Consider the following 227,153-nt stretch of genomic DNA (forward strand, 5'->3'; position numbering starts at 1 on the left):
GGGCCAATATTACTCAGGCAAAGAGAAAATACTTTGTCGGGGCGAGGGTCCGGCGAGGGAGTTAATTATTACGTAAATGATTTCGCTAATGATATAAGAGCATCTGGTAAAATAATACTATGAGTTTTAATTTCGGGATCTTAAGTCCACCCAGCTTTGACGTTAAAGTAAAGTAAAAACGGTTGGTCGTTGTGCTACCAAGTGACATCCTCGTTAGCCGTGGGCCACAGAAATAGATAACAAATAAACATCTGCCTTATTAGGTCTGAAAGGGGAACTTCTTTAAATATTATGTAAGCAAGTAATAGTTGTTTGTATGATGCATCTTTTTCTTAAGGAACACCAAAGCTTGAAATTCCCATGATTAATGAAGAATGTAGCATTTCCAGCGGCTACGCAGCCCCAGCTAAGACCTACATACTTTGCCACATCCAGCGCAGTCATAACCATTTTCCACCTGTATTCTATTTTGATTTTCTTTTCACAGTCTTCATCTGTCCTTGGCAGTGGATTTTCTTTTGGCCTCAATTGTATATCCCGCGGCTTTTGTGACTGATCGCCAGCTGTCTCGTTCTGAAGTCGCCTGCAGTCAGGTGCTCTCTTCTATGTCTGTTAAAACAAGTTAGCGCCTAAGCTGGTCTTTAAAGCGTTTCCGTGAGGCACCTCTATTACGTCGACCACCTTTCAGCTCACCAAAAATGACTTCCTTTGGCATACGTTCATCTCTCCTACGGGATACGTGCCCTGCCCAGCGTAGTTGTCGCACCATAAATAGTCCCTCTATACTGTCCAATCCAGCGTTTACAAGGAGATGGCTGTTTGTATTGTGGTCTTGCTACTGTATGTCCATGATGGAGCGCAAGCATCTTTGGTGAAAGCGTTCAAGTAGTCTTCTTTGCTTTTTGTATAGTACCGATGTCTCAGATCCATATAGAAGGGTCGAGATAACTACTGCTTGGTAGACACTGATTTTTTTAGGCACGCATAACGATTTATTCCGCCACACTCCCATCTGCAAGCGTAAAAATAAGCCCTATTGGGCCCGGCCAGACAGATATCAACTTCCCTTGAAAGCGATGCGTTATTTGACACCATGCTTCCTAGATATGTGATATTACACACACAAAATACACATAAGAAAAAAAAATATGTTCAGTTTATACATTAAAACACTATGGACAATGGGCCGCCGAAAAACCATTTTGTATACAGAAAACTGGTAGTCCTTCTCAGAAATCGAGGAATAATGTCAAAAGGCTACCGATGGTGAAATTAAAGAATTTGAAAACAAGAAAATATTTAAAAAAAAATAAAGCTTATATTAACCGTAATTGTATCAATTAGTTTGGATCAGTCATGTAAAGTTTGTGATAGATCTAGACTAAAAATATTCTGTGCAATTAGAAATATTTTTAACAATTTCATGCTTTTAGATTTCTCAATCCTATCAAATTTCTGGACCAGTTGGAAAGTGGTGGGGGAGAAAGAACTGGGTATCTGCGTGATCACTTTTTAAATGTATTTATTAAAAAAAAGTGAACGACCTGAATTCGAACCAGTGGGCTAAAGTCTTCTCATGCTTCTCAAGCCAACACTGTAACCACTCTGCTAGCGAAGAAAAAGATTGTATAGTTATCTATTGTTTATATTTCATGATTGTGTTCACTAAAACGACCACGTAGAAAGGGGACTAATTCAGATTATACCATCTATTCATCAAGAACAATCTCTTTCCCTTGTAACAAACAAAAAATTACCAATAGTTAACTAACAAATTGGTTAATTTTTGTTTTATTGATACTTTTGTTGTCAGGTAAAAGAAATTTAAATAGACAAATTTAAGCTTGGTCCGAGATTGGGTGTGGGAGAAATAACGTATACAAACGTTTCACCAGACAGACAGACAGACAGACAGAGTGAGTTGATATAAGCTTTGAAAAGATCTTTTTAGAATAACTACACTGGTTAGAAAGGGCTGCCGCCCAAAGCCCCCACACTACATAATTGCTTTATAACACTGAACAACAGAATGGGCCATTACAGAATGTAGAGCGTACTCCGTATAGTAGGCCCCGGGGAAAAAAAAACATGAAAGAAAAGCATTTAAAGAATAAGCCTATTTTAAATAAAAAGACCCAATGATTTGACCCCAGAGTTATAAACCTGTACATATTTCTTTTCTGTTATTTTATACATAGCAAAATAATGCATTTTATATTCACATTTTTTTGTCTTAAATAATTAATCATACTTGATTGTGGGGCACCATTGCTAAATACAGTAAATTGAGCTTAACCATGCAAAATGCGAATACAAATATGTATAAATTATGACATTACTGCTGAATAGTTTGTTATATTTCAATTATTTGTATATAAAGGTACAATTATGAATCATTATCATCACAACAAACCAATAAGAAGTGAACTGGTCCTTGACCTCGTGACCTCTACATCGAAGGTGTCAACAGGTCTCAGAACGTCAATAGCATTGCCAGATTTTATTCTCATAGTCTGTTAAGTTATATTTTTATAAATATAAAATATATTTCAAGAAAACATAAAGAACTTGAACAAATACAAAATAGAGCAGTGAGATTTATAAAAAAAAAACAAAAAAAAAAAAAAAACAATGAATATTCCAATTTGATTAGAGTAACACCATTAGTTAAATCACTAAACTTAGAGACACTTCAGGACAGAAGAATAAAAAGTAAAGTAGTTACCATACATAAAAAACTAAACCATAATTTACAAATAGAAAAACAAAACCTAATGTAGCACTCAGAAAGACGCAAAGATAGAGGCACATTTCTTATTCTATACGCTAGATAGAACAAATTCATACAAGTGCTCTTTCTTCCCCTTAGAGCAAGGAATGGGTTGCATGAATCAGTCAGGAAAACCAACGACTTTGCAGAGTTTAAATCATTGATTAACATACATGACTAGATTGACAAATGAAATGCGTAGGACGTAATATCTTTTTTTTTTTAAGTAACGTCTGTAATATTTAAGATAAGATAAGATAGGGCAGTCTCTTCATTCGTGACGCGGTCTTTCTGTAGCATCTCAATTCCATTGCTAGACTCCTCTTCTCGAGATCTGCAGTCAGCGTCCATGACTCGCATAAGAATGTGGACGTGACCAGGGAACGCATCAGTCGGATTTTGTTATCAATGGAAATGTCTTTGTCTTTCCAAACTTTTAAAAGGTTTGCAAGTGCTGCTGTAGACTGTGCAATTCTAGCCAATAGTTCAGATTTGGTTCCTTCATCTGAGACAATAGCTCCAAGGTATTTAAAGCTACGGACACTTGTCCGCTTTTCATTTTCGCCACCGATTCATTAACGCCCACAGATCATTAAAATGACTAAATTATTCATTAATTGAGAAGCTATGATAATTTTTCTAGATAACAACATATTTGCTGTTAACTATCACACACACAAAACAATAGACTCACAGTAACTAAAACCAATTTAAACAGTTAGTGCATCGCTAAGTCTAACTTAAATCATCTCTCACGAATTAGCCGGACCGTATACTCTCTTTAAGATTCGCTATTTTCAAATGACCTCGGTATACGGGCAGGAAAACAAAAAGGCCATTATGTCATGTATGTTGAGTAATTAACATAATGAGGTTGACCTCATCGTGGATTTGGATAAATATAGTTACAGCGTCTCATGGCACGTGGAGCGAGTCCACGTGACTTAGTTTTTTCCCCCAAGACTATCACCCCTTCCCCTCCTACACTTATTAGTTGATGTTGTTTTTAGTATTGTTGATGCTTTAGCTATTGTTGTAGTTGTTGCTGTTAAATCTGTTGTTATTGTTATTGTTAAAGCTGTTGTTATTGTTAAAGCTGTTTTTATTGTTAAAGCTGTTGTTGTTAAAGCTGTTGTTATTATTGTTGTTACAGCTATTGTTATTAATGTTGTTGTTGTTAACGCTGTTTTTTTTTATTGTTGTCGCTAACGCTGTTATTGTTGTTAAAGCTGTTATTATTGTTGTTAAAGCTGTTATTATTGTTGTTAAAGCTGTTGTTGTTAAAGCTAATGTTGTTGTTGTTGCTGTTAAAGCTGTTGTTATTGTTTTAAGCTGTTGTTGTTGCTAAATCTGTTGTTATTAATGTTGTTGTTTAAGCTGTTGTTGTTAATGTTGTTGTTTAAGCTGTTATTGTTGTTGTTAAAGCTATTGTTATTGTTAAAGCTGTTGTTGTTGCTAAAGCTGTTGTTATTAATGTCGTTGTTAAAGCTGTTGTTGTTATTAAAGCTGTTGTTATTGTTAAAGTTGTTGTTGTTGCTAAAGCTGTTGTTATTAATGTTGTTGTTAAAGCTGTTATTGTTGTTGTTAAAGCTGTTGTTATTGTTGAAGCTGTTGTTGTTACTATTAAAGCTGTCGTTATTGTTGTTGTTAAAGCTGTTGTTGTTTTTGCTATTGCTGCTGTTGTTGTAGGTGTTGTCGTTTTTTTTGTTAAAGCTGTTGTTAATGTTTTTAAAGCTGTTGTTGTTGTTAAAGCTGTTGGTGTTGTTTCTGTTTTTGTAGTTATTGTTGCTGCTGTTGTTTTTGTTGTTGCTGCTGTTGTGATCTTTCTCAAAGATTGGTCCTTCACATCCCTGACACCTGCACAACCAAAGGAAGACACGGAAGGAGGACACAGAAGGAGGACACAAATATCAAGAAATCTGAAAAAAATTTATGATAACATTTCAAGACACATCGGTTTGGAATCCAAGCGCTTTACCACTCAGTCAAGACGTTACGAAGTTTAATATAATAAGTAATTGATTTCTCAGACGAAGCTACATCTTCAGAGTGTTTTTCTCATTTGTCAGATAAAAGTCTGAGTTAATAGAAAGTCTATGTCTTTTGTCCATTGTGACGCTTCTGTGAGTTTTTTTTTAGCTAAAAATAATATCAAAGAAAAATTCGCAGTTCTTGAGGATCTTCTGAGTATAATATTTCAGAGGAACTGTCTTGAATATATAGGCCTACAAACACCACTGTTCAGTGAATGTTCATAATGGAGACTGTAAAAAACCTATATATATATATACAGTGCTTTTTTTTGTGAAAAAAAAAATAGGTACCGGTACCCAGGCCCAGTGATTAGGAGCCGTTACTCAGTAGTTGATTGCTTAACTTTTAACTACTATAAATTAATAATAAACGTTAAAATACAAAAAAATAAAAATATTTTCAAAAAGGTGCAGGTACGTCGTACTGGTGCGTACCGTCTGATTCAGGCACCCCGTTCCACGCTCCAGTGACACTGGGGAAAAGAAAGAACACTTCAATTAATTCGTCAGTGCGTGAATGTAGGTATGCGCAAACAAATTCATAGTTTAGTACTTAATGACCCCAGGCACCAATTGTTTCTGCACGTCATCTGTCCTCTCTTACGGTCCCTCCCTCCCAGTCGAATTTGTGTCAGTTCCTGTTGACCATCATGGACACCGGCATGAAGTAGAAAATGTCACAGAAAAGCTTATGTACTTTACAGGCTAATCTGATGTATCCCGTGACCTCCCTAGCAACGCGGATGCCAACTTTTCATTGACTGTATTGTAATACTTTAATAAGGTTATTTACTGAGAGCCAACCAACAGAGCAGCTGATAAACATAAAGCAATTAACAATCTCTAGGGTCATAGTCTGGGTGACTGAGGCAGCTCGTGACATTCCTGGAAACAGAAGTGGATAAAACGCAGGTCAACAGACTTTTTCTAATATCCTATTATCTCGTATAACCAAATAGCCTTTAAACGAATTGATAAATCAAAAAGTACAACTATGTCATAAGATGGCCTGTACCTTATTTTAACCTTGATTTTTTTTTCTTTCTAAATGGGAGATTTTCATGCATGCTGAAAAATTCATAGAAAACTAACGCTTTGATGTAGTTATGCATAGAACATATGTAATTATATATACTCATTAGTTGCACTTCTCAGCACTGTGGAATCAAATCTGTAAGCTCTTTCGCTAAATTGTATGTTGTTGTTTTTTTAAATCTCTCCCAATCTTCACCTTTTCATGTTCTTGTGTTTTTCTTAAAGTTGCATTACCTCGCCACCATCTTTCTTCGTATCGTTTTCTCCTCTTTTTTGTTATTATTTTATTGTTTAAAGAACGAAAACTAAATCTTAAAAATCACATTGTAAACGAAATGCAGATTACTTTTAGTGAGAAATCTCCAACGGGCTTAAACCAAAGTCTTTATTCTACATGTCACCATGTGCTCTCAGTTACTCACCCTCACCTACTCCTTATTTTGTTGAAGGGTTGGGGAACCACTCAAGATCTGTTGACCATCTTTCTCCATTCATCTCTGTTTTTTTTTTTTACTTCTTCCCCCTCCCTTATACTGAAGGAAGGTCTTTTGAGCCCTGGGGACCTTGTGATATGGCCATAGAGTTAAAGTGAGTGTTTTTCTTTTTTACAGTGAAACAGGATCCGATTGCTGAGCTAATCCTGTTTCTGATCTCTTAATTTTTGATACGTTCATTGTAAGTGATACCTATGATCTTTATAAATGTTACTGTCTGAAGTTTTGTAATCTGTCTACTGCATAATAAGTTATCGTAATCAAAGTGTTTCAGCCTTAATTATTGTAGCAACATAAAGTATCCCTAAGGTTCTAGGGCACTGCCAGGTTACATGTCTGAGTGAAGTACAAGGCACTGCAGAGAGCTCAGTGAGTCTTTGTGATAGTTGTCATGTTATTAAAAGTTTTGTATTTGAGTAGTTTAAGTGGCAAGCAGAACCAAATGTGACCTACGTGTATAGTCAGATTTAACGACAGTCTGAGTTGTTGTCTGCTAGGGGCAGATCTTTCATCATCTTCGGTCAACGCTTTCCTTTTGTTCTATATTTTGCTATATGGAGCTTCCAATGGATGGGAGGCTGATTTAACTAAGAGATAAGCAATTTCTCTCAATCTCAAAGCTTATATGAACTGTGTCTGGTAAAACAATTGTACATGTTATTTCTCCGAATCTCGAACCAAGCTGAAATTTTGCCAAAATTATTTATTTTGCCTGACAATACAAGAATCAATAAAAAAAAATTAACCAATTAATTAACGATTGGTAATTTTATTATTTTGTTTGATATCTCGAACAAGGGTAAGAAATTTTATAAGTTGAACTAGTCCCCTTTTTTTGTTGGTAGGGGGAAAAAGTAAATAGCTATAAACAACTATAAAATCAATAAAAAAACAATATTTTCATGAGCAGCTTCCTGGACCTGTGGTCACCTATTGGCTTGAGGAGGCTCAGGAGGCCTTAACCCTCAAGTTCTAATTCATGTCACTCCCCTTTTTAAAAATTTTATAAATATATTTAAAAAGCGATGACCCAGATACCCCATTCTTTCTTCCTTCCCCCCCCCCCCCCGCCCCATTTTACAAACTTGTCCAGACAAGCGATAGAATCATAGCGTATTGAGAAAGCTAAAAGCATGAATAAATAGCGCTAAACAAAAACAATTGGTTAAATTATTATAAATCGCTCAGATTTATTGTTGTTGGTCAAGATCTATTACAAATTTAAGTACATGACTGATCAAAACTAATTGATACAATTACACTTTGTATAAGCTTTTTTTTTAAAAAAAAAAGTATTTCTCAATTTTTCCTGTTTATATAGGCCTATTATTATTTGTTAGGTACTATTATTGAATTTATTTAAGTAATTGGGGGTGAGGTGAGGGAGAGGGATTCTCTCCAATAAATGTATCTGGATGATCGCAAAGTCGCGCGAAAAAAAAATTTCTTGGAGAATTAAAAGAGAGGGAATCCACAAATTCTCCGCTCAGACGCTAGTTTAACCCTCACGGGCCTAGGAAGGCGGCCACTAGCTTGTACATTTGTAATAGGACGCGTAAAGGCATAACTGGAGAATTCCTGCCATCACAAGATTTCAATGATTTTAGGAATTTAAAAAAAAAAAAAAAGAAAGCTACAATCTGTAATGCTTAGACATATCCAATTATGGTGATTTCAAAAGAACAATATTAACATTTGCTTTCATGGACTAGGTTTAGGTTAGACGTTTGCAGGTTGTCTAAATGAACAACAATTAGTCAAACGGACTGGAGGGGAGGGGAGGAGGGGAACAAAATAAATTAATTAGCTAAGCGTGGGAGGACTAAATGTGGCCTAAATGTAGCTGCATTATGGATGTAGACATGAGCTCGAGATATCACAGCTGTGGCTGAATGTAGGAATGAGCACAAGATATCACAGCTGTGGCTGGATGTAGGAATGAGCACAACATATCACAGCTGTGGCTGGATGTAGGAATGAGCACAACATATCACAGCTGTGGCTGGATGTAGGAATGAGTACAAGATTTTACAGCTGTGGCTGGATGTAGGAATGAGCACAACATATTACAGCTGTGGATGGATGTAGAAATGAGCACAAGATATCACAGCTATGTGAATACAGTAGCAAGATTTCAGCGAATAAAGTTTTACAAATAGTATCTTAATGTAGCATCTCAATTCCATTGCTAGGATCTTTCTGTAGCTTCTAATTCATTGCTATGATCCTCCTCTCTAGTTCTGCAGCCAGCGTCCAGGATTCGCAAGCATTTAAGCATGTTGTTTTGAAGGAACGTCTGTAAACATCTCAAAATGTTTAATGTTCTTGGAAAACAAACTTAAAAGTTGAGGCAGCTTATAACCCGGACCAGGGGGAGGCCTTAGCACTACGCGGGGCCCTGGGCGAGCGTCATGTGTGGGGCCCTTAGCCGCAAGGGTAGACTATATATACCGTACCACATCACGCTAACGGGCTAATGAATCTCTAACCCTGTAACAATAACAATACAGTAAGTAACAATAACAATACAGTGAGTCCGCCTCTAAACATGACGTAGGTACTGTTGGCTTACTATAGGCCGCCTTAGTACATTATATACTGTATAGTGTATTGTAATTGTTTAGCATTAACAGAAGCAAATAAAAAAAAAGGAAAACACTCGCACACTAATAATATAATGTCTCCTCTCTCACTCTGAAAATTGAAGCCAATTGGACGTTCTATAAGAACAAAGTGTGCTGTAAGAGCTACAGTGGTCCGTACACTTTCGCTGACCCGACTTTTGAGGAAGGGCTATACCACGGGTTTTCAAAACAATAATAAAAAAAAATATTTATAAAAAATTACTCCCGCGTTTAGTTGTTGTTTGGAGATGGAGAACATGAAGAACGCGAGTTTTCCCACGGCCGCACGATGTCTATGCACAGTAGCCTATTGAGAAAAAAAAACCAACTTAATACGTCATCGCCAAACTTTCTGGAAGCTGATTGGCCGAAATGCCGAAATAGCTGTACAACCACATCCACTGGTTCACTACAGGCTAGGTTACAGTACCAACTAAGGAATCCTTCTCATATACCCTCAACCCTTTTTCTTTTATTGCAGACTAAAGTAACAGTATATTTAATGAATACGCAACAATTCTTTTGTATTACTGTAATGCGACATAACAGTGCTGTATGACACCTTTAAAAATTACAGAAAATTTAATGAGTTTTTTAAAGGAACAGCGTGTAAAAGTTATTAATGAAATGGGAAATGGTTATCTAGAGGTTTTAAGTGTTTGGGGATGTCCTGTAATACTGTTTAGATCCGAACATAGTGTACGTGTATGAAATTAAATACCGCAAAAATCTGACCTTCGCGTGCGGTCTTAGAACGTATCACCAGTGAAAGTCAAGAAAACACTGGGTCGATTTGTTTATTAATGTTCATTTAAAAAATAAATCAATTTGTCAAAAATTGCATTTATGTCACTACAAATGTTATAAGTGACTTTCATATACAATTTTTCATAATGCAAAGAGTAGTTGAAACTTTTACCTTTCCTAATAAAATCCAATTGGGCGTCTAAGTTTATATACGAAATAAACAAATTGGATTGGTTGCTTCCACCTACGTTTTTTTTTTTTATTGATGCCAAGGTGAACTGTTCAACGGCCGTTCATAAGATGCTGTCTTTACCGAAACTGAACGTTATTTCCAAACCAAAAAAAAGTATGTTAAGAGCTGAAATGGTAATTGGTTTCATAAAGATACTGGGAAAATAATGAGCAGCAAGTCATAGTTTATGAGAACTGATTTGGTTTTCGAAGTTGGTGAGAATATAATCTCCGATCGCGGCCCCCCCCCCTTAGGCGCGGAGCCTGGGGCGGTTGTCCCACTTGCCACCCCCAAAGGCCGCTATTGCCGCGGACTCCATTACGGTCAGCCAACTGTCAGCAGACGTTTGGATAAGAGAAGAACGTGATAACAATGAACCGTCCAAAAGTTTTATTAACTAAAGCAGTGAGGCCTAGCCTAATTCGACATGCGGGCCATTTCAATTTTCGACACTCGTGTCGCGGGCCACATGACCGAAATGATACAAAAACGTAATGAAATGGAGCTAAAACTATTTTATTAGAAACCCGTGGATCTAGCACTTACATTAATTAGTGAGATGTTTGAAGTTTATCTTCTTTTCTACCCTTCGGAACAATGGCTTCATTTCTCTACTTACAATGTGAGTAACATTCTATCTAGCTTAACCACCGACTCATTTTCTTATCATCTGTTTTTATTGCAACTATTCAATCCTTCAATCTCTAGGCGTAGTTTAACAGTATTTTATTCGAGGCTCAAATCAATAATGGTGCCATATTTGTTTTTTGCTTTTTTAAACAGCCACACTTTCTTTACTAATCAAATACATTGGCTTACTATCATGTTCCACAAAAAAAAAAAAAGTAAAGATCCGTTCACTTTTCCTGTTAGATTATACATCTAGATCAGAGGTGGGCAACCTTTTTCAATACATTTTATCACTGAGATAACTAAGTCAATAATAAGTTTGATAGTAAATGCAGCTTAACGCTAACGTTTCTATTTAGAGTTTATGGTTGGGATAGTGTTCTTTCATTTATTTTAAACTATTTTTTTTTCTCTGTCAAAGCACGGGATGCATCCGTTGTTACACTTGCCATATTGTTCCAACTCAACACTTTCAACCCAGTTCTTCATAAAGCCTGGCCTGAATTTGTGTCTTTGACTGACGTAACGAGGTATTGCCGATAAGAATAGTCGTCTTGACTTTAAACTTTTTAGAATGACATGTAGAGACATTGTTTCTTAGCCACTTCATCATAAATGATAAGAATCAGAAGTTTCAATAATATATATAAAGAAATATTTAAAATTATTTTATTTTTAATATATTTGCATTTTTTATATATATAATTTGTGGGTACACCTGATTTCTGTAGGTGTTCGCGGGTCGCATAAAACACTCCGGCGGGCCGCATGTGGCCCGCGGGCGTAATTTGCCCACCCCTGATTTAGATGATCTAGTCCCATTCCATAAACACAATGTTAAAAGTCATGGTACCAATCCATCAGAGAAAAAGGTAGGGCCCCAACCTAGTTAAAAATAATTTAATTAACCTTTTGTAGAGGGGAATTTGGACACTTTGTGCCGTCGTTTCGGAGGGCCGGACGGAACCACTTCGAGGGCCGGATCTGGCCCGCGGGCCGTATTTTGGGCATCACTTAAGTAAGTCTCATTACTTTGTAATCGAAACATGGATGCTAATTATATTCCCTACATTCCTCTCTTCAAAGAAATGCATTTCGCCTTATTCTTTTCAGAGTTAGTGAAATAAGCATTGGAGATAAATACAAAACTTTTTTTGTACCAACATGGAAGAAGGGTGTCATCATAGACATTATATTATATATATGTCCATGGGTGTCATTTGATTGTCAGCCTCTTTCGTGTAACCACGTAAGCCTGAGAATATTGTCACCACGTTATTTTAGATGGTCGTTGCGTGACATTGGGTTCTTATATTATGATATGTAGGCATTGTATTGACTGGTTATGTTTTCTCATGAAATGATCAATTATAAGAATAAAAATCGATTACATCATTACAATGTTTGACTTTATGATTGTGTGTCAGTTAATTTTAGTAATAATGGATTTCAACAATATTCTGTACGTAAAATTAAAAAAAAAATTTGTTGTAAATATTGTCCCCATGTGTAGCTAAATTTGTCTGTGTTCTTTCACTTAACAGGCTTGCCGAACTATCTTTGAATTATTTTTTCTGTTGGAATTTTTAAGGATCACCCATGTGTATTTTGCATGGATGATAATGATATTCCACTGCATATTGCCATAATTAAATGAACTAAAGGTCATGTGAGATAAACAATTTATTGATGAAACCCAATTTTGAAGGATAACACAGTGAATAAAAAAAATCAAATTGTATAATCAAACTAGCAATTAAAAAAACAACATTTTCTTTGATAAACTATAGTATATTACTTTCATATTAGTTAATTTTAACACCAAAACTTTTCACTCTCAGTTTGGTCCCAAAACATAAATTGAATTAATTCTATAAAAAAAAAAGTTTACTCCCTTTAAATTAAAAAAAATAAAATGTTTCTGAAACCAAAAAAAAAAAAGTCCCACAACTTTAACCCTTAAAACGCGTGTGGTACTTTAGCCTCTAATCATCAGAATTGCAATTCCATTTTGTATACACTCATTGTATAACAGCTCAGCACTCTAAGGGTTAAGAAAGAAGCAAAATAAAGCTTGCAATTTTATTCTTATCGACATTATAAAAACAACAACAAATTCAAACTCCCCAAAAATTGTATTTGTTTAGATTTTGTTAACAAAAACTATATAAACTATTTTATTCTCAGGTGAACAAAACTAGTATTGACAACTTTACTTTTGAAAATGTCCTGGAAGAAGATTATAGGTCTGAGGCAGTGGATACGTAAAACTAAACCCAGTTAAACCCAAGAAGATCAATTAGTCAAGTGTATTTTTTTTATTAACTTTCTTTAGATCTAAACTTATAACTTATCCAAGGCCAGGATTAATTGAGATTATTGTTGGAAAAACAACAACAGTTTTAAAAAAATGTTGAAGTGAGAAGATTAAGAAAACATGCTGGCAATATCGAGCTGGAAACATGCAGCTGTAATCACTTGTGCTAGGACTTGATTCAAACACAATGTCAGCACCTGATTTGAGTTCATGACAATGCCAGCACCTGATCTGATTTCATGACATTGTTAGCACCTGACATGTTCATCTGTTCAAAGTATTCAATGCAGAGACTCTATGGGACTAAGTGAGCACTAGTGTCGATGTTTCCAAAATATATTCATTACAATACAAATTTGTGAAATATGTAGGATATATTATTATACATACCAACAAACATGTTACCTAATTCCCAATGATTAATGACATATATACATTAATTTTAATCTATCAAATAGTATATTTTTGCTCGAAATATACATAACACGTTGCTTCTTCAAAGCTATTACTTCTTTTTAAATCAATAGATCGTTTTGAAGGAGAATAGGCCTATTTAGTGAATTAAAATTTTCAAAGTCTAAAAAAGTGATATTTAGTAAAAAATTATCAACAGCCAAATTAGTTTTTGTTTTTTAGTTATTTTGTTGTGTGACTATACTAAAACACTTTATTTTAAAGTCATAATGAACTACAATTTTAGTTCATTAAAACAAAATGTATGTGTTCATAACAATGAAATGTTCATAGAAAAACAAAGATAAGAAAGAAATAACATGACGTTGACTTTGATCGACTTGAAAGAGTCTATGCTTGGTGGTCTGCATCCTCATGTTCTCCATGGGCTTTCAACATGTGCTCAGCATATCTGTCAGAAAAGAAACAAATACAAATATCAGAAATAATTCACACCATAAAAAAAAAGCCTGTAAAATGGCTGCCTGGTCGTGCAGTTTGTGCGCTGGACTGTTGTTCGGATTTATTGATGGTCCCGGGTTCAAACCCTGCCCGCTCCCATTCCCCGTCGTCCTGCGGGAGGTTTGGACTAGGAAGTAAACTATCTTCAACTCTGAAGGAACATCCAAAACATTTTAAAACATTTTACGAAACTCTAAATCCCAGTCTTCACGAAGATTGGAACCCAGAACCCCAGTTCGAAAGCCAAGCACTTAACTACTCAGCAACCGTGCCAATAATCCAGGAAAGTGAGAAAACCTGGCTGTAATTGTAATCTATTACAATAAAAACAAAATATACTTTAAAAAAAAAAGACTAGACCTCCATTATACATCCTATATAGTGATTTTTTTGGTCATTATAACTAATGAATGTAGATTTAAAAAAAAAAGGACCATCCCCCCACCCCACAAAAAAAAATCCTAGTTAAGCAAATGTATAAATCTACAAGTCTTTTAACATTCTAATTATAGGCCTTAAGATCAAGACTTAGAAGACGGTGCACAAAATGATACTGAACAATAATTCATTAAATTCTTTATATTTGTCTTGGTCGCCTTCAGTGGTAAAAAGATAAGGAGTCATCTTGTAGTGCAGTTCTTTTTGTAGATGTAGAGCCTAATTTTCTTCCCTGCTCACAACATACGTGTAAGCATCACCTGACTGGGTCGTTAGAGGAGCTAGTCTGTTCCTGTTTGGCTAGTTTATCACTCAGTACAGTATACAGAGCAATAACCTACCTCCAGGTCATACCAAGTTATAGGTGCTGTCTTGTGACAAGAAGAGAAGGCTTATAAGTGATAACATCTAAATACTTACTTGTCATGCCAGTCTGCCATCATGTCTCTCTTACAGGACTCAGTGTGAGCCAGTTTGTACAAGACCTGTACAGTAATAAGATTAACATTAAATATTTATGAATTTTGTACAAGACCGGTAAAGTTGTAAGCAAAATAAAAGATATTTATGCATTTTGTACAAGACCTTTATGGTAACAGATGAAAAAAAAAGGTGTTTTGCATTTTTAGCAACCCCCAGAAAGGGAAAAAGACGCTATTAGTTTTGTGTGAAATGTCTGTCCGTCCCGTTTAGATCTCGTAAACTAAAAAAGAAAATTCGACATCATAATATTTTAGTCCATTAAAAGTTCTGATACAAAACAATTAGATATTCATTATAAAACAATCAGTTAGGCCAGGCTCGCATGTAACTTCATATTCACTTTCACATATCCTTTGGTCTGCTGGGGCACCACACAAGATCTGTCAACTTTCTTTCTCCATTCTTCTCTGTTATTAGTCTTTGATAGAATTTAATTCTGATGTTCTTTCTGAAAATATTGATACCTGCCTTTTTGACCTGCCTCGGTGGACCACTAAAGGGGCAGATTTTGAGCCTGTGTTTCCACACAAACTTTTGTTTGTGTTTCCACACAAACTATCTTAGTAACCTTGTTTTTTTACAAGACCTGTTCATTGGCTATTAAACAAACTATTTATGCTATGCATTTGTACAAGTAAAATATAAAGAGAAGAGAGAGAAAAAAAAAAAAGAGAAAACAAATGTGTACAAGTAATAATCTCAGTGTAAGACTTAACAGGTGATGTTCTGTTCATCTATTTCTAGATGTAGTGTAGCGAGTCCTATGTTGAGATTAGATAACTATTTTAGAACTTTGTGATATCACAGGTCTTTAGCCCGAACCTTTAAAGGGTAGTAAGCATGAATGAAATGAATGATGTTTAAGCCCTGTTAATTGTTTGAAATTCTTAGCCAGATCATGAAATGAAATACCCGGTACAGTGTCTACAAATGTATTTATTAGTAATCAAATGTCTTGACAGCTAGATAAATAAAAAAAAAAAGGTACACCAACCAGGAACACCATCATATGAAGGATCACTGTGTAAAAGAAGGCAAATGCTCTTGCTGTCTTGTTACCCATGATAAGTCGACCCTATAGAAATGTATTTATATAAGTTAAGTTATTTTGCAACACCACAAAACTGCAAAAGCTGTCATGTTTTCTTTATAAAAAAATATGTTTTTTTTTGTTTAAACATGCACCATGCAATAAAAAAAAAAGTAAGATAATGTATGTGTAGATTGATGTGTGTATGTAAGTAATTGTGTGTGAGAGTGTGTGTGTAGTTTTCTCTGATTGTATATAAGAGTCACATCAAATTTCACATGACAGTTGATTTCTTAATAAATCTATTGAAGACATAACATACTAGACTTCTAAGGACACAACTTCAGGAACATATTTATTTTATTTCTGACAAATAATTTTTTTCCTTGTTGTTGGATGGGCCATTGTGCTGGCCACAGAAACAGATAACCTTGACATCATCTGCCCTATAGACAAAATGGTCTGAAAGGGGAATTGTTACTTTACTTGTTGGTGGCTCCCTAAGTCTCTTAAAATTATGTTTTTTTTTAAATTTTCAAGACAGAATGAAACCAAAGTAATGTCTCAAATATGTTGTATTAAAATTTGTATTTACTAACCATACTAAGAGTAATCTTGTCATAAGGCCTTAGTTCCAAATATCTTCGCTGTCTTTCCTACACATAAGAAAATGCTTTTGTTAAAACAAACTCATAGTCATGTTAAAAGTATACACAGAAACATCAGAAATTTCAGGACTGATTTACAAAACAACAACCTATAAATATGTTATGTAACATGCAATCATTTCTCCTTAGCAAAATGCTCATTTTAAATTTATTATAATGACATTTCAGTCATATACTTCATTGTTTTCAAAAATGTTCTTACAAAGGGAAGTAATGCATAGTTTTAAAAGTCTAAAAATGTTTTACATGTTTTAGATGCTCCTACAAGATGTTGGGGGATAGCAGCGGGCAAGGTTTGAACCCTTGACCTTTGTGACCACCGAACCTCAGTTCAGAGCGCATACCATACCATACAAAAAGGCAATGCAAATATTGAGATGTGCTAAAACTTAAAATCTTAATAATCTTACAACTACAACAATATCAAGAAATTTTATCAGAAAAAATGTGTATGGCAATATGAATCTAAAGATTACAGACTCACCTTTCTGCTAAAAGAAGTGAATGGATCAAGTCTTTCTTCATACTGACTGGAATATAGGCTAGTGACATCATCAGTCATATTACCCTAGTCAATCAAATTTGAAGTAGAGGATAATTTAAAAATCAACAAAGACAAAAAAACTTCCAACAGTAATAAAGAAATCAGTACAGCTGTACTTCTAATCAAATGACTGGACTTGAACAAGTTTGGTGTTTGGTTAAAATATTTCACCCCAAAATGTCACTGAACCCGAATAGTTTTTTTTTTATCTTGAACACCTAGAACCAACCAACCAACATCGATTGAGTGTGCGCACTGATATCACGGCGTCAATTTGATTCAGCCTCCATACATAAACTTGAACATTGTGTATTGTGCTTATCTTTGTTTTTTTGGAAGGTAATATATCAATTTTAAGTTTTCATCACAGGACCAAAGAAAGTCATTGCGAACAGAAAGAGAAGAGGAAGACTGTGAAAACAAATAGTCAACTCAAACAGGAAGTAATCGCTAAATATGATGATGAGGCATGTGTTTTAGACCCAGCTTGTCAGTGTGGCCAGAGCTTATTTTATGAAATGCATATTAACTTTCTATGTGGCCATTAAGAACCAATTAAATGATACTAGATTATTTCGTACAGGAAAAAACTTTCTGTGTTCTAACAAATTGGCTCTTCATCAAATTTCTGGAACAAAATAAAGTCAAGAACTGAGGTACCACTGTATTTAAAAACAAAAATTTGTATTCATAATTAAAATAATGATTGGACTAAAAAAAACCCCCTCAAAAGTCATATTCAGAAATGCCATTTTAGTTTGCCTTTGAAAAAACATTTCCCAGCATAGTGTTTTGGGCATTAACTCCATATGTGCATTAAAATATTTTTATTGTTTTTAGTCTAGAAAAAAACTAATTAGAAAAATTAATGACAAGAACATTTAAAAAAAATGAATGAAACCAAAAGCAATGATTCAAAGAGCACAAAGCTTTCATTGATTTCAAATATTTAAAAAGCAATTTCAATTTTAAAAGCTGAACTTAACAAGCTTGATATTTGCAACACATTTTTTTTTTAGTTATTGCTAAATGCAAATAGAGTTTCTAAGAATTCAGTAAAATTGTATTGATTTGTTGATGCTCATTAATATTATAAAAAAGTTGCTTTACAAAATTTTGTGGCAAATTTCTTTTTTCCACTTTGTAAAAGAGATAAATACAACTTTTTTTTTTTCAAACTTTGATACCGAAGATTAAGGATGAGTGCAGTGTTTCACGTAATCCACACAGATCCAGTTGCTACCTGTATAAACCTGTATATTTTGTAACATTTAATGCAATATTGTCACCATGAAGTAAATTCTATAATAGTGAAAATAAAATACTGCATCTCACTTTCAGTTAAACACATTTCAAAACAAACCACAGCGACAGCTTATGTTTCACAGAGTTCATTTAGTTATTCAATACCAAAAAGATAAGGAAAAAAAAGACAAAACCAAACAAAACAATTAACAATAACATAAAAATGCTTTTAAAAAAAGCCCAGCAACAACCCAACTAAAAAAAACCCTCTCTTCCTACCTCTTTATCTGTCTAAAATAAAAATTCAACAGATTTAAAAAGTAAAGCTTTAAAAAAAAAATAGTGAAAAAAATTCAATCTGATTGAAAAACATTTGTTATTATATTAAAATCAATTCTACTTTAACCATTTTCAGGGTTTACTGAACAAATTTTGAATTTAATTGAACTATTTCTATAGTTTTCATATGAAAAGGGAACTCAGCTTTAAAACATTTTTAGTTATACAAAATGAGGGAGAAGCCATGAACACATTTTCTAAGGACAATTATCTACCTTGTTAGGATAGCTCTGCAGGAATCTAATTTTCTCATAAAGTTTCACGTTGTCAGATCTGAGTTTGTCCATTTCATTTTGCAGCAGTGTCACCTGCTGTTGTTGGCTGAGTGTTTGCTAAACAAAATAACAGTTGGAGAAATATTTACTTAAATACAATACAATACATTCACTTAGCATTCTAAATTTAATTTAAAAATAAATAACTTCTGAAGAAAAAAAAGATGGTCACAGTGAGAGGTATAAGGAATCAACTTTCTCTTCACAAGATGTGACAATTGCTTTCAGTAACTAAAATAATACAAATATAAGTTTCGCCTCACTAACAAAACAAAAAGTGGGTCTCCAAAGGTTTATGGTGCACTGGACATATATAGGTATTGAATCTCTGAAAATCACTACAAACATATTTAGAAAGAAATTTGTTTTTGAAACTAGCTTTGATATAATTCTTATGCACATAGTGCTTTGGACAACTGCTAGTGTCACTAGTACTAAGAGCTGGACTTGACTGAAAGTAAATCTGAAGTATTGACACACACTAGACAAAAAGCAAAGTAAGAAATTAGACATTTACTTGCCCAAAATTTTTCTTTATGTGAAAATTTCAGGTTTAAAAAAAACATTATAAATATTAATTCACTAAAATAATGGACTTCTGTGTGTCTAAATGTATTTCTTTTACAATGATCATCATAATTAATATTATTTTACTTTTTGTGTGTGTTCCATACAATTTAAACAACTAGTACCGGGTAATTGACAAGGAGGCGTGATGGCTGAGCGATAAAGCGCTTGGCTTCCAAAACCGGGGTCTTGGGATGGAATCCTGGTAAAGACTGGGATTTTTAATATCAGGATCCTTGCGTGTCTCTGAGTCCACCCAGCTCCAATGGGTACCTGACAGTAGTTGGGGCAAAGTGCTGGCCATATGACACCCTCGTTAACCGTGGGCCACAGAAACAGAAGACATTTAGTATTTACATCATCTGCCCTAAAGATTGCAAGGTCTGAAAGTGGAACTTTACTTCTAGTAATTCAAAAAGTACCAAACACCTATGTCACAGTGTTGAGTGTGTGAGAGTCATTAGATTCATAGTTGTCATCAAAGCTCACCGATAGACTTGACAGAGACCAGACGAAGGTTAGGACAATGTCAGTTAGGTGTTTGTCTTGTAGAAAGACTGATATGTGGGTCGGGACAGACATTGGTAATGTTAGTAGGCTAGATACTCAGCCTATATAGAGAAGAGTTTGGGGCAGTCGGGACACAGCGCCATGTAGTGTTAGCAGGGGCGTGTGTCGTATGCTAGACGTTTTCTGGTGAACGACACATACAGACATTGGGAGCAAGTCGCCGAGGTTGGCTCGCGATCTTGGCTCCAAGAGGTGTGAGTTGTTTGCCAGAGACAACATGTAGGAACCAATTCTTAGGGACCAGGGTAAGAAGAAATGTTTTTTTTAGTTATATATCCAGCATTAGATGTTAGTAGATTATGATTAAATAGAATGGCGCTTTAGCTAGTTGTTAGCAATGTTTTTGATTATTTGTCTATTTAGAGTGACAGTCTTAGTGACATTCTGACGGTCAGAGACGGTAGATCTATATATGATGTATCCTTGCCTGCTACGCAAGGGGATATCACTCTAGTATTGAGCGGACTGTGACGTTGGGTTCCAGGATCCGTGCAGAGACTAGAGAGAGAGAGAGAGACAAGAGAAATAGAGAGTTCATCGTGACCTACAGCCAAGCAACAATGTCTATGTGATTATTAACTTTAAATTCTAGAATCACATGAGTTAAACTTTATAATAGTATTTTAATTAATAACTTCTTTGTTGTTCTTTTTACATATTAGATTGTCGTATTATATGTAACTATAGTTGTTAATTAAATATTTATTTTTCGTATGCAAATTTGTGTCCAGAGATCATGATTTATATCATTATTGAATATTGTGGTCTTTAATCCATAGTCATCTGTGATGTGTGTGTTTTATCAGTTAAATTACATCAGTAAGAATCATCCTAGACGTATAGCCATCAAGAGCTGATATCAAGTTCGTGACAACCTATTTCAAGGTCTACAATCAACACATGTACAAGTTCAGAAAGGAAATGAACAATGTGTAAGGAAACCAATAATACAGCCAAAATAAATGGAAACATTTTTAGAGACTCACAGCTTCCAATTCTTGTGCTCTGAGTCTGTATCTTTCTCTCTGACTTTGAACAATAGGAAGTAAAGAATCCGCTGCAGACTTGTTATAGTCAGCTACAGTAAAAAATAGAATCAAACATTCCTATCATGTCTGCCTGTCTCTCATGTCTTATAGCATTCCTAGATTAGTTTCATCATTTAGTTGAGAGTAGAACAAGGCTATTAAAAAGATGAAGGAAGAGTGTATGAACACAATTGAGGATGTTTGTGTATATGTGCCTGAGAGGATGGCTTATAAAGAGAAAAGGTTAATAAATTAAAATTTTCTGTGAAAATTAATGTATAATGTATAATTAAACTATAATGTATTTATATATTAAGAATGGAAATCATGAAGTAACTTAACAAAATATTTTTTTAGCTTTTTTTTTTTTGTCCTTATTAATGAATGTAGATTTTTTCCACAAATACCAGGAAATAAATATTAATTTCTCAACATCAGTGTCATAACTATTCCAGATTTGAGAATCAACCAAGCTAGGCTAACATCGTTTTATAAAATAAAAAAACAAAACAAAAAACACTATGCAAACAATATATGCACCCACTGGAGCTAGTCTGTGATGTCACTTCATTGACAATGTTGGCTACAGCTTCAGAATGTGGGTCAGTGGGTCCAGGTTCACCCTGCAGTATTAGAGATGAGCACACAATTAGAAGCTGAATAATGTTGAAGCATTGAAGTATCAAGAAAACAAATTAATAAAGAAAATTAATATTGCTAAAAACATATTAAAGAAATAGGTCAATCTAGTCATGCATGTTAATTAATGACTAAAATTCTGCCAAGTCATTGGATTTCCTGTCTGGTTCAGGCAACCCACTTCATGCTGTAATAGCACTAGGGAAGATGGAGCATTTGTACAAAAGTGTCCTAGCATATGGAACAAGGAATGTGACTTTAAGGAACAAGATAGAACAAAAGCATAAAACAAAAAAATAATTGACATGTGTAGATACACTTTTTAAAAAATAAATTGCTTTTATATAGCCGCACATCTTTAATGTTTACAGCATGCTCAGCAGGCTATGCTCCAATCTGTTTTGTAGACCAGTGGGGGGAGGGGGCATTTGGGAGAAGGTTTCCCTGCTGCCTTTATGCAAACACAACTCTGCTTGAATGGGGATTCAATTCAAGCCCCCATGATAGCTAGGTAACCAAACAGATTTTGCCTCTCTGCAAGACATCCCACTTAATTTTTTTTAATCTACAGGAAGTGATGTGCCAGCCTGATAGACCTTACAGCAATAATGGAAAGTTTTAGGTTTGAGTACAATTTGAGATAATTCTTTTTCTTACACGGACCTAACAATATCTTTAAAGCCATGGACTTGGATCTACCCACCTCAGCCACACCTCGGAACATGGAGGACAGGGCATTAACATTTCTCAGATCCTCTTCCAGCTGAGTGATTAAATTCTTCTGTTCCTGGAGGGTACTGGCAGCTTCTTTGAAGTCTTCCTGGAGCTTCTGGACTTGGGCTAAACAAAAATTGATATACTTAGAACATTGTTATCAAATTTATCTCAATAGAAACAGGTTGCACAAAATGCTTCTAAGTCTCTAGCAGTATTCTAATTAACGATTAGATTAGATTTTTAAAAATTTGATTTAATTGATCCATATTTTGTTTCGAGTTGTTTTATATGTTTGGGATATTCCTTGTGAAGTGAAGATCACCCTAGCCCAAACCTCTCCCAGGTTGGCGGGATATGGCTAAGATTCAAACCTGGAACCATCAAGTCAACAGTCTAGAGTGCATACCACATGAAACAAGCAGCCATTTTAGTACTCAAATTTTGCATTGCAAAAAGTTAACAACTAAAAGAGACCTAAAAAATTTTTTTGCTTCTTTTCCACATAAGTTGTCTTTAATCTAAAGGATTAAATTTTTTTGAATCCATGAAGATGTGATGTATAAGTTCAAGTTGTGCAGCCCCAAGATAATTTGATGTATTAAAGAGACTTGTTCCATCAATGCACATCTTTATTCCAAGTACTTACTTCCAGATCTTGCCCTGGCCTGCCTACAACACTAGTCACACTCAATACAACTGAATGATTCTCATACAGAATCCAAATTCTTTAAAACTAAAACATAAACTAGATCTACTCATTTTGTCTCTGAATCTCTATCAAACCTTAAAAAAAAATAGTGCTATTAGGATAATGAAAAGCGTTATCTAGGTCTTTAGTTTAGATATAAATCTACAACTAAAATATTTCACTTGTGCAATAACTTGGAACCAGAGCTTGATAACAAAAATGACCAAAAAAGGCATGTAGGCTATTTAAATTACAATTGCCATTTTGTCATTCATTCAAACTACATCATTGTCATTACTAAGATTGGAGGCGTCAGACATCTGAGGAATCAAAAATGTTTTTCAGGCTTGAAGTACAGTTTAGTTGCAGGTCAAAAAGACAAACTGTTCAATATTGATGGGTGTTTTAATAAGGTGCTAGTTGTCAGTAGACCTACTGAAGCTCACCTCTCTGCTCTGTAGTTGTCAGTAGACCTACTGAAGCACACCCCTCTGTAGTTGTCAGTAGACCTACTGAAGCTCACCTCTCTGCTCTGTAGTTGTCAGTAGACCTACTGGAGCTCACCTCTCTGCTCTGTAGTTGTCAGTAGACCTACTGAAGCTCACCTATCTCAGTATCTGCTCTGTAGTTGTCAGTAGACCTACTGAAGCTCACCTATCTGCTCTGTAGTTGTCAGTAGACCTACTGAAGCTCACCTCTCTGTTCTGTAGTTGTCAGTAGACCTACTGGAGCTCACCTCTCTGCTCTGTAGTTGTCAGTAGACCTACTGAAGCTCACCTCTCTGCTCTGTAGTTGTCAGTAGACCTACTGAAGCTCACCTATCTGCTCTGTAGTTGTCAGTAGACCTACTGAAGCTCACCTCTCTGTAGTTGTCAGTAGACCTACTGGAGCTCATCTCTCTGCTCTGTAGTTGTCAGTAGACCTACTGAAGCTCATCTCTCTGCTCTGTAGTTGTCAGTAGACCTACTGAAGCTCACCTATCTGCTCTGTAGTTGTCAGTAGACCTACTGAAGCTCACCTCTCTGCTCTGTAGTTGTCAGTAGACCTACTGAAGCTCACCTCTCTGCTCTGTAGTTGTCAGTAGACCTACTGAAGCTCACCTCTCTGCTCTGTAGTTGTCTGAGAAACTGCCAGTGGCAAGAAACTTTTTTTCCATCAGGTGATTCTATGACTAGGGCAGCCTCTGGTTTCTTCCCATGAGCCCTTTGTAAACTTTTTCTAACTTATGATCTATAGATGTCATGAATTTATAACAAAATGTATTCACTATTTCCTTAATCATTTTTTGACTCAGGTTAGGTTTACTCATTTTGAATGTAAGTGTATCTGATAGAAGGACGAAAGTCTCACAATGTAACTAGTGGCTACAGGGGCTAATGTTTTACTGAATTAAAAATTATATTTTTTACTTGGTATTTTTTTTTTTAAATTTTGAAGCTTCTTGAACAAAATGAATTATCTGGTTCAATTTTAAATACCAGACTAGTGGAGTTAACTTATAAGTGGCTGTCTCTCTGAGGTTTTCATTTTGATGTATTGGTATAGCTTTTTTTTTCTTCTGGTTCAACTCCATGGAAACAGAAAAATTCTTCTGTGTAAGTTATAACATTAAGTGTGAGACATAAATCTAATAGCATTTGTGGTATATCTAATGAATGCAGCTGGCCACAGGAACAGGTTTGATGTACCTTTAGTGAGAGTGTTCATTCATTTCTACATTGAATAAAGCACTCCTTTTTCTTAAGCACACAAAGCAAAAATTAATCTCAAATACCAGGGAGTTTGTCTGTTCTTACTTTAGTCTGCCCCCAATTTGTTGCTGCCTCAAACAGACAAAAGGTTTGTCACTAACTTAAATGGTTACTCTAACTAAGCCACAAGTGTCACTCACACATCATGTGCACTGTCATAGGGACAAGTATCCATATACACAGAATCTAAATACAACCATGACAACAAAAAGATAGAAGAACAAAAAAAAAAAATAATAAAAGTAGCCAAGCTAAGATCTTGCATATATGTTTATTAACATGAGATAGGCATTAAAAGCACCTAGATCCAGGCTGATAAATGCACTCACTTTAACAGAGGACTAGAGATGATCATGAGAGGAAAGAATGAAGGAATGACAATTTCAGAGCATTGGGTGTCTTCTATTGAAGTGTTACATAATATCTTATGACAAGAACTTTACATATCTAGATCACGAGTCAAGTGAAGTTAATTCATAGCTTAATATGTCTTTCAAACTACCCACTCAGGCATACATTCTAAAACTTATCTATATTGAGTAAAAGATTTTCCAATTTAGTAGGTTTGATAAGACCCCAAAAATTCTCACATTTTACTGACCAAATAAAAAGAAAACACTAGAAGATAGAGCCATGTCATATCCCAATAATCACTTCTGTAACCTTCCACTAAATCTACGCCTGTGTCGACAAAGAACTAAATTAAAAATTCAGTAAAATATTTATAAAACAAACCACAAAAAAAAAAAGGTTATTTAAATTGTTTGTGATACAAAAATAAAATGTACAAAATGAAAATAGATGAAAACCTTGAAGGGTAAGAAACAGTTATGAAAACATAAGTAAGACATCCATAGAATGAGGAATTGTTATATAATCATCAAAACAAACAAGTGTATTAAAGCTGTTTACACAATTCATGATATAAAGCTGGTCAGGGTCAACACAGAGAGAGAAAGGGGGGAGGGGATATATTTTTTGAGCAAATGGTGAGAGAACATGGTCAGCCCACTCAACAAGGTATGGTCTGTTTTGTGTGTGCATGTATGTCTTAGTCTGTGTAGTTCTGACCTGTGTGGGGGAAATAGGGACTTTATTCAACAAAAAACAGGGACTGAAAAGTGAACAAAAATTAAGTTCCAATTATGTACAAAATATTCGGTGGAATTGATTTAAAACAGTACATGAATTCATCATGAACCTAACACAAAAAAATGTTCTTATGAAATCAATCCTAATAGCCATTACAATCTTGTTTAGGATTCATTAAAAACAATTTTGGTGGCGTCTGGAATTAACAATTCAAGTTTATTTTGTTATTTATTTCCTTTTTGGTTTTGTTTTCCTTCCTTCTGTAGTTTAAAACAAGCTTAATTATAGATCAACATATAGCCAGAAAACTAAAAAAAAATAATATATGATTCTTTATTAGACAAAAGATTATATAATCTAAACCAGTTCAGACAATTATTGGACATTTTATTTCCTTTAGAAGAACAACAAAACAAGTCAATTTTAAAGTGGGTGTCTTAAAGTGAAAGTGTGTGTGCGCCCTATTGTGTCGCAAGCAATGCCTCATGTCATGCACATAGTTTATATACACAATGTACAATAGTGTCCAATACATGGCAAGGAGTCGTAGATCCAAGTCAACAAACACACACACAAAATAAAATTACAAGAGCAAGGGGACTGCAGCAACAACTGTTTTATTTCCTTCTGCGGACATTGAGAGAGTATAAAAATATAGAATATATAAATGTAATATTATAATAATAATTGTAATAATAGTAATAGTCAATAGTAGTGGTAGTTGTTATAAGAATATATGTAAAAAAAAAAATCTTTGGTAGTAACAAGGGGTTGGCATTTCGGAAAGTCGTGAGCAAACAGCCTTGAGATGGGTTTCAAGAGCTTCATTCATGGAAAGTATTTAACAGTCACTTGTTTGAATAACCCAAACAACTTGAAGTCACCACAATGAACACACTAGTCTGAAAGTCTTTCTAGTCACTTGTCAATACAACTCAACACATTATAACTTTGAATAGAAATAATGATAGAGCAAAAATAATATAAAAATCACGTGACTGGAACAAAAAAAGGGGGGGGGGGGGGGCCTGTCGATGGCATGACTTGCGTACGAATGAATCTTTAAAAACCCACTGTTTTGTCAAGGCTCTTTCTCTTTCTCATATTTAAAAAAAAAAAAAAAGACAAATGAAGAAAAATGTATATATATAATTGGCAAATTTGACATCAATATCTTTCAAAATAATTGACCTTCATATTTGAGGGCCAGTTCTAATTTGGACAAATACTTCATCACAGTCCAAATGAGGGCTGTCACAACAAATAATAATAAAACATAACAAACAAAAACAAGAAAAAATATTAGGCATCTCTTTCCCCCAAAAGTATTGAAACAGGGGTCCACTCATAGGAGGCCAGGATCCCACTTAGAGGTCCAGAATAATAAAGTCAGCCCCAACTTGGCAGCCCAAGAGAGGCCTCCTGCCATGAAATGTGTGCAGGCATACAACAGCTGAGCAAAAAGTTTGTTTTAGAAGAAGAAAAAAAATTCTGTTGCTGTTAAACAAAAATGCTAAAGTTTACCCAGTTAACAACAGTTGCAAAAACAACTGATACTTGAAGTTAGAACTGTACAACGATTCATCATATTCAGAAGCTAGGCTAGACAGATGTAGTCTCAGGTAAACAAAAACAACAACCCAACAACTTGATCTAAGTTGAAAAACATTCTCATCTCTAAACATTTGTCTTACAAAGAGTGTCCTAGTTCAAAGAATATACATAGAAGAAACAATTTTTTTTTTTAATTTGATTTCAAGTCAAAATTTTAATTTAGTTCATTTATTTGTGTCAATTTATTATATAACAGAAGAAATTACAGACACTTGTATCATAATAATAAACCAGAACTGATCATCATTGACAAACTAAATGTTCTGGCAGTAGTCCTCTACATATGTAAAAGCCCAACTAAAACAAACATACTATTCAATCTAAAAAAAAAGGTTCCTATTAGAACCCAAATTAAACCCAAACTCAGCCAGACCTGCAAGTAGATTAAAAAGTGAGCAAACTTTGGAATGGTTCTAGAACATTTCAGATCATTGAACAGAAACTTGGATGAGAAGTGAACACGTGACACTATATGACTAGATGATGTTAGAGCACAAGGGATCAGACTTGGAGCCCGAATAAACCCAATCAAGTTCAGTTTCAAAAGCACTGAGATTGTGTATAAACCAATCAAAAAGATCTGAAATTTGAACCAGGATAAAATTTCTGGTTTTCTAACTGTACTTGTTATTTGAATAAACAAACTATGCTCCAACAACAAAAAGAAAAGGTGAAATCCAACCCAGATTTATGTTAAGTCATGAAATCCAATCCAGATTTATGTTAAGTCTTGAAATCCAACCCAGATTTATGTTTGTTAATCATCAAATCCAATGCAGATTTATGTTTGATAATAATCAAATCCAACCCAGTAAGTCATCGAATCCAAGTTTTATGTTAGTCATCCTTTTGTTCATTAGAAATTTTAAGAGTAAATGTTTCAAGGCTCTAACATCTGGGACTAAACTTCTAGATTTGCCACAGTGAAATGGCTCAACAAATAACCAGCTACAGTAAGTCTGTTATTTTATTATTATTTTTTTTGTATACTATGTTTCAACATGCATGTATCAAAATAGAATTGAAACCCCAAACAAAAATGAATCAGAGCATACATTTTAACCCTATCCTTATTTTACCAAATGCACAAAAGGAGTGAGACACATTCATAGCTTGTAGGATACACCTGAACACAATGTGCCATACATTTTAAAAGATGCCCATCTCAAATTTTTGACTGGAATTAGAAGACTTTAGGTATTGTTGACAATGTACATTAACATTAAGCCAGATTTCATCAGGCCCAAACTGACCAATGGTTTAGAAAGATTTCAAGGCACAAGATTTTTATTTTCAATGATTTGGACAACACAATGATACAATTCTGTAATCATCTAGTTTAAATTCTCTTCTATTGGCTACCATCTAATTCTGAAATCATCTACTTTAGATTCTCTTCTACTGGCTACTATCTACTAGTCTTTAAAACATTCAACAAAATAAGCACAAATGTAAAACAGCACTGAATATCAGAAACATAAGATGTATATCTACAAGCCTACATAGAACTGCAATCAAATAGAAAATGCAATGTCAAAGTTTGTGTGCGTGTGTTCAGAAGTATATACCCCCCCCCCTCTCTTCTATCTATCTAAGCACAATTAAATTTTAAATGGCGATACTCTCATTGAAGTAAATTTAATTCCATCAACATTTAATTTAAGATGTTTCTTTAATAATGCAACTTTTGATGTAATCTTATGTTTTGAAAATATAAATATTATGAAGAGAGTTAAACCACTGTTAAAAAGTCCATTTCTTGCTTCACCAAGCTGACAATGCCACAACAACAATGTTATCAGTTGAGCTCCATGCCCAGACAAGCTCCAAGAAAGAAATAAAACTAGTATCTGACATATAAATCAGCTGGCTGTATAATAATATAAAGACGCATGATGTGATCGAAATGAAAAACAAACAAAAAAATGAGCTGCGCTGGTAGGGACGACAAAAAACACTCTCCTTATGCTAAGAACAACAAAAAAGCCTGAAATCTTTGGGTTTCTGTAGAGCATAGTTTGTACACAGTAGGAGCAGCATTGAAAACAAGATGCCCCCCAAATAAAATGTGACTTCATGGCAGAGGAGAAATACAAAAAAAAAAAAAGTCAACAAAGCTGAAAAACTTCAGAAACATGACATTGACATAGTTGTAAGTTATACTTGAGGTGCTGGCCATTTCTCAACAGAAAATTGTGTGTAAAATGTAAGGAAAAAATAATAAAGCATTGGCCAAAAGAAACTGATGCTCAGTCAAAACAGTAACACCCTCAGAACAAAACAAAGGGCGAAAAAAAAACAACAAAAACAACATACGAGTAATCAAAGTTTCCAAGGTTTAAACTGTATGGAAACGTATTATGTCTACATGTATACATTATATACACAATACAGTCACCTAGAACAATATTATTAGTATGACCTGGCAATCATTTACTGGCGCAATACAACACACATTTGAAGTAACGAAACATTATAACATAAGTCATCAATCAAACAAAATCTGTTTTATATAATTATATATATATATATATGTATATTTATGTATGTATATATATATATATATATATGTGTTTTTGAAAATATATGTATAATACATATCAATGAAAAGTGTAGTGGCTTAATAAAAATACAAACCTACATTTAGCAACAAAACAAACAGTTAAAAAACAAAAAAAAACCCAACTCTACAGAAGGAACACTAAGGTCATCAAGTCAAACTGATTCTCAAATGTATCCACAGATACAACAAACGACTGTACGCTGGTAACAGTACTTCATGTTATCAAACAAAAACAAATGTTCTAATAAAACAAAGCCACTGCGATCAAAGGCCAAGGGTCACATGAACAAATCAGGTGTGGCACACAACTACTGGTGCAAGATACATAACAAAAAACAAAAATAAATCTGGGATACAACATCAGGTACTATGAAAAAAAGTGAAACTAAAAACTATATCAAGGCAGTTTGCAAAATAAGAAATTGACATGCTTTAAAAGACTTGGACTACGCTCAGGACACTACAACAGAAAATGTATTTTTAAGAAGGTACATGGATTAAATAGTCCCTGGTATCTCTAGCAGTAGGGAGTACGAACGCTTAACTGTTGATTTATCCATAAATGAACACAAGTTCAAAAAAATGTTCATTGTTAAACCCAATCAAGCAAAAAGGAATTGAAAGCATATAAATTTAGAATGTCTGAGCCCTTGTTTTCAAACAAAACATTTAGTGAATAATTTGTACCTTAAAAACAAAATTTCATTCCTTTTCCATAACCTCAAAGCTGTTTGCTAAGAAATGTAACTTGCATAGAGCCTGTTGCCCTTACACTTTGAAAGAAAAACTGCAACCAAAGTTGTTGTGCTACAGAGCTCAACAATTCAGCCTGACTAAAACTTAAATATCTTTCTATACATTGCCAAGATGTAGGCTACTGAGCACAGAATGAGCAACACTTGATCCAAACTGATGCAAAACAGAAAGGTCAGTAGAGATGACAATGTTGTCTCATTAGGCCATTACAAAAAGAAAAAAAAAAGGTTGAAACAAAACTTTTAGAATCAACTTTCCCAGTTCATTTTATTTGCAAACAAACAACATTATCATTAATGAGAATCTTATAGCTGCTTGCAACTGTATATATATATATATCATTATGGCAATACATCAATTAAAAAAAAAAATGAACAAATTAACCCAGCTGTTTTTTTTTTAAATATAAGCAAATAAACCCAACTAATGTTTTTTTTTTTTTTAAATATAAGCAAATAAACCCAACTAATATTGTTTTTTTAAAAATAGGAACAAATAAACCCAACTAATATTGTTTTTTTAAATAATAAAATAGGAACAAATAAATCCAATTAACATTTTTTTTTAATATAAACAAATAAACCCAACTAATGCTTTTTTATTTAAGATAGGAACACATCAAAAGAAACTAAAAAAAGCTTCTTATTGCAACAGAGATGAACACTTTTAAACTAGTTTTTTTTTTTGTGTATAGGAACAGATTACAACAGATCAGCCTCAGAGCACCAAACAATTCCACTAAATGATCAACATAATTCTGTAAAGGTAGGTTGAGAGGGGAGGTACCTCCAGGTCAGATGAACACAATTAGAACACTTAAATGGTGACCTAAACACTGAGTTTACATTTCATAAATGCACATACAAAAACAAAACAAAAAAAAAAAAGCAGTTACAAAAAACAACATAAAATTAAGGCACAGAGTTTGAAAATATCGGCCATATTAAAGCCATTACACAAAAAAAAACAACAAAAAAACAACAAAACAACTAACTCTGATACCTAATAGTTCTAGCCATGGACCACAGCATGGGGAGAAAAACTAAACACTTTGTTTGTCATAGTACATTGTTTTAAAGTGAAGTATCCTATAAAAAATATATGTACGCTATTGTTTGATATAATTTTTTACTTTTCACTAACAATTTTCAAAAAAGGTGGATTTAAAAAAAAAATATATATATAAGTTGACCAATAGGAGAACACAGATCCAGAAATTGCACACAATTCAAATTAAAGCACCAATAAAGATTAGTTTCTGAACACAAAAGATTTACTTCCTGGGATTTTAAAAAATAAAACACAACAAAGTATTGAAACAAAACAAGAGGGAGTGGGGTGCTATTTGGGGATAATATGTCAATAACCAGATCATTGCATTGAAATACATGTTTTAAAAAAAAGTGGTTAATGGGGGCGAGGGGGGGGGCAGCAAAGAGGCAGTAAGTTCAGAGGTCAAACAGGAGAGCTCTTCAAAGTGAATGAATAATGGCATAAGAAAACAATGTGCTAGGGAGGAAAGGGGAGAGCGGGCTTGGAGGAAAGGAACCCAGATGGCAGATAAATGAGTGGACACCATAGATAGCAGCATGCCCAGAAAAAAATGTATGCGTGGAATGCTGGAACCAGAAGAAAGAAAACTTAAGATACAATAAATATATATATATGCATAAAGTGAATAAAAGTAACCCAACTAGCGTTGACAATATGAAATAATGTCTTTCAGGTTATAGGATTCAAGTCAAATTAGTTAAAAATCCATAAACTGTCTATGTCTGAGTGTAGAGTAAGAAAGGAGCAGTGTGCACACTGTTTTTTTTTTTAATAGTGCTTTCTAAAACAGCTGCCTTCTTGCATTAAACAAAGAAATACTGTTATATTACCTTTGAAGAACAATATACTAAAAAGAAAGAAACCAACATTAAATGACTACTAAAAAAAAAACTGAAACTGTTTAACCAGGTGTGAATTTAATGTAATAGCATTCAATATTTAACAGATGATTTGAAACTTTACTTTTACAAGAGCATATTTACAGGAGTTTTTTTTTTCTGTATAAATTGCTGGGATTGGTCTTTGACAACCAATTCTCTTTAAAATGTTAGATCATTCTATATTTATTTTTTTAGTTAACCAAGGCAGTTTTCTACTTTTTATCTATAAAACAAAATGTATTAAAAAAAAAAAAAATTAAGCCACCAAATGAAAAGTGAAAGAAAGATTTCTTCTAGCCCTACTGTCAGAGGTAGACATAGAGTAACAGAGTATTCATGCTGGGTCTGTGAGACTTCTTAGAATGACATTATTTTATGCAAACCTTGTACTGTATATTGAAGCATAAGATGAACTCATACAGCACAAAGAAATCAAAATGATGTATTTGAAACAAAAAGCTGCCTTGATACATTTCCAATACAAAGCTAAGTCCAGAACAAACATTTGATAATTTGGCCATCACAACATGGATTAGAACTGTAGTACCACTACTTGCCATCGACATTTTCTTTTGTTATGTTTTTTTCATGTCAGTATTCCTGGCCATCACTGTAAATACAAATACAGCTTTCTGGCCACTTGAACAAAAACAAATCTATTAGCATGAAAAAAAAAAAACAACACACACAAAAAAAAACTTAAACACAGCGAGCAAAATATTTATAACAACATTGTATCCCCCTGTGGAAATAAAGCCGGCAAGGAAAAAAAAAAGACAACAGAAGAAACAAAAATTGTCATTCAATCAGGAAGTAACAACATTGAGAAAAGATCACTTTGGAAGTAATACTTGTTTGTTTTGGGCTGTGCGCTGTCTTGATCATAGTCCAAACATTGTAACAGAGAGATGAAACAACAACACAATCTCTGGGCCAAATACTGTACACAGGGGAGAAAAAAAACCCACCAGAGAGATAGATCTAGATCTGAGAAAAGGGAAGAAAGAGCAAAGATGTAACAAACTGGGACTCCACTATTTCAGGTGGAGTCTGGAGAACAAGGCAGTGCTCTTCAAAAAACAAATTCTTCAGAAGAAAAAGAGTCAGTTTCATAGGGCACATCCTTGACATAGCTCTTTTCAGTCCTAAAATATACCTTACCCCCAACTCTGCAAATTAATTCAAGGAAACTATATCTTATGAGACGCTTGTATTATTAAATTTTTTTTTGTCTCCTGTTCAGATCTTGGACTGAGATTCTTAGAGAAGAGAACAACTGATTAAAAAAAAATGTGGCAATGATGGATAATGACACACTTAGGGACTTTGAAAGAGTTGAAAAAGTGTTAAATCAAATCAACCTGATTCAACATCCAAGCTTGTGACAGGAGGACAAGGAAAGTCTAGAGTCAATACAACATTTCAACTTTAGATCAAAAGTTTTCACAATTTCTTAAAGCTTCCTTTATATGCTTAAAACAAAATGAAGACAAAAAAAAAAATGCAAAAATATATGTATATATTTATACTATATATGAAAGTCCATACACAAATTCTTAACCATTGAGTGATTCTGTTCAGACGTTACTTAGAAGAACAAGAGGAACAGAGTTCGTTGTTTTAAACACATGTTTAAAAACACTTTGATATACATACAAACAAAAAACTGAAGTTCTGTCTGCGCCTCTGTCCAGTTTGACAAACAAAAAGTCAAACATAAGAGGAAAGATGTGTAATATTACAAGGGAGGGAACACCATCATAAGATATCCCAATCCTCATGAGTTGAGTTGGTCTCTATGTGCTTCTGTAGCTTCTGAATGGAAGACAGGCTCCTGCTCCTGTCTTCATCTTCATCATCGTCATCCCAATGTTCCACTGGAGACTTAATGGCCTTTTGAATTTTCTCTATTCTCTGTATACGATGTACTGAACCACTTTCAAATGTGTGTCTTGAGGACACACAGCTACCACTGGCTCCACTGCTAGTGGCGCTGGCATCCTCACAGTTGTAGTGTGACAAAGTGTCTTGTTCACCATTTAGATGGCAGTGAGAAGGTTTAATATAAACTTGCTTCTCTTCCCCACTGCTGTTACTACCACTATCTGAACTTTCACTGTTTCTGAGAAGTTCGGCAGTTTCGTCAATTAACCCTTGACTTTTGTCCATCCCAAATGTCCTGTCTAGCTGAGCGCCTTCAAATATTCTTTGGGGGTTGGAGCGTTTTCGCTTGTTAACGCTGCCTGCAGCACCACTGTTACTAGATGATACAGCAGCACTTGTGCGGCTGTCTAAACAGCTTTCGGAGCTAGCGTTAGATTTGAGGCCATCTTCACTCTTCATCTCACCACTTGGCCTCCTCTCCCGACTCTCACTCTCTCTATTCTCTTCCTCCTCCTCTTTGACTTTAAGGTTGTTGTTGTTGTTGCTGCTGGTGGCATCCATACCATCAGGCTCATCCAAGTCATCCTCATCGTCCTCTAGCCCACCATTGTTCTCCTTGTTGTCCTCATCATCGTGGCCTGGGGGCAGTTTATGCATGAGCGACATGGGCTCAAACTGGGGAAACATCCACTGATTCAGCTCTGTGGGGGTGATTCCACCGTGGTAGAACTGCCCGCTTGGCAAGTTGGAGGTTACATCCCCTGACATGCTGGAAATGTCACTTTGATTTGAACTCTCATCCGGCTCAGACTTAATGTTGGACTCCCCGCCAGCGTGGTGCTGCTGCTTGGCCCGCATTCTGTGGTTATGGAACCAGTTAATGACTGTCTTCACACCCACATTCAAACTTTTAGCCAAAGTTTCTATTGTGCTCTGGTTGGGGTATGGATCTTGAGCATAGGCCTGACGCAGAGAATCTTTCTGATCTTCTGTAAAAAAGACTCTAGGTCGTTTCGGCTGGGTTGGGGAGTCGAAATTTCTATCCTCTAAACTGCTTTTTCTTCGTCTGTGAGCTGAAAGAAAAGAAACAAAGAAAAATTATTTTGTTTTGTTAAGATTTATAGTTTTAATTTTCATTTCTTAAATTAAACCAAAATAATTTTTCTCTCTTATTTTTCCCAAATTTTCGACAATATTGATTTATATTTAAATTAACAATAAAAAAAAATACTTAAAGTCATCTATTAGAAAAAAATGAAATAAAACTAATTTTAATTTCAAAGTACATAAAGAAATTTAAGATAATTTAGTGTATTTTTTAAGAAAGAATATTTTGTTAATGGAAGTTACATATTAATTTATAGACTACAGCATATCTTGAGTTATAAATTTATGCAAAAAGTTGAAACTGTTTAAACATTGGATAAAATCATGATGAATAGAAGGATTAATGTTAAACAAATGTTAAGTATATAATTCTGTTTTTTTTTTTTTTGTATTCTAGAAACATGCAAGATCGTTAGCAACAGATACATGAAGACATTCAGCAGGGAGACACAGGGTGCAGGCGATGGTAGTCCAATCTGAAATGGTTTACTGTCAAGCAGTTAACACTTAGACATCAAACGTACACTGGTCAGGAAAACAGCCAGAATACTGTTGTTCATATGAATATAGCCACCAAATGGAACATGTATATACAACAACAAAAAATGAGGTCTAGTAAAGAACCAGAGAAAAGAATGGTGAACCTGATCTGATAAAGTTCAGGCCAGGGAGCAACAAGAGATGCATATGGCTTGAACACAATCATAATGAAACGCCTTTAGAAAAAAAAACAACAAGAATTTTAGTTACAGATGGATGCCTGGTTGTGTGTTAAGCACTCTGCTGTTGTCTCGATGGTACTGGGTTCAAACCCTGTGCCCGTACTGTCCTGTGGGAAGTTTGAGCTAATGCAATAAACTCCGAAGGAACATTTGAAACATAAAACAAACAAAAGGAACAAAACTTTATCCTTATTTCCTAAACTCTTTACTTCCTGTACATTTTAAATACTAGAAATAAAAGCTATACAAATGTAAGATAAGTTACCTAATTAATACAAGGTAAACAGTCAAAAGCTAATTATAATTTTTGTTTTAAATTTTGGTAATTGGAAATAAAGTCAAAGGAGACTAAAGATTTAAAACTTTATTGTGATCATATTGGCAATAAAAGCATGTCCCTTTTAAATCATAATGCTTATTAAATTATACATTGAATTGAGCCACAATAAAGAAACAGAGTTGAGCATTATCACATTCTAAGTCTCAAGTTGAAGTCCTGAAGCACATCAACAAAAGCCACAACGAAAACAAAACAGAGTGCCGTCCATTAAAGCTGGTCACTAACAACATCACATCTCACAATATTAAAAAAAAAAATAAAGACAAAAACAGTAGAACACAGAGGAACAACACAAATACCACAGACAAATGGGAACAGGAGGAGGAGAGGGTGTTTTCCAGGAACATGTTGTGCTCAACAAATGACAAACTGAGGTGAAACAAAGTAGAGAGCCTACAGGCATAAAACAAACAAAGAAGTGAAAACAAAATAAAATGCTGAGACGTACTAAGTAACTCAGTGTAGTCAAAAAAATTGGACAGCCAACTGTGGTCTTCAGCAAGGCCAGGAGAAGGAAAATAAAAAAAAAACACAAAAATAAGCAAATGTCAAAACCTAGATCACACACACACATATTTCTACCTAGATAACAATATAATCTTATTTCAATAAGATAAGATTTCTGTGTATCATTTCATCTTCCAACTATTGAGTGGTTCAAGAGCAGCTTAGTAATTAAACAGGTCACTCATTGGACAAGTTCATTTACAGACAAGAAAAAAAAATTGTTTTGCTAGTAATTTGTCCCAACAAACTAGACTAGTCCAAAGTTAAACGTCATTAGAAATGCTTAAAAAAACTCTTAAGACCAGCATAAAACTAGCCTGCTCAGCTTTGTTCAAGCAATTAGTACAAAGTAGTGACTAATTTAATCAGTGAACACCAATACAGTGTTACCTTGCTGCTAGATTATTGAAACAAATCTTTTTCTGTAGGTCTGTGTCTATGTGTGCCATTTTTTCTTAGGTATGTGTGAAAGCATCTATCTATCTATCTATATTATGTGATACTCAGCGTTAAATAGACTGGTGTAAATCATCTAACATGAATAAGTATAAATGATAACTGATATACTTCAAATATTTATGTACACAAATAAACTGCAAGGAAGGTTGATGATGTATATTATACTGTATACAATAAATAGACTAGTTATGTAGAAGTCAATGTACTGTATGCATCTGTGGTAAATATTTATAACATTAAATAGACTGCAGTTATGTCAAATGTTGAGTGCATTGTTGAACTGGTCATGAATTTCTTGAATGAAAATTCATCTCTAGCATTTCATATCAATTGATTATTGATAGGATTAATGTTTTGGCGGTTAATTATTAGTATGAATAACAATTGGTCATTGATTAGTCAAGATGCTAACAGTCAAAATAGTTCAAAAATATAAGATGCAAGGAAGGGAACATAATCATAGCAAAACTACAGCTATGACTATGTCAAGGGAAAGAAGAAGAAACTAAAAGCAAGATTTGAAAAGAAACCAATTTTAATAGATCATGAAGCCTTCATCAAGAAAACTGCAGAGCTTAAATTTCAGTTTTAAAGCAGTCAGTTAGCATTACCAGCAAAAAAAAACAAACACAAAAAAATCAGGGAAACCAAATGAGCCTTAGAGGATAAATGAGATGGTTAGGCTAGATGGCATTTCTTTGGGTGATAGATCATATTATTTCAAGTCATGGAGAAAGTAGCATTATCTTCCTAGTGTGTCATCAGTACATTTAGAATCTGGGGTACAAGTGTTGGTATAACATGTGATACATATTTACACAGAATATATAGTTATATGTATATTTCAAGTATATAAATAATAAAGAGGAAGTGAGAGCTTAGTTTATTGGCAGAGAAGAATGCAGTTATACTGAAAGCTGGGCAGTCCAAACATGAACAAATTATAATCTACAAGAGAGATGACAAGAGAACAGAGGTCATTCAAAGAGAGTCGAGCAAAAGTAACAGTATCTTTGAAGCTGGGTACAGTGTTATTGCTATTGATGTATAATACCAACCTTTTCAGGTCAAGAATAGTACAACATTGAGATCACATTCTTATAAGAATGCATCATATCAGTAATATATTCAAGAGAGGTAAGCAAGCATGAACAACAGGGTCCAAAAGCAAAACAGGAAAAGAACCAGTGACATGAAAATATCATCATCAGTCTGCCCAGAGAATCAAAGAAGAATCTAAAAGGTAAACTGCATTCAGTGTTTGTTCTGTGTAGCAGAGAGATACAAGGAATATAAAAAGGAATACAATTGGGGTTACATGGCGTGGTGTAGGCAGGCAGCGAGCTGGTTTAAGATGTTGGGTAGCGCCAGCGAGACACCACCTACCTTTCATTTGTGTCTGATAGAGCTTTAGATGCTCCACATTCTGAGGGTCTAACAGCCACAAGTGCATTTTGATAAAAGGCTCACGCCCCTTGATGCTCAGCATGTGCCAAGGTTTGGGCTTGGAGAGGAGCTCAGACACAGAGCCTTGGGATAGGCCCAGCACTGCTTCCCCGAACAGCTTCTGGCCCAGGTTGTGGAACTGGAGCACATCCTTTACCCTAGAGGTCAAGGACAAGGTGTCAATCTCTGAAGTCATGGCAATGACCTCAAGCATTGAAGAGGGGTAAGCGAAGGTGCTCCAGGCCCGCTGAAGCATGACCTGGTCTGAGCTAAAGAAGTGTTCTGGGAGAGGCAGGGCTGGCGGGCCCAAACCAAGGGGCAGCGTAGGGGGCAACAAAGGTGGGGGCACCAGCCTACCCCCCACAATGGTTGGGGTGGTAGGTGAAGGCAGAATTGGGGAGTGGGGTAGGGAAGGGGGCGGAAGTGGGTAGTGCCTAGGAGCTGACAGTGCTGGGGATGGCTGTGGTGATGGTGAAGATGGTGAGTCAGGGGTAGATGGTCGTAGTGAGGGGTTGGTGAGTGCTGCTGGTGGCTGAGAGGCTAGAAGAGGAGGTGGTGCTGGATGCTGAGGCAATGAGCTGCCCTGACTACGAGAGTGAACAGGCAGATCACAAGGGGACTCTATCAGAGGAAAATAAAAAAAATAGAGAACTAAGGAGAAGAGAGTCAAATGTCTAAAAACTAAAAGGAAAAATTAAAACAAAACAAAACAAAAAAAAAAACACATATTTACTAAAAGAGCCATGAATTAACAATTTTGTTTGGTGTTTTAAAAAAAAAATTACTTGAAGTTCAATGTATTGATGTTAATTTCATTAACGATTTAAATAAAAATCTGAAAATAAAAAACGAACCCTTACTGACATTTTTGGAGCCATTTATGAGACATAATGTAAAACAAATGTTTATAATCAAAATCATCAACAGATTTTGGTCAATGAATGTGATATTGCCCCATGAAGATGACTACATTGTGAAAATAAATATATGTACAATAAAAATTGATCCCATTCAAATAAAGCATTCAATAGTTTTTAAAAATGTGTTATTGAAATATCTTTCACATTTGGCCAGCACATTTAATGACCAAAAAATTAATATTTTTGCTAACTCAAGGCTCACCAAAAAAAAAATAAATTAATGTTACTTTTTTTTTCTCGTTCAAAACTACTAGAAGGTTATAGTTCTAGGATTCTACAGACAAAAATAATGTCTACACAAAATGATCATTTTAAAATGCGCAAATAAAATGAAGCAAGAGAAAATAAAAGCAATAGGCAAAAAAGAAATGTTCTAATCAGTTCATGATGTACAGTCAAGGAAAGGTTTTATAGTGAGACAGGGATGTTGACAAGTTTTATCTCTATTAGAGACATTTGATCATTACCAGTGTGATCTGAGACTTTGAAACACTTTTATTTTTTGAGGGGCTCCAAAGGAGATTTTTTGAATGAAATCTAGAGATAGTACAATCTATGTTATGTTAATGAAATCAGCTTATAAAAGAGAGTCAAGCCTAAACTAAATCAAACAGAATACACAAACAAAACATGAGGTTCTACCATAGTGTGTATCATCAACAAGCAAAAGTCACTAGAATGGGGAAGCTACTGCTAGCTGTTTAAATAGAGCAACTACAGGTCTAAATGAAAAAATCAAACTGTACTTCTGTACACAGATCAGCTTAGAGACATAAACTACCAGCCAGTAAAAACAGGACAACAACAAAATGGTGTCAGAATAGCATACCATATTCTAAGAATGCAGTAGGCAAAAAAAATATAAAAAATTTGTTTTAATATTAATATTTAAAATTTTTAAGACTAAGAACAATTATCTCACCTGTTAAACACACTTATACTAAGCTTTTTTAATCGTTACATGGGCTAAATATCATAAGTTAAAAAACAAAAAAATTAAACTAGTTCATACTAACCAGGTTCTGTGGATCCCCTTGAGTTGGACCTCATCAATTTGTCAGGTGGGATGCGATACTGGGAAGCCACCAGTTTTGGAATGGAGTCTGCATCTTCCAAGAAAATCTGCATCCTTATAAATGGCTCTCTTCCTTTCTGAGTCAGCATATGCCAAGGTTTAGGTCGAGCTAGAAGGTCAGACACAGACCCCTGGGACAGGCCCAGAACACTTTCGCCAAACAGTCTTTGGCTTATTGAATACTGTGATAAGGTTTCTTTAACCTTTTTTACCAGGTCATCTGTGTTCATGTTGGCATAACGATCAAATTCCTCCTGTGTGATTGGGGGTAACACTGCCCGCAGAGGTTTAGTGTTTGGCATACCTGCTGGTGGCCGCGTAGTCAGGGAGTTGGCAATATTTTGCATTCTCTGTAAGGGAGACAAGCATTCTGCAGGTGGGACAGACCCGTACCGGGGGCCACCCATTGAATTCTGCTGCTGCTGAGGAGTCGGGGTTAAGGGGCTGTTGGAAACATTGGAGTCATGACCATTCACTCCCAGTCCTCTGGGACGAACTAAGAAAAAGGCACTTCCAGCATGTCGACCAGACTCACTACTAGGGGAAGAGTCTGGGGTAGATCCTGATTGAGAAGAGGGCTTACTGAGGTCTATAGCACCATAGTTGTTGGTCTGAGATGCCAATTCCTCAGAGGTGCTGTCTGGGGGCTCAGTTTTCAAGCGAAGCCCATTGGGACGAGTTGAGCGGCAGTCTAATGCTAGCGGTGATTGTGGACTCTCTGCCTGTGGTGGAGATGGAGGTGAGTTCTGCTGGTGCCTGGATGAGGAGGAGATTGTCACACTGTTGTTCAGGCGGCTCAGCTCTTTGGAATACATCGCACTAGCCGCAATGTTCCCTGCAGCATCAGCTGCTTTCTTGAGATTCTCTAGCTCTCGCCTGTAGATCCTGGATACCAACTCCTGGGCAGAGGCTGCCTCTTCCTGGGCAGAAGATGACATATGCTGCCTCGATTCACTGTCCCTAGACTTCCGTGAGCCATCACGAGGATAGTGTGGACCATTGGACAGAGATGTCGGGGGCATGGTGGGAGAGATCATCGTCAGCCCGGGTGGAGCACCGCCCATCTTGGACAGTTCATGATGATAAATACTAGACACAACAGCATTAGCCACTTGTTGCTATGGAAAGAAAAATTAAACATCATTTGATCAACTGCTAAAGAAAATCCGTATACTAATAAAATCGTTTCACAACTTTCATTAGCTCAATTGTATGTACCATAGTAACTGAATTCTTAATAAACAGCAATGACTAAGATTTGGGTATTCATCCTTAGCATGTAAATCATTTATTAATAATCATGTATCTTTTGATCAGCCCTACCTGTTCCATACTTTTCTTCATGTGCATGGCTACCTGTGCTTCATTTAGTATGTTTGCAATGCGCTCCTCAGTTACTGAATCTTCTTTCTCTTTGTATGAATTATTAGGTGTAAGTGGCTGTGTGCCTGAAGAAGACAAGAAGATATTATGGGAAGGCACAACTTTAAAGGATATAGAACTAGAGATAGAAGGTTTTTCAGAAGGGAAGATTACATTTTCTGACATCAAATATAAAAAGGTCACTGAACTAATGCGGACGTTACATTAATGTTAAAAATAAATTCTAATCTACAAGATTTGAAAGTTTATTTACCTTTCTTTGGTGAGATAGCTTTGAGTGCCATTATGTTATTTTCATCTGTGGCCCAGGCATGCATCTTGCGATACGATTCTCTGCCTTTCTCTGTAAGTTTATCCCAGGATTTTGGTTTTGATAGCAACTCACTGACTGTCCCCTGGCTAAGGCCAAGCACATGCTTTGCAAAAAGTCTTTGCCCTATGTTGTGAATGCTGAGCAGTTCCCTGACATTCTTGGCCACATAGCCAGTGTCCAGTCCCCCTGGGGAAGTATTCACCTCAGACTTGACCATGTTCAGTGGCAGGAATGCTGGGTGAAATGGACTGCCAGGAAACCCATAAAACGGTGACATTGGTGGAGCAAAGTTTCGAGGGTCTAGGTGAGGTGGAAGAGTGATCGACGACTGAGGTGGTAAGCTGTTAGCATGTGGAGTCTGCGAAGGGGTGGGTATATCCGGCGAAAGTTTACAATTTGTGTTTGGGGAGTGTCGACCAGAAGAAGGCGTGCTCGGCATTCTGTACAGAAAAGAGTCTGAGCCAGAGTAACCCACGATAGAGTCAATAGGCTGATAAGGTGGCAGTCTCGGCGTAGAAGACACCGGAGATGGCACTTCCTGCTTGACAGCGCTTACCGCAGAAACTGGTGGGCTGCTGATGGCCCCGTTGCTAGCCACAAGGGCAACAGTTCTTGAGACTGAATCAGATTTGGATGAGGACGTGGATGAGGAAGATGAAGACCTATCCAAGGCCAGTGGTTGGCTGGGTGTCAGGCTGGCTTCTGCTGCTGTAGTTGATGATGATGGTATTGATGAAGAGAGCTTGGTTAAGGCAGACCATTTGATGCTACTGCTAGTTGTGGTGGTAGTGATGGTGGATGGGGATGTGGTAGGACTTTCTGCAACAAGAAAGGTGTAAAACGTTCATGATAGTTACACTGTTCTGATGCCATTAGAAATAACAAAAACAAGAAAAAAAAAACCCATTTATTTTTCCAGAGAAAAGATTTTCAACCAAAAAATTTCCATTCACTGAAATTCTCATGAAATTTGACAATGTGAACAAAATAATTTATTCTCAATGTATTATGAACTGTACATTTTAAAAGCCATGCAGAAATAAGCCATGAGAAAACCAAAAGGCATTTCTTTAGAATATGAAAAACAGACAAGACGATTCCTCTGTCAGTGTGCAAATGTATAACTTTAGATTTGAAAACAATTCAAAACTAGCACACACACAAGGAAAAAGAGAGTGACTTGGCCATTTTATAAGTATTAAGCATCTTTTTTTTTTTGTTGAGCTTGTTTTTATATTTCAATACATTCTTATCTATGAAGTCTATGAAATGATTCAGTTTTCTTATTGCTTTTCATATGGAATGATAAAGAGCTAAAGTTTGCATACACACACACACAAAAAAAGAGTTGGACCTATTCTAGACGCTTTACACCTTTCTTGTGGCTCACCAATTCCACATCTCAATCAGACCAAACCTAACCTTACAACAATAGATCACATTAAAACAAGAATATACAGGCAAGTGTATAAGAATCATGGACATTATAACATGTGTGTGGCGCTGATGTGTGGACACCACACTTTATAAATACATTGTACAACAGAAAAAAATATTATGGGATGTTTTGTTCCTTCACCCTGTTAACATGCATGTTTAATCTGTAGACTACAACTGAAAACAAGGTAACTTTAAAAAAAAATGTAACCATGTACACAGTCTTTAAAATTGTGTTGATCCTCAGAAGAATTGATCACTCAAACTAAATGTACACTGATCTAAATAAGATGATATTGACAAGGACTTAACAATAAATTTCTTTTTATTTGATCAAAATCAGTTAAAATATACATCTATCAACATACAATCATTTTCTATTCAATCATTTTCTATTAACACACAATCATTCTTTTACACAGCAAGCATCCAAAAAAACTCATTTGGCAAATAAAAAAAAAGCTTTTAAATAGATGATGAAAGGGATGAGAGCCCCACCAGTTGTTAGAAGACTCACACAAACGCACATTTGGATAAAGATTTTGTGACAAACCTTTTGTATACAATGGCCAAGCAATGCTGCACCATCATTTTTAAACCTGTCTGATTTTTGAGAAAACCCTCACTTAAGATAAAGTACCCTGTGTGTTCCACCAGCTTCCCCATGTCAAACTTTCCCTCCGCTTGAATGATAGACATAAAGCTTTGTTGAAACAGCAGAAGAAAGTAACCATTGCACTTACCTGTAAGCCCAGCGTTGACCACCTTCAGGTGAGTGCTCTCTGTCTGTAGACTCTTATTCTTCTCTAGCAGCAGCATCTCCAGAGTCTTCCCCTCCTCTGGTCCAGTATAGGCATTTGCAAACTCTATAGACTTGAGTACCCTGGGATAGATCATGGATAACATTTGAGGAAACTATACACATACAAGTACAAAGGACAGTACAATGGCACTATTTTAGTCCACGGTCATAGAAACTGAATAAACAACAAATCTTAAATCTCTAAACAGAATGGAACAGCATGTAACTAAATTGCATACATTTATACACTGAATTACTTTCAAATATGCTTATTAACTTTAGTTTGAAAACAAAGCCAGGAGATAAAATATAGCACTAATAGAATTACTAAATCTCTCTCTCTCTCTATATATATATATATATATATACATATAAAAGGGATCTAAAGTGTTTTCAACAAGTACCTCAACTCTCGTTTGACTTCTTCATAGTCTTCTTGGGACCTCAGTTTTTCTTCTAGTGCACGGAATGCCATATTCTTAGAGCTCAGTTCTTTCTCTAACCTTTCAACCTGAAACCAAAAGATTGGCCATTTCATATTTGCAGGAAAAAAAAAGAGGTTATTTTTTTACATTTACAATGTATTTATTACAAAAGTTTCTAGATTTTTCATAAAAACAAACAAATTTGTTGTGGTTTAAATGAACAACCAATTTTGGGTTAATTTCCTTTCTTTTATCAGACCTCTATGAAATGGTTGTAGTGCTACCCACCATACAGTAATGAATATATAGATCTGCTGAATAATTCCTCCAAGCCTGATAGGCACATGCTTTCTTCATGGTTATCTTAAGAGAGTTCAAACATTGATCCAAAAGGTAACCAAGTAGGAAGCCTACATCTGATTCCAATCCTTTAGGAGAACTATCTCAACTCTTACCTGTTCTGATGTAGATTCCCTGAGTTTATTAAGTGAAGCCTGCAGTCGTTGTACATCTTCCACCAACTGGGCTATCTGTTCACAAAACAAAATATAGTGATAAGTAAGCTGTTCGCCTCCAGACATGCAATATTCCACATTAAAAAAATAAACATAATGAATTGTAGTTTCTCAAGAAGGCCCAAGGGTCAGGTTAAAGGACTAAGGTCTGGTAGGGTTAATGGAAGTTGGTGGGAAAGTTTAATGGAAGATTGGTCCCAACTCATCCTGACTGCCACTTATCAGAAGAAATAAGGGTTAATGTGAACTTTATGTTTTGAAGAGGAAACATTTTTTTTTTTTTTTTACATGTAATGAAAATAATAAAATAGGAAAAAGGAAAACATTTGTTTTAAAACAAAATACATGAGAAAACTTTTAGAGAAGAAAAGGGGAGAGTAACAAAACAAAACAAAACTGAAGTAACTAATAATTCCAGCCATGTTCAACAGATTATAACCCAAGAGTTTTCTGTTACACTATGTGAGTGACATTTCTCTAAGTAAACCCATTGACACTGGTAATAACAAGGCAGAAGATAGGGAATCAATGGGAAGGTTTATTGACTAAATCATGCCAGCAGGAGCTGGCTTCTGGAAGAAGAGTCATCTCCAGCTGATAGTACAGCCACAGCCAAGGAAGCATTATCTATTGATTTATCACCGACATCTTGTTGCTCCAAGGTAATTGTACTTATCACACTAAGCAAACACGTGTTTAAACATACCATAAACAAAACAAAAAAAATGAAACAGTTATAGCTATAATGAGAAGTAGCCAAATGAATTTCTGTGTCTGGTGGAGGCGTAGTGGATGAATGGTGAAGTACCTGGCTTCTGAATCAAGGGGTGTTGGGTTCAATTCTTGGTGTAGACTGGGATTTAGAATTTTGAGTTTTATAGGACACCCTAGATTCAACCCAACCCAACTCAAATGGATACCTGACATTAGTTGGGTAAAGTAAAGGCATTTGGTTGTTTTGCTGGCCTCATGACAACTTATAGACCACAAGGTCTGAAAGGGGAACTTAACATTTTTTTTTTTTACTATGACAACCTCATTAATCCTCAGCCATAGAAACAGTCGACCATTACATCATCACTAGTATATAGAGCTCAAGGTCTGAAAGAGGCAATTTACTTTTTTACTTGTGTTTGATATAATCATCAGAATAATTCCTTCTAATGTATGCAAATATTAGTGTGTTGATAGACCATCCTCCCCCAGGTCTTACAGGGAAATAAACCTAAAATGATTTTGATTTTTCTATGTCTTAGAAAGAAAAATTGTCCTTACCTCTTTCTCCTTAGCAGCCAGCTCCATCTCCTGGGTAGATCTCTTCAGATTGTCCATCACTTGCTCTGACGTCAGGCTCAGGTGGCCCTTGCTGCCTTCAGCCTGTAGGCTCAGACTCTCAGTTACTTGGGAAAGTTGCAATCTCAGACGCTCCACCTGTCTCTCAGCATTGGCAGCTCTCTATAAGTTCACAAAAATACAAGTAGGATTTCAATTGAAGAACACACATGCACACAAAATATCTTAACCAATCAATCAGAAAAAAAAAACAAAAAAAAAAAAAACCAAGATTAATAACATTGTTACACATAGACTTTTATTTTTGAAATTTGCATTGCAGATATCGGAGTTGAACATACACAAAAATTGTGCAGCTAAAATGCTAATATCAGAATCAATTTGATATCAACAAGAAAAACAAAATGACAAGACATTTAGATATCAGATGTTGATTTAAAAAAACAGCACAAGAAGCATTCAATTGATGCAAGATTATTGGGAGGGAAAAAAAACAACCTGTGGGCAGAAACCCATCAACTGCTGCTAAATTAATGTGACAATTACAGGCACACAATTATGACAAGGAAAATTGATTAGATGAAATATTTCAGTTAATGAGTAGATCAGTGATTGTACAGACCTCCGTGGCCTGGTGTAATTTAATATTACAAATACTGTCATTTGATATGGTATTGTTACTGGTTTTTTTTTAATGCGTTTTTTTTTAAATTCTAATAACACTGACCTCATTAGCCCTGTCCAAGTCGGCCATTACCATCTCCATTTCATCTGATCTGTAAAGGACATAATAGTTTCTTGGTCATTGGGAGAGTTCAGAAAATCAATAAACATTAAAAATATGACAATGATTGAACATTGAAATATCAGATAATCATTCCACTTGCAAATGATATTTAAAAAAAAAACAAAAAAACACCATAGATTTTATTTATTTGACAATTTGGAAAGTAAACATAACTCTTCAACTATTTTTAACCCACCATAAAGATATACTATAGTCCCCTAGTTATTTTTTATTTTGCTTACTAAGGAACAATCATTTCTTCATTCCCCACTTAAGAAATGGTACAGTGTGGGTCTCTGGTATAAGATTCATAAACTATGATGAGATAGGTATTCACATTAAAGGCTGCTAGCATTTTAAGACTTTGACAATCTCCAGAAAAAGGCGGCAGATATGACAACCTACTACCAAATCCACCATGAGATAATGTAAAGAGTTTGTTTTTTTTTAAATCCAGCACTTTCATCTCCCCTTCATGTAGTTTATCTCTCTCTTGTAAAAGGGGGAAAAAAAGGTGCAGACAATCCATTGTGAAACAGGGACAGCCAGGGAGTTAGCTTCTCTTTGGAGCCTCATTCCAGAGGGCTGAGTGAGAGGAGACCAAACCAGCATCAAGATGGACATGACAAGTGAAGAAATGTGCTGCCAGAGATTACAACAGGGGAGGGAGTGGACCTGATAAACAGTGCAAGATATACACTTGCAGGCAGACACACAGACATTGCCATACAAAAATACTGTTATTTCTACATGGAAGGTATTAGATAAGGCAACACCAGATCTTAGACACCTTTAACAATATTTCATGCTTGAAACTGTGTATTAGGATTAGGTGAAACACAAAGAAAGATGACAATTTTTGTTTTGCTATTGGGTGCCAATAACAAAATAACACAATTATGTTGGCATAAGCATCAATATCAGTAGTTACACTGAGGTTGTCAATTGTAGTCAAACTGAATTTCCATTTGATTGGATCAATAAAAATTATCTTATCTTATCTATCTTAATATGCATAGAATATATTTTTTTTTCTTGATAGGGAAGGGAGTGGCTGGGAATAAACTTATTAACTTAGAAATACAGTTTTCAAAATGTATTGTCACAGGTCAAATAGTAACATTGTGTGAAGTTACAGTCAAAGCAGAGTGTATAACTAATGCAGGAGTTAGTTGTCACATTCACTCTATAAATATAGACATGTACATATTTCTGCAATAATTCCTGCACCTTGTGGAAAGCTTCAATAAAATAGGATTAACACAAGAGCGATCCTTGCGGGCTAACCCATTACACCAAAAGCTGATCACTTGACTCTAGCAATGTGGAGGGAAATATATGACCTGACTCCATCCATGGCTAGTCCAGCCAGCCACCTCCTACTGACAGTGCTCAAGTCCATAGTGTCACAATACAACATTTCAGGAAATATTACATTCTGCAGAAGGAAAATGGGTGGGGGGGGGATATTAAAGTGCTCAACACAACAGGGGCTGAGGAGCATTGGGAGAAAGGGAGGGATGGCGGTGTCAGCTAATGAATGTAGGGTTTATGTTGATTGATAATTTCTAAGCCTGACAAGGTAGAGCTGCGACAGGAATACAAAATTAAGCAAGATGGAAATAAAGTGAAATGAAAATTGTTACAAGAATGGTGTGGGCTTTTTTGTATATCTAAGGTAGTGGGATAGATATAAACTGGTTTGGGAGGGGGGGGGGAGGAGGTAAACTGTCCACCTCCAATGACAAGAGAAGGGGAGGGGAGGTAATAAGTGAATATAAAATAGATGGGACATAACTCAGTTGACAGTGAACCTCAACAATCAGTTTAACATCAGTCTACACCAGTAGAAGGCAATGGCAGGAGGAAAAAAAAGGGGGGGGGCACTGCCTCCAGGAATTGGTGTAAACAATGTTATGGCATTGAGAGAAAAGGGGGGGGGGAGGATTAGGAGCTGAAATGATGGCTTGATTTGGGTGGAGTGACACCTGAACACTACTCATTGTCTCCCTTCAGATCTATTTATAATCACTGGCAGTCAGGCCAGTGGCATTGCAATTAATCAACAATACAGAGGGTAACCCTAGTGTGTGTGTGTGTGTGGGGGGGGGATGTCAAGACATGATATATTTATATACATACACATCTACACATAAAGCTGTTAGTTAGATACTGAAAGTTGGAAAGGGCTGGGGGGGGGGGAAGAGTCTCAGGGTTTGATGAGTGGAGGAGGCCAGGACAATGAAGGTACTAACTATTTTCTTACCTGTAGCAGCATTCCCCCCCCCCCCCATTTTTTAAAAATCCTTTGTATTTCAATTTGAGACTAGACAACCTGTCTTGTTTCAATCTACAGGGGAAGTAGAGGAGAGAGCTGGGGGGGGGGCAAGGAATCATCAGACATGATTAATTGTAAACTCACTGGTTCATGTGATCTCTGAAGAAGAATGGTCAGTTCTGGTGTTGCTGGAGTTGACCAATTAACAGTCACGTGACATTTAAGGGTGAGTGGTAAGGCATCATGTGCTGGGAAGTGTGTGTGTGTGTGTGTGTGTGTGTGCGTGTCTACCCGCATGACATTTAATTTAAAAAAACAACAAAAGCACGTGCATTGTAGATCAAAATGAACTCAAGTCCAATCTCTGACACTGCTGGCTCATTAGAAGACCGGACAAAGTGGTCCACACACACTCTGAGACCTTCACCTCGTCATCAGACATTTAAACAATTTAAACCCCCCTCCCCAATCTCAACATTTCACCACCAGTCATCGAAACCTAGCTCCAAACTGGTTCGTTCACAGCGGGAGGTGAATAAATGAGGAGGGGGGGGGCAATATGTCCTCCATTTTTAACCTTTAAATAACAGACGTTCGTTCAATAGTCGGGCAGTGATCGTGAACGGTCGGTTGACCTTTCACTTTTGTCTAAATAGCTGTGTCCTACAAGGCCCCCCCCCCCAGTGCCTTGATGCAGTGCCCGGCCTAAACCAAACATTCCAAAAAGCTATGCACCGTGTCTATGACTCCAACCCGACCTTTCAATACCACATCAACGTAAGCCTTCCATCAAATGGTGCTCAACTCAGACGACGTCTAGTTCACGTATAGACATAAAGAGCCCACACGCCGATGCAGTAGTCCTAGCAAATGATACATCCAAATTAGCCAGGCATCGGTTTGGATTCAACCTTCGAACAGGCGACAATACTTCGACAATGGGAGACAGGAAATAAAAAGGACCGGGGGGGGGGGCGATTTTTAGAAGGGTGGTAGTGGGGACAACGTGTGCGAATGTATGTATGTATGCGGGCGCACCAACAGATTGATACCAGTGACATTCTAGCTACCAGGGGTAATGACTCGCCCATTAAACGGTTAGTAAGAATTACGTCCCCTGGGTAGATTATTCAGCCGGTAGTTACCAGACTTTTAATGCCGCTAGTCTAAGTCTACCACTTGTCCCTGACCATCATAATCAGGGTTCACATTTCCAAAAAAGAAAAAAAAAAAAAAAAGGGGGGGGGGTTAACTATCGAAACTGGCTCACCCAAAATGCCATCCCGCCCCCCCCCTGTACAAAGTACATGTATAGCCCCCGCCCCTCCCCACTGATAAAAAAAAACACATTGTGTGTGATATAAATAAACCTAGCTGTTATTTTGGAATTGGCCACGGTGTCAACAACACAAGGACTACGTTAAAGGAAATCTCAGCAGTGACACATCCATCAAAGTCTAGACGTGACCTGCTTTGTACTGTTGTGTCTTCACGTCGTATTGACCGGCAGCATTTATTTAATAGTGACTCGTGAGGCCAATGTAACGAGGAGTGGCCAAGTCCAAGGGAAAACAGAAACATCATTGTGTATCTGTGACTCTATAGTAAGAATGGTTTAACTTAGTTCTCTATGGTAAGAATGGTTTAACTTAGGTCTCTATGGTAAGAATGGTTTAACTTAGTTCTCTATGGTAAGAATGGTTTAACTTAGTTCTCTATGGTAAGAATGGTTTAACTTAGTTCTCTATGGTAAGAATGGTTTAACTTAGTTCTCTATAGTAAGAATGGTTTAACTTAGTTCTCTATAGTAAGAATGGTTTAACTTAGTTCTCTATGGTAAGAATGGTTTAACTTAGTTCTCTATGGTAAGAATGGTTTAACTTAGTTCTCTATGGTAAGAATGGTTTAGCTTAGTTCTCTATGGTAAGAATGGTTTAACTTAGGTCTCTATGGTAAGAATGGTTTAGCTTAGGTCTCTATAGTAAGAATGGTTTAACTAAGATGGTGAGACACCACCAAGAAAAGGAAATGTGAGTGTGAGAGTGACTGTAATCCTGGAAAGAAAAAAAAACCCAGAGACAAAAGGAGAGAGAAATTCAACAGATCAAGTGTGCTGGCTTAATGGTCTAACACAGTGGTGCCCAAAGTACGGCCCGCGGGCCAGATCCGGCCCGCGACGTGGTTCTATCCGGCCCGCTGAAATGTCAGCACAAATTGTAGACAATCTCCCCCCCCCCTCATAAAAAAAGGTTGAAAAATGTATTTTTACAAATGTTTGGGCTCTCCCTTTTCTCTGATGGGTTTGTAGCATGACCTTTATCATTTTCCGTTTACTAGATGGGACTCTAAATGTAGAATTGACCAGGAAAAGTGAACGGATCTTTGCTATTGAAACATGATAATATGCCAACATATTTGATTTGTAAATAAAATGTGGCTGTTTAAAACAAACAACCACATGTATAGCAGTATTATGAACAAATATGACGGCACTCTTGGTATGAGCCGCAAATAAAAGATTGTTTAACTACTTCTAGAGATTGTAGGATTGATGGGGAAAGTTATGAAAAAGAGAAAAGAAAATGAGTTGGTGGTAAAACTAGCTACAATGTTGCTGACATTTTAAGTAGAGAAATGAAGCCACTTCCCGAGGCGTAAAAACAGAACAACTTCCAATGTCTAATCATTAATGTAAGTTTCTAATCAAATAGTTTCAAGTCAATTTCATTTCGTTTTTGTACCTTATCGGTCATGTGGCCCGCGACACGAGTGTCGGAAATATAAATGGCCCGCAGGATGAATAAGGTTGGGCATCACTGGTCTAACAGACCAAGGACAGATTATGTGTATATAATAGCCGTATCTTTATATATATAAATATACAGTTATATATATATATATATACACACACACACACAAAGAGAGAGAGAGAATAGTTTTAAATATTTGTGATATAATTAGCAATGCAGCAATCAATTAAAAAATAACAGGGTGGACTTTTTATGATATGCAAATCATATGCACACCATGTCCCGAAACCCATTAAAAAAAAAAGCAGCATTAATTAAAGAAAGTGGCCGTGGAACACGTCCCCCCCCTCCCCCTCCCCAGTCATCTTGAAGTAGGTTTTAGCGCCCGCTGTTGGTGTTTATGGCAAGTAAGTGATGTATGTCCAAGTCGTCTGCCCGTGACACAGGAAGTTGGGTCTCAGCAGCCAGGACCCAATGCGAGAAGCAAGTCAGACAAAGACAATAAATAGCCTGCATTGCTTCCTTGTTTTCTTCTCAAAATACTGACACAATAAAAAAAAAAAGGGGGGGGGGGAGGAGGTGTTTACAGGTGGCACTGGAATTATCACAGTCGTTTTTTTTTTCTTTCTTCAAATGTAGATGGCAACCAACAAGAAGATCACGAAGACTGCACTACTGATTAGTATTTATGTAACGCTGCGTTCTATTGCCAGATTTTTAAACAAAGGCAGACCATTTAGCAACTCTTTAAAGATATGGCCAAAAGTTTCGCAAGAAAACAGTTAAATGCCTTCAAAATAGGACACAAGAAACAGAAGACATGTCCCACAACTTACAAGAAACAGAAGACATGTCCCACTACTTACAAGAAACAGAAGACATGTCCCACTACTTAGAAGAAACAGAAGACATGTCCCACTACTTACAAGAAACAGAAGACATGTCCCACTACTTACAAGAAACAGAAGATATGTCCCACAACTTACAAGAAACAGAAGACATGTCAGACTACTTACTTTGCTGTTGTGGCCTCGTCATATTTCGCTTTTACTTCAAACAGTTCAGACTGGGCACTCTCCAAAGCTGAAAAACAAAACAGAACTGTGAGCATTGGGCCATGAACATTTCTTGGTGACTGAACATTTACCAACTAAAACTTAAAACACACAATTCCCTGCTTCAGATTTCATCTACAGGCAAATAACCAATATCAGCCAATGAAATGATCGGATGTCTGTTGGTCGTTTGATTCAAGTCTTAACACTTTTTTTTTTAAGAAACTTTTTTTTTTTTTTCAAAAACACCAAAAAAATGTTTGAACCCAAATCGTCTTGGAATCTTAGATCAATGGACTCAACCTGAAAGGATGTGTTCATAGGTGTAGCTGAATTGGGTTCAGATAGTATTCTTTGTTTAGTCAAACACAGGAACCAAATGCACGCCTATCTCTCTCTCTCTCTGTCAACATTTCGAACTAAACTAAATACAACGCGATTTCGTTTTTGACTTGGAAACTGATAAGCCAATGATGAATGGAATAACAAGAAAATATTGTTAAAAATACTTTAAAAAAAACAACAACAAACTTATATTAAGAGTACTTGTATCGATTAGTTTGGATCAGTCATGTCATTACATTTGTACTAACAATAAAATAGCATTTATGAAAAAAAAAAAGGGGGGGGGGACGACCTAAATTCGAACTCATGGCTTTTCAAGCCAACACGGTAACCGCTCTGCTAGTGGAAAGCTTATGAACATAGAAGATTGTAAAAGTTATCTATTGTTTCTATAGTCTCATCCTATTTTTTCATATTTGTGTTCACTAAGACTTAGACGGCGACCTTTAAAGGGGGATAATTCAGCTCCACCACGTCAGTCAACTACAATTTCTTTCCCTTGTTTTATTTTTATTGATTCTTGTGTTGTCAGATAACAGAAATAATTGTGCAAAATTTCAACTTAATCCGAGTTTGGATGTGGGAGAAATAACGTGTACAAACTTGACACCAGACAGACAGAGTGAGTTGATAAAATCTTCGTAAAAATGACTCTAGGATGGCTATCCTTGTCATCCATCGAGTTTTAAAGTGTGAAATATGCAGTGTGTGAAACCTTTTGCAATGTTTATATGAACTCACTTGCCTTCACCACAACAAATATATCTCATGCACCTCCTTCTATGAAGAACTAGAAGTAGACTGCAACATACTCTGGAAAAAAAGGGGGGGGGGGGACCAAGTCGAGAGGCAATATGAAGCGAAACTATTATTTACCGTATCACCGATACCATCCTGTCAGCCATCGTGATTTCGCCTTATTAGACCATGGCTCCTCGCCACGCATTCTTACTTAAGACGATGCCATCCCCGACTTGAGACCTTAATATATTCAGTATACAGAGACATCCCCTGCATATAGTGGGATATTCAGGACTTGGGTACAAAGTGAGGATTAAGTCGGAATTTCAGCCCAAAATTTAAACACAAAAATACTGCTAAGACTTCATGGTCTTAATCATAGACCATTAAAACATCTTATTAATTCGTTTTGTTTGACTTGATTTCCACCTGTCATCCCCCCACCTCCCCCCCCCCGTATGTTCACGTCTGACAAGTGGCAAGGAAAGGGGGGGGGGAGAGGGTATGTCGCGGTGACAAGAAGAATCTGTGATGAATGTTTTACAAGATATTGTTTTAAGGCTGTCACGTGACTTGTGCATGCAGATTTATTGTCCCCCTTACATTTCCAATACTGACGTGTGTCTCCTCCGCTCCCCGACTCACTTTTCTTTTCTACCAAAATAATTTAAAAATATATTTTTGTTAATTTTTTTTTTTTTTTTTGCATGTGAATGTGCACTAATTTTTCTTTCATTTTGATTTTAAATTATATATATATATCTCCTTTTTTTTTTAGAGCAATCTATGATGTTATAAAGGGGAACGACTCTTCACTCCTAACTTGTTCAACTTGACGAGCAAGGAGGGGGGGGGGGTTTCTTAAAAATTCTCGAGGAGCCTTCAAATGCCGAGCCTTGACAAATCAGGCATAGAATCAACACAGTTGACTGCTGCAGAGTCTATTGAACTCTACCTCAAAGATTTCTTGCCCATCCAGAAAATAACAACGCAAAAGTCTGACATTGGAAAGGCACACCAGCAGATTAAATCCCAGAAGATCTCATCACACAGTTAAAACCACAACAACTAAAAGCAGACGTGAAGTTGACATTTTGAACCCGAAAAAAAAAAAAAAGTCAACAAACGATATACAATAGATTTTGTTGCATAGAAATGGACAGATCAGTGAAACTGTGCCGAAGACTGAAAACAATATTGCAAAGACTAACTGGTCATCAGAGAAAAATAACGTATTAACAGTATTTACATTGAATTATGAAAACCCATTGGCCACTGAACAAAATGAAACTCATGATTTAGGATCTCTATTCCGAGAAACCGAGTAAAACAGTGAGCTGTCGACAAGACCTACAATTCCCTTAATACACACCCATCGGTTCTAAGAAAAGGACAGGGACTTTATAGACTCCGCGATAGACCAGAGTCCATGCATCCCCTGTAAATAATGCCCGTCAGACGTGCAAGCACCTGACCAGCAAACTAAATCAAACGACGTTAAAGGTGCATGCATGCATATAAATACAAAAAAAAAGAAAGTATGTCAGGGTGACATGGTTGTTATGGTAAATAACGGAAGACAATGCTACAAGAAAAAGTTATTTAGCGAACTGTTTAAAACGTGAACACGTCCGTCACCTAGATAGACACAGATAGACAAAAGAAGGGGGGGGGGGGAGGAGATAATTAATTGAACATTCTTTGTGAAAAACAACCTAATCCCAAATGTCTTCAAAGCAATGATTCTTAAGTTATTCAAATATTCGGTAACGGGAGACAATATCTAGATAAGTAGGGCTCTCAAGTCAGTCACAAAAAACACGACTATGGATCATTTGCGGATCAGGTGACAGATATCCTTATTAGCACCTCGATAAATGTGTTACTTTTATCCTAGAAACTGTTTCAATGTATGCGGCAGGTTGAGGACCAAGAACAATTTGTGATAACATCCCAAGTTAACACCTAGCTTCAGAGCCAAACGAAGTCGCGATCGCAAGTAAATATTCCGTTAGTGTCAGCTCAGCCTTGGACTCTTGGTCGTGAATGCATCGTTCTGCCCCATGGTAGATCTGGGTTCGGAAAACTACACACTATGCAGCAGTCAGTAGTATCTCCTTGACTTGAGCAACAAAAATAGCGTGTGTGTGTGTGTATGGGAGGAGGGTGTGACAAAAAGCAACAACAAACTATTGGACCAAATCATTGCACTCAAAATAAGCTTTACCCGTTACTCAATGCACAGTTTTTGTTTTGGAGTAGATATCAAAGTAAAGAGGTTGCCTCAACTAGAAAAACAAATATTTGAAAAGCCAAGCTGAGAGAATTCGGTAACCAAATATAAATCTCAGAGGAGCACTAACTACGAGCCCCCCAAAAGAGATCTTCTCTTAAAGGCACAGCTGATTCACAATGACAGCAACCAAGCTCGCCTGGGCGAATGCCACACTGCAACTTTGATTTATCTACTGGGCAGCTTAATGGGTACGCGACAACACAAAACCGCACGAGACCTGGTGCATATAGATTTGCAAGCGATTAGGATTAATTTCAGCGTGGCAGCAATCCTCAGCCAAATCCTGTTCACCTAGTCACTTAGGGTTCTAGGATTGCGCTTTTAGTTTGGCCATGATGTTCAAACGCTGATTTGTTGGGAAAGCCAATGAGATCGTTTTACAGTCTACACACATTACACACACACACATGTAAATACACTGCAAAACGTGTGTGTGTGTGTGTGTGTGAAACCAGTGGGTGGGTGTGGCAGGGGTTAATCCTCAGTACATTTTAATCTGAAAATTGCGACAAAGGATTAAAGAGCAAACTGAAGTATAAGATATATGCATGGAACCTAAAAAAATAAAAGTGTTCGCGATTCGAAAATGGACCATCATATCTAAATGTCTTAAAGTTTAAGGTAAATGTATTCTTGGCTGTACAATGAAAGAGGTAGTAGACTAGATCTAGTTCTTACTGTTACAGTAAGACCTCATTCTGCTCAACAAATACAGGAGTTACTAAATACATGCTCTATCCAGAGACCGTGTTAATGAATCATTGATATAATGAACGATCGAAGATTACCATCAATATACATTTTCAAACGCTTAGACAAAATAAAAAAAAAAAATAAAAATAAAAACACAACTCACCGGCGTGAAGGGAGGTAATCTGTTGTTCAGCCTCGCCCAATTTCTTGGCCACTGACAGCTGGGTCTCTTGGAGTGACCGTTCTTTCTCAGCGAAGACTCTTTGAAGCTCTCGTTCTTTCTCCTTGGCTCGACTCTTGAAACAAAAGACGAGACAAAAACATCAAATTACTGACACAGCTCAACTAATCAATATTCAAACAGAAAATTGATGTTCATGCCATTTTCTGACTTAGATCAAAAAAAAAAAAATCAAAAGAAAGGATGCCAAAGATAAGAAAGACAATTTTTTTTTTAAATCGATCGATCTATCGGAGGTGCCATTAAAGCATTGGGTCGATGGTCCTTGTTCAGCCGTCTGCGTCAACGGGAGCTCAAAAGCCTGTGTCTTAGTGAGGGGGGGGGGAAAGCTCAACAAGCGCCACCCTAATAGCCTCTTCGGCATTACAAACCTCGAGATGCGTATTACCGTCCTAAATGATCCACAGCATAATCCCCTCCATTTCCATCACTTCATTTTTATATTGGGTAGTGGATGCACTACAATCTAATACAACTTAGGCAAAGCACCAAAGGTATTGGTGGAGGGTGAGCTACGATCACTGTCGTGGTAGGGAGGAAGGGGTGGTAGCTAGTATGCGAAACAGTCTGACTTAGACCAGCGCTGGGGGTCGGGCAGTCTAATATTAGCACCAGGGAAGCCATGTTAGTGGTGTGATAACCGGAGCAACCATAACTGGAAAAGCCATGACGAGAGTAATAATTGGAGAAACCATAACGAGGAGGACCATGTTGATAGTGTTGTAACAGGGGCAGCCATAACAAAGAGGAACATATTGATGAAGTTATAACAGAGAGGAGACATAACAAGGAGGAACATGTTGATAGTGTTATTAGAGGAAGCAGACATCCTACGGAGGACCATAATGACGGTGTTTGTGAACCCACCCCCACCCCCCAAGAGGCAAAAACAAATCCAAGATGATAATCCGTAATGGAGATTGACATCCTTCAATACTCGCCTGGCGTCTAACGCAACATGTCAATTGAACCAGGTAAAGTGATTTTCTTCTCCCCTTCTGATTGAACCCCCACCCCTCCCACAAGCCTCCAGTCTTACCTACAAATTGCAGGCCAGGTCAATAACTGTTAAAGTATTATCAGTATACGAGACAACGTCATCTCTCAGATGAAAAGTCACATTGTTTGCCCCGTCCCTACACTACTTTTGGTTCCCCGGTAATTGAGTGTTCACCAGGGTGAGAACATTCAATGCCATTATCGCCCCAACGATCATGTTTTCTTGTGCCTAAAAGTCAATAGTTGTTTTGTTTCCCCCCATCATTACAAGATAAAAGCCGATCAACAATCCGCTACCTTTCACATACAATGTCTGACACAACATTAGTCCATCAGGAACACACACAAACACACACACCGATAAGCAGGCTAATTTGAGGTATTCTTCATTTTTTCCCCTGCCGATTCTTTACTGCTATTTGATTAATGCTAACTCTATAGATATTTCATTATGGTCCCCTGCTAAAAAAATAGCCAATACATTGCCCGCAGGCAATATCTCAATGCCATCCTGCCCCTCGAAACTTTGACCCATAGTGCACGCAGTGAAGCCTCAGAGGCTCGGTTCCAATAGTGCACGCAATGAAGCCTCAGAGGCTCGGTTCCAATAGTGCACGCAGTGAAGCCTCAGAGGCTCGGCTCCGACAGTGCACGCACTAAAGCCTCAGAGGCTCGGTTCCATTTAACTTATTTTTATTTTGTGTGGTAATGCGACTCAAGACTAATATATGGAAAATATCCCCTTGGGTAAAAAAAAAAAAGGCTTTGGCACATAAGAGCTGAAATGGGCATATGCAATTAGATAGTCTTACATTTGTATAAAGTCAGTAAGTGAGGCGTGTCTCCCCTTTACCAACTAGACAGACTTCAAGCCATTCAGGACTGGATACGAGTATAACCAAGTCTATTGCATACTTGTAGACACTCAACACACGTCATCAGCTTCTACTCGGAGTCATCCTATAGCCGAGATTTTCATACATGGCGGGAAAAAAAACTGTAAAACGCAAACTGTTTGGTGTATCCGGTGTAACAAAATAAAGGAAGTGGTGGTCAGCATTTTAATGTTATATCATCATTTCTGTGCACTTGTTAGCACCGTAGAACGAACTTTTTAAAGCTCTTCTGCTTGTACGTTTTATTTAATTGGTAAGTTCGAAGTTCCATTTAGCTTCCTTGACATTGTTGAGTTCATCCTGAACAATCTCCATTATCTTCTTAACCGCGAAACCTTTTCTTTCCAAACATCTACTCTCCTGTTGATCTGTGAAGAACAACTAATATGCACAAGTATTCAGGGGCGAAATTCTAATTTCTCAACTTATCTGATTGTCAACGCCTTAGCATAAGTCACGAAAAGACTATTTTTGTGTCCTCAAGTTTCAAGAGCATGCATTGAACATTATTTTCTGGAAAGTTCGACCGTGAAATAAGCAACTGATAGATTAACTCTTTAAAAAAAAAAACAACAACCTCTTACTGAAGAAGTTCGTCTATAATCAAGGGCTCTCGCTATTCCCCTATTAAGTGATCGCTTATCACGATCAGCTTTTGTGAAGTCTGTAACCCCGTTCTGCTCAATGGCAGAAGATAACTGGTAGAATGGGACTAGTGGTAAGGTTGGGGGGGGGGGCCGGGGTGTGTGATAAGATAACTGAAAACGGCGGTGAATGAGACAAACGTGAAATTCGGTTCACTTCATCCAGTACTAGCCCCCGAGTAATTGGCGCCCATTGATTTACCAGAAAACAAAAGAGATCGATGATGCTCAACAGGAGAGAGAAAAAAAGGGGAGGGGTGGGCGAGAAGGGGAAAAAAGCGAAATCGAACACTCCCCCCTCCCAAGAACTAAGTCGTCCAAACACGAGACTATCAAATCAAATATTACTTTGAGCAACAGTCAATGTAAGAAGATGGTGGAGGGGAGGGGGGCGCCGAGTGTAACACATAACAGTGATTATATTGTATGATACAGGCAGGTGGTTCTCTGCATGAGACAGTCTCTGTGATCTGTCACTGCTGTAGATCTATATCCATACTAGAAAGGAACAAGACATTCAGCAGTTTAATAGTTTATGTTTTGAGGTCAAAGTCGAAGGTTGATCAACTGGTTGGCCAGCGCCACAAGACAGGGGAGAGGACTAGTACAATGTGTATCGACAGGACTGCAGTTCTAAAAAAAAAAAACAAAAAACATTTAAATCTCTACTATCAATACAGGGACAACCAAGGGTCAGAACCATTAAGCTAGTAGTCTGTGTTATGATGATTGCTCCTTACTAGTTAGCACCCTAATCTACCGAGCTGGTATCCGCTTGCTGTGCAATTGAAAACAATCTTCAATAAAACAATGTCTACTTCCTTTAAACATCACAATGAATCCAAACGCCACTTACTAAAAACAAAACGCTTACATTGAAATCCAACTTATCAAAGTGAAACAATTAGTTGGGCACCTAAATGGAAATAGAAGTGCTGAATGTGTGCTTGTGCTCTATTTAAACATGACATCTCCAAATCTATCTGAATGTTTGTGTGTGTGTGTTTATTGTTGTATAAATTCAACATGACAGTGCTATCTCACAGCGAGCTTTCATTTCATGTGGAATATTTTCTGACCGCCTGGAGATGTATCTCAAGAACATGGTGCTTCACACTCAAGGTTTCTTTTTTCCGGTTCATTTATTTGCTGATTTTCAAAGTTTTTAAGATTCCCATTACGTCAGACGTCTGCTAACACGCCTTAGACTGCTTAAAATACATTTATTGGCTGTGCATAAGAACGCAGCGTTTCAAGGAAACACCATCGCTCGCCAAGGCACACGATATGGGAAACTACCGAGTTGAATGTTATGGCATGGTGACTAAGTTTACCAAAATTTAAGCCCAAACCAAGCAATCACGTGACTTGAACGTCTGTATTTGAAAAGAGTTCCAGTCCTTCGTCTGTTTATTTCAGTTCAGTTCTGTCCTCTACTTAAATATAGTAAACGCAACGTGAAGCCTGTCTCTCTACAAAGAATTATAATGACGTTGCCATAAGTCTCATGAGAAGACACCAGCATTTCTCATGTACACGTATGTATAGAAGTCTACAACTTGTACCTACCTAAACGTGATGTCAGTATGTGTGCGTGAGGGTGAGCTGTTATATCAACATACTCACAGGAGCCGAACCAAGCCACCCCTTCCCCTTTCTCCAAGTTCAATAATCAATTGTAAATGATCAAGGCTAGGGCTAGCCCAAAACAGCGAAAACCATCTGTTGCTCCTATCGATTAGTTCGGCTTATCAGACCAGGGCCTATCGATGGCTAGCCTCATTGGCTGTTAACGGCTAGTTAGTTGTCAGGATTAGCAGCATTAAAAAATAAAACCTCAGAATTTAAGAGCCAATCGGACTTGAACCTTCCCTGTATTACTGTGTCATACAACATCAATACATTCTCATTGGAACAAACTCTGTCCTAAAACTAGAACCAAATACTTTCCGCCTCAGGAAACTCTTGCTCACAGCCTCGGAGCCTCAGTTTCAATAGACTCGGTGATGAGGCCTGTGATACACGACACGAAAATGTATAGGGCCGGAAAAGTTTGGGAACCGCTGCACTATGGCACCAACCTATTGAGACATATCTAGTGCCATTCCATTAAGCTGAATACGAAAACAAGGTAGAGAGTCCATATAAACTCGATTTCAACAAAGGAGGTTCACGTTTCCATGTGAGACAAGCCAAAATGTGTATTTTCAACAAATTATGTGACAGAACATTTTAAAAAAATATTCAACTTCTTGGACGTGTGGGGCGTTAACGTAGAGCAGATATGACTTGGTTACGTTACGATGTAATTAACGAGAATCGAAGCCTCTACAGTTCGATCCTAGAGATGAGCACATAGAACGTCTTCAACTAAGCCCAGGGCGTCCGATAGGAGCTGGCCTATTGATTCGACCCCATTGACTTAGCCATCGACATCATCGATCCACTCACATCTGTCAAGTCGGAGACCTGATTGGGTTCATCACTCATTTTGACACATCTAATCGTTTGAAACAACGCTATCGATCTGAGCTCTCCTAACGATTGATCCCAGGCAACAGCTGTTAGTCTCCCCCCCCCCCCAATTTCGCATTATAAAATTACGATATAAACCTAAACCCACATTACTCCTGTTTTATATACAAACAGATGACCCCTCCCCCTCTCTCCAGCCTTCCCCCCCCCCTGGGGTCCAGTGTGATAGATTGTACGTGTATTAAGCGGCCGACAACAAATTCAATTAAGGTCTACAGATCGGAGGACAGCAGACAATGTATCATGACTGAACTTAATTTATCCCATTTGTCACGCACACACACACACACACTAGTAAGTCAAATGATAGGAACACACCGTGTAGGCTACCCCCCTGCATATCTTTACACGCAACTTAAAACACGAAGAGTAAAAAGAAAAGAAGGGGGGGGGAATTTAGTGGCATTATAAGAAGTCAATCAGACCTAGGCTTTTCTACAATACCATATGGAATTTAGTGGCATTATAAGAAGTCAATCAGACCTAGGCTTTTCTACAATACCATTTTGTATTGAATACCCCACTCGATGAAAAACCACGCAGCGTCCAGTGCATACCCCAACCGGTCGAGACAAGAAACTCAAAGCATGTTGTAGACCATATAAAACGAAGTAAATCAGCCTGATAGAGAGTGTGGTGTAACACTTAAGTTCACTATTGAACTAATGGCACAGTTCGCCTGATAGAGAGTGTGGTGTAACACTTAAGTTCACTATTGAACTAATGGCACAGTTCGCCTGATAGAGAGTGTGGTGTAACACTTAAGTTCACTATTGAACTAATGGCACAGTTCGCCTGATAGAGAGTGTGGTGTAACACTTAAGTTCACTATTGAACTAATGGCACAGTTCGCCTGATAGAGAGTGTGGTGTAACACTTAAGTTCACTATTGAACTAATGGCACAGTTCGCGACAACAGATGACATGAATCTCCTAAATGTGATCGCTGAGCCCAGCCAACGCGCTAACGCAATCCTTCCAATCAGTGTAGCTCCCAAATCAACTCAGTAAACCCAAAGATATAGATTATAGGTTTAGTTGGCCTAACTATTAGAGTGAAGGCTAATACTGAAAGATGATTTCTAGATCTGGCAACGGTCATTCCAGATTCAATGTACTTATTTAATTACTCCATTTGACCGAAGATGATAATTAGACAGGGATGCACGTTGTCAGACAAGGACAACTTTTCTTACTAGAAGACTAACTGAAATAACAAATGTGTCTAGAGGACTACATTGATCTCTCTCTCAAGTCAGCCAGCAGGACATAGCAATCCCTGAAGTAGTTCACATTCAATGCAATAGATGGTAGGCCCCGGGTCTGGTATTGGAAGTGGGATACAAAGAAACGTTTGTAGATCATCCCATCAGCCGCAATGAACACAGGGAATGGGTAGAAAACACAGTCCTCTCCCCTCCTGATGCCTTGTAATAAGGCCCTCCACTACAGAACCAGCGTCGTCCCCGTTTTGCTGTTTGTTTCCCCCCACTCCCTCACTCACGGAACAACCCAAAAAGAGTGCGAAATCTCTTGTAAACCGACACCCCGTTCGGGGGAAGGGTGCGAACATTTCGACTTTTTACTCGAAACTGTTTGAGTGTGTGTGTGTGTGCGTGTGTGTAGCAGACACAACTGGTGGAAGAGCTCCAGGTCGATGTGGCACTAGCGAGTCTTTCGCGGCCACCTGTCACGGTGCTTGGACCAGGGGATCGATGGGAAAGCACGGGAACGGCCAGCCATAACAAAAAAGTCGACTTGGGCGTCAGGTCAAAGGTGACAGAAGACATTAGGACCGATTCGAGGGCATTGAATGTTTCACGTAAAAAAAATTGTGTTGAACAAAAAAGGGAAAAAAATAAAGAAAATCATCCCACCAAAAAAAAAATGATTCAAAAGTTTAAAAAGTAAGTTTCATTCAGAGTAATACTCGATATTATTGTAGCATCATTCTAGGGACTACTATTTTTTAAAATGTTATTTCGTTTGTTCTCTTCAACTAAACACATTCAATGTGTCCATCTAATTGTGTTGGAGAACTGAAAATGGAAGGGAAAATAAACACTGAAGTAGTTAGAGCACTTTTCTGTGGGCTAAACGAGTAACAAGTGGACTCAATTTGGGTGCCAACCAGTTCAATACATATTCAAAGGAAACACGTTATAATCTGTCTTGTATGTCTGGAGCTTAGAAGTACATTTGAATTGACTGTGGATACAGAGAGTGGATTTAAAGTACATTCTAGACTGGAATCCAACCAATACTGCCATCCTCCTTCGCCAACACCATGATCTGTTTCGGTCACGCATCAATGACAGGTTATGATTAATTCCTACCCATGCCATACCCGTCTCCCTTTTCAGTTTCTCGTCCCCCCCCCCTGCACCCCCCTCCCCCCGAAAGGCTAGACAAAAGAGACGCGTCTTCCTCCCCCGAAGATGTGATATCGTAGGGATTTGAAACCTGATCGCTGTTATTTGATCCCGAGCTTAGCCCGATAATAAACATTGGTCCAGGCTCGCTGGGTCAAATAGACAAACTGAGAGAAAGAGAAGGGATGGGGTGGGGTGCTTTAGCTTTCAATCCAACCGTTTCAAAAAAATCAAGCAAGGTATCGAGTGTGTGTGGTGTGTGTGTGTGGGGGGGGGAAGACAGACGAACACGATCGCTATCAATGTGACACTCTCCACCACCCAAACCTCAGAGCTTTTCAATCATCTTTTTAGAGATGCCAATATCACAATGATACGACTTGCTAGTTCATAAAAAACATTGCTAAAGTGAACTGACTTCATCACTAAAATTCACTTTGCCACTGGTTTCATTTATTTACCAAGGCCTTTCTGTACTTATGCAACTAGTTAAACAAAATATAGATTTTAAGACGGCTGCACTAAATGTGCCCAAAGTCACAGCCGTACACCATTTAGTCAGAGAAAAGCATAGACCTACGCCGACCTACGGTATAACTACATCGCATAGTTACGCCTGACTGGTCAAGTCAGCAACCTTTTGCAACCTTGTGAACCTAACCAGCCTAGCGATCTACTAACCCTTAAAAGAAAAAAAAGGTCACAGGAAATTGGGATGACTGCTGTTAGAACATTTCCTATTGTAAGAAGTCGGAACCAAGACTTTCTGATGTTAGCTTTCTATTCCAAATTCAAGTCAATGGACGTTGCAAGTTGCGCATTTATTGACATTATAACCAAGAAAACAATGCCTACATGCAGTAGATCCTCTGGAGTCTAGATGGCGCTTAGATCTAGAGATTATCTATTTGTCATGAGTCTAGATCTATATTTTAATCCAAGGGTGTTAAGTTTTCGGAGCAAAGAAGCATAAAAATAAAATGTTATTACCTCTGGGCGTTGTGACGTCACAGCGGTGTTTCTTTTTTGGCATTATTTTCCAGGCGCCAGACTACAACACGGCTAGGCCAGGAAATATCATCAGACTTTTCACAGACACACAGTGCGTGACCAGAGCTGTGATTGACTATCAGTTCACGATTCGGCTCCAACACATCTCAATTCTCTCTTCTCACACGGGACCAGTCTGTCCAGACTAAGCATACAGGGGCGCACGATTGCGCACCAGCACACCGTCAACATCCAACTCCTTCGCATTGCCAGATTCTAATGACTGGTGAATTAATCCATGGCTTCGTGGACAAGTAAATGAATATAGAGTCCCGTGAGAAGATGACATCACTAGTGAATGACCGGCGATCATGAAGTGTTCAATCACAGGCAAACATCGGAAAACGCAATAAACTACAACACAATAAGGGAAAAAGAAAAAAAAAACGCTGCCGGATGTTGTTCTGTGATTCCTCGTTGGACCAACAGGTGTGGATGGGAGTCTCGATATGTGTGCCTCCTTCGTTCCCTCTCTCTCTCTCCTCTAGTGAACTAAACATTGGTAAGCCTGAACCATCCCTCCGATCAGCCCGACTCGCTCCACTAGCGACGATTGTGCGCGGCGGGTCTGGCTTGTCAGCGGTTCGGCCAGGCGAAATCACAACTGAACGATCGGGGGGATGGTGTGGGAGGGGTTTGATTCAAAAAAAAAAAAAAAAAGCGGGGCAGGGGGGCTGAGAAGGAGGTGAACTGCTTGTTCAACCAAGCAAAGTGATGGGTCGGTACAATGGAATATTCCAACATTCAACAGGGGAAGGGGCAGGTATTTTCTACCTACTAGAAACGTAAGATCATCACCTACCCCATTCAAGACGGCGACGAACTGTCGCGTGGGTTTAGATGCCACAGAACCAGGGATCTAGATAGCTTCATAGTCAACTGCCAGTCAATTAACACTAGATCTATCTTACTCTGCAATGTAATTGACCGGCTCTTACATGAGTAACATAGTCACTCATTTGAAATATAGTCGCTAATTTGAAACATAGTCACTCATTAGAAACATAGTCACTTATTTGAAACATAGTCACTTATTAGAAACATAGTCGCTAATTTGACGTTACAAATAAGCGCAAGAATCCAAACGTCCTATACCAAATGCAGTGAACTTGCATATAATATAAAATAACATTTCATTTTTTTTCAGTGTTTCGCAAACTGTGTTCCGCGGGCACTAGGCCTGAATAGGTGTTAAATTAACTAGTAGGCCACCACGGGAATTAATTAATCTATCTGCAAAAACAAATAAGCAAAGAGTTCCGCTCAATACATAGAATGTGCTCCGTGAAGGACAAGGTTTGGGAAACACTGTTCTACTAGAAAACGATGGTAACGAGAAGAATTCTACGTGTATTCTAAAGGAATGCTTCAAACATTTGAGAGAGGGACAAGAGAGTCGTCACATGGACTTACTGAGCCAACCATGCCACACACAGAAATAGACATTCTTTTCATAGGTTGAACTGTGTGTGTATATTTACATTATAAATAAATAATGAGGTTGATTCGGGTATGATGATTTTTATTAAGTTTGAGGGGCGAAGTAGCTGACATTCGGTCGTCACATAGGCCGATGGCCCTTAATTTGTCCGACTGAATAATGGCAATAAATAAATGTATTTGATACATTTGAAACTGGTTACTATTATCAACACTGAACTCATGTAGACGAAACCTCGGCCACACACCCCTTCTCTTGATCAAAGAATCAGTGTTATAGAGCCCTAATATATTCTCCACCAGGGTGTGTGTGCGTGTGTACTCACTACCAGACACCTGTTCACAAATCACCGTGATTGATCTCACAACCAGTCGTCGCCCACCCTCCCCCCTCCCCGGCCCCCGCACCAGGCGACAATGTCACGCAGCGATCCCCCCGTCATTGTCATCTCTCGCTGCCGTCTTTTTGTTGGAGGGAAACGGGGAGGAAACAAATGTGTGTTTTGTGGGGTGGGGTGGGGCTGGTGGACGATTAGCAGTTAATGTAGAGTGTACTACACGCTATCACTCTTTTCATTAGTCGGGGCTTCGACCACTGGTCAGACATCTACGTCCCTTTGGGCGTTTTCTCTTAATTAAGATGGTCATCTCCGCCGAGGTCCCCGCGGCCACAAATCTCCTCAGCATCTATTTCAATTTACTTTAAAGCCCGTCAGCGACCGGACATCGGTCATTGGCTAAACAAGACTTGTTATCTGGGCGACGGCTTTGAACTCGTAGTCTTCAGCTTAACAGAGTGAACTCGAGCGGATAGACACTTGGAAACCCTAAGACGACTTGACGTAACTGAGATCCAGTACATGGAGAATACATCTCCACTGTAGTCCAACTGTAGAGAGCGTCAGGTTGCGTTTGTTTATAAACAATTCCTCCTATTAGACTGCAAACTCTTCACAGGTTCAAACCGGAAGCTTACTGGGTGGCACCTGGATACTTCGAAAACAGCTCGAACGATTTCCTAGAAATTTAACAGTTTATTTAATATTTGTTTTGACTGTTTAAGGTTTCAAAATATAATCATTTTCAAATTAAATTGAGCTATTTCGAACACGCTTTCAGCGGGTATTCCCGCATAGGACTCAAAAAAAATGTTTCCTCGCATAAACGTTTATTAATATTTTGCGCACCGTCTTAAGGAGAAATGAGCTGCTGCACTGTGTAATATAACTTAAGTGTGCAAGCTCGCTGGAAAGACTCGCAGCGAAAGAAATAAACAGAAAGAGAAAATATAGACCAACATCAGCATGACAGTGGAGGAATTTTTTTTTTTTTTAAAGAAACTTTTTAAAACTGTTACTTTAACGAAGTACAATGAAAGAAACTCCATTAATACGGATTCTCCACTCTTCTATATTTCCTAGCTGCCCAGGACAAAATAAACGTCTTCAAAAGACAGTACCGGCCCATCACAAGACTTATCGGCTTTACACACACAATAAAAATGTGTATAGTTAGAGACCATTCAACTACCACCGATGTAGACAAGTTTGTTATAAAAAGAAAAAAGGTCGGAATAACAAGTGATGTCTGAGACAGCTGTATAAGTTTTGGTGACTAGAATGCAACGCTCTTTACTTGTTGATCAAGTTCACTAGTAGGACGACGTACTCTTCTAGTAACCGACGTACTCTTCTAGTAACCGACGTACTCTTCTAGTAACCTACGTACTCTTCTAGTAACCTACGTACTCTTCTAGTAACCGACGTACTCTTCTAGTAACCGAACTGACAAGTCAAAATCAATACTTACAATAATCTCCCCTCTTACCCTTATGAAATGTTATAAGGGAAAAATATTAAAAATTGATAGTGTCACTGGATGTGACATGACTGGGAAAGACTTAAATCCTTGTTTCCACCATTCGAAAGTTTTACTTACATTTTCATTGTATTCTCTAAGTAGTTGTCATTCTATCTCCCCCCCCCCCCCCAATCCCAATTGTAACAATGTACCAGAGACAAAACCAAACTTTGATCAGCACCGCGTAACATTTCCGAGCTCAGGTGAGATGCGAAGGGGGGGCTTACGTACGCCAGAGAGATTATTTGAAATGAGCTAGTGGGGCAAAGATTGAGGCAAGTGCCACTTGATGATATTACTGTTGTCACAGTTCTCGACACTGTGTGTGTGTGTGTGTGTGTGTGTGTGTGTTTGAAAGACAGAAAGCAGAAAGAGACAGAGAGCACTTTTGATCGGTTTCTTCAGCCACGCAATCCTTTAGCTCCCCCCCCCCTCCTTCCCGAACCGGTCTTGTCTTTAAGTCACACCTTTCTTGGGCTCTTCCGTCTCTGAGACACATGCGCGTTAAATGAGTCCAGTCCTACCTAAAGATCTAGTACAAACACACGCAGACCAGATAATGAACTAGGTACAATCACCTTTCTCTTATCACAAGCTAGGGCGTCCTCCTCTCTGACAAGAGGCATGAGGAGAGGGAGGTAGTTCAAGAGAGTCTGACTGGAGATACAATCAATCAGTCAATGATAAGAACAAACAAGCAAGAATTAAACAATCACTAAGAGTATTTTAACCATTCCAATGTATCGGGCATAACCGTTACTTACAGCTTACGTCTTACCGCATACTTCTTGCTGTATCACTAGCCTAGAGACCCCCAATGTTAACATAGACCAGTGGTACCCAATTTTGGTACAAACTGCTGGCCATCGGAATCTCCGACACGCCTGGCAATCAAATCATTAAATAAGAACAATATGATATAAACTTTGTCACATGTAAATTATGAGTGAGTCTGGTGTAAATGTACACTTTGGTTTCTTATAGTTATAATGTTTTTTGTTTGGTGTACTGCACAAATTGTAAGACAAATTTCCTTAAGGACAATAAAGATTATTATTATTATTATTATTATTATTATACCCCCCGCTCCCCATCTTGTAGTGTGGGCACAAATTTGGGAGAGGTCCGATACCGAGTATAGCCCGCGTGGCGAAATTTGGTCATGACTGAGAGAAACGAGATATCTACATGGAACTTAGCTATCGGAAATTTTCAGTACACTATCGTGCACATAGAAATGACACAAAACCAAAAGTAAGATTACAGTGAAGAGAAACGTTTAGTTGAGTTGAAATCTTGCGCGTTCCAAATCCTCGGGTAAGGACATTGCGTTAGGCCAGTGACACTTGACAAGCATACGAAGCACACCAGCGCATTGCCACTCTCTTTTGAACAGAGTTAGAAAACTTTCCACTGATCAGAAGCTAATGCCACGGACACAAACATAAGCACATTTTCAGAACCTAGTGAAGGCAGAAGGCCTCATTAGTTAGGTCACCAGCAACGAACCCCTTGAGTTTCAGTCTTTGAAACAAGTGATTGAACCTGATTTAAAAAAAATTGAAAGTTTTTAGCTCTACAACTGGGCCATGTGGATGTGGTGGAGGAAAAACCCATAAGAGGAGATGGCAGGTGAACAGGGATTCTACAGTAGAGCGTGCAGGGTGCACGTGGAGAGGACAAAATAAACCCTGTCCCATCCGCAACTCCGTTACTCGCCGAGATTGCAGGCGATGAGGCGACCTTCTCACTGCTAGTGGCGGTACATTGTAGGAAAATAAAGCAATCCCTCGTGAGGCTTGGCTAAAAGACCTCACAATAAACAATGGTAAAACTTCGGACAGAGCGGTCAGTGAAGAGAGAATCACTTTCAGCCTCTGGGCCAAATCCTAAGGAATATGCCTCGACTCTTTAACAGACACGAAAAAAAAGGGAGGTAGGGTCGTAGACACAAACCAGTGACCAGTGTGACCCTTCCGTTGGTGAAGTAGAGCAGCTTAAAGTAATGATGAGACATTTAGATATTCGCATTAAGTCCAGGCTAGAGCCTGGAAGACAACGAGTATGCCAATACTTTTTTTTTCCTATTACTCCAGACAATGTCTCTAAGCTTCACAGGAAGTGGGGAACACTGAACAAATACATGCACATTCCACTTGACTTTGAACAAATAAACAAATCCTTAAAAAAAAACACAAAAAAACAAGGGTTACCTAAGGGGAAGAACTTAACCCTTACAACTTTATCTCTCTATAATGTAGAATTTATTTCACTTATTCGATGTAAAAAAAAGTTAGTAACTAATCGACTAATTGGTAATTTTTTAATTGATTAATGTTTTGTTAGGTATGATAAAACATTTGTTTAAAGTTTCAACTTGATCGGATAATGGATGTGGAAGAAAACCCCTAAATATTTAGCGATATATGTGAATACTGAAGGATTAATGTCTCTTGCTGGTATCAAATACAATAGTTTATTATCATAATTAATTGACTACTTGTTTTTTTTTAAATTGGTACATGTATGGTCTACGCCAATGAATAATTGTGCCAAATGTTCAACTTGATCCGAGACTGGGTGTGGAAGAAATAACGTGTACAAACTTTTTACCAGACAGACAGATTGAGTTGATATGAGCGTTGTTTAAAAAAAACAAACATTAAAAACCCAGTATATTATAGCAACACCATAAAAGACAGACATACTGCATCGAGCACAGCACCGCTCACACTGAACTACAGCCCGAGGTTTGGACACAGGTTATAAATGCCACATCCACAGATCATACGAGCCCCACCAGCCTACAATAACATCCCTCTTCACTCCGGCATAAACAAGGCCGGAAAAAAAAAAGTTTTGTGGGAAGGCGGAGAGGCGATAACTCGTGTCTATTTCCTAGATACCACACATATATTCTCTCCCCTTGGTTTCAATTTTGAATATTATCTAACCGTTTAATCCGTTACTCAACTTTAAGTTTGTCTTTATTAAAAAAAAAAGGGGGGGGGGGACGAGAAATGGCAAAGTTAAAATAAAGCGATACATTAGGAACTCGCTAGTTGACAACGGTTCTAAAACTGATCTTCTAGGCTGTACGGCCGTATGGTAAGTCCGTAAGTCCGGGAGTTCGAACTCCATTAATGTTTCGGTCAATCAAACTCAACTTGGTATTTAGAAAACTCCCCAAACGAGTAAACGCACAAACGTTTCGAGTTTCGCTAACTAGGGTATAGACTTAAAATGTCTATGTGTGCGTGTGTCTTTGCACGGATTATTTTCAGGTATCATGAAACAAGTAATTTATTTATCAACATCGAGTAATACTGAATGCTCAATTCAGATCTGTCTAGATCTATCCCATGACAGTTGCTTTATCAACTTCGCTGCCAGTTTCAAGAATTTTCCCTTACAATCAACCTCCTCTCACTCAGAAATTAAAAATAATGAGGGAAAAAAATATCAATATAGTGTCAGTGATGAATATTGGAGACCTAAAAGCTTGATCTCAATACTAGATTTTAATACTTAGCTTAAATGTTTAGACCTGTATAGATGAATGGTTGAAACTACTACCCCCCCCCCCCCATTACATCTAAATTTAATTAATTATAGAGAATCAGCTCAAACAAATGTTAAGAAAAAGAGACCCCCCACCCAAAAATAAAAAGCAAAAAAAAAAAAAAACAAAAAAAAAAAAACATAGCAGCTTGCATACTAAAAACCCAGATACTATTCTACTTATCTTCCCAAGAAATCGTTTCATTTCACTCAAACATCCAACTCAACAATCAGATAACTGTGCAGAGGACATGACACAAAAAAAAAGGTTGATGGGTGAATCACGGCAGATCTGAACTCGTGCACTTCTCTCCCACGCACGCACACTCATGGACAATAGGGGCCATTGTTGTAAATATCTCAAACAAACTAACGACCAAAAAACCCCAACCATCCTGGTCTTTATAAACACAATTAGCTTGAAACAGTTTTGTGTTATTGCTGCAGATAAGAGCGAGATGATACCAAGAAGGCAGCGAACGGTTATTGACTCGCAGCAAAAGCATCAACCTTATGGCTGGGTTTAGTCACTCCGCGCGCACACACACATGTACACACAAATCAGTAAATATATACATAAATAAAAAAAAAAGAAAAAAGAAACGACTTTGAAAGATAAGGTAGATAGAGGTCGAGGGGTGGTGGTGGTGGTGCTGCGGTGCGGGGTGAGTCAGAGAGTTTGACTCAAGACGAGATTCCAGCAGCGCCAGAAACTGGATGATGGATTGAGAGCCTGGTTGGATAGCCAGAACTGATAACTGTTTCATTCCTACAGCTAATTTGATAAAACACAAGCACCTTTTATAAATAGTCCCATCCCCCCAAAAAGCAGTTCAACTCAATATCGCAAGAAAGCATGAAATAAACAACAGCTCTATACAGATACAGCTACGTGGGGATGGCTTCTGAAGAAAAAAAAACGAGAGGGGATGCGGGGGGGGGGTGAGGTAGGTGGGTGGATTCGTGTCAACATTAGTTAAGAGAGGAAAAAAATATCCCGGGGAAAGTAAATCTTCAGTGATCAGGCTGTACCCCTCCCCCCCCCCTTTTTTTTTTCTTCTTCCAAACTCTCTACGCATCTGCTTCCCCCCCCCTATCCCCCCTTCTCCCGTATTTGATAAACCCCAGTGCTTTAACATCTGATGGCAGCAAATGACTGCAGAATTAAACGAAGTTGGCACTCCCCCCCCCCCTCCACCGGTCTTAAAGCACTGCTCACTGGTCATCTTTGTCCAAAGGAAAAAAAAAACAAACGAGTCTGGAGCAGGCACATCGTCCAAGTGAACGTCAGGGATGTTTCCGGAGTCAAGTGAATCAAACAGAGACCTTACTTCAAAGTTACAAGTACTCCAACAAACTATCTGCGCTCTAGTCAAAGTGAAACAGAGACCTTACATCAAAGTTACAAGTACCCCACCAAACTATCTGGGCTCTAGTCAAAGTGAAACAGAGACCTTACATCAAAGTTACAAGTACCCCACCAAACTATCTGGGCTCTAGTCAAAGTGAAACACTTTTAACATTACGGACCTTTTGAATCGGATGTCAAACTAAGTGTTTCGCGGGACATAGGCGTGTCAACGGAGGAAAATTAAAGGTACAGTTTTAAGTTGCCTGAAGCATTTACTCACAGAAAACTGTTTCCCTTCAGTAGACAGACATATGCCTGAGCGACATGATTTGTACAAATAATAAGGAATCTTTTTCTTCCAGCCAGCTTTTTGTTTTGCTGCTGGTTTGTAAGCTGCTTTGCAGTCTGTGCCAAAGAGAAACTATAGAGTGCTTTTCAGCTGCTCCAGACTGCCATACAGAGTACAACGAATAATGTACTAAGGGCTAAACGGGAATATATTGGATAGGAATTGTATCTGGGACAATCCAGTTTGAAAAACAATCAACTCCCACGAAATGCACAGCAAATCCTGTCATAAAAATTCGGTTGTTTAACAATCTCAAATAATTCTTACATCATACTACACAAAGAAGGCAAAGAACTAACACTCTATGCACTTTCTTTGTATCATTAGAAAGTAATCAATAATAATTTTTTTTTGTTAATTAAAAGATACAAGAGTCAGTATAAAATTAACATCTAAATAGTTACGTTTATTTATCCATCTAAAAAAAAGAGAAAAGAATAAAATATTGCTACCCTAAAACTCATTAAATCATATGGTGAAAATATCTTAAAATTGTATCTTTTACTCTCAATCTACTAAAGGAACAGCAATTATAATGATCCCAACAAGATAACAAATGGAGTTTATGTTTTCACAAAAACTCGTAGGCGTACCTGTGGATCTGATGTTTGGTATACAACACAATTCAAAAGGTATATTTGATATTTTTAGAACGACTAACACGATGGCTAAATAGCATTGAAATATAGTTTACGTTACTTGAGAAATACATTTCAATATAGCTCATTGCCGTTCATGACATTATTTGAAGAGATATTCACCATTAATGTGGCAAACGTTTTTTAATGGTCTATTTCAATTAAAAAAAAACAAAACGATTGCATATTTCGCTTTCAGAATACCAAAAAGTAGCCGTTCCAGCTTTTTATTTTAGTACACTACAGAATATGGTGTTTTAGTACACTACAGAATATGGTGAAATCGGATATTCAGATGTGATTTTAGTTTTCGAGATCTAAACGTGACAGACAGACGGACTAAACTAAAAGTAAGGCTATCCCTTTCCCGGGCCACTATTAAATAAACAAATAAATAAAAACACTTTATGTTTGCTATGAATACCAGAGCAGCTTTTATCTTCTATTACTGGCTCTCTACTGTTAAATGACTGCTCTACTAAACTCTGCTGACCTTGTATAAGAACGATATCGGTACTCTCGCGACCAGGACATGAACAGGACAGAGATAATGTCCTAGCAATTACCCACTAAACACACGACACACACTCATTCTCACAAAAGAATTTCAATTGGCCAGATTGACAAAATATGGGATCCTCCCCCCTGTTCCAGACCGGATGTGGGAAATCATAACCAGCAGCCTCGCGCTGTCCCAGCTCCCGCCACGATCGAGAAAAGGTCAATGAGGGGGAAAAAAATCAAGTGATCAGGTCGCGACACGATGGGGGGGGGGGGGGGGAGCGGTGTGACCACTAAATTGAAGGTCAAACCCAATAGATGCGGAAAGAGATGGCGTTGGCGGATGGGCGTGACAATAAAAGGAGGGGTGAGGGTGGTGGGCAGGATGCAGAGCATAATTAAAACACGATCTGATTTGTTTTAGTTCAAATTGGTCGGCACTTTAAGGCTAGCCTTAAACTATTAGTAAATCTCTAGTGTTTATTACGCCAAATGTCGGTATGTATCCTCCATGTATGGCTCTGATCAGATGTCGAACAGACCACTAGACTAAAAAACAGATTTGAGCAACAAAGTAGCGTATTTGGGTATAACGTGTGACCCCTTGTTAATATGCTAAGTAAGACAACAGAGGAGCACATAACAATTAACTGCAGCGATTCAAACAATGTTGGCCTAGCAATTACCATGTGCATTCAATATCCCAGCATTCTTTTCAATACAGAACTGTGTGTGTGCTTAATTATGTTTGGGGCGAGATTTCATCAAGGTCATCCATTCTAATATCACGATAACCTTAGCATTGGTACCACTGAACAGTGAAAAAAATGGGAGCGCTAAAATCTAAAAATTCCAATTATATAAGTTTCTTTCTTACCACTAAAATGATGAACGCTAAAACATTTACAGGAATCGCGGATAAGTTGACCACAGACTGAAACATTGGCGAAAAATGGGGAAAAAAAAATCATTTAAAACAATTAGCTCAAATCTGTAAGGAAAGTCAACCATTGCTAAAACCACAGGCGCCCCCCCCCCCGGGTCTTATTTGTTTTAAATACGCCACTAGCCAAGTACCAGCATAATTCAAGTGACTCTGCCCTCTCAACCATGCCTGCCATTCGACCCAAATCACGGATCCCCAGGCCTGGCAGTGCCACGTGAGTGTCACAGATCAACTCTGACCGAATAGACGATTGTGCGATGATAACTCTGGATTTCCTGTTGACCTTTTTTTCTTCTTCAAAGTCCGTACAGGCCACGGTCATCCCAGTAAACGAGAGAGGCTATTAACCGAATGTTGACGAAGTTATCCACACGCTTTCACTCAAACAGCCAGCACGCACTATTTCCCATTGAAATAACATTCCTTGCTAGAACTCCACATTGCACTCTAATGTTAAAAGACATTCTAAAATGAATTTGTTTAGTTCATTAATGCCAAGCCCTAATCCTGTTCCTGGTGTAAGGAAACTTGTACAGAAGTGTGATTTCAAAAATGGAATTTACATACTAATTTCCCCAAAACAAGCATCGGCATATTAATTATGCATATGGTTTTTTAAAAAAATGGGTAGATGTGGGTGTATAGAGGTCCTAATAGAGACCATACAGAAAGAGAAGGAACATACAGTTTCAGACAAGGTATTCAAAAGACGACTGACCTGTGCTGTAGCCTCAATCCTCTCCTCATGTTCTTTGAGTTTCTCCTTGAGTTGTTTTATAGTGACTTCTGTAAAGATACATAAAAAGTGGGGCTGTCACTTGAATCCTAACATACTTAATGTCTATATAATTTGATACAAAAATGTGTTATGTGTACATATATTTTACATATGTTTTGGAAGAGTGCCAGCGAAAGACTTGAAAGACTTTTCCAGAAAACATCCTGCCTAACAAATCAGACTAGCAGTTCAGATTTTCTATCAACAAGAACAAATGATGAGAACAGACAACATTGTTGATGTCAATAGATCTTTTGTTTGTAGGCGTGACCGACAAGACTGGAGTGTCGCAACGAGAGCTTAAAGAGACTCTTCAAATATGTTGCAATATTCGTTAGACAGTATCAATCACATTGGGACTCAAACCACCCATCCACTCTGTACAGGGTCAAAGGTCGATCGCCCCCCCCTCCCTGAGATCCACTATCAAGTTACAAGTGGGAGCCCCCCTCCCGTCCCCTCCTATACCTAACCTCAAGATGATATCATCAGATCGGTTATGGAACGTCCTGGCACACCGGAAGCAAGAACGAACAACAACAAAAAAAAAAGACCCCATTGAATAATTCGGGAGTGGGGCGCTTTCAAGTGGCCATGGCCGAGGAGTTCATTCAATATGCTACCAATATAACACGACTTGAGGCATACGAATAGCTTTCACAGACTAATCTCAGAGATAGAAGCAAGACCGGATATCGTGCAGCCCGAAGAAGGGAGACTGAGGCACATTCTGATTTGCCAGATGAGCACAATGCATATAGCATAACTCCTCGGCCAAGCGTACACTTGTCTGTTACATTACCAACATATATGGTCACGTTTCGCTGTTCATCTTTACAAATGTGCTGTTCAAAACAAGAAGCACTTTCACAATTAGTCCTTAAGTACAAGGAACGCATTGTCTCTTGAAATGAAGGCAAATGGTACACATATGAACTACTATTTAAGATCTGCAAGAGGTGACCAATCCGAGTTCAAGTGATCAACAAGATGAGAAGTGTACAAGAATTGAATTCGCTTTTACTTTGTTTCTAATGAAATACGATAGCCACATCAACGACCAAACGACTAATCCTACCTAAACCAGTGTTTCTAAAACTTTTACCAATGGCGCACTTCTTTCCTCCAAAAAGAAAAAAAAATATTCGCGCTTCCCCGTGACAGCCAGCGTCTGTAGGAGCAATGTAAGCTCCCAAATTGGAGTCGGGGGGGGGGGTGTCAGCAATGTAAGCTCCAAAAGTGGAGTCCGGGGGGGGGGGGTATGATTAATAGAATTTAAAAAAAAAGGCTATTACTTAAAATATTTATATTTCTGAAACGTGTCATTTTCCTTAATTCAAACGTGAATTTACAAATACAATCACAGTACATTTCAATGAACATGTTAGGGCAACGTCGCCTTAACCCATATCTCTTGAAAGATGGAATGCACTCGAGTTCCCAGGTTTAGCGAATGTCTTCAAAAGCCCAAAGCCAATCGCCAAGATTCGAACCTTTCGCCAAGGCCCGCTAACCCTTGTGACCACTCGTCCGCCACACCCCATTAGATTCTACTAGACTTGTGAGATGATCCAAAGTGGTGACAAAATAAACGAATCTATCTCAACTGCGTACTTCAACTCGAGGCTAAAGTGTGATGTCCGTGTTAGGTCGAGATGAAGAAATCATGACCAATTGTCAGCTCGAAGTACCACTTAGGTAAGAAAGATAAGTAGGTTGACAAGACCAACTAAACACAAAAACACGATCGCATCATATTGTACTTAAAAGGCAGGGAACAAGGCCCAGCTGTACAGAGTCTCAATCTGACCAAATAATGTACCTTCCCATAATATGTCCCGTGGCTCGCTATCCCATCAAAATGTCAACGAATCTCAGAGTGGCTATCAATGAACCAAATATATTGCATACACACACAAATGTCTCTTCTAATCTTTATCCAGGTCAAGAGATATTTGCTTCTGATATTTCAGGATTTAAAAGTGCTCCCCCCCCCTCCCCAAAAAAAAAGTAAACTTTACTTAGATGCAAGGTAATTTCAGCTTCCAACATTTCGTGTGGATAGAAAGGCTTTACTATGGAATGCCATGAGGGAAGTCACTTCCAGTAATTGTAACAAATTTACGGCATGTTTTCTGTTCTTTGACAATTTTCGACGGATGCCCAACTTTACCCCCTTGATAATCTTCAGCCCGGACACAGCTTCTCGGCTGAGGTTCTTCCAACTGGATTCTATGAAGTGATTTATTTTCAAGGAGGTCAGCTCATGTGCAAGTGGCTACCTCGATACAAACCACTTCTACAGTGCTACCTGTGACAATGCCAGTAACCGAGGCAACAACAACAGGACGTCTTGCAAAAGAAGAAGGATTAAAGCATGCAGGGGCCCTTTCAAAAGAGAAAGTGCTCTACGTATGTTTAGCAACCAATCCACACACACACACATATATATATATATATATATATAACCACGGCCGGACACACCCTTAGTTTCTATACAATCACACAAAGGATAGACTTGATTAGGACGTGAAGTCTACTCGACAAAGCACTTGATGTAAGCTGGAGTTACAACCGTTTGGAAAGAAACTAGTTCGCACGGCACAGATAAAGTCACGGCTTCAACAGTTTGCTCTTTGCTGGGGTTTTACTAAGTTGTTTTTTTTTTAAACCTTCAATGGATCGGAATAATCCAATGCATTGGAGTGTGGTGAGGGAAAGGGTGGCTGCAGTGGTCAGGACCTACTCGACACACTTAAAAGGATGAGTACTGAAACCTGCCACTCACCCTAACAAAACACTCCAATGGCCGGAGTAATAGTAGTGCTAATGTTGGTAGGGTTGTAGACCAGCGGTGCACAGCCTACGGCCCGAGGACTATATCAGGCCTGTGAGGCCGCGCTATCTATCCTGTAGAATCTTATGCATATTGAAGCCCCAGAGGCTCGGTTCGTTAGTTTGTAATGTCTCTGGCCATCAAATCGAAAAAGGTTAGCGCCCCCCCCCCCCCCCCATGGTAGCGGCGCTGTAGCCATAAGCAGAATGACATAATATAGCGTGGTGACATACTATAGCGTGTTGTACTGTAAAGAAGGTTTACCAAGACAAATAAATGGAGAAGAAAAAACTTCAAGTACATCATTGTTTGAGTCAAAGTCCTAAGAAAAGGTTCATGTTCTCAAAGTAACATTGTATTTGATAGATGGAAATAAAAAGGGGGATACCGAGAAAACAAACCTGTATACTTTTATTCTAGTAATGGTTTAAGTTTAAAAAAAAAATAGTTTCTAAAACATTTGGTTACAAAAGAAAGACAAGCAATTGCTAACACTTACAAACTAACCAGACCCAGCTCCAAAAATCATTGGCAATTAGACATTTGAAGTCAATAATGTAATTAACATTAAAGAGCAACATTAGATTATTGCATTAAAAAGTGTTGGATTGGTCAAATCACTAGCTATAGATCAATAACAAGCTGCTTTCCATATCAGTTGGGGTGGTTCACCATGCTACGCTGAGTTGGGCGTCAAAAAAAAAATGTTTTACTCTAGTTGGATCAAGCCTGGGGCAGTTTTTTAAAAAGACTCTTTGTTTTAAGGCTAGTTTCAATGAGTTTCTTCCGGATATTTCATTTCTTTCCAAGTGGCCTTTCTTTCTAGGTAAATTAGTCGCTTAAGGCTTTCGGCCGTACAACAAAACAAGGCAAGCACTAGACGAGCAACAGGACTTTCGTGATAACTTTTCCTGTTTATTCCATTTAATTAATTTATTTTTTTTGTTGTGCATCTGGAAAGGCCAGTGGAGATAGTTCAACTAAATGGTTCAGCTAAATGGTTCAGCTAAATGATTCAAGAAAAGGAAAAGCAAGTGTGGTATGTGGAAAAGAAGATGTAGAAAATACATCGGACTAACTGTTACGTATTTGTAACGTTAAACCTCACTCTACGTGCTCCTCCCCCCACCCCCATCTGTATAAGAATTTAGTTCAGCATTGTTAGTGGATTATGATTCGAAGGTAGGTCGTTACTTCAACTACAGACGCCGACTCCCTATTCCAGATCACTTATCTCAAAACAGATGAATACATGTGGGAATGTGCTCTGATGTATTTTAAAAAGGCGTTTCTCAAACTGTGTTCCGAGGATCCCTAGTGTTCCGCGAGGCCTGAACCATTTGAATAATTGAACTAGTAAACCAGCACGAGAATGATTCTCTCTAAAAAATAACAAAAGGGTTCCGTGAACTACTCAGAATGTGAGAAGTGCTCCGTTAAAGGAAAAGGTTTGAGGAACACTGTATTCAAAGAAATGTCACAAAACTTAGGCGAATGAACCAATCCCACTCAAGTTTACATCTAGATCTAGTAGTCTGGGTGTACTGTGTAGTCTTAATCTAGTGGTCAGGGTGTAATGTGTAGTCCGCAAGGTTGTCATTGCCAGAAGTGGTAATGGATGTAAGCAAATGGCATGCGTCTCAAATAGCCTCTGACAACCAGTCCAACTCCTGGCCTTCACGTGTGGCTCTGATATTGAGTCCGGCGGAACTGTTCTCACTAACAGGAGAAGGGGCAAAGGCGAGTAACTGGCGTCTAAACCAGTAAGCTTCTGGGAAGGAAGGGCTCGTTAGCCATGGCTGGCTACCCACCTAGGAGAAGGAAAACTCTGAATTCAAACCTCTGTTGCCTTGCAGCTATACCCAATCATGGGAAAGGCTTCGGGAGTCAACCCAGAGGAAAAATCAGGAGCTGGCGACCCTAAGGCAGTTTGCAGCACCCAGTGCTACACTCTGGCAGAACCTGCAACGCCGCTGACCCCAAACTGTATCGGCACTGCCGTTCCTTTGGATACATCAGCTGCGTGGAGTGGGGGGGGGGTGGGAAACTGATGTGTGAGCGACATCGTTCCGACCACAACTAATGCCCAGGCATTCATCTCATTTCCATGAGATGATCCATAGTCGCTTCGCGACTGAAGGAGGCCATATATAATATCGAGACTGGGTGTAATGTGTTGTCTTAATGTAGTGACTGGGTGTAATATGCAGTCTTAATGTAGCGGTGTGGGTGTAATGTGTAGTCTTAATATAGTGGTCTGGGTGTAATGTGTAGTCTTAGTGAACATTTATCTAAAGTTAACATGTCTACTAAGAACATCAAAAGGCTTTTACTTCAGACATATCCAGTTATTTCTATTTAGTTGTAAAACTAAATCTGGTCCAGTAAGAAATACAAAAATATAAAAGCGACATCTTTTCGATATGCATGATGTTAAACTGAACATTTATTTTTATATTATAATCTTGAAAGTTTATAATAAAACTCTATAAATTAATTTTTTCGTGATCTAACTGCAAGTGTTTCATTGCAGCATTTGGTCTTATGTATAATTTAATTATAAATATAAATTAGAATTCAAGCTAAACTAAAATAACTTAAAATACATTGAGGGCCGTGAAATCGCATATTTCTATGATCAGCAAGTTCACACTTGTGTTGTATTGCCTGAAACACGACCAACTTCCTTTGGCTTACGTAAAAACAAAAACAATTGTACATTAGATAAGGACGGATTAAAAATACCCTTCTAAATGTATTTAACAGTAGTCTGCTGTCGGAGTAACCCATGTTATAAAGTCAGAGTTGCACATGATATAAAGTCATAGTTGCCCATGATATGAAGTCAGAGTTGCCCATGATATAAAGTCAGAGTTGCCCATGATATAAAGGCGGAGTTGCCCATGTAGTAATGCCGGAGTTGCCCATGTAGTAAAGCCGGAGTTGCCCATGTAGTAAAGCCGGAGTTGCCCATGTAGTAAAGCCGGAGTTGCCCATGTAGTAAAGCCGGAGTTGCCCATGTAGTAAAGCCGGAGTTGCCCGCCAGAGTTGTCCATGATATAAAGTCAGAGTTGCCCACGTTATAAAGCCAGAGTTGTCCATGATATAAAGTCAGAGTTGCCCATGTTATAAAGCCAGAGTTGCCCATGTTATAAAGCCGGAGTTGTCCATGTTATAAAGCCACATCGATGAAGCTCCTTTATATCTACTCTAAAAAAAAAAAAAGGATACACGAGCCCATGGCCAAGTGGAACAAATTGTGTTGATTGTTTTGTGACGAAGAAACCATTCCAAAACTTTTACACGCCTGCACGATAATTATGTTATATAATATATAGGTCAGGAGTGTCAACTCAAAGGTCAAGGTTAACGAGTATCAATATATGCACACATCCATGCAGCTAATAAGCAACCACAAACTAAGGTGGTGCTTCTAATTAAGGAAAGAATGTTATTGCCATAGTTAATTAATTTAGTTATTAATATCATTACGACTGAGGAAAGGAGATGAGAGAGTCAAGCAGGAAAGGACATAACTAAGGAATTGAGAACAAACAAATGGAGATGGAGATGGTGATAAAAAAAAGGACGTTTAACTGGACAAAGAAAGTAGACAGATCCCAAGACACCTGGAGGAGGTCTGAGACATCAAGAGTTAAGATGTAAGAAGCTGCGGACACTTCCAAATTATTTAGACCACGTGTCTAAGTAAATCATTTTTTAAAAAACAACATTTTAAAGTAAAATATATATTAAAAAATACTTAAAAAAAGAAAATTAGCGTAACTAAAGGAAAGAACATCACATCTACAGCCACATCTCAATGCTGTAAAAAAAATTTCGGCATCAAACAACTAACTAATTGGTTCATTTTTTGATTCATGTTAGTTACCAACCATAGACTTATATATTATATCTAGACTGGAAACCGGAAATAAATTCTTATCCACGATTGATCGATTCACAGACCTATATATATATATATAGATTTTTATGTACGTAAACTCTTTTTTAAGCTCTAAGGGGAGTGGCCCCAATCAATCTTCCTGTCTTAGAAAATGTAATGATCTTTAGTTTTCAAAGTTTAGAAATAATGCAAAATCATTTCTCGGATATTCACGCAAATATATGAAACAAAGCCATTTCCTGTTTGTTTCCATTGAGATAATGTTTCAAAAATCCTAGATGGAAATAATTCATGTTGATTTAAATCACCTTATGTACATTTAAATAGATTGATTACCTAGATCTTTCTAGATTATGTATCTAAAAATTGCAAAATAATAAATTATGAGACGAGAGTACTCTTATTTTTTGATGTTCAATTACTAGATCTAGGTCTAAAAATTAAATTACATGTTACATAGGTTAGGGTTGAAAAAACAACAACTTTACTTCTTTTAACTACTTTACAAAACAACGCCTTGATCCAACTTTCTAAAAAATTTTCACGACATTTTTTGTAGTGCTAAAAAATCTCCATGTCCAGTCTAGAGTACTATATATAAGTCTATGTTACGAACAATGAATAATTGTGCAAAGTTTCAACTAGATCCGAGAATGGGAAGTGGAAGAACAGACGACAGACAGAGTGAGTTAACATAAAATGTGTAAAAAAAACAACAAAAATAAACAACAGTACAAAACAAAATACAAGAAAAAGAATCCTTGAAAAAAAATGTAATAATAAGTGTATCAATAAGTAGTTTGGATCAGTCATGGTGTAATTAAATTTGTAATAGATCTAGAGTAACATAAATAATAAATCTGTGCGATTAGAAATATTTTTTACCAATTGTTTTCGTTTAGCGCAATCTCAATCTCATGATTTTAGCTTTGATCCTATCACTTGTCTGTACCAGTTGGAAAGGGGTGGGGGAGAAAGAACGGGGTATCTGCGTGATCGCTTTTTTAAAAATCTTATACTACAAAGCATAATGTAAGGCGTATGTATGTATGTTACGCATAGAAATCAAAACCGTTTGACCAATCTTGATAAAACTTGGTACAAATGTTCCTTGGGTACTAACTGGAACCGTGACACATGTATAGTAGCCCTAAAATATACTTAAGACCCTCAACAACAAAAAAAAGTTGCCCAATTCTATGAAAGTATTATTATTTCATGGATCTAGGCCATGTTTACAAGAGAGAAGATCGAAAGGATTTATATCTAAATCTAATTTTAAGAACTACAATTTGCACAGATAGTTTTTTTACTTTGACAAATGAAAATACAAAATACAGTCTATTGATTTAATAGTTTAATACAATTAACATTCAAATTTGTTTCAAAAGCATTTTTACATAAATTCGTTCCTTATATCTGCAAATTTAGACGTCCTGACTTACTTATGATCCCATTCATTTAACAAATCGGGTAAACACGTTTTAATTGTACTTTTTATCCTATTCATCTCGTGCTCCTTTCGTTTTTAATAGATATGAATGTATCGGCTTAAAGGGTAAACACATTTTCGCAAAACTACGTTTATTTTCGTAGCAAAAGAGGAAAAAATTGAAAAGAACCTTAGCTAAGTTTAACATACATCTAAATCCAATCCACTAAATTAGTAAACACAAACTAAGGCCCGCAGGCTGCGGGTAATGTCCGGCTAGTATATTTATAAAAAAAAAAAAAAAGTGAGTGACCTGAATTCGAACTCGTGGGCTAAAGCCTTCTCAGGCATCTATTGTTTCTGTTTCATGTTTGAGTTCACTAAGCCCCAGACGACGACCTATAAAGGAGACTAATTCAGAACAATTTCTTTCCCTTGTTAGAGATACCAAACAAAATAACTAAATGCCAAATAGTTAATTAACTAATTGATTATTTTTTAAAATTGATTGTTGTGTTGTCAGGTAAAAGAAATAATTGTTCGAAATTTCAGCTTGATCCGAGATTGGGTGTCATAGAAATAAAGTGTACAAACTTTTGACCAGACAGACAGAGTGAGTTGATATAAGCTTTGTCAAAAGACACCATACTACCCACTATAAAATGAGAAAAAAATGATTTGTGTGTTGCAATGCAATCGTGTATGTGTGTGAAAGAGAATAGAGAAACTACGCCCCTTCCCATTCACTGGAACCCGCATCTGATTACAAAAAATGCAAACATTCAGCACAAGCGTCATTAAGTAGATTTATATGCCAGGTCATGTCTTTTAAACAAAAAGTGTTAGTTCGATCAGCTGTTCTATTAAGTTAACAGTTGTTTAACTCGACCAGACTCAGCCTAGTACTTAGAGTATCACTATTCGTATTTCTTAATACATTTGGCTCAAATGTAGTCTGCTAAAAAGCTGAAATTGTCCGTTCACTCTCGCTACTGTTAATGAAACACTCGTGTGTTTGAGAGTACATGACAAACTAGTTTAAATGACGTCATGTGACGTACTCAGCTCATCGCATTCCCGATATTAAGATATCAAACAGCTCACAACAGCGAGTGGATATGTAAGGAAATCTAGTTGACAAAAAGTACATCTTGATCTAGATCTAGTTCTCTCTTCAACATGTTGCAGCCTTTAAGATTGTGTATGATTCGGTCAATTGAACAGTCAGTAAGAAGATGACACAAGTATCTGATAATGACTACCTAACCCGTGCTAATAAATCTTCACTATAGATCTACGTCTCAAAGGGTAGGATTATAAAGAGGACTACTCAGCTAAAAGATCCCATTGTAACTACAGTCAACTAAGTCAAAGCGGCGACAAATAGTTGACTGGCATAAGAACTAGAGCGTGCTTCGAAGATGTACAAAACTACATCGTCAGACTTAGTGGCTAGTTATGGTTAGTAGCATGTTTAACTTGATGGTTAAATAGAGGCTGTTTACATTCAATCAAGTTTGTATAAAGGACTAGTGAGCACTAGGCAGAGACAAGGAGTCGTACGAACACGAAGAAAGACACTATCTATCGGTCTAGATGTAGCACAAACCTGATCTTAGATTATCCACTTGTGGGAGTTGTATTCAATGCGTGAGAGTCAGGCACTGAGAGCTCCATGTCAGCCCAAGAACACATGTGGCACCGCGAGTGGAGAAGACTGGGGGGGGGGGGGGCGCGCACACACTCAAGTCTACGACCATCTCACTCAGCCAATCTACGGGGCTACACATACACACGTACGAGGGCGGGGAGGGGGGGGGGCAAGAAGGAGGTCGAACTGGACCAGGAATCTACCGATAAAACTTTTTGAGATGTTTATTCCATCCATCAGCACTCACCCCTCCCAGTCCCCCCCCACTCCCATAATCCGTAGAGTGCTCAGTACCAACCTTTGTGCTATACAAATCAGGTTGGCCACACAGCTCACCCTCCATGCTCGGGTTACAAATACAAACATTACGCTGGCCCGACCCAGCTCATTTCTACACTCACATACCTCTCAGGCTACAACAACCACACAGCCCCCCTCTTCTACCATCACCAACATTGACAGTAGGTTGCAGCGGTATATATATATATATATATATATATATATATATATATATATATATATATATATATATATATATATATATATATATATAATATAATATAATATAATATAATATAATATAAATATATATAAATGTTTTCGATGCCGAAGATAATGAATGAGTGCATTATTTGACATGACCACGCCAACCCAGTAACGACCTGCATAGTTTGCATATTACTTTCTCGAAGAGTCGATTTCTAGTGCCAACATTAAAAATACGTGTGTACAGACCATGCACAATAAACAAAGTACAAGAAATATATACATTTATTGCTTTGACTTATCCAATGAATACAGAGAGACTAATGAGACTGTCAGAGGCCCTCGTCCAATTCAATAAAAGCTTATGATGATCTCCCTCTCTCTCTCTCTCTGCGCGTTTTCTTCCAGAAACTTGCTAATCAGTTCAAAGCACTAGACTCCCAGGCCAAGATATCAACGCAAGGCTCCGAGTGATATCATCACTTTGTTTTCTAAACGTCTTTCCAAGCAATGCTAATCAAAACAACCTAATCTTTATACACTTTTTTCCCTTCGTCTTCCCACCCCCACCCCCCGTTTGGTAAGCTACACTCTCTCTCTCTTTCTCTCTCTTGCCTCTCAATGTATCCTTTTTTTTTTACTTTTCTATCATTCTTCAGTAAAGCAAGTTTTATCAACATTTATGGTTTTGATAGAAAGAATCAACACAGGGCCAGCACAATCCAGACCTTTGTTTCATCCATACACAAGAATGACAGATTGAGAAGAGAGGGGGGGGGGTGAGGTGGGCTTGATAAGATTAGCAGCTCCCCCCCCCCCGGCAAACCGAGACCGCTATACCCTCCACCATGGACCTGTTGCTCCCCCATGAGCGAATGCAAGCTTTTATAATATCACTCTGTATTAACCTGATCTTTGGACAACGCTGACAGTGTTTCAATAGTTTTCAAGTTTAAAGAATGGCTTCGTCTCTAAGTGATTTCAAAATGCCAACACTTTGATGAACAACTGATTAGGCAAAGAACGCAATTAAAAAAACAACAAAAAAAAAAAGACTGAATGGTGGAGGAAGCGAAAGGTTAATCATTAAACTACAAATGTAAGAGCCGCTAATATGATCCACAAACGCTTAGTGTGAACGGGCATTAATGATTAATCAAAGTGCTTTCAAGAGGTTTCAGAAGAACAAAGTTTGAGTCGATCTATATAATGTCCATATGACAAACGAGTAGGAAATAAAAATACATAAATAAACGCAACAGGCAATCAAGGGAAAGTATTTTTTGGGTACTGACAAGCAATGTAGCCAAATGTCTCGGGGTAGAAGTTGGCCAGATAAGATTTGGCAATTAAAACGTGGCCATTTTAAACAAAACAAGACTGTATCTTGAAAACGTAGCAGTGAAATAGACTCGGACTTGGGAGAGTGTGGATGGCTGGAGAGAGAGAGAGAGAGAGAGAGAGAGAGCACTAAGCAATGCCGTTAGTACGTGTTAGTTTAAGCCGTGTGTAATTATTGATGCCGTTCTGTCATCATCTGGTCCCTGCAGCCTATCAAAAAAACGCTAACGACTCGACCTGATAAAGACAGTTAGTGGCGCCAGAGTTCTAAGCACTGCACCGCGAGACAAGACACGGGGAAAGGAGGGGGGGGGGCAGGTCAAATGGTATTCAAGGGGGTAAAAAGAGAAAGGGGGGCGCTGTAAACTAAAAAAAAAAACCTACTCGGACTCTCGAATGTTTTGAAAATCTAGTGGACACACTTGGAAAGCAGTTTTACGGTTACACATTAACATGACCCGCAGGTCACGTGATACGACATAGGTCTATATTTAGCTACACTTACACTACACTCATAGAAATTATCCCGTGCTGTGTGCTGAAGGAGAGCGCCAGAGACATGAAAAGAATTACAAGCAGAGAGAACGAAACCCAATCAAAGTAGAAGTAAGCTAGATCTGGACTTTAGAAATTGATTTGATTTTTTCAATTCACTCTTTATTATAATTGTAATTTGTATTGTTCTGTGCCTCGATACTCCATCTCTGGTAAACAATGGCGTAGCTAGGGGGCCCGGGGGCTTGACCTGTTTGGGGCCCGGAAGCTTGACCTTTTTTTTTTTTGGGACCCTGCATTTTGCGTAATATATAATGTTTAATGGGGGCCTCCCTCAAGTGGGGATCCATGGGGGGATTATGAAATTCTTCCCCTCCTCCCCCACCCTAGCTACGCCACTGCTGGTAACAGAGTGTATTCAAATACTTCTTTGGCTCGTATTGAATTTGTATTTGAGATACAGTCGACCATCTTGTCTACATTTACAGAACACAATTACCAACTCCAACAAAGCCACAGACCAAAGTGGAAGTAGAAGAGAAAGTTATTATCCAGAGTCTATTTCTAAAATGTTGAAACCAGGCCTCGTGTCAACGCCAAGACTGACTAAATCTACACCTCTGCTACTTTCGAGCATACTGGGCTCACCCTGGTTCACCCGTGACCTTAACAGTATTGTCTGCTAATCTACTTCTTTAATTTGATTTTTTTTTCCGAGCAAGATTAATTGTAAGGATAAATAGTGCGCCAATATTTTTAATTGAGTGTCGGATAGTTGATGCAAAAACACTAAGTGAAACATTGTATCAATCAGGTCCAGCTTTAGGCCTCTGCAATCTATGCGGCTGCATAGGCCCCGCGCTAATTCTATGTGTCAAATATTAATTAAACCATTATAAGTTATATATAATAACAATATATAATAACAGGGTTTCCGCGGCCTCCTGATTTTTAGGGCCTCTTGGAAATCTCCCGGAATTGCAAAATATACGAAAAAGTCCCGGAAATCTCAAGAAATTAATAATCTCCTGAAAAATAGACAAATTGTCATTTTGGGGTGCCAATCCTACGCGCGATAAAAAAAAAACACGTCTTTGTCAACTTATTGTAAAGACGAGTGTATTTTCTAATACAAAATCTTAATTTTGACATTATGCTTATCCCTATCTAGACTGGGCCCCGCGCAATCCGTTTCGCATAGGGCCGCGCAATTGTTAGGGCCGGCCCTGGCATCAACGATCAAGCATTTAGGGTAATCGCTGGAGAGGGGGCAGAGCTTTAATCGAAATTCGTTTAGCAATAAATAGTTGCGGGGGGGGGGGGTATCTCGTATCAGATATCACACTAAACAAACATGTTTTGAATGAACATTGAAAACCAGCAGAGAGTCACATGATGCGAATGTATTGTGATGGGAAAAAAAAAAAGAACAGATTATGTTGGGCAGGTCACCTCGTAAGAATGTCAGAGAACAGAGGAGCAAAGATAGTATACCTGCAAAACAAAAACAAAACAAGAGGCAGGCGACCCAAAGGAAGACCACGAATACGATGGATTGATCAGATTGACAGAAGCTATAAGAGTTCTGGCATGGGAACGAAAAGCCCAGGATAGATCTGAATGGAAAGACGTGTAGAAGCAGGCCAGAGCCCCTCCGTGTGCCACTGAGATAGATGGATGGTGATACGAATGTGTACCCCAGTGATTTCAACAAAACAGACACATTTGAAGAAAGCAGAGAAAAATACAATACAGAATGCATTATGTCCTGATTTTATAAAAAAAATAATTAAAAGTACACTTTAGAATGTCTGCCACTAAAAGAACATGCCTACAAGTTATCGACTAGGATCAGATGTCAGGCATACATGAGCATCGAAGGGTCATATCTTCATCGATACACGAAACACGACTTTTTTAAAAAAAAAAAAGTTAACGCCTTGAAAGACGCGGAGGAGGCAACATCTCGGTCACGTGACCAGGGGAAAAAACTGTTACGACTTTCAATGCCTGGTGACGGATGGCTGCAGATCGAACCAAGATGATTAGATCTGATTGGCAAACGGGAAGCCGCCAGCAAGCAGCAGCTGTGAAGGACGGGTAGAGGGTGGGGGGAATAACTAATTGACAGCAGGTGCAACACATTGCCAGCCAATTTACATAAGTGTAATAGAGCGTGAATCAGTTAGTCGCCCACCCCCACCCCGTTTATATGATCGAGAGATACGCTGTATGGGGGCAAGGGGGTGGGGGGATGCTTTGTTGACTTCAAAAGAGCTATGGCTGCGAACATCGAACGCCCTATAAACACACACGCAGGTTAAAAAGAAACCACTTTATGCTATTTTACACTCTATCAAATATTCTGTTCACAATTTATCATAACAACCAGAATTAATCAAGATAGAGCACAGAGACACAATCTACAAGTGATGGGCCAAAGTTACAATCACAATCTAGAATACAAAACACCATCATCAAGTGTTGGGGACAAATTTACACTCTAGAATACAAGCCAAAGTTACACTGTAGAATGCAAACACTATTATGAGGTGATTGAACCAAAGTTATCCCCTACTGACACCATCACTAAAGTATCCAGTCTTAAGTGACAAGAGTGCCTACTGACACAGAGTAATAGCCTAGAACAGAATCTATTCTACTAACATAATCACTAAGTGATACCTACAAGTGACAAGCTTGACTACTGGCACTAACTGACAGTGGTCGCTCACTGCCAAGTGACATTATCGGGAAGTGATTAGCGATTGCAAAAAGACACCGCGCTGGTGATCGGGTTAGAAGTAAAAACAAGCGAAAAGTAGCTAAATAGTGTGTTTTTTTTTTTTTTCAAAACAATGTTTGTATTGAGTGAAGGGAAAACACCGCTGTCATAACTTTCTCAATACTTCAAGATTTATTCTCCTTTTATATAAACATCATTTATTAACAATCATCAATTGATTAAATGATTGGTCTATTTTTGGATTGATTCGTGTGTTGTCATCGACAATGAATAATGTGTGCAAAATTTCAACTTGATCCGAGAATCGTAAGTGGGAGAAAAAAAAAAGGGCAAAAAGAATCCCCCCCCCCCCCCCCAGACAGACGGAGTGAGTTACTAGTAACTTTGTAAAAAAAAAAAGGTGGTTCTTCTTCAGTTGACTACATGGTGCAGATGATTATTTCCCGCCCCTTTCACTGGTCTATGCAGGGTTGTAGATGTATGACAACTTCAGTGAGTCGGTACGGTAAAAGAGATTCAACTTTCTGTTAATTGTTTCAAAAAAGGAACTGATCAAAGCTCTTGGGGGCTTTCATTCTTACCACAGTTTCTTCCCAGAACTTCTTCCTCGCCTTAAGCAGACAAAAGCTTAAGCAGAGAAGAGATCCATCAATTCACATCTACTAAAACCTTTTCTCACACAGGCTTACAGACAGATATCGCGGGATGAGCTAACTTGGTTCAGTCGTGTCGTGTAGTGTTTAGTTAAATACAAAAAACGGCATGTCTTGGTAGATAATGAAGTTAGTTGTTAGCTTGAAAAATCAGGACCCCCCCTTTAAAAAACAAACAACGTGAACGTAAATGAAAATGAACCCCGAGGAAGATTGACTTCATTAATACGCTTCAACTGGTCACCCCCCAAAAAAAAGGTGATCTGCCATTAGCGCTGTAGATCACGTGTGCTAAACATTGCTACACTTGTGAGAGGTCCTATTACATACAAAGAGGCAAATGTCGGACGAATTAACTGTACTTAGGAACACTAGGTCTGTATGGGGCGAGGTAAGCGGCTGATGTCAAGGGTGGCATGCATTCAGTATCCTAAGACGTCGTCCTTGAGCCAACTATTATTATTATTATTATAATAATATTATATATATATATATATATATATATATATATATATATATATATATATATATATATATATATATATATATATATATATATATATATATACACATACACTAATTTGTAAAAGAGTTTCGCTCTTTCATAGAGATAAATTTAGTTATTTTCTTTTATTTCTAGCATTGAATATACACTAATGTCTCCACCATGATCTAAGGAACATTTATACCAAGTTTTATCAAGATTGATCAAACGGTTTAGATTTCTATGCGGGACATACATACATTTATGCATACATTCTGCCTGCTTTATATATGAGATAATGCGGTTGATGGTTGTTCAGGCCCACACATAATATCACAGTTATCCGTCCCCACGAAATTCTTTGAATTTTAAATCAAGTTCAACCATCGATACTTCCCATCTACTTTCTTTACAGTTACAATTAGCCTTAACTTGCCAAAGTATCAGATGGATGTGACAAAATACTTAGTCACCAATGTCCGGAGTCTTTTTCTTTTCAATCACTTTGTCCATTCAAACCTGATGATTTTTTCTTTTCCGTCTATAGGCAAGTTTGACGTACTGGAAAACAACGCTAAGATTGTAAAGTCGCCGCGACTCTTGCACTAGCAAGCAATAGTAAAACTGGAGGTAGAGTAAAGAAGACGAAGGTACTGGATCTATGTCCATTGGAAAATGTTTCGTTTGTCTGAATGTCACAGTGTTTGGTCGACACACACGCACACACACAGACTTCATTCCTTGCGATGATGTTTGTAGTTGAGTCACTGACATTTACTTGATGCAGCTCTTGCTCTCGCCTACACACACGCGCACACACACACACGCAGATCAGCCATTAATTTCTATACAGTATGGCGGTATGCATTGCGAGGCCGTCTGTTAGAGAGAGAGAGAGAGAGAGAAAGACTGGTGAACATTTTCTTGACAAATATTGATGACTGATTGTTTCACCCTTTTTCCCTACACAGACCCCCCCCCTCCCCTCCCCCTCAGTCTTCCAAAGGCAAACAACAACAATCTAAGCGCAGGAATTGTTCAAGCGACATTTCGTTGATCTAGTTGATAATAAACCTAATTAGAAGCCTGCAACTTAGAACTTTCAACTCCCTACCCTAAACACAAGACATTACACATATACCCAACACACAAGACATTACACATATACCCAACACAAGACATTACACATATACCCAAACACAAGACATTACACATATACCCAAAACAAGACATTACACATATACCCAATACAAGACATTACACATATACCCAACACAAGACATTACACATATACCCAACACAAGACATTACACATATACCACACACAAGACATTACACATATACCCAACACAAGACATTACACATATACCACACACAAGACATTACACATATACCCAACACAAGACATTACACATATACCACACACAAGACATTACACATATACCACACTCAGATGAAAGGGTAACAAATGGCAATGTGAGGCATGAACATAACTGAGGAATGTACTGTACAGCAATCCTCGACCACATCCAAGTACAATTATTCACAGAAAATATTCAAAGAGTTTCACATGAAAAATAACAACAAACTTTCACTATTTTGAGACGATTTGCATATCCGTATTGTACACTCCACATTACATTCATTATATGTTCTATTGCTACTTGCAAAAAATGCACATTTAAAAGTAAACACAACAGAAGTAACCCTTTCAGACCTTGCAATCTTTAGGGCAGATGATGTGAAAGTCATCTGCTTCCATTGCTGATAGTTAAAGAGAGAGCCATATGGCCAGCACAATGACCAACCAATTTTACTTTCCCCACTTAATTTGGGGTACCCAATTGAGTTGGGGGAATCCTAAAAATCCCAGGCAATATCAAGATTCGAACACGAGACATTTAGGAATGTCTAAAAACGTGAAGTGGGAAGAGACCCGAACAAGGAGGAAGACATTTTCTTGCATCAAAATTGTATCCTCGGGTGTTCAACATTTATATGTTAGGATACCACACACAAAAAAAAAAAGAAGAAAGATTGTAAGTCGAACAATATCCTACAAAGTCAACCATCCTAAACAATGTCCATCGTGTTCAATCGAATAACTTATATTGTGAAATCCTGTTTAACTAAGTTTGTATGAACATGAGTGGCAAAGATTCATAGAAAACCGAACCAAATCTGTGAAGACAATGCACAAAGAGAAATAGCAGATATTAAGAAGCTCTACAAATGTGAACCTAAATCAAAGCATCAATAGATTTCTTTATGGACTCACATTAAGAGCAGAACACGATCAACGAATACAGCGGAAATCTGAGAGAGATAGGACCTCTGGTTATCGCGCTTTATCTCCAGGATTCTGGGACTGGCAGCTCTATCAATTCATTTCTTCCTCCTCAGCGATCACACACACTATCGGGCGCCCAAAATTCTCTCTCACACACACGCACAAACACGGCCTGTGCTCACGGGAGTAATGGGAACAAGGAGTAAGTGTAAGAACCACTGACCTGCTTCCAGACAAGCCGTTCTCACGGTCCGTGGCTTGCCGAGAGAGGCGCTCACACACAAGCTAGACTACCCTATGTCCGTTTCATCCAATCGTTCTCTGTGCCTATACGACAGGTAGTTCCAGCGAATAATGATCATCAATGTTAATAGTTGTTGGCGCCCCTGGGATTCTTATGACCCCCCGCCTCGGCCAAGGGAAGTGTGTGACCCTATCCGAGCTTCAGCCCGAATATCCCCGGCCGAATTTAGGCCCTGATACCAGTACCTGCCATAAACAACAATGTTATAACTTCGCTGGCTTTACAGTTTTAACCCTTAAACAACAAGAAGTCTAAACTTTTTTTTTAATGCATTATGTGTGATATACTTCTGTCCAATGTTTGAACGAAGTAAAAAGTTAAAGGAGAAACTAACGAGTCAACTAAAACCAGATTTCCCGTATTTCTAACTAGAAATTTATTCTCAAACAGGCAGATGGTAGAGGCGCTATCCACTTGGCCTGAGAGAGAAGATAATGAGTTGACAACCTAGCTGCCTTAACAAGAGAGAGAATATATACGTTCAGCCCGTCGCTATATCTGTTCAAGTCCACCCCGTATTTAGTCGTTCTTCCACAGAGTTTGTAGAGTTAGCCGTCTTCAGGGCGCATTGTATGCTCACTGACCGCTAGTCTATAGAAAGAAGAAAAAAAAAAGATAGCCTACCAAGGATGTGTGGCTGGAAGCCAAAACAACACTTGGCTATCTATCAAGGAGGCTTGAGTTCGAAACCCGTCTCAGGCTAAGTTGTGTTTGCTGAGCGCCTCGAGGCTGTACAGAAACATTCTCCAAGATACCTCCTTCACCCACTGGTCCACAAGAGATTGGACCATAGCGCACTGAGCATGCTATGAACAGGAACGATCGCTATACAAAAGTAAAAAAAAAAAAAAAATGATGGCCTTATAATTTGATATTAATTCAATCCAATGACCTCATTCATTCGATGTGAGTGCGGCTAAGAAAAGAATACAGTAACCCCCCCCCCCCCACACACACACACACATGACTAAAGCTGTACTCTTTGAGCTAGCACATAGCCTTATCCAGTGATTCTCAAATTTTTTGGAACGTTGGCTCCACTCTTTGAAACTAGGGCGTTGAACTTGGGAGCTTAGAGTTGCATGGATTGTTCACGCTAAACTAGGTCTTCAAAATGTGTACATTTAACATGAGAATGAGACATAGAGCACGTCGTGAAAATTGGACTGTAAAATAAACGGTTTTGCCAGCGAACCACCAGAAAAAAAAAGTCCGCGGACTACATTCAGAGAACCGCTGACCCGAAGGTATGAGTTGAACAAGCTGTCAGATAATGAGTAAATAATAAGCAGGTGCGAGGATACAATCAGCAGTGTGACTTTCTAATTATTCAACACATCGCTTTGGATTTAAGTCGCTTGGTTTTGATTATAGATGGACAATAGAATACAGACGAATAACTTTCTGAGTTTCCTAATTGACTTCGTTACCAAGGATTTATAATTCGTTGACATGCATTTAAATAGAGGAGATGCATTATGTCGCCAAGCAAGCATGTCAGTCGCCAGGACGAGACAAGAGACTGAAAGTTAGCTATGTTCAAAACACTGCGGCCTATGCAGCAGCCTAACCCAAACCCCCATATCCACGCAGCTGTAGAGTCTCTTAGAACGACGGAGACCGATACTGTTTGGAATCAGCCCAAACACGAGAAAACAGGCTCTCTGAAGACGTTCTCGTCATGATCAATGAAAAATTACAGATTAACTTGGATTAGAGCACACGCGCTAACTAAACACAGGAGTTTCAAGTATTTGTCCCTATACTTGAATTATAACTGGGGGCATCTCATAAACGACTATAGTGGGTTCTTTTATTGGAGAAACTACATTTTAATTTTCTATAGCCCGGCGAGCATATGCCGAAATTGAGAGAGAGAGAGAGAGAGAGAGAGAGAGAGAGAGAGAGAGAGAGAAAGAGTGAGAGGGGAGCAATATGCATTTATTTATTACAAAATTAAGCATCTGATACATTGAAAAAGGTCATCAAACCAGTCAAACGAGAGAGGGGGGGGGGATATTCTGTCAACCTCAAGGACGACAACCGTATCCTTTTCAAACGTTCATACCCTCCCTCCCTCCCAGGTAAAATAAATCTATATTCTCCAGGTAAACAATAAAGAACTAGCAATACGTCTGTTATCTGAGGTAATGAGAGAGGGGTTGGCGAAAGGGACGCTGGCCCCGGGGGGGGGGGGGGGAGCCCCGAGACGGATGTAACTCTCACAAGGAAAATACGACGTTGGCCAATCGTTGAAGCCCTCTGTCAGTAGAGACATCTTAAAGACAAGCATTTGTCTTTCGGTATAATACCTGAGACATAAAGAGGGCTCCGGGCTTGACACGACAGCATAACTTCAATTTGGGTCAAACTCTTGGGGCCCAGGACGACACATACAGATTAGACTTGGTTAACAAGACTCCGCGAAAAGGAAGAGGGCGGTCAGCCAGTGCTTAATTGGTTTTCGTGGTTGAACAATCCACACACAATGCATCCATCTCTGTTGCGCGGCGAACAAACACCGAAACATCAAAAGAAAACGAGAGAGAGAGGGGGGGTGAAACGTTTTGTAAGAGCAACATACAGAAGATCATTTACTGGACATTACTTTAGGATGTGATCTACAAGCACGGGACTGTAACATTCATAGGGCTCTGTCATGAGATTTACAGACATTCCTTTCAAGCAAGCTAAATCATCTCTTGGAGCTGGAAGGGTATTCAGGGCATCACTAATGGCGTCCCTCATTAAGGTATGTCGAGGGCAAAATTTAATAACGAAAAAAAAATGGCATCCCCCAACCCGCTGTTGACTTTCTTAATTACGTCAACACACGTTAGGTGGTCCATAGACATCTCGCGGACTCCAAATCTTCACGGAGATGTCGAACTTCGGTTCGCAAGCTGAAAAAAAAGCACAAGCTAATATACATAAAGAAAAAGATTCCATATTTCACAGACATTGTGCCTATAACAGTAACCTTGCGGTTGAAACATTAGTTTCACAGCATTCAATCAACGACACAAGGGGCGACTTTTCGCTATTTATAGAAATTCAGCAATGCATGCTCTGAATAATTTCTTTCAAAACTGTTTCTAGATCAAGCACATTTGAATTCCATCACCTTTAGGCTGTCAGCTCAGGCCAACACGTAAAGCTCATTAGGTGTAGTTAGTTGTAATATATTTTCTAGATGTATCGAATTGATTTCCATTCCATTCTGTTACCAACCCATGTCCTCATGGCTACACCTTTGAACGCACAAAATGTATTCTGATACGAAATTTGTTCCACAATTATGAACGTCCCCCCTCCCTTCCCACGGCACACCATTAAATAGGATTAGTTTCAATCTCAAACGGCTAATTTTTGGTGATATTTGCACGATAGTCCAAACCAAAGACAAACTGGAAAGTTAATAAGCGATCAGCGGATTGGGTTTTGTATTGATCAACCAAAACATGGTCTAAGTGAGTAGCAACGATATCATGACAGATGGTAAATAGTGAACAGTAACACAAAATGCCATATAGTGGAACAATTGTAAGATTCTTACTCAATTTAGAGTTTTATCATTGATGTATATATATATTTATTTATTTATTTATTGCAGTATTTGCACACCAGAAAAGGTTTATGATTAAAACAGCTACACTAAATTCTAGTGCTCTAAGTCATTACAACAAGAGTTTAGATACATAGAACGTTAAGTGCATTAGAACACTCACAAGATTCACTTCTGCTGATATGGAACTGGAAGCTTGCACCTCTCTCTAGCCGTTTGACACAAAATGAAACAACAATAAAATAGACACTACTCCAGGGTGGCCAACTTATTCATGGTTGAAACATGTGGAATAAAATCAATCATAAGTCATTCCCGGTCTTGATCCAACTTGGCCAAACATAACGACTTCTCCCCATCCCCCTGGCCTTGCTAATCACCAGCCAACATGTGGCCATCTGGAGAGTGAGGATGGAAAGTGCTCGCTCAACTGGCTCGGTCAGTAGCAGGGACTCAACAATGTCGCCCCCAATCTTTGAAACCAGTGTTCAAACTACTCCATGTAGATCAGCGGTTCTCAACCTTTTAAGCTCGGCGACCCCTTTTTACAATTCTTCACTTTGCCGCGACCCCCCCTTTTTACACACACACAGCAAAAGGAAGAGTAGACAATAACAAGCCATATTTTCGATGGTCTTAGGCGACCCCTGGCAAATCGTCAATCGACCCCCAAAGGGGTCGCGACCCACAGGTTGAGAACCCCTGATGTAGACCAATGGTTTAGGAAGTAGATCGACAGGGGACATTGAACGTTGTATAAATGCAGCAGTTGGCGCTGCTGTTCTTGTTTGAAACAACTTTGTCTTGTTTGTGTGCCATTACAAACTGAAGTCAAAGAAATACGATCAATCACTAATGACCACACATTGTACATTTCATATTAGCAAAACTACATGTACTATGCTTTCGATTACCCAAGTGGAGTTATGGGAGGGCACAGTCTCATCCTAAAATATAAAGGAGGGAGTAAGAGGGAGAGCACTTCTAGAATGTTTCTTTGAGGAATCAAGTCGACCACTGTTTACCCAAAGCCCATCGATAAGGTTCTTGGAAATCTGTGAAATTCAGAAACCAAATAAGACTTCTAAAACGAGCCCAGCAACTCAAGTCTCAACTACGCTGTGAACAGAAAGAGGCAGATCGAAAGGACAAAAAAATGATTTTGAAAGAGCCAAGAAACTTAGGAAGAAAGCGTGACTCGAGAGCTTCTGAAACGCTTCAATGAAACAACAAGACGACAGCTCAACTCTACTTGGAGAGACAAGACAAGTGATTCCCAAAAGAGAATCAGATTGAGAACGAGGCTAATTTATTGGAAGAAAATGTCGAAACTGACACATTTTTTTAAATAGACTAAAAGCAGCACGTGATTTGAACTCTGATTGGCAACAGGAAGGCTTAGGCCTCCCGTAGAACTGTTCGTGTAGGTAATTCAGCAACAGTAGTGGCAGAATATGTAGGTCAAAACTGGGTCTTGTATCTTTGTAAAATTCTGCAATATTGCTTCAGTTTGAACTGTATTTCTTATTATGCAGCGATTCGTAATTACAATATCTGACAGAAACAAAAATCCAAAGAAAGACTTTACGTGAATTTTTTGGCTAAATCAAGTAATTGAGACTTAGTTTCTTTGACTTGATCAATAATTCAACTGAAAAATGTATTTATAAAGCAAGCTCTGAATCTTGGATTATAAATGTCATTTTATTTTATTCACTGCACTATTTATTATGGAAGGAAAAAGTAAAGGAAAATAAACTAGCTTTCTGTTCGACTCTCCATAATGAGCTTACATCCTTTAATCCCAACATAAGATCTCAAAAAGGTATGGAAGCTAAAATATAATTAATAATAACAATTGAATGTTCAGTAAATTTTTAGAAACAAGGCGTTGAATATGTTTCACTTTTTTTTCCAGTGCTAGGGATCTATATTCAGTCTTTACATTGCCTGATCTCGTGTTGATCATAAGGCTTGCAGCAAACGTTTTCACCTGTCTGTAAAGACTTTTGTCCTATTGCCGCACCGTCCAACACATCTTTTTTTTTTTTTTTTTTTAGGAGGCTATGGCAGAGTCAATAGGATCTTTGTACTCATTCCCAAATCTTTTCTTGTGGGATGCAGCAACACTGGAAGATCGTTTGCAGGACTTGACACACAGAGACACGCGCAGACATTCTTACGCATGAGATTTTACAATCTATATGACTAGGAAATAACACGGTTGGGGGGAGGGAGGGAGGGTACATCCAGTACAACAAACTGATTGGAAGTGTAGCGACCAAACTCCGCACTTTGTTCTTTCTGTGTAGTACAAACTGTTAGTGCTAGGCCAGCCCAGAGGATGAAACCAGCAGTGCTGCTCGATAGACTTCAGGCAACAATAATAAGACTTCATCTTTCTGCATAGGGTCGCCACAGTACTTTCTCAGCAAACGATTTCCTTCAGTTGGGTCTGTGTCCATCCTGCCGTATAAGCTTGTTGTTCTAAAGATCTGCTTTTGTCTTTCTCTTCCCCTGGGTTCCAGCCAGAGCCTGTTTTGTAATCTTTTTTGTTGATCTTTACATTGTATGTCCATTTCATCCCCAAATAATAGCAATAGTAATAATAATAATGAAATATATATATATTAAAAAAATCACATTGATCTGTGAATAGTTAACGCCCCTGGGGGAGATAACTCCTATCGACCAAGCAGAAACAGTAGCTGCAATGCTAATCACTTTCACGTCGGCTTGTTTTCATGCGGCGGCAAGGAAGTGAATTCTATTGACTGCTCCACCCAGATTCACTGCTATGGTACACCCGTCTTTTTAAACGAGTCAACCCCCCCCCCCTGTTCCAATACAGCTTGCACCCCACTATCAGGACGAAGGTCGATTTGACATCAGAGTCGCCTAGCTCTCGTCGCGAGCAGAACAACGTTGATAACAAGAGAGCGCCATTTTTTAAAACTGAACATGAAATCAAACATGCAATCAATCAATAGAGCTATCGCTTCAATCCTTCAACTGGTCTATTACGTCAAGCAAAGCGTATGTCTGTGAATCATCGACTTATCACCAACTGTAATGAAGGATGGCATGGAACATTTATTAGATCATACAGGAGGTCGTAAGATTAAAGTTAAAGTCCCTCACTTTTTGAAAAAAGACAATACTTCCTTTATACAACTTATAAGAACGAGATGCTTGTTTTGATTATTTTTCACTAAGAAAGAATCCTGGTTTAGCGAATGTATAGATGTACTAGACTTTATAATCTTCCAATGATAGGTCTTTAGATCTATACTTCTAAGACGATTCGCAAAATGTTCCTCAACATGAATTAATATTAAACTCTTGAATGAATCATGCCTACATACGGAAACACCCGAAGGCTTATGGTCCGTTCAAGATAACATTTTCTCGTGCCAAATTTAAATTTATTATTTTTTTAACTTAAAAAAAATTATAACGATCAAACTTGAGTTTTCCCAGTGTGGCCAACGAACAGGTAATTCTTTTCCCAACGATATACAGCAACTGTTTAATTTCTATGAAAATCGTTAGAGACGTTTTCGAGATCCGTGTTCAGGTTTCTTAGCCCACCCAGAAAGTTCCTGGTTCCACGAAGGTATGAGATGAATAGAGGTATTATAACAAAATACTTCAGCTGCATATGCTTTGTTTTACTTTTTTTTAAATATAATAAACTTTGGCAATGCCGGGTAATTCTGCTAGTCTTCAATACATTTTTTTTTATACATAGTGCATGACTTCCAAGGACTAATCAGCACCCTTACACTTGGACGGACAGAACTAGAGTTTATAGTAAAACCCTCAACTATACATTAGACCCAACCGTCCTGCTGCAATTGAAAACTTTGGGGGAAAAAAAAGTCGATTCTAAGGACATACTTAACTTGACTGGCCTGGTAGATAATGGGGTCAGGCTAAGTCCATCCGCGAATCAAAATCTATCAAAGTGGACCGTGTCCGTTGGTGACAGAGACCCCCCGAGTGTCAGCAATGAGTTACGATAGAGACAGGACGAAGACAAGTGGAAATTGTTTCAGCGGCAATCAATCACAGGAATTTCCAGTAAGTTAAAGTTCAACAAAATGTCAGGGACATCTTTCTCGTGGACAGAGAAAGAAAATCTATTAGTTTCAATTGTTTCACTGCCTCCCCCCCCCTCCTCTTAAAGCTGATTCAAGCCCAAAGCAATTAAGTCTAGTTTTTTATAAGACAAAAACATACAACATGACGTTCACAGCCCGGAGCCTTCAGTGCAGCGTTTCTCAAACTGTGGCGCGAACCCGAATGCTGATAAAAAAAAAAAGGGGGACCTAGTTTGAGAACTTGCAGGGCTCCCCAGACCCAATAGCTGGCTAATAAGGAGCGGAAAAAAGGGGGAGGGGGCACAAAGTTCAATTTTGAGTTTTACCGTGCGTCACTAGTCAAAGTTTGAGGAAACGCAGGGTTTTTATTTCTTTCATTTGTACTTAGTATTCCTTATCCAGCTTGTAGTACCGGTACATTGTATGTAGAAGAAGAGGAAAAGGAAGAAGACAGAAGAATGAAGTTAAAAAGAAACAAACTTGAGATGACAGCTACTGAAGCGAATGAAGCCGAGTGATAGGTAGGTCACGTATCGTGTATCAAGTGTTGTGCGTGGTTCAGGTTCAAGATGAACAACTATCGACATTCCTAGCCTTACTGTTGCGCTATTTGATCAGCTCGTAGATACCAATTCAAAACATTTTCCGTCTTCAGAGACCTACTATTGAGTGTAGATACGTTAAAGCACCCTACAAGAGAACTGTCCTCTTCTGCATGACGCGCAAGACGATGGAAAAAAAAAAAAAGACAATTGACTCCAAGATTATCAATCCCACGACCCCGAGAGAGCCAACACTTGATCCCGGCGTTATCTCTGTCATGGCGGTTTCTTTCAAGTCCCGACATTAAGCAAGAAACACAATTAGACCAAATAAGAGGGTATCATTGTCCTTCTTCAAGCGGCAATCATTGGCGAGCAAGACCAGTAACGAGACGCTTGAACAGGACACTCGGGCAACGAGTCCCAGTTGAAAAGTTATGCTTACACCTACCTACATCAGCTCTCTTGGTCAACATGTAAGACAATTACACCCCCACCCCCCTTTTTTTTTCTATTGTCGACTCTTCCCACCTACCAATTAAAAAGGAATGATCCATCTACTGAGATAGTCCATTGAAGGGTTCTCACATTAACAAAAAGGTAACTAGCTGAGTAAGAAAAAAAAAAGGCCATCCGCTGTAATATTACGTACAAATCTTCTGTTAAGACTACAGATGACTTGGATCTAATTCTTCATTCACAACCAAACCCATAAAGCAAATTTCTAGCCTCGTGTGTTTAAGCATCCAATCTTTCCACAAACTGAACACACAAAATGTTACCCAAAGTGCAATCAAACAGAACTAGACATTATGTGATAGAAGTTTTCTTCATCTAGTCTACAACAAAACAAACAAAAAAGACTTTATGAATAAGTCAAAGTCCTGACATCTTTTACACTCATTACTTAGGCTCTTTTTCCATTGGGAATAAATTCTTGAAACAAAAACTGTTTAATATTATATTCAAACTAGTGGGAGAGAGACACGTCTAGGTAACCAATCTTGTATGCCGTCTTAAATAAGGAGCTCGGGGATGTAGCCTTAAATTAAAAGCTAAACTTGTATCCCTGTAAGTAACAAGCCTCGTTAGCTGGTCTATCATCAGATGAACTGGTGCTGAGAATTGGTAGGTGGCTAGGTGTGAGATGTAAAGGTGCTCACTAAGAACTAATAGGAATAGACTAGATCACTATTTCAATTGTGTTGGCATTGTACATATATAACTCAGTGTACGACTTCCATCAAGACAAACCAGGGGACGTGGTGTTCTAGTCATGGGCGTTGTTCTACTTGTTATGATGGTGAATAAGGTTCAACTGTTTCCACTGGTGTGGGGAGCTAATAATGTGTTACGCTAGTAGACACCTTCACTCAGTAACTTGTTTGTATGTGCTAGTAATAGTGTCACACTTGCATTTGATATAGCGTTCAGTTCACATTGTAAGTCACGGCCATAGGCTATATATAATTTAGTTCATTCTGTAAGTCACGATAATAGCTGTAAAGAGTTTAGTTCACGTTGTAACTCTAGGTGATAGCTATATAGAGTTTAGTTCACGTTGTAAGTCACGGTGATAGCTATATAGAGTTTAGTTCAAAGTCACACGGAGAACTCCGTGAAGCGCTGTGTCACGCTGGCGACCAAGACTTACACAGTGCCATACCGAAGAAGAATCACGTCTAACTGTAAAAGCTTTAATGGCGTCCAAGCTCTCCCACAGACAGTTAAGTAAAACAGAAAGCTATGTCTATAATTATCGTTCTCCGTCACAAGTGTCCAATAAATTAAAACCAACGGAGAGTAAATTCAGTACAATAATTAATAAACATTCCAGGCCTTTCCAATTATAGCTCACTTCGTGTCGACGTACGGTATTTGTCAAGACTTACCTTAGGACTCCACCATCAAAATCTTAACTAAAACGAAAGCCACCCCCCCCCCGCTCAACAAATCACAGAGCTCCCTTCCCTCCATCAAACGCTATTAAAAATGGGTTTTCCCCCTCCTTTTCTTTTTTTCCCCCACCTCCCTCTTGTTTTTCTCTTTCAAATTAACATACCTTTTCTTTTTCTGACCGTGTTTAGTGAAGTTCTAAACCAAGGGAACAATTTTTCACGAGATCTTTTCTTGATGTGTCGCGGACAATAGGAGCCATCATCTAAGTCCAAACTAAACCCCCCCCCCCCGGGCCATCATACAACTTCCTCCAGTGCGAGTCTAATTAACTCGAGTCACTTGACTATGTGCAACTAAATCTAAAGTAATGAAACGGAAGTCAGAGATTAACTCAGTGTTGACGACGTAACTATTTAAAACGAGGAAAAAGGGGGGTGGGGGGTAGAAGAAGAGAGAGGTGGACAGAAAGTAATCAACAAAAAAAAAAGGTGACAATGTGACAAAGAGCAGTACACAAAACTGTGTCCAAACATTAACAAACATAAGCAACATGTCCAGAAAACATCCTTCAAATGTGCACTTCTTTGTGATGCAAACAAACAAACAAGACCAGCGAGGTAATGATACCCCCTTAGGGCTTGTAATAGTTAGAACGAATACATGTTGCTTTCTCTTTGTCCCATTCGAGAATGTCATTAGTTCACAAAAAAAAACAAACAAAAAAAAAAAAAAAACAAGCATATATTTCATATGTATATAGTTGATGTAACTTGAAGCTACTACCATTGTTGGAAAAGAGCATGCGCCTTGGCCAATACGAGTTCTAGGACCAATGGAATCTGGGACTAAACAAACTACTACTTATTTCCTACTAAACATCTTTTCGGGCGCTCGCGAGTCCCTCCCAACCAACCACCACTACCACCAGCGTCCGCTGTGGCTATACATGCACTATGGCTACGTTACGAAACGGTTATAGGGCTTATATCATAAATCAGAGCATTTGGGCATTGACAAAACGGGGTAAGGAGATAGGGTCCACCACAATAACAACATCAAAGTTTTACCAACCATTAGATGGGGCAAGGAGAGGGTTAAAACCCACATCATCAAAAGTCTAATGTCCCCTTTGATATGGGTTTGACTCGTGTACTTTTTTTTATTCAATAAATATTTTGTTTATTGAAAAAAAAATCGTCAAAAGCTCAAATTTGTTTCATTCAAGTAAAACACAAAAGTTGTCCTCCCTTTGTACCCTCTCGTTGTACCCTATAAAGAACCAGCAGATAATGTTTCAGCACAAACATTGAGACAACAGTCTATGAGTATATAGAAAATGAACATAGCTTAGGTGGGCAACACAATGACCTGCTGACCACTATCAAAAAAAAAGGTACTCAGGACTCGCCAAGTCCATACCTCAGGGAACAGTACCAGGGAAAAGTAGTGGCAGAGACAACATAAAAGAAAAGACGGACCTGTCATTGAAAGAAATTATATCAAGGCAAAAGACAGGAATGAAGAATGATGGTCGACAGATCATGTGTGGTGCCCCAACAATTCAAAAGACCATGGGATAGGCGAAAGTGAATCATATTGCACATGAATCTATCGTTCCAATAGATCAAACGCTGTAACGCCAACACATTGGCAAGACTATGTGCTATTGTATTCTCACCAATTGATTCTTGCTATCCTGTACGTAAATCCAGCATTCTGCTACAGCTACAGAACCGATAATTCAAGTTTGGCCTCCGTAACTCGGGAGTTTATAACCGTGAGACCGATCTCTCTCTCTCTCTCTCTCTCTCTTGCGGTGGGTGGTCTGATTATCTCAACAATATCTCCTCCTCACAAAACCTATGGATACTTTAAACTGGCTCGAACAGCGAGAAATATCTGTACGCTTCATAGCTTGAAAACAGGCAGACAGTCAGAACTAGAACCTTGGCATGTTTCCTGATCCCTGCCTAGCCGGTCCGCTCCTGACGAAGCTATTGTACAGTCAGAGACTTATCAGATGGATATACAAATAAACAGATGGCAACAGGGGCGTCAATCAGAGGCTGTTTCATAAGGAACTACTTATCAATGTTGGCTGAACTCGTTTAAGAAAACAGCAGCCCCGGGGCAGTGTAGGCGCCACCACATACACAGACAAATGATAGCAAGAGAGAACGGTAGTTAAAAACCTTGTTGAATGGAATACAGGGCCAGTTAGTTTTTTTTATTTTTACATCCTTATTTGAGTATGTTTTAAAGTTTTCTTCTGTAGCTTTTTTTTTCTCTCACTCTCAGAGAGCTGATAGACGTCGCGTTTGTCAAACTTCTTCAAGCAAACGAATTCAAATTAAGTCACACCGTCGGTCATTAGATGAAACAATTTTGAATTAATTTTTTGTCACCTTAACAACTTTAACTCTTTCTGAGAACAAATGCAGAGACCGCTACTATCAGTGATCAGACTGTTGGGTTCTAATGATGAGAAATTCTCCAATGGATAGTTCTATTTTATCATTCCCCCACGCCGCTCTGCTGTCCTGGACAAGGCTTGAGCTAGCCAACGCGCTTGTTCCAGGGAAAGTAGATTGTTATTGAAGACTTCAGATTGTTATTGCACATGTTCATATTGTTGTCATTGCCTAGAAAGATTGACCAACAACACCGTGTGCATAGTGTGCTGTGAATACAAACATCACATAGACACACACACACACAAGGTACGGGGAACTGAGAAGCAATAGTGAAAGTTGTAAAAAAAACTTTCTTTCTCGTTGACGCCCCTCCCACCACCACCACCGTCCCCCATTCCTGTTTCAATCCTCCATGGCCTGACACGGTTTACGGGATCACGTTATGGAGCTCACCAGCAGGCTCCTACCTACCCCCCACCCCCACAACATTCTCGACCTATACATCCACATCTGACCCTGGATTCGATGAAAGATTGCTTCAAGATTGATGCCGGCTTGGAAAGCGGAGAGCTTTGGCTTGGAGGGGGGGGGGGGAGAAGGACGCTACTCTGATGTCTACTGACTGCTCACGTGAGTTGACTGGCATTAGGAGTTATGGGGGGGGGGGAAGAGGTGTCTGCTCAAAGTGCTATGCTGCAAACAAATACAGCCAGTTCGACATTCATTACTCAACTGGTACATTCGGCTCACCCTCTTACACACGCACTCACACACATTCTAAGAGTAGCGGTCAGACCCATTCTTACTTTACCCACGGCAATAAGTGTTACAACATGTCTTAACAAATGATGCACACAGCCCCCCCCCCTCTCTCCCTCCTTCCCAAGTCTTCGGTCAATATGATAAGAATCCAAAATCACTGTAGCTAATCGTTGCAACCATTCTCTATTTGCATTCATAGAAGAAAACGTGACTAGACATATACGTATCAATGGCCTCAGTAAGACAGGACCAATGTCCCACGATTGGGTTTTGGAACACCTCAGTGTACGGCAGACATCCAAACTTTGGCCTGAAATGAGGACTAGAAAACTAGGTAGATGAAAGCCATGCAGAGGCCACATCTGGAAACAAAGATAGGGGAAAAGGGGGGGGGGTCGATAATTTCTATAAAGGTTTATTTTGCTACAGGGGGCTCTCAGCGTGTACATTTCTTCTTCATCCCCAGAAGCGCCCTATTTTGTCTGTGCCACCCCCAAGATAAAACTAAATTATTCTCTATTCATGACGTAAAGGATATTGTAGAAATACAGGGCCGGTTCTACAGATTTCGGGGCCCTATGCGAAACGGATTGCGCGGGGCCTGGTCTGGAAAGGAATAAGGATAACAAGTGAAAATTATGATTTTTTTTACTAAGTACAAAATCACAGTCAAATTAAATTACGCGCCAACTACAATAAGCCGGTAAACATTCAGATCTGCATTTTGACTTTCGACTAGCAAAATATCGCTTTTGATTTTTTTAATGAGATCGAGAATGATTTAGATCTATATTTACATACCACTGACTATTACAGTAAATTGGAACTTAATGTTTTGGTTAAAATTCGCCTTATTATTTTTAGTAAATGAAAGCTGACATTGCCATTTTTTTTAATCGCGAGTAGGATTGGCGTTTTCAATATTGAATGGCACACCAAAAATGATAATTTTGTCTATTTTTAAGGACGTTTTTATGATTTTAATGATATTTTAATAATTGTAGGAGATTTCCAGGAGCTCCTGGAAAATCAGGAGGCAGCGGAAACCCTGTTAAGTTAAAATGGTTTAATTTAATAATTTACACCTAGTGTAACTAATTAGCGCGGGGCCTATGAAAGTGCGGAGCCCACTGCGGCCGCATAGGTTGCAGTGCCCTAAGTCCGGCCCTTTTCGTCTTTTCGTAACAGAGTCTGGGATGTTTATACTACTAGCGCTACTTCTCTATTAATAACACCCAGAAGTTATGTACGTTTCGATGAGGCCGATGTTAAAATCAAAGTCAGATTTTTTAAATAGCGATTTAAGTTTTTGAACCCTCAACGTGACAGACGGACAAGCAGCTTAAACACTAACGTGGGTCGCTAAAAAAAGAGTGATATACAAACTATACAAGATGATTCACAAATGAGTATACTATAGTTGCTTTTATTATTATTTTTTCTTTTGCTGGCTTGAATTTCACGCTAATAAACCACATCTAAACAATGGAAAGAGGTTCAAATCCAATTTTGTAATCGACATGTTTGAAGAGTAAATCACATCCATTGTTTCTTGCAAATCTTATATGGTTCCGGTCATACCGACCTAAGGGTGATCTTCCCCCACCTCTGCTGCACATTCTCGCCATATCTAAACTCAGCCACAGACTGGTCCTGCAATGCACATCTGTACATTACAAAAATAGACAGAACAAAGTCCTACTAAGACCTCACTAACTCGCAGATTTCTACTCAGACCTAATGAAATAAAATCATAAAAAAAAAAAAAAAAAAAGATTAACTAAACCCATAAGTTAAACGTCTTGAAATCTCGTAAGGCCGAAAGGAAGATTTGGAATGGACCAATGGAAAAAATCCTCTAGAGCAGCGTTTACCCGGGCATACAATCAACATGTTCAGAGGGAGATCACATTAAACACACCATTTTGAAGAGAAGATAACCTACGCACTTTTAGAATAAAAGAAAAACGAGTTGTGGGGAGTGGGGGTATATTTCGGGGGATAAAAAATTTAAGCCGTTTGTAGAAATAAATATGACGATTTCTTTTTTTCAATTTAATGAAACTTATATGCATTAACTATCAAACACTGTGCATTGTGCCTGGCACTCTGTGCCCATGGTGTTGACACCATAGTCCATGAAACTTCATTCTGGAGTGTACCTACCACCTACAGTGAGACAGTTGCAATGCCCCGGGGGGGAGGTGGGGGACGATGCGCCCGCAGAGCTTAAAAAATATAAATACAGCAGGTAAACTTGATAGAATCCATTCAGCAGTAATCTCTTCAGTGGAAGACCTTCGAGCTCTACCTGAGAGGGAGGCGCAGGTCGCTACTTTTTGGCAAAGCAGAGTGTAAACAAGGTATTTTGTTGATTTGTAGCTTCGTTCAGCATCAAGTTACAACATTCAATTCACTAAACATGGAGATCTGGTATAGATTCCCATCACATTAACCTGGCCTACCAGAGATATGACTTCAATTTGACAGGTTAAGAGGAGAGAAAAAAACTCACCCTTACAAAGATTTCTTCCATACCAGTATTAAGTGGGCTTTGTTGGCATAATCAGCTCAGCTTGTTGCATAATATTGTCAATGTTTTCAAAATACAATCGAATTTTAAAAGTTATTTTATGGATTAAGAACAGAGCTTCGCTAGCTCTAGCAAAAACTTACAATAAGTATGTAACTAATGTACGTCAGGGTTCCACGACAAATTGTCTACAGACTATTCGTTCACCGACAACTGGTTCAATGACAACTTGTTCATCGACAAATAGGTGAGCAGTATTAAAGAGACAGTGATAATATGACATGAATATTAACGGGAATTTCTTTGGACTAAATACTGAAGAATAATACATGTTATTTTGGTCGTCTTATCGTCCGTATACTATAACGGATCTCCCCCCCCCCCCAAGTGTGTCCAAGGAAAGTTCTAAATGCTGTTCTCTGCCTCTGACACCAAGCCTTGCTAATCTATTTCAACCAAACTGCTCGTAAAACAAAGAAGCCGAGGTGAAAGTCTGCAGGAAAACGTCTCACCCAACAATTAATCAAGAGAACAAAAATGATGTAAAAACTAATCTCATCACTCAACAAGCTTACCACGTCAGTCAGTTTCGCGATAATGGCCATATGTACAGTCCCTCAAAACATGTGAGCCTAGTTATTTATAGGCATTCAAGCCTTGCAATATCGCTTGCCCCCAAACTAGAATGGGATGTCTTTGACATCGCTTCGTTTACTTTTGAAATCCGAATTGAAACAAGAAAAACGGATTACGTAAACTAGATAGGAATTAGAAATTAAAAAAAAAAAGTTAAGGAGTTTCACTTTTTCATGTGGAAAGAGACTGAGCCTTGATTAATTATGTAGGTAACGAACATTTCACATCTAAGTCATGTTCGTCTGGGGTTCCAAGTGGCGCAACCACTGAACAGGGCTCGATACGCAATCCTTGAAAAGGAGTTTTGCATTTCCCAAATATCATCAGCTATCTCACATCGACATTCCCAGCAAAGCGTCCGCAGTTATCTGTTCAGTTCTAAGACTGAAAGGGGTTGTTTTTTTTTTGGAAGTCATATATAATGGAAGAGTTCAATACAGATAACGCCAAACAGAAATACCATTTCCTTTTTCAGTAAAGATAACGCCAAATAGAAATACCATTTCCTGTACAAAGCCATCTTTTCTTTAGTAGGGGCTGGGTTGAGGGCTTGAGAAAACTGAACATTGGTTTACGATTGCCCTAAGACAATGGGGATGCTTACGGATACGGAAACATGAGATGAATATGCACCAACATTTGGACATGCTGTCAGAAAATCATCGTGCTCGGTAACAGGTAAATAGAGAGTCCCCCTTTCCCGTCGTATAAAACCTCAAGATAGGAAACATGTAGAACTAGCTTTTGTTTGCAGACAGTCAATACTAACAGAACTACTTTTGATTGCATGCTTTCAACAACTTGATGCCCACAAACAAGACACCCACACACTAGACTAAACAAATAAAATAAAAAAAAAAATGATATACTCAAAATAAGGCGTGCATTCTATTGCAATGGCCTTCACACGCATATATATATACAAACAAACTATGTACAAAGTACAATAAGATTTAATCCAGGTGTAGAACGCACAGACGTGTTGCCACCCAATCAATCATCTTCCATCAATAGGTACATAAAACAAATGTCTCAACCTATACAGAGTTCAGATAAAGATTTTATCACCTTTTTAGGTTTGGCACATCCAGGGCATAGAAATGTTCAATAGAAACAGGCCCCTGTCATTGTCACATCGCTAGCGTTCATTCAACTTTGACAACTAAAGGGGGCGCTACAAACAAACAAAAGTGTTTTACGAATGAGCCGAGGACATGTGTACAAGATTTGTTTGATCCAGTTACAGTTGATTCTTCAATAAGTTACAGACAGATTGAATGGTTCAAGACTTGCTATAAATGGCGTAGAATGTGGAGGAGACTGACAGAAACAGAGATTCTTCACTCTTTCTGGTCAGAAGACATCCACATTAGCATCTCGGGAGTAAACCAAAAAAGTCGGGTCACATATTTTCATGCAGATATAGGTGGACTTCACATATACAAGAGAAAGAGAGACATACTTAAGATGAGAAAAAAACAACAACGGATAGCTAGCTAGATAGATAGATAGAGAGACAGAAAGACAGATATATATATATATATATATATATATATATATATATATATATATATATATATATATATATATATATATATATATATATATATATATATATATATATATATATATATATATATATATAGATAGATAGATAGATAGATAGATAGATTGATAGAATCGAAAGAAAGAAAGACAGATGGATGGATGGATGGATGAATGAATGTGGATGGTTGGATGGATAGATAGATATAGATAGACCAACAAAGACAGAGTGGTACAGATAAGAAATCCAAACAGTTCGTCTAGAACTTGAAGGTAGAAACCAACAGATACATCCACCATTGAAGTTCAAAGTATTGGCTGTATTTGAAATTCCGCTAAACTGAACAGATCCGCATGGTTGAGTTTGTCTACCAACCTATCTCCACTAGACCATCAGAAAGGATCAGAACCCCCGAAGAATTTATTTGAAATAAAGTCCGAGCGATGAATTTCTATTCAGTCTCAGAATATCACGCAGAGTTCGAGACGCACTTCCTCCTCTTCAATAGACCAATCTATGCCGATAAATCCCCTCCTCTTAGCCATCAATCCTCCATGCGAGCCCCATCCCTCCTCGGTTCATAGATTGAAGAAGAAAAATGGAGTTTGGGGGAAGGTAAGAGGCCAAAGAATACAGAATCAAGTTTCTTCAATCTGTTCAACTATTTCGAATGACACAATAGTGCCCCGATCACGCTTGAATGCGTCCACGTGAACTGGCATCCCCCGATAAACCAATGCACCAACCAAAAGAAGTATTTCAGAACACTATTGTATCGCTTGGCCATCACGTTCAGAGAGCGAGACAGTTTCTGAAAAGACACTTTTGTCAACGCTATTTCAATAATTTAACACCAACCAATTTTTTTTTTTAAGCATGCTAAACTTAGTCTTATGATGTGCCATTGAGCAGCTAGAGATAGTCAATCGACTGAGGGAATTTAAGTAGCTTAACAAGTGAAGTAGCCGTTTCAGACCTTGCGATCTAGAGGGCAGATAATATAAAGGTCATCTATCTTTCTATGGCCGCGGATAACGAGGGTGTCGTGTGGTCAGCACAACTACAAACATCTTTTACGCACCACGAGTCATACACCCATTAGATTTGGGAGCCTCATGGGCGTCCTATAAGTCCCGAAATTGAAAATCCCAGTCCTCCCTCTGAGATTTGAATTCGAGACACCTCGGTTCGGAAGCCTAGCGCTTAACCCCTTAGCCACCACGCCCCATCCCCCAGATTAACAAGCAACATGACTAAATCAGTGCCATCAACTAGTCTGACAAAAACAGGAATGATTCGAGCCTTCGTTGCGATGATGCGAAACAAGTCTGTGCAACATAGAACTGGCACTTTACAGATACTAAATTTTGTTAGCAGGGGGGGGGGGCATCAGGTGTCCGATCGCCTCTGTTTAACTTCACCCCCCCCCCCCCCGATATAACACACACAGAAACACACAAATACCTTGAGCTAGTGGTTAACAATTTTGTAGCACATTTGATACGATATCATCAACATATTTCTACATCTACAAATGTCCAAGAATATATTGATTCTTCGGAGACTGCGATGAAAAGTTATATTTGTAACAAGAAAAATTTAAAAACCTTTTTTTTTTCTCGTAAAAACAAAGCTTATATTTAGCGTAGTTGTATCAATTAGTCTGGATCAGCCATGTAATTAAATTTGTAATAGATCTAGACTAACAATAATAAATCTGTGCAATTAGAAATATTTTAAACATTGTTTTTGTGTAGCTCAATTTCATGCTTGTAACTTTCACAATTAGCTATGCTCCTATCACTTGTCTGTATCAGGAAACGGGTGGTAGGAGAAAGAGGGGGGTATATGGGTGAATGTTACCGTGATCGCTTTTTGAATGCATCTATTATTAAAAAGTTGAACGACCTCGAGGGCTCAAGCCTCCTCACTCGAACACACTAACCACTGTGCCAGCGAAGTACTTACCACCACATCAGTCAAGCACAATTTCTTTCCATTGTTCGATACCTAACAAAATAATTAATTACCAAATAGTTAATTAGCTAATCAGTTGTTTTTTTAAAGAAATAATAATGCAACAGTTCAGCTTGATTTGAGATTGGGTGTGGGAGAAAGAACCTGTACAAACTTTTTACCCGACAGACAGAGTTGATATAAGCTTCGTAAAAACAAGTGAAGAACGAGAGAAACTCGAATGCAAACCTGTGCCTCTAGTGAGACCACGTTAGAGAGTCCCCAAAGACAAACAGCCAAGTGCCAAGCCTCACTCACACCTAGCTGCCAAGAGCATAAGGAAGCGCCGATTGTGTTGGCACGGTCTAAAACGAACTGAATGATGTCGAAGATATTAAGTTTACCTCGGTCTATGCATCCGCCAAGATTGAACAGGGACTTTTTCAAGAGAGTAACCACTGGGGTTGAAACTAAGGTGCTGGTCTCAGACAAAGGAGAGATCTATGGCGGAAAAAGTAAAAAAATAGCGCGTGCTTTTGGGTGTATCCGGTGGACAGGATAAAACAAACAAACAAACTGTTTATAAGTTACGTTGTTTTACTTGAAAGCTCTAGGACAATTGTGTTCCACTAGTTAGACACATTGCCACATTTCTAAGGTCTTACTCGTTTGTAATGCATTTGTGTTTAATTTAGTTCGCAACATTCAAAAAGTTCAATTAGCGTCCTTGACATTGGTTCCTTTATCGCAAAAATCTCCAACAGCTTACCGCAGACAATGTGGATATTATGATTTAATGCTAGACCAAGTAGACCCAGGGCTGTCAATGACGGTCTGATATTGGCTAACCTCCCAAGTAGTGACCTACAACAAGGCACTGCCGCACACACACACACAAAACGAGGGGTGTGAAGGGGGGGGGGGGGAAACTTCTAGTGAGACGCTGTGACCAGACCAAACTATATTTACATTTTGCTTCTGTCAAGATCGTCCAGTACGGTAAGGCAAAATCACAACATTTGACCCGTGACCTTATTTCAGCGCTCTACATTGGCTGCTCTAACTAAAACAACAGGTGCTCTGTGTGCCCTCCAACCTCCCCCACCCATCAAACACTGACTGTCAAAACCTCACATTCATTGAATTATCTCTATAGGAGATCATTTCCTGTCGCAATGAAATTTTTCGAAAAGCCAGCCTCGTATTATTTGGAATGGAGTTAACAACTTCGGCAATAAAACTCTCTTCAACCAAATTACATTCACAAACTGTGCCAGTCGGATAGCATGTCTTTCTATTTATTGTCAGGTTAAGAATACAACCATTCTGAAAACTTCTCCAAGAGATAACACACACACAAATGTTCTCTCCTATCGGTTACTGTCGAGGATTTAAAGTATCGGATCACCAGTGAGGCTCGAGCAATATCAAGTTTTATAGAACAGCTCCAAAGGGAGGGAAGCATTATACTTTTTGAGTAGTTTCCTATCAGACTGGTTCATTCTATCAGTCGTGGGAGTAGGGGGAGGAGGGGGGGGGGTAAGGAGGCCGCAAGTAGAGCATTGGAAGCAATAGAGCTAACACAAATACTATCAGCTTACACAATGCTTCTCAATTGTCAAGTGACGGCACCCACGGAGAGAAATGTACACATCTATGGCACAAAAAATACAAGTATTTCTGTCAAAGGTAGACTTTATGTAGCGCAAAAGCACTACACCCAAGGATCCAGTTTATTTTGTAAAACACATTTTAAACATCAAAAGGCGCGTCCAAAATGTAAGAATCATCGCCCTAACCCTACAACCCCAGTGGCGTTCTGAGGTGCTGGCACTAAGAGTTACTTTTGCTGAGGAATAATTGGGGCGTGGTGGCTGAGCGATAAATCGCTTGATTTATGAACCGAGAGGTCCTGGGTTCGAATCACGGTGAAGAATGGGATTTTGAATTTCAGGATTTTTAGGGCGCCCCTGAGTCCACCAAATTCTAATGGGTACATGATATTGTGTTGGCCACATAACACTCTCGTTAACCGTGTGCCATTGAAACAGATGATCTGCTGAAGAATTAGAAGCAGTAATGACTGGGAGTTAGTACAACCAAAAGACTGGTAGAAAGTGAAACAATGACTCGTAGAAAAGTCATTTAAACTAATGCCTGGTAGAAAATCAGTGAAACCAATTACTTGGAGAAAGTCAACTAATGAATGGGAGAAAGCTGAATGACTATAAAAAAAAAAGACCAGTCTCTATCTGAAAAAAAAAAAAGTGTTCGACTATAGACATTCCATCACCCGACTATAGACATTCCATCACCCGCTACTTCTTAGGATTGAAAGTTCTCTATCATCTAGCTCGCGGTTCAATAAAATCAGTTTCATCAAGGCAATAGGTCTAGTATTTGTGCCTACCAATGTATAGAAGATAAAACATTCACATCATTCAGACCTCCAACTTCCAGCCAAAATTTGCATAACAGCAGACGGCGTAAAGATGGGAAAATAAAGAGGTCTTTTATCAATGAATGCCACTGAATGCTTTGAAATAATCACCTTAACTCTTTCTCAACTCACTTCCTTAAGTCCGTGGGGACTACACCATGCACCTGTCTCTAGAGCTCATACTCAATATTCTTCTACCACTTCAGGGGAAAAAAAAGCTTTATTAAGCTGAGTAATTTTCAACCCTAGAACCCTAGCATTTTGGGGCAATCAACTAACCACAAAAACGCTTATTTCAACAATTCAATTACTGCGCACTTTTCCCTGTCAAAAATCACCCTCGCCCCCCCCCCCCCCCACTTCTTTGTGTGTGTGTGTTCTCTCCTCACATAAGCGCATTCCCACTTCAACCAATATTTCCATCGGAATAACTCAGTGTGATGAACGCACATAATGATTTGATGGCTTTCTGACGGTACCAGTGAACAACATACAGATTATATTTCGGGAAGATACAAGTGTAAAGACACATGCAGGCCCCTTCCCCCTTTTTTTTTTTGTTCCACCCGTCCACAAAGGCATCCCTTACCTGAACCAGTCATGTGTACAGTTGGCGCCATTATTGGGATTCATTTCATTACACACTGGCACGTATCAAACATCCACACCCCTCCATTTTTTTTCCCGACATCAGCGAGTGTATCGAGGCTTCAGATGTTATCACTTTTCAATAATAATAAAAGCGTTACATGAGGGGAAGGGGGGATGAGTCTAGGGCACAAATCACTGGTACATCTCACCGTCACCACCGGCATCTCTTCTATTGGACCTCTACAGATCATATTACAATGTTGGGGCATGAACTCTTCGTTGGTCTTTTCACAGATTGATAGAGTCACCTCCCCTGTTTGCTCTATTCATTTCAAATAAGGCCCTGTACTTTTTTTTTTTCATAAGGTAACAAAAAATTGAATATTAACTACCTGCTCGATGTCTTTTTCAAACTAGGCGACTTGAAATGCGATCCTTATTATTATTTTTAAAACATATATATAGATATATATAGATAGATGGAGACAATATATATATATATATATATATATATATATATATATATAAAGAAAAAAAACTGCTCCAGAAGTTCGTTTATATCAGGAGTCAGTTGGTAATAAATATGTGTCAGAGACTGTGTGAAATACTTTTCCTAAAAATTCAGACAGAGTGAAGCATATAGGGACCATTTCATTCAATAATGATACACCCGTCTGGTTTCATCAAGAGCAAGGAAATGATCTCATTCGATAGGGTCTCCCACTTCTTAAAAGCAAGACACAGACCACAGTCATGACACAACATTTCTCTATCACATTTCTTAGTTAGACAGTCTTAACATGATATCTACAAAGATGTAATTAGTGCTAATTAGTATTATCGTTGTTTAAATATGAAAAATATGCAATTGAAAAAAAAAAAAAAAGAGAGTACGACAAACATTTAAATACGAACTATCAAATGTCTATTGTGTCGACGCCAAAGTGGTTGCGTTTATATATATAGATATAAGGTACAAGACAGTGAAACAAAAATTACGGAAGAATAACATGACTAGATTTCGTTCGCGCACATATTTTTATAACTCATTACAATTATCAAAGGGAGATAATACATGTTTTAAACAAATATACTGAAAAATATCCTTTATTTTTTTTTTAAAGTGATATACAGAGGGAAAAAAAAAAGATTGTCTCGCGGAGTCATGGCTAAATTTGAGCTCTTTACCACGCGCTTTTTCGTAGGTTTGATCATGTGATCTGGTTAAACAACTTGATGAGACAGACAATGACACATTTATTTCTAGTCACGTGTCAAGTTTTTATTGGTATTTCGATAGTTTTGACAGAAGAATTTGATCTGTCAAGAAATTTTGCACCGTAAAGTCTGGCCTGTTGTTTTTCTATGCTGTCGAAAGATGTCAATTCGTTTCTCCTCTTTCAATGCAGTAATTAGAACTAGAGGCTATGCTATCAATCAAAGTCAGGAGTTCATGATGCCAGGAACATCAAGAAACAAGGAATACCTCCAGAAGATCTACAAATCTACGTATTTCTGTGCTCAGCATTTACCAATCACAGCCATGGAAGTACATGTAGGCCTACTACAGCCTAATGTGAAATGTACACCCATCACATCGTGTCTTGTACACCAAACAATCGTCTATGACTACGTAGACTAAGGTAAAAACTAGATACAATTCAACGAAAAAGTTAAAAGTGTTCTCGGCCTTCGGCCTCGCTTCTAATCCGAGTGTCCTTTGATACGACATATCAGTGATAGCGATGTAATAATTTACATCTGCTAGTATCTTTCCCAGACGAAGTCTGTTCAGACAGGCAGATGGAGACAAGCTTCCATAGGCCTAGAGGTCTAAGAGTCTTAGACTCAACTCATAGGACAATTACGAAGAAGAAATTTTTTTTTTTTGTATTTCAAGAAAAATAAAATGTACTTTTATATATAATTCATTATATTGTAAAAAGTTGATTTGATATGCTACACATTATATTCATTAATTAAAAATTGATAATGTATAGTGCATCTTTCATACCAATAGCATGTTCACTGCACTATGGCCCAACCCTTTTGTTGACCAGTGGGGGTAGGGGGCATCTGGGAGAAGGTTTCCATGCTGCCTTTAGGAGCTCAACAAACACAACTCTGCCCGAGTTGGGATTCAAACTCGAGCCCCCTTGTTAGATGGCCAAACCGTGGCCAAGCGGTTTCAGCTTCTCAGCGACACTCCCCACAAGACATCTCAATGTGTCATCAATCCGATAGATTGCATAATGCACTGATGCCACGACAATGTACTGATGAAATATTGATGACAAACAACAACGTATAAGATGTGAGTATAAATCAAAACTTTGAGCACAGAAATGAGAACTGATTGCAACGTTTACAGTGCCAAATGATATTTGTTTTTAGGGGAATAAAATATAATTGTAGCTTATCTAAGGGGAAGGACTATGCACTTACAGCATTATTCTCAAGAATATAGAAGTTAGTTCCCTTATTTGATATCAAAGAAAAAAAAGTTAATTACAATAATCAATTGACTAATTTGTTAACTTTTTAATTGATGCGTGTTTTGTTAGGTACAAATAAATGATTGCTTAAAGTTTCAACTTGATCTGAGAATGGGTGTGGGAGAAATAACAAGTACAATTATCCAAGGAGACCAAACCCTCCTTATTTAGCATGAATCTGTCAATACTGAATGATTAATTTCCCTTGCTGGTATGAAAGAAATTTAATTAATAAATAATTAATTGGTTAATGTGTTTAAATTGATTCATGTCTTGTCTATGCCAATGAAAAATTGTGCAAAGTTTCAAATCGATCCGAGAATGAGTGTGGGAGAAATGTTGTGTTCAAACTTTTAACCAGACAGACAGACATAAAGACAGATGGAGTGAGTTGATATGAGCATTGTTTAAAAAAAAATAACTAACAAAATAAATGAAAAAAAATAACAAAGAGAATTGAAAATAGCATCTTGCCTTTCACTGATTTCATCAACTTTTTACCAGACATAAAGACAGAGTGAGTTGATATACACTTTGTAATAAAAATTGAACTTGTGTTACTTTAATACCAACTGAAATTGGGACACTTATGGCTGAGTGGTTAGGGCTCTTGGCTGGTTTGTGATGGGGGAAAGAACTAAACGCAGATGTAGCTAGAAATATTTGAAGGCCTGTAAGGAGAATCCTGCTATAAATTAGGCCTCTAACTAAAGGAAGCTAGAGTTGGATTATTTCAGAACCTGACTAGACTAGCGCTAACATTTTCTATGGTGACTAACCTTGGTTTTTAACTTCAGCAAACTCATGGTTGTACTCTTCTAATGTCTCTCGTAACTGTTTGTTCTCTATCTCAAGGTCTTGAACTTTCTGGGCTTTCTTCTGTAGAGTCTGTGCATGCTCTAGCACGGACACGGGGTCTGTCCAAGAGAACAAAGGAAGTGTATTAGCATTAAATCACACACTTGATCATAACATAATCCCATGCACCAAGCTAACACAAGTCTCAATACAAAAATTAAATTATTTGACAAGAATAATGTAAGGAACTGTCTATGTCTTCCGATTACAAAGGTTTAGGAAGTGTGCGGCATTTCACGTGACCACAGTTGTAAACGCTTATCGGAACATATCCAGCATCTAATTATCCGGTCCATCGATTGGGAACACATTTCTTTAAAAAGGAAAAAATAAGTGTCGCCTAATGATTAACTGGACTTACGGGGGACTATTGCTAAGCAAGTCTCCAATGACACACGACAACTTGTAGCTGGGGAAAAAAGCCAGGCTAAATAGCGCACCAACTCACAACAGCACCGATGGTAATGATCGGCGACATTTGTTCGCCTCCTAGCCGCACATCAGATATACAACAACAAAATCAATAGATTCAAATGGAAGAGAAGAGAGATTTGCTTGGCCATTAACACAAAGGCAAGTCAGTGATATTAATGGCCGGGCCGTTTATCACTTAAGCGACTTGCATATTGACAAGCTGTTGTAACACGAACCAAAGAAACACAACATGCTAACAGCAGTCACTAACTTGTTCAGTGAACACCATGACAAAACACAACATGCTAACAGCAGTCACTAACTTGTTCAGTGAACACCATGACACAACACAACATGCTAACAGCAGTCACTAACTTGTTCAGTGAACACCATGACACAACACAACATGCTAACAGCAGTCACTAACTTGTTCAGTGAACACCATGACAAAACACAACATGCTAACAGCAGTCACTAGCTTATTCAGTGAACACCATGACAAAACACAACATGCTAACAGCAGTCACTAGCTTATTCAGTGAACACCATGACAAAACACAACATGCTAACAGCAGTCACTAGCTTATTCAGTGAACACCATGACACAACACAACATGCTAACAGCAGTCACTAACTTATTCAGTGAACACCATGACACAACACAACATGCTAACAGCAGTCACTAGCTTATTCAGTGAACACCATGACACAACACAACATGCTAACAGCAGTCACTAACTTGTTCAGTGAACACCATGACAAAACACAACATGCTAACAGCAGTCACTAGCTTATTCAGTGAACACCATGACACAACACAACATGCTAACAGCAGTCACTAACTTGTTCAGTGAACACCATGACAAAACACAACATGCTAACAGCAGTCACTAGCTTATTCAGTGAACACCATGACACAACACAACATGCTAACAGCAGTCACTAACTTGTTCAGTGAACACCATGACAAAACACAACATGCTAACAGCAGTCACTAACTTGTTCAGTGAACACCATGACACAACACAACATGCTAACAGCAGTCACTAACTTGTTCAGTGAACACCATGACAAAACACAACATGCTAACAGCAGTCACTAACTTGTTCAGTGAACACCATGACAAAACACAACATGCTAACAGCAGTCACTAGCTTATTCAGTGAACACCATGACAAAACACAACATGCTAACAGCAGTCACTAGCTTATTCAGTGAACACCATGACAAAACACAACATGCTAACAGCAGTCACTAGCTTATTCAGTGAACACCATGACACAACACAACATGCTAACAGCAGTCACTAGCTTATTCAGTGAACACCATGTTTTACTGCGTATTCAGTGCAGACACGTTGTTATTGGACAGACTCTACAGAATTCTTTCATTCTCTGGCACCAAAAAAAAAAAAGCTATTATTATATATATAAGGTTGGAGGCGCGGTGGCTGAGTGATAAAATACTTAGCTTCCAAACCGAGGGTCCCAGGTTCAAATTCTGGTGAAGACAGGGATTTTTAATTTCGGGATCCTTAGGGCGTCTAACTAGCTCTAATGGTTGCCTGACCTTATTAAAGTAAAGGCAGTTGGTCGTTGTGCTGGCCAAATGACACCCTCATTAACCATGGGCTACAGACACAGATTGACTTTACATCATCTACCCTATTGATCTCAAGGTCTGAAAGGGGAACTATACTAACATTTATATCTAGTGTTAACAAACGTCCTGAAAAATGGTTGGGGGCGTGCTCAGGAGGCGGAAGTGTGAAAATGTCCGGCTTTCATTCCGTTACTGCCATTGCATATCCATCCAATTCAGTCCTTCAGATCTTTGGATTTCAACGCACAAACTAAGAAATAGTAGAAATATCAAGCTCCTGACAACCGTTTTAACATATGTCCCTATACTAAAGGAATACAAAAAAAAAAAACAAAAAAAAAACAACAACAACAACTGTTCAGCTCCCGAGATTTTATCTTGGTGGATGTCCCGGGCTAGGTGCAATCTGAAGAGCTCCACGCGAATGTTTGTCCGAATGATCAACTATTTATTAGTCGTAAAAATATGATACATCAGTTTTCATCGGCTTTTTTTACAGACATGTTTCATCAAACATTTTTTTTTGTTTGGTCCTCTTTTGTATGGCGTTGTCATCCTGTAGGTGTGCAGGGGTCTGGTGTATGTGTATATATATATAGAGAGAAAAGTATTTTTACTTTGGCTCAGGCAAAACTTGGGAGAGAAAGAGGCAACTGTCCATTGAGCTAGATCTCATTTTGTACACATCTTGACCACTTGCAGGGCATAGAGACGGGCAGGTCAAGCCAGTCGCTTAACTTCTAGTTGGATTGGAAATTCGACAAACTATGTTTAATCACTAACGGAGGTCAGCTCGAATAGATACAGTCTATCCAGCACGTGCAGAGAGACCTTTGTTTCACTTACTACTGCTTTGAAATATTCTAAAAGCTATTACAAGAGGTGTCAACATATTGCTTGCTGCCGGTTTCAATGCAAAGTATTATGTTAAATAGTTTTTAAACTGATGTCTGTACCTATACACCCCAAACGGGGGGGGGGGGGGGGGGCTTAATGAAATACAAATTAATACATGACATGAGATAGCATCTTATACTACTTCCCTGATAGGTTAATCAGCTATCAATAGCTCCGCCCATTACAGCTTCATTTTATTCAAATGTGATTTTTACTGAGAGGCTGTTCTGATGAGTAGTTTCTATCAGTTACAGACGTGTAACTGAAGACGATATATAGATCTATATATATTTATATATAACTTTTAAAAAAGCTTATATAAGGGTAAAGCACCGCACAATCACTGTCATATATCAACACTGTACGGTTTATCCCCGATTTTTTCTATGTAAAAAAATAAATACTTCTAATTGCTTAACTAATTCCTGGTTTTTTATTCATTCTTTAATTGTCTTCGACTATGAATAATTGTGTAAGAATTCAGCTTCATCCGAGAATGGGAAGTGGGAGAAAAACCGTGTAAAAGAATCCACCCAGACAGACAGAGTGAGTTGATATTAGCTTTGGAAAAAAAAAACCCACGTTCACTCCAAAGAAATATAGACGACATATCAATTGAGGAGTACAGCTGGAACCCAGTCCAATAGAAACCACGTTTCGATCTCATTATTCAAAATGCAATGTCTAGTCTCGCCTTGAACAAATCACTTAATCAAGCGTGTGACACCAAGTGTGTTCTAGTCAAGTCCGAATGGGAAAATGCCTATTTTAAAAACAATTTACTTTTCTAATACTGGTAGCGAGAAGGTTCTAAATTTGTATAGCTACTACCCTTCTGTAATTAGTTTTCATTCCAATGGTCTACAATAGGAATGCCGCTGCTGTGTGTGTGAGAATGCTAATAGGTATTCAAGCTAAATTGTTTTGTGATGGTATCTATATCGACAAGGCCTGATCCATAGACCCCATCCAGTGTACCAGCATAACCATTCCATTATCATATAGATAACGTCCAGCAGACAGTCCTGGTCAGGAGTGGATTTGTGTGTGCCAGGGATCAGTCAAGTAGTCCACAGCTACATGCACAGGTGGCATTATGGTGTGAGTCAAAATCATGACTCCATTTCTTGCAGCATCGATCAGTGAGCCACCACTTGGACAGACTCCAAATCATCCATACAAACGTCAAGGGCTCACTAACATTACCTACTCTAGTCATACAAGTTGTGTGCAAGATTATAGGTGTCTCCGGAGTTGTAAGCAACATTATCAAGAAACACAATCAGCCGTATACAAAAGTAGTATTTTCTATTTCATTCTCCGGAGTTGTAAGCAACATTATCAAGAAACACAATCACCCGTTTACAAAAGTAGTATTTTCTATTTCATTCTCCGGAGTTGTAAGCAACATTATCAAGAAACACAATCACCCGTTTACAAAAGTAGTATTTTCTATTTCATAATACTACTTCTCAAAATAGCTGTTAGTATGTATTGAATAGGGGCTGCTCCTTATAAACTATTGCCTATAATTTCTAATTAGAGTTTGGAATAAATAAGTATAATCATGAATGTTGACCATTTGACTGGTTCAAGTACAAACAGGTGTACAAGAATGTGATGGGCTATTCAGAAATGGGATGGGCTATTCAGAAATGGGATGGGCTATTCTATACAATAATGTGATGGTCTAGGCTATTCTATACAAGAATGTGATGGTCTAGGCTATTCTATACAATAATGTGATGGTCTAGGCTATTCTATACAATAATGTGATGGTCTAGGCTATTCTATACAATAATGTGATGATCTAGGCTATTCTATACAAGAATGTGATGGTCTAGGCTATTCTATACAAGAATGTGATGGTCTAGGCTATTCTATACAAGAATGTGATGGTCTAGGCTATTCTATACAAGAATGTGATGGTCTAGGCTATTCTATACAAGAATGTGATGGTCTAGGCTATTCTATACAAGAATGTGATGGTCTAGGCTATTGTATACAAGAATGTGATGGTCTAGGCTATTCTATACAAGAATGTGATGGTCTAGGCTATTCTATACAAGAATGTGATGGGCTATTCTATACAAGAATGTGATGGTCTAGGCTATTCTATACAAGAATGTGATGGTCTAGGCTATTCTATACAATAATGTGATGATCTAGGCTATTCTATACAAGAATGTGATGGTCTAGGCTATTCTATACAAGAATGTGATGGTCTAGGCTATTCTATACAAGAATGTGATGGTCTAGGCTATTCTATACAAGAATGTGATGGTCTAGGCTATTCTATACAAGAATGTGATGGTCTAGGCTATTCTATACAAGAATGTGATGGTCTAGGCTATTGTATACAAGAATGTGATGGTCTAGGCTATTCTATACAAGAATGTGATGGTCTAGGCTATTCTATACAAGAATGTGATGGGCTATTCTATACAAGAATGTGATGGTCTAGGCTATTCTATACAAGAATGTGATGGTCTAGGCTATTCTATACAAGAATGTGATGGGCTATTCTATACAAGAATGTGATGGGCTGGGCTATTATATACAAGATTGTATTTGGCTATTCTATACAAGAATGTGATGGGCTATTCTATACAAGAATGGGATGGGCTATTCTATACAAGAATGTGATGGGCTATTCTATACAATAATGTGATGGGCTATTCTATACAAGAATGGGATGGGCTATTTTATACAAGAATGGGATGGGCTATTCTATACAAGAATGTGATGGGCTATTCTATACAAGAATGGGATGGGCTGGGCTATTCTATACAAGAATGGGATGGGCCATTCTATACAATAATGGGAAGGGCTATTCTATACAAGAATGGGATGGGCTGGGCTATTCTATACAATAATGTGATGGGCTATTCTATACAAGAATGTGATGGGCTATTCTATACAAGAATGTGATGGGCTATTCTATACAATAATGTGATGGGCTATTCTATACAAGAATGTGATGGGCTATTCTATACAAGAATGTGATAGGCTATTCTATACAAGAATGGGATGGGCTATTCTATACAAGAATGTGATGGGCTATTCTATACAAGAATGTGATGGGCTATTCTATACAAGAATGTGATGGGCTGGGCTATTCTATACAAGAATGTGATGGGCTGGGCTATTCTATACAAGAATGTGATGGGCTGGGCTATTCTATACAAGAATGGGATGGGCTGGGCTATTCTATACAAGAATGGGATGGGCCATTCTATACAATAATGGGAAGGGCTATTCTATACAATAATGGGATGGGCTATTCTATACAAGAGACTTCAGGAGTAATGGTTGTTTAACGGGAACAGTGCTACACCTGCAGGAGGTGACGGAGATGGTATAGCGGAGACAATGGTAAGGTAGATGTGTAATGCTAACTTGGCGTGAGGGGCTGTATTTGGCGGCTAAACGGGGGGGGGGGGCTGCGTAAAGTGTCGATGTGTTTTCTACGCAACCTAAGAACTGATGTTTTAAACATGCGCAACTTCTAGCCTAACCAACTCGTCCAATGACTATCTACGGTGCACACCGATCTAGGCTCCAGGCAATCGGAAACAAGTGGATCCATTAACCGTGTCAGTCAGTCAGTCAGTAGTAGTGCTTTCAAATAGGTCAAGGTTATTCAATTTCACCGGCATTTATCGCCAAACTTTTTTCCCCCCTCTTTCTCTCAATTGATCTCAAACTCTGAAAAAAAAAAGAAGAGGACCTACCTGGCAGATCAATAAGTTTTTTATATACCGACAAGAAGGCTGCTTCTGCTGCTTTGCTGCGTTTTGACAGGGAATCTATTTCAACTTGAAAACTTTTCAACAAGGGCGCTACAACTTTTCGAATATCCTAAAAGAAAAAAAACAACAACACAATAGCCTAGGTAGATTGTAAAAACACTTCTTTAAATTATTTATTTTGTGAGCAAACCATTTCCGTAACCCTCACAAAATAAAGGTCTCTTACCGAATACGAGTGGCTTGCAGAATAAGGATAAGGGCTAGCCAGTACACGAGAAAGGAGAGTGTAAAATTAATTGTAACTATTAACATCGCCACAAGCCAGACAATGACTTTGTCTGCGTTGGTTGTGGCAAAATATGTAGGCTACAGCTGGACCTGCATAACCATGGAAAAATACTGCAACATTGTTTAATCTTTGGATAATCAAATGGTGTGTTTGTCTCGTTTCTGACACTCTTTAATTTGTGCACGCTAATTAATGACGCGTACTTAGCACTGCTGAGCTCACAATCACACATCATTTCATACGTTGACTGACTTCCGGTCAACAAAACTCCGTGTGAGAGCCAAGGCCCCATGGGCACGTCTTCATTACGGAGCACTCTATAGATCTAAACGTTCTTGTGATCTATGAGGATTAAACTCAAGTGAAATACAACACTGAAAGATTACTGACGACATCGACGAGAAATCAGATTCAAATCTCATTGATACCGGGAAGTCTTGCAAAATATGTTAACAAGAATTTAAAAACCGGGCGTAGTCGGTGGGTAAAGAAAAAAAAACAATCGGTCCATAAGCTTAAACTACTACAAATGACATGCAAGACTATATATATATAGAAGAAACGTGTAGAGGCGTATTTCTTACTAATTATAAACAAGTCATGATTTCGGATGACACTCTAGGCCACCATTTGAATAGAGACGTTAACACACTACAATGTCCTCCTCAATGTGTCACCAATAGTCGCCATGTTTTTCTTTGACCACAAGCACAACTTCAACTATAGCATGTTAACAATATTTATACTTTTAAACTTATTTTTTTAATTCATACTTTATAATTGCACAAACACGTATCAAATAGACATTATTTTCAAAGTATACATTTCATATATTTATTTGTCCAGACTGTATGGGGATTGGACTTGTACCTTACAATGCTGCTCGGCGCATTTGGGCGGCAAGATATCTCCCTAGAAATTGGTCTCCATTAATGTTTGCAGTCTCTGGTGTCCACTGCTATGAAATCCTCCGTAAAAACGAGCCCCCCCCCCCATGTTAAATGACATATATATATAGAGAGACGTTTAACAATTTTATTTAACCTTTGTATTCCCAAATTAATGTTGCTGTTTTATTTGAACTCAATGTACTGAATGTAACATGATTTCAGTGAGTGTATCTTCCCGACCAGTACTTCTTTATAATGAAAAGAAATGGTAACATAGTTATTTGTGTCTGCTCCCTAAAACATTTGAAGTACTAAAACTGTTAGTAGACTTTCGACATAATTTAGTTTTTACGAATGCAATTTGGAAAAAGAAGAGAAAGCTGTTGAAGTACCCAGTACTTGGTTCCTGTTCCTTGTTTGTCCTTCCTAGTCTTGCTGGAACTTGCGACGTCAAGAGAACGTTCTGGTTCTTGGTAGTGTTGTACAACAGACTCACCGGTTGCTAAGGGATATAGCCTACTCGACTCTTCAATGCTACTAGTTATCAATCAATACTTTGTTGTCGTCTTCTTCAAAGCTGTAGTGTCTGTTGTTCAAACCAGCGATTAAACAACATCCACACACAAAAAACCCGATGGTAACGTAATTAGCCGAAATCGCAAACAAAGTGAAAAGAAGAGATGAAATTCTATGACCATTGTATTTTGTAAGAACCTAATTACAACTGACTGTAGGTTTGAAATAATGGGTAATTTCTGGTCCTCCCTCCTCCTATTTCTGGTCTCATCTCCGACATTCCATGACGCAGACATTTAGCCAGATAAATGGTAGTCGACAATCAAAGCGCAGCTCAAAAACGATACCACGATTATCGCGCAATGATTTCATCTGCCACGTTGGCGTTCAATTCAAATCTGAAATTGCCCCCACTTTGCCACGTGGCAATCAATCACACGAGACTTAGTTTTCCTCCACGAGCAAACTAACTGCCAAGACAATAATAATCATAGGAAAAAAAGTCAAACTCTTTAACCATGACAGCGTCGGCGGCGATCGAGAGGCATAGGGAAAGTGAAGGTGGCAGCAAACGGTGTGCCTGCCCCAATCACGCCCTTTAGAAGTTATAACAGTCATACCACAACACGACATGGTCCCGCCACGACATAAAGTGCAGGACGCATTGATGACTAATTGCAACGCTGGTTAGCAATAATAATCAACAAATTGAAAGTAGTCCTCAAATAAAATGGCAAGTTGCGAAAAAGTATAATTTGTTAAGTTTAAAGTCTTGTTTGTTTTGGAATATTAACAACAAAAACATTAACAATACTTTTTTTATAAAGACAATACCTCCTTTATACAACTTCTACAGCGATTGGTTTTCTTTTAATAAGTAATGAATGTTAGAGTAATAAAAATCCCCCCCCCCCCTTTACGAGAAGGAATCTGGATAAGCGAAGCTATAGATCTACTACCCTTTATAATAATCCAATGATAGGCCTTTAGATCTAGACTTAGAAGAAGATAAGCAAAATATTCCTGAACATGAATTTATTGAAGTATTGAATCAAGAATGCCCTACATTTGGAAATTACCGAACACGATAGTATCTAGACCTAGTTCTCTAGCGAAATTAAATGTTTTCTTTTTTTTTTAATTTGAAAAAAAAAAAAATAATGATCAATACTGGTCATAGACTATGTTTAAATAATTCAATAAGGCTTTTTTTTTTTTACTATAAATTTTTTTTTTTTTTTTTTGAGGGGGGGGGGGAGGGGCTTTATTCACGTCCCGAAATGGAAAAGGCACCCAATTCCCTCGGTAGACAAGAAGGAGTCACAAAGTTACTAAAAGGTAGGAGAAGAAGTACATCGTTACACTAACGGTTTCATTTGGTTTCAAGATGAAGACAAAAGCAACTACCAGTGTACGTACAAGACTTCAGATAGATCGCGTTCATGTGATAGGTTGACAGACGTAGCGCCCTACACAAAAACCTCAGTAAACCACTTCCTTGTTACAATTGTCCAATTAAAAACTGGCACGCTGTTTTCCATAACATCTCCAATCGTAGCTAACCATTCAAATATAGTCCAATTAATACAATCTACTGATTAGACGTTACCAACTTACATAGAGAGGGTGAACAAAAATCGGATCCCATTATTCGGCAGTGAGCTTTACGCCAAGCGCGTGTGTAGTTAAAGCTGAGCTCCTAATGCCCAGCAACTCGTGTTCACTGTCAAGCGTTGACTGGCTCAATGTACACTCCTCTAACCTGGATGACATTACACCCAAGTCGTTACAGAAATGTTAAACTCAAATGGCTGTCTCTTTTTAAGCTCATATGTGTAGTGTGTGTTTACATTTTTTCTTGTCCGGGAGGCTACAGTTATAGCTTTCAATATTTTCATTTTCAATACGAGTATTGTGCAGACATTGCTAGTTCAAATCCATGAGCTAGTTTAAGCAATAGAGGAGTTCATGATTGGTCACATCCAGGGGCGGACTGGATGTCAAAATCGGCCGGGCACGTCTATACAATCCGGCCCAAAAATCTGTATATAATATGATGGGCATCCAAATCTATGTCTGTTCTCAAAATCATTGCTAAGTATGATAATGTATCGATAACTGTACACATGCTCAATATCTTTATAAGAAATGTAGGCCATATGTTGCTTTTTAATCGCTAAACGTGTCGGCCCTAAAGGGACGGGGCCTACTAGTAGCACTGTCTACGGATGTAAGCTATTACATTATTTCGGAAAAATTTCTTTAAACGACGTTCAAAGGGTCACTTTTAGAAGAGATTATTACAAATCCTTTAACAATTTAATACGTGTCATAGTGGCACCCATGCGGCCCTTTCGGTGGCCTACCGGCCCATTTAGGTACCGGCCCAAAGGGCATTTGCCCGAATCCCCATATAGCCAGTCCGCCCCTGGTCACATCGCTTCTTTGGTGACATCGGGCTACAAACCTAGTCAAGATTCTAAGTCCAGCGGCACTACGGTGAACCAATTGACATCAACTCTTACTTTTCAATTAACATTTTTTTCCTTTTTTTTTGCCTTTGCTTTGAAAAAAAAAAAATCAGTTCAATTTTATGTTGAGTACAACGCTTTGTAATCCTCACCCCCCCCCCCTTTCAAATTCTATAGCATATTCATTAGCAGTGCTTTTTTTTTCAGTAAAAAAAAAATTGGTGCTGGTACTCAGTGATATATTGACTATTAACTACTAATAAATTAAGAATAAACGTTAAAATAAAAGAAATGTAATATTTTTTTCCCCACATTGAAAAAGATGTCGGTACGCTGTACCGGTGCGTACCGTCACAAAAACAAAAACCTAATTATTAATATGAAAGCTTAGATAGTAACTTTGAACTCATTTAAGACTTGATGTCTGGAAAGTGGACGGAGACAATATTCGGGAATGAAGTGACTAAAAAAGTAATAAAAATGTTTGGCAGCTCAGATTTAGAAAATTTGGTTACATAGTACAGAGCCACACTCACACTGGTGTCAGCAGTGGTTGTTATCAAAGAAAACGCGTATTAGATATAACTACATTGTTTAGGGTTGACAAACACAACTCTATAGACCAATATATATATATTATAAGTAGAATGTAAGTTGTATGTATGTATGTGACTTATAGACATCAAAACCACTTGACCAATCTTGATAAAACTTGGCAGGAATGTTCCTTGGGTACCAACTTAGACCGTAGTGTATGTATTGTAGCCCTAAAACAAACTTAAGACCCTAAAAAAAATAATGTTGTCCGACTCTATTACAGCTATAGTATTTTATGGATCTACAATGTTGACATGAGAAAAGATCGAAAGGATTTAGACCTAGATCTAATTTTAAGAAATACACTTTGCGCAGATAGTTTTTTACTTTGACGCATGAAAATACAAAAGAAGATCCATTGATTTCATTATATAATACAATTAACCTTCAATTTTGTGTTTCAAAAGCATTTTTTACATAAATTAGTTCCTTATATCTGTAACTACAGATTTCCTGACGAACATTCTTTCATTAGACAATACCGTAATGAATCGCTTACTAAAAATTAATTCGTTTAATTGTTTACTTTATAATCCCATCCCTAGATCTAAAACTCTAATTCATCTCTAAGATGATAAAACTTCTCTTCGCACAGATAGTTTTATACTTTCACATGAACATACTAATTATAGTCCATTCATTTCATATTTTGATCAAATCAACATTCAATTTTTTTTTATTTTTTTTTTTAAGAGACTAAATTCGTTTACGAAAGCTGCGAAGCCGAGTTGAGATAGGTCTAGTTCTATATTCATTCATGATTCGCGTACTAAAAATTTATTCGTTTAATTGTTCACTTTATAATCCCATTCATTTAACAAACTCTTTTCGTTTTTAATAGATATGAATGTATCGGCTTCGGGTAATCCCATTTTTCGCAAAACTAATTTTATTTTCGTAGCGAAAGAGAAAAAAACTTGAAAGGATCATTAGCTAAGTTTAACATGCATCTAAATCCAATCCACTAGATTAGTAAACACAAACTTAGACCCGCAGGCCGCGGGTAATGTCAGGCTAGTATATATATATATATACCTATAGATCTAGTTGCCAGGCCAAAGCACCCGATGAAATGTCGTAAGAAAAGAACTTCAAAAAAAAACAAACTGTGCCCGGAAGCCTAATGTCAGCTATGAAAGTGAAATAAATGGGAAACATTTGGTTGTTAACTTTGTTGTTTTCTAGAAGCATCTCTTCAACACTGTCGAACAAACAAACAGCAACAACAACAAAAAAAAAAGGTTTGTACCCGGGAGAGGGAGGGATCTATTAACGTGAGCCACTGCAGAAGTCAGAGAGATGGTCGATACAAACTGACAGCGTGGCACCAAGGTTCTTAGCACTCATAGTGATTGGGGGTGGGTGGGGGGCGCTTTCACGGAACTTTCCTCGCGGGTCCACGTGGAACGAGCCTGTTGCGAAGGGACGACACTCAGGCGTTTTATATGACTCTAAACATTCAACATACAAATAATCTTACCAAAATATTTCAAGACAAATAAGAAACTTGAATACATTCAAGAAAAAACACGTGGAGTCGATAGCACTGTCCATGATCAGGCAGCTACTACACACCAAAAGCTAGGACGCTGGATATTGGCAGCTTATTAATATCTTTTCATTGTAAAACACTCAAGTAGGATCAAACAACTTTTCAATAGAAGTAACAATGTAACTCTAGGAAACTGAAAAGAACAAATATGTTCCTGTTTCATATTTTATTTCATAGCATTAGAATTAGACATTAAATGACTTTGTTTCACTATAAAACTGTTATATTAACAGCTACAGTCACTAGATGAGATTTTTAGTTCCAATTAAAATTGCTTCCACAGCAGAGGGGCCCACAACATCAATAGTCTTGCTATGTCAGTACACATTTTGTTTTTCAGGAGTCAACTAATTAGTTCATATTTAGTTTTTCAAGAGTCAATTAATTAGCACACATTTTATTTTTCAATAATTAGTTAATTGTATGTTTTTCAAGAATTAAGTAATTACTACACATTTTGTTTTTCAAGAGTCAATTAATTACTACACATTTTGCTTTTCAATAATTAACTAATTGGACTACACATTTTGTTTTACAAGAATTAAATAATTACTACACATTTTGTTTTCAAGAGTCAATTAATTAGTACATATTTTGTTTTTCAAGAGTCAATTAATCCACTGTCTTCTTTTACGACAGTAAAAACTGTTCTGTCCATTACTTGTGTAGACATGGCGGAATCCTATATCAGTTTACACCAATGACACAGTCCTTACTTCCAGTGTACGCCTATTGGACTACATAAGCAATTACAGTTAGATCTAAACAAAGGACTGACACTTGGTGTCACGAATCCACCATTGGCGGAGTTTGCTTTATCACAGTGGGCAAATAGTAACAGTAACAAAAAAATAAAAAGAAGCAAAATAATGGACGCCAAAGCGTATAACTATTTCCTTGATAAATAGAACTAATTGGTCAGTATCACTCATCTGGTCAGTATTACCCAAAAATGACTCGGTGGTAAATGTGGTCTAAATGAAATGGTCTACCATCAGCATCAATGCTTGCAAGATTTATTGGCTCATTAAGACTTTGGAAAAACAGGTTGTTAAAACAGCGTATGTCAACGAAATACAGATATAGATGACCTAGTAAATGTGGACCCTTTAAGTGAAACAATTAGCATAGTCTTTTTGTGTAGGAGCCCTGTTATTTTTCAAACCACGAGAATAAATCATACATGTCAAGACTGTTCATTTCCCTGTGCGCAGGTGGGTTACATATTTAAAACATTCAGAAAACATTGTTTTTAAAAGGAACGTTTTCGATAGACGTGAAGCGATCAAGAACTAACAATGCACGGACCCGCTTGACAAAAGGCCCTAAGAGAGGTGGGTTTAGCGAGCGATCCATCAAGCAAACGGGAGAAGTCTGGGACACACGCCATGTTAACATAAGAACCTCAAACATAGATCACTTCTACAAGGAGGGGGGGGGGTGAGACTGAACGCAAACTACAGCCCAAATTTACACTTGATTTGAGTGTCCAATATTTCTGTACAAAGGAAACCAAGCTCGGAGACAACCGAAGAGTTCTATAGTAACCAAGTCATTGCCAAGTCAAGGAAGAAGCAACATCCAAAAAAAAAAAATGACGGAAAGAGCGCGAAGCTTGATATCACGTGTCCTTACGTTTGGCTATCTCTCCTGGCAGTAGAATGATACACCATCGACCACCTGATCATCCATCGCTCTCTCAACCAGCAGTCAATTGGTAATTGACGACCGCGCCCATCTCTTAACCGAGTAGAATTAATAGCAGTCTACCAATAAACAAAAGCTCATTTCTACAGCAGACGATGTTGGGGCGGAAAACAACGCCTGAATGAAACTTCGACTACCAAATCTTCTCCGCCATCAAACTTCTCTTTCTTTCAGCGTTCGTCTCTCATGAGACTTCCAATAGTGTCTGGTACCGACACGCAATGGCAGGACACAAAGTTGGCGTGCGCGTGTATCACACAACGTGGCTGGGTCATGTGGGTAAAGTCAGTCAACCGAATCTACCTAACCAACAGTGAAAGTGAAGAGATCATTTGAATGACATAAAGGCAGGTAAACACACACACACACACACAAACAAGATTACAAAGAGACTTTGTGTTATCACACAAACTCAGAGTCTGCCCCTGTCGGAGTCGGATCCCTGTCGGATCTGCCTATTCGCAAGGTATATTCAAAACGTGATTTAATTTTGATGGTCAAAAATAATAATGTTTTAAAGATTCATTTGCCTCTGTGAAAAAAAAAATGTTTTCTTTTTCTGTTTTGCATGTTTCGGGATGTTCGGATTTTAAAATAATTAACTTCTCGCTGGACGACGGAAGATGGCGGCGAGCAAGGTATAACCCTGCATGGTCGTTCAGTATGCGCGCTGGACTGTCGTTCGGATTTATCGATAGTCCCTAGTTCAGACCCTGCCCGCTCCCATCCCCCGTCGTCCTGCGGGAGGTTTGGACTAGGAAGCCGGATATGTACAATATGTCAGACGAGCGATTTTAGATAATCTTTCAGCATTGATTTATCGTGCTTGTACTTCGATGTCTCAGCACGGCTATCAACAGAGCTATTGGCATTTTCATTTAAACTTAACTAGAATAAGGATGTAGATCTACATAAACTAAACTTCTGATTTAGAACTCTTAAGATCTATATCTACTAGATCTAGATCTATAATATAAATTTGGAATAATTTAGATGTAATTTAGATTAGATTTATGCAAAAATAAAAATCCTAGATAATCTATCAATACACTGAATGCAACATTAAATTTTTTAAAAAGTAGATTAGTTTCAGTATATTATAGCATTGCAATATTGATCTATACGTTTGGAAATCAAAATCTACATTTGAAGTCTAGAAATTGAATTTCTAAATCTTGATCTAGTCTATATCAGTCTAAACTAGACCTAGAAAATCTAGATCTAGACTCTACAACGATTTTAATTTTAAAAATCTAGATTAGTTTAAAAAATCTAGATTAGATCTCTAAATCTAGCTATCATGCCTTTTTAAAATACGAGTCAGAAACTTTACTATACGAGTTGTTTTAGCATTTTATTTGAAGAATTCATTCCATATGACGTCAAAGAAAAAAATCCACTACGTCACACGGCTTAGCTAGACTAAAAAATGTCTCCATCAATACGAGCCACTTATCGAGGGTTTATAGACATTGGTGCACCGAGTTTTTATTAGCATTACATTTAAAGAATTCATTCATAAGACGCCAAAAGAAAAAAAAATCTATTACGTCACAATGGGCTAGTAAAAAATAATAATTTATTAACGAGGATTCATAGTCTCTAGTGCACAGAGTTCTAATAGAATTCATTTAAAGATATTATAAATATCCGTAGAGAATGACTTTCGGGATGCGATTGTCCACCATCTGGCGAACATGTCCAAACCAGCGCAAGCGGCGTTGTCTGAGGGCTGTAAAGATGCTGGAAATACCTGTTCGCGCAAGGATCTCAGTATCGCACACTTTTTCTTTCCATGTGATTTTCAAGAAAAAGTTGTAAGGGCCTCCACTTAAATCAGGTCCTGCCCCCCCCCCCCCCTAGTTATTTCACTAACTTCTGACTGTCGATATACGCTCCGTTTCTACGACCAAATAAAAAAAATGTGGTCCTTGTTTAGCTCTGAATAACTTTTTCCCATCTGTCAGTCAGACAGAGCTAATAGCTAGTAGACCACGTCACTTCACCAGAAAAGGAAGATCAATTGAAAGTCCCTGATGGGCAAGTTCAGAATGTGGTCACTATTGACAAGTGATTTCCTTTTCCAGAAACAACATCAACTAAGTTCCCCAAATCTCACACAATTTTCGGCTGAACTGACAAGATCAATTTGTAGCATTCGTATAGGAAGGGTCAACGTCACTCGATTTACATATGCACTAGAAAACGGGAATGTCAAAAAAAACAAACAAATAAGCAGCCTAGAATTTACGAACCGTATCGCGTAGCTTCCAGAATCGTTTGAAGAAAATATTTGTATTCTTTTAAAAAAAAATGCATGATGTCATTATGTGTATATTTATACGTAAAAAATTCTTTCAATTAATGACTTTCATTTCACGACTTGCGGTTCTAAATTCTGAAGATATTTTGTTTTAAACAAATATAAAAATAATAATAACAAGGAAACACAATATCAAAATCGGCCCCCGAAGTGGTCCACCCAGGCAGGTAAAAAGGCAGGTTTCAATATTTTCAGAAAGAACATCAGAATGAAATTCTATCAAAGACAAATGACAGAGAAGAATGGAGAAAGAAGGTTGACAGATCTTGTGTAATGCCCCAGCATTCCAGCAGACCAAAGGTTAGGTGAAAGTGAATGTGAAGTTAGATGTGAACCTGGCCTAACTGATGTCTTATAATGAATTTCTAACTGATTCTAACTGACCTAATTGTTTTGTAAAGGATCAATCTCTTATTGAAATCCTCAAGTAAAAAACATTTCCATAAAAAAAAATTTTTTCTTTCGCTTCGAGTTCCGAGAATGATTGTATATGCTGCAATTCACGCGATAATACGAAAAAGAACTTATCAATTGTTGTTTTAAATTATGTCCAACTTATATGCATACTAAATAGATTTTTTCTCTTAAAAAAAAAACAAAACATTTTTTTGTGTAAATGTAGTAATTAGTATGGCAGGACTTAACTTAGCAATAAAAATGTAAACAAAAAAAAATTGACAAAAAATCTAAAACCTTTCGTATAGGTTTTTGAATATATTGTAAATTGTTGTCTTCCCAAATAAAGAGCCTCTCGTGTTTGTTACTATTTGATAGTGAATAGTTGTAAAAGTGGTGTATTTTTGTGAATGAAAAACCTGCTTGCATAAGTGATTTAAAAAATTAGTTTTTTCGCTTTCTGAAAAGAAAGAAGCAGCCGTTGCATCAGAACTTTGAATGTACTGAAATATTATGATGTCGGATTTTCACTATCTTTTCTAGTTTACGAGATCTAAACGGGACGGATGGACGGACAGACATTCCACACTAAACAAATAGCGTCTTTTCCCCTTTCGGGGGCCGCTAAAATGACAATTCATGCAAGTAAAAAGATCTAATAGTTTTGAATTCAAGCAACATCAAGAGGGATAGTCCTCTTTCACACACTATACGGTAAGGGATCCGTTCAATACTTTGATAATGTAGGAATAACAGCAAACTATAAGTCTTTTTGTTTCTTTTATAAATAGTGGTCATATCACAAGGTTCTCAGGGCTCGGAAAGACCTTCCTTCAGGGAACAGTACCAGAAAAAGAAGAGGCAGACAGAGAAAACGATGACAGCATAAAGAATGGACGGGCATGTTGTTGGGAGTAAATCTATTCAAGGCAAAGGATAGAGAAGAATGGAGAAAGGCGGTCAACAGATCCTGTGTGGTGCCACAATGGTTCAACAGACTAGGAGATAGGTGAAGGTGAAGTAGTGGATTCAGTAGAAATGTTGAGTTTAATTCACCAAGACAAAACCCCGTAGTAACGTGTGATCGTATCACTTTCTAGAAGGAGTCATTTCTCATCAGAAGGTGTCATTTCTCAAGTCAAATGTACAGATGGTGACATTTAGTCATTACCTCTCTCTTCACTCCAACCATCTCTCTCTCTCGTCATCTCTTTTCAATAGCTGAAGTGATGCCATGAGGGGGAGGGGCTTGCCAGGGGCAAAGGGTAAATCATGTCAACATTTCCCTGTCCCTTGTTTCCGCTGGAGTTTCCAAAATGACCTCACATCATCTTTGTGCAAGCCACAACTTAGAGATGGATAAAGCCACGTAGTGAGAACCACTGCTCTCTAGTTTGATGTCAATTAAATATAGTTGGAAATAGATTCAAGGAGGGAGAGAGAGAAAGAGAGAGAGAGAGAGAGAGGGGGTGGTGGTTGCAGTAACATAAGTAAACACAATGAATGAACGAAGCCAGTCACAACTGGATATTTGAAATAAAAAGTGAGGAGTGTGTCAAGGGCGATGATGGGGATCAAGGGGGTGGGGCTGAAAGTGTGTGGGTGGGGGGAGGGTCCATTGATAAAATCACCCACATGTCTAGACAAGAGTGATGCTACACTCGTTAATCATGCATCTAATACCAGCACGCGCCATGTTCAGTAGGTCACACGCAAAGTCCCTACTTAGTTATATCGTTTGAACCTGTGCTGTGACCAAACGTTGGGCTTGCCTGTGCATTACGAGGGAAGGTGTCGAAATGTTTGTAAAATGTTTGACAAGTTTCGGATGTTCTTTCAGATTCTGACTATTATCCCATCCTAGCCCAAACCTCCCGCAGGCCGAGTTCGAACTTTGGAGACCTTCGATCCCATCGCCAGCGCACATACCACACGACTTGGCAGTATGACAAGGACTCAGTTATCCGAATTTCCTCTCATTCACTCAAAATCTACCTAACGCTATTTTACCAAGCAGGTTTCTTAAGTCTACTTTCCCCCCTTTGTAAATACATTGCAGAAACGTTTTTGCAAAGGCAAATGATCTTAATCAACCGAGAATGTCTCTTAAAAAAACAAAACAAAAAAAAAACACATTTCCACAGTTTTGGACTTATCCTTACAGACTTTTGACTTTTCCATACCGACGTTCTGATTACAGATATGTAACATTTCATTGTGGCCGGCCACTCTAAGGAGAGCATTGATATCAGCCACTATTGTGACAATAACTATACTTTCGTAGCAGTTTTGTCTTAGAATTCAGGATTAGGGATTATGAACTGCGCGATGCCAGTAAGTAGTTCTATGTGGGTGGTTTCTCTGAAATGGTATCGATACGATATTTGAGACTTATCTTATAAATGCTTTAATATCGATGCCGTTGGTTTCCCAACTGAGAATCACTATCTGAAACTAAAACCCGTTGTAACTGATGGAAGCTTCTTAAATGTTCTAATAGGCGCTCTGCTATAAATCTAAGTACTTGTACTACTGACAGGTTCTAGAAGGTGACAATCAGTTGGCAGGGACTTACTTCTGGTGTGTTCTTCTTAAAATCTCGGCTCTGTTCCACTAAACGTTTCCTGGAGCCTTCACTTTCATCCTGTCTGTTGGCCAAGTCTGTTGCAGTTGTGTCGAGTTCCCGCTGAAATCACACGAGAAAACAAAAAGTTAGTTACTACTAATTGCACGACAAAGTTAAAGCCAGTATCTGAAGCTTCAAGACATCACAATCAAATGTTCTATAACACCCACAGGTAGTTTATACTATAAGGCAGTGTTTCTCAAACTGTGTTTCTCGGATCCCTAGTGTTCAGCGAGGCCGGAATACGTGTTTCACGAACTACTGTAATAATTAACTAGTAGGCCACCACGTGAATTAATCGCTCTGAAAAGTAATCAAAGTGTCCCGCTAAATACTCAGAATGTGCCAAGTGTTCCTTAAGGAAAAAGTTTGGGAAACACTGCGATTATGAAGTAAATGAATGGCACTGTTTGGAATGATCGTAACATATTTTCAAACATGGTGTCTTGACAAAAAAAAAAGAAGAAAAGATGTCTTCGTTTCCTTGAATGCATCAATATTTCTATGTTGTTTTTCATCTTGAATCTGAGTAAATGTAAACATCCTTGCTAGCCTATACTACGTTATTTACCGATGTATTTCGTTGCTGGAATCTCGGGCTCAGTGCCAGGTTCAAGAGAAGAGGAAAAACACAAAAAAAGCGTTGAGAATATTTCATGTTAAGCCGTCTTGAGATTAGTTCCCTTTGTAGATTAATCAGAGGAATGGATCAGTCATTTTTTTTTTTTAAACAGCTCTGCTACTATGTGAAACCTAAGTCACACTATGCAAGTATTCATTGGATTACAAGAAGAATCAGCCGACAATCATCGAAATTCATCTATTAACTATTATTAAAGACTCCCCTAAATCAAGCTGATCTACATGATAAGATTAAGAGTGTAAAACTGTTATTGATTGTTTCTGTTTAATTATCTGTATTTAAATTGGTGATCAGTAATAAAAATGAGATTTTGGAACATGAAAAAAAAGGTCTAGATTAGAGATAAACTTGTTGCCAGCAGAACTGAAACTTAATAATGCGGTGGCATCATTACAAAGTGCATCAAAAATATCAATTTTGTGTTTCCATTGTTTCACACTACGCGCAGGTTCCCAGTACGCCACCTTCTGAAATGACTAACCTGGGAAATGTACTGAAGTAAACTGATTATCTCAAAACTCTTTGTACATATTAAACTAGGAAGACATTAGATGTAGCCCGAGGGGGAGATGCATTGTTTAGTTCTAAACTGTATCTAGTGAAAGTACCTCCACTAGAGGATGGGATTGTCAAACTACGCCAAGAGTTGTCCAAAAAGAAGTGCGTAACAAAACCAAACCAGACGACCATGTCACGCGTTCTACTCCCGCTTACTTCACAAACCGCATTGGCCAAGGTCAGCGTGTACGTCGTATTCACCAAACAAACAAAAAAATGTCAGGGTTAGGGTGAGAGACTTCCAGATCTGAAATCAATAGCGACGTCTTCCGTTGCTCCGACTAAACTTTCAACTATTGATCAAAAAAGAACCCAGAAAACCAAGCTCCCATCAGCAGGCTCACAATCTATAAACTTACGATAAATAAAGACAAAAAAAAAAACATACAGAGTAAAAGCTATTGTACGACTTCTTCCAAACATCTAGATTCTGGTCGAGAGACAAGGTCACGCTGACAAGTCCACGACTAAACCATTGCATCATAGGCACAAGAATACTTTATTTGTCCAAATATAATAAAAGACCACATAGGTATTGGCGTAGCTTCTGTTGTTTGTTTTTTTCAGGTTGGGTTCACATAGCCCCCCCCCTTTTTTTTTAAATTCCACCTTAAAAGTAAAAAAGTAAAGCCCCCCCTTTCAGACCTTGCGCTCTATAGGGCAGACGATGTTGAGATCTTTTCTTTCCAAAATAAAAGCTGCTGTAAATGAGATCACTTCGGGGGATACAGTCCTGGATGCTGACTCCCCTTTACCCCATTCACTTTCTTTTTCCCTACAACTACGACACTTGACATAAAGACAAAGTGTAAAGCGAAAATATGGTAAGGCTGAATAATACCTAGAGATGGTTCTTAACAAATAAACATCCACTTTTTGCAAGCGAAATCACTGAACTAATCAATGGGATAAAGTCCCATAACCCAGGTATATTTTATAAACCACAAGCCTAGCAGCAAGAAAAAGCCGCATACCACATTTAAACAATAAACATGTTCCATAAAGTCAAACATTAATTTCGCCAAACTCTTCATACTGAAATGGTAGTACACATAATGTAGTAACAAGTACTATACAGAACCATTGGGCTGTGAACTGGAGAGAAGGAGAACATAACGACCTCCTTGACCAGCTTGTTGTGCCGACTCCACGCCTCTAATTAATCCAATCAAGATCATCAAAGAGTTAACCAATGTGATTAGCGGAAGACTGACCCGATCGATTTGTGAAGTCTTCGGAGACCTTTGAACACAGATACCATAAATCTTTAGAAATATAACCTTCACCTAGTTACCAAATCACAATTATGAAGAAAAAAAAAACTAAAGGTTAAAATTGAATTTATAAATGACAGTGGAATAGTTATTGATAATTCAACTGACACTTATAACAAAAATTGCATGTAACTAAGACTCAAGAGTAAAGATAGATTTAGTGATTTTTTAAATAGAGAACGCAAAAGTTTGAAAACTGAAGGTAACGAAACAGTTGCAGATAGACATGTATTAGGACATTTATACTTAAAAAGGTTAATAAGATTGCAAGGTAATTATTTATTGCTAACAAATACACAGATCGAACGATCAATCGACAGACAGGCAGACAGACAGACAGACAGATAGATAGATAGATAGATAGATATCCACCGAGCTCCAACAAGACGGGGATGTTGACACAAGCAGCGCGTCCAATCACAGCTAAGAGACAGTCTCACATTCTTCAAAGTTCATCTGCGCCATCCTTCACGGTGCTTTGAAATACCTTGCCGGTCAATGAAACTGATTGTCATTCCGGGATTTAAGTTTATTCGCAGAGGGGGGGGGGCGGGGATAAAACTAACAGCATCGCACAATGCCAATGCAAACAGCTTTAATAACATTATTTGATCCGGGCTCCAGATTGTGCCGTTTGATTCCGGGCAAGCCGTTAAGAAGTAGTGTATGAACTTGTATGAAGCCCAGACCAGCATTGACTCGTGGCCTCGAGAAGGAGAAAGCTTAATTAAACAGACGAGACTCTCTGTAACCCGACGACTGGCTTGAATACAGGCGGGAATTTAAACACACACACACACACACAGGTGGAAAAAAATCAATGTAAAAATATGTATCTATCGAAGGCTTAATATTCGGTGCTTCTGAAATTAATCCAAAGATTAGTCTCATATATCGACCTTGTGCTTAAGACAGTGCTTTTCAAAATAATGAAGATCAGTAAGTCCGGAGGCCTAAGATCGCCAGCCTCTAAAAGGGCGTACAAGTAAGGGTAAAGGAGGGATCTATTTGTAAACATTTCTAAATTTTATAATGCAATGCTTCGAAAAAAAAGACCATACTATCAGTTTGAGAAGCAATGAGATAGATTGGACTGGAAAGAGGATTAATAGGGGTTAGGGGAGGTAAGGATTGAGAAGATTGAAAATAAGAAAGGCATCTTCAATGTATCAAAGTCGAGTTAACAAGTGGCCTGGGACTTCAGAAGAAAACAAACATTGCATACATAGTCAAGAGCTTTGCTTAACCTTTCAATCGCAGCCTCTATTCCCCTCTTTTACTCTTTGCTTGAATCTTTTACAAAGGATACGATTGGAGACATAACTATATCTAGGTGACTACACCATTCCAAAAAGTGAATTTTTGAACATTCTTATTGGAAGGTAAGACTTTCACGCTTGCGTGGTTATTGTCCATATCTGTGCCTGATAGTCTTACAAGTACAAGCGATGAAAAGTGCACGTACTGTGTACTACAAAGTGTTTCTGAAAGGAGCACTGCAAAGGTGGTGACAATGTTAACAGAAATAACTTCTTCTACATCTGTCATTAGAAACCTGCCAAGTCAAGAATCTTCATTTTAGATGCAGGAGGGGGGAGGGGAGGAGCTAACGATGCACGTGGGTGATCAAGCCAAGATTCAAAGTGTTCACACCATTGTTTGAAGGAGCCTCGCTTGCCGTGTCGCTGTTCTAGTTGTATGTTTCAAAAGTCACCAAGTCGAGGTTGAAGAGCCAACTGTTGGGCCCAGATGTTTGCATTTTAGCGTGTCCCCCCCCCCCGCCCCGCCCACCGACAAGTATTAAATAGCCATACATGTGCAAACGATGTGGACTTGACGTTTTCACTGCATGACTGGATTAGCTGATAATCAGCGACTATTAAGTAAGGAAATCTATATGGCCAACAGTCCCCGAAGGTTACGATAAATAGCGAGCATTCTGTGCGGGACATTATTGCAACTTCTAGTCGTTTCTCTATTGAACCATCGCTCTAGTCCATTTGTTTACCTTTTTATAAATATAATCTTTAACAAGTATTTATTTTTTGTTTATTTCACTTATTAGACGGAGGCGCGGTGGCTGAGCGGTCAAGCGCTTGGCTTCCAAACCGATGTCCCGGTGAAGACTGGGATTTTTAATTTCAGAATCTTTGGGCGCCTTTGAGTCCACCCAGTTCTAATGGGTACCTAACGTAAGTTTAGGAAAAGTAAAGGCGGTTGGTCGTTGTGCTGGCCACATAACACCCTCGTTAACCGTAGGCCACAGAAGAAACAGATGACCTTTACATCATCTGCCCTTACAGTCCACAAAGTCTGAAAGGGGAACTATTTTAGATACGCAATTAAACACTAAAGTGAAACATAGGAGCGTGAAACATAAGAGATCGGTTTCAAACAGCCACTGCTGCATTAATGCTATAGTCATTCCTTAAAACTACTATTTGATCTTATGATCACTGAAAATAATTTCTCATGTGTAGGACACACAGAAAAGAGAAGAATAGACAGAGGGGAAGACCAGTTTTAAAAAAACACTCAGTTCTTGACATCGAGCAGAGTGCACACTGACAATATCAACAGTCAAGTTTTTTTTTCCTTCTCTGTGTTCAATAAATCGTCCCCCCCCCTTTCCCAAGCCCATTCAAGCAGCCTGTGTCACAGAGATAATCTTCATATTGAATGATAATAGGCTATGTCATCCAACGCAAAGAGAAGCGCTTATCTCAATCCAACCCTCTTTCTTCTTTACCTTTCGATATTTGTCTAAACACGGGGTGAACACAGCACTCCCTTATAAGGACAGAGTTTTGTAGAAGAAGCCCTAACCACTATTGAACGTTATCAATATGACAGTTGAGATGGAGTTTACAAGCGACATGGTCGTCGCTTTGTTTACTTTTGTAGTCTAGTCACGTGACAATAGAGCGCCTGAAGATTGCAGGGTTTTTTTTATTTACTTGAAAAATTCATTCAATGTGTAGCCCTTTATAAATAGTATAAGCAAAGCCACACAAAGTGTAGATAAAACCAATTGATCCTTTAAAACTGAATATAGATGTAGTGACTGATGGGACAAAAGATGACATAACGACACTCAACGTTTCTATCGTAATACATAGGGAAAGAAAGGAATTCATCTGCAGGTAGATCTAAAGATTTCCACAGCAATTTAGAGTTTTGCTCTGCAGTTCTTATTCCACATGCTAGGACAAATTCACACAAGTGCTCCTTATTCCACATGCTAGGACAAATTCACACAAGTGCTCCTTATTCCACATGCTAGGACAAATTCACACAAGTGCTCCTTATTCCACATGCTAGGACAAATTCACACAAGTGCTCCTTATTCCACATGCTAGGACAAATTCACACAAGTGCTCCTTATTCCACATGCTAGGACAAATTCACACAAGTGCTCCTTATTCCACATGCTAGGACAAATTCACACAAGTGCTCCTTATTCCACATGCTAGGACAAATTCACACAAGTGCTCCTTATTCCACATGCTAGGACAAATTCACACAAGTGCTCCTTATTCCACATGCTAGGACAAATTCACACAAGTGCTCCTTATTCCACATGCTAGGACAAATTCACACAAGTGCTCCTTATTCCACATGCTAGAACAAATTCACACAAGTGCTCCTTCTTCCCTAGTGCCATTACAGCATGGAACGTGTTGCCCGGATAAACCAGGAAAAAACAATGGCTTAGCAGAGTATCATTCTCTAATTAGCAAGCACAACAAAGTTATTACGTCCATAAGTGTGGGACGTGAGTATCTTCTCTTTTGAAGTAACGTCTGTAATTTCTAAGATAATATCTAGATCCAACACTCAGTCACAAAGTCTCTTAAGATATGATAGGACACAACGTTAGATAAATGGTGAAGACTGAAATTTTGAATTTCGGGATTTTTAAGGCGCCCCCTGAGTCCACCCAACTCTAATGGGTACCTGCCATTTGTTGCGGAAAAGTAAAGTCGGTTGGTTGTTCTACTGGCCACATAAAACCCTTGTTAACCGTTATTCAATGGAATCGGATGACTTTTACATCATCTGCTCCAATGAACACAAGATCCGAAAGGGGTACTTGACTTTTCTTTATATTGGATAAATAGATAAATAAAATTATCACCAGCAAAACTGATCTATATCTGTTTAAAAAAATTTATAAATAATACATTTTAGTTAAAACTATATGCATATTTAAAGGTACAATAACAATGTGTTAGGTACATGCAAACACGATATCTGGGTGTACACAAATGTTGCCTAATTCAAACGAGCTGGACGTAAGAAATGAATATATCTGTGTACAATTATTGCAATGCTGTAGTTGACGAAGAAGAACAAGACCAGCAATGAAAACGCAGGTATACCCGAGGAAGATCTCCCTGTTGAATGTTTACACTTGTCAGGCTATCAACGGGAAAATTCCCGTCCAAATGTCAACAGACTGTGTCAAGAGATGAACGGATTAGTCGAGATTCAAATGTCTGACTTTGCCACCACAACTCTTTGCTTTTCTGGTCATTTCTTCCCCCAAAGAAATAGCAGTTTTTACATTCATAAGAGATAATTATTCTCTACTATGAGGAACTTTGATGCTAGATTCGGTACACGAAGCCCAGTTGTTCAGATCTATTACTAATCTTAATTTATTGTTTTACAATGCCCCGTGACTGAGCTCAGTTAATGGGGATAGAAAAAAATGCCAAGTGGAGGACACAGAGAATCAGACAGGGTTTGTGTGTGGGAGGGGAAAAAAGGGGGGTTTCAATTTTTGCTTTAACGATTTGAGAAGAAAACAATACGAAATTAAGCAACAAACTCATCAAACAAGAACTCGGGGATAAATGTTATACCAGTGGCTGGCCTTCAGTGTCTTCTCGTGTTTCCCGTAATGTTCAGAGAACTAGACCTAGGCTGTTATTAATTGAGTCTACATAAGTGAAAGAACTCCGCACAACCATAGCTCACAATAAAGTAGAACATATTTCCGTTATTCGAAATCAAACAAAATAATTGCCAATAATTAATTGGTTAATTTTAAAATTGATTCATGTTTTGTTACGTAAAATAAATAAATGTTTAATGTTTCCAATTGTTCCGAGGCTGGGTGTGGCAGAAATTAGGTCTACAAACTTTTTACCTGACAAAATGAGTTGATATAAGCTTTGTAAATATATAAATACAAATCTACTTGGGTAGCATGGAGGTGTCAGTATGTAATTTCGCAGCGGTTACAACACATGCATCTCTTTTCTTGTCTGCATCCACATCACACCTACCCTTACAAACAGAGGGACAGAAACAAAAGAGTCTTACCCTCTCTCTCTCACACACACACGCAGAAACAATAGAGACTTACCTGTGATGTATTAAGATAAGACCCTATTTCCTACCTACATCCATATCCTGGGCACGACAGAGCACTAGCTCCAACGCACAGGCACAAATCAACTCCAGGTAACTACGATATCTAGCTACAGCACTTGTATATACACTTTGATCAAACGTGCAGGGCGAGAGGGGAGGGAGAGGGGGGGCGAAGTTCACACTATATTAGCTGAGAGATCGAATGCAATGTCAGGATGTCAAACAATTACACAGCGTTGTCCTGATTTACCGACTTTCTAATAGAAGGGGCGGGGGTACCATGAGCACGCCAGAGTTACATATCATACATGTATTTCAACACGGTACCATAAGTTAGAACTATGCAAAACGTTTTTCTTGTTTTGCACAGATCGTAAACCTAAGTTTGAAATACCTAGGATAAGGTGTATGTACGCAATGAAGGTTATCATGTGACTCGTTCAACACATACAAATACTAAACTATAGAGCAGTGCATCTTTTCAAATACAATTGAACACTTTTATGATCATTTGGCAACAAAGCACACATGCGCTACAAAGGCAGTCAATTAAAGCCTAAGCCTAGAGCTGCAAATAATGATGATAATAAATACAACTATTCAAAACATTTGCAAATAAAACAAACAAGAGATAGAGAGCTGAAGTGAGAGAGAGAGAGTTGAAGAGAGAAGAGAGAGCTGAAGAGAGAGAGAGAGAGAGAAAGAGAGCTGAAGAAAGAGAGCTAAAGAGAGACTGAGAGAGAGGGAGATGGAGCAATGGATAGAAGAATAGTTGACACCAATCCGCAAAGTCTCCCAAACCCCTTCTCTACTTCCAAGAAACTCTCCCTTTCTCCTCTACCCCATCGAGTGGAAGTGTGTAACAAAAACTATTGGACTCAGTGGTTATTATGTCATCTCTTGTCTCAGCCGCTGGGCAGAATAAAAAAGTCACCTCTTTGACTGCTATCTTAGCGCGCTCCTATATCCTGTTACCTTCTAGACTTTTGTCCTAACACTAGTAGCATTAGTCCAAGAGAGCTCTGAACACGTATTTAATATTAATCATATAGTGCCTCTGAACAACTGTTGGTTGTAAGCGAAGAAATAGATTAAAACATTGTTTGTTTTGTTTTTACATGTTTCGGATGTTCCTTCAGAGTTGAAGATAGTTTACTTCCTAGTCCAAACCTCCCGCAGGACGACGGGGGATGGGAGCGGGCAGGGTTTGAACCCTCGACCGTCGATAAATCCGAACGACAGTCCAGCGCGCAAATCGCACGACCAGGCAGCCATCCTTGCGGATTGGCAAGCGACAAGTTTAGGTTAAAACATCTGTTGTGACATGGATACAACTGGATAGTGGATACAATCTACCGATATCCCAATAAACTCACTCACATGGACACCCCCATCAACAAGACCATACTAAGAAGGGCTGGCTCGAACCAAGAAAAACGCCATGTCTCGTACATTAGGAGCCTCTTTTGAACCCCTCCGAAAATCAAACGTTAATGGGTCAAAACTCCATCCTCGAGGTAATTGGTAGCAGTGCCCGAACATGCGAGTCGATGATTTCCTAGGCCAGGCCCGGAACGTTTGATGTGCCAGTCTAGTGCCTCCGTGTACATCTGTCGCTATAGTTCAATGGGTGCATGGCCTGGCATCAAAAGCCACCATTAGACGCGCATTTCAAACTATCAAACGCTTACTTAGTACGGTACATTGAAAGGGGGTGGGTGGGCGCAATCAGTTCGATAACTAGGACCAGAAACTAGATCTAGTTTTGATTATTTAATGAAAAGAAATGTAAGTCAGTTATAACTTTAAAGATCTAATTCAGTTGGATATTTTGGTATTTGTGATTTGAATTGTTCTTGCAATGAACCAGGAAGTTAATCCCTATTGCATGGCGACCTTCAACAGGCCTACAGATCTAGTGGACAAGTGTTCTTTGCGGACAAACAAACATAAACACGTATCACAGACGAGACAGGAATGCTAAGCTACTGAGTTTGACTGCCCATGTTGGCAACTAAAAATGATTGATCTAGAAACTTGAGATGAATCTCGACATTTATCGAAGCTTTAAAAAAAAAAATTACTCTTGTGATCAGGAATGAATAGTCGCTACAATCCGCTTGTAATAAATCAGGCTATGAGAGTATTGAATTCAAACAAAGCAACGTACAGGCCACTAGTGGGAACTAATAACAGAGATCTAGAAAGACAAACTAGCGAGATGATCATCAAACAGAAAGGGAATCTATTTTGTTCTATAGCATTGATTTGCATTTCTCCTGAATTCTACAATAGAAACAATTGTCTGCCTTGCGACTCGTTGTTGTTATGAGTCTGGTCACCGTATTTAACAGAGAGTCATACATTTAATGTAAATTGAATTAGGGTACTGACGCCCTCTCCCTATCCCCCCTCCAAAAAAAAAACAAAACATTCACATAAACAAACTTTTTACAATGCTACACAAACATACACAACAGACACACACTCCCCCAGCACGGCTAGCAAGTCTTGTAGTTGATTAGCTAGTACTCACGATCTAAACACAGGACTTCTACTTCGCTTTATCCAGACTGGAAAACTTCAGATTCGCCGGCCGTCGGTTTAAGAAGAGGCCGGCAGGAAATGAGAACTTTTGATTTCCTAGTGCAGTACCACTTCATCAACAAAGCTAGAGAGGGGGGAGGGAGATGAAGAGAGAAAAATAGATATGAAGAGAGAGCAAGGAAGAGAGCTGGAGAGAGAAGAATAGATGAGAAAGAGAGAGAGAGAGCAAGGAAGAGAGCTGGAGAGAGAAGAATAGATGAGAGTTGAAAAGCGATGAAGAAAGAGGGAAAGAGGTGAAGAGAGAGAGAGAGAGATTGACACGAAGAGCTGGAAACAAAAAGAAAGAGAGAGACAGAGAATGCATTTGTGTGCATAAAGACCGCAGCATGCAAGTGGGCATGTGTGTGGGTGTGAGACGTGTCGGGGTGTTTTAGTAAGTTCACCATGCCAGAACGTTGGTGAAAACGGGATCACCCAACAAAATGTTTCCCCAACTCTGTCCGGACGCTGGTAGGGCAAGTGTTTTGGTATCTGCAATTTAAGTCAGTGTCGCAAGATCTGGAAGCCTTGGACCATAAGGATCACTTTAAAAATCAAAAGGTATCGCTTGACAGAATGAGAAATAGGAACCATCGAGAGAAAGAGGCAAGGAGTTACTCGTTCACGATCTATTAACAATACTATTGTGTCCATGCAAAGCTGCACCAGACTAGCAGATAGTCCCAATTATAGCTCGGCTCACAATGTGGTATCACGACTCGTCATCTTCGTGTCTTATATCAAGCAGTCAGAGATAACCCACAAAATTAGGGCACAAGGGCTAGTTATAAGGGGGAGAGAAAGGGGGGGGGGGGGAGAGGTTATTCAAAGAAAGAAAGAAAAAAAAAGTGAGCAGAAGGAATTATCACCAATAGCGGGAGAAGCTGTTGGCCGTGGTCCGATAATGAAACAATGGCAAGGCGCTGATAGATCCAGTTACGTCTCTATAGATCACCTTGCACTTCTTTGTGGACTGGACTGCAACGGTCTGGGAGGAGAAGGAGTGGAGGGCAAGATGGGCGAGGTAGCAGAAATAACAAACACACACACACACAAAACTCTTGAAGCCTGGTGGTCCTTGGTTTGTATTGGAAGCGTTTACAGTTTGAACATCCACTTAACCTCCACAACAGATGTAAGAGAGGAGATCTATTTCAAAGAAGATCGAGCGAGGACAATACATTTTGTCTAATGAATATCTCCCAATCATTTTCATTTGTTACTTTACCGTCTAGAGAATGAGCACAACGTTTGATTGGATCATTTCCAGCATTGGCCTGGACAGAGGAGAATCAAATCGACGGATAGGTTCCTTGTAAGGAAGATACGACGAGCGCATACTAAAAGAAAGAGTAAGGGAACTAACCAACCCACCGATACACAAACTTAAAGCAATGTTCAACAGAGTTCTCCGCAAGGACAGCGAAGACCAACTGACAACTTGAACTTGCAACGTAGCTGAGACGAACAGCGTGGCTGCTGAGACTCTGGTTTACAAAACAGCAACTCCAGAACTTTGAAGAGTGCTGGGAAGAAGTGACGTGAAGCATCAATCGAATGATACACATCTTCCCCCCCCCCACCCCGTCATGTTTGGAGTTCTGATCCAAAAACCGGATGAGAAATGATAAAAGGGAAAAAAGAGAAACAAGAAAGAAGAACTAATCTACATGAGCAGGATAGACTACTCCAGCCACCTTAGAAACATGTATTTGGAAGTCAGGATGTGTGAGATCAAGGCTTCTCAGACTATGCTCCAGGACTCTCAGAAATTGTGAACACAACCATCATGAGCAACGTCAAGCTCCAAACCAACTATCTAGCCTACTAAAGCCCACCAAAACAATTCTTTTAAACGCTATCTGGCGGACGGTTGACCAATAGCTGGCTGAATGGCGACTTCTGCTTTACGAAAAAGGCACCAGTGCTTAATTTTGTGAGAATCGCTGATGTAGAGAGTAGATGTTAAGAACAGGTCTGGATGCCCTGGCGGCTAGGAAGCAAGACAAGTGTTTATCAAAGCATTGCAGAGTTAAAACAAGAGAGCCTTAAGCTAGAGGGGGGGAAAAAACCTTGACAGAAACAGTGGGGTCGTGGAAAGTGTGAGTGAGGTGGTTGAAGAAAATAGGAGAAGAGGGGGGGGTCCACGCCAACGAGCAACCTCTATGCCTTACGGTCATGTTTCAATCTGTTATGTTTGCTTGGTCAAATGTCTCTCTCTGGAGATGTTTACTCGGAATAGATAAAGGAAATGCATGACCTAATCAAAATACAAAGCTGACGCAGTCAAAGGGGGAAAAAATCTCTGAAATCTCTGCGCTTTTAAGTATGGCTATGTTGAAATGGCAGTTTCAAAAAGATAACCACTTTAAAACAAACCTAGATATGGAGACAACAAAATTTCACTGAAGCCGGTTATATCGAACTGGATAAAGCAACTTTCTGACTTGAATGAATGTTATTTTTTTTTAAAGGGAGAAGGGGGAAAAAAAAGGGGTGGGTGGGAGTGGGAGTAATTGCTTGGTTTAAATTAGTAATTTTTTTGTCAACGTAACAACTATATCCATATAGAGATGAACTGCCAAAGTTTGAAAACTAGACTTTTACCATCACAATATTTCGTAAATTTAGTTGCACGACGCATAGAAACTGATTCTTGGTGAGAAAAAAACTACAATACCATGTGCGTGTATTTGACATAAGGATGAAATAGGTCAAGTCTGCACATCACGAGTAGTGAAACTGTGGGCCACTGTACTACGTCCACTGCCGGTAGTTACTACGACATGTCCACTTCTCTCTCTGACTTGATCTGCTTAAATCTATTTCTTTCTGACTTCTTTGTATACCTCCACTCTCTCTCTCTCTCTCACACACACACGTGCTCACGGACGAGTGACTCTGGTCCAGGGAGCCCAGTCCAGACACTTCTCAGAGCCAGATCACAAACTGATAGATTCCAAGCAGGCTGGCACCAAGCACCATGTGCTTCACATTTGTCCTTAAAAGCCTGGAGAAATAAATACACAACTTTTGTCTGAGTGCGTGTGCGTCTGTGTGTGTGTGTGTGTGTGTGTGTGTATTGTTAAGCCAGGGCAATAGGAAAGAAACCATTCTCGGTCGCCCTCCTACTCTACTTAATAATAGCAGCCACCAAAGTTATTGATACACTAACGCTGGAAGAAGAGAAGGATGTGGAGAAGTTGGTGAAAAAGGGGGGGGGGGAGTGCTATGTGTTTCCCCTGCAAGGCGAGAAGGGAGGGTTCAAGGGTGGAAGATGTTAAGTATGAATTATAGACAAACACTGTGGAAACATACCGACTCTAAAACAATCTAATCTTCATTCCGCGAGGCGTTTCTTTCAGATACGTAGTAGAGAGTAGATCTAATGGTGAGCACCTTACACATTGAGGAGTTGATTTGACCTACTGATGAGATTCATCTACTTCAAACACAATGAGACAAAGAAAATTCCCCCCCCCCCAAAGAAAAATGAAGAAGAGAAAGCCAAAAAAAAAAAAGGTGGGGGGTTGGGCTTGGGTGGGGGGGGGGGGGTACAAACTCGCGTGACACTATCGCACTGAAAAAAGCAAGTCTACTAAGATGAGATGGGATGTTTCACCGGGGCATTGGCTACGTCAGAATTCATTGAGTGTATGAGGAGAACATCGAGGAGAAAACTCGCCATCTCGTGACAGACATGGTGCAGACAAACAGGGCAAGAAATGCATTCTAATATATTGTGGATGTCTATACTGCAGTGTTTAAGGTGCTATGCCAAGTACTATAGAGCTAGTATTCTGCATGAAGATGTGGTATTGATGGGATTGAATAATGTATCTCTTTTGTGTTATAGAAATCTTAAACACTTTGATCATATGCAAAAAGCAAAAGTGCTAGCACTGCTAGGCCTACTGTTTAAAAAAAAAAAAAGGAGTAATAAGTCTACATAAAAAAACCAATGCAGGACAAGAGCTCTAAGCGTTGATCTAATGCCTAGTGAACAACACCATTAGCAATGAAACCAGGACCTATTTGACCTTAATCCGTTGAGCGAATGACCCAGGCCCCCGTGGAGACTTTATGAAAAACTTCTAATCACCAATAAACCCTTTTGTGTGTCAACAGTTGGGTAAGCCCAGAATGACGGCGGCCAGCAGGTAGGTAAGTTGTATAAACTGTGGTAACAGAGCCGCCACTAACAGGTAAGATTGCCGGTGTTCTCTCACACAAACTTCTACAGGTGTCTACTGTTCTTTCAGGTAATCGACATCTCCCGTAGACATACATCGGCGAGAGAAACAGAGAGATGAGGGGGGAGGAGACAACAAAACATGGAGGAACAAAGCCAGACTCTAGGGTGGGAGGTTGAATCAACTTACAACATACATTGGATATGCAACGGGGAAAAAATCATATCAACAAAGTTGTTACTAACTTTAAAGAGTCCATGTTTAACGCATCTACAAGCATTGCCATGATAAGATTGATAACTTACCACAATTTCATATTTGAAGTTAAAACAAAATATTTGTTTTATGCACGCAATGAGAAAATGTTTATAATATTGTTTTTACTTTAATAGGGGGACTATGTGGGATGCTCTAAGTCTAAATAGACCAACGGCGGACAATGGTTACGTTTGCGCTGGAGGTGGCAAAATATGTAGGTCGCAGCTGGGGCTGCGTAGAGCCAACGGAAATACTGCACTCCTCATTAATATTTGGACTCGAAGACAAACCTTATATATGTTAGATGCTAAGCCGTAGTTACATCAGACATTTAACATGATATGATTCGAGAACATCTTCGTACAGGAAAAAGTCTGAGACCTTTAATCACAACGTTCTGTTAAAAGAAAAGTAATCCAGAATTAACTTGAAGGCAGAATGTCATCACTATAGCTTGGGACATAATAGACACCAGAGCACTTCCTGGACCGTGACAACACTGTTAGGACACACATTGCTGAACCAAGACCAGCAGGAGAGCCATCACACGGATCAAATAAGAAGTAGCCTTTCAAGACGAATTCCTTCAAACCCATTGTATAGTTTCACTGTTTTAAAAACAAAGCCTACATCTTAGTTCATCATTAAAGAAGAATAGAACCCTCACTCTATCCTTACTTTTGTGTACGTTATTCTGTAACCACAGAGCATGTCTACCATTAAAGTAAAGTAAAGTCCCCACTTTCAGACTTAGTCATCTATAGGGCAGATGATGTTCAGCTCATCTGTTTCTTTGGCCAACGGTTAACGAGCAGTATGTCGTAGCCAGCACTATTACCAACCGCCCTTAATTTCCCCAAGTAAAACCAGGTACCCATTTAGAGATGGGTGGACTCAGGGGCTCCATAAAAATACCAAAATTCAAAATCCCAGTCTTTACCAAGATTCAAACCCAGGATCCCAGGTTCGGAAACCAAGCGCTTAACCACTCAGCCACTGCGCCCCTGTCTACCATTAGTCGATTTTTTTTTTATTCGTGCTGATGTCTGGGACTTAAGGTTTCTCTGTTGTTGTTTTTTTTAAGAGAGACAACAGCAATCAATGTCTGCATTAAGACAGAGATGCGCAGCCTTTTTCGGTCACGGGGCCCATACAAATGTACAGTATGCGTGACACGGGTCGGACATGGCCCGCGGGCCCGAGTTTGGGCAACATTCGGTTATTCACAAACCAAATAGATTTGACTCCAATCAAAGGTGTGCATAGAAACTAACTTTGTATTTTAGACTTAAACCAAGTAAGTGGCACCTCCCCACCCCCACATCTCATCATATAAAACAATACTATGCGCCAGAACAACGAGAGACGGCTCAATCCCAACACTAAAGATATAAAACTAGCTTGACTCACGCTACAACCTTTTCCATTAAAGACGGAGGCCACGACCACAGAGCAATAAACACTCAAAAAAAAAAAAGGTTGGGGGGTGGGGGGTGGTGGTTGGAAGCATCACTCACGGCAGCACCATATTCTCTCAATACAACACATTGACACATTTATTTGCACCCCTACCTTCCCTCCCCCCATCAAGCGAACAGATTTGACCTCCCCCGCCACTTGAATATTATTGTGTGTATGCCTGTGAGTCTGAGCCTAGCTCCATGGCTCCACGCCTTATCTTTAATCTCCGATCAAGCACACAGAAATGATTTGTCCTTCCAAACAGTTTGTTTCCTCCACTTCCTCCTCCAAGATTTCCTTCCAAAAATAATCGTACTTCCCCAGACACCTCTCAAGCCCCCCGAAAGTTTTCCTCAAAGTTCTACGTACATATTTTTTCCCCCTGTTCATTTTATTTGTTCCTGTCAAGAGTGAGTAACAGTGCTTTGTTGTTGTTTTTTTTTAGTTCCACTGCCATGTCTTCGTTCTATCGAACCTCTAGCTTTCTAAAAGCCGCTCCATTTGGACATTGAAAAGTTAAGTAAGTCAATACTGCGGGTTTGCTGAGTGGGACATAGAAGAAAACAGTGGTGCAACGCAAGTATTTAGCACAATTATTGTTAATAATTGTCATATAGACACACACGCGCACACAAAAACTCTAATAGAAAAGTGTGCGAACTGAACGACAAAATGAGTTAGATTCGATGAATGGAAGGAAGAATAGAGGAATATGATGAATTCATGAATTGATAGATAGATAGATAGATAGATAGATAGATAGATAGATAGATAGATAGATAGATAGATAGATAGATAGATAGATAGATAGATAGATTGACGGACGGACGGACAGACAGACAGACAGACAGGTAGATAGATAGATAGATAGATAGATAGATAGATAGATAGATAGATAGATAGATAGATAGATAGATAGATAGCGGAGAGTAGAGTATGCTATATTTCCTAGTAATTAGATTAGAAGCGCTAACTTCGACATATGTAGCTGTGCACACCATTCGGGAATCCAGCCAATAATTTATTTAGGGCAGGGGGAACGAAACGAGGACAGGGCGGGAAGTACGCGGGTATTTTTGGTAATTTATAAAGCAATAATTGTCTTAGCTGCTTCATTTAAGATACGTTTTTTTTTGTGAGGGGGGGGGAGGTGTGCGAACCTGCATAACCTGTGAGTACGCCTACATTTCGCTCAGCTCCAAGACTCTAGCAAATCAAGAAATGCATAATTTGCAAGTCTGATATGTAGCTAGAATACATGACTATTCGCTATTCCCAAAACTAATGTATAACTCTATTTTGTAGACCCCAGTAATGAATTACTTTATGAAGCAGTCCATATAACTGATGTACATCTGCGAGCTCTAAAAAAAAAAGATTTTCTTACTAAAAGTTATTCATGGTAACATGTTCTTCGTTTGCAAATTTGATTTTTTATTTGATTCTACAGTGCTAAAAAACATATTAATTGGTTTAAGAAAGTTGATAGTGTATCAATACTTAGGTATTCTGTGCACCAGATACACCACAAAGCTTGGTTGTTATGGATTTGCTTCTGTGAAACTCTAATATTTCGACCGGCTCATATAATTTTAGCCAGAAGTTATATCTTTGTGAGTTGGCTCATCATGTATTAGAATCTTCCTAGAGATTGTTATTAGAGCATGGAATGGGTTGCCTGAGATAGCCAGGAAAGCCAGTGACCTGGCAGAATTTAAGTCATTGGTTAATATACATGACTAAATGCATGACGCGTAGGACGTAATCATCTTCTTTTTTTTTTTTTAAGTAACGTCTGTATCATATAAGATAAGATAAGATGTCAACTTATGACATGAAAAATGTGTCACGTTGGAACATCAGTATGTCAACAAATGATCCAGCCAAAGTCCCAAATTTCTAACAGTTCAAATGTATACATGACATTTGGCAGCGCCAAGTTCTTACGAGGTTGGGTGGACATCAGCTTCACTAGTTCGGAATGGAAAGAAATATCTAAAAGAATAAAAGAGAAAAAAAAAGAGGGGTATAAAAAATAATACCGGGCTTACATTTATTGGGATATCTTCAGACCATGGGGGAAAAATGCACAGCCGCGATAAAAAGCTTGAAAGCTAACTCCATGTGTTGAGGAGTATTGACAGCTTCTGCCGACTTAGCTTTCCGAGATCTTTCCTGTGCTTGGTAACCATTGAGTAGTGATATAGATGTAACCATTGAGTAGTGATATAGATGTAACCATTGAGTAGTGATATAGATGTAACCATTGAGTAGTGATATAGATGTAACCATTGAGTAGTGATATAGATGTAACCATTGAGTATTGATATAGATGTAACCATTGAGTATTGATATAGATCAAGATGTAACCATTGAGTATTGATATAGATGTAACCATTGAGTAGTGATATAGATGTAACCATTGAGTAGTGATATAGATGTAACCATTGAGTAGTGATATAGATGTAACCATTGAGTAGTGATATAGATGTAACCATTGAGTAGTGATATAGATGTAACCATTGAGTAGTGATATAGATGTAACCATTGAGTAGTGATATAGATGTAACCATTGAGTAGTGATATAGATGTAACCATTGAGTAGTGATATAGATGTAACCATTGAGTAGTGATATAGATGTAACCATTGAGTAGTGATATAGATGTAACCATTGAGTAGTGATATAGATGTAACCATTGAGTAGTGATATAGATGTAACCATTGAGTAGTGATATAGATGTAACCATTGAGTAGTGATATAGATGTAACCATTGAGTAGTGATATAGATGTAACCATTGAGTAGTGATATAGATGTAACCATTGAGTAGTGATATAGATGTAACCATTGAGTAGTGATATAGATGTAACCATTGAGTAGTGATATAGATGTAACCATTGAGTAGTGATATAGATGTAACCATTGAGTAGTGATATAGATGTAACCATTGAGTAGTGATATAGATGTAACCATTGAGTAGTGATATAGATGTAACCATTGAGTATTGATATAGATCAAGATGTAACCATTGAGTAGTGATATAGATGTAACCATTGAGTAGTGATATAGATGTAACCATTGAGTAGTGATATAGATGTAACCATTGAGTAGTGATATAGATGTAACCATTGAGTAGTGATATAGATGTAACCATTGAGTATTGATATAGATGAAGATGTAACCATTGAGTATTGATATAGATCAAGATGTAACCATTGAGTATTGATATAGATCAAGATGTAACCATTGAGTATTGATATAGATCAAGATGTAACCATTGAGTATTGATATAGATCAAGATGTAACCATTGAGTATTGATATAGATCAAGATGTAACCATTGAGTATTGATATAGATCAAGATGTAACCATTGAGTATTGATATAGATCAAGATGTAACCATTGAGTATTGATATAGATCAAGATGTAACCATTACAACCTCACCTTATCAAAACTGGTTGAATAAAGCGATTGACGTAGGACGCAAGAGGAGAACATTTTCAACTCTTCAACATGTTCAAAACCTAGCCCAAATCAACCGCACCAAGCCTATGCCACTTCCAACGCTCATATAATACAGACATAGAGAGGGTTGGTGAAAGTGCAGGCTTTCAATGAGGCAGCGCTTCAAACCAATGTCACTGAAACGCGGTTACACCAGAGCCAATATTTTTACAGCCCAACTCTGCCCAAGTGCAACATGGTTTTAGCATTGTTGAGGATGCATTTCCACAATTTGAACTAAATAAAAATTTAAACATGTTTGTTTAGAATCATTTACAGATTCCTTTTCTTGAAATGATATTTACAAAACAAAAACATTTTTGTCCACACAAACAAATAGAATGTTTATAAGGATACGTTAATTAACCAGACGATAAATGCTGGTAGAAGTTGTTGTTTTTCCTTCTGAATTTGTAAACAAAATAAAGGGCTGAACCAAATTTTTTTTTAAAATGTACATTTTTTTTCTTTGCGCATGATTTATGAGACTCCAATGAAACCAATACAAAATAATGAATATGTAAAGACTTTCAGAAGAACAAGTCGACCCATATGTGAATATCTGACTACGATTACAAACATGTCACGAAGTATTCAGTCTCATTGGGCTAAGAACTAAATGCACACATATAAACACCGAAAATGTAGACACTAATGAATAAACCACATATAATGGAGGTAGCGGCACCCATAGTTACGGAAAGCAATGTACCGACGTTACACCAGTCACACTGTACAGCTCAAATACAGACTTTCTAGAAAGCAGGGGGGAAACAAAGCCTATTTTGTAATTAAAATAGCTTTCTGTATTAACTTGAGCGACTCCCTCTAGCCTAGCTGGTAACTTTACGAGCATCTTAGCGCAGCCCATAGAACAACATATAATACAGACATTCAGATATGTGAGGCATCTAGTATCATTTTGTCAGGCATTACACTCATGAAGACGCAGGAAAAAAGAATTGAAAGGGCCATGGTTCAAACATGAGAATCGTAGCAGAGTGATACATTGGTGGCCAAGCAACAATGCCAGCAATCACATGTACGGCACATCCCTGATTTATACACCTGAGACTTTGCTTACACCACGTGGGCGTTGTTTTGTAACGTTCCAAACTCAACACGCGCCTTGTCATTCACATAATAGAGTGTTACATTGTCATACAATTTTTGAAGTTTTGATGATAAAGTTCTGCTTAAGGTAGATAGGCGTATAGGCCGCTTTGCTCATGCTTCTTTCTACAGAATAATTAAGATCATTAGAAGCTGAACAAAAACAAAAAAAAAGATCGCTCTTCAATTGTTCCAAGTATTCAGTAAACGAGGTTTTAGAACAATGTGCCAACTACCGTGTAGCCAGCGCTTCTCGATTGAGTAGTTTTTGCAAAATAATAATAATAATAATTTAAAAATTATATCTACCAATAATTTTATTTAAAATCTTTTTTTTTTTAGAAAGGAAACCTACAGCTCCTCTTTGGTGGTTAAAATATATCACACTCTCACGTAGAAGGCTGTGAGAATCAAGTCAAAGGCAGATAACATTTGGGTCATTCTGTCAATGAGAACATAATTTAAAATAAACAAAACAAAACAAACTGGACACCCTCTCACCAGACAATCTGTTCAGTAGTTTACCAATCACAGAACTAGATTCTAAGATGTTTCATACAAAAGGAATTCCTGAACAACGCGTACATCATTAAAGAAGCAGCTAATTTACCCTTCCCATAATATACCAATAATAATAAGTCAACAAAGGTAGGTATATAGTATTTAAAAGAAAACGGCAAAAGCTAATAGAAAAAGCAAGGTGCTTTCTTCGGTGCATGAAGCCGAGTTGCTACGCGATCAACACATGTTCCCAATCAGATGCCACGATAGGCCGGTTTTGTGAGCACTTTTATTGGTTCTGTCGTTAGCTGTCGTGAGCTCTAGAAAAAGATATATCAGTTCCCTTACGGCTTGAACTTAGTGGGCGCCAGGAATTCGGTTTCATTTCCCTCCCCCTTATTCCCGCGTTATTTCTCTCTCTCTCTGGCCCAACTCCCCCCCCCCCTGTAAGCGTCCTCTTACCCCCCCCCTCCCCAAGCCAACTTTTTCTTTCGTTTACTTCACGCATGCATCGAGTGAGTGAATGAAGCACTGAGACTATCATGGAGGTCTGACAAAATGTTCAGGAGTAATGGGTTCAAGCAATAAATAGAAAACATGTAACTCTTAAACTGCTTCACAAGAGGACAACTATTGAAAAGTATTCAAAACTATTCAAAGAAGGTAGTCATCTGTAACTATTCAACTCTATTGGATAGGTTGCAGTCAGTTACTGCTTCCCAAATTCAAATTATTTGTATTGAGAAATTGAATTGTGAACTATGGAACGCTGAGATTTCTTTGTCAATATCCCTTGGGAACACCAAGTATTTTGTATGTCCAATAGAAACACTTGCCCCTAGACCCTCTGTTCTCTCCTCTCTTCAATTTTATATATTATATATTTGTATACACCGTTACATCTATGGGACCCAAGGGAACTAACAAAGGCATTTTTCTAATTACTATGTAACAGTGATGTTCCTTTTTGGCCAAAGGTATAACACAATGTTTCATTCATTAATATTTATTACAAGTATATACATAATGAATATGTATAGCATTTGCTATGGATTTATCTTTTAAGTATTAATTACATTTTAAAACCATTAGGTCATAGGTGAACTTAAACGATTGGGCTTTAGGGAGAAAATAATTTCCAGGTCTAGATCTATGTAGGAATATAGTATTTTTAATTTTGTTTTAGAAATATTACTTAATAGAACTTTAAATGTGGGGCCTATTTATACATTTATCTGTCCTGGTGATCAATTAGAAAGTTATCATATCAGAGATAAATCTATAGCGTATTCGTAAAAGAATATTTAAGCTTTGATCTATATATCACTTTAAGAGATATTCATTGGGTCCGAAAGGAGAAACTATTTTTTTATTTATTTTTTGGAGAACTGTTGGTTTGTAAGACCAAATATTTTACTCTATTTCATTATATTCTCTGGTGATATAATATTTCAATAGTCGCCAGAAATGTTTTTAAAATGACAACCTAAAATTTGTTTCATGTAAATCGACACAAAATTTTGTCTGAAGGTTTTTATAAACAAAATTCGTCCAGAGTAACACCTTTGGTAAAATCACTAAATTTAGAAAGCCTTCAGGGTAGAAGACTTAAAAGTAAAGTAGAAATTATACATAAAACACTGAACCATAATCTTCAAATGCAAAAATAAAATTTAAAAAAAAATACTCAGACACAAAGATAAAGGCACATTCCTTGTTCCATATGCTAGGACAAATTTGTACAAATGCTCCTTCTTCCCTAGCGCTATTAGAGCATGGAATGGGTTGCCTGAGCTAGCCAGGAAAACCAGTGACTTGGCAGAATTTAGGTCATTGGTTAATATGCATGACTAAATGCAGGACGCGTAGGACGTAATCATCATCTTTTTTGAAGTAACGTCTGTATTATATAAGATAAGATAAGAATGAGCAAAAGTTTCTTTTTCCATGGAATAAATGAAAAATTCAATCCCAAGCTGGACGCAGTTCTACAAAGTAATAACGCATACACATGGCACTAATTATACAGAGAAAACTTGGTTACAGCTACACAACGGTCAAGTGTGAGAGTGAGACTTTTTGAAACAAAAACAAAAAAAAGGTACACCTCGAACCTATCTAGACAGCTTACCAAGTGAGGACGATAGACTCACGCCCAGCCTCCACAATACAAACATAAAAGTAGCAAAAGTTAATTAGTCAACCTCGCTCCTGATTTCCTGGCTGAACTCAAAGTCAACTGATTTAGCTCAAGAAGAGATAAGCCAAGAATGTTAGGTCCTAGCTGGGAAAAAAAAAAAAAAAAAGCCAACAAAAAAAAACAAACAAAATAACTCACAAGTGGTTTAAGCAGAGGGAAGTTGGTTGGGCAAAGGAATGCCAGTTAGTACATTGACAAACTGGCGATACCAGTGAAACTGGCGTTTGACAGATACCAGATCCAATGAAAAGCTCTCGACATTTTAAACCCAACCCATTTTATGATATAAAAAAGTGACTTCCCTTCTTTCCAGGAAAAGAAGAGAAAAAAAAGAGCGCGAGAAAGGGCTGGCATATTTATTGATGTGATATACAAACGTGAGAGTTATAGCTTAACGGAGAAATTATAAGAGCCACGGTCCCAGTTGATACAAACAAAAAACATGTGCTCTGGAAATGGTGGCGTTATCGGGCTCCAGGTCCCAGCGTCGTGTCAACGGTTCCAAACAGACACTTTGAACGTTCAGTTCAGCACCACTGTGATAGCGCTAACTAATGACCAGTCAACTCATGCAAAGTACAAAGTAATCAGTAAGAACATTTACTGCACGTATTGCTCAGTACGCTTCCATGTCCAGAAATCCAGAACCAAAAAAAAAAAAACATGTTTCAATCCAATGGATGGGGAATTGTTTCAGTACAAGCAAAAAACAAAGCAAATCATTCGACTTTAATGAGCGTGGAAACTAAAATTCTCTGGTTAACGAATAGACTAAATCCCTTGGCTAATGTGTTTCTTGTTATTCTTGATCAGTTGTAGTTTCACTATGAAAGAACGGTGAGGCATTAGTACGTATTTTGTTTTGAGACAATCGTGGTGAAATCTTGCGACATTACGGGCATTGGATGGCCTAGTTGGAACAAGACAAACTTTTGTCTTTGGTTAGTCAAGTTGGCGAAACGAGCCGGGGGGGGGGGGGGGGCAAGAAGCACTACACAGGGCAGTGGCGCACTTCAGTGAGTACAAAAACAAGTGTGTAGTGAATTCTTTAATCCATTGAATTCCAGCTGCATGAAAAGAGGCTGCGCTTCTTTCGAACTGTTAAAATCCAAAGTTAAACATGTTGCCAAGTTGCTTGCGACTAAAGATAATCCATGCCACATGTTGAAGTATCAATGTTGTTGTCAAAGTCTTTGAATAGACAAACTTCCATCCATCTACTCGACACTTATTACCTATCCATAAACAAACTGAGTGTCTGAGAGTGCCTCCCTCAAGACCAAAATGTTTCGCCCACGACTACCCCCCCCCCTTTTCGTCGTTCTAAAATAAGAAAATAAAAAAAAAAAAAGTCATTTACATAAGCAAATGTCACCTTTCAATTAGGCCGTGTAATTGAGTCATTGATGAACCAAACATGATCTAGTCCGCCACGGCTGTACTCAAAGATACATTTCCTTTTCTGGCCCAGCGACTCTCTCGTTCTTCTCCACAGCTAACAGCATCAACTCCCCCCCCCTCCGCTCCAGTCACCACGAGGGATTTCCCCCGCTCTAGCTAAGCAAACAATGTGGCAGGAGATGCAGCACCAGCACATTGTCAGCCACTCCAGTAATCAGGGGGAAAAAAAACAAGTTGCTAATTAGGCCATCGGCCCGAAAAGTCAATTCTCCTGACATCTATAATAACACAATCTTTACGAGCTAATCACTGGGGCTTAATCGGTACAATAATAAAAGACAGATTTTCTAAGAAGAAAATGGGGGGGGGGGGAATGAATGGGTAAGGTTGTACCTAATATGTTGTTGTTTGATATCTCGGTGCTATCCCAATAAACAACCCAACACCTAAGGGGGGTTTTGTTTCCCAAAGCAGAAATCTTATGCAAACTGCCCATTTGGCTTCAAGGCCCAAAACTTGCGAAGATCATCGTTTTAGTGATTTTCTGGTTAACACAACCAACAACCTTTTTTCCCTTTCATTTTGTTTTCTAACCTCATTTCTTTGAAATGCCCTTCCCTAGCTGCAATACTCATTTTGACTAACAATGTTAAGAATAAATAAGTGGAGCTATTAAGTTTACGTTATAGATTTTTTTAGGACAAAAACAACAACCATTTTATATTATAGGGAAAACATGTAGGATCGTTGACTATTTGATCAGACAGAAAGAACATTAACTATTTGATACGACTACACACACAAAAAGTATCTGATAAAAACTCTACAATGTATTTGATGTCATAGCAGCATTATAAATATAGAAAAAAGAGCATAAAACACATTTCTTGCCTTCAATGTACCATGTTAATCAATAGTTTAATTCAAATTTTGAAATCAATAGACATCGGAATTGAATCATATAAAAATAATTTAAATCTATTACAATAATTTAAAGTCCCGTGTTAGATGTACCCCCCAAGCCCATATTTAAATAGGGAAGTCATGCATTATTAGTAAGCACTTCTTTGTGTAGGTTCTAGTATACAGGCTTGCGGACACCGAGCGGACGTCTTGTCAAAAAACACAGCAGAGTTCGTGTCAATAACAAGTGCTGTTGACAATCAAGTCTCCCTACATTCAAGCACTTATCGAAGGGGAGATTAACAAGACAGTCATACAGGCCCTTCCTAAGGGAGCTCACCAAGGAACAAGAGAAAACAACTCTCCGCTACGAGACGACGCTGCTGTCGTCCTTTGCACACGGTACTATTCCCATCTGTTGTTGCAATGCTAATGCTAACCAAGTCATCGTCTCTGTAATGGATGCTTTTAATGAGCATAGTCATTTACAGTTACATAACAGCAACTTTTATAAGTAAACACACAGACGGGCATCCAATCCGATTGATCTCATACTGCCAAGTAGCTATTAGTGTCATACAGTTTCTTGACGCTGACATGGGCGATAAGTGCCAGGTTTAATTTTGAACATCTACGGTGGTAGATTGTCATGAAAATATTATAAAGTTAAGGTGTAATAAACATTCCTTTGGTCTTCTTTTGTTTTATAAGCGGCACAGCATATGGATGAATAATAAACTGACTCTTACCTTTTAAATTACCGCACTTTCTTCAAGCCTAATATATTTTTTTCCTGAATTTTAAGAAAAAAATGAGTCTCGGTTTTTTTTTTTTAGAAATTCCAAAATTGTAGGAAAATTTCGATCACTATTTTTTTTTTTTTTTTGTATAGTGTGTCATTCAAACCTCGCTCTATCAAAAAAGCGTTAACAATTTTTCTCTGTCCACTGTCTAGTCAATTCTGGCAGAATCTGGGATAATATCCAATAGAATCGAGCTAGTTTAAAACAAACAACGAAACTATCGATCTAGTCAAATCGATCTCACAAAGTTTGATATAACAGAATTACTGTAACGATTGTTAGTATTGTAAATATCAGGCTAATTTGTCCGCGATGTTATCAGCCTTGAACCCTAACCCTCTAGGAACATATCTTGGTGTAGGTATGTTAATTACTAAGCTTCACCAAATAGCTTAATCAGACAGCGTCTCCCAGGTAGCGAGTTCAATGTAGTTGCAATCAATAGCTGTCTAACAAACAAATGTGGAGGACACGAATCAATTAACATACACGGCACAAATAGAAGATAGAAAAACAAAGACAACGTGACCGAACTATCAACAAACAAACACACAAGTTCCAACAGTTTCACCTTTCCGAACTTGGTTCAACAGTAACATGCAATAATATGTACAGAGGTTGCGTTTTAAGTTTGAGTAAGAGATAAGACTGCAGGGTTTCCCAAACTTTTCCACTAACGGAACACTTCGCACACTCTGAGTATTCAGCGGAACACTTTGCTTATTTTTTTTTAGAGAGGTTAATTCACGTGGTGGCTTACTAATTAATTATTCCACTAGTTCGTGGAACGTCCATTCAGGCCTAACGGAACACCAGGGTTCCGCGGTACACAGTTTGGGAAACACTGGATTAAAGAATGATGCACTGATTTGGCAAACATATTCAAGCCTGAATGCAAGATATGAGGAAGTTGACTATAGTTTCATGTGCACACAATTCTAGGAACTCTGCAGTTGGTGTTCTGCTCCTACACTGTTCGAGACTTCTGTGGACCAACTGTTTTGGAGTCTATTTAGAAAATTTGAAACATAGAATCTCTGAATCAATACTTTGATAAATATAACTACCACTATTACGCACATATTGCAGGATGGTGTCTGGACATGCCATACGCTATAACTTAGGTTAGAGGCTAATCAAAACCAATGATAAATGTTGAACTGTATAAAAGTAAATGGTTACAAAAAAATAATAAAAGAACGAGTATATTAAAATGCACTAACATGTATGAGGAAAAAAAAACAAGAACAAAAAATTAAAGTATAAAAACGAAAAACAAAGCTTATACGAGTGTAATTAGTTTGGATCAGTCATGTAACTACATTTGTAACAGATCTAGACCAACAACAATAAATCTGTGCCATTAATATTATCTTAACCAATTTTTAGCGGCCCCTGAAAGGGGAAAAGATGCTATTAGTTTTGTGTGGAATGTCCGTCCGTCTGCCCCTAGAAAAGACATTGAAAATCCGACATCATAATATTTTAGACCATTCAAAGTTCTGATGCAACGGCTACTTTTTTCTTTTCTGAAAGCGAATAATCTAATTTTTTTAATCACTTATGCAAGCAGTTTTTTTCCCATAAAAATAAACGACTTTTACAACTATTCACTATTAATAGTAACAAACATGGGAGGCCCTTTAGTAGGGGAGATAACTATTTACCATATTTTTTTACATATTTATGCAAATGGTGTTCGATTTTTTTTTTTTTTTTACGGAAATGTTTTCCTCTTTTTTTTGAGGATTAGAATAAGACATTGACCCTTTACAAAACAATTAGATCAATTAGATATTCATAAGACATCGGTTAGGCCAGGTTCACATCAAACTTCACATTCACTTTCACCTATCCTTTGGTCTGCTGGACCACTTTGGCACCACACAAGATCTGTCAACTTTCTTTCTCCATTCTTCTCTGTCGTTTGTCTTTGATAGGATTTCATTCTGATGTTTCTGAAAATATTGAAACCTGCTTTTTTACCTGCCTGGGTGGACCACTTCGGGGGCCGATTTTGAGTTCGTGTTTCCACACAAAATGTCTTTGTAACCCTGTTGTTGTTTTTTTGTTTGTTTGTTTAGCGCTATTCATGTTTTTGGGGCTTTTTTTTTAATACGCTATGATTCTATCACGTATATGAACCAGATGAGAAAATGGGTATAGTATTATTTAGGATAAAATTAACTGACATTGGAATGAGACATTTATTTGTTCACCTCCCTTACCCTACTGCGTGGAGACCGTTAAAGATGAACAAACTCGTCATAAGAGAAGTACCCTTGATTCTTGTTTTGTCAAGTAAAAGACATAATTCCGCAAAATTTCAGCTTAATCCGAGATAGGGTTGCGGGAGAAATAGCACGCACAAGCGTTTTACCAGACAGGCAGACATAGTGGCATTGACAAAAGCTTTGTAAAAAGACGAGTCTTTAAACACAAACACAACGCTTTGAGATTCACAACAGTCAGCCCTTCCTTTTGTTTCAAACAGATCCTAAGCTATGTTTCACAGAACATGAAGATGTGGTCGATACAAGGAAGTGTTTAACAATAAGAATCAATTTGAATCCACAACGCTTCTAACAAAAAAAAAAAAAGGTTCAACAAAAGACGCATTTAGACATCCGGCTATTTACATGAGCACGACATATTACCTATGTTTACAAATCGTCTCCCCTCGGATCATTTTCCCGTAACATGGTAGTACCCGAATACATCATAGTATCGATACATTGCTTCTTTTTTTTTTTTGTTGTAACTTGATAATGGTTGCATGGTCGTGCGGTATGCGCGATGGATTGCCGTTAGGTCGTCTCGATGGTCCTTGGTTCAAACCCTGCCCGCTGTCATCCCCCGTCGTTCAGTGGGAGGTTTGGACTAGGAAGAAAATTATCTTCAGCAAAGGAACATCCGATACATGTAAAACGATTCTCTTTAATCTTCCATATATTTTATTGGGACACGAGTCTGTATGCACGGAGAAATTGAAAAAAAAAATTAATAATAAAGCTTAAAAATAAAAGATAAAATTGACAGCATTTTAAACGGCTGAAAAGACGTGACGATGTCAACATAATTCCATAATGCCATTTCATGAAATGGCGGTGTCAAATGGAAACCCCAAAAGGCCATGTTTACATAGGCATGCAACAGTTATGGGACATAGTCTATCTAAGACGACTATTACGCTCACATAACTTGGTCACACACACAAGCTAGAAGAGCGGGAGGGGTGGGGTGGAACCAAATCGATCTGTCGACGCTGGCAGACTGACAAGAGAATCTATTAACTACTGGTATTACTGACTTCATCTCCTCCTGCCTGTCCTATCAATCATTAGTACCACTGACAACAGCGATGAGACAGTTCAACAGATAAACGACAACACAAACAGTCAATACTTGTCTTATTCCTTGCACCAACTTTGTAAATATGCAGTTTCACCCCCACCCTTTTTTTTTCCCTTTTTTCCCATGTACAAATTCAAATATTGTTTCAACTAGAATGCTCATGATAATAAGTATTAAAAAGAAAAAGCCTGGCAGTGAGACTTGAGGGTGGGGGCTGGGTGTGGCAGCCACATCGACAGCTTCTGGAAAAGGCGAGAATGAGGGTAAACGATTTTTTTTCGTTCCAGGAGTAAGTCATTAAAACGATATTTTTTTTTAATTGGTTTCAGAAGTAAGTCATTAGGCTGGAGATCAATGAAATCAGCGTCAGACAACACGTAGCACATTCAAATCAAATAAATCTGCACTGAGAAGGAATCGTTAATCAAAACGATTGTATGCTGTACATTTTGTTGTTTACCCACAGTGTGCATGCAACGGGTGCTCCACCACATCTAGTCCCGAGATGATATTACCCTGGTCTGAGTGCAATGCCAACAGTTGGACAAGTAAAACAAGTTATATATTTCCAATTGAGTCACGGCTTGTCTAAAACGTGACGGCATTCATAGTGAAGGCTCTACTCGGACATTGATGGCGGACATTAATTATAGTCTCAAGAACATGATATTTGGCAGACATAAATGAAATGGCCGTGGCTTTTTATTGTAACACCTCTACTACAAATATAAATTGCTTGTCACTTGGAATGCCGATAATGAAATCTTGAGAGACTCAGACGCGAAAAGAATTTTTTTTTTTTTTTTTGTGTTGAAAGTGCAAAGAATAACCCGAACTAATTCGTCTATATGACGTAAGTAAAAAAATGTAATGTGCCATACAGGACCGGAAGCAGACAAAAAGTCCATTAACTTATCTACAGATGATCTATCAATGGACAAAAAATAAATAAATAAAAGTACAGTGTATTGCCATTTGAAGGTAGTTAAAAAAACAACAGGAAACTACTGATCTCCCACGATCTTTCATTATATAAATGTATATATATATTTTTCTTAAAGAGGCATTACGTTCAGCATACATAAACTTAATTTTATTATTAATTTTTCTTTCATTTATGATTAGCTTTTCGGTTAGAATTATGTCCATTGTAATGGAAGCTTAGTCCTATATTATTTTGGTATCAGGTGTCCAGAGGTTGTTTCTCACTGACCCTATGTAGACTTCAAAATAATCGACAGGCGTATACACTAAATGGATTGAGGGCTATCCAGTTTTATTAAGATCCTAAAGTGTCAAGTTCGAATCTCAATCGTATTACTTTTTTTTATTTTCTAAATCCATCGGCATTTCGATCAATCATTTCGTTCGGACTGCCAGGCAATGACTAATTTATTGAATAGTTTTTGGAATTTCCCAGCCTCATTAAGATATCTGATTAGTTATGCTTGTTTAGCTTCCATAAATGATGCTGATTTCAGGTCAATTCACTAATTCGCGATGTCGAGAGCAGATGTTGCTGAGCTATTTGACACCAAGTTCAGCCAATAGTACATCAAGTTTGGCTATCCACTTATTGATATCTCCAGCTTATAGACGACCTATACAATTCTAGCCAAGTGTACAAGAAAGATCCACACACTCCCCTTTGTTTTGGTTGCTGCGAGTCAAATATTGACTGCCTACGTGGCAGTTCAATTAAACCTATTAAAGTCAGGGCTCGAACTGGAAAAGAAAAAACAAAATACAACCAGAGAGGGCGAGTTTCTAGAAGACTCTCAAAACGCTTTTCTTTCCAGCGGGTGACGTGGCGGGAGCCAGCTTAAACGAATTCCCTAGAGCGCAAGAGATAGCACATATGTACAAACTAATTGTAATCATTAAAGTAAGTGAATAAAAGTCTTACAAGCATCTGATTATTTTGTAACCTTCACCAATCAGTAGCAGCAGTTTTTTTTTAAAGTCTAGCCGATAGTAGAGTTGCACTGGGTAGCAGGGGCAAGTTTGAGAAGTATCGACTAGAGGTCGAGGTCTCAAGGTGGTTTGAACATCCAGATGAAGTCAACATAACTCTTTTACAGACTTTTTTTTTTAAAAAGGAGACAGGCATTTGTCAAATGCAATAATCTATCTCCCCAATGACGTCCGAGCATAAATGAAAGTTTTATGCCAGACGACAACCTGCAGGGAGGTGTCGACACGCACGTCAGACACCCTTAAGTCTACCTGGGGTGGGGAATCTATAATAAAAACAGTGAGATTCTAGAAGGCTCTTAAAATACCACATTCATACAATGTTAAGATCTGCCGGAGATGAATGTTTGTTACTTTGGATGTAAATTTGGGAATTAGAGCTAAAAAAATATAATGCTAATCATTTAGTTTACATGGATCAATGATTTAATGGTAAATATCTTGCCCATACCTGACCAATTAGAAGCAAAGTCGTAAGTGATAGCATGGGGGGCAACTATTTCTAACATAAATGTAACATCGGTTAGTGTTTCGCAAGGAAGACAATTTATTGGGAATGTTCTCACTAAAAGTGAATCACAGTTATCTGCTCTTTGTTTACACGTCGATTTTTAAAGATCCGTTGTTTTTGTTATTTAAGAAATGTGCGAGCGAAGAGGGGAAAAAGGGCAAGCGATATAAGAAATGTGGTGGAGATAAAATGCAACTAAAAGTAAAAAGCCAGAAAATGAAGGGAAAATAAGAAGATCAAGCAAAATAAAACCATGTCAAAAAGCCACAATGAAAGATCATAGTTTCCAACTAAATAATAACAACGGTTTGTGCTACAAGAAAAAAATAAGGCTTAGAAATTTGATTCTAATGTATTGAAAAGTACACACATTCATAAATGGTTCATTATAAACTACTGTGCTTATCAAGAGATCCGTCGTCTGTACACCATACAACAACAACAAAAAAAAAAAACATCTACTATATATATATAGATTTGCCTCTAAGCATGAATATTACCAATAAGTAACCTGAATGTGAACATCATACAGAAGAGAAGTGAATAGACAAAAAAAACGTTACAGAACACAAACATTTACTGCGGGGTGTTTTCTAGGAGTAAACAATAATACATGTCAAACTGCGTCAACAAGATTAGCACTCGGATGTTTGAATTACCTGGCCTGGAGCAACAACAACTTCATTAAGACAATGATAATCATTGGACAAAGTGAAAGTAGGAGAAACAGAGTTCGTATTGAGAAGAAAAGGAAGAGCAAGGATATAGTCAGTGTCTGGAGCCATTTTACTGACGTAGTCATGGTTCAAAACGTCAAATAATTTACTCTCAGCGAATAACGACACTCTTTCTCAGCGAGGTCCTTCTGATATGTAGGTCGGTCTAGCCATGGAAACCTTAAAATGCTTTGATATTGCTACTTTCAATGTTGCTGTCTTCAATCAAAGAACAAAGAACGCCTGTAGCGTTCAATCGGGTCTCATCTTTACATTGCGACGTAAAAGGACCTACATGAAACATAACTGAACAAGTCAACTAGCTGGCAGCTCCAGTATCGGATACCAGAGCATCTTACTAATGACGACTAAAGTACCTGTCTCGTTGGGTACGCGTCAGGGCCTCAAAGGATGTGTAAACAGGAAGTTTATTTTCACATTGGTCTATGAAGATACGGGATTCTATAGAAAATAGTAAACATGTAAAGGGAGTTTACTACAAATGAAAAGTATCTGTTACTTGGGCATTTTAAAATTATTTATTTGAAACCTATAGTTAGGGGAGATAAGATATATCGGGGCATATCAGTCAACAAGTTTCAAGCTTCATTTTTTTTAAATTCATTATTCAATTTGGATCATGATGTGCTTTAGTGCTTGATATATAATCTGTGTTTAATCTTTTCCTGATTTCTAAGTAAGGATTAAACTTATTTTCATTCGTAAAGATAGCTTGACCTAAACAGATATCTCTGACTACTACTGGAACTCGAGTCATCAGGTACAAAGATGTACCACTCACAAAAAGTCATTGTTACGGCATCAAACGTAAGACTAGCAAACTGATGACCAACTCAGGTCTGTCATTTGCGCAGTACAGTGATGGCGGTTTCAGTAGCTGATGCCAAATGAACACAGTAATGACAACTCCAGTACCTGGGATCAAACTGAAACATCAATGTCCGATACCAGAGTGCTACAATAATGACGAAAACTCCAGTACCTGGTAACAGGCTATCAAAGTGATACAAACACCATTTTCTGGTGCACCACTGCACTGGACTGATTGATGTCAACAGTGAAACAAATCTGTCAACCACGGCAGAAATCAAGATCGAATCCGCCCTTGGCCCCGCCCTATTGTCTTCGCCGTGACTTTCTCCGCGGTAGGAACAGCAGCTTACAGTGTTCTCTTTAATTTTATTGTAAGACCGTTTCTTAGAGAATCTCTTTTAAACAAACATCTACAACCGTATTGGATCCCCACATGGTAGAAGAGTGCAAATGTGCAACAGATGAACCACCAACACAATCTTTTTAAAAAAATAGGTATTAGAGACCAAGAGGTCCAGGTGGTAGCTGATATTGTCGTCTGCTCGACAAGCCACAGTAGCGGCGGGAAAAACTGCACACAAGTCAAGCCACCCTCCCAGGAATTCTGCGCCCGCGTGCAGTGGCGTATTGCCCATTCAGAAACGTGGATCGATACACGGCGGGAACCACAACTGCCATGCGATTGGCTCATTTGGGACAAGAGCACCATGAAGAGAGATTACCAATTCAAAGAAGAAAAAAAAACGAGGTTCGGATACCTTCACCCTCCCCCACCTCAAAGAAAAAAATTCTTGTTTGATCTACCCAATCTAGTTCTAGACAATGATTACATATTTTATTCTCATACCTAAGAAAGTCAATCGGGCTATTACAGACTGCATTTTTGTTTCGGTGTGACACGACTTCCTCTGCTACAGATGTAAGAGTAGGTCTTTTAGTACTTATCGTCTTTAGACTGTTTCATTTGATACTCATTTTGCTTAAATAAACATTTTGCTTAAATAAACACATATTTCAGCTCATTTTGATAAAAGCTTCTCTTGAATTCTAAACGCTATACGAGTAACATTGTTGGACAGCTCTATCAGCAAGTTACCACTAGATATCACACCACACATCAACCGATGCCTCCTCCATCATGGAGTGTGCATGTTTGTAATGTAACCACGATTTAGTCAACAGCTGAAGAGATTCTGCCTGGAGCTACAACACAAGGATACCTAAAAAAAACACCTTAATTTAAAAACGAATAATATTAAATGATTGTTAACTATGTCAAAGTTTATTTTTGCTCCGAAAGCTCACCCGTTTCTTTATTTCAAAGAAAAGAAATAAGCAAACATTAAAAAGTAGATGTCTTTTGAAAAGAAGAGCAGGTCACGTGTCTCGCGAGGGATTAATTCCATTGGCAGGTGCCAGGGACACGTTCATTAAAGAGAGACAAGACACTAGGCGGGGGGGGGGGGTGCTGCAGAAGAAATAAATGCATGTTGACAGGGCAACTAGAACAAATTAAGGGAAATATTTTCAAACACGCTGTCAATCGCTGCGCAACACAACACATTCGGGTTACAAAGAAAAAAAAACTCGCAGGCGGCCCTGTGGGTCAGTCATCGTGCTCTGCATAAAAGAATAAACACAAGCTGACCTAAACATCACCATTAACCACTGCTCGACCTTATAGTAGATCCTTATTGTCATAAACAGACTTTTGTATAGTCGGAATGAGGATCATTACATATCTCTACAATATAGATTGATACGAGGTGCCGAACTGAGACAAGAAATACATCAGGACAATCTCGCTACTAAAGAATACTGAAACTATTAAATAGTAGCTCAATCCCAGGCAGTTACGAAGTAATGCAAGCTTCCACATAGATACAAACAAGCACAAGAAAAAATATTACCTTTTTTTTGTTAAACAAAGCTTATTAAAGGGAAGGAACTACTAATTACTGCTATTTATCTTAAAATGGCCCTTTCTGCTATATAATACAAAATTAATAAATTAATACTAATTGATTAACTAATTGGTTAATTTTTGCATTGATTTGTGTATTGTCATCGACTATGAATAATTAAGAAAAATTTCAACTTGATCCGAGAATGAGAAATGAGAGAAAAAAACGTATCAAACCGTAATAAGGGGATTAAACTCATATATACATCCATATCTCTCATGAAGAAGCATTTATTACCCTTTTTTTCGATATCAAACAAAATAATTAATCACTAATAATTAATTAAATAGTTGTTGTTTTTTTTTACTTGATTCATGTCTTGTCAGGTTCAATGAATAATTGTGCAAAGTTTCAACTAGATCCGAGAATTGGGGGGATGGGAGAAAAACATGTTCAAACATTTTACCAGACACACACACAGAGAGAGAGAGAGAGAGAGAGAGAGAGAGAGAGAGAGAGAGAGATGATATAAGCTTTTTTTTTTTTAAAAAAAAGGTTTGCATACATAAAGTACATGTAACCCAATCAAAAGTACACGCTTTCGATGGTATATAAGCAGTTGCAAACATTTTTGATGGGATATACAAAGAAAGGGCACACACACACACAAAAAAAGGCTCCCTATCAAGTAAACTCGAGTTCGAATCCTGACTCAAGCTGAGTTGCAGCAAAGAAACCTTATCCTAGGTACCCCCCCTCCCCTGAGATGACAAAAGAGATTAGACCAGAGCACACTGAACATGCTTACTGGAATTGAAGTTGTGCTTTAGAAAAGTCATTCCGAAAAACAAAAAGATGATAGTGATTTTTACTGGCGCAACACAACTTGCGAGATTAAAACCTTGCGTTACATTTTCTTTTTACTTTGTTTTACAATGAACACCCATTTGCATAACTAATGAATGAATTAAAAAACCAAAAGACGACTACGTCTGAGCACCACGTTTCCGTTATGAAGGTAATGGTGAAATCCGATTTTCTGTAGGGCGTTTCCCTTTTAGGGCAGACACCAAACAACCAAATAGAAGATATTTCTGAGAGCAGTGAAGGATATATTCGCGAAACGCCATTGGGACTCATGTGAGAATAGTAGAGTCCTATTGATGATTCTGCTCGTAAAACGCTTGAGGTTGCAAAATTAAAACTATTTTGTGTGTGTGTGGAAACGGAGAACATTGTTTGTAACATAAATTGTTGGAGTTAGGGAGCCAGATATAGAAGGTATTATAGAATACTGATGATGATTACAAAACAACGATTATTCCTTAGTTTGTGTAAGGGGGGAACTAATGAAGAGTTATCTACTCTTCGTCAACTCTAGAAACATGGGAATGAAAGTGAGTGGAGCCTCGTTCTGAAGGCAAATAAAACGAAATGCAAAACCTCAGCATGAGCTATGTGGCTCTTCACCAGCCACGTTTCTTTGAGGACTCAACTGATGGAGTGCAGAACGAACACTACTGAATACTTTCTCTCCCTCTCAAGCGCGCACACACACACACACATACACAATGATGCTGAAAAAAAGCAGCTCAAAAAACAACTGACACCAACCAGTCTTCAGAAATGGCTGTGATAGGTTCAAAAGAAACCAAAGTCTCATTTAACTTGCTACATACTAGATTGTAACTACATGGACTTTCGATACAAGCGCTGACCATTGTGAAATGAATGGGACTTTACTGACTAGGGTGCAATCCATGTCTCGGACTTCTCAAACAAACTGTTAACTCTTCCAAATAAAATTGGAGTGCGATTGTATAACTTTCTTCTTGAAATCACACGTGGTTGCCCGTTTGGGTAATGAAATGGATTTATCTCAAGTTAACGATCAACTTATTAAAATAACCACAATAAACCAATTCGGCTAGCCTGGCAAGTAACACAGGAAGGTGTTCCAGCTCACTAATTCAAGGACACAGATCAGGAATGGATAGAATTGGTTTCTTCCACTGGCTTTCCAACTCACACCCTCCCCCCAGCACCTTATCATAGCGCACTGCCTTTCCCCCGAAACCATTACTGCCAAAGGTCGCGGTCACAGAATACGAATGATTATTATATCGGAAAGGTGTGTAGTGGGTTGGCTAAGGATCGGGGTATGGGGAAAAGTAAGATGAACGGGGGGGGGGGGAAGGATACGATTGGGAAGTTACAAAAACTAAGGAAGTTAGGGGAAGGGGGGAGAGGAGCTTAAGATAAATTGAGGGCGAGGGGGGTTGGCGGGAACGGCGTGGGTGAGGGCGAAAATCCGGTAAGAACAAATTGAAAGGAGGCGAGTCCAGGTAGTGAGTAACATAGAAACACGCGATCCCAGTGAGTGGGGAACGTTTCGGAGGAGAGGGAGGAAGGATGACTGCAAGTGCCACAAGGCGCCGATCATCCACAAATCACGTTAAGACCACGGAGACGGAATGGTGGGGGTAGGGGCGTCATATAATTGACAGAAATTAACAACTTCACCGGCTGATCATAATGTTTAGCGTTTCAATAGCACTTGAACCAATCGCCGTGGGCAAAGCTCTACAGTCATCGTGCGCATACAGACATTACAGCGCTCTATCGGGGCAGCTGCTTTTTTCAGTCTTGAACTCTAACGACTTTCAAGACAAGAGCCGAAACAAGACGTTCGTCGAGGTTACTTCCGTTTGGTGAAGAAGAGATTGAGGTATGCAGTCTTATAACCTAAACTTCAGACAAGAAGATGTGTACGGCAGTGACAAGCAAGACAGAACCAACTCCAATACATCAATAGAGACCCCAATCTAAGTTAAATACCAATGTACACGCCAGATAGCTCAACAATAATAGAAGAAATAAAGAGACCAACACAGTGCCGATAACTCGTTTTTTTTCAATTCATTCCTTTTAAGTGTTAGAGCATAACAATATTTCTAACTTCAAACCCGTACATGTTGACAGTTTCATGTTGAATAGTCTTTTCGAACTTCAAAGGGAAAAAATCTGTTAAAAAAAAAAACAACCTATGTTTGTGTATTTGAGTTTTGAGCAAGTAAACTAACGCCCAGATATCCCCGCCTCCCCCTAACCTAAATGTCCCTAAAAGAGCACGTTGAGCATGCAAAGAGGCAATAAAACGCGCTTTATAATAACAATACCAAAGTGAACATTCTTTAGCGATCCAGTTTGAACTTGAAATCAACGCCAACTAGAGTCAACGTAGGAACATTACCCTCAGATACTGAGATACTCGCTCAGAATGAGTAGGGGGGCGCCGTCGGGGTGTGTGTGCGCTCACGGTCATCTGTTGCCTTCCATTAGCTGAGAAAGGGAGTCAAGTGAAATGCCACTGGCGATGGAGTTCAAACCACGAAAGAACATACGATCTACGGACGGGGGGGAAAAAAAACGTAATGGTAGCTTAAAACGAACGCTTTTTTTTTTCCCCCATCTTCTTCTACGTTTCAATCATACAAGAAAGAAACATGAAATCTTAAACAGAAAGAAAGAAACTCAAACTTTTAACCCTAGAAGAAAGGGAAGAAGAAGAGAAAAAAACACCAACTAAAAACAAAGAGAACTGGGGTTCACTTCAGATGCTAAATATGAAAGCCAGGTTACGCGATCTAGTGTGAGAATATGATCAGATCACATAGCCAACTATTTGTTCGGGTTTGAAAAAGGAGGAGGGGGGAAGAGGATGAGAATGAAAAGGGGGGGAGGGAGAGATTTTATACTAGGAGTGCCAGGCGTAGATCACTTACTGTGTGGGGTTCTAAGACAGTGATGGGGAAAGATTTTTTTTTTCGTATGTCTGTGATGGTAATACAACCGAGCCAGTGTAAAGCGAAGCCATGCGCTGATTCATAGGAGCATTAGGAAAATATACAGCATTATCGAAACATCGTGGAGCAAGTGTATCTGCCAGTGAACAGGTTGACCGAATAAGCAATGCACACTTCGCAGAGATAACACAGGCCTTTTTATTTATTGGATACGAATGAGGGTTCTGTAAGGGGGGGGGGACAGACTAGGCAACGCCTGTGTGGGGATTTATTTAAATTTTCCATAAGAGGAATAAAAAAAAAAATTAACTGGAAAATAACTTGGAAAATGACTTGGTTGTTTCTCATTACGACCAGGAAGATTTGGCGACTATGTGACTAGAATACATTTTTTTTAAACATTGTGAATGGGGATTAAACTGGGTAAAAAAACATAGGGAGGGATTTATGTGGTAAGCCTATTGATGACCCACAATTATCTTAAGTACTGATATCTGGGTTTAAAAAAAAAGACTGCCAAGAAAGATTAAACCGAGATCGAATATTTCCTCGGTACAAGGCTTCGAACTCAAACCAATCGTTTTCCCCTAACCTTGTGCAACTGTTGGCCGAGTACGCTGCAGGTTTTACAAATGTGAGCTTCAATGGATACATTTGCTGTGGCAAGCACCTGCACTTGTAAATATACAATAGCAGCAGCCGATACCATTCATGAGGGAGCTGGTTTTGGAATGCAGGGTTCCTACACTAGAACAAGACCAAACACACACATCTGCGAAGCAGGATAGCCAAACTTACAGAGCCAGGCCTGTGGGACCAGAAGCAGCCATTCTAGAATCGCCCCATGTCCCACTGAGCACTTACATCCCCCACTTATTCAAAAATAGAGGTGGGATGGAGGGGGGGGGAGGGGAGAGAGAGAGAGAGAGAAAAAAAGGGGGGGGGGCGAAGGTACAGGCTGAGTAAACCGTAGGATGAGACCAGGGAGGAAATGGGTCAAAGAAAAAGTGTCAAACCGTGTGCTAGCAGCATTCTATGCTTTGTAGATCAGGAACAGAAGGAAGGGCGATCAGATCAAGATGAGCCTTTATAAAAAAAAAATCTGTATCACGTGACACAATAATGGTAGTCAATAGTACATAGCGATGATGTGTTCCCTTGCAATACTATATTACTGGGCACTAGTCAATGACTGATTGGTGATATTTTTTTAAATGATTGTGTTTGTGTTACCCACAAAACCTTACTAAAACCTAGTTGTTCCATTAACTCGGTGCTTTCCCTTGGCATTTTACTACTTATAAAATACACTTACAAATATACAGTGCTTTTTTTTTTTTTTTTGTGACGGTACGCACCGCCGTACCGCACCTTTTTCAATGTGGAGAAGAAAATACTTATCTTGTATTTTAACGTTTATTATTAATTTATTAGTAGTTAAAAATTAGGCAATCCACCACTGACTACCGGCACCTTTTTTTTTTTTTTTTCAAAAAAAAGCACTGCATATATAAATGTATTCAGAAAATAATGCAATGTCAGTTTGTCCATTTTTTTCTTCTATGCAAGTGGGTTGTTTTTTTTTTAGGAGGGGTAAGGTGGTAAGCTAACACAATGCTCCACAGGACAAGATTATTAATACCAACTTCTTTATTCATGTAGGGGTCTACTCGAATAGTTGTGATAAGTACACACGAGGACAGGCGGACTGAAGCTGAGCAGCAGACGAGATGCTGTAGAGAACAAAATATCAACTAACAAGGAATACATCTGCTCCTTACAGACCGACTACGGAACAGGAGAGGAAACAATTATTGAATTATCCCCCTTGAATAATGTAAAGGAGATAACACCAAAATCACTTCCTAAATATCTAAAATTAGTGCAGTATTATATTTCACTACAACGCTGAGTACGAAAGAAAAATGTTGGTTGTAGTTAGATCAAATGCGTGATCTTTGTTACAGAGTTTAAAAACAACAAAAGGGGATGGAACAAAGAAACAATAATAAATCATTCTGGAATTCTGGGCTCATGTCATCCTGCAGCTATTAGATATACATTATTTCTCAGGTATACTTTTCCTTTTCCTCCTACGAAATCTATACAAATGCAATGTTAATTAGCAACAAGCTGTGTCCATTCGTACAACACTTTCTTTCCAGGAGGTCGTGCAAACACGTACAGAATAGTTGACTTGATGACCACACTGATCTGCCCCATATACCAATAAGGAGAGCCATGAAATAAATATATATACATAGGGAGTATATTCATGAAATAAATATATATACATAGGGAGTATGTTCATGAAATAAAAATTTACATGTGATAAAAATATACATAGAGTAAGGATACATATTGATCTATGGATTTATTCTGTGACGAATTAAAAAGAATCGTTCGTAACACAAACTTTAATAAATTTGAAAGTATGTGAAAAAAATATTTGACGTATAATATGTGTAACATTTGTCATTTTTATAACATGTCATGTGTAACATTTTTGCACAGTGTAAAATGTCTGACAAGGTGTAAGAAGATATTATATGTATAATTTACTGTAGTTTGTGTAACACGGTGTCCTATGAAAGGCTATGATATATGTGTAACATGGTGTCTTATGAAAGGCTATGATATATGTGTAACACGGTGTCTTCTGAAAGGCTATGATATATGTGTAACATGGTGTCTTATGAAAGGCTATGATATATGTGTAACACGGTGTCCTATGAAAGGCTATGATATATGTGTAACATGGTGTCCTATGAAAGGCTATGTTATATGTGTAACATGGTGTCCTATGAAAGGCTATGATATATGTGTAACATGGTGTCTTATGAAAGGCTATGATATATGTGTAACATGGTGTCTTATGAAAGGCTATGATATATGTGTAACATGGTGTCCTATGAAAGGCTATGTTAGATGTGTAACATGGTGTCTTATGAAAGGCTATGATATATGTGTAACATGGTGTCCTATGAAAGGCTATGATATATGTGTAACATGGTGTCTTATGAAAGGCTATGATATATGTGTAACATGGTGTCCTATGAAAGGCTATGTTAGATGTGTAACATGGTGTCCTATGAAAGGCTATGATATATGTGTAACATGGTGTCTTATGAAAGGCTATGATATATGTGTAACATGGTGTCCTATGAAAGGCTATGTTAGATGTGTAACATGGTGTCCTATGAAAGGCTATGATATATGTGTAACACGGTGTCCTATGAAAGGCTATGTTAGATGTGTAACATGGTGTCCTATGAAAGGCTATGTTAGATGTGTAACATGGTGTCCTATGAAAGGCTATGATATATGTGTAACATGGTGTCCTATGAAAGGCTATGTTAGATGTGTAACATGGTGTCCTATGAAAGGCTATGATATATGTGTAACACGGTGTCCTATGAAAGGCTATGATATATGTGTAACATGGTGTCCTATGAAAGGCTATGATATATGTGTAACATGGTGTCCTATGAAAGGCTATGATTATGTGTAACATGGTGTCCTATGAAAGGCTATGATATATGTGTAACATGGTGTGAAATGCGTCACGTTAGAGTAATATGTCACTCAGGTAACACAGTTCGTATGTGTGCCATACAGCAACGTATTATGTGGGTAACATGGTGTTCTATGCGTACGGTAGAGCACTATGCTACGTGCGAGACATGGTGTCCTATGTGTACATGGTGTATCAGCACGCAGTGTGTTAATCATACACTGCAAGAGACTCGAGAGTAGCGACAGATATTCTGATCCATCGATCAAACAGCGTGCCATGGAAAGTGAAAACAAAAATATATATGTATGCTTTAAAAAAAATATTGCTAGATGGCGTGTCAATAAAATCAATGCCAAGGCTGTACTCAAAAAACACTTCGCTTTCTAGCCCCAAACCGTTGCCATGGCAACAATCTCGACGCTAGCCCGGGCAGCTGATCAATCAAATCGATTGATATTATAGGCCGACTCCCTGCCCCCATCCCCCCCACACACACAACGCACACACAGTCACATTTTCATTTCGCTTTTTTTTTTCCTTCCCCCTCCCCCTTCCCCCAAATGGGGAAAACGAACACATTAAACCAGTCTACCAGTGCCCAAATTATAACCCACACACATCAATGGGGAGGCGACCCTCTCTTCTCCTGCAGACTAGCTCATCATCATACAATAGCGTGACATGAAACCCTCCCATTTTAAGCCCTCCTCGCCCCCCCCCCCCCTCACCACGATTCTATTCATTCATTTCCTTTTGTATTGTTTCTCCTATTATTAATTAATCAGCTTTGACTGCAATCAGACCGTTGTTGTTTTTTTTTCTCCTTCCGCACATGAGACCACAGGACAAGTGAAGTACTAACTACGCGATGTCCAAAGGCAAGCTCCCCCCACCGCCTGCTCATCGATTGCCAATACATCTACTAATTGAAAAGTGAATGCATTGATGATGCTATTTGCTGCCAGGCTAGAGGAATGGGTGCACAGAGGAAATATAAAAATAAAACACGTCCGTTTGAGATGACCTCAGGTACATCCCCACGTTCAGGATGATCCTCGCTGCCCACGATTTATTCCAGGTAAAATGACCACTCAATTTGTACACATAGAACTTTATCCATACATTAAAACTCAATTTAAATGACCGTTAATGAGTGCCTTAATAATACATTTCCAAAAACAAAAAATCAAAACAAAGGGAGGCTACAATGACAATGTTAATTAAGATATCAATCTGTATTCGTTGAGTCCCCTGGCATAATCACTCTGCAAAAGAATTACTCAAAGTTCAAAGGTTAAGGGATTCAAGATTAGCTGACTTGATACTAACGACCTCCTTTCATACGTATTTCTTCATTATCTGCGCGTGTTAAAACGATTGTTCCTTTATTAGATAAACCATGTATTACATTTGCTACATGCCAGTGTGTCTGCTTCTGAAAATGCCATAGATTTTCCACCCCCATTGCCACTTGGAGTGCCGACACGTTTATTAAAACCCGTCAGATACAATCGCAAGCCTCATTAACTTCCAGCAAGTGGAAAACCGATACATCGTCTCTATCCCCCCATTGATCCCACACCACTGCTATAATTGCCGCGCTGTGACAACATAGTTAGGCCGGTGCTGCTCGGGTTGAGGATCGATGCCTGATCGTCATCATCGATACTCGGCGCTAACCAGTTCGTCCTCCACCAATCAGCCGTAGAGGATGACGGACTTGTATAAGCCAGCGCCATCAGGAGCACAGATACTTTGCCGCCCTGTAATGGTACACCCCATTAAAAATTCATCGTCTGTCATTTTCGTACAATACAAGCCATCGTGATGTGAAATTCAATTTCGTTTCTTGCAGTTTGTCAGTTCAATAATTCAATTTTTTTTATCTCTCTCTCTCTATATATATATATATATACAGCTATCCCTTTCTGCCTCTTGGCATTACACGTACAAACACGAGAGTTCAGATATAAAGTCCATTGCCTTATATACAATGGCTACAATCATCTCGTTAATTTTTTTTTCCCTCATAAAAATGTTGTCATTTATCAGAACGTTGGGTTTTTTTTTTTTCCTTCGCCCATTCTGTCGGTAAAAAACTTGACACAAATAGAAGGTGTGGATTCAGACGTTTGTGAAATTTCATTACACATCAATCTGCAAACTTCCTTTAGAAATGGTTTTGTTTACTGCTTAACTACATGGGGAATAGCAATCAACGATTAGTGTCACCAGTCTCTCTCCCTCTCTCATAAATACAATTCTCTGGTGAGTCTACATTTTGGGTAAGACTAAAATATCTCCTTGAGAACCAGCAACACGAGCGTAAACAAAGAAAATTATACAACTGATGGCAAATGAACTAATTTTTTAAAATTTTCTTTTTGTGGGTTTTTCTGTGAAAAAGAAAAAAACAGACAATACAGCCCAACGCCACGTTACAAACAAAAAATACGATTCATGCTATACACTGCTAGTACCAAAGTAGATTCCAGACTAAAGATCTTTACCTAAGTTAAGAAAACCTCTGCAGTTTTAACTCCCTTACTAAAAAAAACTAAAGTTAAGCTCAAGACATTTCATTTATAAACTCTTTCTGCAAAATTAGCTGTCATATATTTCTCACAATGCATTTTCTTTTTGCCTTTAATTGACCACAAAAATTCCCAGGTGCCGTTTTTAACGACCAAATAAAATACATTCAGAAGGTAGCAAGAGAAATGATTTTTGATAGACCTGTGTTTTCCAAACTGTGTTTCGCTGAACCATAGTGTTCCGTGAGGCCTGAAAAGGTGTCCCCCCCCCCCAAAAAAAAAAAAACAACAACTACTGAAATAATTAACTAGTAGAGCACCACACGAATTAATCTCTCTAAAAAATTAGCGAAGTGTTCCTCTCAATATTAAAAATGGGCGAAGTGTTCCATTAAAGGAAAAAGTTTGGGAAATACTGTGATACACAATACCGTGCACTGGTTAATGCCGAGCATTTCGTGCCAAAGGAAAAGCTAAATGTTCAACAAATACTCGTCTCCTTTGAATACCGGTACCCCCCTTGTTTTAGAGGAAGTTGACACAATCATTTAAAGTTCTTCCCAGACAACTTCTGACGAACGCCATTAAAACATTCAATTCATGACTTTTTCAGATCCTGATGCACCTACGATTTTCAGCCGAACTTCACTTAGTCCTGTTAGCCAAACCACTAATCTATTGTGTTGAGGTCTCAACGAGTAGGGCAAACCTTTCTTTCCAGCTGGACCTACTGACTGAAAGTTTACTCGCTCTGTGTTGAGTTGAAATCTTTGACTTCCGCTGTCATAAGCACTTCTTACAAACACCTGGGACAACCTGGGCGACAGGCACTCCCTAGTGTGGGTATAACGCAGATTTAGAAATGCAGGGGCTTAGAAACATTGGCGGAAATTGAAATGGAACCCATGAGACAGTGTCAAGGCTGTGTTGATCTCCAGTTTTTGTCCCTTCTAAACATTAGCCCCAGTGCATTCTTTGTTTTCAAAAAGACAATGATAACATACAACAACTAAAGTCAAAGAAATCTCTTGTACAATGAACGTTTTTAGATGTTTCAATGAAAACGTCAAATAAAAGTTCAAATACAATAAGGAAAAAAAAATCTTCCAAACACAAACTCCATTGTTCACTAAACTAATGCTAAAGACGACTCCCCCCCCCCAACACCAACTCCCATTATCAGTCAGAGTGCTACACTCAGGCTCCTCCTCCCCCCCCCCCCAGTCTCTCCCATCCTCCAGGGCTTCGTTTAGATGTCCCTCCTCCCTGATCAATACCAACATTCACGAGTCAATCAAATCAATGCGGCTTTCACGGAGAAAAATAATTTGCTCCCATTCTTACATTTCGTTGCCATGGTAACCACTCCATCTGCGATTGCAAGAGAAAGAATGGGCGGGAGGGGGTTGCGTGGAGGGGGGAGCGAACTGTATGAGATCGATGCATTTTATCCGTTGTTGTTTTTTTTTTCTCTCCTCTTCTCTCTTTCACTGGGTTCTTTTGGCTCGATCTACTGTAGATTAAGTCGACACAATCGTTCAAATCTATAACCACATACACAGTGTAAGTGTGAGGGTGTGTGTGTGTGTGTGAGAGAGAGAGAGAGAGAGAGAGAGGAGAGATAGGCAGTGAGGCATATTCAGTCAGACATTGATAGAAGTCGGACAGATGGATAAACGGAAAGAGCAGGAGGAAGAAAAAAAAAAAAAAAAAAAAAAAAAAAAAAAAAAAAAAAGAATTTCACTAAGTTTATAACAATCTATGTATACGTATAATTTATGTCACTTATTCTGAGTAGTTAGGTTTGGAATGAACCATGGCTCTGACAATGTGAAGGTTTTAATCACCAACTATAGGCCTACCAGTTACACATTGTTTAAAACGTTATGCTATCGAGCCCTTAGTGGCCATAAAATATCCCTACTTTTGTACACATCAATGGAATAAAACCAAGGCATCATGGGAAACCATATTATATACAGACACCACCGAAACTAACACAAATATTCAATATTCCACAAACCCATCCACTAACCCCCCCCCCCCCACAACCATTTTTTTTATTTAGCCAGCGAAAAATTAAAGTCGTCCAAAAGCAGCCCGATCGGTTGCCAGGGTAACGATCTCATCAGGTTCGCCATAAAGAGCTCCAATCTATGAAATCGATAAGCTCTGGCAGGGATCCAAACACACGACATTTGCTACAACAAATGAGGAGGGGAGGGGGGGCACATCGGGATGAGAGAGTGTGGAATGTTCTGGCTCGCCATGTTCCCCCAGTCTCTTTTGTGTCTAGCCCTAGACCATGGGATACAGTCGCCTAGGCCAATGCTCTGTCCTTTCACAGACTATACATAGTCCTAGATTGAATACATCTGTGTCTCTGACTGACTTCTCCGTAGTCCAACAAGGCCATGGACATAGTTGAACCTTAATAATGTCATACCCAAGACGACCTTTAAAATAAACGCTTTCGTCGCAAAAAAAAGTCCTATTTATTGTTTGTAGAAAGAAAAGTTTATAAATAACGATACTTCTATTTTCATAAGCAGCTCCCTGGCTAAGTGGTTTACGTGTTTCTTGAGGAGGCTGGGGAGGCCTTAACCCTCGAAATCAAATTCAGGTCGCTCAATTTTTTTAATAAATACATTCAAAAAGCGATCACTCAGATACTCCCTTCTCCCCCCCCCCCCTTTTTTTCCCCCAAAAGGTCCAGACAAATGATAGGATATAAGCGTATTGGCAAAGCTAAAAGCATGAAACTACGCTAAACAAAAAACAATTGGTAAAAATATTTCTAATCCCACTGACTTGTTATTGTTAGTCTAGATCTATTACAAATTTCATCACATGACTGATCCAAACTAATGGACACAACTACAGGTAATATAAGCTTTTTTTTTTAGAATCAACTGAACTAAGGTACGAACCTATAGTCCAAGACATTAGAGGGAGACACGAATGAGTGTAAACAGGGGGGCCATAGAGGTAAAAGGCTTTGGGAGGGTGAGACGAACTACAAATCATTCACCAGTAGGACATGGCTGCAATTCTTTGTCAATAAGATAGCACAGGGAGCTCATTGTCTCTCCACTTGTCAATTGAAAGTCCCCCCCCCCCCAAAAAAAAAGATGTACGCTTGTGTTCCTTTTATCCTCCTATACACACATACACACAAATAGGCGCGAGGCTGTGTGTGTGTGTATGTACCAGGGAAGGGGGGAATCAGGAGAACACACACACTCACATCATGTGTTGTTTATTCTCGTGCATGTTTTCCAGAACAAATGATGATGACAAAGGAGAGACCAGAACAAAATCAATAGATTAGCGCCCCCCCCCATTTTTTTTTCACCAAGGCCCCCCCCCAAAAAAAAAAAACCCTTAAGTTTCACACTAAGGGAACGTCCTGTGCCACCAAAGTATTGATTATAGGAGACACACACACACTGTATCAAACACTCAGACGATTTCCAATACTACCCCGGTCCTTCCCTTTATCGCTGCCTAAAGCCAAGCTATTTTATCGAGCACTGTAGGAAGCCTCAAAGTTTGGTGGAAGTTAATCCAAATGATTGTACCTCGTAATTAAAAAGTCTTGAAGTGATTACTTGAATACAAAACAAAATCAAACACCTTCGAAAGTTGCTCAGGCAAATCAGGGTTACGGCTGACACAAGGAATACTTCAATAATGCACGCATAAAGGCAGCACTGGGGATCAAATTTTTACTGAGACAAAATGGTGAATTGAATATAGCGAAATAAGGGACCGCACTGACCAGGGAGCGAACCATGGACCATCCGATTTAACAACTCCGCCTAGCAGCAGGATCAAGAAGTCAACCGTCACATGCTTCACCTCTGATTGGCAAGTGCACGCCACAGACCATCTTTTTAATAGATCTGGATGGTCTAATGTTTTGTTGTTGTTTTTTTCGCTTGGCATCTAAAAAAAATGCTGTTTATATATAGAAAGATTAGGGGGAGGATGGTGTGGAAGCCACTGAAAACGACAATGACCATGGCGCCTCGCACCCCACACACAAGTTTCGCTTTGACCACTTCATATCACCCTACGGGCAAAAGGGAATGGCGAGAAAAGACGTCAAAGAAAGCCACGGAGACCGAGCAGGACATCCCTTGAACTGACACACTCACACACACAAATATAGGGCGATCAGGCGTTGTAGGAGAGCCAAAGACAAAGCTCAGATCACTCTGAAATTGTTATTGACTTTCTGCTTGCTTGATCAAGTGATCACCCTTGAAGACAACAAGGTAAAAAGACATTTTTTTGAGCATTGATGTTCAGGCAAATGAGCATTCTAATGTGAATAAAAACATGAACAAGCTGGAAAAATGTTGTGTTTTTTTTTTAAGAAATCAAAAGCGAAATCCTCCTTTTTTTTCTGCATAAAGCTGCATAGTCTAGTTATGAGTTTATATAATAATATATAAAATATAAAAACAATGAAAGAGGTTCTACACTTCGATTAAATGATACCATGCCAGTAACGAGGAAGAAGTTGGTCTATTTTTTTACGTGATTCTAAATATGTTTACACCAATCTCGAACATTAAGACATGGATGGAGCGCAAAGTTACAGTACAAGAAGAAATGAACGACCATGAATGGGACATTTTTTTTTCCTTTCAAATCTTGACATTATACACCTAAGTCAACCTCGATAAATATTTCTATCGTGGGATCAAACCTTTTATATCAACACGCTACTTCAGCACTACGTCTGATTGTTAGCAGAGTTATTATATAGTTATCAAACTTAGCAAGATGGAGACCGACAAGGAAAGAATGAATGCTTTTTATCAATATAACTATCGGAGTATCCAGTGCGTGCCCCTAATATAGTGTTGTTATTAATTCTGCATTATTTAGCGCAGTGGAATGTGGATTCCAATGAGGTGCATGCCAAGGACAGTTTGCTTCTAAAGCGTACAGCCAATGCACATCACAAACTTTAGGTTGCGTTATAGGAACAGGAGTGTTCAAGGAATGAAACGTCTAGGGTGAGTCCTTGCGTTACACTTCGTTAGTATTTCTAGAGGGGAACATTTGTCAACATCTTTTCTTCAAAAAGAAATGGACACACCATGAAGACATAGGCAAGAGACACAAAACAAGAAATAGATTTCTAATCAAAGACGATTCGCATCATGGATGCGAGCAATTTTCAATTCTTAGTTACATAGCGCCCTCTTTGTAAAGCGACCATTAGATCGAAGTCTGTTACTGAATGGACTACTCGTCAAGGAACGCATCAGCAGCGCACCAAACCAAACAAGAAGAGATCCGCCTCTGACAAGCCATCCCAAACAATGAGAATGGGACCAGAGGTAAATAACATCCTCACACCGTGGAAAGTGCTTCCTAGTCTATACGAGTAAGTGCAAACCTGACGGTCTTTGCAAGTGAGCGTTCAGTGCAGAAAGAAAGGGAAAAAAGTGTACACGAAAAAGAAGGAAACTACAGAAAGAAAACAAAACAAACACACACACACAGAGAACTAGTTTTCGCTATTAGCGAGATTGTTTGTTTTTTTTTGTTGTTGTTGTTTTTAGTTAGTTTGTAAATGGCGATTTCTTTATGACAAACAGATAAACAACTACTTCTCATTATCAGCGGGGGAATGGAGGCAGGCAAGTTGCGAACCCGGGACCATCGAGACGCTAGTCCAGTGCGCACACCACACGACTAGGGCAACCAATTCATGAACAAAGACATCACTTTCAGTTGAAGAGACCAGTCAAAAACAACAAAAAACTACACAAGTCTTTTCCGAGAAGTCTATTCAACATAAAAAAAAGGATAATTTTTTGAAACACAAATTTAAGAATGGCCGCTCTTAAGGAGAGCCCAACCCCCACCCTTGGACGCACCACCCGCTTTGCAATTATTTGTTGTCCTTGCGTAGAAATCAATAAGCTGAAGGCAATCACTGCGCCAACCAATAGTTTTTGTTAACTACACTTATCACCAGGCGGTAGCCTCGGACAAAAGCCTCGGTAAAAGTAGTTTAAGGACGCTCTCGATTCCTAGTTGGCATTCCCAGATTCCCGGAAAGCGGATCTTGTTTTAAACACAGCTGCGGAACATGGCCACGGCAGAAAGACAAATGTGATTGGAGAAGCAACACACACACAAAAATCGATTTATGTTTTTTTTTAAATAAATTTTTTGTTGTTGTTCTCCTGCTAAAGTGTTGATTCAATATTTGTAGCTCCATCTGTCTCGACACTTCCTTTCCCTTCCCTTAATAGAGTGAACATCAAACAATAGAGAACAATGAGAAATGATCCGACAAAACAATGGCATGTAACAACAAACACTAGAGCTAAAGAAATAAAGAAATACACGGAATAAATCAACAGATTGACTTTTACAGACACAAGAACTTCACAAGTCCGGCAACACAAACATAAAATAAAACTGGGCAAATATCAACTACTAAGTACCTTTGGGTCACTAGGTAGACAGCCACGCCGTTGCATACAGTTTACAATTTATTTGCATTGCCAAAACGAAATGCTGTCAGACCATCGTTAGAAGTAGCTATAATTGCTTCTTGCTCGCTTGAAATTAAGAGTTCAAGTGAATAAAAAAAAATGCACACCTAAGACTCATTTTCCTATAACTTTCGAATGTTTGAAAAATTATTTAAAAAAAAAAAAAAAAAGAGCATTTTACTAAGAAGCCCATCTCTGTTGAGCCACTTACTTTTCAAAACGAAACATTTACGTCACGAGCACAGCAAGCCCCTACATTAAGGAGGTATCGGTGCATTCAGCTCAAATAGGCATTACCATAATTCACCTATCTTGGCAGTATCCTAGACAACCATGGAGGAACTGATGCAGATGCCAGAACCCGCATTGGTAAAGCTCGAACAGTCTTCCTCAAGCTGATCCAGGGAAATAAGCACTACCACCAAGATCAAACTCCTCAACACCCATTTTGTTGGCCAATACTATATAGAGCAGACACCTGGAGAACCACCACGAAGTGTTCATCAATACATGTGGCTCATGAAGACTATATGATTCGCTGGGCAGACAAGATCTCGAATGAGGAACTGTGGCAAAGAACAAACGAGCAGTCAATTGAAGTAGATATCCTTCAGAGACGCCGGAGATGGCTAGGTCACAGCCTTCGCAAGCCTGCATCCAACATTACAAGGCAAGCCCTCACATGGAACCCCAAAGGAAAGAGAAAGCGGGGACGGCCAAGGAATACATGGCGACGCGATTAGGAATCAGATGCCAAGCAGATGGGCAAGACGTGGGGACAGTTTAAGAGACTTGCCCAGAATAGAGACTTGCCCAGAATAGAGACGCCTGGAGGAAGCTGGATGGTAGCATATGCCCCAAAACGGGACCACGGGTAGAGATGAGTCAAATCTCGAATACAAATTCCTTATTTAACGTCGTTAATCGAACTCTAGCCCCTTCAAGCAGTTAAACGTTTTATGTCCCTTAGCCACACAATGCATATTTGCTTCACTATGTATTACAAACATGATGATCAACTTAATACTGACAACACAAAATATGCGATGATCTAGATTCTAGAAGGACTATGGCATGAGGTTCTTTAACGCAGACTTTAGAACCATTGTATAAATCATACACGAAAACGACTATTATAAACGCGTATTTTCACGGTCATAAACCTCGATGACTTAAGCACCAATAGACCAAATCTAATCAACTCCTATTGAGTTGTATAGAGTTAAGAAGAAGGACATGTTCCAATGGAAAGCAGTTGGCGCCTCTGTGTTGCTGTTCACACAAGGACTTCATTTCCTCATTAATATTGCATAGATTTCTCTTGCGTTGATCGCACACGGCCCAAACATCTCTCACACAGACACTCGTAAAAGTCAATAGAACAGAATTATTTTATTTTTTTTTTTTTTTTAAAGGAAAGACACAGGAAACAGACTACAATACTTTATGTTTGAAAAAAAAAATGGGTGATTATTTCCTTAGGGTTACAGGCATGATTAAAATCAAGCCTGTCAGTCTAACAAACAAGTAGGAAGCCAACTACATACAAAGACAACGACCGTTGCGTCTGCCAAATGAAAAGATGCACATACAAACAACACACGCGCACAAATTATTACGAATAATAAAATAAGGGAGGCCTTGAGGGTCGGAGCTAGGCTGAAAGATGAAAAATAAAAAAATAACTAGTACAACAACAACAAAAAAAAAAGAAAAAAAGATGGAAACGACGCATTGAAACAAGAAGACACAAAGAGAAGATGTGGAGGAGACAATAGGATGGCCAGAACCAAAGACAATCAATACAGCTTAAACGATTCCCTGCCGTGATGTCTTCGCTCCAGATCGCGATTTATTGACCGAGTTTACGACTAAATCATATTCCTCCGGGGCCTCCCTTACAGAGCGCAGTTCCTTCAATTACCCATCTCGACTTTCAAGCGAGCCTTCAATGATTAATGAACAGTGAAATATGATCACTAACTTCTAAACTTTGTCCATTTCATCAAGGTTTTTCCTTTTACTATTATTTCTTTTGTAGAAATGTAAAATATGGTTTCTTCCTGATAAATACAAATTAAAATGATCACAACAAAACAATCTGAACAAAACACAAAGTTGAATGTAAAAATCCTAAGAAATGTTTTTGATTTGTAACAATGCCCAATGTTGAATGAGCTGGAATGATTGAATTCTAAAGAAACCTTGACAAGTAGCTCTATGTAACGTGACTACAAACACGATACGACTGAAAGGAAATGCAAAGAAGCATTCTGAGCTTCTGATCAGCTGATGTCGCTATGTTCTATCTTTACCCACAAAGCTTCCAAGTTAAAAGTCCATGACATTATTGGCGCAGAACTGACCAACTAAAAAAAAAAATATCCGGAATACAAAGAAAAAAATGTAGAAAATGTTAGAACTATCAATATAAAGACGAAACTGTTATCAGTTGTCAGTTTCGCAAATCGTGATATAGCTATGCTGATGAATATGAGTTAAAGGCTTGGTTGCCGACCAGAGGATTTCAATAAGGAGTGTACTGGAGAATCTTTAACGAGCACTGTACATGGACATATGATGAGACAAAGAAATCAGCGGGTTGGTCAAATGTTAATCACGCGAGACCTCGTGGCGGTGTGGTCATATGGTATGCGTTCTGGAGTGTCGTTCTATTTACTGCATGGTCCCGGGTTCGAACCCTGACGGCCGACACTCCCGCTGTCCAGCATTAGGTTTGCACAAGGGTGTAATTCTCGTCAAATCTGAAGGAACACCCGAAACATGCGCGCAAAGCTTTACTTCCTCTAGAACGATTGCTTAGAATGCTTCAGGTTCGATAAAGCGAAGGACACACAAACACAACAGTGAGTAGATACAAACCATTGACCATATGCTTTCTATGCAAAGATTACATAACAGCGGAGATATTTACTCAGACCAACTCCAGAGTAGGTCATGTCTACTCTGTCACCCAGTACATAGCCATTCCAACAAACCATTCGTGTCCCCTCCCCGCCGATAATAAGTAGCGGCTAACGTATTATATTCAATATCGATTGATCTCCGATTCTCTCCTCAACCCATCCCCTCCCCCCTGTCCCTAGACTGGAAATAAAAGATTGTTTCCTTGCCATCGAGACTCGATCATCGACACGGCCATCACCATAGAAACAGTTTTCAAGTTAATAAATTGCCTGGAAAATGTGTACGTTTTACAGCTCTTTGTTTGAAGGGAGCGGGGGAGGGATAGGGCTGGCTTTGTGGGCGGGAGTCTGGGCTGGGAGGGAGACAAGAAGAAGATGCTCCAGCCATGGTTCCACCAGCTCCCAGCTATTGAATTCCTTCGGGTATAGAACATGGTGGCTATTGGATCAATGAATTATCGTCAGAAGAGAAAGATCATTGGTGTGGTTAAAAAACAACAATGTCTAAAACTAAAGCAAGCCAAACAACAAGAAAGAAGAGCAGCAGAGAAGCACTGTCCCAGAGAAGTTTTCTACAGGATCCCAAAGAGTCATCCAAGAGGATCCCAATCTATCGTAAATTTAAAACAGAGTTGTTACACTATGACCTAACCTAAATCTATCAATCCTATTCAACTACCCAAGAAAATGGTCATAGTATAGTACCACTGTATTTAACTTAGACAAACAAACTTGTTATACAGAAATGTGAACACATTCAGATCGTAAGACTTCAATGGTTAAAAAACCAGTTTATCAGACGGTAAAAATACTTCTTTTTTTTTAATTATCTCTTTTTTTTTATTCCCTCCACAAGTACTGCATTGAAAACTGCACATTGTAAACCATACGGGAACAATGTCAAGAAACGTACATAGGTGGGTGAATATGACTTACAGCTTATTCCCTTTATTGGTAGAAGCACACATTGGTACTGATCACAATTACAGTTCACCCAGTAAGTTCTACATTAGTTTCAAAACTGAGTCCCAGATAAAACATTGATGACATGATACTCCGTGCACACATTTTTGCCACTATCGCTAAGCTTTTGTGAAGTAGAAATCTGTTTCGAACCATCGAGATCCCAAGAACTTTTTTACTTTCACTGAAACTAACAACCAATTCATGCCTAGCTAGTGAAAATCTGCATGAGTCTAATGAGTTAAATAATAAGTTGTGCACACATTTTTTGAAAAGGCTGGACCCCTTTAATTGCCTGTGCTATGCTTAGCATACTAGATCAGTTAGCACTAGTTAACTCTGATTACTTGTAACTGTTGTTAAATAAGGTACTGAATACTTAAAAAAAAAAAAAAAGAATGTGCTACAGTTGTGTTGGTATTGGATTTTTCATCCAAGCTAACCAATCATTTCAAGGATGACATTATAAGTGAAGAAATAGTTTCAAAAAATCAAAGAATCATTGAAACGCTATAAAACACAAATGTATCTCCAACCATGAAACAAAACATTTTAAAAATTAAGTTTTTGAACATGTTTAATTCAATTGAATATTGCTACATCATACACCTAATACATTCATAGGTCACATCATACATCTAATACATTCATTGGTCACATCAAACACTTAATACATTGATTGGTCACATTATACACCTAATACATTCATTGGTCACATTATACACCTAATACATTCATTGGTCACATCATATACCTAATACATTCATTGTTAATCTTTGTCACAAACAAATTAGTTGTATGTATAAAGTTGGTATAAAGGATTATTTTAAACACATTGTCCAGAAGTATGCCCTTAGTCCTGATGTGTGGAATGTAAGAAATGTTAAGTGTATATACTAAGTCAATCCTGCAAGGCTTTTAACTTATCAAATTAGCCTTAAGTTTATACAAGAAGCACACATTGCTTCATAAACAAATATTATTAGGACCTAGTGCAGACTTTCTATTGGATTTAAGGACATGATGGCTTATATGACGCAAACTCTGGTGCAACACTCCAAAGTTCAAACCTGATGGCCAGGCAGCCAATTTTAGTCAGAGTTAGGAGAATAGGAAACAGTTTGAGACTGTGTCAACTGGTAAGATAAAGATGAATGTACAAACACAAGGCACTCATTCAGACACACTCTACACTCATAAAATGTGAATGGACATTTGGGGGAAACACCGTTACATTTTCTTTAAATTCTTAACGTCAGAAGGATTTCAACCCAACATCTTTGAATAATCAGTAGAGAACTATGCTGATCAGCTCACACTTAGAGAGTGACTATGTCTTATGCTAAAGTATTATTTGTGTGTGCCTTTCAAGCCAATATGAAGTAATAAAGTAATATAATCAACAATTTCAAATAGAAAACAATGAGACTAAAGTGTTTTTTTTAACATAACAAAATAAATACCAAGAACCATTAATGCTACACAGACTTGGACAATGAAAATTGTAAGTTAATCACTAGTAGAATGTGTACTCAAAACCCATACGTCATCAAATAAGGCATATACCATGCATGAATGGTAATATATTTCTACATTAAGCTGACTTGTACTGAACACTATATGAATAGAATGTTGTGTATGTATTAAAACAAACTTTATATATTCAGTAATCTGATGTAACACTTCAAAATGTGTCAAATTAACATGAATGGAGTTATATCTCTACAAGCCTAGAGAAGTAGAATATGCACTCACGATGCTCACATAAGTGGTAACAAGTATTTTTGTATTTCCATGTCTATGTTTTGTAAGTAAAGTTATGCTTAATAAAAGCTTTTACAGATAAAAAGTAAAAAGACTTAAATTCTTTAAACATGTTAATGCAATTAGCATAATCACTAGTTATAATTCTATTGATTTTTGTTTGTCTGTTTTATTTTTGTAGACTTAATTGAAAAGTAATAGATCTAGATCTATATGCCCAAGAGTTTGAAGAGTAATTCAACATGACACCTAAAAGCTCAATTTTTTAAGTTATATATTTTTTTAATCAAGTAAAACAGATGTATGTAATATTTGAAAGAAAAGTGGGAGGGTGATCACAAATAAATGTGATTCAAATCATAGTGTTAAAAGACACGGGAGAAACTAAATCTGATGTAAACCTATATATACTATGTTTTAAATTAAATGTGCAAGCCCTATATATACTATGTTTTAAATTAAATGTGCAAGCCCTATATATACTATGTTTTAAATTAAATGTGCAAGCCCTATATATACTATGTTTTAAATTAAATGTGCAAGCCCTATATATACTATGTTTTAAATTAAATGTGCAAGCCCTATATATACTATGTTTTAAATTAAATGTGCAAGCCCTATATATACTATGTTTTAAATTAAATGTGCAAGCCCTATATATACTATGTTTTAAATTAAATGTGCAAGCCCTATATATACTATGTTTTAAATTAAATGTGCAAGCCCTATATATACTATGTTTTAAATTAAATGTGCAAGCCCTATATATACTATGTTTAAAATTAAATGTGCAAGCCCTATATATACTATGTTTTAAATTAAATGTGCAAGCCCTATATATACTATGTTTTAAATTAAATGTGCAAGCCCTATATATACTATGTTTTAAATTAAATGTGCAAGCCCTATATATACTATGTTTTAAATTAAATGTGCAAGCCCTATATATACTATGTTTTAAATTAAATGTGCAAGCCCTATATATACTATGTTTTAAATTAAATGTGCAAGCCCTATATATACTATGTTTTAAATTAAATGTGCAAGCCCTATATATACTATGTTTTAAATTAAATGTGCAAGCCCTATATATACTATGTTTTAAATTAAATGTGCAAGCCCTATATATACTATGTTTTAAATTAAATGTGCAAGCCATTAACCAGCTGAGAGACAAAAATATATTGCATATAGACTAGATCACTATATATTAGATTTTTGTATTTTAAAAAAAATCAGTTATCACACCACTCTGAGTGATCAGATTATTCAGACGATTAGTGACATTGATCTGTGATCATAATACTGGACTAGCCTGATCCTGGCTCTACATCTAGGCAGCACAGTGTAGGGGCCAATGCAATAAGCAGTAAAGTAAAGTTCCCCTTTCAGACCTTGCGATTTATAGGGCAGATGATGTAAAGGTACTCTGTAGAGCTGGGTGGACTCAGAGGCGCCCAAAGATCCCAAAATTAGAAATCCCAGTCTTCACCAGGATTCGAACCCAGGACCCCGGTTCAGAAGATAAGCGCTTTGCCGCTCAGCCACCACGCCTTCTACAATTGGCAGAAATGGTCACATTTTTTTCCCCTTGACAATCACTTTTGATTTGCCCAAAACTATCAAAGTTTGTGTTCCATACTAATCTTTTAAAAGTCTTTTCATGTTTTGTACAACAATGGCATTCAATGAAACAAGGAATGACCATATCTTCAGCGGGTATATCTTAATTATTTCAGCCTCTGATTGTTTCTAATGAATTGAATATCCAATGGCTAGATTCTTTTTGTTGTAACCTTTGACTTACTAATTTATCTTTAAAAGAAGTTTTTCAATAGCAGGATAGAAAAATTTATGCATACAAATGCATTATAATTTATATGTTTTATGCATATTCATCAATTAAAAAAAGAAAAAGGTGCTTTGGCAGTGCACAATAAATCCATGCAAAAACAAGTGATTTTGCAATCTAATTAACATTAAATTCATCTCAATCTGCCTCTAATTTGTAACACCCCTGTTCCAAATTCTTTTAGAATTATAATTTCAGTATTACATTTTATTTTTAAAAAGGTTGACAGTTTTTTAGTATTACTTCAATTCAATACACATATAAACCTTTGATACAATCTACAAAATGTGAAGGTTCTATCAAATACAGATATGCATTCTTTCAAAACAGTAAATGTTTAGACCTAAATACATTAACTTATCTCTGCTTCTATGAATTGTATTTAAAATACATTTGTTACTGAAATTTTTTTCCCTGTTTTTTTAAACAATGAAGGTTTTATATTAGTTTATTTTCATTTTAATTTTTATCGAGCTCAAGTAGCCTTTCTACCACATCTCGAATTAGAATATAATCTAGACTTAGACCTAGATATTCAAAGTTAATAATAGTGACACAAATTTTTTAGACTAAAAGTCATGTCCAAGTGATAAAGTTACTTGTTTTTGGATCGTAAGTGGAGAAGTTATAGATCTCTAAATAGAACATAGAGTATGTTCTCTATAAAATAATATATTGATCTTGATAATTTAAATCTTACTTATCTAGAATCTAGATCTGTTCCCTAGATTGTTGATCTAGCTAGCTAGAGTCAGTAGTCAAGAGAGTCTATATGATTACTTGGTATAGATTAAGAAGATAGATATAGATTAAAGCAGCCTTATCGAACACAAAGCCAACTCAAGGCATAAATTAAATTTGTATAGCTCTGTAAACAGAAACATCTCTAAACCACTCATCCACTAGTCAATAAACATAGATCTGGTGTACTAAATTTCTGCACATTTAAAGTAGGTTCTACAAGTTTTAAAAAGGAATGGCAGCTGTGTGAGGTATACTAATGTGTGGGGTTGACAAAATTTATTTTACTCATGAACATAGCTAAACGGAAACTATGGATCTTTATAACCCCTATAGTTTGCTGTACAGATATGACCGTAGGCTCGTATTTCACATGCATGTTGCACTCAACGTACCACTAGTTGGAACAACTACTGGAGCACAATTGCGAATCGAAGGATGTATGATTAGCAACAAATTTAAATACAGATAGTTTATAGCAAGTTATGCTTAGCAGATACAGAGTATATAAGGGTACAGGCTGTATGATTTTTTTTTTATACTTATTATGTAATTTGTGCTGTGTTTACCAGTGTGCTGGTTATATGTTCACAAATACAGTAATGTTTCACTAGGCATGATTAAAATAAAATCTGATGTAAAAGAGAGATGGGGTAGATATGACAAAGTGTTTTTTCCTGACCATGATACTGAACACCTTATACACCACATCGAAAGTTATGCATTTACAAAATGCTTTTATCATATCATTCTCTTTCATTTCAGGCATGAGTTGAACTACAACTCAAAAGAGAAAAGAAAGGACTATTTACCCCACCCACTTTCCCATCGTATTTTAAAATTTTATAATGGTGAATGATATAAATAGAATTAGCATTGATGGGAAGAACATACTTCATCAAAATTATTTTTAATTGGGAAGGGAGGTACTGTTTTTTTTGGGTTTTTTTTTTTTTACATTAATAAAATGAATGTTTAATAAACATTTAGTTTATATAAATTCTTTGTGTGTTTGGATGTCTCTCAGCTACTAAGAATGTATTTAAATTAAGTTTCTTTTATTATTTAAAAAAAAAAGCCACATTGTAAGAAAATATCTAAAAAAATATAGTGACATTTCCGGGATCGAAAACATTATAAAATCATCTCATATATACTTAGTATAGAACTAATCTTCTTCTTCATTATTTTTCATGTCGGAGGGTACAGATCAGTAATTCTATATATCTGAGGTGAACTGTGCAGTGGTTTCAAGATCAGCCAATAGCAGTACTCCGTATGTATTGTTTTTATTCTAAAGAATGAGGGTTTTGGGGCCAGAGTCTTGTTCAGGTATTTTGATAAAGTAATAGAATAAATGAATAGCAAAGGTTGTGTGGCAATGAGTGATACATGTTTTCCCCCTTTCAATCCTGAAACCAAATATGCAGGTCTTACTCAGCTGATGCATCATGGGACTTAACAATAGCCTTAGCACTGGAAGCACTCTCATTCATGTGTATGAGGTCGAAAACATATATATATGCCTTCATATCAGTATAAGTTGATGTCAAGTAGAACTATGGTCTTGCATAGAAATACAATATTTACTAATATTTGAAAAATGGAACATGCACCATAGTACTCAGTATCTCTGCCATAAAGATCAAAATAAAGAGTCTATGACGCATTGAATGATAAAAATATGGTGAGTGTATCAATATAGGCATTATAGGAGATAAAAAGGACTTGTTTGACAAGGCAGCTTAAATGAGCTATTCTAGATCTAGGAATCTAATCGTCTAATCATAGAGACAATTTATTCTAGTCAATCTAGAAGAACTCTAGATCTAAAATAATCTTTAGAAATAAGTTCTAAGTCTAGATAGTCTCCCTGGATTATCTATAGACCATATCAGGCTATCTAGGATATATTCCGTATTGTAGTATCGAGATTTAAAACTAAATAATCTTAATAGATTTACATATCTAAATAGATCTAGACCTATCATTTCAAATTCTAAGACTATAGTCACTATAGAATAGATTCTAGGTAAGTAGATTCAAGACTCTGATGAAACTCTAGTAAGTATTATAACTAAGTATAGTATAGTAACTAGTCAATAGTTATAGAAAGAGTCTTCCAGATTTAAGTCACTTTATTAATTAAAATATTAAATCTAACACTGTGACTGTCTTACTACTCTTACTCACTGTCCAAGACCAAGTCAGACTTGAGACTAGAGTCTAGATCTAGATCTATATCAGTATATCTAGTCTACATTGACTACATGATTAAAAGTACAAAAGTTAGACATTTTAACTTAACTAAAGACTTAAGACTTAAGTTTACTTAGTTAAGTCTAAGTCTAAGACTCTAAGTCTTATATTACTTTAACTTATAACTCAATTACTTAATACTAGACTCTAGACGTCTAGATCTAAATAGTCAATAGTCTTAACCAAAGTCAAGTTAAATAAAATTATTTTTAATTTTATTATTCCTATCGCCTATCTCAGTCATTATCATGATTATGATTGCATTGATGATTGAGTGTATTGTCTACTATTATTGTTATGCATATTATTAATAATATTTAATTATTATGATAGGTCTATATTCATAATTATATGATAATTCATATACTATAGTATATAGAGGTCTAGATCTAGATCTAGAAAATCTAGATCTAGTGAGTAGATCTAGATCTACATCTAGATTTAGATTCTAGATCTACAATCTAGAATAATCTAGATCTACTAGATTAGACTCTAATCTCTATGAGAATGATTTAATTTTAATCATTTTTATCATGAATGCTAATCATGTCAATGAACAGTCAATCGACTCAATCAATCATATTCATAGTCAATGATTGGTGAATGATAGTCAATCATCAATGGCTAGGCTTATGACGACAATCACAATAACTGAATAACTTCAATAACTTATTTATTAAACTTAAATCTTAATTAAACTTACTTATGTTTTTAATGAATTATGCGTAGACTACTTCAATCTTCGATTTCGCTTTGAAACGAAGCTTTTTCACAGTAATATAAGAGAAAACCAATATAATATATTGATATGTTTATGTAAAGAAAGTTAGAAAGATATTTTTATTTACCTGTAACTCTTGCAAATCGAAGTTTTTCCAATACTGACACATCGACTGCATATTTGCAGCCATCTTGAACGGGATTATAGGCTCCGCTCAATCGATTAGTCACATGACCTCCCATCTATCGGAAATTCTGTTTATAATTGAGAATGTAAATAAATACGTTCCAGTCGGTTCCGAATTATCTCCTCAGAAAATTAATAGGAATCCATTGATGCCATACAAATGAACCTGAAATAAATTATTAGGATATAGATTTGATAATCGATCACATCTACAGTCCAGATCCAAAATTTTAATTAATCTTTATGGAACATTTTAGTTTAGAAATTTTGTTAGCTTGAAAATGGCGACCTCCATGGAGTTTGGAGGCTGGCGCGAGCAGTTGTCTAAACATCCACTTTGTAAAGCACTTAAAGAAAATAACGCTAAAGACTCTGCTCATAAAAATGCCACTGATTCCAAAAGTATATTCTGTATTAATGGCAGCGATCTCTTTGTATGGGATAGCTCAGACAAATGTCTGCTTCATTGCAATTTGAAAACATTGCAAAAAAACAGTGAGGTTGAAAAAGTTGTTGACAAAATTGATCAACTAAGGTTGGGGAAAAAAACTGAAGAATCTTATCATTATCAGGTTACTTTTTGGAATCTTTATGATAATGTAGACTAGATCTTGATTTTACTTTAACATTTCTTTATTGAAATAGACTATAATAGGCAGTCTTGGCAAGTCTAGGTCATTGATTAGCCTTCATTATAATTTAGACTAGATCTACATCTAGAGTCTAGATCTTCAACAAAATTACAAAAAATACTTTCAAATAGACTACAAGTACTAGATCTAATAATAAAGTTACTGAAATAACAATGTCAATGTGCAGCCTAGCTGCATCTAATTCTAATAGCCTTTATAAGATCTAGATCTAGATAGGTCCAGAGTCTAGTGAGTCTAGTCTTTTAGCCTTGGCAATGGACTTTGCTTTAAATTTAAATTTTTAAGTTCATTAGTTTTATTTTTTTTATTCTTCTTTGATAAAAAGGGAATTCTAGACTAGTTCTAATTCTGATCTGGATCTAAACTAAGTAAAATCTAGATAGACTATAGAGTCTAATAATAATTTAATATAAATTAGAGTAACTCTAGAGATATATTATAAAATTATTAAATATATATTTATTTAAGTACCTGGATATGACCAAAATTATAATTTATTTTATAACAAATTAGTAATGGATCTCATTCACCAATCGTAAACAAACAACATTTAGCCACTTCATAATATTAATAAAACAATGAAAAAAAGTATCACGTGACAGCCTTTATGGATTGCGTAATTTGTATAGAAGAGATAGAGAATCACGTGGCTAAATGTTGTTTGTTTACCATTGGTGAATGAGGTCCATTAGATGTAGTTTTTACATCAAAATCTAGATATATAATGTATCATTGTATGGAATCTTTAAATATTGACCATGTAAAAAAATAATAAAACAAAAAAGATCACTGCTTCATTTTAACATTAACACACCTTTCTTTGTCATCAGAAACTGTTGCTTAATGATATTGTTTCGTTTGATGTGGAAGGCATCAGAGTTAACTCTTGTGGAAGCTATATTGTCGTTTGGGGGCATCATGGCATTAGAGTTGTGCAATTACCCAGTAAATGGGGAAAAAATTCTATGTTTGAAGGTGGAAAAAAGGAAGCTATTCCTTGCAGGTACAACATTAGTGATGAAATACTGAATTTAATAATTGTTTGTTTTGTTTAAATTTGTATTCACTGTCTTTTAGTTTATATTTGTCTTCCATGCAACACAGATTATCTAATTACTTGTACAGCAAAATTTTTTAGTGTTTGCTTTTCCTGATTATTGTATTATATATGGATTCACACAGTTGATATTGTACTGTCATAGAAAAATATTTTATTGCTGTGATGATTCTACATATGCACCAATATTTTATGACTCTTATCTTAAAACCAATTGAATTGAATGTCATTTAACACATGTATTTAATTTATCAATGAAATCTTCCAAAATGTAATGATTGTGTTAAGCTTTGTGTTCCAATGTCCTTAATTATGTTTTTGTTGCTTAGTGTTGAAAAAAAAAAAGTCCAACTCTTGTCATTTCCTAGGACAATCAAAATAGGAGAACGCTACTTCACTGGACATAAAAATCTCAGCATTCGTCAGGTATCATGGCATCCAGGCAGCAAAACAGACTCCCACTTTACTCTACTTACAACAGATAATATGTTCAGGTAAGAAACTTGTTTAGCAAATACACGAGGGCTGTGACCCTTGCTTGGCTCATTGTATTTATAGATGACAAACTCACACTAAATCTATTTCCCAACACTGACCTCAACAATGCAGGGCCATTCTTATCTGAAACATTTTATCACATAAAATTGTGGTTCTTAGTGAAAGTTTGTAATCTTTTGAAGTTATGGATGATCTAAATCCCATAATCTATAGCTGGCTTTCCCAAACTGTGTTCCACAGAACACAATGCTTATTCAGGCGTAAATAAGTGTCATTTAAAGATGAAGTAAATAACTATTGCACAAGTAAAAAAAAAATTTTTTAATGAGAATTTCCAAACCTTAAATGATAACTATGACTAATAATGCAACAGAGCCATCTTATCTTGTGAGTTATTGTACTGGTGAACTCATACGATGGGAGAGACACTAATTTTCTAGTGATAAGGTATTTTATGTTTCCAAAGAACAAGCTATAAAATTAGTACAATACTATAACTATCAAATTATATGGTTCTACAATGCAATAAACATATATATTCTACTTTTATCTAGAGAAAAAGTTGTATATATATGTGTTTTGCCAATGGATGCTTGTCACAAGACTAACTGTAATACTGTTATTTGTTACACATAAAAGTATGGAACACTATGTGTATGTATATATCATGCTTCACTTGAACACCTAACTGTATTAATCCTGGGCAATGCTTCTTTACCTGGCACTTGTGTGGAGAAGGTTGTTAGAAAAAAAAATTTGGGTGTCCATTGCACTTGTAGGTATGGAAGAAAGTCACAACATATGTGTTACTATCTTGTCACTTTTCCTCAAGGGGCTGTTTTCATAGGGCTGATGTTGTACAGAGGCAGCACCTTGGGATACGAGCCATTGGCTATAGGAATGTAAAACGTACATCCGCTTGGATCTTTCCCAGATAGAAGCTTGTTCAGACAGGCAGATGGAGGCAAGCTTCCGTAGGCCGAGAGTTCCAAGAGACTTAACTCTTAGGGCATTTAAGAGAAGAAAACAAAAACAAAACCTCCTTAAAAACAAAATAAATGCATATTTATTAAATGCTGAAATAAGATGGCTTGGCAGAGGAAAAGCGCTACTTAGACTTGACCTTTGAACTTTGTTGGTCTTCTTGAAGGCACAAAGTGAATTAGGACTTCATCATTGATAAAACAGGAATATATTTTTACTTAGTGTATTGAGGTTAACTTCTTGTTACATTGTAATTAGTAACTAGGTGACTCTTATAATTAATTCAATAGAACAAACAAAGATCATCATTGAAACGATTTTTCAAAACAGGCTTTTGGTGTTTTTACATCTTTTCCCTGTGGTTTGAAGTAAGTTTTCTCTAATGATGTAAGGAGCCCAACAGACATAAATAATCTTCCAGATGTTACTAAATCAAATTATCTATTATTTGCAAAGTGTTCCATTGCAGAAAAGAACAATGTTTTTGGGATGCCCTGATCTATTGAATAAGATGAAATGATGTTTCAGTCTAGTTTTACGAATATGTGCATATTTAATTTAAAAAAAAAACACTTTTGGTTTTAAGACAACATGAGTTGTTTCTAAAGTTATATGGAACAGTAGTGAATAAGTTTATGGTAGTGCATTATAACTATCAGATAAGACTATGTTCCAACGTGTAATTCCTTTTTTTTTTATTTTCATTTTTTTAAAAAATAATCATGATATATGAGAACTTACTACATACTTAAATGTAAATACCAAATGGAATGCACTTACTTATTAGCTTTTCTATCTTCTTTGAGCACAAATGAAGGTGATAATGTAATCAAATTTTCAGTAGCGCTGTTATTTTTTTTTAGATCAAAACAAAAAAAAAGATTTTTCAGTTTCCAAAAAAACAAAAGTTTAATTTTTTTTTCACCAGCGTCTATAATTTAAGTGAACCAGATGAACCATCAAGTATTATAAACATCAACACAGGGGAAATCAATCCTACCTACTCACCCAGTAAATCTTTTGTTGCCCCTGTTCTTGGAGAAACTGCAGTGGCATTTGACTTTGGCAAACCTATTGAGGTGCAACCACGTCAGAAGAGGTTCTCATGTCAAAACCTTGAAGTCTGGCCTGTTTACTGTGTCAGAGGAAATGGAGACGTTTTGATTTTATACTCTCATTTATCTAATGTACGGTAAGAAGTTAAAAAATTCATAACTTACTTAGAACTTTCTCTAAGGCAAACTTTTATTTTTGAATAGTTCGGGAGAGATTTTTAACATTTCTATTACTTACCATTTAGTAAACTGGAATTGGAAGGTAAAACAAAGCTTGGTTCAGAAAAAATGAGTAGTAACTAAATGGGTTCTAAATTGTTTACTTTGGTTGTAAGTACCATAAAAGTAGTAAGTAAAATACCCCTTTCAGACCTTGCAATCCATGGGGTGGATGATGCAAGGGTCGTTTCTTTAGCAAGTGGTTGACAAAGGCGTCATGTGATCAGCACAATGACTGGCAACGTTTCCAATATAATTCAGCCAGCCTGAAAATCCTGAATTAAAAAATCCACTGAAATACTGGATTCAAAGCCAAGACCCCCTCAGTTTAAAAGCCAAGCCCTTTACCATTCAACCACCACACCTCTGCAACAGCCATACCAACAATGGTAAGGTATCATAAAAGAAGGACTAAGTCTGCTAAAATTTTAAAATCAAATGTGACCAGAATGAAACTATTTTCTGCCTGCAATGAATGCATACTGATATTTTGTCATATATTATTAAAATTAGTTTTTTTGATTCATCCCTTTCTATAAAGCTAACAATTCATTTATGCAAGTACTTAGAATTGATTTCTTTTCATAGAATTTCTTAGTCTTGCTATTGCTTAATTTAAACTTTTTTGTTTCCTTCCTCTGTCATTGAACACACACTGATGAACGGAAATCACTTAAAAGTATATAATCTTAACCATGAAGATGCTTTCCCTTTCATGCTGGTCTAGAATTAAATTATTTTACTTTACATACAGTCTAATTATGCATTTTTGTAGTGAAAACAATGTACAAAATAGGTTAGGATTTTTTTCTGAATCCTAAAGTTTCTAAATGTTAATTGATGTCAAACTTTATTATATTGATGTAAAGAGGGCGGCCTTAATTTGTTAAAGGAGTAACTGAAGCTAAACTGTGTTCATTGCCATGGTATTTAGGTCTGCCGAAATTATAGAAAAACATGAGATTTTGATATAATAAGGAGCTTTAAAAACTTTAAGAAAAAATATTCTTTTGCATATTACATTCTTTTTTTTTTTCTCTAGAACATAATTTGTTACTAAGTTTAGCCTTTATTACATTTTTTTTTCAAGACTTATGACAAATGTGTAAGACAAGTTTCACTGCTTCAATTTCAATGTTACTTTGTCCTTAAGGCCAGTTAGGTTTCCAGTTCAAGGTCCTCTTACAATGAACCCCCCTGCAGATGATAACTATGGTGTAGACGCATGCTCCATTGTCTGTCTGCCCACCTCATTCCCAGTCATCATCATCAGCACTATGGAGGGTAGAGTCCATCATTGTGTCCAGTTGCCCGGTGCAGCGGAGGATGAATCTGAGCAGGTCTGTCCCTCTGGGTTTTAATTCATTTCATTATCCAGCCATTTTGATCACTTTTTTTTTACATAATCTCAATCAATCATAAGTTTTTGGGTCATTCTTGATAGACAAGTACTAAGGTTATTAGCTTGCAAGTTTGTTTCTATGGTTGAAAATTTTATGTAAAATTCTTTATTGCCAGCAGAATCAACTTTTTAATATAAAGTCTATTTATTGTAAGTTTTCAGAGTGTTTAAAGAAAGTAACTGATAATTAAAAAAAAAACAAAAAAAACTTGTAAACAAACTTTGCGATTTTAAATCATTTGAACTAGAAGATAAATACACTATTGAGTAATATGAATAAGTTTTTGCTGGTCTTTCTTACACCAGGAGTTCCCCAACACCTCATCACTCTATGACTGTCCACCAGAGCCATCTCTCTACGTTATTGAAACTGCTGAACTAGACTTGTGTCTAAGTGTGCCAAAGTTTGAGGAGGATTCATCTCTAGACAATGACTTTATGTGTCCTGTCCATCTCAAAAAAGGTCTGGAAAAGTTTCACAATTACAGTTTGAATTATATCACTCTACCGTATTTTCAGGCATATAACCCACACACGCATGTACCTGCACAAATTACACACTAAGCAACCTGTACCTTTATATACCCTGCATGTGCAAAGCATGAATTGCCGTAAACTACAGCTACACAAAGTTGTTACTCTTCAGACATATGTCCCTAAATGAATATGATAAGGTTCAATGCTTCACAAACTCACAAACTGTCCAAGCGTGGACAGTGACATTAGTAAGCCTGGTGATTGATGATTGTGGATGCATAACTACATTGCAATAGAATTGCGTATGTATGTCCCTGAAGTTACTCACTATTTGTTGGTTTTCTAAGGAGAAGTACTTTTTAGTATTCTACTGTATACGCATTGAATATTTACAAATTTCTCATTATTCTACTATACGACAACCTTTTGGTATTTAATGTTAATAATAATATATCTGTTTCTTTTTTATATTGGAATGAGACATTATGTTAATTGGTTTCTACCTTAATCTTTACTATTGAATAGTCATGTCAGTGTCTTAATCCCTCCATTCGCTGTCGTAAGTGGGCGCAGTGGTCGAATGGTTTAGCACTTGGCTTCCAAACCTGAGGTCCTTGGTTTGAATCTCATTGAAGACTGGGCTTTTAATCTTGGGATTTTTAGTGCGCCGCTGAGTCCATCCAACTCTAATTGGTATCTGATTTAAGTTGGGGAAAGTAAAGACAGTTGGTCGTTGTGCTGGCCACATAACACCCTGTTATTTAACCATTGGCCTAAGAAAAAGATGACCTTAACATAATCTGCCCCATAGAAGGCAAGGTCTGAAAAGAAAAACTTTACTTTTTTTCTTACAGTGGTAAAACATTTTTATAACTTTATTTCGGTGCGGTTTATGTATAGGCTATACAAGCTTAGAGCCCCCTCTTTCTCATGAGGCCCACAAACATATTGTCTGAGCCAGAAATCGTCAGATATACTTAAATATACTGCTGCTTTATTTGTCCCATACTCTTTAACCAATGTTTTTTAGCGCACCTCTTTGAATAACTAAGCGCTATTTTGCCTAGAGTTTGGCACTGACATATAATTTAAGGGGGCCCCAGATCTAAAATATTTTAGTGCTTAACTAAGTCTAAATCAGATCCTGTTTTATTTGGCATAAGTTTTAATTTTAAGCATATTTCTACTTCTGGTCTTCCTGTCAGCCACGCCCATACTACTCCTTAACAAACAGTAAGTAATGCAAGTTGGTGACCACTGGTTAATACAACCAACATATGCTTTAGGAGTCTTTGTTCAGCTTATTGACAATACAAACACATTCAAAACTTCATTATTGTTGTTTCAGATCCCAGCTGCCCAGACCGTTACCTCTGTGCCCATGCTGCTGGAGTCCACTGTGTAGCCCTGCCCTGGCTGACAGCAGTGCAGAATTTTTTCTTAGGTAAGTATGGATAATTTTTGGTTGTCATTCTGTTTGTCTGCATGTTGTGTGTTTAGTAATCTTTTTTTTAAATATGCCTTTTTTTTTCTACAAAAACACATGGTTTTCTGGTTCAGTTAATTTACAAGGTAGTTTTATATTTATGAAATAATACTTAGAATTAGTAAAAAAAAATTCTATTGTAGATTACAATTTTATTTGTATTTTTTTGTTTTAGTAATAATTTCTTTGCAATAAAATAATCTTATTAAAAAAAATATTCTCTAGCTCCTCCCCTATAATTGTGAGTACTCTTGTTGCTCTATTTAACAGAAGAAGATGAAGACCTGTGTATGCCAGAGGAAAAAGAATGTATTATAGAACATTTGGTTTGTACCAAGCCGTTGTATAGCTGGTATGTAGCGTTAGGATACTTAGCTAGAAAATGGTTTTATTTAGTTGGTAGTGAAACTGGAACCAAAAGAAAAGAAAATTACAAGTTATTTTTACCAACTAATTTTGTAGTAACATAAAGATACTAATGATAGAGCAAGACACAACATTTTTCTCCTGTGTAAATAAACACTGCAAAGTTAAAAAAAAGTCATAGCAGTGTTATCTCACATGTATTGAAATTCCACCTGTAGATTAATTCCTTTCTAATGCCGTATTTTCGGGGACACACATTACCCCCGCACAAATTACAAAATAAGTACAAAGCAAGACTTGCTGCAAACTACTGATTGTGGATGTATTGTGTGCATTGTAATGTATACATTTTAACATTACTGGTATCAGCAAATTAGTTGCTTGCTTAACTTGTCACAATTGATTACTAGTATATTAAAGATTCTCTGTCGCATAGGTTTTGTTTTCACAAGGTTTATGCTCATAAAGCTTTCCATTGTACAACCACACAGTGTTCATAGTTTCTGTTATGCTTTGGTTATGATAAAATAAATTTTGTAAACCCAGCACCTTTATATATCCCCCACAGATGCCATTTTTTTTTTGGTAAAAACTTGTATATCCTGCAGCTTATGTGCACAAAAATACAGTATATTGAATTCAATAACATTAGTTTGAATGAAACTTTTTCTTGATCTTACACATTTTCACATTACACATTACATTAAATATAATGTAAAGCAAGTCTAATGTTTTGACTAGTTATTTTGTTTGAAGTCAGCTTCTTCTTTGATGGGACTTGATTCTTTCCATCTATTATTTCATTCATTTTGCTGTGATTCTGCAATTACTTCGATGGGTCTAGTACTTTTAGTTCATCTATCCCTGGCAAAACCTAAAAATTGTAAATTATTTTAAAAAGATAAATACTTAAGATTTCTGTACCCATAGCATCCAACTTTAAAAAAAAACAACTTGTGACATCAGTTTCAGGAGTGTAGTAGTTTGTGAATTGTTTAAAATAAAAATTGCAATTAGTACCTAACAAATTATTTGATGTCATGTTTCATTTCAGTCCAACATCTCCCATACTTGGTGTCGACACTGTGACTGATCCACTGTTAGGGACTACTCTCTTGGTGCTTACTTGTGACTATGAATTTACTGCACTTCCAATGGGGTAAGTACTTGCAATGGATTGGTTGGGAGAATAATCATGAGTGAGTCTGGTGTGAATGTACACTTTGGTTTCTTATAGTTATAATGTTTTTTGTTTGGTGTAATGCACAAATTGTAAGACAAATTTCCATACGGATAATAAAGATTATTATTATTATAAAGTGAATTTAGTACAAAATTGGAACTAACATTTGTTCCTTTTAACTCTATATAATATATATATAAACATTGTTTATTTACCTTCACACCGAACCACTACTTTCATGACCGTTGTGCTGCTTATTAGGGACCTATTTTACCTCTTCACTAATCTGACATGGTTGATTAGGAATCTATTTTGCCCCATTACTAGATGGACATTGTGATATGGGACCTATTTTGTCCCCTTCGCTAGTTGAACTATGTTGATTAGGGACCTATTTTACCCTATCACTAGCTGGACATAGACATTGTTTAGACTAGTAAAGAGTTAGTTCTGCCTCATTACTGGTGGCACTGAAGATATTGAGCTACATAAGAAAATGACTTCATAGTTTATGTTGTTTTCTTCTCACAAGTGCTAACTTAATCCTGAGCGTAATTTAGACTCTTTTTCTTTTCTACATGGGTGTGTTGGTTTAGGATAATTGCAACTATTGGTTGTTTCGCTTTTAGATTATTTGAGATGTGCTTCTTAGGAATTGATAGTACTTCTAAGGAATGTTGACTAATTAGTGTTAAATGGTACGTTAATACATGAAAGTAAATGGTACGTTAATACATGAAAGTTATGGCTTTTTGTGTTTTCATTTTTTGGTTAGCATTTTAGCAAAACTGATGTTGAGGTCTCACATTTACATTGTAAGATTAACTTCATTATCATTCTAATAAGTTAACATCACAAGCATTTTAAATTATCATTGTTTTTCTTTAGTTCTAATTTTGTTTTTGTTATTAAATCTTTTTTTTTTGATTCCATTATCACCACTCCCATGACTTGTGTTGCACTGGTGCTGTATTGATTAGCGTTACCAAATATCTCCACTCGTCTAAGTTAACTGATGTCCTTAGCAGAATATCAAGCGGGGCCAGTCCATTGTGTCCAACCCTTGGACGACCCTTTCTTTGTGCTCCCGCTTTGTGATTTATATGAGCATATTTTTTTCAGTTTAGTTTTGTAATTAGCCACTGTTCTGTGATTTCTTGATGATTGTATTTCAGACTTCATTATAAACTTTACCCCAGCCACTCAGAGTCATCTTCTCTCAACTCTTCAAAAGTGCAGCCTCGTAATCTAGAACCATTTAGTCACCAAGTCAAACAGATCCTGCTAAAGAAAGATTCCCATCCTTTGTTAAAGTAAGTCATTTCTTGTTGATCTACTTGTCAAATTTCCAAGACTTGAATCTATATATTTATTTTACTGAGACACCTGAAACAAAATTGCATTGGTACTTGATCATAATGGAAATTTTCTTATTATGGAGAATACTTGTAATAAATTTAACAGAAACAAAGATTTCCCATTCCATCTTCTTAGTGGTACACTTTTTTTTTTTATTTCTGAATAGCACAAACTGCTTGACTGCCTAACAAGTAGGATTGAGCTAAAATCCTAATGTAGACATGGGATTTTTAAATCAGGATTTGACTTGAGTCCCAAAGTCAGTATAGAAACCTCCCATATACCCCCCTCCTGTTCATCTAAGAAATTGGACAAGATTGTACTGAGAATATTATAATATAAAAGATGCACTATACAAAGGAATTAAATATATATATTTCGATTTTAAAGTCTTCAGTAAAACTAAAAGTCAATCATAGGTGGATTTTTACATTTTATTTTTGGTGAATTTTTATGGAAAATAACTATTCCAATAACTTAAATATCTTTTGTACCCTGTTTTGTTTCTGTAGATCCAGTAATACAACTGAACAGAGCCAGAAGAATTGTTTCAGGATGTTGATTCAGGCAACACAGATTCTAAGACAGGAATATATTCCTAGAATAGTTAAAGCCAAACAGGCTATTGATGCTAGGTTTGTATTGAGTGTGTCTTTTGAAGCAATTATTATTATTATTAAAGCTTTTATATAGCGCTACTTTCATGCTTATAGCATGCTCAGAGCGCTTTTGATCCAATCTCATTTGTGGGGGGAGGGGGTATCTAGGAGTTGGTTTTCCATGCTGCCTTTAGGCATAACTCAGCCCTAGTCGGGTGTCGAACCTCAAGCCCCCTTCTAGTTAGCCAAGGTCAAGCGCACTTGGCCTCTCGACCACGCTTATGAGGAGTAGCATTACTTTCCAGCTTCATATATGTTGAATGAAAGCAAGCTTGCGTTTAAAACTTCTAATAAATACTTTATGGAAACACAAATACACAAGATAGAAATAGCCTACAGTATGGAGCTCTGTAGATTCCTAATTGACTTTTATGTTTTCAAAGTAGGTCTATGTATTGCAGCATGATTTTTAGAAAATAAGAAAATGCAATCAAGTTCTGGTTCAGTTTTGTTCAGATTTGGCAAATGTTTCTAAAATATTATTATTTATCTCTATAAAGCACCAAGACATTTATTTTTTTTTAGTTTATAAAATGTTTTACAAGTTTCGGGTGTTCCTTCAGAATTGAAGAAAATTCCGTGAACCCGGGACCATCGATAAGCCCAAATGACAGTCCAGCTCGCAAACTGCATGACCAGGCAGCCATCCATTTATTGTTCTGATTGTCAACATACATCAGCATAAAACTTTTATAAATCTAGAACTATATTTGTATTTAAATCTACAGAGTAGCTTTATTAAAGAATCATAAAACATATCACCTGGAGGACATCAAGAGGCTGATTGAGGCAAGCCAAGAGCTGAGAGAACATGCTGGCGTTATAGCTGATCGATTAGAGACCACCAAAGAAAACCATGAGAGGCTCTTCAAACGGTTAGTTCCAGCATACTTTGTACCTAAGTGTAGATCTGTGTATTTCATAAAAGAAAGTGTCAGTGAAGCCAGGAAAAGTGTGCCAGGGGTCAAAACCGAATACAGTTGACTCTTGGTAGTCCAATGGTTTCAGGACTCTTGGGGGGTGTCAGATTACTGGGAACATTGGATTACCAATGTTTAGCTGTACTTAAAGAAATTAACCCTATATGTCCAGAAATTTCTGTTTGATGTACTAAGATATTGTCTAAAACTTTCAAGGGTATAAAATAAACAATAGAAGAAAAAAACAAATGTCTTGACATAAAACATGATTTCAGCCTTCACGTATTGTGCTTAAAGTAACCAAATTACATAAAGCCATCTATGTTAAAAAATTTAAGTACTGCAGTATACTTGATACATTAATTTGCGTAACTTAATGTGAGCACCATGTTGGATTATGAAGTGTCACATTATCAAGGTTCAAATGTAGTGAGATGTCTTTGAAACATATATAGCTTATGCAGGTGCAAATGTATCAGATTTTCTGCCCCTTCATTTAAAAAAAAGACCCTATTTGTCAGCATATCTAAGAGGTCTTGCCTCAGAGGTACATAATAGTATAATACTCCCTATATTTTACTGGATTTTCTGTGGCTTTAACATTTTTTAACTGTAGTCAGGATTAACACATTATTATCTAATATATAAATCAAATTGTAAGGTGTATATATGTATCTATCTATCATGTCCTGAATAGAAATCAAAACCAGTTGACCGATCTTGATAAAACGTAGCATAAATTTCCTTAGATACTAGCGGTGAAAATAAAATATGTAAAGTAGACATCCACAAGCCGAAGACCCTTAAAATAATTAAAAATACCTGAATTTATCTCAATTGAAAAACTTAACTTTTTACAGAAATTTTGTTAACCTATTTTCACAGTATTTTATATTGGCTAACAATCTGTCCGCTAAATGGCTAACCCATTTTCAAAGTCAACTTTCATTTTCATGTGAAAATTAAAAAGTGATAATGGGAAATCTCACCATGTTTGAGTTAGATCTAAATCCAATGCACTACACATAAGTGATGCACAAGCTAAGACCCACGGGTCATATCCAGTTAGTTATTAAATTAATACTGTATATTATTAAAAATTAATGCTGCTTATTTGAAAAAAAAAATAGAGTGCCATTATATTGCTGTCTTTGCCAGACTTGACTCTGTTGTGCATAAGCTACAAAACAATGTGCCGGTACTAAGTGACGCTGAGAAACAGATGATCAGGGAACTCAATAGAATTAAAGACAACATTCAGATCTATGAGCAGAGCATACAACAAGTAAGTGTCTGTAGTGCTTTAAAGTGCTGTCCTGAATGGTTTGTAGTACTGGCTTGAATAATTTGTACTGCTGTCCTAAATGGTTTATGATGTTGTCTTTAGTGCTAATAGAAGGCAATGTATTTTTAGTGCTGCACTTTCAGCTGTGTCAGAATGTTATTTGTGACATTTTGACTGGGTTTCTGAGTTTAAAAGTTGTTGTTTTTTTATCTTTTAACAAACATGTAGTCTAAAGATCAAGATATTAATCAGACCTAACTTAAATGGTTTGCTCCAATTAAGGAATGAGTATTTTTTTGGTCTTCAAACCTCAACATTTAACCCCAACATTACATAAACACACTGATGGAAACACTTTCTTTATGACAAAAACACATTGCCCTGTAATATAAAATGATTTCATTGGAGATATTTCAGAATTAAAGTGGAAAGTTTTTCAGTAGAATAAAGATGTTTGTAAACTTAAATAAAGGTCTTGGATAACTAATTGCCAAATGTGTTATGGCTTTGTTCACCTCTCAATAATTCCTGCATGTAACTGGAAATGAAGATTGTCGCAGTGATGCCAGCCACGTAGTTGTAGATTGTGTAAGCCCTGTCTAAACCTGACGCTTGTTGTTGCAGGTGAAATCAAAGCAAGAGCTACAAGATAAACAAATGAATCGGGCTAACAAAAGCTCTGGCCCATTTCTCCATCAGAGTCAACTGGGCCACATTCATGGCGTTTTGAAGGAAGAGTAAGTACTGACCACAGATTTCTATTTGTCATGATTGCTCATGCAATCAAATTTGTTTCTCAAATCTATGACATACTTTAACTCAATAAATGTAATAAATAGTAATAAAACTTAAGCTATTTACTTTCACTTTTGGTTACATCTAAGCTTGAGTTTCCGAAGACCTGGTTATGATTTTTTTATATAAAATAAATTAATAAGTATACCTAAATCTACTAAATCACATTTATTTGCTGGGCAATTAATGGCAGCTTAGACACCTTATCCCACCTACCCCCTCTAACTTCTTTACCAAACTAAAGTATGGGATATCAGTACTTTTTTTTTTGAAAGATGTTTGCAGAATCAGAGTTTAGGTTTCAGTTTCTGGAATAGTGCTACCTTTATTTTATGTAAATGGATATAAGCTATTCCGCAGAAAATATTTGAAATGGAAGCTTGCTTTTCTTGGTCAATATTAGTGTCACTACAAATGTACAATCATCACAATATTACAACAGTTCTTATTTTTGCAAATTGCATCCCACATCATCAGCAGTTTAAGAATACTGTAATTCTTTCTCAGGGCTTATTTAACGATTTGATTTTTAATGTTTAAAAAAAAATTGCTTTGGATGAAGTGTAGTTTTATTTTCTATTGCTCTTGTTTCAGAGGAGATGACATTGAAGAATTGAGGAAAGAAGTAACTCGGCTCAACTTAACTCTAAGTTAATGAATACCAGCTGTTTACATTCTGATGTAAACATAGAATGTATATTAAAATATTTGATATCCTGTATTATTATGTTTGTTTTTACTTGAACAGTTTACTCTTGGCATGGTACTAAGTTTTGGATCATAGAGGTAATATCCCCTTGCTGAGATTGCCACCACATCTTGTTATTCTAAGCTCTAACTTTTTAACTTGTACATTTTTTTTTTTTTTTTCTTAATTAGTGTGGCCGTTCATTCTAAATCTTAATTTTTCTTTTTGATGGCTACCTGGTTATGTGGTATGTGCTCTGGACTGGCGTTCAATGGTCCCAGGTTTGAATCCTGCCTGCTGCCATCCCACATTGTCCTGCAGGAGGTTTGGGCTAGGATATAATTATCTGAAGTAAAATCCGTACCATGTAAATGTAAAACAAATCTAATTAAGCAACTTGAACACATTCAACAAAATATCAAGTCCAGTGTAAATGAAAGCCATGTTGGGAAATATCCCTTTCAAAAAATTATAAATTACTACAGCTATTGCCAATGTTATGTGTTGAGTGTTGTCTTGCCTGCCACCCACTTGCAGCAGAAATGTGTGTTGAATGTGTCTGTAATTTAACAAACTTCTTTGGCTAGATTCAAGGTCTCCTTATTGTCTGGTTTTGTTTTACGTCCATTTATTACACCTTCTTTGTGGTCTTCCTGTTTGCAGGAAGATTTGTGATTTTAATTAAAGAAACATTGGACTCAACACATTGTCAAATATGAATGTCCTCTTTTTTTTTTTTTTATTATTATTATTACTTTGTCCATTTTCTTTTAAAACAAAAAAATAAAATTGAGCATGCAGCATTAAATTACCAGAATGAAAAATGTAAAATGTGAATAGAAGATGGGAAAAAAGTTGTTGTCAGCCTATTTACATGAACTTGTCCAAGCTACCAACCCAGTGCTGAAGCTCATTTAAATAGGTCAAGGATGTTCTTATACAATTCAGAAATATCACAAAATCAAGTATATTTTTTTTAATGGATCTGGATCTATAAACAGATATGATTGGTAAATTAAAATGAAATGCAATTTATTATTCCTAAGTTAATCTACAAAGTTAGGTTTTTAACAACCATTATTGTTTTTTTTTTAACTACTAGACTCTAGATTGAAATGCAGTAAAAAAAAAAATAGCTTTTCATACAGAAAATGGATAGATTCATTATGAATTTTTTACACAGGTCTATTATCTAGTAAACTGACTGTCAAGGTCATGTCTGCTCTTACATCTAGCATTGATTTGCTTTGAGCTTGTAGTATGTTAGAGGATCAATTAAATTTGCATAAAGGGTTATGGTAACAAACACAACATTGCGGCTAAATATTTTTTTTAAATGTTCGATTAATTTTAAGTTATGCAAAAAAATAAATATTTTTTTTTTACAATAGAAAGAATTACAGTAAACAACAAAATGAAAATCTGGTTTGTTTTAGTGACATCTTTTAAAAGCATTCCCATTTCTAAATGCCCCTATATATAGATTTACAAATATATATTTTATAAGAATCTTTGGGGCCAATGTAAATCACAAGAGAAGAATTTTAGGAAACTTGTATGGAAAACAACCTTTGTATGGTCAACTTTGGAAACAGCTCTGTTGATTAGGTAAGGATGTTACTATTTGAAAAGGATTTGTTGTTTGCTTGAGCTTGGGCTATTACCCCCCAATTGGATTTAGCGTGGGGGGGTTAAAGCATCAACTTCTTTTGAAATGTCTGCCTTTCTATAAAAGTCTAAAAATTGAAATGGATACAAAATTAAAAGTTGAGAAAATAAAGACAAAGAAGCAAAGGGAAACAATCCTGTACAATTTGAAACATTTAAAAATATGATTTGGGAAAATTGACATTTCAAAAATATTTGACAAGAAAAGAAAAAGTTGCAAAATGACAGAGAAATGTTTGTGTACATGTCACTTGTTCAAACCATGACCAGTGATGAGTAACTCTCTCTCTCTCTCTCTCTCTCTCTCTCTCTCTCTCTTTCTCTCTCTCTCTCGCACACACACATATGTTACAGCTCATAGACTCTTACAATTTATTTTTACTTGGAGGAAACACTTCTAGAAAACAAACACTCGACATCAGTCCCTAATTATCAATTCTTCTATTGGTGTAGATCTTCACTAACAAGTGTTAGTATTAGATTTACCAACAGCAGTGACCTGTCCACTTCCTACAAGTTGCAAGAGTGTCGCTTGTACAAAGAAAGAAATAGCATCCAGTATTTAAATTGATATACTCTCATTACTCATTACTGGCTAAGGTTGTTAAACAATTTTTAAAAAGCAGAATATTTTTTTTTTAAATCACTGTCTTATCTCAATACTGCAAGATTAAAGCCTACTCTTTTTTTTCTATATAAAAAATAATTTATTAATTACTACTAATGGAGTAACGTATTGTTAGGTATTTTTGTCATCGACTATAAATAATTGTGCAAAATTTCAAATTAACCCTTAGAATGGGTTTTGGAGAAATAAAGTCTCCAAAACGTTGACAGAGTGAGTCAATAAAAGCTTTGTAAAAAGCCGTTTTTTGTTTTTTTTTCAGATTTAGACAACCTAGCAGTCATATCACTTGTATTCGTCTAATTACCTAAACAAATTTAATGGCAGATAAAAACGTCCATGGTTTCTAGAATCTTCATGAAAAATATGACAAATGATAAAGATATTGTATATGATCATATACAATGAACACAAAAAAAAAACAAATATTACCATAAATAGTTATATTATTGTTATTACTTTTTTTTACCATTATAATTTTTTTTTTAAAATAATATCGAAAGAGGTCAATCATTTGAAATCTATGCCATCAAAAATTGCATCTACTTTTTGGGGTAATTGCCTATTGTGTAGCATAAGCTTCTAATCAATAAATTCTTTTAAGAAAAAGTTTTAAAAAGAACACTAAAAAATGTGCATTCATTAATCACCGGATTCTGGGCGAACGGTTTCGAAGAAGGTCACAGTAGCTTATACTTTGCAGTGACGACAAAGTTCAACTCTGTCGAGCTTCTATGCCTCATCGTATTAAACTTTGGAGTCTGGCTGTCAAACAGCCAATCGTTCTCCATGTATCCAAATATTCTGGAAAGCCTTGACCAAACGGAAAACACATAGAACTATTCCACGATGTATGCGGTGTAAAAAATATGTATACATATTTAAATACACATTTTGTGTACCGGTAGTTCGAAATAGCTATCGAACACCTTTTAGCACAGGAAAATATTTTGAAGGCAAATGTTCGTGAGATTCTAGAAGCTGTTCTCTACGCTATCAACAAAGCTTTGAATGAAATAAATGTTAAACACTAATTTCTGAAGACGTGGACGCCATATTGAAGGTCCAGCTTTACTTACATGGAATAACTTTTAAAAATGTCTCTATTATGATGTCTTCATTCACTTATTAAAATATGTATTCACTTCTTTTTTTTTTTTTTTTTGTTATTAAAATGCGCAACTACTTTAATTCTATTTGGCACACGTTTGATTTCAGCAAGAAAAGAGAACAGGTTGTAATAATGAATGCATCGTCTGCTGTTATAGTCCGCAATGGTTAAATATCACCCAGACAATCGCCCAAAGGCAATGCTAGTGTTGTTAGCTCCTCCAGTAAACACTTCATTATTTTTGTTTTGTTTCGTAATTGTAAATATTTTCTTTTATAAATTTTCATTTGTTTCGTTAAAAGACGTGATGAATGTTTTTGTTGAGACTTTCTTCAGCTTTTCATGTCACACTTAGCACTAGGGCGAAAGTTCTTCCAGTGAGAATATAGAAAAGCAGAATGCTCAACATGGCACACGTACTGCTAAGAACACTGTGAGAACCTTGATTTCCCCCCTTCACAGTCCTGGATGGTTCGGTCTGAGGACCTTTCAGCCCGCCCTCTGTTTCTGTCATCCGATCGTTGTTTTGGGTAGAACCGTCCACATCGTTGACGAACACTTGCAGCTGCGTATTAAAGTCCGTTACTGAAGCGGCCGGGGTTGTGGTGAGTGGCATGAATCGGGGAAAGAACTGAAGGTCCCGGCAGAAAGGCTCCACTTCGGGTGTGATGTAATACTGGGCTACGATGAGGTCGTGTTTGCTGGCTGGGTCGGATTCGTACAACAGAGCGTCCGACGCCTTCAGCAACTGCGAAGTTAGAAGAGCACAGATGTTAAAATGGGGGTGTTCCGAATGGCTGACTTACTTTTTAAAAAAGTCATTTGGGTATGGTCTTATACATGAAAATAATGTCAGTGTTTTCCTATGATAAGATCTAGATCTAGTGATAGCCTAGATATAGTAGATCTAACAAATAATCATATCAATCAGGGAATTATTTAGAAAGCCTTCAGGAGAGAAGGCTTGAAAGTAAAGTAGCAATTATATATAAAACACTGAACCATAATCTTCAAACATAAAAACAAAACCTAATAACATACCCAGAAAGACACAAAGATAAAGGCACATCCCTCGTGCCATATGCTGGGACAAATTTGTACTAATGCTCCTTCTTCCCTATCGCTAATAGAGCATGGAATGGGTTGCCTGAACCAACCAGGAAAACCAATGACTTGGCAGAATTTAAGTCATCGGTTAATATGTTTGACTAGATGCACGTCGCATAACACGTAATCATCTTCTTTTTTTTTAAGTAACGTCTGTATTTTATAAGATAAGATAACATAATAAGTAATGAATGTTAGATTTTTTTTAAATGGAAGC

At 37.7% G+C, this 227,153-nt stretch overlaps 3 protein-coding genes across 9 annotated transcripts in view; 1 reads left to right on the top strand and 2 right to left on the bottom strand.

The window, feature by feature from the left end:
* Positions 1 to 25,031: 25,031 nt before the first annotated feature.
* On the bottom strand, positions 25,032 to 207,411 carry LOC106067975 (homeobox protein cut-like 1). 3 transcript variants are annotated; one of them, XM_056005489.1, is made up of 17 exons: positions 207,281 to 207,411; positions 143,419 to 143,529; positions 130,085 to 130,211; positions 123,359 to 123,496; positions 78,413 to 78,480; positions 58,475 to 58,607; positions 54,198 to 54,264; positions 48,094 to 48,142; positions 47,349 to 47,528; positions 46,014 to 46,088; positions 45,538 to 45,644; positions 45,075 to 45,214; positions 42,835 to 43,713; positions 42,522 to 42,646; positions 41,140 to 42,316; positions 39,144 to 39,824; positions 25,032 to 35,695 (listed from the first exon to the last, which is right to left on the bottom strand). In XM_056005489.1, the coding sequence occupies exons 1-17, from the start codon at positions 207,341 to 207,343 to the stop codon at positions 34,497 to 34,499; spliced, it is 5,319 nt and encodes a 1,772-aa protein (XP_055861464.1). In that variant the 5' UTR covers positions 207,344 to 207,411; the 3' UTR covers positions 25,032 to 34,496. The 3 variants fall into 3 exon arrangements, with proteins under 3 accessions (XP_055861464.1, XP_055861465.1, XP_013082714.2); XM_056005490.1 differs by lacking the exon at positions 39,144 to 39,824; XM_013227260.2 differs by lacking the exons at positions 78,413 to 78,480; positions 123,359 to 123,496; positions 130,085 to 130,211; positions 143,419 to 143,529; positions 207,281 to 207,411 and adding an exon at positions 66,989 to 67,613.
* Positions 207,412 to 207,620: 209 nt separating this feature from the next.
* Positions 207,621 to 222,458, top strand: LOC106067977 (nucleoporin 88-like). Its single transcript, XM_013227262.2, has 15 exons — positions 207,621 to 207,911; positions 208,823 to 208,995; positions 209,418 to 209,543; positions 211,460 to 211,723; positions 212,959 to 213,145; positions 213,514 to 213,670; positions 215,033 to 215,128; positions 215,441 to 215,522; positions 216,591 to 216,695; positions 217,895 to 218,032; positions 218,591 to 218,713; positions 219,466 to 219,612; positions 220,816 to 220,942; positions 221,567 to 221,679; positions 222,332 to 222,458. The coding sequence occupies exons 1-15, from the start codon at positions 207,621 to 207,623 to the stop codon at positions 222,390 to 222,392; spliced, it is 2,190 nt and encodes a 729-aa protein (XP_013082716.2). The 3' UTR covers positions 222,393 to 222,458.
* A 3,405-nt stretch (positions 222,459 to 225,863) lies between these two features.
* Positions 225,864 to 227,153, bottom strand: part of LOC106067978 (uncharacterized) — a 137,953-nt gene continuing 136,663 nt past the window's right edge. For all 5 annotated transcript variants that reach the window (XM_056005494.1, XM_056005493.1, XM_056005491.1 and 2 more), the window contains one exon: positions 225,864 to 226,577. In XM_056005494.1, coding sequence (XP_055861469.1) covers positions 226,170 to 226,577 — 408 coding nt within the window. In that variant the 3' untranslated portion in view covers positions 225,864 to 226,169. The remainder of the gene's footprint in view (positions 226,578 to 227,153) is intronic.

Source organism: Biomphalaria glabrata, chromosome 12 (assembly GCF_947242115.1).
Source record: "Biomphalaria glabrata chromosome 12, xgBioGlab47.1, whole genome shotgun sequence".
Classification (NCBI taxonomy): Eukaryota; Metazoa; Mollusca; class Gastropoda; family Planorbidae; genus Biomphalaria; species Biomphalaria glabrata.

Excerpts from the sequence above, each read along its gene's own strand:
- LOC106067975 (XM_056005489.1), bottom strand. The coding sequence starts at position 207,343 with ATGGCTGCAAATATGCAGTCGATGTGTCAGTATTGGAAAAACTTCGAT. Across the intron at positions 46,089-47,348 it reads TGGCTGCTAAGGAGAAAGAG|ATAGCCCAGTTGGTGGAAGA; the intron begins GTAAGGACAATT and ends TTTTGTGAACAG. Across the intron at positions 35,696-39,143 it reads CTATCAGACACAAATGAAAG|CTCACAGACGAAGAAAAAGC; the intron begins GTAGGTGGTGTC and ends CTTTTCTTTCAG.
- LOC106067977 (XM_013227262.2), top strand. The coding sequence starts at position 207,621 with ATGGCGACCTCCATGGAGTTTGGAGGCTGGCGCGAGCAGTTGTCTAAA. Across the intron at positions 216,696-217,894 it reads TTTACTGCACTTCCAATGGG|ACTTCATTATAAACTTTACC; the intron begins GTAAGTACTTGC and ends ATTGTATTTCAG. Across the intron at positions 218,033-218,590 it reads GATTCCCATCCTTTGTTAAA|ATCCAGTAATACAACTGAAC; the intron begins GTAAGTCATTTC and ends TTGTTTCTGTAG.